At 53.8% G+C, this 269514-nt stretch overlaps 13 protein-coding genes and 1 long non-coding RNA gene across 63 annotated transcripts in view; 11 read left to right on the top strand and 3 right to left on the bottom strand.

The window, feature by feature from the left end:
• Window positions 1-30884: 30884 nt before the first annotated feature.
• On the bottom strand, window positions 30885-203866 carry LOC141936832 (uncharacterized). The gene is made up of 22 exons (XM_074854155.1): window positions 203803-203866; window positions 202247-202590; window positions 201247-201346; window positions 199984-200093; window positions 178740-178839; window positions 177477-177586; window positions 150737-150836; window positions 149474-149583; window positions 124270-124369; window positions 123007-123116; window positions 99750-99849; window positions 98487-98596; window positions 73264-73363; window positions 72001-72110; window positions 46062-46161; window positions 35252-35313; window positions 34152-34305; window positions 33677-33933; window positions 33365-33450; window positions 32870-32985; window positions 32281-32392; window positions 30885-31760 (listed from the first exon to the last, which is right to left on the bottom strand). The coding sequence occupies exons 1-22, from the start codon at window positions 203864-203866 to the stop codon at window positions 31139-31141; spliced, it is 3177 nt and encodes a 1058-aa protein (XP_074710256.1). The 3' UTR covers window positions 30885-31138.
• Window positions 40347-41778, top strand: LOC141936819 (uncharacterized). Its single transcript, XM_074854142.1, has 2 exons — window positions 40347-40610; window positions 40981-41778. Exons 1-2 carry the CDS (start codon window positions 40359-40361, stop codon window positions 41776-41778), a joined length of 1050 nt encoding a protein of 349 aa, XP_074710243.1. The 5' UTR covers window positions 40347-40358.
• On the top strand, window positions 50728-63568 carry LOC141936797 (maestro heat-like repeat-containing protein family member 7). Of its 9 annotated transcripts, XM_074854090.1 has the most exons (21): window positions 50728-50853; window positions 50986-51164; window positions 51972-52322; window positions 53066-53126; window positions 54994-55095; window positions 55556-55603; window positions 56169-56286; window positions 56755-56863; window positions 57384-58822; window positions 59266-59394; window positions 59515-59582; window positions 59716-59865; window positions 60021-60175; window positions 60468-60615; window positions 60921-61058; window positions 61246-61422; window positions 61767-61922; window positions 62435-62536; window positions 62914-63016; window positions 63177-63239; window positions 63357-63568. In XM_074854090.1, exons 10-21 carry the CDS (start codon window positions 59274-59276, stop codon window positions 63488-63490), a joined length of 1515 nt encoding a protein of 504 aa, XP_074710191.1. In that variant the 5' UTR covers window positions 50728-50853; window positions 50986-51164; window positions 51972-52322; window positions 53066-53126; window positions 54994-55095; window positions 55556-55603; window positions 56169-56286; window positions 56755-56863; window positions 57384-58822; window positions 59266-59273; the 3' UTR covers window positions 63491-63568. The 9 variants fall into 9 exon arrangements, with proteins under 9 accessions (XP_074710191.1, XP_074710189.1, XP_074710198.1 ...); XM_074854088.1 differs by having other exon boundaries at window positions 57384-59394; XM_074854097.1 differs by lacking the exon at window positions 59266-59394.
• LOC141936799 (maestro heat-like repeat-containing protein family member 7) lies at window positions 83270-90048 on the top strand. 4 transcript variants are annotated; one of them, XM_074854103.1, is made up of 13 exons: window positions 84056-85277; window positions 85721-85849; window positions 85970-86037; window positions 86171-86320; window positions 86476-86630; window positions 86923-87070; window positions 87382-87519; window positions 87706-87882; window positions 88260-88415; window positions 88928-89029; window positions 89407-89509; window positions 89670-89732; window positions 89850-90048. In XM_074854103.1, exons 2-13 carry the CDS (start codon window positions 85729-85731, stop codon window positions 89981-89983), a joined length of 1515 nt encoding a protein of 504 aa, XP_074710204.1. In that variant the 5' UTR covers window positions 84056-85277; window positions 85721-85728; the 3' UTR covers window positions 89984-90048. The 4 variants fall into 4 exon arrangements, with proteins under 4 accessions (XP_074710206.1, XP_074710204.1, XP_074710203.1 ...); XM_074854105.1 differs by lacking the exons at window positions 84056-85277; window positions 85721-85849 and adding an exon at window positions 83270-83347; XM_074854102.1 differs by having other exon boundaries at window positions 84056-85849.
• Window positions 102638-110099, top strand: LOC141936806 (uncharacterized). Of its 9 annotated transcripts, XR_012626813.1 has the most exons (9): window positions 102645-102855; window positions 102988-103166; window positions 103974-104324; window positions 105069-105129; window positions 106998-107099; window positions 107560-107607; window positions 108173-108290; window positions 108767-108875; window positions 109396-109421. XR_012626813.1 is itself a non-coding variant. In XM_074854132.1 (8 exons), the coding sequence occupies exons 7-8, from the start codon at window positions 108613-108615 to the stop codon at window positions 109586-109588; spliced, it is 456 nt and encodes a 151-aa protein (XP_074710233.1). In that variant the 5' UTR covers window positions 102643-102855; window positions 102988-103166; window positions 103974-104324; window positions 105069-105129; window positions 106998-107099; window positions 107560-107607; window positions 108173-108612; the 3' UTR covers window positions 109589-110099. The 9 variants fall into 9 exon arrangements, 1 of the variants encoding a protein (XP_074710233.1); XR_012626807.1 differs by having other exon boundaries at window positions 102642-102855; window positions 107563-107607; window positions 108173-108875; window positions 109396-109436; XR_012626806.1 differs by having other exon boundaries at window positions 102642-102855; window positions 103030-103166; window positions 108173-108875; window positions 109396-109436.
• LOC141936795 (maestro heat-like repeat-containing protein family member 7) lies at window positions 109593-115590 on the top strand. 3 transcript variants are annotated; one of them, XM_074854084.1, is made up of 13 exons: window positions 109593-110857; window positions 111301-111429; window positions 111550-111617; window positions 111751-111900; window positions 112056-112210; window positions 112503-112650; window positions 112956-113093; window positions 113281-113457; window positions 113802-113957; window positions 114470-114571; window positions 114949-115051; window positions 115212-115274; window positions 115392-115590. In XM_074854084.1, the coding sequence occupies exons 2-13, from the start codon at window positions 111309-111311 to the stop codon at window positions 115523-115525; spliced, it is 1515 nt and encodes a 504-aa protein (XP_074710185.1). In that variant the 5' UTR covers window positions 109593-110857; window positions 111301-111308; the 3' UTR covers window positions 115526-115590. The 3 variants fall into 3 exon arrangements, with proteins under 3 accessions (XP_074710185.1, XP_074710186.1, XP_074710184.1); XM_074854085.1 differs by lacking the exon at window positions 111301-111429 and having other exon boundaries at window positions 109594-110857; XM_074854083.1 differs by lacking the exon at window positions 109593-110857 and having other exon boundaries at window positions 111057-111429.
• LOC141936798 (maestro heat-like repeat-containing protein family member 7) lies at window positions 135789-141044 on the top strand. 3 transcript variants are annotated; one of them, XM_074854099.1, is made up of 13 exons: window positions 135789-136283; window positions 136727-136855; window positions 136976-137043; window positions 137177-137326; window positions 137482-137636; window positions 137929-138076; window positions 138378-138515; window positions 138702-138878; window positions 139256-139411; window positions 139924-140025; window positions 140403-140505; window positions 140666-140728; window positions 140846-141044. In XM_074854099.1, the coding sequence occupies exons 2-13, from the start codon at window positions 136735-136737 to the stop codon at window positions 140977-140979; spliced, it is 1515 nt and encodes a 504-aa protein (XP_074710200.1). In that variant the 5' UTR covers window positions 135789-136283; window positions 136727-136734; the 3' UTR covers window positions 140980-141044. The 3 variants fall into 3 exon arrangements, with proteins under 3 accessions (XP_074710200.1, XP_074710201.1, XP_074710199.1); XM_074854100.1 differs by lacking the exon at window positions 136727-136855; XM_074854098.1 differs by lacking the exon at window positions 135789-136283 and having other exon boundaries at window positions 136435-136855.
• LOC141936809 (uncharacterized) lies at window positions 151872-162869 on the top strand. 4 transcript variants are annotated; one of them, XR_012626814.1, is made up of 9 exons: window positions 151872-152137; window positions 152270-152448; window positions 152949-153299; window positions 158516-158576; window positions 160445-160546; window positions 161007-161054; window positions 161620-161737; window positions 162214-162322; window positions 162843-162869. It is a non-coding gene; the product is annotated as an uncharacterized LOC141936809 (long non-coding RNA). The 4 variants fall into 4 exon arrangements; XR_012626815.1 differs by having other exon boundaries at window positions 161010-161054; XR_012626817.1 differs by having other exon boundaries at window positions 152312-152448.
• On the top strand, window positions 163036-169037 carry LOC141936796 (maestro heat-like repeat-containing protein family member 7). Of its 2 annotated transcripts, XM_074854086.1 has the most exons (13): window positions 163036-164304; window positions 164748-164876; window positions 164997-165064; window positions 165198-165347; window positions 165503-165657; window positions 165950-166097; window positions 166403-166540; window positions 166728-166904; window positions 167249-167404; window positions 167917-168018; window positions 168396-168498; window positions 168659-168721; window positions 168839-169037. In XM_074854086.1, exons 2-13 carry the CDS (start codon window positions 164756-164758, stop codon window positions 168970-168972), a joined length of 1515 nt encoding a protein of 504 aa, XP_074710187.1. In that variant the 5' UTR covers window positions 163036-164304; window positions 164748-164755; the 3' UTR covers window positions 168973-169037. The 2 variants fall into 2 exon arrangements, with proteins under 2 accessions (XP_074710187.1, XP_074710188.1); XM_074854087.1 differs by lacking the exon at window positions 164748-164876.
• LOC141936794 (maestro heat-like repeat-containing protein family member 7) lies at window positions 179958-192843 on the top strand. 12 transcript variants are annotated; one of them, XM_074854069.1, is made up of 21 exons: window positions 179958-180145; window positions 180278-180456; window positions 181264-181614; window positions 182355-182415; window positions 184284-184385; window positions 184846-184893; window positions 185459-185576; window positions 186053-186161; window positions 186682-188143; window positions 188587-188715; window positions 188836-188903; window positions 189037-189186; window positions 189342-189496; window positions 189789-189936; window positions 190242-190379; window positions 190567-190743; window positions 191055-191210; window positions 191723-191824; window positions 192202-192304; window positions 192465-192527; window positions 192645-192843. In XM_074854069.1, the coding sequence occupies exons 10-21, from the start codon at window positions 188595-188597 to the stop codon at window positions 192776-192778; spliced, it is 1515 nt and encodes a 504-aa protein (XP_074710170.1). In that variant the 5' UTR covers window positions 179958-180145; window positions 180278-180456; window positions 181264-181614; window positions 182355-182415; window positions 184284-184385; window positions 184846-184893; window positions 185459-185576; window positions 186053-186161; window positions 186682-188143; window positions 188587-188594; the 3' UTR covers window positions 192779-192843. The 12 variants fall into 12 exon arrangements, with proteins under 12 accessions (XP_074710170.1, XP_074710175.1, XP_074710173.1 ...); XM_074854074.1 differs by having other exon boundaries at window positions 184849-184893; XM_074854072.1 differs by having other exon boundaries at window positions 180320-180456.
• LOC141936801 (uncharacterized) lies at window positions 194846-197041 on the top strand. 3 transcript variants are annotated; one of them, XM_074854110.1, is made up of 3 exons: window positions 194846-195468; window positions 195594-195795; window positions 196166-197041. In XM_074854110.1, the coding sequence occupies exons 2-3, from the start codon at window positions 195742-195744 to the stop codon at window positions 196961-196963; spliced, it is 852 nt and encodes a 283-aa protein (XP_074710211.1). In that variant the 5' UTR covers window positions 194846-195468; window positions 195594-195741; the 3' UTR covers window positions 196964-197041. The 3 variants fall into 3 exon arrangements, with proteins under 3 accessions (XP_074710211.1, XP_074710212.1, XP_074710210.1); XM_074854111.1 differs by having other exon boundaries at window positions 194846-195463; XM_074854109.1 differs by lacking the exon at window positions 194846-195468 and having other exon boundaries at window positions 195532-195795.
• Window positions 203867-215174: 11308 nt separating the features above from the next.
• LOC141936836 (uncharacterized) lies at window positions 215175-220562 on the bottom strand. 5 transcript variants are annotated; one of them, XM_074854161.1, is made up of 8 exons: window positions 220471-220562; window positions 219913-220095; window positions 218019-218050; window positions 217816-217893; window positions 217354-217650; window positions 216125-216424; window positions 215711-215812; window positions 215175-215430 (listed from the first exon to the last, which is right to left on the bottom strand). In XM_074854161.1, the coding sequence occupies exons 2-8, from the start codon at window positions 219963-219965 to the stop codon at window positions 215402-215404; spliced, it is 891 nt and encodes a 296-aa protein (XP_074710262.1). In that variant the 5' UTR covers window positions 219966-220095; window positions 220471-220562; the 3' UTR covers window positions 215175-215401. The 5 variants fall into 5 exon arrangements, with proteins under 5 accessions (XP_074710262.1, XP_074710265.1, XP_074710264.1 ...); XM_074854164.1 differs by having other exon boundaries at window positions 215175-215485; XM_074854163.1 differs by having other exon boundaries at window positions 215175-215500.
• A 13668-nt stretch (window positions 220563-234230) lies between these two features.
• Window positions 234231-240426, top strand: LOC141936837 (uncharacterized). Of its 3 annotated transcripts, XM_074854167.1 has the most exons (7): window positions 234231-234334; window positions 237434-237511; window positions 237678-237974; window positions 238593-238892; window positions 239143-239244; window positions 239353-239412; window positions 240202-240426. In XM_074854167.1, the coding sequence occupies exons 1-6, from the start codon at window positions 234307-234309 to the stop codon at window positions 239379-239381; spliced, it is 834 nt and encodes a 277-aa protein (XP_074710268.1). In that variant the 5' UTR covers window positions 234231-234306; the 3' UTR covers window positions 239382-239412; window positions 240202-240426. The 3 variants fall into 3 exon arrangements, with proteins under 3 accessions (XP_074710268.1, XP_074710269.1, XP_074710270.1); XM_074854168.1 differs by lacking the exon at window positions 240202-240426 and having other exon boundaries at window positions 239353-239609; XM_074854169.1 differs by lacking the exon at window positions 240202-240426 and having other exon boundaries at window positions 239283-239440.
• A 2178-nt stretch (window positions 240427-242604) lies between these two features.
• Window positions 242605-269514, bottom strand: part of LOC141936838 (maltase-glucoamylase-like) — a 56030-nt gene continuing 29120 nt past the window's right edge. For all 4 annotated transcript variants that reach the window (XM_074854170.1, XM_074854171.1, XM_074854172.1 and 1 more), the window contains 26 exons: window positions 268500-268549; window positions 267575-267745; window positions 266825-266974; window positions 265051-265263; window positions 264276-264430; window positions 263075-263243; window positions 261595-261691; window positions 261374-261486; window positions 261074-261199; window positions 259948-260076; window positions 259718-259825; window positions 259411-259473; window positions 258935-259069; window positions 257882-257966; window positions 256803-256941; window positions 253663-253796; window positions 253208-253242; window positions 253000-253116; window positions 252009-252157; window positions 250825-250909; window positions 250640-250696; window positions 249970-250094; window positions 249442-249530; window positions 248686-248735; window positions 245216-245386; window positions 242605-243294 (listed from right to left, as the gene is read on the bottom strand). In XM_074854170.1, the coding sequence (XP_074710271.1) occupies window positions 243232-243294; window positions 245216-245386; window positions 248686-248735; window positions 249442-249530; window positions 249970-250094; window positions 250640-250696; window positions 250825-250909; window positions 252009-252157; window positions 253000-253116; window positions 253208-253242; window positions 253663-253796; window positions 256803-256941; window positions 257882-257966; window positions 258935-259069; window positions 259411-259473; window positions 259718-259825; window positions 259948-260076; window positions 261074-261199; window positions 261374-261486; window positions 261595-261691; window positions 263075-263243; window positions 264276-264430; window positions 265051-265263; window positions 266825-266974; window positions 267575-267745; window positions 268500-268549 (2978 nt within the window). In that variant the 3' untranslated portion in view covers window positions 242605-243231. The remainder of the gene's footprint in view (window positions 243295-245215; window positions 245387-248685; window positions 248736-249441; window positions 249531-249969; window positions 250095-250639; window positions 250697-250824; window positions 250910-252008; window positions 252158-252999; window positions 253117-253207; window positions 253243-253662; window positions 253797-256802; window positions 256942-257881; window positions 257967-258934; window positions 259070-259410; window positions 259474-259717; window positions 259826-259947; window positions 260077-261073; window positions 261200-261373; window positions 261487-261594; window positions 261692-263074; window positions 263244-264275; window positions 264431-265050; window positions 265264-266824; window positions 266975-267574; window positions 267746-268499; window positions 268550-269514) is intronic.

A 269514-nucleotide genomic window follows, 5' to 3' on the forward strand; every position in this document is an offset into this window, starting at 1 on the left:
TGCTGGGGTCTGAGACCATGCGGCCGCTGCCCCTCCCCCACAAAGGGAGTGAAATACAAAGCTCCGGGGCTGAGATAAGGAGAGGTTTAATAAAACGGTGCAACAGCAACACAACAAACAGCAACAATAACAACGAACAGAGCAAGGTATGTACAGATACAGCAGTGAGAGGAACGGCTGCACAAACCCACGCGCTCACCAATTCTTCCCACGCTATGGCGCCAGGACGTGACCTCAGCATGGTATATGAATAACCCAGCTAGAGCTTCCCCCCCACTGCTGGGGAAACTTAACCCTATCCTAGCTGAACCAGGACAATCAGGCATTGCCCCCAGGGGAGACCCACGCTTTCAAAAAGAGAGCCCAGAAGCTGAAATTGACACCACCCCCCATGCTCAGGAGCATGGACTCAGAGGATGTACGGGGTTTATATCGCTGCCCCCTCTCCATTCCTGGGGTTGGACATACCCACCTCTGCTCCCTCAGGGACCAACAAGCCCCTCTTCCCTTGCCAACACTCTCTCTGCCCCATGAGCTCCCCTCTGTTTTCCTGCACAATATCCAGCTGTCACCAGTAAGCTCAGCTTGGAGCCATCCTTCCCAACTCACACTTGGCTCTCAGCTGGCTGCCTGCGTTTCTGACTCCAAGAGGACACATGTGGAGCAGCCCAGGGCATGGAGAGGGGATCACACTGGCACACAGCCCAACACAGAAGCAAGCCAGCCCCCTCAGCACTTCAGACAAGCCACCCTCCTCCATCCTAGCAGGGTCTGACCGAAGCAGGCTGCTGGCCCTGCTCTCTTCAGAGGCACAGGGAACTGTTGGTTCATGCAGGGAGCCGCTCTACAGGGCTGAAAATCCTTCCCCCATCCCCTGGGAAATGCTGCTGACACAGCTCTCATCCTCCTGCAGAAACACACGAGCGTACAGCCAAGGGCAGCAGCAGGCGTGTGGCATTATTAACCTCTCTCTTGCTGCAGTGCCGGAAGGACACAGGGCACCATCAGCCTGCATCCCCCGACAGCCCTGCTGCAGGCTCCGAGACAAAGCCACAGCACAGGCACTGTCTAGCTTCTGAAAATCCAAAAAGAGTAAATTGGGTTTTCAAATAAAGCAAAGTCCTTGGCCCCAACAAGTGTAATGCCTCCTAGATTTTCTTTTTCTGTAATACTATGAAACCATTTAATCCAGCCAGCTGTCTTTGTGGAAATGCTGAAGAAAATTTACAAGCCTCAAGGAGTTAATCACAGCTCAAGGGGAATCTCTGACATGGAGGTCAGCAAGGCAGTAACTGTGAGGCTGTGATTGCCAGGAGACAATGCCACAGGAAGATGGGTCCGTTCTGGATGGAGGTTCAGGCCTGACTCAGCAGGGTACTGCCCTTAGGCATCTCAGCCTAAACAAGAAAGTGGACAGTTGTCAAGGGCACTGATCACCTACACAGTTACAGGATGCTTCAGTACTTCTGGGGCTCACTCTACCTTAATCCCAACTCTCCTGGCCTTGTGTTTCCTCTGGCAGCTAAAAACCACCTAAGTCCCCACCATATTGAGGGCAGAAACACGCTGCAGTGCCAGCACACTGTAGGAGCAGGGCTTAGTGGCCTTTCACAGTCACAGAGGCAGAGCAGGGGTCAGTCTCTCCTCCTCCACACCCAGCTCTTCTTCTCAGCTGGAAGAGTCCTGCCCCGGCATTCTCCATCCCACCCAGTGCCACAGGGCACCACGGGCTGGGCAGCACCAGGCCCTCCTCTCCTCCACCCAAGGAGGGCACAGAGCCTCCTTCAGAGCCCAAGCACATGGCAGCTCTCTACCACTGGGCATCTCACGCATTTAAAACCATGGCAATACCTGAGCACCCACAGCCCAGCAAGATCCTCCCATGGTCAGCTCCAAGGACCACGCTAAATGCCACAAGGGCTCCTTCCCTCCAACTTCTCCAGGCCAAGAAAAAAACCCTCACGTGCTTTACCTGGTCCACCACAGCTTGGTTGGCATTTGCAGCTTCTGGCATCACTTGGCAGCTCCATTTGCAGTGGGACGGGTCTCCTTGGCTCCTGGCTTCACAGCAAATCGGTCATCCAAAACCCCAGCAGGTCCAGCACCTCTCCTGCAGGGCACTTTCAAACACCAACATCTGGGTCTGTGACCTGAAGCAAAGGAGAGGAAGATTAAAAAACCAAGAGCCGTTAAGTGGGACACAGGGAAGGGACAAACCCAGCCCGTGACATACATTTCAGCCTCAGCCCACAGGAGCCCCAGGCACAGTCACGGCAGCTACAAAGCACCACAGCGTGTTCAGAAGCAGTGCTGGGGAAGGAGCAGCTTGCTTGCTTTATGCCTTGTGAAGCACTGAAGGGACAAGCTGGTCTCCTCGCCACTGCCAGGACAGCGGGTGCAGCTCCCTGCAGCACACGGGCTGTGCCAAGAGGTGCTGGGGCAGCCTGAAGGCACCAGCTCTGCTGGGCGAGGAATTTACAACGTGATCAGGCATCAGGAAAAAAGGCAAAGTGGGATGTGACTCCCAGCACATCACATTTCGGCAGTGGGAGCAGAGGGGCAGATTTTCATTTTCCAAGCTGAACTGTTAAACGAGCTCTTCAGATTCTTCCTTTGAACCTCTTCCCACCCTTCACACATCCCAAGAACTATCATGAATCAAAGAGCCAGCAACGAAACCAGCCCCAAACATCTCCTGCAGATTCGCCTTGAGAGAAACCTTCCCACTCATGAAAAAACAGCTTTGTAATAAGCGTATGGCCCCAAAACACAAAGCAGGAGCGGAGCCACTCGTGAAATCAGACTGGTTGATCATAAACGCTGATCGGTCTGTGCAGGGAGCACCAAAGGCCTGAAAGAATGAATCTGCCAAGCCACTGGTATCATTTAAAACAGCTGGGATTTTAGAAGACAAGACAGTAACCACATTAAAAAAAACCAAAAATGAGGATAAAAAATTAAAAGATAGGCACCCCAGGGGGTCCAGAAACAGCCAGGTTTGCATCTCAGTGACCACCAGCACAAGCATCTCTGAGTTTCAAGGCTCAGCGTTGCAGGACAGACCCACCCAACCCGGAGCTGTCAGCCTCACGGCAGAGCTTTTGTTTCCCATTACCAGGTCTGTTACAGGAGCAGCTCAAGAGGGTGCAGGTTTGGTTTGAGCAGCCTCTCTCTGCCAACAATGAAAACAGGGACCTGAGTACCCCACTTGTGACTTCCTCTCACACTGAAAAGTCTTCCTAGTGCACCCTGGCACCTGATCTCATTAGAAGGGAAGAGGGGAGCAGGTGGAAACAAAAAGCAGCTGTCAGCTGCCAACCACTGACCCCATCCGACTCCATCCCTCGCCCCACTGTGGTAGAGGCACAACTGGCTGCTCCTGGAAGGACAACAACAAGGCCAGCAGGACATAAGGAGCATTTCAGGTGGGCAATAAACAGCAGAAGCAGATGAAATCTTGGTAAATAAGAGATCCTTTGTCAGGAAGTCTCAGGAAAGACAACACGTGAGGACTGTGCCACGTCTGGGACCATCCTGTCCCTGCAAACAGTGAGCAGCGGTGTGCTGGCCGGAACAGCCACGAAGTCTCAAGCCTCTCCAGCATGTATCTGCCTCCAGGCACCAGCAAACCCAGCAGCAAAGTCCTGCTCCATGAGCTGGGATCCCCGGCAGGGCCTGCAGGAATCACGCTCCTATCTCACAGCCTCTAGTTCAGGTATTCAAGCACTCCAGGAAGCCTCAGCAGACCCAGGTGATGTCCTGTAAGCAAGAGCATAAGAGAAGTTACATATATCCACCACCCTTCCTTCCAAGGTGTTTGCTTCATTCCTATCCCCAGAACATCCCCCGCAGGCTCCACCACAGAGACAGCACTGAAACTTTCCCTTACAAAACTGCACGGGGACTCCCAGGGCAACCAGGCCACAGAGGAGAAACCTTCCCCATTTCCCGAACCAACCCAAAAGCCGTTCCTCTCTCCTATAGACAGAAAAAAAAAATTCCCCCCCCATGCCAGAGGCAGCACCTAAGATGGACCAAGGGTCATTAGTAAAAATAGAGCGAGGGTCTTCTCCCCTCCTTAGGGGTCCACATACTCTTCCTCACACTGTCCGGTAGTGAACTTTAGGTTTCTCGTGTCCGTATCTGGTCATAGAGTGACCTCATCCCTCCTTCAGCTCCTGTTTGTTCCAAGCAGGTCAGTTTAGACCAGCTTCCAGTCGCTTATCTTGACACTGGCGTCTTCTTAGACACTTGTTTTCTAGGTTCGTGCTATTAGGGATGTACTCAGGGAGTTTTTCAGACTGTCCAAGGTCTGTTTTATCTTTACTAGGCAAGGAGTTAAAGTTTTCAAAACATCTTACAAGTGGGTAATGACTACAGAGGGTAGTTAGGAAAAAGTATAAAAGAAATTATATACATTACAGTAAAGTACAGGAAGAATAAAAGTTAGCAAAACACAAGTGATGGTTAACGTTAAAACTAAATGTCCTACTTCACAGGTCCCTGTACATTAGCAATTTCGAGTATATTTGTAGCAACTTCCCTTCAAAAGAGGTTTCCAAACCTGTTTGGAAACATTTTTTTTCCAGGCTGGTCTCACCAGCACTGAGAACACTTTACTAATGATATCTCATTAAAGATACATCTGGGATTAACCAAGCCAGCTACATCACACCTTCCCAAGGAATAGCTGGGCTGCAGGGGAGCTGATGAACCTCCTTATGGAGCAGATCTGGGTAAGTAGCCCAGCAAGGAGACTGCTCAGGAAGCCTTCTTGTGAGTAACACTTCTTCTCCATGAGCAAGAGCAGTGACAGCTTTGCAGGCTGACTCTGGGAGGCTCCAGCTGCTGGCAGAACACAGCTCCCTCCTCCGCTGGTTTGCAAGCCCTCCCTCCCCAGGCAGAGGCAGCAGAAGAGGTAGCCAACCTCCCTTCAGACAGGACATCTGAGTCTATAATGGCAGCTTCGATCTCTGGGCTTAGCTTCCTTCCTCTCCACAGCTCAGAGCTTTTCTGCCTCGTTGGACTCACTGGTCCCTCCCTGCCCTGAACTCGAGAGAGGGCCCTGGGGAGGTCGGACTGGCCCCTCCATGCTTTCAAGCTTGCTGGGCTGTATCTCTGTGCAACCCACAGTCCCTGCACATAAGGGCAGCCCTTTTTTTAGTCTCTCTGGCAAAGCGAGCTGAAAAGCAGCTGGGGAGAAGCATTCACTTGGGAGAGCGGGATTTCTCCTTCCCAGCGAGCAGCATTTGCAGGGCAGCAGACAAACTGGCTGACATTTGCTGAGAGCTCTGAAGGCACACAAACCTCTAGAAATGCCCATCATCAGTCCTGCTGTTCTTGGCCCACAAAGTTTGTCTGTCTCCCACAAAAGCTACGACACAAAAGCAAAACCCTTGCACAGATCCTGTCTCCCTGGGAACTAACCCTACACTCGTCCTCCTTCACTTAACCGTCCCCTTGAGCCCACAGAAAAATTTCAAGGCCTAGAAACACCTGGTATGAAATGGAAACAAAGGTCAGACATCAAGTGCAACCCCTCCTGGGGATGTACGCCCAACAAGAAACCCTCCCTCATTATGGTCGTAATCCAGGTAAGCCTGAAACAGCTGCTCTTGAGGAAAGAAGCAGTACAAGGAGCTCCTCCCCAGCACATCGCTCCCAGAGCCCTGCCTGGTCCCCGGGCAGGGCAGGGGCTGCTGCCAGCATGGGCTCCCCGCCTTCCCAAATTCCCCCCTCGACATTCCCACTTGCCCCACGTCTATATGTACGGGTTCATCTGGCAACTTCACAGCAACAGCAGCTGTCTCTCCAGTGAAATAACTACATCTAGAAAAGGCAGCTAGCATCTGCTCCCTGGCAGAGCTTGCAGGAGATAGCAATATTGCCACATTTTACGTGTTTTACAATGCTTTTTTCTTTTCCTTTCACTCCTCATAAAGCAGACTACATGGGTCATCAGCAGGATCAGGCACAGAAACATGGAAAAATTTAGGTGGAAGAGACTTTGGATGTCTCTGGTCCAACCCCTCTGCACAAAACAGACAATTTCGAAGTTAAAACAGATTGTGCAGGGATGCACCCAGCAGTGTGAAATATCTCCCAGGGTGGAGATTCCCCACCTCTCTGGATCACAGTAAGCCTTTATCTGCCTTTAGAGTTACCAGACATTTGTCCTCAGCTACAGCACAAGCTCCAAGAGATACTGTGTGTTGTGACCCTGCAGCCTTTGTTCTGGCCGTTAACCTCAGCACATGCCTTCAAAGTCCTGGGCTCCTGGAAAAGAAGAGAAAGTCTCCTGGTTTGGGTGGGTTTTGTTTGTAAGCGGCCATCTGCTTAAGTATTGTCTGAGACCAAAATGCCAGCTGCTTCACACCACAGACGAAAGGCAGCGTACAGCAGAAAGGCACTGAGGTCATCTGCCTTGTGCATACGAGTGCCAGAAGATGTGCAATGGACCAACAACCCCATGGGAATAAAAGCAACCCTTTTTAGCAGCCTTTATTTTTGGCCCTGCAAATGTAATAAGATACGTACACCTCTTCTTCCTGGTCTCTTGCAATCCACCAGCACCAAGAAGTCCCCGGTTACAACATGTCAAACAAGCTGACCCTTAAGGTGGAAGAACCACCAGGGCTCTCAAAACTGAGAACAACACGGAGCTGGTAAAAGAACAGTTAAGTGCCACTGTTTTAAGGAACTAGCAGCAGGAGACACAGTATGGGCTGGGTTACCCAACATCCTCCCACGACAAGCCTTTGCAACTTGCTCTGAAAAAGCTGGTTGCACCCAGCACATGGGTTCAACAAAGCTTCACCCCCGTCCAGACTGGCAGCTCTGTGCTCCTTGGGGTGGGGAGGCAGGTGATGGCAGTACGAGGGTCATCCCTGTGGCCACACTGCCCACAGCAGTGAGCATGGCTAGCACAGCCTAAAGCCCCACAGCTACACTAATTTTTGAAAGGGTACTTCATTCAGCCCTGCTGCTACTACAAGGTGAACAGGTACCACTTGCCTTTAAATACGGGTGATTGCAGCAAATGGGTGCAGACTCCTGTCTGCTCCAAGCAGATGAGGTACTCTGAAGTGCTAACGGCTGCCCCGGGGCCTTTTCAGTAAGAAGCCCTTGGAGACACAGGCTGCCAGACTTGTGCCAGCCAGAAGAGGAAAGCTCAGCATGTCAGTGATTCTGGCTGAGCTGGCTCTCGTCACAAAGTCGGGAGGAAGAGTCTGGTTTTTTTGGTATGTTGGGCTACATCTCTTTGTGCTTCTCTTTCCCGGAAAAACTAAAGGTGATGGTTGGAGCAGTAACACAGAAAGGGCACGTCCCAGTCTCAGTCAGGGTCACCTACGTTATAGGAATGGTAAGGTCTGGTCCCCCAACGCCACCCGGCGCTCCCTGCAGTGGTAGGAGGGGGTTAACTGGGAAGCACCGATGCCTGTTCCACTTGCTGGTCTGTCAGCTGAGTACAGACAGAGCAAGTCAGAGATGGACATCCAGACAGACAGTTGCTTGGACAAACCAAAGTGTTTCAGCCAGAAAATACTGAAGAGAGGCCAGAGTCCCAAACAACCTGATAGTAGAGCATGTGGTAAATGGGCTGACGGAAAGGAGGAAAAGGGTTCCTGAAGCCCCCAAGGCCCACGGGGCAGGAAAAGTCAGAAAGCAGGCAGCATTCCTGAGAGTCAGGCCAGCTGTAAGTGAGCCCAGCTCATGGGCTCAGAAAAGCAGAGCTGTAACTCGCACTGAGCGCCAAGATCTGCTCAGCTAAGATATGTCAAACACTCAGTAAAACAGCAGTTCTGGTTCGTTTTGTTGGGTTTTTTTTCCACTGGATGAATAGTCTTTTCTATCGGGATGCAACCAGGAACCCAGCTCCAATGTGGCTGGGACAGCCTTTCCTCTGGTCAGGAACCTGGAAACCTCAGCTCAGCCACTCACAAGTTTCTCGCTCGCAGGGAGACTGCTTATAACAGCGCAGCAGGTTAAACACAACAAGCAGTCACTGCAAAAATCAAGGCAAACCCAGAGCTGCTGCTTGCCAGCAGAGCATTTTAATGGAGGGAGCGAGCAAAGGACCCTCCTTTCACTGATCCCTTGAAAGTATGCAACTGCTTTCCATCACTCATCGCCACCCAGACTGAGAAGGCTGAAGAGGTTCAGTTCTTCCTGCAGTCAGGGCCAAATAACGGGCACTTGTCACCACACATCTGCACTTGGGACTTGTCCGCATCTGACTGACACAACCACTGCAATAACACAGCGCAACACCCAAACTCTGTCCTAACACTCGATAACCACGCCTAGAGGGCACAACCCATGAAACAGCAGGGCCAACCCTGAAACAGAGATCTGCCCAGGGCATGGGGAGAACGGGGAGGAAGATGCAGGGCTGGAAGCACTGGGTTCCTGAAGCTAACAGCAGCACGGATGCAATCTAGACAAAAAGCTCTGCCTGCTGCATTCCCATCGAGTAATCAGTGGGAGGTTTAGCTTTCTGTATTTGTAAGGTTGTCCTGTACCTTGCTAGAGGGGTATGTCTCGTGCAGATCTGCAGTAGGGGATGTCCCAGTTCACTCAGCCCCGGCAAATCAAAGCTGTCTCCTAATGACAGAAAGCAGAGCTGAGCCGAGAGATGGGACCACTGTGAAAGCCACTGCCTGACGTCCAGGACCGAAGAGCAGAGGTCTCCAGTCTCCATCAGAAGGGGCCACTCCCAAAGTGCCTCCTACCTTCTGGTCGGTAAAGCCGTAACTTACGGACCGGTGACAGCTTTGAGAAAGGGTCCGAAACCTCCACTACGAACAGCAGACGAGCCCCAGATGTCTTCAGCACAGGGTTGGCTGGATTATTCACAGCCAGGGAATCAGCTAAATGCAGTTTAGCTCATTTGCCTGCTTAATCCAGAGCACTTTTAAATCCACATAGATTGATCCAAGTTGCCAGAGGTATTTTAACCCTTGAGACCCCCAGATGCTAAACACTGGTTAAGAAAGCAATTTAAATACACAAATCGAATTTCCGTCAGTGTTGAAGTAACTGTGAATGAACTCCTCATCCATCCTGGCTACCAGCTCTTGCTAGAAGGAAGATTTATTCGGCTCCATCTTGCTTAAAATACTGAGCTGAATCAGCAGATCCTGTCCTGGAGGAACAGGTAACCCTGCCCTGAACCTCTGTGCATCACGCAGCCCCAATCTGCCGCTGCAGATTAAGGGCCAGAAGCAAAACAGAAACAGGACAAAGAATGAGCTGACATAAGCTGCTGGATTTGGAGGCCTGGTAGCCCCCTCCCAAAAGACACGTCCAAAGACACCTGGGCTAAAGGATTGTTCCTTCAAGTACAAGAGGTAATACAGTAAACCCTCTTGTTTTCTCCTGGATTTGGTCACCAGAGAGCTGCCCACCAGCCCCTGGCCAGAAGAGCACACATCCTAATTAAAGGCAACATGTAAAAGCCCAAAGCAACAAAAGTACAGATTCATTGGTGGCATTTGGCAAGTGACAAAGATACAGCAGCTTTTGGGAACAGTTCTTTGAAGGGGAAGCCAGAGTTGATAGGCAACCCCGCTGGAAGGCTCTGTGGCCAAGGGGTGTCAGGGGGGTTTGGGAAACACCCCCCCTCCCCAAATGGCCAAATCCCCAACCCCCAGCTACTCACTGAGGGCGAGGCAGGAGCAGACCCACTGCAGCACCGCCACGGTCTGGAGCCGGCGGCGAAGGGGGAGCCGGAGAGGGGTGAAGTGAAGGGGCAGGGCGGGGGGGGGGGCACTGGGACTGGGGGGGTCAGTGGGAGCAGGGAGGGGCGGGGAACTTGGAGCTGCTGGTTTTAATGGAGCTGGTCCCACCCCAACTCCTGCCCTCCCCTGGGCAGGGGGGGTCAAAGGGTCGGATAATGGTGGGGCTTGTGCGAGTGGGTGTGCAAAGGCTGGGGCTGGTGTAAAGGCTTGTGCGAGCTTTGGGGCTGGGGAACGGCTCCTGCAACGTTTGGGACTCGTACAAACGCCTGTGCAAAGGCCTGTGCAAAGTCTGGAGCTTGTGCAAAGGCCTGTGCGATGCTCAGGCTTGTACAAACGCACGTGCCACGTCCGGGGCTGGTGCAAATGCGGGTGCAACACCCGGGACTTGTGCAAAGCCCCATTTTCACAAGTGCAGAGTCCTGGCGCGTGTGTTCAAAACTGTGAGTTTTAAAACTGTTTGGCTAACGCTGTGCTCTCGGTCAGCACTTCCACTGATGAGAACTGTGATAGGAGAAACAGAAAAAAACCGCTGTGTTTGAAGAACAAAAATTGTGAACATGGCAGATCAGCCAACTGGTATATGTTTGTTGTTTATTCGTCACAAATATGGGAGGTACAGTCAGGTAAGCCAGAAAAGGCATCGGCTGGAGCGGAGGAGGAGACAGCTGGGTGTATATCAGTCAACAGCAGTACTTCTAACCAGTTACCCTTATCCTTTTGCTTTATCACTGTTTTCTCTTTGCAATAAACTGTCAGCTCGGCAGGTGCCTTTCCAGATCACGACCTTATTTTTTGTAGGAAGAAGGAGACAATATTGCCTGTGACGCTTTTTTCTTAAACACCCCTGCCCAACCTTTATATAACTAAAACTGTATGCAAATAAAAACCATTATCATCGTCAACCATCTAAATGAGCCTTTCATGAAAGATTTCTGTAAGATTTCTCCCTATCACATGTGAAGTGCGAATCAGACAGCTCGCGAACGCGGGGGTGTTGGGATGGAGCCGCGCCCGTTGTGCTCTGCCCAGGCAATCCCTGCTGGTTCCATTTTTTGGAGCGGGTGGGAGGAGTTCAAACAGACAGGACTGGTTTGCTGCCCTGTGTGGAGGAGCTGGCAGGCAGGCTGGGACCGCAGAGACGTTACAAAAGAAAGTATTCTGATACTGAAGAGCTCTGGTTTGTCACGTCAAGCATCAGGCACCCCAGCAGCGGGTGGCTGTGGAAGGCGTGTGGACAGAGATAATTCAGCGGGCACGGGGAATGCGGGACAGGAAAGCTCACAGACAGACGCCAGAGGATGACAGCTTGGGCATTTGTTGCCAGGCTGAGAGAAGGCCGAAACACATGACAGACAGAATTGAAGGCAGGTGTTTTTCCACTTCTTGGGTTTGCTTCTCGGTCAGAATGGAGCCGGGGAGACACGCAGCTTCAGCACTTGGTTTCTGCAACTGTCTGCAAAGTCTCCACAACACAGGATGGTGTGTACAGAGGACCCCCAAAACCCACATACGCTGCTGGTAGATTCACTTTCAGTCTTTTGCATTTCCTTTTACCTTCCCCACCACCACTTCTGAAGCAGCACAGGCACTGGGGAGCTGCTGCTTTATTTCCTTCACCACCACCACCCTCCAGCTGCAACATTTTCTTCCAGTTCCAGCAGAGATCACACCTGCGCTGGGCAGCACAGCCTGGCCAAGAGCACAGATACATCAAACCAGTGATACCAACCTGCCTGTGCAGCATCTGCCACCAGAAGCCACAAACAGGAACAGCAGCAACAACTGTAGTGTCACTGCAGTCAGACACTGGACCTGGATCAATCTGTCTGTGTTTGTAACACAGCAAACTGCACTACACCAGTAAAGAGAGCAATCTCATCTTCATAAAGATTAGAGGTCTCTTCCAAACAAGAAAAAGCATGTTTGGATTATCTTCTTCCTGAGAGTTTTCAGTAGAAAAACTAGCATTCACCGATTTAACTATTTCTACACATAGCAGAGCATGGCGGAAATATGAACTCTAATGCAATTATTTTCGGGAAGGAAGAAATATCCCTAAACACTTGCTATACATCTTTAATAGAAGAGATAGAAAGTACTGCAAAGCACAGGGCCAAGCTGAGTGCTCTAGTCAAGAAAAAATCTTCCCATCGTACAGTTGCTCCATAACTGTCCTCAGAGGGGTTTTGTCCCCAGGTTTTGGGCCCCTCACTACAAAAAGGACATTGAATTACTCAAGCATGTCCAGAGAAGGGCAACAAAGCTGGTGAAGGGTTTGGAGCACTTGTCGTATGAGGAGCAGCTGAGGGACTGGGGGGGTTTAGTCTGGAGAAGAGGAGGCTGAGGGGAGACCTCATCGCCCTCTCCAACTCCCTGACAGGAGGGTGCAGAGAGGGGGGATGAGTCTCTTGAGCCAAGGAACCAGCGCCAGGACAAGAGGGAATGGCCTCAAGCTGCGCCAGGGCAGGGTCAGACTGGCTCTTAGGAAGGACTTCTTTGCAGAAGGGGTTGTTGGGCGTTGGAATGGGCTGCCCAGGGCAGGGGGGGAGTCCCCATCCCTGGAGGGGTTGAAGAGTCAGGTTGACATAGCGCTGAGGGATCTGCTGGAGTTGGAAACTGTCAGTGCTAGGTTAAGGTTGGACTAGATGATCTTCAAGGTCCTTTCCAACCTAGATGATTCTGTGATTCTGTGATTCTGTCCCCTCCTCAGAAACACAAACTTCCAGTCACTTGCAAATACAAAGTACTGACCTGAGTGAACCACAGTCATTCCCAAATTATTTCCCCAGGGCAAATTCTATCTAGTAAGGAAGCTGCAGGTAATTTCCACAAGTTACCAAGGAAGTTCCACCCTCCCTTTTGGTCACCTCGTAAGGGAGGAGCGGCTTCTCTGGGCCAGAGGAGCAAGGCTCTGCTTTTATTTATTTTCTGACATGAACAAAACCTGCTTAAGGATGTAGAGCTCCAAAAAAATCATTTCTATAATGCTATCCAGGTTGTACTCCTCTCTGCCTCCAGTATCACCGACACAAGAACACCCCGCGTTCTCTTTCACACTGTTTTGCTGATTAAGGATACCAATTAAACTTGGACACCAGAGTGAAAAGAGTAGGCGTACTTTACTAGTGATAACCAAGTAATGTAACAGCGTAATACAGAGAACATGCAGTAAGAAGAAGCAGAATAGTGCACTTAAAGCAACAAACAGAGTAATGCATCAAATCATTACTACACGAGAGAGAGAGAATAGTAATTAAGAGAAATACATCACCACTTGCATATATAATCATCATCATCCGGATCCGCAGACGCTGGGCAGCCCCGGTTACAGCGAGGATTTGAGAGCCAGTCCCGGCAAGTGGGAAATCCTACGCGGTGCGTCCACCCGTAGGTGAGGCTTCCAAAGTCACTGCAAACGGGCCCAGCCTTATATACCAGAGATCGACAAGCCAGAATAGCTGGCACCTTTGTTCTGAGCGGAAAGTTTCTGGTTTCATTCTCCTGTTGGATTCCACCCAAAGCCTGGCCAGGGCTCGGGGGGGAGAACCAAGGGAGTTTCTAACAAGGCCAAATACTTGGGTTCTCAGCCTTGAACAAGGCTGTGAAAGGAAAGCCGGATACATTCTCTCCTCACTACTGATTATATTTTGTCTTTCACTAGCCAGTTTACATATTTTATTAATGACTACATGCTAAGTTAGCAGCTTCAGCTTGGGGCCTGTTGTTCAGGCTGCAGTATTTCAATGCTTTAGCATAAGTGGGTTGTTATAACTTAGTACAATACCTACTAGCACAATGGTTATCAGTTATAAAATATACAGGATTCATCTATAGGTCAAGTCTGGCTTGGGCCGGTTGTCCAAGCCTTAGCACTTCACACACGCACACTTGAGACGCTTGTTGCAGAGACAAACCCCTGCAGGTGAGTAAAGCCTCAGCTCCTCGTGGAGGCAGATCAGATGCAGCAGTCCTGCCATCCAGACCCCTCTCAGCACAGGCCTCCCAACAGCTCTTCAGACACCCCAGCAGAATTCCTACTTCTCATTTCCAACACAGCCATCACAAACCCCCACCTCTGGCTCCACTCACCCACACACCATAAATCCTCTCACGCAATTTGGGTCCAAAGAAGGGACTGCAGAAGCCTGGACGTTAAGTACTAAATTCACTGTTTGGTGCAAAATGCTACCGAGCTCATGGACAGACTCCATGTGCTGAGCTTCACCGTCACTGGAAGCTTAATAAGTGCCTATTTTTTAGGGTCTGAAGTGACAGTTGACCCTCAGTCCGTGAGCGGCTGAAGCTGAGACAGCGACACGCTGTGCATCCAGCCAGCCAGGGCTGGGTGTGATCCTGGGGCCTCGACAGGAAGCGTTTGAACCTCAACAAGCTGAGAATGGAACTGCTGCACAGGTCAGGAGCAACGTGCTATTGGCACTTTTTACAAGAGTGAAATACTCTCGTGTTGTTGTTTTGGATCACCAACGGGAAGAAAATATATACACCTGTCACAGTTACATTGGCAGGGACTTTGTTATTCCTTTCCTCTGGGTTTTTAAATTCTAGAAGTAAATTCAAAGTCTTAATTAGACTCTGATGCCATAAAAATTTTATGATGCCATAGACAAACTCTGCCCTAAGCTCTGGCAGGAGAAGCAGCCCAGGCAGTTTTTCCCTTGGGCTCTGTCTGCCATCAGCGATGGGATTCAACCATAAACTGGCTCCTTCCCCCACACCAATATCTCACCCCGTGCCAGAGTAGGGATGGGAAGCTGCTCCCAGTGCCCAGCCAAGGCCATCTGGCAGCAGAACAGTTTCCTTCAGGCCTTTCCCAGCAATCCCAGTCTCATTCCGGAATCCATCGGAAGCAGTTTGTAATTAAAGGCACCTGCTGGAGATACCTCCCGGGCTCAGGGATTTACAGGGAGAGAGGCAAAATGTAATTAAAACGGCCAGATGAGGCTGGGTGGCTCCTCCACCAGGACAGTGCTGAAGGACGTTGCCTTTCCAGCCCCAAACCGCTGCTCCCCCCCCCCGCCCATTTCAGCTTCCCCCGGGAATTCAGCACCAAGAGCCACCGGACAGCCCGAGGGGCCGCGGGGGGGTGAAGCCGCTTTTCTGGTTTTTTTTTCCCTTTTCCCCCCCAAACCTCCCGCCGTTTCAGGGTCCCGCTGTACTCACCCAGAGCGGCTGCTCCCTCGCAGGGGCCGGGCGAGGCTCCCTCCTCCCGGGGGTCCCCACGGGGGGGCCGGAGGCGGCGGGGGCTGGGTGGGAGGCAGGACGGAGCGGCGCTTCACTCCCTCGGAGGGCGCCGGGCGCGGGGGGGGGGGGCAGTTTCTCTGGCAGCAAAGCTCGTTAAACAAGAATGTTGGACAGGTCTCACCTCCCTCGTTGAGATCCCCTGTAAAATTGGGGTCTTAGCACGACAGAGGCTGTAAGAGGGAAGACGACGATACGGATTACGGCAGGGAAAATGCCCAGGCACAGTACGGCCTGGCTTGAAGGGAGGCACAAGCAAGCACTCGGGAGCAAACTCTTTTATTGCATGCACAAGGGAGTAAGGTCTGTGTTTGCTGCCTGCTGGAGCTGCCCACGGGCTCTACACCTCTCTTGCAACACAACTCCTCAGGGCATCATCCACAAGCCTCCCAACTAACGCCCTCGTTTTCACACGGGCTGCCGGGGCTGGCTGTGGAGAAGCTTTATGCAAAGCAGTGGGCGCCGTGCTCCTGTCTGCGCTGGGGGCTTCGGACCTGCTGGATGGACGGGCTGCCTGGAAAACTGCAGGCCCGTGGAGGGAAGGGCATCCGCAGCGGGATGGCTCTCCTTTCCATCCTGTGGTGTGGGCCGTTTTGTGACACCCCTTCCAGACTTCAGTTCGGGGGTCAGTGCAGGCCCACGTTGACATGTCCGCTCTAATACAGTGTCCACGATCTCTCTTGCCGTGGCCCTTATAGCCAAAGCTTTGCCTGAGGCTCTTGGATTTGGCTTAATTTCTCTCCCTGACTTCTTCTCCATTCCAAGAACGTCAGGGAGCACGGTTCTGGCATTCCCAGTCCGTTCTGCACGGCGCTGCGGAACTCTGGAGGTGGCATTTTTCATCCTTCCCTCTGCTTTCATCTTGTCTATACAGCTCTTCAGGACATCATCCACAAGCCTCTTAACGAATGCCCTCTTTTCTGACACGGGCTGCCGGGGCTGGCTGTGGAGAAGCTTTATGCGTGGCAGTGGGTGCCGTGCTCCTGTCTGCGCTGCGGGCTTCGGACCTGCTGGATGGACGGGCTGCCTGGAAAACTGCAGGCCCGTGGAGGGAAGGGCATCCGCAGCGGGATGGCTCTCCTTTCCATCCTGTGGTGTGGGCCGTTTTGTGACACCCCTTCCAGACTTCAGTTCGGGGGTCAGTGCAGGCCCACGTTGACATGTCCGCTCTAATACAGTGTCCACGATCTCTCTTGCCATGGCCCTTATAGCCAAAGCTTTGGCTGAGGCTCTTGGATTTGACTTAATTTCACTCTCTAACTTCTTCACTGCCATTTCAAGAACGTCAGGGACCACGGTTCTGGCATTCCCAGTCCGTTCTGCACAGCGCTGGTGAACACTGGAGATGGCATTTTGGATGCTCTCCCTGGCAATTGTGCAACTCAGTCGCGAGACTTCAGCAGCAGTTGTATTTGGCAGTGGTGGTGATACAGGCAACTTTGCTCCCTTGCTTGCTTCCAGGCTCTGCTGTTCAGATGCTCTGGGGAATTCTTGTCCTTGCAGCTCTTTGCCCACCAGTCCCATTTCCTGCTGGCAATCTGGAGAAGTCTCCGAAGGCTCTGCTCTTGTGGCACTGCCACACAAGCTTTCCCTGCTCCCCAGGGCAGCCTTCCTTAAAACAGAGGGATCCTGAGGAGCCTTCACCCTCTCAAACACTTCCTGTGCCACAGTCTCAGCCACCTCTTCTTCAAGCTGCTGGGCTTCTGCTGCAGCTTTTTGTTCAAGTGCAGCTTTTTGTTCAAGTGCAGCTTTGAACACACTGTCTGCAGCGACGTCTGGCTTCCTCTCGGAGTCGGCGTCGCTGCTGAGCCTCTGGGACAGCTTGGCACTTTCCCGTCCCAACTCAGGTTGGGAGCAGGTTTGGCCTTTGTCCAAAGCTCCTTTCACTCTTGTGCATTGCCTTCGTTTCCTGCCTTTGCGTGGAGGTGGGCAAGATGGTTTTTGAGGCTGCAGCAGCTGCTGTGCCAGGCGAGAAGTGTCCATCGCTGCCGCCGGTTCGGGGGCATCCTTAAATTTGGCCAGGTGCTGCCGAAGCCTCTCCTGAAAGGTGACACCAGGTTGTGGCTCGCTGTTGCCTGGACAAGCGCTCACACCCCGCCGTGCTGAGGCTTCACACAGGCCCAGGCCAGCGCTCTGCTTCAGCCATGTGATGAGGGCCGGAGAGAAGGGCTTCTTCCCTCAGCACTCCGCGTCCTTGCACATGACCTTCCTGCCCAGCCCATGCCCACCCCAGCACCCTGTGATAGCTCAGCTCTGAGCTGGGTGGTCCCTTCCCCGCCACAACGCCCGGCCCACCAGCCCAGCCCTCCCCTCTTCTGCACTGACCCCCTCCCTGAGACACAGCAAGTAAAGCCCCAGCCCTCGGCACCGTGCCGCTGGCAGGTGTCCGCGAACGCTCCGCTTTGCCTACCTCTTCTCGCCTGGCCACGTTCTCCGCCTGCAGCCTGAGTGTGAGCAGGTACTGTCTGTACTCGTTGAACTCCTTCAGAGTACAAACCACCTGTGAAGAGACGAGGGGAGGAACTGATCCAGGCCCTGTCAAGCGCCAGCTACGCAGACCCCAAAATGGCCCGAATGCAGCGGGCAGGGAGCTGTGCCCCTGCACACACTCCCTCAGCTCGGGGAAGCCCGCTTGGAGACAATCGTTTTTATAAGCCTCTCAGCGTCCAAACCTACCTGGCCATCGCTGGTGATGTAACCCGCCTCCTTCAGTCTCCTGAAGTTGTGTCTGCGTTTGTGGTATGCCTTCAGGTACGGGTCATGCAGGCTGTTGTACTCTGTCCGGAGTAGGCGACAGTAGGGATCTCCCAGGTCAAAATGTCCTGAGGGCAGGTGAAGCTGTAAGAGATATGTTCCAGAGCGTGAACAGGGGAGGAGAGAGCAGCAGGGACAGATGCACTTCCCAGCTCCTCCCACACACAGGCTGGCATTTCCAAACCTCCAAGGTATAGCCTAATTCCTGGATGACTTCCCACCCAGAGGAAAGTTCTCTCTACTTCAGAGACTCTCCCACAGAGAAGTCCAACTGTCAGACTGAAGGGCTGCAGCTCCCACTGTAGAGCAGGTGGCTGCAAGGACTTCTCTGAATGGCGGGGACCCTGTAAAAGAGAGCTTCTCTGCCCCTTTTCTACTTCCTTTACCTTCTCCCCCAGCTTTGCCCGGCTGAAAACAGGTCTGGAGCCAGGCAGCACAGGGATCTTGGCCCCGAGTGGAAGGTCCAGCAGCTCACGGTCCGTCAGGCTGATAGCTCCTTCTCCCAGGTGCTGTCTCCTGTGCCCGGCCTAAGAAAACAGAGACACTCAGGCGCTAGCTCCATTAGCCTCCTGCACAGCAGTTGCAAGAAAGGGCACATCCCGAGGCCCCCAGAGCAGTCCCCCACGTCCCAGGCTCCCTGGCTCAGCCCTCTCTATCGGCCCGCTGCTCACCTTTCTCCTCTTTCCTGGTGCGCTCTGCAGCGCGTCTGCCTTTTGCACGCCAGTGGTGAGATGGCGCTCCATGGCTCCTTCCAAGAGCTCTCCTGGAGCTGCGACCCTGCACTGATTCCTCTTGTACCAGAGGCAACCCAGCTGCGGCCGCATCTGCCGCTCTCCCAGCGGGCGGCTCTATATATAGAGCAATTACGCATCATCATGCTGTCACATTGCTGCATTGTGACATCACTGCGTTGCCGTGGCGCCATTCTGATGTATCGCTGCGTTGCCATGCCGCCGCCTGGCTGCTGTCCACCGGCCGTGTGGAGAAGAGGGCTACCGTGGGTGGCCTTCTGCCCGAGGTCCGGGCAACCTTTTTTTCAGGAAACCCACCATCTTCTCTACCCCACACTGCGCTGGCTGCGCCAGAAGCTGGACGCAATCCATGCAGAACAGTGGTGGCTGGCAATGACAGCGGAAAAGCTGGTCCTGAATGCCCTGTGCTGCTACAGGCTGGACGAGGAGGCCACTGTCCAGCTGCTGCAGCACAGCCTCCAGGAGCACACAGCACCGCTGGTCCACGGCCTCATCAATGTCACCATGTGCCGGTGCAGCAAGGAGACCAGGAGGCTGCTGCTCTCCTACGCTGCCAGGAGGGAACACAACAGCCCCACATCCAGCCCCAAGCCCCACCACCTCCCAGGCAGGGTCTCCTGACTCCAGCCCGCTCTCCTCCAGCAGCCCTGAAAGCTCCGACAGGGAGGAGGAAGCCAGCACCTCGGAGGCCGCCCTCCATGGGGGTCCCGGCCACCCCCCATCTGCTCCTGTCCTGGCAGAGCAGAGGCAGCCCCAGGAGGAGCCGGGGGAGGTGGTGGCAGCAAGCCCCTCTGCCCAGGGCTGTAGCCGCAGCCCCTCCGCTCCCAGCCAGGGCAGGGACTCTGGTCACCTGGGGGGTCCCGACACCCCCCAAAGAGGAGGACACCCGGCCCCCAGGACTCTCCCCAGTCCTGCAAGAGGACGCCCCACCGGCAGCACTAGCAGGGCTGCAGCAGGTCTTTATTGAAGAAAAAGACAATAAATTCCTGTTTCCCTGACCCTGTCTCTGGGTGCTGCTTTCTCCCTCTTCTCCTGGTGCCTTTCCCTGTCCCCCATGCCCCACTGTCGTGGCCCCCGCCTGCTGGGGGCATGGCCATGGGCCCCCGGAGCCCCAGGGCCATGTCTGTGGTGCCTCCTCCCGCAGAAAATCCTGCTGCAGCCGCCCACCCGCTGCGCAGCAGATGCCGAGGGCAGAGAGGGCAGGAGGGGAAGCTGGTTTTGCCACAGATCCGATGGGGACCCGACTGGGCAATGAAAGGGTTGGGGTGAGCTGTAACCGTGTCCCCTCCAGCACTTGTCTCTGCGCCCCACAGAGGGTGACACAGCACGAACCTCTCCAAGGTGGGGAGGTGTTTGTCCTGCTGGAGTTGTCTGTGCCGGGGTGTCTGTGTATGTGTGCACAGGGCTCAGTTTCGGGCATCTCTGGAGACAGTGAAGAAGCCTGGTGTGGAAGGGAGTGACCTGCCAAGGAAGGGGCTGAATAATCCCTCGAGCTCCCCTCTTTCTCATGCTGCTCATGTTCACAGAATCACAGAATCACAGAATTGTCTAGGTTGGAAAAGACCTTGAAGATCATCCAGTCCACCCATTGACCTAACACTGACAGTTCCCAACTACACCATATCCCTAAGCGCTAAGTCAACTTTACTCTTAAACACCTCCAGGGATGGGGACTCCACCACCTCCCTGGGCAGCCCATTCCAACGCCTAACAACCCCTTCTGGAAAGAAAAGCTTCCCAACATCCAGTCTAAACCTTCCCTGGCGCAACTTGAGGCCATTCCCTCTTGTCCTATCACTCGTTACTTGGTTAAAGAGACTCATCCCCAGCTCTCTGCAACCTCCTTTCAGGTAGCTGTAGAGGGCGATGAGGTCTCCCCTCAGCCTCCTCTTCTCCAGACTAAACAACCCCAGTTCCCTCAGCCGCTCCCCATCATACCAGTGCTCCAGACCCTGCACCAGCTCCGTTGCCCTTCTTTGGACACGCTCGAGTCATTCAATGTCCTTTTTGTAGTGAGGGGCCCAAAACTGAACACAGTAATCGAGGTGCGGCCTCACCAGTGCCGAGTACAGGGGCAGGATCACTTCCCTGTCCCTGCTGGCCACACTATTTCTGATGCAAGCCAGGATGCCATTGGCCTTCTTGGCCACCTGGGCACACTGCTGGCTCCTGTTCAGCCGGCTGTCAGTCAGCACCTCCAGGTCCCTCTCTGACTGGCAGCTCTCCAGCCACTCCTCCCCAAGCCTGTAGCACTGCTGGGGGTTGTTGTGGCCGAAGTGCAGTACTCGGCATTTGGCCTTATTAAAACTCTTCCAGTTGGCCTCAGCCCATCGCTCCAGCCTGTCCAAATCCCTCTGCAGAGCCTCCCTACCCTCGAGCAGATCAACACTTTCACCCAACTTGGTGTCGTCTGCAAACTTACTGACGGTGCACTCGATCCCCTCATCTAGATCATCAATAAAGATATTAAAGAGAAGTGGCCCCAAAACCGAGCCCTGGCGGACACCACTCGTGACCGGCCGCCAACCGGATTTAACCCCGTTCACCACAACTCTTTGGGCCCGGCCATCCAGCCAGTTTTTTACCCAGCGAAGCGTGTGCCCATCCAAGCCGCGAGTAGTCAGTTTCGCCAGGAGAATGCTGTGGGAAACGGTGTCAAAGGCCTTACTAAAGTCAAGGTAGACAACATCCACAGCCTTTCCCTCATCCAATAAGCGGGTCGCCCTGTCGTAGAAGGAGATCAGGTTTGTCAGGCAGGACCTGCCTTTCATAAACCCATGCTGACTAGGCCTGATCCCCTGGTTGTCCATTATATGACTTTTAATGGCACCCGAGATGACCTGCTCCATGACCTTCCCTGGCACCGAGGTCAGACTGACAGCTCTATAGTTTCCTGGATCCTCCTTTCTGCCTTTCTTGTAGATGGGTGTCACATTTGCCACCCTCCAGTCCAATGGGACCTCCCCAGTTAGCCATGACTTCAGGTAAATCATGGACAGCGGCTTGGCGAGCACATCTGCCAACTCCCTCAGCACCCTGGGGTGTAACCCATCCGGTCCCACAGACTTGTGTGCATCCAAGTGGTGTAGCGGGTCTCTGACCACCTCCTCTTCAACTGTGCTGGCCTCAGTCTGCTTCCCCTCCCCATCTCCCAGCTCACGAGGCTGGGTGGCCAGGGAACAGCCAGTTCCACTGCTAAAGACTGAGGCAAAGTAGGCGTTGAGCACCTCAGCCTTTTCCTCATCCTTAGTTACCATGTTTCCCTCTGCATCCAGTAGGGGAGGGAGATTTTCTCTAATCCTCCTTTTGCTGTTAATGAATTTATAGAAAGATTTTTTGTTATCCTTAACAGCTGCAGCCAAGTTGAGCTCTAGCTGCGCTTTGGCTCTCCTAATGTTCTCCCTGCATAACTTCACTATGACTTCATAGTCTTCATGAGAGGCCTGGCCCCTCTTCCAAAGGCAATAGATTCTCCTTTTGTTCTTGAGATCCAGCCAAAGGTCCCTGTTTAGCCAGGCCGGTCTCCTTCCCCTCCTGCTTGATTTTCGGCGTACGGGAACAGCCTGCTCCTGTGGCTTTATGACTTCGCTCTTGACGTATGTCCAGCCTTCCTGGACTCCCATTTCCTTCAAGGCAGCCTCCCAAGGGATTTTGTTAACCAGTCTCTTGAACAGGTCGAAGTTAGCCCTCCGGAAGTCTAAGGTGGCTGTTTCAACAGCTGCTCCGCTTGCTTTGGACATGTGAAGACTGCAGCTACTGCAGAAGACTCCTCCTTCGACAAAGCTGTGGCACTGTCTCCCAGAAAAACAAACAGACACTGCCCTGCCTCCTGCAGCTTAGGAGAAAGCTTAAACACCTGCCCGAGACATGAATATCTCAATAGCAAACCGGCAACTCCATAACAAAGGGGGCGTTTCTACCGTCCACCTACTTTGTAATCTTGCCCCAGTGTCATACCCAGCACCACCTTCTGATGTCAAAGGGGAGCCAGGCAGACAGGAAAGAAAGGTTTCCTGCTAGCAAACAGAAAGTGAGTAGCACTAGCATGATCACACCTTAATTTTATTCTAGAAAATTAATACTGTGATCATCTAATTCAGGGCTAGTGGAGGAGGGTGGACAGGATCGCAGCTCTATTATTTTATGCCCAGGAATGTCCTGTCGCTTTCCCAGAACCACTTTCACTTGGAAAGAATAGGAGAGGTCTTCCTGACCCCTGCACTTAAGGACTCCGCTCAGGGTGAGACACTGAGCACAATGAAACAGCCGAGTTAGGTCTGTTATTAGGGCATGAATGCCACCTAAATTTTCACTATAAAAAAGCACCATTAGCCAACAAAAGACCTGCCAGTCGTGCCGTGTGTTTCTGCACCTCTCCAGGACACTTCCGAGGCACCACTGCCTACCAGGTAGCGCCTGCCCTGCATTAACTTCTGAGAAGGAAGTAAAGACTTTCATTTCTACCAGTGGTGGAAAATGAGGTGAAGGCACGGATCTGGACTTGGAGAGCTTCCACGTCGGCTTCTCTTCAGACTTTCTGAGTCTGTGTGTGTCGACACTCCCCACAAAACAGAGTTGTTTGCAAGACGCAAATCTAGAATTTGTTAGAAGTGCAAGGGGTTAAATGTTCCTCCACAAAATGAGGTGTTGGCGGATTGGAATTTCAGTGGTTTTTAAGAGAAAAAAGATGCTACCCAGGTTGGTGGGATCGATGGTTTTTTTCCTGCCTACCAGCAGATGATCTTAGTTAACACCTGTGTAAATAAAAACCAAATCTGAATCACAGCAACAACTGTCTTTTCTTTGTAAACTCTTAAGCTGGGACTACTTAAAAAGTGAGGGATTTGTAATTCCTTGCTATATTTTTAAGCCTAGGTACCTGAAATACTACTTGAAATTGCTGAGTAGGGAAGGATGCTCTGGAGAAGACAGAATTGTCAATAAGTCATTCGTTTGCACTGTACACGTGAGTTGAATGATGAAAGCAGATGCAGACTCTAAGGTACGTTGCTAAAGGCTGAAATAAATCCACAGCATTGGTTTGAAGTCAGTGAAGTCAGTCCCTGTCCTGGTTTTTGTTCTGTATTGGCAATTTTGGCCGTCTATTTACTTGCTTGAACTGTGGAGTGAACGATAAATGTGAATTGATGTAAGAGCAAACACTTCATCTCCTACTCTACAAAGCATTGGTTAATGTTTGTAGGCATATTAAGTTATTTGAGAAGGAGCACATATTTTCCCACAAATGCAGGGGAAGAGTGGAGGGGCAGAGACTGTCAGAGCTCACAAAGACATCAGATTGTGAAGAGCCTTGTGAAGACATTAGATGGTGAAGGAGCTAGTTATTTACAAAGGGAAATTGGTTATTTTAATGAAAGTTTAACACTGTCGTATGTTGCGCATCTTAAATCCCAGGCTCCTGAGACAAGGCGATTACGTGTGAACCTCTACCACTTTCCTTGTTCATCAACGCTGTTGTTAAAAGCGTTAACCCTAGCAACTCAAAGGGAAAGTAGAGAGCTGTCAGATGTAGAGCTTCAAAACTTTCCAGTTGTGCAAGCTTCTTGATTTTAGAAAGTTTTGCTTCATCTTTGAAAGTGCCGACACTAGGCTTCTGTTGGAGCCCTGACTGACATGATAAATCATAAAGCCCATCAGCATTCTGGGAGTTTTTTCTCAAAGAAAAAAAATGAATGAAGCATGCAGACAGAGTGTAATTATCGCAGTGCCTTAGCCTGGCCCAGAGCAGAGAGCAGGCAACAGGAACTCCACTTTCACCAGAGGAGGAAAGCCTGAAGTCTCGCATCCTTTGTCTCACCCTCAGCCCTTTCCCACTCCACCACCCTATGGACACCCCCACGTTCCTTACCTTTCCCATCTCCTGTGCGTTGAGGCTTTTGGCAGTACTCTTCACCTTCCCATTTTTCCACCTTGTTCATACACAGATGTTAGGAAACGCTGAAATGATGGTAAAAGCAATTTGATGTGTGGGAAGGTAAAAGTAATCCAACCGATATGTTCAGTTCAATTCCCTGCTTTGCCATCAGCTTCGGGTGCCTGCATCTACAGACTCTGCGGTGCTAGCCCAGCGTGCCTGTGGCCTACCTGCCCTCAAGGGTAACCAGGTTCATGAGTTGCAAGGTGGAAGAGAAGCTCGAGATCCACTCAGGAAATAAAAGGAGGCTGAACCTGGGTTTCTTCACATCTTGGAGTACTCCTAACATCCAAGGTAGAGTATAAGGTTGGGAAGGTGGGTGTACAGGTACTACGTTGTGCTTTATTTTTAGAGACAGAGGGCCATACCAGCCCTCTCTCTAAAAGGATGCCCCAGGTAGGCTCTCCTCTCTTGGTTAGAGGTGGGAACATCCTGGCAACACCTAAATCCTCATGTGAATCTAGCCTTCACTCAGAGCCGGTGGCTAAGAGCTATTAGAGCTCGTAGCTCACGATAGCAGCGAACTGGAAGCTCCTCGGGTAGTGTAGCTGTAATAAGCAGTTACAGAACCTCCATCCCCAGCAGGTCCGAATCCTTTGGGGGGAGCTAAGAGCACTTCTGATAGAAAGGTCATAGTCCGTAGCAGTCCGTAGTAGTCTGTAACGCCTAGCAGGCCTGGGAGAGTTTAAAATCACATGGGTTACTTCATGTTTTGATCTCTAGCGGTTGCAAGCAGGACACATGATGCAGTTTGCAATAACTGTGCAAGGACCTGGCACAAGTTCCACTTTCTTCTGCAGAGAGCCCTTATTTAGTGAGCATATCTATTTTGTCACAATTCCCACCTGAGAAATACACGCAGCTTTGGAACGCTGTTGGCCTGCAGAGCTGCCCAAAACTGGACAGTCCCATTTCAGTTTCTGATCAATGCACAGACATGCAGATGGGTACGTAGTGCAGGCGGGATAGTTCCCCTGTTAGAAGGCAGCTTTAAATGAGAACAGTGTGCAAAATGAGGTTATGGGTGCTGCTCTGGAGGAAAGAAATCTGTGCTGCATGAAATACTGGAAGTTTGCAGAGACATTCCTTTCCCTCGTGCACAAAAACACTCCCAAGACCTCAAAACAGCACGTATAAATGGGCCTCGCTATCCTCTTACAGAGCAAGTCCAGACCTTGTTGGCCAGCTCAGCGTCTCAGGGGCTCTTCAACATTGTGCAGGTGACTACAAAATCCCAGGAGTCCTTAGTCTTGGAGAGGATCTTCAGCAGCCCATAGTGGGACTACGGCATTAGAGAACCTTCCTGGACCTGTTTGTGTCCGCTGTATGATATTCTCAGTTGATGTCTGGGGAGTTAAAAGCGCCCATGAGGACAAGGGCAGTTGATCTAGAGACAGGGCAATGTTGATCGCATTCTTCATTAAATGTCTTTCAATAGCACCCAGCATGATCTCCCCCTTTTCTCTCCCCTTTCTTGAAGTGTACCGCTGCCATGTAACCGATTCGTGTACTTCAGATAACAGCTAATATGGTTCAGTGCCCGTGTTAATTTTTTTCTAAAAATGTGGTTCTGCCCCTTCCTTCCCACCATCTCCAGTAGCTGTGGCCAAATTTCAGCTGAACTGTAACTGAACACAGTTACTTGAACTCAAGACCTACTGAAACTTGGTGTGTAGGGGCAGTGAAGAAATCCAGATTGGTGTGTGCTGGAAGAGAGTTGTTTTCCCCCGTATCAGTTACAGACTAGTTGTCACGTGTGTGTGGAGCTGGACAGTCCCCCTGTGGGATTTAAGAGCTGGTACTTAACCTCGCCCAGCGAAGAGCAGACGTGCTGGGGGTTGGCAGGTTTTCTTAGGGGAAGCATGGTACCAGTTTGTAATAACTGTTATGTTATGGTAATAACTGTTATGTGATGGTCTTCGCGATCACAGACCGGCTTCTTATTTGCTTGAAGATGGAGAGTATTTGCCAAAAGAAAAAAGTACATAGGAAAAATACCTTTTAACATCTGTGTGCCTATCTGTCACTTCATCTTTCAACTTACTTTCTCCTCACTGTTCTAGAAATGCTTATTATCAGCCGACATCTTGCAGGCCACGGTTCTAACTGGTCGGAGAGCCAGGATGTGGGCCCTCAAAACTGCAGACCGAGTCCTAAATTTTAGGCTATGGTTTCTGAAAATGAGGTTTTGGTCCCTGAAAATGAGGATTTGGAAGCTAAAAACGAGGCTTGGGACATGAAGATGTGCTTTTGGAAGCTATAAACAGGTTTTGGACTCTAAAACTGAGGCTTTTAACATTCCAAATCAGACTTTGGTCCTTAAAAATGAAGCTCTGGGCCTTTAAAATCCTGCCCAAAGAGGCAAACCACCTCAGGCAGGTACCTGGTGGGTGTCCCGGGTAGCTGCCAGCAGCAGAAGATTCCCTCAGGTCCCGTTGTGGCCTCAGGCTGAGCTGAGGGGGCAGAGCCCAGCCGGGCTTTGGTTCCTCAGCTCTCCCCGCTGCAGACGTCAGGATGGCACCGGGCGTTTCGCTGCTCCGTGTGGCAGGAGGCCCCGCGCTCCTTGGGGCGACGCTGGCTGGGAAGCGCCAGGCCTTCCTCCCCACGGCAGCCCCTGGGACGCGGAGGGGCACGGGCCGGGCCGGGGGCTGGAGGGGCTCGGGGCCGCCGGGCCTCAGCCAGGGGCGGGTCCCTCCCCTCAGAACTTTCCCGCCTCTCTGCCGAGAGCGGCGCTGGGATTGGGCAGGGCACGCCCAGCGCTGATTGGCGGCGCTTCCCGCCGCAGCAGCCGATTGGCTGTCGCTCTGCCGGCCGGGGCGGGCTCTGGGCTGAAATGGCGGGAGAGCCCCGGCAGTGGGGGGGCGGTTGTCATGGCGGCGGCCCAGGCCCGGCCCTGCCGCGGCCTGCGCTGTCAGGCGCTCGGGGGGCTCCGGGCCTGCCCTCACACGCAGCCCCGCCGGGTCACTCGGGGTAGCGTCAGGAAAATTCCCTTCCCAAAGCGTTCTATCGGCCAGTCTCTGGAGTAGGAGGGCGCGTTGGCTTTGTGGTTGGCTCTCTCTGTTCCCAGCCCGGGTGCGGTGTGATGAGGGGCGGGAAGTGCGGGCAGGGGTAGTGTTTGTGCTGAAGGAAAACAAAGGAAAGGAGAGCCCGGCCCCAGAAAGAAGGACTGTGCTTCGGCAATTGCTCAGGGCAATCCAGCCTGCTTAGAGGTAAAAACACTACCCGAGACTGGGATCAGGCTTCAGACCACAGAAATACGGCTTTGTACCCTCAGAACACGGAGTTAGGCTTCAAAAATGACACTTTAGACCCCCCAAATGAGGCTTTGGGCCCTGAAAATCAGGGTTTGGACCCTAGAAATGAGGCTTCAAATCCCCAAAAATAATGAACACTTGGGCCCTAAAAGTTAGGGTTTGGAACCTAGAAATGAGGCTTTTAATCCTTAGAAATAATGAACGCTTGGGCCCTAAAAATTAGGGTTTGGACCTTCAAAATGAGGCTGTAAATCCTCAGAAACAATGAACCCTTGCGCCCTAAAATTAGGGTTTGGACCCTAGAAATGAGGCTTTAAAACCTCAGAAACAATGAACCCTTGGGTCCTACAATGAGGCTTGCAGCCCTTCAAATGAAGCTTTAATCCTGAAAGAGTTTGACCCCAAAAGGAGTATTTGGACCATAAAAATGCATATTTGGAAACCCTATGTGGTGGTTTGACCTTGGCTAAATGCCAGGTACCCACCAAGTCGCTCTATCGCTTCCCCCCCTTCCCCTTGTTTTCTCAACAGGGCAAAGAGGGGAAAGAAAATAAGATAGGGAAAAAGAAACCAATCCTTGTGGGTAAAACAAAAGCAGTTTAATATAAGCAAAGCAAAACAAAAGTCCGCGCACAGAAGCAAAAAAAAGAAAACAGATTTATTCTCTACTTCCCATGAACAGGCGATGTCGGGCCTTCTCAGGAAGCAGGGCTCCACTACGCGTAGCGGTTGCCTCGGAGGACCAAGGGTGACCCCACCCCTTCCTCCTCTCTCCCAGCTTTATACTGAGCAGACGTCATACGGTCTGGAATATCCCTTTGGTCAGTTCGGGTCAGCTGTCCTGGTTGTGTCCCCTCACAAGATCTGGCCCACCCCGTCCCACTGCGGGGCGGGGGGGGAAATGTCGGAAAGAGCCTTGGTGCTGTGGAAGCACCACTCAGCAGTAGCCACAGCACCAGTGTGCTATCAACACCCTGCCAGCTCCCAACATAAAACCCAGCACCGTGAGGGCTGCTACAGGGGAAAACCAGTTCCGGCTCAGCCACACCCAGTACACCCGAAATGGGGCTTTGGCCCTTATAAATGAGCCTTTGTATTCTCCAGATAAACCTTTGGACCCTAAAGCTGAGGATTTGCTTTTTAGTGAGGGCTTAGACCCTACAAATGAGCATTTAGTCAAAATGAGGCTTGGAACGCTTAAAACGAGGGGAGGGACCCTAAAAATCAGGCTTTGGGCCCTAAAAATGAGACTTGTAAACAGAAATTGTGCCTTTCAACTCTAAGAATGAGGTTTGGACCCTATAAATGAGGCTTAGACTGCTAAAAAGGAGGCATTGGGCCCTAAAAATGAGACTTTGGACCCTCAAAATTTGGGAATAGAAACAGAAAACAAGGATTTGGATAATAGAACGAGATTTTATACTCTTAAAAGAAAGATCTGGATCTTCTAAATGAGTCTTTGGAGTCTCCAAGTAAAGCTTTGGACCCTAAAACGGAGCCTTTGTTCCCTAAAAAGAGGGTTTAGACCCTACAAATCAGTATTTGGCCCCTCATCATGAGGCTATTGGCCTTAAAAACGAGACTCTGGACCACCTAAATGAGGCTTTGGTAATACAAGAGTCTGGCTCTAAAAGTGAGTATTTGGACTCTGAAAATGAGCATTTGGATTGTATAAATGAGGCTTTATAGCCTCAGCATGAGGCCTTGGACTGCAAAGTTAGGTTTTCTGTTCTATAATAAGGAATTGGACTGTATAAATGCAGCTTTGGACCCTAGTAATGAGGGTTTGGGCCACAGAAGTAAACTAAAACTGAGGCTTTGGACCCTAAAAATGAGGCTTGTTACCCTAAAAGTAAGGTTAAGACCCTACAAATGAAGTTTTGGAGCCTACAATGGAAGGTTAAAACACTAAAATGAGGCTTTCAGCCTTGAAAAGGATGTTTGGACCCTAAAATTGAGGCCTTGAACAATAAAGATGAGGCTTGGAGACCCAAAATGAGGTTTTGTTCCTTGAAGTGAGAGTTTTGATGATTAAATCGAGGCTTTGTGCCCTAGAAATTATGTTTTGGACTCTAAAAATAAGACTTTGGAAACAAAAAATGGTGCTTTGGGCCGTAAACAGAGGCTTCAGACTCTCTAAATGCAGATTTTGACTGTAAAGAAGTGGCTCTGTCCCTACAAATGAGAGTTTACACCCTTAAATGAAGCTTTGGGCCTTTAATATAAGAGTCCAAAAATAAGACTTTGAGCTGTAGAAGAGGGATTTGGACCCCAGGAATGAGAATTTGGACCCTAAAGTTGAAGCTTTGAGCCCTCTAAAGGAAGGTTTGGAAACCAGACTGAGGCCCCGGACTCTGAAGTGAGCTTTAGTGTCTTCAAATGAGGTTTGGACACTAAAACTGAGGCTTTAGAAATGAAAACTGAGGCTTTGCCACTGAAGAATAAGCGTCAGACCCAATTTTAGGTTTTTGACCTAAAATGAAGGGTTGAACCCTAAAACTGAGGCGTTGGACTCTGTAAAGGAAAGTTTTGGCCCTCAAAATTCCGGTTTGGAAAATGAAAACGTGGCTTTGGGCCCTAAAAATTCCAGAGCAGATCCTAAGAATTAGGTCCCTGAAAAACAGACTCTAAGAAATGGACTCTCTGGTCTCTGAACAATGGACTCTAAGAACTGAGGCTTTGTGCCCTAAACGTGAGGGTTGAGCCTCAAAAAATGAGATGGACCCTGGGGGTGGCCCACGGGGTGGCCAGAGGGGGCACCTGGGATTTAAATGGGATAAACTGGGAGAGAAATAGGATGATAAAGAGCCTCAGCTCTACCCCAAGTGGAAGAAAAAAGCCCAGCCCAGCAGAGCTGAGCTCAGCCTTGCTCTCTCCTTGCCCAACACTGGGTGAAAGCTCAGGTGTCTCCCCTGCCCCTGCGCGTAGGTGCCATCCACCCCTCCCCGGCTGCACTCGCCTCCTCTCCTTTGCCCTCCAGGGACATTCCGACCTTCACGATGTCATTCCAAGTGCCTGGTTGCCCTCTATTGCCCCAAAAAGCCGGTTTCTTTCCCCAACAGCCATGGCAAAGGTCCCTGGGGAAGGTCCCTCCCATGGGACCACGCTGGGCTGATCTCAGCGCCACTGGCCAACTGCCAAACCCTTCTCCCCCTGCTGCGGTTGCAACCGATTAAAAAAGTCGACGCTCTTTTGCAACTTTCCCCCTTTATTTTTATTCCTCTTTTTCCTGATGGCTCCAGCCAGGGCCTCTCCGGCCCGGGGAGATCTGCTCCTCAGCGCGAGGCATCGCGGGGAGCCGGGTCCCCTCATCCCTCCATCGGTTGCCCCAAAGCCCGGGTGTTGATCAAGGGGCTCCTCGAGCAGGTTGGCCCCGGAGTTCCACATCCGGAATTGTTTTCCCAGGTTACTGCAACACGGGCCAGAAGTTCTGAGGAGGAAACTTCACAACACTCTCCATCTTATCCTCCGTAGCGGCCACTTGGGCCCGTCACAGGAGGCCTCCTCGAGCAGGCTGGCCTCAGAGCTCGTCGTCGACAAAACAGCTATGACGGGTGTTCCGAAGTACGAGGCCTCCTGAGGAGGGGAGGGCTTGGCTTTCCGGGTCTTTGCAGCTGCCAGCATTTTTTCCACCATTCCTTGTCCTCGTCTTCCTTCTTCTCGTCCTCCTTCTCCTCCCCATCCTCCTCTTTCTCCTCCCCATCCTCCTTCTCCTCGTCGTCCTCCTCCCCATCCTCCTCCTTCTCTTCCCCATCCTCCTCCTTCTCCTCCCCATGCTCCTTCTCCTCGTCGTCCTCCTCCCCATCCTCCTCCTTCTCCTCGTCCTTCTTGTCCCCATCCTCCTCCTTTTCCTTTTCCTCCTCCTCCTTTTCCTTTTCCTCCTCCTCCTTTTCCTTTTCCTCCTCTTCCTTCTGCTCCTCCTCCTCTGCAGCTCTGAGCCGTCGCTGCCTGCGCTTGGGCTCGGCTCTGCCTTGACGCTCGGTCTTTGAGTGCAGCTTTGCCCTTGGCTTGGCCGGTCCCAGGCTGCTTTTCTCCAGAGGAATCCCCCAGGATCACCGGCTGCTGCCTGGAAGGACACAACGGCAGAGAGGTCTCTACCTGAGCACACGCTGGGTTTGGGGCCGCATCCTGCCCCCCATGACCCTCTTTGTGCCTCTTTGTGAGGAACGAAACCCCCTGAGCCGGGCCCCACGGCTGACACACGGCTGTCCCCGTGTCCCCAGGCCACGCTGGGGCTCTCCTGAAGGGCTGGAGAAGATCCAGCCCTGTGAAACTGGGGGTCCCACTAGCCCCATCCCACCCCTCCGATGGGCGGTGATGGACGGCGAGTGCTTGGGGCTGGGGAATGGGCTCTGGCTGGGTCAGAAAAATCATACAATCACAGAATAGTTTGGGTTAAAAGGGACCTTTAAAGGTCCCTTTAGTCCAACCCCACCCCTGCCACGGCCAAGGACATCTTCAACCAGAGCAGGTCATTCCGAGGCCCATCCAACCTGACCACGAATGTTCCCAGGAATGGGGCATCCACCACCTCTCTGGGCAACACGACCCTGTGCAGATCCCCAGCCCTGAGCCTTCAGCCTCACCTGACCGAAGACTTTATCTTCTTCCTCTTCTTCTGCGCCGTCATCTCCTGGAACTGTGGTGGTTCCTGGTTAGGCGAGCTTGGAGCAGCGAACGCAGGACATCCCACTGGAACTGGGAGGAGAAACCTCGTCAGAAGAGCATCGCTGGGCCTCTGCCGGCCCCAGTGACACGCAGGGGTGCTCCGGCCCCTTCCCCAAAGGTCCAAGAGGGCCGTTCTGCTCCCCTCGCAGCCGCCATCGCAGCCTCTCTGCCCCCAGTTCCCCATTGCCGTGGTTTTGCGACGGCATCGTCAGCTCCCGGTGTGGGAAGGGGGAGCGGGGAGGTGACAGGGACTCTTTTGGGGGGTCGTTTCTTGGCGGGGAGGAGGCGGCCTTGGATCACCATCCTCCCACCACACCCTTGGGCGCATCCCACCCCGGGGCTCCGTGTTGGTGAAGCCAATGAGTCGTTAGGACAAACGGCTGTGCCGAGCTGGGGGGAAGCTTTGGCACAAGTCGGAGCCCTTTGACACTCAGCGCCGGTGATTTCCAAGTCAAATGACAGAATTTGGTTGCCCGCACTGTGGAAAGGAGCCGGGAGCTGCTTTACCTTGTCCAAGAGGTGGCAGAAACTCTCTTCTCGTCTCCTCATCCTCGCCAGGGACTTGTCTCGAGGTCTTGAGAAGAGCCCTGAGAGGTGGTTTGTGCACAACCTCCATTTCAAGCCTGGGAATGAGGAGAAGACACTGCCGTGACCCAGAGCACCACCAGCCCTTGCCGCTCGCCGTGCTCACCGGCAGATTTTGGTATTGCCATAAAGGCTGGTTTTTTTCCCCAACTCTACCATGTTTTTCCCCAAGTCCACCATGCCCCATCCCCAAGCACAGTCCTGGGAAAAGGAGTCACCCAGCAAAGAGTCCAGGCCACCATGGGAAGGAAGTGTTGCCTAAATTCCTTGGTCCTACCCATCAAATCTGCCTTACGGGAGCGACCACGGCCTGGGGACATCAAGAGTTGCTGCCGGGTGTCCCCATGGGAGGACACCCGTGGGGTCACAAGGAGCAAATGTCACCTTGAGAGCGGCTACAGCCGCCAACGTACTCACTCGGGAAAGATGACGACGTGGCCAGAGAAACTCAGGGAGGCCACAGGTACCATCCGGGACACCACCATGTCCAGCAGCCGGGGGACCTGCAATGGAGGAGCTCCAAGATGGTGGGATGTTCTCAACGTGGCTGTGAGCCATATTGGAGGAGCTCCAAGATGGTGGGATCTCCTCAGCATGGCTGTGAGTCTATATTGGAGGAGCTCGAGGCAGGGAGAGTTGGTAGGACCATCAACTCTCACCTGGCCGTGTCCTGCCGGGCCACCGCCATGGGACTGCCCACGCGCGCCACGGAGAAACAGAATCACTGACCTTGAAAATCACTTGTTCCAAGTTCTCCTTCCCAGACAACATCTCCAGGAAGTCATAGTAGAACTTCATTTGCACCGTTTTGCCTTCAATGAGGAGCACCCCGATGTCCTTCAGGACGAAGGCGACGTTCTCCCCCTTCCCCAGGCAGTAAGAGAGGAGGGACATGGTGCCCTGGATGCAGCCCGCCGCTTTCTGCCGGGACACCGAGGCGGCTGCGGCCACCTTGGAGTATTTGAGGGGCTCCAGCTCCTTGTTGCCTGAAAAAAACCACACGAGAGGGGTGGGGACGTTCACCCAGTGGCCCTTCCGCAGGCGCTTCCCAAGGCAAAACGATTGTTGCCTCCCCCAGAAAGAAAAAAACATCAAATTTTAGACTCTGCTCCACAGAGGGGGAGTCACTTCCGAGAAGCTTCTCAGCCCCAGGGAAGGGACGCGATGACCGTGAAGCCAACCGGGGTTTAATCTGCCATCTTACCGGGCAGGTAGGCCTTGTTGTCCGACAGGTTGCAGACCACAACAAGGTTTGTGGCCAGGCGAAAGACAGGCCTGTGGATAGTCACGGCCTCCTCTCCAACCTGGATCTGTCTGGAGACAACGTCGAAGCAGCCGAGGGTGGGAATTCGGACACCCTGGAACAGAAGAGAAGGAAGGACCCAAGGGTGAGGACGGCAGAGGGAAGAGCTGGAGGTGGCCCTGACCAGGGATGGTGCGTTGGGATGGATCCTGCCCGCTCCCGCTTGGGGAGGAGACGCTGAGTCCTCCCCCTCTGAAAAAGTCAGGGCAGGAGCAGCCTGGAGAAGAATTTGAAATCCAACCGCTGGTCTATTTGAAATAGATTTTAAGGCCTAGTGAAACGTGTTCGGGACTGAGCGATCTTGTCGTATTACCAAGGCAACCGGGGTGCTGCTCAACAGGCCTGAAAAGTGTTCTTAGCCCGCTTCTTGGATAGTCCCGACCCAAGGCTGCTCTAAAACCCAGTCAAGCTAATCCTATGGAGGCAGTTTTAACAAAGGATGATTAATTGACTAAACACAGGGGGGTTGCTAGATTAAGAGAATTTAGGATATCAAAACTGCTCACTCTACCTACCTGTTTCTCTCTCTCTACCTGTTTTGTAGAACATCTTGGAGTCTCAGAATTGTGTGAGATAATATCATAACTAATAACTAAGAAATGATGAGAATCAAGAAAAGGTTGAGTGGAAACTTCCAAAGACTTTGGACTCAGGTAATAGATTTAGAAACAGTGTATAAACACCGCAAGTCTTTGGGACACTGGCCACTCACTGAGGTGTTGGCCCAACTCTGAGTTGTCAATAAAGCTAAGCCTAGAGATTCTTTAACAAGCCCGAGGGCATCCGGGGGGTCTCCAGCGCCCAGGATCAGCCCTGAGGTCCACCACCACCTCCCAGAGGCGATACCACCCTGGCACAAGCCCTGTTTGTCCCCCAGCAGGGACTTTTGGGGTGAGTTTCCCACTTTCTGAGGAGGGAAGAGAAACGACAGGCCGTGCCCCGGGGCCGTGGGGACTCCCCAGCCCTCTGGGCGGACAAGGAGGATGCGGGTGTCACCCCACCTTGCACAGCAGCAGCTGTTCTTGAATGCAGCCGGACACCGCATTCCAGACGGCTCTTCGCTCTGGAGAAGAAAGGAAAACCAGGTCACGCTCCACGTCCACCAGCTCTCAACCCTCCCAACGTCTCCCCGAGCTCTTGCGCGTTGGGACAATGCGTCATCACTGTCCCCAGGAGGAGACACCCCTGAGGTGGCTCCAGTGCTGAGTCTCCCCCACACAACCCTCAACCCACTGGGCACCGCAATGGCCCGGCAGTGGCTGTGGGTGCCTGTACCTTCGGCGGTGATGCTAGGCATCATGAAGTTGTGCTCCATCCCATCCCAGAAGTCCATCCCGCGCAGCCTCATGCTGGCAGGACGCTCCTTAACGGCGGCAGCCGGGTGGGAGCTCATCCTTGCTCGTCCTGCGGACGCTTGCTGGATGGCAGGACCCACCGCTCTGCAGCTCTTATACCCTCGTGCGCATGACGTCACAGTGATGCAGCTGCTGATGGGAGCGATGCCCACTGTGACATGGCCACTGCTGATTGGCTGGTCACAGTGACGTGGCCACTGCTGACCCGCTGCCCTCTGCCACGGGGCTGCCACCGGCTCCTTCCTCCCTGCCCGGTGCCCAGCTGACGTACGCCTGTGCTGTCTCAGCCCCAGAATCCTGTGTTTTCTCCTCAAACCAGCAGGCAGCACAGGGAAAACGTGCTCTTGTCGATCAGCCCGGCACGAGACGCTTCTCCATCCCCCATCGTGCCAAATCCTGATTTTCATCCTAGTTGCCATGATCACCAGTGGCTCATCCACTCACTCCCGGCTGCTCCAGTGGGATGAGCCCTCAGGGGCTGAATCGGAGCGCTCCAAGCGAGGTGTCCCAGGGCCTTTCCAGTGCCCAGCAGCGCAGTGATGCTGTGCTTGACGCACCCCAGGACACGCTTGGCCCCTCGGGCTGCCAGGACATGCTGTTGACTCCTATTCAACTTGCCATCAACCCAGACCCCCAGATCTCTTTCTGCGGGGCCACTCTCCAGCCTCTCGCCCCCCAGTTTGTGCATAGAACCACGATTACCCCATCCCAGGTGGAGAATCCACCACTTGCTCTTGATACATCCCATACGTTTGGTGACTGCCCAGCTCTCCCGTCTACCCAGATCTCTCTAAGGAATCTCTACCCCCGAGGGCACCCACAGCTCCTCCTACTTCAGTACCGTTGGCAACTTAATGTACATTTGACTCCTGTGCCCGGATCATTTATAAAAACATTGAAGAGCGCTGGCCCTACAGCTGAGCCCCGGGGAACACCACTGATGACTGGCTGCCAGCCTGATGTAGCGCCATTTACGACAACGGTTTGAGCCATTTGTGGTCCCCAAAGCTGCATTTTGAGGGCTGAAACCCTCATTTTCAGGGTCCAAACCTGTCTTTTATTACCCACAGCCTTTTTCTAGGGCCCACAGTTTCACATCTAGGGTCTAAACCCTCATTTTTAGGGCAGAAAGCCTCTTTTAGAATCACAGAATCATTCAGGTGGGAAAAGACCCTTAAGATCATCCCGTACCCACAGAAATTAACACTGCCAAGGCCCCACTAACCCATGCCCCCGAGCACCACACCTACACGTCTTTTCAATACCTCCAGGGACGGTGACTCGACCACTGCCCTGGGCAGACTGTTCCAGTGCCTGACAACCTTTCTGGTGAGGAAATTTTTCCCAGTGTCCCATCTAAACTTTCCTTGGTGCAACGTGAGGCCATTTCCTCTGGTCCTATCACTTGTTACTTGGGAAAAGAGACCGACTCCCACCAGCAATAGTCCAGCCCTGCTCCAGCCCCACTGCTCCAGCTGCATCCTCCTTCCCTGCCCTGCAGCACGCACCCCCCAAGGGCAAAACCAGTCATCTTTATCTTGTCCCCTCTTCCCAACATTAACAATGACTAGATAAAACATATCAAAGGAGACGACATCAGGAAAGGCACGTGGACCATGATCTGTGCTGTCAGTTCTAACAGCTGGTATCCTTCAGATTCCAGGGAGCTGAAATTTCTCTTACAGCCAACTTGAAAATTAAAACTATTCTCACTAGCCAAGAATTCTTCTCTAAGGACAGAAAACTACTGGTTTGCAATCTGAAGGTTCTTACTCCGAATCGCACTCCTGCAAGTGAGGAATTGAATTAAGACCAGGCTTTTTTCCTGGCAGCTTCTCTGCTTGTCCAGAAAAAGAGGGTGGGAGGGTTGGAAGTTTATTTGAAAGCTGAGACGGATTTTACAGGATCCCAGTTATTTAGATTTTCCATTACACTGAGCCATCACAAATGCATGGCTAGGTAGGCTTTTTTTTAAAATACTTGTTCAAATTAATCAGATCTAGTAATAAATGAATGCAGGAAAGGCTTTTGCCTTTACAATCCTTTCATCCGTGTCTCCTGATTACACTTCCTCCTACTGCTGCCCAAATCCAGATGGTTTATGCTTTGGGCCATTTGTTTCACGTACAGAAACTTTATTTTCTCCCACACACCCTCACCCGGGGTGTCCTGCGAGACCACAAAGCCCGGAGAGGAGGAGGAGGAGGAGGGAAGCTTTAGCCCATCCTGCCCCTCCCGAGGGGTCTCAGGGCACAAAAAGGCACCCCCACGCCAAGCTGGCACGTCGCCATTTGTCCCAGCACCAAAATCCTCTCCTGTACTGGGGAGCTGGGCTGGTTTTGACTGGGCACTGGTCGGTTGGTGGTCAGCAGTTGGTTTCATTGCCATCACTTGTCCTCCATAGGTTTCATTTCCGTCTCTTTGCTAATTTTTCCTTTTCATGACAATTTATTATTATTGATGTTATTTTAGTTCAGTTATTGAACCGTTCTTATCTCAACCCACCACTTCTCTCACTTTTCCAATTCTCCTCCCCCATCCTGCTGGGGGGGAAGGTGCTTAGTTGCCAACTGGGGTTAAACCACGACACCAAGTGGCAATTTTGCCTCTCAAAAAAACCCCAAAATCCCTTCAGGTACCAGCAGTAGCGTTCCCTTACTGGGTGCAAGACAGCACTAGAGAATTAATAGAATCGGAGAATCAGAATAATTCTGGTTGGAAAAAAACTTTAAGGTCACCGAGTCCGGCCGTGAACCCAACACTGGTGAACCCACCACTAAACCGCGTCCTGAGCGCCACGTCTACGCGTCTGTTAAATACCCCCAGGGCTGGGGACGCCACCACCTCCCTGGGCAGCCTGTCCCGGTGCCAGTAAAACTAACATTGATTTTCAGTTCTCCAAGTAAAAAAAATGGATTTTTTCTTTTTTTTCCTGGAGGCTGGCAGAAGAACATCACCACCAGCACAGCCTTTCTTAGCATGACAGTGGGCTAATCAACCTGTGGCAGCCTGCATGGTAAAGAACATGCTTCCACCGAAACGAGTGGTTGGGTGGTTTGGTTTTAATAAAATAAAAGAGATACTAATAATAAATTCTATAGTTCTTTAATAAATTATTATTTGCAGTCAGAACTTTACAGCAGGAGAGAGAGAGACAAACCAGAAAAACACCCAGTGAAGGAAAACAAATGTCCTAAATGGATCTAAACATCCCCACGGCATTTTGGGAGCACTCCTCCCAAATCAGGGGGCTCTTATTTTTGTCCCCCCAGCATCACACAGGCATTTCTGCTTGCTGCCAGGTCACCTCCGCACCAGCACAGCACAGAGCGTGAGTCAAGGCTTCTTATTCTACAGGGAGACAGAAACTGGAAAAACTCCGGGGGAGGGGGGGAAAAAAAAGCACGGATTTGAGAGTGTGTGTTAAAAACAGGTCGAGGGAAAGGGCAGGAGAAGGGCTGGGGTGCTGGCCAACAGGCTGTCAGGGGTATGGGCTTGTAGCTGCAGCTGTGTTTAAAACAGTGGGTTGCTACCAGCCTGCAACAAGCAGCAGGTGCCTGTGCTGCAGGAACTCTCCATTCCTCTTGAAAACAGCGGGGACTGTTTGTAAGAATGAAGTTAAATATTTGCTCTAGGTAAGTGTGCTGACAAAAGGAGTGAAACTGAAGGGGAAAAACCCCCATTCAGTGGAAATGTTTCCTCCTATGGATTTGTCTCTCGGCCCCAGCACAGCACTGGCAGGAAACAGTTCATCACGCGTGTTCTGCTGCCATGACAGAGCCGCGGTCCAAGCTGGTTTCCCACGCTGGGGACATGATAGAGGTGCCCCCGCCGGGGAACACATGGAAATGAGACTCAGCTGCCATTGCTTGTGTCTGTCAGAAGCACCTGCAATATTTGAAGGCTTTAGGACCGACAGCCAGGACAATGGCAGGAAACACCCGATGAGGGCATCAGCATCTCCAGACTTCTATTTCTGGTGACAGTATAAACCTTCTGTTTAATTAAAGACATCTCAAGCTCCCAGGGTGAGGCTGTTTATAGAGAGTGGGGGAAGGAGAAGCTCCTCAAACTACGGCCTGTTGAAGTAGCCCATTTTTGATCTCTTCTGGTAGTGGGGTCTTACGAATTTATGGCAGAGTGTAATAAATCAGAGCAACGAGTGCCATCGGCTCGCACCTGCTGCTCAGAAACCATGCCTGCAATCACCAGCTCCAGGCTGAACCAGCTCAGCTTTTCATCAGCTTCTGCAACTCTGCAGTGTGAGGAGAAAAATCTTGTCCCGTTGCAAGCAGGACTGGAGGAAGGCAGCACACACCTGTCTAAAGTAGCACTTAAACCAGGGCATCAGTGCTGGGAAGCCTCATCTCACAGCAAACCCACCCAGACACCCAGTGCCCAAGGCAGGAGGCAGCGGGGTGCACCTTGGGGTAGCACCAAGGCTCCCCATCCCCAGCTCCTCGCCGGGGGTTTTCCTTCTCCGGCTGGGCTGCTCAGCTGGTGTTTTGCAAGTGGGAAACTGAGGTGGAATGTGATAAAAGACGGGAGGATCGGAGCAGAAAATAGAGCTGAAGGAAGCTCTAAAGCGTTGCCAACATAAGCCACCTCTGCCCGTGGGTGACAGCTCCAGCCAGCTGAGGTGCCACTTCCTTCCTGGACAGCGTGACCTGCAGGTCTGGTATGAATTTGGATGAGCTGTGGGGGGATGTGGGGTAGGGGAGAACTTTGTAGAGGCCGGTGATGGTTGGACTCGATGATCCCGAGGGGCTTTTCCAACCTGAATGATTCTGTGATTCTGTTTAGGGGCCCCAGGAGCTCTGTCCTGCCAGGGGGGTTGTGCTTTGCCCGCTGCAGGGGCTGCAGAGCCGGGGGCAGTGGCCGTGGCCCAAGGGGCGGGTGTCCCCGTGGGGCTCTGGTGCCTGTGACATCACAGAGGAGAAGTCACCCAGGGATGTCACCAGGGTGCCAGCCGGCAGCACCCGCTGCAGTACGGCTCGGGCCAGCGGTGAGTGAGGCTGGTGGGGGGAAGGCTGGGCCGGACGAGGGCCGGGGCAGAAGCTCTGGCCCCTCAGGGGGGTTTCTACAGCCGGGGCGAGGGCGCAGCCGCTGCGGGGAGCGCCTGGGGCAGGGCAGGTGCCGCCCTCGGGGCTGGGCGCAGGGGTGCCGGGGCTGCCAGCCACGGCCAGTGCCCGGGGGCTGTGGGGAGATGTCCCCGTCCCTGCAGCGCTCACCACCCTCCCCCTTACTGCCTCCCAGCTCCCTCGGGCCCTCTCCCACCCGGCCCCAGCCCCGGCATATTCTCCCCTGCTGCCCCAGCCGCCACCTCCCTCCCACCCAGCCCCACTGAGCCCCTTCTCTCCCTCCTCCTCCTCCAGACCATGGCTGTGTTCATCACCCGCGTCCTGACCCTGCTGAGCATCGTGCAGTACGTGCTGAGAGCCGGGGACCGGCAAGACGCGGCCACGCAAGAGCTCCTGCGGCAGCGCGAGGAGCAGGAGCAGCAGGAGATGACCCGGCTGATGGAGGAGGTGGAGCAGAGCAGCCAGGAGCAGCGCGGCCTCGCTCCGGAAGGCCTGCTCCTCGGGGCCTGCCAGCACTGGTGGTTCTGGGCCTCCGCCGACGCCCTGCTCGTGCTCTTGGGGCTCTACTGGCTGCCCAGGCAGAGCGGCGCTGACGGCGACAGCAGCAGCCAGCGGGGAAGCGCCAGCGGTGCCGAGGAGCAGAGAGGGGAGGACGAGGACTGCGAGGGCAAAGCAGAGCCCAGTGACACCCTGGCTGGACACAAGCCTCTGCAGAAGGCGGGGAGCTCCGCGGCGCCTGCCAAGCAAGCCCGCCCCAACAACTCCCTCCTGACGGGGCCGCATCCAGCCTTGGGACAGGGCAGCGCCTACGAGTGCCCCCAGAACAACATCCCCCAGCGCCTGCTGCTCGCGCCCCCGAGACCACCCCTGGGCCACGTCGTCCGCCAGCGCTGGGCACCGCGGGGGCTCTGCCGGCAACGCGCTGCTGCACCCCCGGCAGCTCCTGACGGGGAACGTGCTGCGCCGCCTCCTCTGCCCCGGGAGCACCCCAACACCAGCCGGGTCCCCGCTTCCCGCGCAGCCTCTGACCCGCTCCGCTGGCACGCTGCTCCAGCTCGGAGGCGCAGGAGGGCGTCAATAAATACCCAATAGAAATAATATTTATTTTATTATAAAAAGAGATAGACAAATACCCTGAAGAAATCCCCAATAAATTAGTTTGGTTTAAGCAATCCCGTGTCCGTGAGTGCCTGGGCAGCACTGTGCTGGGGAATGTCACCCCTTGGCTCCATCTCCGCTCTGTAACAAACAGATGAAGTTTGTTGATGAATTTACGTTTGCAGTGGTTACACTCAGACCTTTAGTGCCTCCTTCTCTTCTCTCTCTTCTCCTGGTGTTCCCCACATGCCCTCCTCCCCGCCTCCTTTCCCACAGCCCCGACCACCTCTGTCCTTGCTCCCAAGGCCGCCGCTGAAATCAGCTGCTCCATCCCCGGGTCGGGCTTTTCCTGGCTGAGATCAACCCACCACACGCGGGTCCCTTCTTTTCCTCGGGGAAAGAGCACAGAAGGCACAAACAAAACTCATTAGATTAGGAACGAGCAGAGTACCGGCAGGCAAGGATCTCTGGAGGTCAGGGATGTGTGAAAATGTCTCTTTCTCCCCAAAATGAGCATTAAGGCGCTGTGTGGTGACTCGTGTCCCTACAGCGACCGATGAGAAGATTTCGCCATCTCCTGGGCGCCCGCTTAAGCTCCATCTTAAGTAAGCCCAGGTTGCTGCAGGCGTGGCGCTGTCCCCAGCAGCTGGGAGGAGGAGGAGGGGGTGGCCGAGGGGGGTCAGGGGGGTTTGGGAAACACCCCCCCTCCCCAAATGGCCAAATCCCCAACCCCCAGCTACTCACTGAGGGCGAGGCAGGAGCAGACCCACTGCAGCACCGCCACGGTCTGGAGCCGGCGGCGAAGGGGGAGCCGGAGAGGGGTGAAGTGAAGGGGCAGGGCGGGGGGGGGCACTGGCACTGGGGGAGTCAGTGAGAGCAGGGAGGGGCACGGGGAGCTGGAGGAAGAGGGGCAGGGAATGGGAGCTGCTGGTTTTAATGGAGCTGGTCCCACCCCAAGCCCTGCCCTCCCCTGGGAGGGGAGCACACTGGGAGACACTGGGAGATATTGGGGGGGGTAAATGGGGAAACTGGGGGACATCCACGGACACTCTGGGGACCCCAAGCCTCCGTCTCTGTCACCATAGAGGGATCACGGGACACTGGGAGGGGCCACAGGGACAGTGGGGGACCCCCAGGCTACCCCCTGTCCCCAGCATCAGGGTCCCAGTAGGGTCACTGGGCAGACCGGGGGCACTGTGCCACCACCCGGGGGTCCTCTTGGCTTTCCCAGCAGAGGAGGGGGGGTGGTTGTGGACTGTCCCAGGCTCTGATTTGGGAGGGACACTGGGGGAGGTGGTGGCTGACGGGGACAGTTTGGGTCCTGGGGTGGGGGCACCCATGGGGGTGTCACTGCTGGGGGCAGGGACACCACGATGTCCTTCTGGACGCTGCTGGTGACAGTGACACTGGGACCGCAGGTGCCATCAACACCAGTCTGGCCACGGGCTGGACACTGGCGACAGTGGTGGTGCCAGGGGAGGTGGCTGTGGGCACCAGGCTGGGGCTGAAGGTCATCACCTGGGGGGCAGGGGGACAGCGTGGGGCATAATCCTCTGTCCTGACTGTGATTCCCTTGGCAAAAAGAAGTGGCACTTGCAAAGGTAACAGGGAGTTCAAAAACATTTTTCCTAATTTGTTTAACTTTATGGATAAAGAACACCTGAGCAGCGCTGCCATTCCCTTGCACACAAAAGCCTTCTGAAGTCATGAAAAATAAATTAATTCCAGGCTTTGAGCAGAAAACTCATCGCGCCACTGGACAGCTGAGTTGTTGTTTGACCCCATCTAAAAGCCTTTCGAGAAAGAAAGGCTCAAAAGATTTGCAAGGGAGGCTTTTTAATAGGATTTTGACAGAGATCTTCGAAGTGGTCTTGTGAGAAACAACCTGTGGTAGGTGTTTGGGGAGCCCCAGCTGTGTAGAACAGCAGCTGACTCCCGTGCGGGGGGTGGCAGCGCACAGGCCCTGGAAAGCAGCACGTGCTCCCCCAGGAGCCGCCTACAGCAGCCCCGCCCTGTTCTGCCCTCTAATCAAACTGCAGCCCAGTGACCAGTTACACTCAGAGGAGAAAAAACACTTTTCCAGTTGAAGGTTTCATGAAGTGAACTTCAGGTAGTTAAGGATTCCTTACCATGCTCCTGGGCTGGCAGCAAACCCCCGTCTCCCCGCCCCAAGGCACAGTAAAGCCGCGGTTTCTCTCTCTCCCACATTCCGGCGTAACCTGCCAGCGCCCCCCACCAACACCACACGTCAGGGAACTGGCAAACAGAGAAGCAGAACATGACTGGAGGTTGCTTTAAACACGACGTTGCAAACTGTACGGGCCATTCTGCAGACTACCAGGTGTGCTGTCGTAACACTGGTGCAGAGAAACAACACTTAAAATTTGAGTTTCTTCAGGAAGAAAGAAAAGAGAGTTCCTGGATGCAGCCTTCTCTTAGGGGACCTCTCCCCTTCTGCAAGGAACAAAAATGCAAGAAACAGCCTTGACCTTCAATGGGAGAGGCTAAAAAACCACAAACCCTTTTCAGGAGTGAGGACAAAGAGCTTCAGATCAACTAGTTTCAGTTTTAGGGGGGAAGAAAGAATCTCTTGCTCGATGATCCATTTGTCAGTGGAGTCTGTTCCAGGTTACACCATCTCCTGCTGCCATGTCAAACACGATTATGCCCGGGACTAACATGCACTAAAGCAGTAATGTTTCTACAAATACGAAAGAAGAGAGAATTCCCAACGGCAAAAACAATTCAGACCCTGATTTAACAGGGTTCAAGTGACCGGCAAGGCCTACTTCAGTACAGAGACTGTCCTAAAGTGAGGCCTCAAACCAAGAGCACTTCAAGACTGGGGGACAAGTGTTAGTGACACAACAAAGAACCAAAACAAGGGCCAAAACACTCTGAGCACTTTACACAGTATTTCCTAAGAGTCATGACGTTATTTTCCCCAAACTCTTCAGCTTCACACAAAATAATCTCCACTGAGCTTTGAACAAACAAAAGCAGCCACCTAATACCTTCTCTGCTCCCCCACCGCGTCCTCCAGAAGGTGCCTGATGGTCACAAAGCCACCGACCCAGCAAGTCCACATTTATTTCATGCAGCCGGTCTGGTACAGCCAGGAATCCTGTGCAACCAGAGAGACACAATTACAGACAGCAGCTGGTACTGAGGATCAGCCACAGAACAAATGGATTCACGGGCAGAGACTGGGTAACTCTGATCATTAACGTTCCTGGCAGCTGCGGGGACATCTACCACCCGGCTTATTTCCACTGTCTCCTGCAACTCACAGGCACTGAGAAATCCCTCTATTTGGCCCGGGAAATACCATTTGTGGCACGTCTGGCCATGTTTCTGGGGGTCACTAGGAAAGTACAAATTCCAGGAAACAACAGTGTCAGCTGAAGCCTGCTCATTATCACCTTCTCCTGAAAAAAACAACCCCCAGACGTCCAACAAACAACAAAACCAGAAGCACACACACCACCAGCGATGTGCCTGTCCCACAACACTGCAAGATACAGGTAGGACTGCCAGAAACTTTTGAACTGCTGTGCAAAGCAGTGGCCGCTCACAGCATTTTAAGGAGTGTGTGAATGTGCAAGACGAATCTAAACCCGCCAGGAGATGGCGACTGCAAACCCTAAACGGAACCGGCAGCCCCAGCAGAAAATAGATCGTCGTTGCTTTTCCGCCTTAAAAAGCCGACCTGAACCCGTGACTGTTAACTGTGACCCGAGGCAGACGTGACCACGACCCCTCAAGCCTTCTGGAGGTGCAGGTGGGACTGAACAGGGTGGGGGCACTCGGAACAGGCTCACCCAGGCAGGCTGGGCACGGTCACCCCCACGTCTCTCCACCAGCACTTGCTAACGCTGGTCCCCTGGGGTATCCAGAGCTGCAGGCAGGGAACGGGAAAGCAGCTCCTCTAACACCAGCGTTCAGCCCAGAACTCTGCCTCCCCAGCGCCCAAACGGGACAAAACTCAAACTGGGCCCCTTCTCCTCACGCCGGGTCAGAGTTTGGGACCCCAACGGGATGCCACAGCGTGGGAAAGCTCCAAGGACACAGCCTAAGGGAACCGGAGCTCCCCGGCTCTCAGAGTAGTTCTAGAGCTAAAGCGGGGGCAGACATCAACTCCACATCAGGTAAGACAGGCCAGCGCTCAGCCCTGAGCCGGGAAGGCAGCCTCCTCCCGGCCTGCCCAAGGGGTTCCAACCCAGCACACTTTCTTCCCAAAGCGGGACGCTGCCTTATTGCGGTGTGACGCCACTCACCCGCTCCTGGAGACGGCACCAGAGGGACACGGCACAAGCCATCAAGCCGCTGTCTGCGAGCACCAGAGCCCTCTGGGGACTGTTCTTCACCACGGGGCCCCTGAGAGAGAAAACAGGAGACAGAAGAGATGGTGAGACATTTCAGCTACGGCGGAGCTACCTCAGGGCAACAAGACTGAGACTGAGCCCTTTTGCTCAGGGGAAAGTGCACACCAGAGAAATACCCGCTGAACAGAAATCTCCAGCTAAACTGAGGAAAATAAGCAGATTTGAGGAGCACAACATAGCAACAGACTACCACAAGACTTCTTTTGTACGGTACTAGAGTGTAAACACACTCCACATGCATCAAAACTGGTCCGTAACTGTACATTCCATACAATTGCTCCCTCATTATTTAAACATAATTTAATACACAGCAATCTGTATTTCTGTGCAAATCAGCATCTAGAGAATCCAAACCTTGCCTCTTCCTCTGGCCAGACGCATCTTTCACCTCAACGTGCACCGAGAAGCATTCGGAAAACCCCAAAGCGCTTGTCTACAAAACCCCAGTAACACCCGTAGCTAAGGAATATTTGGAGAAGCCGCTGCAGAATTCACGGTGAGCGCAGACAACATCGCCAGTGGAGGAGCTTCAGCAGCACAGTGTTCCCAGACCTGGCAGCTTCTTTAGCAGATGAACCTCAACAGCTCTGCCCGCTGCGGTTTTTTGCCCCGGAAGGTACCGAGTTCGTTTCTGCCCCTCAGACACTTCTCGCCGCGTTTCCTCCCCCCGGCCCTGCCGAGGCCGCACGCACCGAGCTCAGTGCCCGAGCAGAGGCACCGATTCCCCTCCGAGCACCCGCCGCTTCTTCCCCCGGCACCTGAACCACCACTCAAATCACCCCCAGTCTCAAACAGAACAAGCCTGACAGTTCATGGAACTTCCTGCCACCCCTGGAAGCTGCCCTGGCGAGGGAATTCTCACACGCACAGATATTCCTCCAGCCTGAGCTCTGCAGCTCGCACTGCTGACCTCTGCTCTCTCCACGCAGGACTTCTCACCCGCCTCTTTTCAGCACAGCAACCACCACCGTAAGCCGAGGGCCTCCAGTTCCTTGCGGACACCCACACATCAGCAGTTACTGACACTTTTCACCTCCTGCAACTGGAATCCAGTTGCTGGCGGCTCCGGCGGGCAACCTGCGCCCCTAAACCCGATGCTGCCGCTCGCGGTGGCTCCCGGGCCGAGCCAGCGCAGGGCAGGGCTGTGCCCAGGCTCAGCACCGCGTCCTACCAAGGCAGCCCCGCGGAAATACAGCTGCAGCCTCCCGGCAGGGAAAGGAGCAACATGGGGTTCGCTCCCCAGCTCTCCAGGGTAAGTCCGGACCTAAACCGCCCCTCTCCAGCTCTACGCTCAGGTGACACGTGCCAACACCCACCCCGGACCTGGGGAACCTCTCCCAAGCGCTGGGCACTTTTTCTCCCAAGAAATGCCCAGACTGAAGGAAAGCGAGCACGCACGCACGCCCGCGCTCCTCTCTGCTGCCTCAGCCGCCGCACTCCTCCGGTCGGGCTCCACTCGCTTCCCGGCGCTCACACAACTCCACCGTGCAGCCAGCACAAGGGTTTCAATCCCCCAACAAGACGGGCGCCGCAAACTAGGACCCGTTTTAGGGCTCGGCATCGGGACAGCAGCGTTACAGCAGCGCCCGCCTGCAGCCGCCGTCCTGGCCGAGCACTCCACGGGAACGACACCGCCAGGGACACGCAGCAGCTCCGAGTCCAAACTCAGCTCCACGGACGCTGCGGGCACAGAGCGACCGAGGGCTTGTGCTGCAGCTTCACAGCGCTGCCTTCGCTCCCGCACAAGTTCTTCACGGCCAGAGCAACATTAGCAGCCACAGCGCTCGACAAGCACAAAACCTTCTCTTTCTCCCTCCGGCCCCCCCACGAGATGCCTGTCCCAGCCTGCACGGCCGAAGGCCACAGCTCACTGCCCTTCGGTCGCCAGCACAAACCAGCCCTTCGGCGCTGCTGTGACCAGCCCAGCCCAGCGCTGGCGGGCCCAGGGGCCCAAAGGTTTCCTTTCTACGGGCACAAGTATCGCTTTCCAGGCAACAAGAGCCCTGAAGTTTAGAATCTGCCCGAAAGCGACGAGACACAACTCCGTCCTTCACCAAACCTCCTGTTCCCTGAACAGGAAACCAACACACGGTCAAAGGGCCCGGCCAAGGAACTCTGCCTGCACAGACTCACCCGCATAAACCCGGACAGTGCAGTCTCACGGTCCAAAAATTACCCCGTTTCTCTCCAGGGAGACACCCGCCTTCTTTCTGCCGATTCCCTCTCTAGAGAGAGGCAGCGTTCCCAGACCTGGCAGCTTCTTTAGCAGATGAACCTCAACAGCTCTGCCCGCTGCGGTTTTTTGCCCCGGAAGGTACCGAGTTCGTTTCTGCCCCTCAGACACTTCTCGCCGCGTTTCCTCCCCCCGGCCCTGCCGAGGCCGCACGCACCGAGCTCAGTGCCCGAGCAGAGGCACCGATTCCCCTCCGAGCACCCGCCGCTTCTTCCCCCGGCACCTGAACCACCACTCAAATCACCCCCAGTCTCAAACAGAACAAGCCTGACAGTTCATGGAACTTCCTGCCACCCCTGGAAGCTGCCCTGGCGAGGGAATTCTCACACGCACAGATATTCCTCCAGCCTGAGCTCTGCAGCTCGCACTGCTGACCTCTGCTCTCTCCACGCAGGACTTCTCACCCGCCTCTTTTCAGCACAGCAACCACCACCGTAAGCCGAGGGCCTCCAGTTCCTTGCGGACACCCACACATCAGCAGTTACTGACACTTTTCACCTCCTGCAACTGGAATCCAGTTGCTGGCGGCTCCGGCGGGCAACCTGCGCCCCTAAACCCGATGCTGCCGCTCGCGGTGGCTCCCGGGCCGAGCCAGCGCAGGGCAGGGCTGTGCCCAGGCTCAGCACCGCGTCCTACCAAGGCAGCCCCGCGGAAATACAGCTGCAGCCTCCCGGCAGGGAAAGGAGCAACATGGGGTTCGCTCCCCAGCTCTCCAGGGTAAGTCCGGACCTAAACCGCCCCTCTCCAGCTCTACGCTCAGGTGACACGTGCCAACACCCACCCCGGACCTGGGGAACCTCTCCCAAGCGCTGGGCACTTTTTCTCCCAAGAAATGCCCAGACTGAAGGAAAGCGAGCACGCACGCACGCCCGCGCTCCTCTCTGCTGCCTCAGCCGCCGCACTCCTCCGGTCGGGCTCCACTCGCTTCCCGGCGCTCACACAACTCCACCGTGCAGCCAGCACAAGGGTTTCAATCCCCCAACAAGACGGGCGCCGCAAACTAGGACCCGTTTTAGGGCTCGGCATCGGGACAGCAGCGTTACAGCAGCGCCCGCCTGCAGCCGCCGTCCTGGCCGAGCACTCCACGGGAACGACACCGCCAGGGACACGCAGCAGCTCCGAGTCCAAACTCAGCTCCACGGACGCTGCGGGCACAGAGCGACCGAGGGCTTGTGCTGCAGCTTCACAGCGCTGCCTTCGCTCCCGCACAAGTTCTTCACGGCCAGAGCAACATTAGCAGCCACAGCGCTCGACAAGCACAAAACCTTCTCTTTCTCCCTCCGGCCCCCCCACGAGATGCCTGTCCCAGCCTGCACGGCCGAAGGCCACAGCTCACTGCCCTTCGGTCGCCAGCACAAACCAGCCCTTCGGCGCTGCTGTGACCAGCCCAGCCCAGCGCTGGCGGGCCCAGGGGCCCAAAGGTTTCCTTTCTACGGGCACAAGTATCGCTTTCCAGGCAACAAGAGCCCTGAAGTTTAGAATCTGCCCGAAAGCGACGAGACACAACTCCGTCCTTCACCAAACCTCCTGTTCCCTGAACAGGAAACCAACACACGGTCAAAGGGCCCGGCCAAGGAACTCTGCCTGCACAGACTCACCCGCATAAACCCGGACAGTGCAGTCTCACGGTCCAAAAATTACCCCGTTTCTCTCCAGGGAGACACCCGCCTTCTTTCTGCCGATTCCCTCTCTAGAGAGAGGCAGCGTTCCCAGACCTGGCAGCTTCTTTAGCAGAAGAACCTCAACAGCTCTGCCCGCTGCGGTTTTTTGCCCCGGAAGGTACCGAGTTCGTTTCTGCCCCTCAGACACTTCTCGCCGCGTTTCCTCCCCCCGGCCCTGCCGAGGCCGCACGCACCGAGCTCAGTGCCCGAGCAGAGGCACCGATTCCCCTCCGAGCACCCGCCGGTTCTTCCCCCGGCACTCGATCGCCCGCTCAGCCCCGCTGCCGGCTCCCCCGCCCCGCTGGGACGAGCGGCCGGGCCCGGAGACCCCCCGACACCCCCCCCCGGGCCCAGGCGCCGGTCAGCCCCGGCCGGGCCCTTCCCGCGCCGCGCGGTACCTGCACGCGCCGCCGCCGGCGGAAAGAGCGTCCCGGGGCGGGGCGGGGCCGGGGCAGCTCCGGCAAGGCCCCCGCTAGAGGTGCCCGGCCCAGCGCCTGACCCGCGCGTGCCGGCGGGCACAGGGACGCCCCGGGCACGGCAGGACCCCGCCCGGAAGCCGCGGCTCTGAGCAGAGCCCGGCGCCGGAGCCAGCCGCGGGGCAGGGCCGTGCAGCCGCGCTTCCTCTCACAAATAAACCCTTTTTCTGCCCAATTCAGCCCGTGAGGCTGCGTGCGGGGTGACTTCCCGGTGTTGGGCCCGGCAGCTGCGATCCGCGCCGCGCGGAAACACCCTTCGGAGAGTCCAAGGGAAAGTGTGTGTAACGCTGCTGGCACAGAGCACAGGCAATAAGGTCTCTTTGCTTCTTTATTTTGGGCGGTGGGGGTGGGATGGGGGGAGGGCTCTGGGGGAGGGGTTTGAGGCGTTGCGGGGTGCGTTGGGTTTTTTGCGGGGTTTTCAAGGGGGGTTGGGTGTTTTTTTCCAGCCAATACTTGTCCGGCGTGGCACAGCACCGATCTTCCCGCAGGGCAGTCAGTGGCAGTTCACCGCCATGAAGCTCTTCCTTAAGCAACTCAGACTTTGCACCTGGCGACAGGATTTGTACCGCCCGGCGCTGCGTTCAGAGCGGGGCTGCCAGGGCCGTGGTGGAGCGAGGGCGTTTGGGTGAGCGGCTGCGAAGGAATTTTGCAGCAGGGAGCGGGGCCAGGGAAGGGATCTGACCCCTGGGCTCGGCACTGGGGAGGCCGCCCTTCGATGAGTGGGTTCGGTTTTGGGCCCCTCATTCCAAAAAGGCCATTGAATGACTCGAGCGTGTCCAGAGAAGGGCAACGGAGCTGGTGCAGGGTCTGGAGCACAGGTCTGATGGGGAGCGGCTGAGGGAACTGGGGAGGTTTAGTGTGGAGAAGAGGAGGCTGAGGGGAGACCTCATGGCCCTCTGCAACTCCCTGACAGGAGGGTGCAGAGAGGGGGGATGAGTCTCTTGAGCCAAGGAACCAGCGCCAGGACAAGAGGGAATGGCCTCAAGCTGCGCCAGGGCAGGGTCAGACTGGCTCTTAGGAAGGATTTCTTTGCAGAAGGGGCTGTTGGGCGTTGGAATGGGCTGCCCAGGGCAGGGGGGGAGTCCCCATCCCTGGAGGGGTTGAAGAGTCGGGTTGACCCAGCGCTGAGGGATCTGGTGGAGTTGGGAACGGTCAGGGTGAGGTTCATGGCTGGACTGGAGGATCTTCAAGGGCTTTTCCAACGCAGATAGTTCTGTGATTCTGTGAATTCCCTGAGGGGTTCAGGTGGGAAGGGGTCTCTGGAGGTCATCGAGTCCACCCCCCCTGCGCCAGCAGAGCCAGTTGTGCAGGACCATGTCCGGTTGGATTTTGAGTAACTCCAAGGCTGGAGACTCCACAGCCTCTCTGTGCAGCCAGTGCCAGTGTTTGACCCACCCTCGCAGTAACAAAAAGTGTGTTTTCGTGTGTGCAGGTGGGGTTTTATGTGTTTCATTTGTGCCCGTTGCCTCTTGCCCTGTTGGTGGGTGCTGCTGAGGAGTGCGTGGCTCCGTCTGCCTCCTTCCATCCCATCGGGTGTTGGTGCACATTGCCAAGATCCCCCTGAGCCTTCCACAGGCTGCACAGCCCCGGCTCGCTCAGCCTCGTGCTCCATCCCCTTCGTGGCCCATCCCCGGACTCTCTCCAGTCTGTCCCCGCCTCTCTTGTCCTGGGGATCCCAGCGCTGGACACAGCACTCGGGGGCGGCCTCAGCAGCGCCGAGCGATTCCCCAGGAAGGCCGGGGAAGGTGCATTCTGCCAGCACTGACAGAAGGGCCTATCCAAGGTAAAAAGCAATAAAATTCCTCCTTCTCGAGAAATGCAGTTAAGTATATATACTGATGGAAAGGAGTAACAGGGTAAATATACCAGACGTGAAATAACTGTGATGCTGTAAGTCATTCTCAAGGAGAAGGTGCCCGCTTTCCCTTGAATCGTCCTGACTGAACATTTACTCGCTTAAGAAGTGTAGCAGTGAGAGAGGCCCCGCTCTCTGAAGCTGATCATCTGTTCCTACTGGATAGTATCTAACTCCTGAAAAGCGACACAGCGCAGCCTTGGTGCTGCAGAGCTGGGAGGGCTGTTCGGGGGCTGCGGGCTGTGGCACACTGCAGGCACTGGGCAGTTTGCCTGAAATACAATTGAAATGATGTGACGAGCAAAGGGAATAAAAGCAACCCCACCTCTCTGCTTATAAAGAGATTTTTCATAGGATGCAGCAATGACGGCCAGAAATAACACTTTGATCATCTAATTTTACAGTGAAAAACCGTGGTGCTGTCAGGTTCTCATTTCTTGCCCTTTCCAGCATTGTTGAAACTGAAAATAAGGCCATTTCCTCCAGGTTCTTTGCTGTGGGATCAGTCAGAATGAAAACACATTTAAAACTGAGTGATCATACTTGTTTTTTCCCACGCTGATGAAAACACGTGTCTGTGTTTCTCGAGAGCTGTACTTCCCATTCATCCCTAAAGAAGTCATCTTGCTTAAAGCCCAAGAAAACAAGGGTTTTCTTCATGTGTGTTACAGGTTCCTTTGAGGCCCAGAGATAAACGCACCGAATGACAATTCCTGTCTTTGCTGCATTCAGGTGAGTGAGATGGGTTTGTCCCTCAAGAGAAGCCCTGTGAAAACCAGAACTAGTTTTTGTTCATACTGACTCCTGAGTGTGTGTAAAATATGGATAATGTGGGCACCGTTTGAGAAGAATAACCCCCGTCTGTGGTGTACTTTGTGAGACTGTATGTTCTGGAAAGGTCCAGAAGGGAAGATGTAGTCGCTTTCAATTGTTTAACAGAAGCACGTTTCTAGAGGCCACAAAACCCCAGTGTTCGCATATTTCCCTTAGCAAGTGGTGACCTAGAGACAGTGTGCTGCAACGTGGGATTCCTGAGGGAGCGGCATCGATTTCCCTGAGATTCCCTAATTTGCTATCCACCCAAACTCCGGTGATAACACAGTGGAGGCAAATCCGTATCATTCTGAACAACGCGGAAACACCTCAAGTCCCATTCCGTGTTACGTGCTAGATGCCATCGCAGGCAATAAAAACTAATAATTTTGTTCCCGTTTTGGTCGTATAAATTTTACAGAGAAGTTTTTTACCTCTTCTCCCACCAAAAGCCAAAGATTTAAGAGCAAGCGAGTGGGGCAAGACAACAGCCAATGAGTTTGGAATTCAGAAATGTTTAGAAATCAGCGAGTTTGTTAGTCAGAAGGAGTGAATGCCGCAACTGAGAGACGGGAGACAGGCTTGATGGAAGCAAAGTTCTCACTTTATTACATGTAACACTCATTTTTATAGAAAATCAGAAGATGCGTGTGTTAAATTGACTGGTTGCTATGCTTCAGAATTCTTATCAGCACGCGCTAATCGGTAGCTACTGAAACTTTAGCAATTGGACTAATAGCAACTAAGCCACTCCTGTAAAAAACTCTAAATTCCTAGCTGTCTGCACCGTCTTCGGCCCTTTATCAAGCATGACTCACAGGTTAGCAATTCTTCACCATATCAGCACTTTTCTCAGTGCTTTTCTCTTCCCTTTATCAGGCCTCCCAAGGTTTGTAGCCTACAAGTTCCAGTACGTCCCCCTCTAACAACGGAGCAGTACAGGCCGTTCTGTCTGAGTCCTTCAGGTCGTACCCAAAAAGTGAAGGGAGGGGATGGACGGGGAGTACAGAAGTAGTGCTTAACTGTGCACCCAATAAAAAGATTTTATTTTCCCTTTTTTGAAGGAAAAGGGGTTTTTCCCACACCTTTCTAATTGCCTTGAGAAATGCACTACAGTGCTCTTCCCTGAGAGCACAGAGCACTGCAGCAGCACCAGCCGTGCTGGATACATTGCTCTGAGCCTTCTATTTGGCAACACGATCACGAGCTGCGATCACCCTTTGAACCTGAGCAGTTCCCTCCTAAATCTGCAAAGAAAATTGCAATGATGTGAGCTGGGCATTTAAAAACTATGCTGACAGATCTTTCCACACTCGTCAGCCTTCTAGCACTAATGCAGTGGGGGTTGGGATGTGCAGAAAGACAGAGAAAACTGAACAAATTCCAGCGTGACGGGAGTGACTGCAGTGGGCTGAACGCAGGGAACCACATGCAGGGTGCTGAGGGACAGCCTGGTTCTCTCGGATGCTCTCGTCAAAAGGCAGCACGGTTCTCATGAACTGAACAGGCATTCTGGGTGAAGGAGGATGGGGAAATGCCTGATCCGGGGAAGGAAACACATAATTGGGTTTTACAAAGTAGGTTTCGAAACCGCGGGTGGAGGGGAGGAGGTGACCTGTGCTAAAAGTGTTGCCTTTTCTTTGAGTAGCCTTTCCAGGCCGTCGCAAATGTTCCCTTTCATCCATTTATTCCCACTGCTCCTTGTTAACTAGTACTTTCTTCAGTACAGTATTTCTTTTTTAGTTTATTTTGGTTTTTAACCACGTATTCTTGCATCTTTCTCTAGAAACATTCTGCACCTTCCCTCTGTTCTCTCTGGCTTGCTGGCAGCCCCGTGGGAGATACACACCAGAGCACGTGTGTAGGTCGAATGCCACCTGCTCCCCAGGTACAGTGCAACGGGATTCGGGGGCAGCACACTTTTGGGGTTTCAGTGTTTCACCTCCTCCCAGTTCTGCCAAAACTTGCTTTGGCAGATTGCTCCGCTGCAGGCAAATTCCCTTTCTCTGTAGTCACAACATAGGGATAATCTTCCCAAGAACCTTCCAAAACTTCTACAAAATGCAGACGCTGTAACCTCTGGTCCCAGTAGTGTTTTGGTTCAGAGGAAATGGTTCATTCTCAGAGTGAATTCTCTGCCTGCTGCTGCTTCCCCCATATTTAAATTATTTGCTGATGAAGACAGCCATGAAACTCGAGTGTAAAGACATCAGACCCCACAACCTCCTTGAGTAACCACGAGAAAGGGTTTGGTCTATCAGCCAGTGGGGGCAGTTTCAAGCCTCACTGACAGTTACAGAAGGGAAGTTTTCCAAATGTGAGAAACTAACTCGGAGTTTCTGTCATAGCAGCCTGGATTTGGAGCTGGACAGAAACCCAGCGCAGAGCGTGGGCAGGTGAGAATGTTACCAGTGAACACAGCAGCAGAACTGTGTCATGCTGAGAAATATCGAATCATGGAAGAAAAGAAGAGGCAGAAAACAAAGTTTCTGTACGTGAAACAAATGGCCCAAAGCATAAACCATCTGGATTTGGGCAGCAGTAGAGGGAAGCGTAATCAGGAGACAGGGATGAAAGGATTGTAAAGGCAAAAGCCTTTCCTGCATTCATTTATTACTAGATCTGATTAATTTGAGCAACTTTTTTTAAAAAAAAGCCTACCTAGCCATGCATTTGTGATGGCTCAGTGTAATGGAAAATCTAAATAACTGGGATCCTGTAATGGGTAGGACCAAGGAATTTAGGCAACACTTCCTTCCCATGGTGGCCTGGACTCTTTGCTGGGTGACTCCTTTTCCCAGGACTGTGCTTGGGGATGGGGCATGGTGGACTTGGGGAAAAACATGGTAGAGTTGGGGAAAAAAACCAGTCTTTACGGCAATGCCAAAATCTGCCGGTGAGCACGGCGAGCGGCAAGGGCTGGTGGTGCTCTGGGTCACGGCGGTGTCTTCTCGTTCCCAGGCTTGAAATGGAGTTTGTGCACAAACCACCTCTCAGGGCTCTTCTCAGGACCTCGAGACAAGTCCTCGAGACAAGGATGAGGAGACGAGAAGAGAGTTTCTGCCACCTCTTGGACAAGGTAAAGCAGCTCCCGGCTCCTTTCCACAGTGCGGGCAACCAAATTCTGTCATTTGACTTGGAAATCACCAGCGCTGAGTGTCAAAGACTTGTGCCAAAGCTTCCCCCCAGCTCGGCACAGCCGTTTGTCCTAACGACTCATTGGCTTCACCAACACGGAGCCCCGGGGTGGGATGCGCCCAAGGGTGCGGTGGGAGGATGGTGATCCAAGACTGCCTCCTCCCCGCCAAGAAACGACCCCCCAAAGAGTCCCTGTCACCTCCCCACTCCCCCTTCCCACACCGGGAGCTGACGATGCCGTCGCAAAACCACGGCAATGGGGAACTGGGGGCAGAGAGGCTGCGATGGCGGCTGCGAGTGGAGCAGAACGGCCCTCTTGGACCTTGGGGAAGGGGCCGGAGCACCCCTGCGTGTCACCGGGGCCGGCAGCGGCCCAGCGATGCTCTTCTGACGAGGTTTCTCCTCCCAGTTCCAGAGGGATGTCCTGCGTTCGCTGCTCCAAGCTCGCCTAACCAGGAACCACCACAGTTCCGGGAGATCACAGGGCAGAAGAGGAAGAAGATAAAGTCTTCGGTCAGGTGAGGCTGAAGGCTCAGGGCTGGGGGTCTGCACAGGGTCGTGTTGCCCAGAGAGGTGGTGGATGCCCCATTCCTGGGAACATTCGTGGTCAGGTTGGACGGGGCTCGGAGCAACCTGCTCTGGTTGAAGATGTCCTTGGCCGTGGCAGGGGTGGGGTTGGACTAAAGGGACCTTTAAAGGTCCCTTTTAACCCAAACTATTCTGTGGTTCTGTGACTTTTCTGACCCAGCCAGAGCCCATTCCCCAGCCCCAAGCACTCGCCGTCCATCACCACCCATCGGAGGGGTGGGATGGGGCTAGTGGGACCCCCAGTTTCACAGGGCTGGATCTTCTCCAGCCCTTCAGGAGAGCCCCAGCGTGGCCTGGGGACACGGGGACAGCCGTGTGTCAGCCGTGGGGCCCGGCTCAGGGGGTTTCGTTCCTCACAAAGAGGCACAAAGAGGGTCATGGGGGGCAGGATGCGGCCCCAAACCCAGCATGTGCTCAGGTAGAGACCTCTCTGCCGTTGTGTCCTTCCAGGCAGCAGCCGGTGATCCTGGGGGATTCCTCTGGAGAAAAGCAGCCTGGGACCGGCCAAGCCAAGGGCAAAGCTGCGCTCAAAGACCGAGCGTCAAGGCAGAGCCGAGCCCAAGCGCAGGCATTGACGGCTCAGAGCTGCAGAGGAGGAGGAAAAGGAAATGGAAAAGGAGGAGGATGGGGACGAGGAGGATGAGGAGAAGGAGAATGGGGGGAAAAAGGAGGAGGATGGGGAGGACAAGTAAGACGAGGACAAGGAATGGTGGAAAAAATGCTGGCAGCTGCAAAGACCCGGAAAGCCAAGCCCTCCCCTCCTCAGGAGGCCTCGTACTTCGGAACACCCGTCATAGCTGTTTTGTCGACGACGAGCTCTGAGGCCAGCCTGCTCGAGGAGGCCTCCTGCGACGGGCCCGAGTGGCCGCTACGGAGGATAAGATGGAGAGTGTTGTGAAGTTTCCTCCTCAGAACTTCTGGCCGGTGTTGCAGTAACGTGGGAAAACGATTCCGGACGTGGAACTCCGAGGCCAACCTGCTCGAGGAGCCCCTCGATGAACACCCGGGCTTTGGGGCAACCGATGGAGGGATGAGGGGACCCGGCTCCCCGCGATGCCTCGTGCTGAGGAGCAGATCTCCCCGGGCCGGAGAGGCCCTGGCTGGAGCCATCAGGAAAAAGAGGAATAAAAATAAAGGGGGAAAGTTGCAAAAGAGCGTCGACTTTTTTAATCGGTTGCAACCGCAGCAGGGGGAGAAGGGTTTGGCAGTTGGCCAGTGGCGCTGAGATCAGCCCAGCGTGGTCCCATGGGAGGGACCTTCCCCAGGGACCTTTGCCATGGCTGTGGGTTGGACTCGATGATCCCGAGGGTCTTTTCCACCTGAATGATTCTGTGATTCTGTGTGAAATGAGGAGAAGAAATTTTAAGGAGCCAAGCGATCGACATTGTGCCCAGCAATTGCTAAGCCAATCTAATGAATGCTCCTAACAAACGGTTCTGACCCACTGACCCGATCTGCCGTTATCTCAACCCTTCGAGCCCCACGCTGGGCACCAAAAAGGACTCTCGTGGTTTGAACTCGGTCGGAGCCAAACACCACGCAGCCGGTCGCTCTCCCTCCCCCCGTCGGGGGAATGGGGCAAGAGAGTGGAGGGACACACGGAAAACTCGTAGGTTGAGGTAGTAAAGCAAAAAAATAACAACAATGGAAAGTACAAATGGGTGATGCACAAGGCGACTGCTCACCACCCACCGACCAACAGCCCGCTCCCGGCCAGCGATCCCGACAGAAGGAAGATGCCGCCATCACAAAACACAGCACTGCGGCTGTGCTCCCTCCCAGCTCGAGAAAATGAACTATCCCAGCTGAAACCAGGACACTGCTGTAGCAGATTAAAGCTACTCTGGGAGTGTGGGAGAGAACGGGAGACAGGCGAGCAAACGCTCCAGGTGAGCGCAAAGTAGAGACGGGGCAGTCTGGAGTGTTTCTGTCGGGATCGAAGCAGAAGGTCCGGGGGCCGTGCCGGGGTGTGTGAACCCTCTGGGACGAGCCGGGGGGTACGGGAAGGTCCTGAGGGGACATGATGGGGGGCTGGGGACACCCCAAGAGGAGCCGTGGCCCAGTGGCGAGCTGGGTCCCTACCCCCTGCAGCGGAACCCCTGCCCCACCCAGCCTGGGTGACAGGTCACAGTGTGACCCCCCTTTGTGACACCCCTTTGTGACATCACTCCGTGTCACCCCACGGCACCGTATTTAAGCAGCGCAGCCCCGCAGCGTCTGACAAGACGGGGAAGGGACAGGGCAGGAGCGCAGCGAGGAGACTCCTGAGCACAGCCCACGTCTTTTCCCGTCACTCCCTAAAGCTGAACCCCCCCCACTGTCCCTCACCCAGTTTTGAGGATGGCAGAGAGACCCCCCAGCAGTCCCAGGGTGGTTTGGGAGGAGGAGGTGGGGGCTCCCCAGGAGAGCAGCTCTCCGCTGGAGCCCTGCGAGGTGACCACGGTCCTGCCGCTGCGGATCGGTGAGTGAGGGGGCCGACGCCAGGACCCCGTTTCCCCCGTTTCAAGCTCTTTTCACCCTTTGGGAGGCTGGTTGGCCAAGATGGCCGTTGTCTTACCGACTCTTCCGTGTTTCTGTGTAGACGAGACGCTGCCAGAGGAGATGCCAGAGAAACCGGGATGGGATTATGAGAGCAGCGACATGACTACGGTAACGAGCTCCCCCCTCCCCGGGACCCTTGTCCGTGGCATCGGCTTGTGCGAGCAAGGGGACCCAGAGGTGGCCGAGCTGCTCAGCCAAGCTCAGCGTGACACATCTTCCCCCCCCGTCCCTCCACCTGTAGGTGTTTGGCGAATACCTCCAGCCTTCTCAGAAGACAGATGTTCTCCTCGTGGCCATCGAGGCCTTGACGGCAGACGATGTCCACGACAGGCAGATGGGCAGCGACGTCGTGGACACGGCCATGACAGACCCGGCGTCCTGGCTGACGGATGTAAGTGCCCCGTGGCTGGACTGTCCTTCCGTGTCAAACCGTGTCAAGTCTTGTTCTTCCTGCCCTAACCCGGCTCTCTCGGGCACCCGAAGCCATGTCAAGGCAGCAGGGAGGGATGGGAAGGGCAGCACCATCCTCACCCGTGTCCCCTCCAGGTGCCAGAAGTCCTGAGATGCATCCACACAAACGTGGAGCAGATCCGCACGGAGCCGGCCCGGCACAGCCTGGACTCGCTGCTGCTGCTGCTGACCAAGTGGAGCCCCAGGGAGGTGGTCAGGAGCCTGTTGGTCATCTCTCCAACGTGTGACAGGTACCGGCCCCGACAGCCTTGAAGGCTCGTTCCCCACGGGGAGAGTGGCCCAGAGACTCTCTGGCTGCCAGACCCACGGAAAACTGTGGGATATCCCCGAGGAGCAGGGCTCTCCATCCCACCACGCTTCCCACTCCAGCCAGAGCCGGCCAAAGCGGAGCCCCTGCCCCATGGGGAACAGAACCTCACCCCCTCTGCCTCCCCGGGCACCCCGAAATGAGGGGGGTGGGCAGGGCCGGGGTCTGGAGGAGCCGAGGCAGCTCTGCTGACCGAGTTGGCTCTGGCTCCGCAGCGCTGCCGTGGCCATGTGGGAGGTGATGATCTCCGTGCCCTGGGCTTTGTGGAGAGTCGTGTCGGAGCTGCTCCGCGTGCTGCGGGACTGGCGGCTGCGCAGGGTGTTCAGCTGTGCCGCGGACGACGCCTGCATCTACCCCTTGGTTGTGAGTGACCACGCTCAGCTCCAGCGCTCTGCCTTCCTCCTCCTCCTCCTCCTCCTCCCAGACCCCTGTGCCACACACTCGGGCCCACCTGATGCTGATTTGGCCCCACCAAGCCTGTCCCAGCGCAGGCAGCGCTCTGCCTTCCACCCTGCCTGCATCCCCCTGCCCGGCTCTGGCCCCGGGACAGAGATGTGGGGACTCGGAGGTGGCTTCAAGGGGAGAGGAGACCCTTGCCACGGGCCGTACCGGTGCAGGGGAGGGAGCCCCGCAGCTCTGCTGGTCTCTCACCACTGTCTCCATTTTAGCTGCTGGCCAACGCTGTCATTGACAACAAGCAGTTTGCTGCCCTCTACAAAACCCAGAGGTACCTGAGGCGTCCCAGCCCGGTGATGCTCTCTCTCGTGCTCGCGGGCCTCACGACACTCTCAAAAACACCCGAAACGGTGAGTGGGGGGTCGGCAAGGGGAGCCAAGTTGGTAGCCGGGGCCTGGGGGATGCGGTGGCTTGGCCCCGGCCGGGAGGGTGCGGGGTGACGGCTCCAAGCACCTTCCCTGCTCTGGAGGGGCTGGGGGGTGCCTGGGGCGGGTCTTTCACCACTTCACAAGAAGGTGACCGGTGTGTTCCGTACAGGCCAGGAAAATGCTGGTGCTGCTGCCCGACATCATGGAGAACCTGCTGGCAGCCAACAGCGATATCAGGATGAAGGCCCTGATGCTCTTCATCAACGTGATTCCTCACATGAAGAGGGAAGAGGCCAAGCTCATCGCTCTGAGGCTGGCGGAGAAGCTCCTGCTCCTCTTCGATGATGTAAGGCGGGAGGCGGAGCTGAGGCGATGGGTGAAGGACGTTCAGCCCGGCCCTGCGGGCAGCATTTGGGCAGGGATGTCCCCCTGGCTCCTCTTGCGTGGCCTTTTGGGGCTCTTCCCACTCTCCTTCCGTGGCCTTTCCAGGCTATTCCCCTCCCCGCTCCTCTTCCGAGGCCTTTCAGGGCTCCGGGGCCGTTGAGCCGCAGCTGCAGGTCTGGCCGACGGCTCCTGCGTTCAGGATCCGACCCTGGGGCAGCTCCTCTCCCCCCAGCCACGCTAACGCCCCTGCTCCCCGTGGGCGAGGAGCGGCTGATGCTGAGCTCCTTCTGTCCTCCTCCCTGCCAGGAGTCCAGCCGGGTGCGGGAGCTCTCCATCCGCCTCTTCGAAGACGTGATGAAGACCGCGGTGGGGAGAAACACCAAAAAAATGGTGAAGAAAGTGCAGGGTGCGCTGCTGCCGCTGTTCTTCCACACCAACGAGAAGATCGAGAGCGTGGCCAAGGTCAGAGATCAGTGACTGGTGTCACGGGGAAGGGCGTGCTGACACCACGGGGGTGGCCTGGCCGTGAGGGACAATGGGATTGTGTGTCACCGCAGGGTCCCGCTGCGCCGGTCCCACCTCCACCAGCCTCCTTCCCCCCTGCTGCTGAGCTGGAGGGGGAGGTGGGGGGCCCCCAGCCCAGAGGAAGGGTCCCTGCAGCCCCAGCACCAGCAGGGCCGGAGAACTGGGCACAGACATTTCCCTGCTCAGCAGCGGCCCGTGGCCACCGAGCACACGAGTCCCCACGGGCTCTGTGTGCTTTGAGCCCCCATCCCTGTCCCCCAGGGCTGTGCCCAAAGACCCCCCGGGTGTCAGGGCCAGCTCCCAGAGCGCGGGATGGCCCCAGGAATGAAGGGGGATCCAATCCCGGGATCACCCCATCTGCGCAGCTCAAAGCCAGGCCCAGAGGAGGAGGATGCCAGGTCTCCTTCCCTGGGCTCTGGTGCCATCTCCAAGCTTCTGCTTCTCCGCAGGCTTCCTGGGACACCCTCCGCGCCTGTGCAGAGTTCCTGGGCTGGAGGAGGCTCAGCTTCCTGGCCGAGACAGGGCAGACACCCCTGATCGGAGAGTACTTGGTGAGGACAACCCCCAAAGCCCCGGGCCGGGCTGGACGGGGGCTGCAGCCGTGCCGTGGACGGGGCTGTGCCGCTCTGCATCGCCGCCCTGCTCCAGCCCCGCTGCTCCAGCTCCATCCTCCTTCCCTGCCCTCCAGCACGCACCCCCCAAGGGCTCTTCTCCACGAGACCCCGGCCCATCTGGGCCCTGGCAGCGGGATGGAGGGGTCTCAGCACCCCCAGCCCCCTCTGCCTGCGATTCTCTCTGACCCTCAGCCCCACGGGGCTCCTGGCTGGGAGACGGGAGTCACTGGGAGGGAGCGGGGTGCTGGCAGGAGGGACTGGTCCGGACGGCTGCGGAGGGACCGTACCAGCCCCGTGCCCTTGTGCTCCCTCAGATAACGCACAAGAGGAACAGTGCAGACGAGTATCTGCTCCAGAGCCTGCTCTACGTGGAGAACCCTCAGGCCAGCATGCGAGAGGCGGCCGTCAGGTTCATCGGTGAGTTCCCGGGGACCCGTTTCTGGTCGCCCGGCCCCAGTCCCCACTGGTGGGGCTCGCTGGGAGTCTTGCTGGTTCCCAGCACCCTCGGGTGCTGTCCTTGCTGGGGGACAGCCCTGCCGATGGGGAGCAGAGCTCTGACAGGAGCTCTGTGCCCCAGGGCTTGCTGCGCGGCGCTGGAGGATCCTCAGGCTGGAGAAGCTGTGGGAGATCTGCCAGAGTGGTGAGTAGGGGCAGTGCTGTGCTGGCGGGGGCTGGTGGGGCAGGGGACAGAGCCTGGGCTCCTGGGGTCTCTGCAGGCAGGGGGGGTTCACCTCTGCTCTGTTTCCTTCTCTCGCAGCCCTCCAGTCCTTGGAGAACGACGCTGAGCACTCCATCAGGTGCCTGGCAGCTCAGACCGTCCTCATCCTGACAGCTCTAAAGCAGAAGCCAAGGTCAGGATGGAGCCTGCGGTCGCTGTGGTGCTGCGCCTGATGAGCCTCGGAGAGGTGCAGTTCTCGGGGAAAGGCCGTACTTCAATAAAATTTTTTTTAAATCAAGCTGGAGCAACAAGCCCAGTCCCACGGTGTCCTTCCCACGGGGAGCCCCCGAGCAGTGTCCCTGTGCCGCTGCCCCCAGGGCCGCACACCCGCACCCGGGGTGTCCTGCGAGACCACAAAGCCCGGAGAGGAGGAGGAGGAGGAGGGAAGCTTTAGCCCATCCTGCCCCTCCCGAGGGGTCTCAGGGCACAAAAAGGCACCCCCACGCCAAGCTGGCACGTCGCCATTTGTCCCAGCACCAAAATCCTCTCCTGTACTGGGGAGCTGGGCTGGTTTTGACTGGGCACTGGTCGGTTGGTGGTCAGCAGTTGGTTTCATTGCCATCACTTGTCCTCCTTAGGTTTCATTTCCGTCTCTTTGCTAATTTTTCCTTTTCATGACAATTTATTATTATTGATGTTATTTTAGTTCAGTTATTGAACTGTTCTTATCTCAACCCACCACTTCTCTCACTTTTCCCTTTCCAATTCTCCTCCCCCATCCTGCTGGGGGGGAAGGTGCTTAGTTGCCGACTGGGGTTAAACCACGACACCAAGTGGCAATTTTGCCTCTCAAAAAAACCCCAAAATCCCTTCAGGTACCAGCAGTAGCGTTCCCTTACTGGGTGCAAGACAGCACTAGAGAATTAATAGAATCGGAGAATCAGAATAATTCTGGTTGGAAAAAACCTTTAAGGTCACCGAGTCCGGCCGTGAACCCAACACTGGTGAACCCACCACTAAACCACGTCCCGAGCGCCACGTCTACGCGTCTGTTAAATACCCCCAGGGCTGGGGACGCCACCACCTCCCTGGGCAGCCTGTCCCGGTGCGTGACAACCTTCGCGGTGAAGAAATTCTTCCCGCTTTTCGCTCTGGTGTTCGGAGAACGCAATAGCGGGGGGGTGAAGGAAGTATCTGACCAGGGCCAGAGAGAGGGGGAGAGAGAGGGGGAAGAGACAGAGGAGAAGTGAGGGATGAAGAAAGGGAAGGCTGGAAGAGGGCAAGAGAGGACAGAGGGGACAGAGCGGGGAGAGGAGCCCGTGTGCCGGGCTGGGGGGGCGTGAGGAGCACCCAGCTCGCTCCCCACGGACAAGAGCTGCTCTCTCTCCCGGGGTGGGGGTGGCCTTTGGTGGCCCCTGCCCCAGCACGGGTCCGCAGCGCGATCTGCAAACAGCAGCTGTAATTCCCCCCAGAATCCGCTCGCCCTAACACGTATCGGCATGCCCGTGATGGGGAATTCAAGGGAAAACACCCCAAGGAAAATGAGAAGAAACATTTGTCAAAGGGTGGCTGGAGGTGGAAGAACGGGCGGCGGTTAAGGAAAGGGGATGTGAAGAACAGCGCCTGGTGACAACCAGGAGGGGCGGGACCTGTGAAAGACTCATTTCGTTAATTATTTATTCCCTGCATGCTGGTTTATCGCTGCCTAAACAATGTTAAAACAATGTTAAAACAGCAGAAGCACGGCCACTGACAGACCCGCCTCCGTCCCTCTCCTGATCAGGGGGATCTGATTTCCCCACGGGCCGGGCAGTCAGGAGTCTCTGGGTGCGCTGCAGGGCTGGAACAATCCGGCACAGGTCGGAGCAGCAGAAGTGGGGGTGCGTGTGCTGCACGCACACGTGGGACAGCGCCAGAAAGAACTTCTCCCCAAAGGCTCCTGGCTGCTGCTGCGGCTGCTGCTGCTGGTGGTGCTGGGCCATGGGGGGAGCCGGGAGCCCGAGCCCGGGGCTCAGCCGGGGCCGTGGAGCTCCCTGTGCAAGCCAGGGCCGCCCTCGTGCTGCCCCGCTGCTGTCGGGGGAGGTTTGAGGTTTTGGGGTGATCGCTGCTCACACCACACAAATAACAGCCCTGTTTGACCTCCCCAGGAGGAGGACAGGTCTTAGGGTCAGTAACAGCCCGGGGATCCTGTGCTGACCATGCAAGTCTGATTCGTTTTTAATAACAAGTGGTCACGTGCAGGACTTTTTGCCATCCTTAATGCTCCTGCTTACAAATCTCTTTGTCAGAATTGACGTGAGACCCGAACTTCCTTTAATTTGATCAAACAAGCAATAAAACCCATCTGGCTCAGCTGGCACGAGCACTCTCCGGCCAAAGCCGCTGTACTGCTTTACACCTGCAGAGATTTTGGCCCAAGCTTTGCTATAGCTGAGCTCCAGCCAGTAAAACTAACCTTGATTTTCAGTTCTCCAAGTAAAAAAAATGGATTTTTTCTTTTTTTTCCTGGAGGCTGGCAGAAGAACATCACCACCAGCACAGCCTTTCTTAGCATGACAGTGGGCTAATCAACCTGTGGCAGCCTGCATGGTAAAGAACATGCTTCCACCGAAACGAGTGGTTGGGTGGTTTGGTTTTAATAAAATAAAAGAGATACTAATAATAAATTCTATAGTTCTTTAATAAATTATTATTTGCAGTCAGAACTTTACAGCAGGAGAGAGAGAGACAAACCAGAAAAACACCCAGTGAAGGAAAACAAATGTCCTAAATGGATCTAAACATCCCCACGGCATTTTGGGAGCACTCCTCCCAAATCAGGGGGCTCTTATTTTTGTCCCCCCAGCATCACACAGGCATTTCTGCTTGCTGCCAGGTCACCTCCGCACCAGCACAGCACAGAGCGTGAGTCAAGGCTTCTTATTCTACAGGGAGACAGAAACTGGAAAAACTCCGGGGGAGGGGGGGAAAAAAAAGCACGGATTTGAGAGTGTGTGTTAAAAACAGGTCGAGGGAAAGGGCAGGAGAAGGGCTGGGGTGCTGGCCAACAGGCTGTCAGGGGTATGGGCTTGTAGCTGCAGCTGTGTTTAAAACAGTGGGTTGCTACCAGCCTGCAACAAGCAGCAGGTGCCTGTGCTGCAGGAACTCTCCATTCCTCTTGAAAACAGCGGGGACTGTTTGTAAGAATGAAGTTAAATATTTGCTCTAGGTAAGTGTGCTGACAAAAGGAGTGAAACTGAAGGGGAAAAAACCCCCATTCAGTGGAAATGTTTCCTCCTATGGATTTGTCTCTCGGCCCCAGCACAGCACTGGCAGGAAACAGTTCATCACGCGTGTTCTGCTGCCATGACAGAGCCGCGGTCCAAGCTGGTTTCCCACGCTGGGGACATGATAGAGGTGCCCCCGCCGGGGAACACATGGAAATGAGACTCAGCTGCCATTGCTTGTGTCTGTCAGAAGCACCTGCAATATTTGAAGGCTTTAGGACCGACAGCCAGGACAATGGCAGGAAACACCCGATGAGGGCATCAGCATCTCCAGACTTCTATTTCTGGTGACAGTATAAACCTTCTGTTTAATTAAAGACATCTCAAGCTCCCAGGGTGAGGCTCTTTATAGAGGGGGGGGGAAGGAGAAGCTCCTCAAACTACGGCCTGTTGAAGTAGCCCATTTTTGATCTCTTCTGGTAGTGGGGTCTTACGAATTTATGGCAGAGTGTAATAAATCAGAGTAACGAGTGCCATCGGCTCGCACCTGCTGCTCAGAAACCATGCCTGCAATCACCAGCTCCAGGCTGAACCAGCTCAGCTTTTCATCAGCTTCTGCAACTCTGCAGTGTGAGGAGAAAAATCTTGTCCCGTTGCAAGCAGGACTGGAGGAAGGCAGCACACACCTGTCTAAAGTAGCACTTAAACCAGGGCATCAGTGCTGGGAAGCCTCATCTCACAGCAAACCCACCCAGACACCCAGTGCCCAAGGCAGGAGGCAGCGGGGTGCACCTTGGGGTAGCACCAAGGCTCCCCATCCCCAGCTCCTCGCCGGGGGTTCTCCTTCTCCGGCTGGGCTGCTCAGCTGGTGTTTTGCAAGTGGGAAACTGAGGTGGAATGTGATAAAAGACGGGAGGATCGGAGCAGAAAATAGAGCTGAAGGAAGCTCTAAAGCGTTGCCAACATAAGCCACCTCTGCCCGTGGGTGACAGCTCCAGCCAGCTGAGGTGCCACTTCCTTCCTGGACAGCGTGACCTGCAGGTCTGGTATGAATTTGGATGAGCTGTGGGGGGATGTGGGGTAGGGGAGAACTTTGTAGAGGCCGGTGATGGTTGGACTCGATGATCCCGAGGGGCTTTTCCAACCTGAATGATTCTGTGATTCTGTTTAGGGGCCCCAGGAGCTCTGTCCTGCCAGGGGGCTGCAGAGCCGGGGGCAGTGGCCGTGGCCCAAGGGGCGGGTGTCCCCGTGGGGCTCTGGTGCCTGTGACATCACAGAGGAGAAGTCACCCAGGGATGTCACCAGGGTGCCAGCCGGCAGCACCCGCTGCAGTACGGCTCGGGCCAGCGGTGAGTGAGGCTGGTGGGGGGAAGGCTGGGCCGGACGAGGGCCGGGGCAGAAGCTCTGGCCCCTCAGGGGGGTTTCTACAGCCGGGGCGAGGGCGCAGCCGCTGCGGGGAGCGCCTGGGGCAGGGCAGGTGCCGCCCTCGGGGCTGGGCGCAGGGGTGCCGGGGCTGCCAGCCACGGCCAGTGCCCGGGGGCTGTGGGGAGATGTCCCCGTCCCTGCAGCGCTCACCACCCTCCCCCTTACTGCCTCCCAGCTCCCTCGGGCCCTCTCCCACCCGGCCCCAGCCCCGGCATATTCTCCCCTGCTGCCCCAGCCGCCACCTCCCTCCCACCCAGCCCCACTGAGCCCCTTCTCTCCCTCCTCCTCCTCCAGACCATGGCTGTGTTCATCACCCGCGTCCTGACCCTGCTGAGCATCGTGCAGTACGTGCTGAGAGCCGGGGACCGGCAAGACGCGGCCACGCAAGAGCTCCTGCGGCAGCGCGAGGAGCAGGAGCAGCAGGAGATGACCCGGCTGATGGAGGAGGTGGAGCAGAGCAGCCAGGAGCAGCGCGGCCTCGCTCCGGAAGGCCTGCTCCTCGGGGCCTGCCAGCACTGGTGGTTCTGGGCCTCCGCCGACGCCCTGCTCGTGCTCTTGGGGCTCTACTGGCTGCCCAGGCAGAGCGGCGCTGACGGCGACAGCAGCAGCCAGCGGGGAAGCGCCAGCGGTGCCGAGGAGCAGAGAGGGGAGGACGAGGACTGCGAGGGCAAAGCAGAGCCCAGTGACACCCTGGCTGGACACAAGCCTCTGCAGAAGGCGGGGAGCTCCGCGGCGCCTGCCAAGCAAGCCCGCCCCAACAACTCCCTCCTGACGGGGCCGCATCCAGCCTTGGGACAGGGCAGCGCCTACGAGTGCCCCCAGAACAACATCCCCCAGCGCCTGCTGCTCGCGCCCCCGAGACCACCCCTGGGCCACGTCGTCCGCCAGCGCTGGGCACCGCGGGGGCTCTGCCGGCAACGCGCTGCTGCACCCCCGGCAGCTCCTGACGGGGAACGTGCTGCGCCGCCTCCTCTGCCCCGGGAGCACCCCAACACCAGCCGGGTCCCCGCTTCCCGCGCAGCCTCTGACCCGCTCCGCTGGCACGCTGCTCCAGCTCGGAGGCGCAGGAGGGCGTCAATAAATACCCAATAGAAATAATATTTATTTTATTATAAAAAGAGATAGACAAATACCCTGAAGAAATCCCCAATAAATTAGTTTGGTTTAAGCAATCCCGTGTCCGTGAGTGCCTGGGCAGCACTGTGCTGGGGAATGTCACCCCTTGGCTCCATCTCCGCTCTGTAACAAACAGATGAAGTTTGTTGATGAATTTACGTTTGCAGTGGTTACACTCAGACCTTTAGTGCCTCCTTCTCTTCTCTCTCTTCTCCTGGTGTTCCCCACATGCCCTCCTCCCCGCCTCCTTTCCCACAGCCCCGACCACCTCTGTCCTTGCTCCCAAGGCCGCCGCTGAAATCAGCTGCTCCATCCCCGGGTCGGGCTTTTCCTGGCTGAGATCAACCCACCACACGCGGGTCCCTTCTTTTCCCCGGGGAAAGAGCACAGAAGGCACAAACAAAACTCATTAGATTAGGAACGAGCAGAGTACCGGCAGGCAAGGATCTCTGGAGGTCAGGGATGTGTGAAAATGTCTCTTTCTCCCCAAAATGAGCATTAAGGCGCTGTGTGGTGACTCGTGTCCCTACAGCGACCGATGAGAAGATTTCGCCATCTCCTGGGCGCCCGCTTAAGCTCCATCTTAAGTAAGCCCAGGTTGCTGCAGGCGTGGCGCTGTCCCCAGCAGCTGGGAGGAGGAGGAGGGGGTGGCCGAGGGGGGTCAGGGGGGTTTGGGAAACACCCCCCCTCCCCAAATGGCCAAATCCCCAACCCCCAGCTACTCACTGAGGGCGAGGCAGGAGCAGACCCACTGCAGCACCGCCACGGTCTGGAGCCGGCGGCGAAGGGGGAGCCGGAGAGGGGTGAAGTGAAGGGGCACGGCGGGGCGGGGCACTGGGACTGGGGGAGTCGGTGGGAGCAGGGAGGGGCACGGGGAGCTGGAGGAAGAGGGGCAGGGAATGGGAGCTGCTGGTTTTAATGGAGCTGGTCCCACCCCAAGCCCTGCCCTCCCCTGGGAGGGGAGCACACTGGGAGACACTGGGAGATATTGGGGGGGGTAAATGGGGAAACTGGGGGACATCCACGGACACTCTGGGGACCCCAAGCCTCCGTCTCTGTCACCATAGAGGGATCACGGGACACTGGGAGGGGCCACAGGGACAGTGGGGGACCCCCAGGCTACCCCCTGTCCCCAGCATCAGGGTCCCAGTAGGGTCACTGGGCAGACCGGGGGCACTGTGCCACCACCCGGGGGTCCTCTTGGCTTTCCCAGCAGAGGAGGGGGGGTGGTTGTGGACTGTCCCAGGCTCTGATTTGGGAGGGACACTGGGGGAGGTGGTGGCTGACGGGGACAGTTTGGGTCCTGGGGTGGGGGCACCCATGGGGGTGTCACTGCTGGGGGCAGGGACACCACGATGTCCTTCTGGACGCTGCTGGTGACAGTGACACTGGGACCGCAGGTGCCATCAACACCAGTCTGGCCACGGGCTGGACACTGGCGACAGTGGTGGTGCCAGGGGAGGTGGCTGTGGGCACCAGGCTGGGGCTGAAGGTCATCACCTGGGGGGCAGGGGGACAGCGTGGGGCATAATCCTCTGTCCTGACTGTGATTCCCTTGGCAAAAAGAAGTGGCACTTGCAAAGGTAACAGGGAGTTCAAAAACATTTTTCCTAATTTGTTTAACTTTATGGATAAAGAACACCTGAGCAGCGCTGCCATTCCCTTGCACACAAAAGCCTTTTGAAGTCATGAAAAATAAATTAATTCCAGGCTTTGAGCAGAAAACTCATCGCGCCACTGGACAGCTGAGTTGTTGTTTGACCCCATCTAAAAGCCTTTCGAGAAAGAAAGGCTCAAAAGATTTGCAAGGGAGGCTTTTTAATAGGATTTTGACAGAGATCTTCGAAGTGGTCTTGTGAGAAACAACCTGTGGTAGGTGTTTGGGGAGCCCCAGCTGTGTAGAACAGCAGCTGACTCCCGTGCGGGGGGTGGCAGCGCACAGGCCCTGGAAAGCAGCACGTGCTCCCCCAGGAGCCGCCTACAGCAGCCCCGCCCTGTTCTGCCCTCTAATCAAACTGCAGCCCAGTGACCAGTTACACTCAGAGGAGAAAAAACACTTTTCCAGTTGAAGGTTTCATGAAGTGAACTTCAGGTAGTTAAGGATTCCTTACCATGCTCCTGGGCTGGCAGCAAACCCCCGTCTCCCCGCCCCAAGGCACAGTAAAGCCGCGGTTTCTCTCTCTCCCACATTCCGGCGTAACCTGCCAGCGCCCCCCACCAACACCACACGTCAGGGAACTGGCAAACAGAGAAGCAGAACATGACTGGAGGTTGCTTTAAACACGACGTTGCAAACTGTACGGGCCATTCTGCAGACTACCAGGTGTGCTGTCGTAACACTGGTGCAGAGAAACAACACTTAAAATTTGAGTTTCTTCAGGAAGAAAGAAAAGAGAGTTCCTGGATGCAGCCTTCTCTTAGGGGACCTCTCCCCTTCTGCAAGGAACAAAAATGCAAGAAACAGCCTTGACCTTCAATGGGAGAGGCTAAAAAACCACAAACCCTTTTCAGGAGTGAGGACAAAGAGCTTCAGATCAACTAGTTTCAGTTTTAGGGGGGAAGAAAGAATCTCTTGCTCGATGATCCATTTGTCAGTGGAGTCTGTTCCAGGTTACACCATCTCCTGCTGCCACGTCAAACACGATTATGCCCGGGACTAACATGCACTAAAGCAGTAATGTTTCTACAAATACGAAAGAAGAGAGAATTCCCAACGGCAAAAACAATTCAGACCCTGATTTAACAGGGTTCAAGTGACCGGCAAGGCCTACTTCAGTACAGAGACTGTCCTAAAGTGAGGCCTCAAACCAAGAGCACTTCAAGACTGGGGGACAAGTGTTAGTGACACAACAAAGAACCAAAACAAGGGCCAAAACACTCTGAGCACTTTACACAGTATTTCCTAAGAGTCATGACGTTATTTTCCCCAAACTCTTCAGCTTCACACAAAACAATATCCACTGAGCTTTGAACAAACAAAAGCAGCCACCTAATACCTTCTCTGCTCCCCCACCGCGTCCTCCAGAAGGTGCCTGATGGTCACAAAGCCACCGACCCAGCAAGTCCACATTTATTTCATGCAGCCGGTCTGGTACAGCCAGGAATCCTGTGCAACCAGAGAGACACAATTACAGACAGCAGCTGGTACTGAGGATCAGCCACAGAACAAATGGATTCACGGGCAGAGACTGGGTAACTCTGATCATTAACGTTCCTGGCAGCTGCGGGGACATCTACCACCCGGCTTATTTCCACTGTCTCCTGCAACTCACACGCACTGAGAAATCCCTCTATTTGCCCCGGGAAATACCATTTGTGGCACGTCTGGCCACGTTTCTGGGGGTCACTAGGAAAGTACAAATTCCAGGAAACAACAGTGTCAGCTGAAGCCTGCTCATTATCACCTTCTCCTGAAAAAAACAACCCCCAGACGTCCAACAAACAACAAAACCAGAAGCACACACACCACCAGCGATGTGCCTGTCCCACAACACTGCAAGATACAGGTAGGACTGCCAGAAACTTTTGAACTGCTGTGCAAAGCAGTGGCCGCTCACAGCATTTTAAGGAGTGTGTGAATGTGCAAGACGAATCTAAACCCGCCAGGAGATGGCGACTGCAAACCCTAAACGGAACCGGCAGCCCCAGCAGAAAATAGATCGTCGTTGCTTTTCCGCCTTAAAAAGCCGACCTGAACCCGTGACTGTTAACTGTGACCCGAGGCAGACGTGACCACGACCCCTCAAGCCTTCTGGAGGTGCAGGTGGGACTGAACAGGGTGGGGGCACTCGGAACAGGCTCACCCAGGCAGGCTGGGCACGGTCACCCCCACGTCTCTCCACCAGCACTTGCTAACGCTGGTCCCCTGGGGTATCCAGAGCTGCAGGCAGGGAACGGGAAAGCAGCTCCTCTAACACCAGCGTTCAGCCCAGAACTCTGCCTCCCCAGCGCCCAAACGGGACAAAACTCAAACTGGGCCCCTTCTCCTCACGCCGGGTCAGAGTTTGGGACCCCAACGGGATGCCACAGCGTGGGAAAGCTCCAAGGACACAGCCTAAGGGAACCGGAGCTCCCCGGCTCTCAGAGTAGTTCTAGAGCTAAAGCGGGGGCAGACATCAACTCCACATCAGGTAAGACAGGCCAGCGCTCAGCCCTGAGCCGGGAAGGCAGCCTCCTCCCGGCCTGCCCAAGGGGTTCCAACCCAGCACACTTTCTTCCCAAAGCGGGACGCTGCCTTACTGCGGTGTGACGCCACTCACCCGCTCCTGGAGACGGCACCAGAGGGACACGGCACAAGCCATCAAGCCGCTGTCTGCGAGCACCAGAGCCCTCTGGGGACTGTTCTTCACCACGGGGCCCCTGAGAGAGAAAACAGGAGACAGAAGAGATGGTGAGACATTTCAGCTACGGCGGAGCTACCTCAGGGCAACAAGACTGAGACTGAGCCCTTTTGCTCGGGGGAAAGTGCACACCAGAGAAATACCCGCTGAACAGAAATCTCCAGCTAAACTGAGGAAAATAAGCAGATTTGAGGAGCACAACATAGCAACAGACTACCACAAGACTTCTTTTGTACGGTACTAGAGTGTAAACACACTCCACATGCATCAAAACTGGTCCGTAACTGTACATTCCATACAATTGCTCCCTCATTATTTAAACATAATTTAATACACAGCAATCTGTATTTCTGTGCAAATCAGCATCTAGAGAATCCAAACCTTGCCTCTTCCTCTGGCCAGACGCATCTTTCACCTCAACGTGCACCGAGAAGCATTCGGAAAACCCCAAAGCGCTTGTCTACAAAACCCCAGTAACACCCGTAGCTAAGGAATATTTGGAGAAGCCGCTGCAGAATTCACGGTGAGCGCAGACAACATCGCCAGTGGAGGAGCTTCAGCAGCACAGTGTTCCCAGACCTGGCAGCTTCTTTAGCAGATGAACCTCAACAGCTCTGCCCGCTGCGGTTTTTTGCCCCGGAAGGTACCGAGTTCGTTTCTGCCCCTCAGACACTTCTCGCCGCGTTTCCTCCCCCCGGCCCTGCCGAGGCCGCACGCACCGAGCTCAGTGCCCGAGCAGAGGCACCGATTCCCCTCCGAGCACCCGCCGCTTCTTCCCCCGGCACCCGATCGCCCGCTCAGCCCCGCTGCCGGCTCCCCCGCCCCGCTGGGACGAGCGGCCGGGCCCGGAGACCCCCCGACACCCCCCCCCCGCGCCCAGGCGCCGGTCAGCCCCGGCCGGGCCCTTCCCGCGCCGCGCGGTACCTGCACGCGCCGCCGCCGCCGCCGCCGGCGGAAAGAGCGTCCCGGGGCGGGGCGGGGCGGGGCCGGGGCAGCTCCGGCAAGGCCCCCGCTAGAGGTGCCCGGCCCAGCGCCTGACCCGCGCGTGCCGGCGGGCACAGGGACGCCCCGGGCACGGCAGGACCCCGCCCGGAAGCCGCGGCTCTGAGCAGAGCCCGGCGCCGGAGCCAGCCGCGGGGCAGGGCTGTGCAGCCGCGCTTCCTCTCACAAATAAACCCTTTTTCTGCCCAGTTCAGCCCGTGAGGCTGCGTGCGGGGTGACTTCCCGGTGTTGGGCCCGGCAGCTGCGATCCGCGCCGCGCGGAAACACCCTTCGGAGAGTCCAAGGGAAAGTGTGTGTAACGCTGCTGGCACAGAGCACAGGCAATAAGGTCTCTTTGCTTCTTTATTTTGGGCGGTGGGGGTGGGATGGGGGGAGGGCTCTGGGGGAGGGGTTTGAGGCGTTGCGGGGTGCGTTGGGTTTTTTGCGGGGTTTTCAAGGGGGGTTGGGTGTTTTTTTCCAGCCAATACTTGTCCGGCGTGGCACAGCACCGATCTTCCCGCAGGGCAGTCAGTGGCAGTTCACCGCCATGAAGCTCTTCCTTAAGCAACTCAGACTTTGCACCTGGCGACAGGATTTGTACCGCCCGGCGCTGCGTTCAGAGCGGGGCTGCCAGGGCCGTGGTGGAGCGAGGGCGTTTGGGTGAGCGGCTGCGAAGGAATTTTGCAGCAGGGAGCGGGGCCAGGGAAGGGATCTGACCCCTGGGCTCGGCACTGGGGAGGCCGCCCTTCGATGAGTGGGTTCGGTTTTGGGCCCCTCATTCCAAAAAGGCCATTGAATGACTCGAGCGTGTCCAGAGAAGGGCAACGGAGCTGGTGCAGGGTCTGGAGCACAGGTCTGATGGGGAGCGGCTGAGGGAACTGGGGGGGTTTAGTCTGGAGAAGAGGAGGCTGAGGGGAGACCTCCTGGCCCTCTGCAACTCCCTGAAAGGAGGGTGCAGAGAGGGGGGATGAGTCTCTTGAGCCAAGGAACCAGCGCCAGGACAAGAGGGAATGGCCTCAAGCTGTGCCAGGGCAGGGTCAGACTGGCTCTTAGGAAGGATTTCTTTGCAGAAGGGGCTGTTGGGCGTTGGAATGGGCTGCCCAGGGCAGGGGGGGAGTCCCCATCCCTGGAGGGGTTGAAGAGTCGGGTTGACCCAGCGCTGAGGGATCTGGTGGAGTTGGGAACGGTCAGGGTGAGGTTCATGGCTGGACTGGAGGATCTTCAAGGGCTTTTCCAACGCAGATAGTTCTGTGATTCTGTGAATTCCCTGAGGGGTTCAGGTGGGAAGGGATCTCTGGAGGTCATCGAGTCCACCCCCCCTGCGCCAGCAGAGCCAGTTGTGCAGGACCATGTCCGGTTGGATTTTGAGTAACTCCAAGGCTGGAGACTCCACAGCCTCTCTGTGCAGCCAGTGCCAGTGTTTGACCCACCCTCGCAGTAACAAAAAGTGTGTTTTCGTGTGTGCAGGTGGGGTTTTATGTGTTTCATTTGTGCCCGTTGCCTCTTGCCCTGTTGGTGGGTGCTGCTGAGGAGTGCGTGGCTCCGTCTGCCTCCTTCCATCCCATCGGGTGTTGGTGCACATTGCCAAGATCCCCCTGAGCCTTCCACAGGCTGCACAGCCCCGGCTCGCTCAGCCTCGTGCTCCATCCCCTTCGTGGCCCATCCCCGGACTCTCTCCAGTCTGTCCCCGCCTCTCTTGTCCTGGGGATCCCAGCGCTGGACACAGCACTCGGGGGCGGCCTCAGCAGCGCCGAGCGATTCCCCAGGAAGGCCGGGGAAGGTGCATTCTGCCAGCACTGACAGAAGGGCCTATCCAAGGTAAAAAGCAATAAAATTCCTCCTTCTCGAGAAATGCAGTTAAGTATATATACCGATGGAAAGGAGTAACAGGGGTAAATATACCAGACGTGAAATAACTGTGATGCTGTAAGTCATTCTCAAGGAGAAGGTGCCCGCTTTCACTTGAATCGTCCTGACTGAACATTTACTCGCTTAAGAAGCGTAGCAGTGAGAGAGGCCCCGCTCTCTGAAGCTGATAATCTGTTCCTACTGGATAGTATCTAACTCCTGAAAAGCGACACAGCGCAGCCTTGGTGCTGCAGAGCTGGGAGGGCTGTTCGGGGGCTGCGGGCTGTGGCACACTGCAGGCACTGGGCAGTTTGCCTGAAATACAATTGAAATGATGTGACGAGCAAAGGGAATAAAAGCAACCCCACCTCTCTGCTTATAAAGAGATTTTTCATAGGATGCAGCAATGACGGCCAGAAATAACACTTTGATCATCTAATTTTACAGTGAAAAACCGTGGTGCTGTCAGGTTCTCATTTCTTGCCCTTTCCAGCATTGTTGAAACTGAAAATAAGGCCATTTCCTCCAGGTTCTTTGCTGTGGGATCAGTCAGAATGAAAACACATTTAAAACTGAGTGATCATACTTGTTTTTTCCCACGCTGATGAAAACACGTGTCTGTGTTTCTCGAGAGCTGTACTTCCCATTCATCCCTAAAGAAGTCATCTTGCTTAAAGCCCAAGAAAACAAGGGTTTTCTTCATGTGTGTTACAGGTTCCTTTGAGGCCCAGAGATAAACGCACCGAATGACAATTCCTGTCTTTGCTGCATTCAGGTGAGTGAGATGGGTTTGTCCCTCAAGAGAAGCCCTGTGAAAACCAGAACTAGTTTTTGTTCATACTGACTCCTGAGTGTGTGTAAAATATGGATAATGTGGGCACCGTTTGAGAAGAATAACCCCCGTCTGTGGTGTACTTTGTGAGACTGTATGTTCTGGAAAGGTCCAGAAGGGAAGATGTAGTCGCTTTCAATTGTTTAACAGAAGCAAGTTTCTAGAGGCCACAAAACCCCAGTGTTCGCATATTTCCCTTAGCAAGTGGTGACCTAGAGACAGTGTGCTGCAACGTGGGATTCCTGAGGGAGCGGCATCGATTTCCCTGAGATTCCCTAATTTGCTATCCACCCAAACTCCGGTGATAACACAGTGGAGGCAAATCCGTATCATTCTGAACAACGCGGAAACACCTCAAGTCCCATTCCGTGTTACGTGCTAGATGCCATCGCAGGCAATAAAAACTAATAATTTTGTTCCCGTTTTGGTCGTATAAATTTTACAGAGAAGTTTTTTACCTCTTCTCCCACCAAAAGCCAAAGATTTAAGAGCAAGCGAGTGGGGCAAGACAACAGCCAATGAGTTTGGAATTCAGAAATGTTTAGAAATCAGCGAGTTTGTTAGTCAGAAGGAGTGAATGCCGCAACTGAGAGACGGGAGACAGGCTTGATGGAAGCAAAGTTCTCACTTTATTACATGTAACACTCATTTTTATAGAAAATCAGAAGATGCGTGTGTTAAATTGACTGGTTGCTATGCTTCAGAATTCTTATCAGCACGCGCTAATCGGTAGCTACTGAAACTTTAGCAATTGGACTAATAGCAACTAAGCCACTCCTGTAAAAAACTCTAAATTCCTAGCTGTCTGCACCGTCTTCGGCCCTTTATCAAGCATGACTCACAGGTTAGCAATTCTTCACCATATCAGCACTTTTCTCAGTGCTTTTCTCTTCCCTTTATCAGGCCTCCCAAGGTTTGTAGCCTACAAGTTCCAGTACGTCCCCCTCTAACAACGGAGCAGTACAGGCCGTTCTGTCTGAGTCCTTCAGGTCGTACCCAAAAAGTGAAGGGAGGGGATGGACGGGGAGTACAGAAGTAGTGCTTAACTGTGCACCCAATAAAAAGATTTTATTTTCCCTTTTTTGAAGGAAAAGGGGTTTTTCCCACACCTTTCTAATTGCCTTGAGAAATGCACTACAGTGCTCTTCCCTGAGAGCACAGAGCACTGCAGCAGCACCAGCCGTGCTGGATACATTGCTCTGAGCCTTCTATTTGGCAACACGATCACGAGCTGCGATCACCCTTTGAACCTGAGCAGTTCCCTCCTAAATCTGCAAAGAAAATTGCAATGATGTGAGCTGGGCATTTAAAAACTATGCTGACAGATCTTTCCACACTCGTCAGCCTTCTAGCACTAATGCAGTGGGGGTTGGGATGTGCAGAAAGACAGAGAAAACTGAACAAATTCCAGCGTGACGGGAGTGACTGCAGTGGGCTGAACGCAGGGAACCACATGCAGGGTGCTGAGGGACAGCCTGGTTCTCTCGGATGCTCTCGTCAAAAGGCAGCACGGTTCTCATGAACTGAACAGGCATTCTGGGTGAAGGAGGATGGGGAAATGCCTGATCCGGGGAAGGAAACACATAATTAGGTTTTACAAAGTAGGTTTCGAAACCGCGGGTGGAGGGGAGGAGGTGACCTGTGCTAAAAGTGTTGCCTTTTCTTTGAGTAGCCTTTCCAGGCCGTCGCAAATGTTCCCTTTCATCCATTTATTCCCACTGCTCCTTGTTAACTAGTACTTTCTTCAGTACAGTATTTCTTTTTTAGTTTATTTTGGTTTTTAACCACGTATTCTTGCATCTTTCTCTAGAAACATTCTGCACCTTCCCTCTGTTCTCTCTGGCTTGCTGGCAGCCCCGTGGGAGATACACACCAGAGCACGTGTGTAGGTCGAATGCCACCTGCTCCCCAGGTACAGTGCAACGGGATTCGGGGGCAGCACACTTTTGGGGTTTCAGTGTTTCACCTCCTCCCAGTTCTGCCAAAACTTGCTTTGGCAGATTGCTCCGCTGCAGGCAAATTCCCTTTCTCTGTAGTCACAACATAGGGATAATCTTCCCAAGAACCTTCCAAAACTTGTACAAAATGCAGACGCTGTAACCTCTGGTCCCAGTAGTGTTTTGGTTCAGAGGAAATGGTTCATTCTCAGAGTGAATTCTCTGCCTGCTGCTGCTTCCCCCATATTTAAATTATTTGCTGATGAAGACAGCCATGAAACTCGAGTGTAAAGACATCAGACCCCACAACCTCCTTGAGTAACCACGAGAAAGGGTTTGGTCTATCAGCCAGTGGGGGCAGTTTCAAGCCTCACTGACAGTTACAGAAGGGAAGTTTTCCAAATGTGAGAAACTAACTCGGAGTTTCTGTCATAGCAGCCTGGATTTGGAGCTGGACAGAAACCCAGCGCAGAGCGTGGGCAGGTGAGAATGTTACCAGTGAACACAGCAGCAGAACTGTGTCATGCTGAGAAATATCGAATCATGGAAGAAAAGAAGAGGCAGAAAACAAAGTTTCTGTACGTGAAACAAATGGCCCAAAGCATAAACCATCTGGATTTGGGCAGCAGTAGAGGGAAGCGTAATCAGGAGACAGGGATGAAAGGATTGTAAAGGCAAAAGCCTTTCCTGCGTTCGTTTTTGCCCTTGGGGGGTGCGTGCTGGAGGGCAGGGAAGGAGGATGCAGCTGGAGCAGCGGGGCTGGAGCAGGGCAGCGATGCAGAGCAGCACAGCCCCCCCCCACGGCACGGCTGCAGCCCCCGTCCAGCCCGGCCCGGGGCTTTGGGGGTTGTCCTCACCAAGCCCTCTCCCATGAGGGGTGTCTCCCCAGCCCCCCAGGGGGTCTTTGGGCACAGCCCTGGGGGACAGGGATGGGGGCTCAAAGCACACAAAGCCCATGGGAACTCGTGTGCTCGGTGGCCACGGGCCGCTGCTGAGCAGGGAAATGTCTGTGCCCAGTTCTCCGGCCCTGCTGGTGCTGGGGCTGCAGGGACCCTTCCTCTGGGCTGGGGGGGCCCCCACCTCCCCGTCCAGCTCAGCAGCAGGGGGGAAGGAGGCCGGTGGACGTGGGACCAGTGCAGCGGGACCCTGCGGTGACACACAATCCCATTGTCCCTCACGGCCAGGCCACCCCCGTGGTGTCAGCACGCCCTTCCCCGTGACACCAGTCACTGATCTCTGACCTTGGCCACGCTCTCGATCTTCTCGTTGGTGTGGAAGAACAGCGGCAGCAGCGCACCCTGCACTTTCTTCACCATTTTTTTGGTGTTTCTCCCCACCGCGGGCTTCAATGCGCCAGAGCTCAGGGGGACATTGGAGGGTTGAGAGCTGGTGGACGTGGAGCGTGACCTGGTTTTCCTTTGTTTTCCAGAGCGAAGAGCCGTCTGGGACGCGGTGGCCGGCTGCATTTAAGAACAGCTGGTGCTGCGCAAGGTGAGGTGACACCCGCATCCTCCTTGTCCGCCCAGAGAGCTGGGGAGTCCCCACGGCCCCGGGGCACGGCCTGTCGTTTCTCTTCCCTCCTCAGAAAGTGGGAAACTCACCCCAAAAGTCCCTGCTGGGGGACAAACAGGGCTTGTGCCAGGGTGGTATCGCCTCTGGGAGGTGGTGGTGGACCTCAGGGCTGATCCTGGGCACTGGAGACCCCCCGGATGCCCTCGGGCTTGTTAAAGAATCTCTAGGCTTAGCTTTATTGACAACTCAGAGTTGGGCCAACACCTCAGTGAGTAGCCAATGTCCCAAAGACTTGCACCGTTTATATACTGTATCTGAATCTATTACCTGAGTCCAAAGTCTTTGGAAGTTTCCACTCAACCTTTTAGTTCTTGATTCTCATCTTTTCTTAGTTATTAGTTATTTATGATATTATTATCTCACACAATTCTGAGAAAGACTCCAAGATGTTCTACGAAAAGCTTAGGTAGAGTGAGCAGTTTCGATATCCTAAATTCTCTTAATCTAGCAACCCCCCTGTGTTTAGTCAATTAATCATCCTTTGTTAAAACTGCCTCCATAGGATTAGCTTGACTGGGTTTTAGAGCAGCCTTGGGTCGGGACTATCCAAGAAGCGGGCTAAGAACACTTTTCAGGCCTGTTGAGCAGCACCCCGGTTGCCTTGGTAATACGACAAGATCGCTCAGTCCCGAACACGTTTCACTAGGCCTTAAAATCTATTTCAAATAGACCAGCGGTTGGATTTCAAATTCTTCTCCAGGCTGCTCCTGCCCTGACTTTTTCAGAGGGGGAGGACTCAGCGTCTCCTCCCCAAGCGGGAGCGGGCAGGATCCATCCCAACGCACCATCCCTGGTCAGGGCCACCTCCAGCTCTTCCCTCTGCCGTCCTCACCCTTGGGTCCTTCCTTCTCTTCTGTTCCAGGGTGTCCGAATTCCCGCCCTCGGCTGCTTCGACGTTGTCTCCAGACAGATCCAGGTTGGAGAGGAGGCCGTGACTATCCACAGGCCCGTCTTTCGCCCGGCCAGAAACCTCGTCGTGGTCCGCAACCTGTCGGACAACAAGGCCTACCTGCCCGGTAAGATGGCGGATTAAACCCCCGTTGGCTTCACGGTCATCGCGTCCCTTCCCTGGGGTTGAGAAGCTTCTCGGAAGTGACTCCCCCTCTGTGGAGCAGAGCCCAAAATTTGGGTTTTTTTTCTTCCTGGGGGAGGCAACGATCGTTTTGCCTTGGGAAGCGCCTGCGGAAGGGCCACTGGGTGAATGTCTCCACCCCTCTCGTGTGTTTTTTTTCAGGCAACAAGGAGCTGGAGCCCCTCAAATACTCCAAGGTGGCCGCAGCCGCCTCGGTGTCCCGGCAGAAGGCGGCGGGCTGCATCCAGGGCACCGTGTCCCTCCTCTCTTACTGCCTGGGGAAGGGGGAGAACGTCGCCTTCGTCCTGAGGGACATCGGGGTGCTCCTCATTGAAGGCACAACGGTGCAAATGAAGTTCTACTACGATTTCCTGGAGATGTTGTCTGGGAAGGAGAACTTGGAACAAGTGATTTTCAAGGTCAGTGATTCTGTTTCTCCGTGGCGCACGTGGGCAGTCCCATGGCGGTGGCCCGGCAGGACACGGCCAGGTGAGAGTTGATGGTCCTACCAACTCTCCCTGCCTCGAGCTCCTCCAATACGGCCTCACAGCCATGTTGAGGACATCCCACCATCTTGGAGCTCCTCCATTGCAGGTCCCCCGGCTGCTGGACATGGTGGTGTCCCGGATGGTACCTGTGGCCTCCCTGAGTTTCTCTGGCCATGTCGTCATCTTTCCCGAGTGAGTACGTTGGCGGCTGTAGCCGCTCTCAAGGTGACATTTGCTCCTTGTGACCCCACGGGTGTCCTCCCATGGGGACACCCGGCAGCCACTCTCGATGTCCCCAGGCTGTGGTCACTCCCATAAGGCAGATTTGATGGGTAGGACCAAGGAATTTAGGCAACACTTCCTTCCCATGGTGGCCTGGACTCTTTGCTGGGTGACTCCTTTTCCCAGGACTGTGCTTGGGGATGGGGCATGGTGGACTTGGGGAGAAACATGGTAGAGTTGGGGAAAAAAAACAGCCTTTACGGCAATGCCAAAATCTGCCGGTGAGCACGGCGAGCGGCAAGGGCTGGTGGTGCTCTGGGTCACGGCGGTGTCTTCTCCTCGTTCCCAGGCTTGAAATGGAGTTTGTGCACAAACCACCTCTCAGGGCTCTTCTCAGGACCTCGAGACAAGTCCCTGGCGAGGATGAGGAGACGAGAAGAGAGTTTCTGCCACCTCTTGGACAAGGTAAAGCAGCTCCCGGCTCCTTTCCACAGTGCGGGCAACCAAATTCTGTCATTTGACTTGGAAATCACCGGCGCTGCGTGTCAAAGGGCTCCGACTTGTGCCAAAGCTTCCCCCCAGCTCGGCACAGCCGTTTGTCCTAACGACTCATTGGCTTCACCAACACGGAGCCCCGGGGTGGGATGCGCTCAAGGGTGCGGTGGGAGGATGGTGATCCAAGGCTGCCTCCTCCCTGCCAAGAAACGACCCCCCAAAAGAGTCCCTGTCACCTCCCCGCTCCCCCTTCCCACACCGGGAGCTGACGATGCCGTCGCAAAACCACGGCAATGGGGAACTGGGGGCAGAGAGGCTGCGATGGCGGCTGCGAGGGGAGCAGAACGGCCCTCTTGGACCTTTGGGGAAGGGGCCGGAGCACCCCTGCGTATCACCGGGGCCGGCAGCGGCCCAGCAATGCTCTTCTGGCGAGGTTTCTCCTCCCAGTTCCAGTGGGATGTCCTGGGTTCGCTGCTCCAAGCTCGCCTAACCAGGAACCACCACAGTTCCGGGAGATCACAGGGCAGAAGAGGAAGAAGATAAAGTCTTCGGTCAGGTGAGGCTGAAGGCTCAGGGCTGGGGGTCTGCACAGGGTCGTGTTGCCCAGAGAGGTGGTGGATGCCCCGTTCCTGGGAACATTCGTGGTCAGGTTAGACGGGGCTCGGAGCGACCTGCTCTGGTTGAAGATGTCCTTGGCCGTGGCAGGGGTGGGGTTGGTCTAAAGGGACCTTTAAAGGTCCTTTTTAACCCAAACTATTCTGTGATTGTATGATTTTTCTGACCCAGCCAGAGCCCATTCCCCAGCCCCAAGCACTCGCCGTCCATCACCGCCCATCGGAGGGGTGGGATGGGGCTAGTGGGACCCCCAGTTTCACAGGGCTGGATCTTCTCCAGCCCTTCAGGAGAGCCCCAGCGTGGCCTGGGGACACGGGGACAGCCGTGTGTCAGCCGTGGGGCCCGGCTCAGGGGGTTTCGTTCCTCACAAAGAGGCACAAAGAGGGTCATGGGGGGCAGGATGCGGCCCCAAACCCAGCGTGTCCTCAGGTAGAGACCTCTCTGCCGTTGTGTCCTTCCAGGCAGCAGCCGGTGGTCCTGGGGGATTCCTCTGGAGAAAAGCAGCCTGGGACCGGCCAAGCCAAGGGCAAAGCTGCGCTCAAAGACCGAGCGTCAAAGCAGAGCCGAGCCCAAGTGCAGGCAGCGACGGCTCAGAGCTGCAGAGGAGGAGGAGGAGGAAAAGGAAAAGGAGGAGATGGGGAGGACAAGTAAGACAAGGACAAGGAATGGTGGAAAAAATGCTGGCAGCTGCAAAGACCCAGAAAGCCAAGCCCTCCCCTCCTCAGGAGGCCTCGTACTTCGGAACACCCGTCATAGCTGTTTTGTCGACGACGAGCTCTGAGGCCAGCCTGCTCGAGGAGGCCTCCTGTGACGGGCCCAAGTGGCCGCTACGGAGGATAAGATGGAGAGTGTTGTGAAGTTTCCTCCTCAGAACTTCTGGCCGGTGTTGCAGTAACGTGGGAAAACGATTCCGGACGTGGAACTCCGAGGCCAACCTGCTCGAGGAGCCCCTCGATGAACACCCGGGCTTTGGGGCAACCGATGGAGGGATGAGGGGACCCGGCTCCCCGCGATGCCTCGTGCTGAGGAGCAGATCTCCCCGGGCCGGAGAGGCCCTGGCTGGAGCCATCAGGAAAAAGAGGAATAAAAATAAAGGGGGAAAGTTGCAAAAGAGCGTCGACTTTTTTAATCGGTTGCAACCGCAGCAGGGGGAGAAGGGTTTGGCAGTTGGCCAGTGGCGCTGAGATCAGCCCAGCGTGGTCCCATGGGAGGGACCTTCCCCAGGGACCTTTGCCATGGCTGTGGGTTGGACTCGATGATCCCGAGGGTCTTTTCCACCTGAATGATTCTGTGATTCTGTGTGAAATGAGGAGAAGAAATTTTAAGGAGCCAAGCGATCGACATTGTGCCCAGCAATTGCTAAGCCAATCTAATGAATGCTCCTAACAAATGGTTCTGACCCACTGACCCGATCTGCCGTTATCTCAACCCTTCGAGCCCCACGCTGGGCACCAAAAAGGACTCTCGTGGTTTGAACTCGGTCGGAGCCAAACACCACGCAGCCGGTCGCTCTCCCTCCCCCCGTCGGGGGAATGGGGCAAGAGAGTGGAGGGACACATGGAAAACTCGTAGGTTGAGATAAAAAAAACAGTTTAGTGATTGTAGTAAAGCAAAAAAATAACAACAATGGAAAGTACAAATGGGTGATGCACAAGGCGACTGCTCACCACCCACCGACCAACAGCCCGCTCCCGGCCAGCGATCCCGACAGAAGGAAGATGCCGCCGTCACAAAACACAGCACTGCGGCTGTGCTCCCTCCCAGCTCGAGAAAATGAACTATCCCAGCTGAAACCAGGACACTGCTGTAGCAGATTAAAGCTACTCTGGGAGTGTGGGAGAGAACGGGAGACAGGCGAGCAAACGCTCCAGGTGAGCGCAAAGTAGAGACGGGGCAGTCTGGAGTGTTTCTGTCGGGATCGAAGCAGAAGGTCCGGGGGCCGTGCCGGGGTGTGTGAACCCTCTGGGACGAGCCGGGGGGTACGGGAAGGTCCTGAGGGGACATGATGGGGGGCTGGGGACACCCCGAGAGGAGCCGTGGCCCAGTGGCGAGCTGGGTCCCTACCCCCTGCAGCGGAACCCCTGCCCCACCCAGCCTGGGTGACAGGTCACAGTGTGACCCCCCTTTGTGACACCCCTTTGTGACATCACTCCGTGTCACCCCATGGCACCGTATTTAAGCAGCGCAGCCCCGCAGCGTCTGACAAGACGGGGAAGGGACAGGGCAGGAGCGCAGCGAGGAGACTCCTGAGCACAGCCCACGTCTTTTCCCGTCACTCCCTAAAGCTGAACCCCCCCCACTGTCCCTCACCCAGTTTTGAGGATGGCAGAGAGACCCCCCAGCAGTCCCAGGGTGGTTTGGGAGGAGGAGGTGGGGGCTCCCCAGGAGAGCAGCTCTCCGCTGGAGCCCTGCGAGGTGACCACGGTCCTGCCGCTGCGGATCGGTGAGTGAGGGGGCCGACGCCAGGACCCCGTTTCCCCCGTTTCAAGCTCTTTTCACCCTTTGGGAGGCTGGTTGGCCAAGATGGCCGTTGTCTTACCGACTCTTCCGTGTTTCTGTGTAGACGAGACGCTGCCAGAGGAGATGCCAGAGAAACCGGGATGGGATTATGAGAGCAGCGACATGACTACGGTAACGAGCTCCCCCCTCCCCGGGACCCTTGTCCGTGGCATCGGCTTGTGCGAGCAAGGGGACCCAGAGGTGGCCGAGCTGCTCAGCCAAGCTCAGCGTGACACATCTTCCCCCCCCGTCCCTCCACCTGTAGGTGTTTGGCGAATACCTCCAGCCTTCTCAGAAGACAGATGTTCTCCTCGTGGCCATCGAGGCCTTGACGGCAGACGATGTCCACGACAGGCAGATGGGCAGCGACATCGTGGACACGGCCATGACAGACCCGGCGTCCTGGCTGACGGATGTAAGTGCCCCGTGGCTGGACTGTCCTTCCGTGTCAAACCGTGTCAAGTCTTGTTCTTCCTGCCCTAACCCAGCTCTCTTGGGCACCCGAAGCCATGTCAAGGCGGCAGGGAGGGATGGGAAGGGCAGCACCATCCTCACCCGTGTCCCCTCCAGGTGCCGGAAGTCCTGATATGCATCCACACAAACGTGGAGCAGATCCGCACGGAGCCGGCCCGGCGCAGCCTGGACTCGCTGCTGCTGCTGCTGACCAAGTGGAGCCCCAGGGAGGTGGTCAGGAGCCTGTTGGTCATCTCTCCAACGTGTGACAGGTACCGGCCCCGACAGCCTTGAAGGCTCGTTCCCCACGGGGAGAGTGGCCCAGAGAGACTCTGGCTGCCAGACCCACGGAAAACTGTGGGATATCCCCGAGGAGCAGGGCTCTCCATCCCACCACGCTTCCCACTCCGGCCAGAGCCGGCCAAAGCGGAGCCCCTGCCCCATGGGGAACAGAACCTCACCCCCTCTGCCTCCCCGGGCACCCCGAAATGAGGGGGGTGGGCAGGGCCGGGGTCTGGAGGAGCCGAGGCAGCTCTGCTGACCGAGTTGGCTCTGGCTCCGCAGCGCTGCCGTGGCCATGTGGGAGGTGATGATCTCCGTGCCCTGGGCTTTGTGGAGAGTCGTGTCGGAGCTGCTCGGTGTGCTGCGGGACTGGCGGATGCGCAGGGTGTTCAGCTGTGCCGCGGACGACGCCTGCATCTACCCCTTGGTTGTGAGTGACCACGCTCAGCTCCAGTGCTCTGCCTTCCTCCTCCTCCTCCTCCTCCTCCTCCTCCCAGACCCCTGTGCCACACACTCGGGTCCACCCGATGCTGGTTTGGCCCCACCAAGCCTGTCCCAGCGCAGGCAGCGCTCTGCCTTCGGCCCTGCCTGCATCCCCCTGCCCGGCTCTGGCCCCGGGACAGAGATGTGGGGACTCGGAGGTGGCTTCAAGGGGAGAGGAGACCCTTGCCACGGGCCGTACCGGTGCAGGGGAGGGAGCCCCGCAGCTCTGCTGGTCTCTCACCACTGTCTCCATTTTAGCTGCTGGCCAACGCTGTCATTGACAACAAGCAGTTTGCTGCCCTCTACAAAACCCAGAGGTACCTGAGGCGTCCCAGCCCGGTGATGCTCTCTCTCGTGCTCACGGGCCTCACGACACTCTCAAAAACACCCGAAACGGTGAGTGGGGGGTCGGCAAGGGGAGCCAAGTTGGTAGCCGGGGCCTGGGGGATGCGGTGGCTTGGCCCCGGCCGGGAGGGTGCGGGGTGATGGCTCCAAGCACCTTCCCTGCTCTGGAGGGGCTGGGTGTGCCTGGGGCGGGTCTTTCACCACTTCACAAGAAGGTGACCGGTGTGTTCCGTACAGGCCAGGAAGATGCTGGTGCTGCTGCCCGACATCATGGAGAACCTGCTGGCAGCTAACAGCGATATCAGGATGAAGGCCCTGATGCTCTTCATCAATGTGATTCCTCACATGAAGAGGAAAGAGGCCAACCTCATCGCTCTGAGGCTGGCGGAGAAGCTCCCGCTCCTCTTCGATGATGTAAGGCGGGAGGCGGAGCTGAGGCGATGGGTGAAGGACGTTCAGCCCGGCCCTGCGGGCAGCATTTGGGCAGGGATGTCCCCCTGGCTCCTCTTGCGTGGCCTTTTGGGGCTCTTCCCACTCTCCTTCCGTGGCCTTTCCAGGCTCTTCCCACTCTCCTTCCGTGGCCTTTCCAGGCTATTCCCCTCCCCGCTCCTCTTCCGAGGCCTTTCAGGGCTCCGGGGCCGTTGAGCCACAGCTGCAGGTCTGGCTGACGGCTCCTGCATTCAGGATCCGACCCTGGGGCAGCTCCTCTCCCCCCAGCCACGCTAACGCCCCTGCTCCCCGTGGGCGAGGAGCGGCTGATGCTGAGCTCCTTCTGTCCTCCTCCCTGCCAGGAGTCCAGCCGGGTGCGGGAGCTCTCCATCCGCCTCTTCGAAGACGTGATGAAGACCGCGGTGGGGAGAAACACCAAAAAAATGGTGAAGAAAGTGCAGGGTGCGCTGCTGCCGCTGTTCTTCCACACCAACGAGAAGATCGAGAGCGTGGCCAAGGTCAGAGATCAGTGACTGGTGTCACGGGGAAGGGCGTGCTGACACCACGGGGGTGGCCTGGCCGTGAGGGACAATGGGATTGTGTGTCACCGCAGGGTCCCGCTGCGCCGGTCCCACCTCCACCAGCCTCCTTCCCCCCTGCTGCTGAGCTGGAGGGGGAGGTGGGGGGCCCCCAGCCCAGAGGAAGGGTCCCTGCAGCCCCAGCACCAGCAGGGCCGGAGAACTGGGCACAGACATTTCCCTGCTCAGCAGCGGCCCGTGGCCACCGAGCACACGAGTCCCCACGGGCTCTGTGTGCTTTGAGCCCCCATCCCTGTCCCCCAGGGCTGTGCCCAAAGACCCCCCGGGTGTCAGGGCCAGCTCCCAGAGCGCGGGATGGCCCCAGGAATGAAGGGGGATCCAATCCCGGGATCACCCCATCTGCGCAGCTCAAAGCCAGGCCCAGAGGAGGAGGATGCCAGGTCTCCTTCCCTGGGCTCTGGTGCCATCTCCAAGCTTCTGCTTCTCCACAGGCTTCCTGGGACACCCTCCGCGCCTGTGCAGAGTTCCTGGGCTGGAGGAGGCTCAGCTTCCTGGCCGAGACAGGGCAGACACCCCTGATCGGAGAGTACTTGGTGAGGACAACCCCCAAAGCCCCGGGCCGGGCTGGACGGGGGCTGCAGCCGTGCCGTGGACGGGGCTGTGCCGCTCTGCATCGCCGCCCTGCTCCAGCCCCGCTGCTCCAGCTGCATCCTCCTTCCCTGCCCTCCAGCACGCACCCCCCAAGGGCTCTTCTCCACGAGACCCCGGCCCATCTGGGCCCTGGCAGCGGGACGGAGGGGTCTCAGCACCCCCAGCCCCCTCTGCCTGCGATTCTCTCTGACCCTCAGCCCCACGGGGCTCCTGGCTGGGAGACGGGAGTCACTGGGAGGGAGCGGGGTGCTGGCAGGAGGGACTGGTCCGGACGGCTGCGGAGGGACCTTACCAGCCCCGTGCCCTTGTGCTCCCTCAGATAACGCACAAGAGGAACAGTGCAGACGAGTATCTGCTCCAGAGCCTGCTCTACGTGGAGAACCCTCAGGCCAGCGTGCGAGAGGCGGCCGTCAGGTTCATCGGTGAGTTCCCGGGGACCCGTTTCTGGTCGCCCGGCCCCAGTCCCCACTGGTGGGGCTCGCTGGGAGTCTTGCTGGTTCCCAGCACCCTCGGGTGCTGTCCTTGCTGGGGGACAGCCCTGCCGAGGGGGAGCAGAGCTCTGACAGGAGCTCTGTGCCCCAGGGCTTGCTGCGCGGCGCCGGAGGATCCTCAGGCTGGAGAAGCTGTGGGAGATCTGCCAGAGTGGTGAGTAGGGGCAGTGCTGTGCTGGCGGGGGCTGGTGGGGCAGGGGACAGAGCCTGGGCTCCTGGGGTCTCTGCGGGCAGGGGGGGTTCACCTCTGCTCTGTTTCCTTCTCTCGCAGCCCTCCAGTCCTTGGAGAACGACGCTGAGCACTCCATCAGGTGCCTGGCAGCTCAGACCGTCCTCATCCTGACAGCTCTAAAGCAGAAGCCAAGGTCAGGATGGAGCCTGCGGTCGCTGTGGTGCTGCGCCTGATGAGCCTCGGAGAGGTGCAGTTCTTGGGGAAAGGCCGTACTTCAATAAAATTTTTTTTAAATCAAGCTGGAGCAACAAGCCCAGTCCCACGGTGTCCTTCCCACGGGGAGCCCCCGAGCAGTGTCCCTGTGCCGCTGCCCCCAGGGCCGCACACCCGCACCCGGGGTGTCCCGCGAGACCACAAAGCCCGGAGAGGAGGAGGAGGAGGAGGGAAGCTTTAGCCCATCCTGCCCCTCCCGAGGGGTCTCAGGGCACAAAAAGGCACCCGCACGCCAAGCTGGCACGTCGCCATTTGTCCCAGCACCAAAATCCTCTCCTGTACTGGGGAGCTGGGCTGGTTTTGACTGGGCACTGGTCGGTTGGTGGTCAGCAGTTGGTTTCATTGCCATCACTTGTCCTCCTTAGGTTTCATTTCCGTCTCTTTGCTAATTTTTCCTTTTCATGACAATTTATTATTATTGATGTTATTTTAGTTCAGTTATTGAACTGTTCTTATCTCAACCCACCACTTCTCTCACTTTTCCCTTTCCAATTCTCCTCCCCCATCCTGCTGGGGGGGAAGGTGCTTAGTTGCCGACTGGGGTTAAACCACGACACCAAGTGGCAATTTTGCCTCTCAAAAAAACCCCAAAATCCCTTCAGGTACCAGCAGTAGCGTTCCCTTACTGGGTGCAAGACAGCACTAGAGAATTAATAGAATCGGAGAATCAGAATAATTCTGGTTGGAAAAAACCTTTAAGGTCACCGAGTCCGGCCGTGAACCCAACACTGGTGAACCCACCACTAAACCGCGTCCCGAGCGCCACGTCTACGCGTCTGTTAAATACCCCCAGGGCTGGGGACGCCACCACCTCCCTGGGCAGCCTGTCCCGGTGCGTGACAACCTTCGCGGTGAAGAAATTCTTCCCGCTTTTCGCTCTGGTGTTCGGAGAACGCAATAGCGGGGGGGTGAAGGAAGTATCTGACCAGGGCCAGAGAGAGGGGGAGAGAGAGGGGGAAGAGACAGAGGAGAAGTGAGGGATGAAGAAAGGGAAGGCTGGAAGAGGGCAAGAGAGGACAGAGGGGACAGAGCGGGGAGAGGAGCCCGTGTGCCGGGCTGGGGGGGCGTGAGGAGCACCCAGCTCGCTCCCCACGGACAAGAGCTGCTCCCTCTCCCGGGGTGGGGGTGGCCTTTGGTGGGTCCGCAGCGCGATCTGCAAACAGCAGCTGTAATTCCCACCACAATCCGCTCGCCCTAACACGTATCGGCACGCCCGTGACGGGGAATTCAAGGGAAAACACCCCGAGGAACATGAGAAGAAACATTTGTCAAAGGGTGGCTGGAGGTGGAAGAACGGGCGGCGGTTAAGGAAAGGGGATGTGAAGAACAGCGCCTGGTGACAACCAGGAGGGGCGGGACCTGTCAAAGACTCGTTTCGTTAATTCTTTATTCCCTGCATGCTGGTTTATCGCTGCCTAAACAATGTTAAAACAGCAGAAGCACGGCCACTGACAGACCCGCCTCCGTCCCTCCCCTGACCAGGGGGATCTGATTTCCCCACGGGCCGGGCAGTCAGGAGTCTCTGGGTGCGCCGCAGGGCTGGAACAATCCGGCACAGGTCGGAGCAGCAGAAGTGGGGGTGCGTGTGCTGCACGCACACGTGGGACAGCGCCAGAAAGAACTTCTCCCCAAAGGCTCCTGGCTGCTGCTGCGGCTGCTGCTGCTGGTGGTGCTGGGCCATGGGGGGAGCCGGGAGCCCGAGCCCGGGGCTCAGCCGGGGCCGTGGAGCTCCCTGTGCAAGCCAGGGCCGCCCTCGTGCTGCCCCGCTGCTGTCGGGGGAGGTTTGAGGTTTTGGGGTGATCGCTGCTCACACCACACAAATAACAGCCCTGTTTGACCTCCCCAGGAGGAGGACAGGTCTTAGGGTCAGTAACAGCCCGGGGATCCTGTGCTGACCATGCAAGTCTGATTCGTTTTTAATAACAAGTGGTCACGTGCAGGACTTTTTGCCATCCTTAATGCTCCTGCTTACAAATCTCTTTGTCAGAATTGACGTGAGACCCGAACTTCCTTTAATTTGATCAAACAAGCAATAAAACCCATCTGGCTCAGCTGGCACGAGCACTCTCCGGCCAAAGCCGCTGTACTGCTTTACACCTGCAGAGATTTTGGCCCAAGCTTTGCTATAGCTGAGCTCCAGCCAGTAAAACTAACCTTGATTTTCAGTTCTCCAAGTAAAAAAAATGGATTTTTTCTTTTTTTTCCTGGAGGCTGGCAGAAGAACATCACCACCAGCACAGCCTTTCTTAGCATGACAGTGGGCTAATCAACCTGTGGCAGCCTGCATGGTAAAGAACATGCTTCCACCGAAACGAGTGGTTGGGTGGTTTGGTTTTAATAAAATAAAAGAGATACTAATAATAAATTCTATAGTTCTTTAATAAATTATTATTTGCAGTCAGAACTTTACAGCAGGAGAGAGAGAGACAAACCAGAAAAACACCCAGTGAAGGAAAACAAATGTCCTAAATGGATCTAAACATCCCCACGGCATTTTGGGAGCACTCCTCCCAAATCAGGGGGCTCTTATTTTTGTCCCCCCAGCATCACACAGGCATTTCTGCTTGCTGCCAGGTCACCTCCGCACCAGCACAGCACAGAGCGTGAGTCAAGGCTTCTTATTCTACAGGGAGACAGAAACTGGAAAAACTCCGGGGGAGGGGGGGCAAAAAAAAGCACGGATTTGAGAGTGTGTGTTAAAAATAGCTCGAGGGAAAGGGCAGGAGAAGGGCTGGGGTGCTGGCCAACAGGCTGTCAGGGGTATGGGCTTGTAGCTGCAGCTGTGTTTAAAACAGTGGGTTGCTACCAGCCTGCAACAAGCAGCAGGTGCCTGTGCTGCAGGAACTCTCCATTCCTCTTGAAAACAGCGGGGACTGTTTGTAAGAATGAAGTTAAATATTTGCTCTAGGTAAGTGTGCTGACAAAAGGAGTGAAACTGAAGGGGAAAAACCCCCATTCAGTGGAAATGTTTCCTCCTATGGATTTGTCTCTCGGCCCCAGCACAGCACTGGCAGGAAACAGTTCATCACGCGTGTTCTGCTGCCATGACAGAGCCGCGGTCCAAGCTGGTTTCCCACGCTGGGGACATGATAGAGGTGCCCCCGCCGGGGAACACATGGAAATGAGACTCAGCTGCCATTGCTTGTGTCTGTCAGAAGCACCTGCAATATTTGAAGGCTTTAGGACCGACAGCCAGGACAATGGCAGGAAACACCCGATGAGGGCATCAGCATCTCCAGACTTCTATTTCTGGTGACAGTATAAACCTTCTGTTTAATTAAAGACATCTCAAGCTCCCAGGGTGAGGCTGTTTATAGAGAGTGGGGGAAGGAGAAGCTCCTCAAACTACGGCCTGTTGAAGTAGCCCATTTTTGATCTCTTCTGGTAGTGGGGTCTTACGAATTTATGGCAGAGTGTAATAAATCAGAGTAACGAGTGCCATCGGCTCGCACCTGCTGCTCAGAAACCATGCCTGCAATCACCAGCTCCAGGCTGAACCAGCTCAGCTTTTCATCAGCTTCTGCAACTCTGCAGTGTGAGGAGAAAAATCTTGTCCCGTTGCAAGCAGGACTGGAGGAAGGCAGCACACACCTGTCTAAAGTAGCACTTAAACCAGGGCATCAGTGCTGGGAAGCCTCATCTCACAGCAAACCCACCCAGACACCCAGTGCCCAAGGCAGGAGGCAGCGGGGTGCACCTTGGGGTAGCACCAAGGCTCCCCATCCCCAGCTCCTCGCCGGGGGTTCTCCTTCTCCGGCTGGGCTGCTCAGCTGGTGTTTTGCAAGTGGGAAACTGAGGTGGAATGTGATAAAAGACGGGAGGATCGGAGCAGAAAATAGAGCTGAAGGAAGCTCTAAAGCATTGCCAACATAAGCCACCTCTGCCCGTGGGTGACAGCTCCAGCCAGCTGAGGTGCCACTTCCTTCCTGGACAGTGTGACCTGCAGGTCTGGTATGAATTTGGATGAGCTGTGGGGGGATGTGGGGTAGGGGAGAACTTTGTAGAGTCCGGTGATGGTTGGACTCGATGATCCCGAGGGGCTTTTCCAACCTGAATGATTCTGTGATTCTGTTTAGGGGCCCCAGGAGCTCTGTCCTGCCAGGGGGGTTGTGCTTTGCCCGCTGCAGGGGCTGCAGAGCCGGGGGCAGTGGCCGTGGCCCAAGGGGCGGGTGTCCCCGTGGGGCTCTGGTGCCTGTGACATCACAGAGGAGAAGTCACCCAGGGATGTCACCAGGGTGCCAGCCGGCAGCACCCGCTGCAGTACGGCTCGGGCCAGCGGTGAGTGAGGCTGGTGGGGGGAAGGCTGGGCCGGACGAGGGCCGGGGCAGAAGCTCTGGCCCCTCAGGGGGGTTTCTACAGCTGGGGCGAGGGCGCAGCCGCTGCGGGGAGCGCCTGGGGCAGGGCAGGTGCCGCCCTCGGGGCTGGGCGCAGGGGTGCCGGGGCTGCCAGCCACGGCCAGTGCCCGGGGGCTGTGGGGAGATGTCCCCGTCCCTGCAGCGCTCACCACCCTCCCCCTTACTGCCTCCCAGCTCCCTCAGGCCCTCTCCCACCCGGCCCCAGCCCCGGCATATTCTCCCCTGCTGCCCCAGCCGCCACCTCCCTCCCACCCAGCCCCACTGAGCCCCTTCTCTCCCTCCTCCTCCTCCAGACCATGGCTGTGTTCATCACCCGCGTCCTGACCCTGCTGAGCATCGTGCAGTACGTGCTGAGAGCCGGGGACCGGCAAGACGCGGCCACGCAAGAGCTCCTGCGGCAGCGCGAGGAGCAGGAGCAGCAGGAGATGACCCGGCTGATGGAGGAGGTGGAGCAGAGCAGCCAGGAGCAGCGGCCTCGCTCCGGAAGGCCTGCTCCTCGGGGCCTGCCAGCACTGGTGGTTCTGGGCCTCCGCCGACGCCCTGCTCGTGCTCTTGGGGCTCTACTGGCTGCCCAGGCAGAGCGGCGCTGACGGCGACAGCAGCAGCCAGCGGGGAAGCGCCAGCGGTGCCGAGGAGCAGAGAGGGGAGGACGAGGACTGCGAGGGCAAAGCAGAGCCCAGTGACACCCTGGCTGGACACAAGCCTCTGCAGAAGGCGGGGAGCTCCGCGGCGCCTGCCAAGCAAGCCCGCCCCAACAACTCCCTCCTGACGGGGCCGCATCCAGCCTTGGGACAGGGCAGCGCCTACGAGTGCCCCCAGAACAACATCCCCCAGCGCCTGCTGCTCGCGCCCCCGAGACCACCCCTGGGCCACGTCGTCCGCCAGCGCTGGGCACCGCGGGGGCTCTGCCGGCAACGCGCTGCTGCACCCCCGGCAGCTCCTGACGGGGAACGTGCTGCGCCGCCTCCTCTGCCCCGGGAGCACCCCAACACCAGCCGGGTCCCCGCTTCCCGCGCAGCCTCTGACCCGCTCCGCTGGCACGCTGCTCCAGCTCGGAGGCGCAGGAGGGCGTCAATAAATACCCAATAGAAATAATATTTATTTTATTATAAAAAGAGATAGACAAATACCCTGAAGAAATCCCCAATAAATTAGTTTGGTTTAAGCAATCCCGTGTCCGTGAGTGCCTGGGCAGCACTGTGCTGGGGAATGTCACCCCTTGGCTCCATCTCCGCTCTGTAACAAACAGATGAAGTTTGTTGATGAATTTACGTTTGCAGTGGTTACACTCAGACCTTCAGTGCCTCCTTCTCTTCTCTCTCTTCTCCTGGTGTTCCCCACATGCCCTCCTCCCCGCCTCCTTTCCCACAGCCCCGACCACCTCTGTCCTTGCTCCCAAGGCCGCCGCTGAAATCAGCTGCTCCATCCCCGGGTCGGGCTTTTCCTGGCTGAGATCAACCCACCACACGCGGGTCCCTTCTTTTCCTCGGGGAAAGAGCACAGAAGGCACAAACAAAACTCATTAGATTAGGAACGAGCAGAGTACCGGTAGGCAAGGATCTCTGGAGGTCAGGGATGTGTGAAAATGTCTCCTTCTCCCCAAAATGAGCATTAAGGCGCTGTGTGGTGACTCGTGTCCCTACAGCGACCGATGAGAAGATTTCGCCATCTCCTGGGCGCCCGCTTAAGCTCCATCTTAAGTAAGCCCAGGTTGCTGCAGGCGTGGCGCTGTCCCCAGCAGCTGGGAGGAGGAGGAGGGGGTGGCCGAGGGGGGTCAGGGGGGTTTGGGAAACACCCCCCTCCCCAAATGGCCAAATCCCCAACCCCCAGCTACTCACTGAGGGCGAGGCAGGAGCAGACCCACTGCAGCACCGCCACGGTCTGGAGCCGGCGGCGAAGGGGGAGCCGGAGAGGGGTGAAGTGAAGGGGCAGGGCGGGGGGGGGCACTGGCACTGGGGGAGTCAGTGAGAGCAGGGAGGGGCACGGGGAGCTGGAGGAAGAGGGGCAGGGAATGGGAGCTGCTGGTTTTAATGGAGCTGGTCCCACCCCAAGCCCTGCCCTCCCCTGGGAGGGGAGCACACTGGGAGACACTGGGAGATATTGGGGGGGGTAAATGGGGAAACTGGGGGACATCCACGGACACTCTGGGGACCCCAAGCCTCCGTCTCTGTCACCATAGAGGGATCATGGGACACTGGGAGGGGCCACAGGGACAGTGGGGGACCCCCAGGCTACCCCCTGTCCCCAGCATCAGGGTCCCAGTAGGGTCACTGGGCAGACCGGGGGCACTGTGCCACCACCCGGGGGTCCTCTTGGCTTTCCCAGCAGAGGAGGGGGGGTGGTTGTGGACTGTCCCAGGCTCTGATTTGGGAGGGACACTGGGGGAGGTGGTGGCTGACGGGGACAGTTTGGGTCCTGGGGTGGGGGCACCCATGGGGGTGTCACTGCTGGGGGCAGGGACACCACGATGTCCTTCTGGACGCTGCTGGTGACAGTGACACTGGGACCGCAGGTGCCATCAACACCAGTCTGGCCACGGGCTGGACACTGGCGACAGTGGTGGTGCCAGGGGAGGTGGCTGTGGGCACCAGGCTGGGGCTGAAGGTCATCACCTGGGGGGCAGGGGGACAGCGTGGGGCATAATCCTCTGTCCTGACTGTGATTCCCTTGGCAAAAAGAAGTGGCACTTGCAAAGGTAACAGGGAGTTCAAAAACATTTTTCCTAATTTGTTTAACTTTATGGATAAAGAACACCTGAGCAGCGCTGCCATTCCCTTGCACACAAAAGCCTTCTGAAGTCATGAAAAATAAATTAATTCCAGGCTTTGAGCAGAAAACTCATCGCGCCACTGGACAGCTGAGTTGTTGTTTGACCCCATCTAAAAGCCTTTCGAGAAAGAAAGGCTCAAAAGATTTGCAAGGGAGGCTTTTTAATAGGATTTTGACAGAGATCTTCGAAGTGGTCTTGTGAGAAACAACCTGTGGTAGGTGTTTGGGGAGCCCCAGCTGTGTAGAACAGCAGCTGACTCCCGTGCGGGGGGTGGCAGCGCACAGGCCCTGGAAAGCAGCACGTGCTCCCCCAGGAGCCGCCTACAGCAGCCCCGCCCTGTTCTGCCCTCTAATCAAACTGCAGCCCAGTGACCAGTTACACTCAGAGGAGAAAAAACACTTTTCCAGTTGAAGGTTTCATGAAGTGAACTTCAGGTAGTTAAGGATTCCTTACCATGCTCCTGGGCTGGCAGCAAACCCCCGTCTCCCCGCCCCAAGGCACAGTAAAGCCGCGGTTTCTCTCTCTCCCACATTCCGGCGTAACCTGCCAGCGCCCCCCACCAACACCACACGTCAGGGAACTGGCAAACAGAGAAGCAGAACATGACTGGAGGTTGCTTTAAACACGACGTTGCAAACTGTACGGGCCATTCTGCAGACTACCAGGTGTGCTGTCGTAACACTGGTGCAGAGAAACAACACTTAAAATTTGAGTTTCTTCAGGAAGAAAGAAAAGAGAGTTCCTGGATGCAGCCTTCTCTTAGGGGACCTCTCCCCTTCTGCAAGGAACAAAAATGCAAGAAACAGCCTTGACCTTCAATGGGAGAGGCTAAAAAACCACAAACCCTTTTCAGGAGTGAGGACAAAGAGCTTCAGATCAACTAGTTTCAGTTTTAGGGGGGAAGAAAGAATCTCTTGCTCGATGATCCATTTGTCAGTGGAGTCTGTTCCAGGTTACACCATCTCCTGCTGCCATGTCAAACACGATTATGCCCGGGACTAACATGCACTAAAGCAGTAATGTTTCTACAAATACGAAAGAAGAGAGAATTCCCAACGGCAAAAACAATTCAGACCCTGATTTAACAGGGTTCAAGTGACCGGCAAGGCCTACTTCAGTACAGAGACTGTCCTAAAGTGAGGCCTCAAACCAAGAGCACTTCAAGACTGGGGGACAAGTGTTAGTGACACAACAAAGAACCAAAACAAGGGCCAAAACACTCTGAGCACTTTACACAGTATTTCCTAAGAGTCATGACGTTATTTTCCCCAAACTCTTCAGCTTCACACAAAATAATCTCCACTGAGCTTTGAACAAACAAAAGCAGCCACCTAATACCTTCTCTGCTCCCCCACCGCGTCCTCCAGAAGGTGCCTGATGGTCACAAAGCCACCGACCCAGCAAGTCCACATTTATTTCATGCAGCCGGTCTGGTACAGCCAGGAATCCTGTGCAACCAGAGAGACACAATTACAGACAGCAGCTGGTACTGAGGATCAGCCACAGAACAAATGGATTCACGGGCAGAGACTGGGTAACTCTGATCATTAACGTTCCTGGCAGCTGCGGGGACATCTACCACCCGGCTTATTTCCACTGTCTCCTGCAACTCACAGGCACTGAGAAATCCCTCTATTTGGCCCGGGAAATACCATTTGTGGCACGTCTGGCCACGTTTCTGGGGGTCACTAGGAAAGTACAAATTCCAGGAAACAACAGTGTCAGCTGAAGCCTGCTCATTATCACCTTCTCCTGAAAAAAACAACCCCCAGACGTCCAACAAACAACAAAACCAGAAGCACACACACCACCAGCGATGTGCCTGTCCCACAACACTGCAAGATACAGGTAGGACTGCCAGAAACTTTTGAACTGCTGTGCAAAGCAGTGGCCGCTCACAGCATTTTAAGGAGTGTGTGAATGTGCAAGACGAATCTAAACCCGCCAGGAGATGGCGACTGCAAACCCTAAACGGAACCGGCAGCCCCAGCAGAAAATAGATCGTCGTTGCTTTTCCGCCTTAAAAAGCCGACCTGAACCCGTGACTGTTAACTGTGACCCGAGGCAGACGTGACCACGACCCCTCAAGCCTTCTGGAGGTGCAGGTGGGACTGAACAGGGTGGGGGCACTCGGAACAGGCTCACCCAGGCAGGCTGGGCACGGTCACCCCCACGTCTCTCCACCAGCACTTGCTAACGCTGGTCCCCTGGGGTATCCAGAGCTGCAGGCAGGGAACGGGAAAGCAGCTCCTCTAACACCAGCGTTCAGCCCAGAACTCTGCCTCCCCAGCGCCCAAACGGGACAAAACTCAAACTGGGCCCCTTCTCCTCACGCCGGGTCAGAGTTTGGGACCCCAACGGGATGCCACAGCGTGGGAAAGCTCCAAGGACACAGCCTAAGGGAACCGGAGCTCCCCGGCTCTCAGAGTAGTTCTAGAGCTAAAGCGGGGGCAGACATCAACTCCACATCAGGTAAGACAGGCCAGCGCTCAGCCCTGACCCGGGAAGGCAGCCTCCTCCCGGCCTGCCCAAGGGGTTCCAACCCAGCACACTTTCTTCCCAAAGCGGGACGCTGCCTTACTGCGGTGTGACGCCACTCACCCGCTCCTGGAGACGGCACCAGAGGGACACGGCACAAGCCATCAAGCCGCTGTCTGCGAGCACCAGAGCCCTCTGGGGACTGTTCTTCACCACGGGGCCCCTGAGAGAGAAAACAGGAGACAGAAGAGATGGTGAGACATTTCAGCTACGGCGGAGCTACCTCAGGGCAACAAGACTGAGACTGAGCCCTTTTGCTCGGGGGAAAGTGCACACCAGAGAAATACCCGCTGAACAGAAATCTCCAGCTAAACAGAGGAAAAAAAGCAGATTTGAGGAGCACAACATAGCAACAGACTACCACAAGACTTCTTTTGTACGGTACTAGAGTGTAAACACACTCCACATGCATCAAAACTGGTCCGTAACTGTACATTCCATACAATTGCTCCCTCATTATTTAAACATAATTTAATACACAGCAATCTGTAGTTCTGTGCAAATCAGCATCTAGAGAATCCAAACCTTGCCTCTTCCTCTGGCCAGACGCATCTTTCACCTCAACGTGCACCGAGAAGCATTCGGAAAACCCCAAAGCGCTTGTCTACAAAACCCCAGTAACACCCGTAGCTAAGGAATATTTGGAGAAGCCGCTGCAGAATTCACGGTGAGCGCAGACAACATCGCCAGTGGAGGAGCTTCAGCAGCACAGTGTTCCCAGACCTGGCAGCTTCTTTAGCAGATGAACCTCAACAGCTCTGCCCGCTGCGGTTTTTTGCCCCGGAAGGTACCGAGTTCGTTTCTGCCCCTCAGACACTTCTCGCCGCGTTTCCTCCCCCCGGCCCTGCCGAGGCCGCACGCACCGAGCTCAGTGCCCGAGCAGAGGCACCGATTCCCCTCCGAGCACCCGCCGCTTCTTCCCCCGGCACCTGAACCACCACTCAAATCACCCCCAGTCTCAAACAGAACAAGCCTGACAGTTCATGGAACTTCCTGCCACCCCTGGAAGCTGCCCTGGCGAGGGAATTCTCACACGCACAGATATTCCTCCAGCCTGAGCTCTGCAGCTCGCACTGCTGACCTCTGCTCTCTCCACGCAGGACTTCTCACCCGCCTCTTTTCAGCACAGCAACCACCACCGTAAGCCGAGGGCCTCCAGTTCCTTGCGGACACCCACACATCAGCAGTTACTGACACTTTTCACCTCCTGCAACTGGAATCCAGTTGCTGGCGGCTCCGGCGGGCAACCTGCGCCCCTAAACCCGATGCTGCCGCTCGCGGTGGCTCCCGGGCCGAGCCAGCGCAGGGCAGGGCTGTGCCCAGGCTCAGCACCGCGTCCTACCAAGGCAGCCCCGCGGAAATACAGCTGCAGCCTCCCGGCAGGGAAAGGAGCAACATGGGGTTCGCTCCCCAGCTCTCCAGGGTAAGTCCGGACCTAAACCGCCCCTCTCCAGCTCTACGCTCAGGTGACACGTGCCAACACCCACCCCGGACCTGGGGAACCTCTCCCAAGCGCTGGGCACTTTTTCTCCCAAGAAATGCCCAGACTGAAGGAAAGCGAGCACGCACGCACGCCCGCGCTCCTCTCTGCTGCCTCAGCCGCCGCACTCCTCCGGTCGGGCTCCACTCGCTTCCCGGCGCTCACACAACTCCACCGTGCAGCCAGCACAAGGGTTTCAATCCCCCAACAAGACGGGCGCCGCAAACTAGGACCCGTTTTAGGGCTCGGCATCGGGACAGCAGCGTTACAGCAGCGCCCGCCTGCAGCCGCCGTCCTGGCCGAGCGCTCCACGGGAACGACACCGCCAGGGACACGCAGCAGCTCCGAGTCCAAACTCAGCTCCACGGACGCTGCGGGCACAGAGCGACCGAGGGCTTGTGCTGCAGCTTCACAGCGCTGCCTTCGCTCCCGCACAAGTTCTTCACGGCCAGAGCAACATTAGCAGCCACAGCGCTCGACAAGCACAAAACCTTCTCTTTCTCCCTCCGGCCCCCCCACGAGATGCCTGTCCCAGCCTGCACGGCCGAAGGCCACAGCTCACTGCCCTTCGGTCGCCAGCACAAACCAGCCCTTCGGCGCTGCTGTGACCAGCCCAGCCCAGCGCTGGCGGGCCCAGGGGCCCAAAGGTTTCCTTTCTACGGGCACAAGTATCGCTTTCCAGGCAACAAGAGCCCTGAAGTTTAGAATCTGCCCGAAAGCGACGAGACACAACTCCGTCCTTCACCAAACCTCCTGTTCCCTGAACAGGAAACCAACACACGGTCAAAGGGCCCGGCCAAGGAACTCTGCCTGCACAGACTCACCCGCATAAACCCGGACAGTGCAGTCTCACGGTCCAAAAATTACCCCGTTTCTCTCCAGGGAGACACCCGCCTTCTTTCTGCCGATTCCCTCTCTAGAGAGAGGCAGCGTTCCCAGACCTGGCAGCTTCTTTAGCAGATGAACCTCAACAGCTCTGCCCGCTGCGGTTTTTTGCCCCGGAAGGTACCGAGTTCGTTTCTGCCCCTCAGACACTTCTCGCCGCGTTTCCTCCCCCCGGCCCTGCCGAGGCCGCACGCACCGAGCTCAGTGCCCGAGCAGAGGCACCGATTCCCCTCCGAGCACCCGCCGCTTCTTCCCCCGGCACTCGATCGCCCGCTCAGCCCCGCTGCCGGCTCCCCCGCCCCGCTGGGACGAGCGGCCGGGCCCGGAGACCCCCCGACACCCCCCCCCGGGCCCAGGCGCCGGTCAGCCCCGGCCGGGCCCTTCCCGCGCCGCGCGGTACCTGCACGCGCCGCCGCCGCCGCCGCCGCCGGCGGAAAGAGCGTCCCGGGGCGGGGCGGGGCCGGGGCAGCTCCGGCAAGGCCCCCGCTAGAGGTGCCCGGCCCAGCGCCTGACCCGCGCGTGCCGGCGGGCACAGGGACGCCCCGGGCACGGCAGGACCCCGCCCGGAAGCCGCGGCTCTGAGCAGAGCCCGGTGCCGGAGCCAGCCGCGGGGCAGGGCTGTGCAGCCGCGCTTCCTCTCACAAATAAACCCTTTTTCTGCCCAGTTCAGCCCGTGAGGCTGCGTGCGGGGTGACTTCCCGGTGTCGGGCCCTGCAGCTGCGATCCGCGCCGCGCGGAAACACCCTTCGGAGAGTCCAAGGGAAAGTGTGTGTAACGCTGCTGGCACAGAGCACAGGCAATAAGGTCTCTTTGCTTCTTTATTTTGGGCGGTGGGGGTGGGATGGGGGGAGGGCTCTGGGGGAGGGGTTTGAGGCGTTGCGGGGTGCGTTGGGTTTTTTGCGGGGTTTTCAAGGGGGGTTGGGTGTTTTTTTCCAGCCAATACTTGTCCGGCGTGGCACAGCACCGATCTTCCCGCAGGGCAGTCAGTGGCAGTTCACCGCCATGAAGCTCTTCCTTAAGCAACTCAGACTTTGCACCTGGCGACAGGATTTGTACCGCCCGGCGCTGCGTTCAGAGCGGGGCTGCCAGGGCCGTGGTGGAGCGAGGGCGTTTGGGTGAGCGGCTGCGAAGGAATTTTGCAGCAGGGAGCGGGGCCAGGGAAGGGATCTGACCCCTGGGCTCGGCACTGGTGAGGCCGCCCTTCGATGAGTGGGTTCGGTTTTGGGCCCCTCATTCCAAAAAGGCCATTGAATGACTCGAGCGTGTCCAGAGAAGGGCAACGGAGCTGGTGCAGGGTCTGGAGCACAGGTCTGATGGGGAGCGGCTGAGGGAACTGGGGGGGTTTAGTCTGGAGAAGAGGAGGCTGAGGGGAGACCTCCTGGCCCTCTGCAACTCCCTGAAAGGAGGGTGCAGAGAGGGGGGATGAGTCTCTTGAGCCAAGGAACCAGCGCCAGGACAAGAGGGAATGGCCTCAAGCTGTGCCAGGGCAGGGTCAGACTGGCTCTTAGGAAGGATTTCTTTGCAGAAGGGGCTGTTGGGCGTTGGAATGGGCTGCCCAGGGCAGGGGGGGAGTCCCCATCCCTGGAGGGGTTGAAGAGTCGGGTTGACCCAGCGCTGAGGGATCTGGTGGAGTTGGGAACGGTCAGGGTGAGGTTCATGGCTGGACTGGAGGATCTTCAAGGGCTTTTCCAACGCAGATAGTTCTGTGATTCTGTGAATTCCCTGAGGGGTTCAGGTGGGAAGGGGTCTCTGGAGGTCATCGAGTCCACCCCCCCTGCGCCAGCAGAGCCAGTTGTGCAGGACCATGTCCGGTTGGATTTTGAGTAACTCCAAGGCTGGAGACTCCACAGCCTCTCTGTGCAGCCTGTGCCAGTGTTTGACCCACCCTCGCAGTAACAAAAAGTGTGTTTTCGTGTGTGCAGGTGGGGTTTTATGTGTTTCATTTGTGCCCGTTGCCTCTTGCCCTGTTGGTGGGCGCTGCTGAGGAGTGCGTGGCTCCGTCTGCCTCCTTCCATCCCATCGGGTGTTGGTGCACATTGCCAAGATCCCCCTGAGCCTTCCACAGGCTGCACAGCCCCGGCTCGCTCAGCCTCGTGCTCCATCCCCTTCGTGGCCCATCCCCGGACTCTCTCCAGTCTGTCCCCGCCTCTCTTGTCCTGGGGATCCCAGCGCTGGACACAGCACTCGGGGGCGGCCTCAGCAGCGCCGAGCGATTCCCCAGGAAGGCCGGGGAAGGTGCATTCTGCCAGCACTGACAGAAGGGCCTATCCAAGGTAAAAAGCAATAAAATTCCTCCTTCTCGAGAAATGTAGTTAAGTATATATACCGATGGAAAGGAGTAACAGGGGTAAATATACCAGACGTGAAATAACTGTGATGCTGTAAGTCATTCTCAAGGAGAAGGTGCCCGCTTTCACTTGAATCGTCCTGACTGAACATTTACTCGCTTAAGAAGCGTAGCAGTGAGAGAGGCCCCGCTCTCTGAAGCTGATCATCTGTTCCTACTGGATAGTATCTAACTCCTGAAAAGCGACACAGCGCAGCCTTGGTGCTGCAGAGCTGGGAGGGCTGTTCGGGGGCTGCGGGCTGTGGCACACTGCAGGCACTGGGCAGTTTGCCTGAAATACAATTGAAATGATGTGACGAGCAAAGGGAATAAAAGCAACCCCACCTCTCTGCTTATAAAGAGATTTTTCATAGGATGCAGCAATGACGGCCAGAAATAACACTTTGATCATCTAATTTTACAGTGAAAAACCGTGGTGCTGTCAGGTTCTCATTTCTTGCCCTTTCCAGCATTGTTGAAACTGAAAATAAGGCCATTTCCTCCAGGTTCTTTGCTGTGGGATCAGTCAGAATGAAAACACATTTAAAACTGAGTGATCATACTTGTTTTTTCCCACGCTGATGAAAACACGTGTCTGTGTTTCTCGAGAGCTGTACTTCCCATTCATCCCTAAAGAAGTCATCTTGCTTAAAGCCCAAGAAAACAAGGGTTTTCTTCATGTGTGTTACAGGTTCCTTTGAGGCCCAGAGATAAACGCACCGAATGACAATTCCTGTCTTTGCTGCATTCAGGTGAGTGAGATGGGTTTGTCCCTCAAGAGAAGCCCTGTGAAAACCAGAACTAGTTTTTGTTCATACTGACTCCTGAGTGTGTGTAAAATATGGATAATGTGGGCACCGTTTGAGAAGAATAACCCCCGTCTGTGGTGTACTTTGTGAGACTGTATGTTCTGGAAAGGTCCAGAAGGGAAGATGTAGTCGCTTTCAATTGTTTAACAGAAGCAAGTTTCTAGAGGCCACAAAACCCCAGTGTTCGCATATTTCCCTTAGCAAGTGGTGACCTAGAGACAGTGTGCTGCAACGTGGGATTCCTGAGGGAGCGGCATCGATTTCCCTGAGATTCCCTAATTTGCTATCCACCCAAACTCCGGTGATAACACAGTGGAGGCAAATCCGTATCATTCTGAACAACGCGGAAACACCTCAAGTCCCATTCCGTGTTACGTGCTAGATGCCATCGCAGGCAATAAAAACTAATAATTTTGTTCCCGTTTTGGTCGTATAAATTTTACAGAGAAGTTTTTTACCTCTTCTCCCACCAAAAGCCAAAGATTTAAGAGCAAGCGAGTGGGGCAAGACAACAGCCAATGAGTTTGGAATTCAGAAATGTTTAGAAATCAGCGAGTTTGTTAGTCAGAAGGAGTGAATGCCGCAACTGAGAGACGGGAGACAGGCTTGATGGAAGCAAAGTTCTCACTTTATTACATGTAACACTCATTTTTATAGAAAATCAGAAGATGCGTGTGTTAAATTGACTGGTTGCTATGCTTCAGAATTCTTATCAGCACGCGCTAATCGGTAGCTACTGAAACTTTAGCAATTGGACTAATAGCAACTAAGCCACTCCTGTAAAAAACTCTAAATTCCTAGCTGTCTGCACCGTCTTCGGCCCTTTATCAAGCATGACTCACAGGTTAGCAATTCTTCACCATATCAGCACTTTTCTCAGTGCTTTTCTCTTCCCTTTATCAGGCCTCCCAAGGTTTGTAGCCTACAAGTTCCAGTATGTCCCCCTCTAACAACGGAGCAGTACAGGCCGTTCTGTCTGAGTCCTTCAGGTCGTACCCAAAAAGTGAAGGGAGGGGATGGACGGGGAGTACAGAAGTAGTGCTTAACTGTGCACCCAATAAAAAGATTTTATTTTCCCTTTTTTGAAGGAAAAGGGGTTTTTCCCACACCTTTCTAATTGCCTTGAGAAATGCACTACAGTGCTCTTCCCTGAGAGCACAGAGCACTGCAGCAGCACCAGCCGTGCTGGATACATTGCTCTGAGCCTTCTATTTGGCAACACGATCACGAGCTGCGATCACCCTTTGAACCTGAGCAGTTCCCTCCTAAATCTGCAAAGAAAATTGCAATGATGTGAGCTGGGCATTTAAAAACTATGCTGACAGACCTTTCCACACTCGTCAGCCTTCCTAGCACTAATGCAGTGGGGGTTGGGATGTGCAGAAAGACAGAGAAAACTGAACAAATTCCAGCGTGACGGGAGTGACTGCAGTGGGCTGAACGCAGGGAACCACATGCAGGGTGCTGAGGGACAGCCTGGTTCTCTCGGATGCTCTCGTCAAAAGGCAGCACGGTTCTCATGAACTGAACAGGCATTCTGGGTGAAGGAGGATGGGGAAATGCCTGATCCGGGGAAGGAAACACATAATTAGGTTTTACAAAGTAGGTTTCGAAACCGCGGGTGGAGGGGAGGAGGTGACCTGTGCTAAAAGTGTTGCCTTTTCTTTGAGTAGCCTTTCCAGGCCGTCGCAAATGTTCCCTTTCATCCATTTATTCCCACTGCTCCTTGTTAACTAGTACTTTCTTCAGTACAGTATTTCTTTTTTAGTTTATTTTGGTTTTTAACCACGTATTCTTGCATCTTTCTCTAGAAACATTCTGCACCTTCCCTCTGTTCTCTCTGGCTTGCTGGCAGCCCCGTGGGAGATACACACCAGAGCACGTGTGTAGGTCGAATGCCACCTGCTCCCCAGGTACAGTGCAACGGGATTCGGGGGCAGCACACTTTTGGGGTTTCAGTGTTTCACCTCCTCCCAGTTCTGCCAAAACTTGCTTTGGCAGATTGCTCCGCTGCAGGCAAATTCCCTTTCTCTGTAGTCACAACATAGGGATAATCTTCCCAAGAACCTTCCAAAACTTCTACAAAATGCAGACGCTGTAACCTCTGGTCCCAGTAGTGTTTTGGTTCAGAGGAAATGGTTCATTCTCAGAGTGAATTCTCTGCCTGCTGCTGCTTCCCCCATATTTAAATTATTTGCTGATGAAGACAGCCATGAAACTCGAGTGTAAAGACATCAGACCCCACAACCTCCTTGAGTAACCACGAGAAAGGGTTTGGTCTATCAGCCAGTGGGGGCAGTTTCAAGCCTCACTGACAGTTACAGAAGGGAAGTTTTCCAAATGTGAGAAACTAACTCGGAGTTTCTGTCATAGCAGCCTGGATTTGGAGCTGGACAGAAACCCAGCGCAGAGCGTGGGCAGGTGAGAATGTTACCAGTGAACACAGCAGCAGAACTGTGTCATGCTGAGAAATATCAAATCATGGAAGAAAAGAAGAGGCAGAAAACAAAGTTTCTGTACGTGAAACAAATGGCCCAAAGCATAAACCATCTGGATTTGGGCAGCAGTAGAGGGAAGCGTAATCAGGAGACAGGGATGAAAGGATTGTAAAGGCAAAAGCCTTTCCTGCGTTCGTTTATTACTAGATCTGATTAATTTGAGCAACTTTTTTTAAAAAAAAGCCTACCTAGCCATGCATTTGTGATGGCTCAGTGTAATGGAAAATCTAAATAACTGGGATCCTGTAATGGGTAGGACCAAGGAATTTAGGCAACACTTCCTTCCCATGGTGGCCTGGACTCTTTGCTGGGTGACTCCTTTTCCCAGGACTGTGCTTGGGGATGGGGCATGGTGGACTTGGGGAAAAACATGGTAGAGTTGGGGAAAAAAAACAGTCTTTATGGCAATACCAAAATCTGCCGGTGAGCACGGCGAGCGGCAAGGGCTGGTGGTGCTCTGGGTCACGGCGGTGTCTTCTCGTTCCCAGGGTTGAAATGGAGTTTGTGCACAAACCACCTCTCAGGGCTCTTCTCAGGACCTCGAGACAAGTCCTCGAGACAAGGATGAGGAGACGAGAAGAGAGTTTCTGCCACCTCTTGGACAAGGTAAAGCAGCTCCCGGCTCCTTTCCACAGTGCGGGCAACCAAATTCTGTCATTTGACTTGGAAATCACCAGCGCTGAGTGTCAAAGGGCTCCGACTTGTGCCAAAGCTTCCCCCCAGCTCGGCACAGCCGTTTGTCCTAACGACTCATTGGCTTCACCAACACGGAGCCCCGGGGTGGGATGCGCCCAAGGGTGCGGTGGGAGGATGGTGATCCAAGACTGCCTCCTCCCCGCCAAGAAACGACCCCCCAAAGAGTCCCTGTCACCTCCCCACTCCCCCTTCCCACACCGGGAGCTGACGACGCCATCGCAAAACCACGGCAATGGGGAACTGGGGGCAGAGAGGCTGCGATGGCGGCTGCGAGTGGAGCAGAACGGCCCTCTTGGACCTTTGGGGAAGGGGCCGGAGCACCCCTGCGTGTCACCGGGGCCGGCAGCGGCCCAGCGATGCTCTTCTGGCGAGGTTTCTCCTCCCAGTTCCAGTGGGATGTCCTGCGTTCGCTGCTCCAAGCTCGCCTAACCAGGAACCACCACAGTTCCGGGAGATCACAGGGCAGAAGAGGAAGAAGATAAAGTCTTCGGTCAGGTGAGGCTGAAGGCTCAGGGCTGGGGGTCTGCACAGGGTCGTGTTGCCCAGAGAGGTGGTGGATGCCCCATTCCTGGGAACATTCGTGGTCAGGTTGGACGGGGCTCGGAGCAACCTGCTCTGGTTGAAGATGTCCTTGGCCATGGCAGGGGTGGGGTTGGTCTAAAGGGACCTTTAAAGGTCCTTTTTAACCCAAACTATTCTGTGATTGTATGATTTTTCTGACCCAGCCAGAGCCCATTCCCCAGCCCCAAGCACTCGCCGTCCATCACCGCCCATCGGAGGGGTGGGATGGGGCTAGTGGGACCCCCAGTTTCACAGGGCTGGATCTTCTCCAGCCCTTCAGGAGAGCCCCAGCGTGGCCTGGGGACACGGGGACAGCCGTGTGTCAGCCGTGGGGCCCGGCTCAGGGGGTTTCGTTCCTCACAAAGAGGCACAAAGAGGGTCATGGGGGGCAGGGTGCGGCCCCAAACCCAGCATGTGCTCAGGTAGAGACCTCTCTGCCGTTGTGTCCTTCCAGGCAGCAGCCGGTGATCCTGGGGGATTCCTCTGGAGAAAAGCAGCCTGGGACCGGCCAAGCCAAGGGCAAAGCTGCGCTCAAAGACCGAGCGTCAAGGCAGAGCCGAGCCCAAGCGCAGGCATTGACGGCTCAGAGCTGCAGAGGAGGAGGAGGAGGAAATGGAAAAGGAGGAGGATGGGGACGAGGAGGATGAGGAGAAGGAGAATGTGGGGAAAAATGAGGAGGATGGGGAGGACAAGTAAGACGAGGACAAGGAATGGTGGAAAAAATGCTGGCAGCTGCAAAGACCCGGAAAGCCAAGCCCTCCCCTCCTCAGGAGGCCTCGTACTTCGGAACACCCGTCATAGCTGTTTTGTCGACGACGAGCTCTGAGGCCAGCCTGCTCGAGGAGGCCTCCTGCGACGGGCCCAAGTGGCCGCTACGGAGGATAAGATGGAGAGTGTTGTGAAGTTTCCTCCTCAGAAATTCTGGCCGGTGTTGCAGTAACCTGGGAAAATGATTCCGGACGTGGAACTCCGAGGCCAACCTGCTCGAGGAGCCCCTCGATGAACACCCGGGCTTTGGGGCAACCGATGGAGGGATGAGGGGACCCGGCTCCCCGCGATGCCTCGTGCTGAGGAGCAGATCTCCCCGGGCCGGAGAGGCCCTGGCTGGAGCCATCAGGAAAAAGAGGAATAAAAATAAAGGGGGAAAGTTGCAAAAGAGCGTCGACTTTTTTAATCGGTTGCAACCGCAGCAGGGGGAGAAGGGTTTGGCAGTTGGCCAGTGGCGCTGAGATCAGCCCAGCGTGGTCCCATGGGAGGGACCTTCCCCAGGGACCTTTGCCATGGCTGTGGGTTGGACTCGATGATCCCGAGGGTCTTTTCCACCTGAATGATTCTGTGATTCTGTGTGAAATGAGGAGAAGAAATTTTAAGGAGCCAAGCGATCGACATTGTGCCCAGCAATTGCTAAGCCAATCTAATGAATGCTCCTAACAAATGGTTCTGACCCACTGACCCGATCTGCCGTTATCTCAACCCTTCGAGCCCCACGCTGGGCACCAAAAAGGACTCTCGTGGTTTGAACTCGGTCGGAGCCAAACACCACGCAGCCGGTCGCTCTCCCTCCCCCCGTCGGGGGAATGGGGCAAGAGAGTGGAGGGACACACGGAAAACTCGTAGGTTGAGATAAAAAAAACAGTTTAGTGATTGTAGTAAAGCAAAAAAATAACAACAATGGAAAGTACATATGGGTGATGCACAAGGCGACTGCTCACCACCCACCGACCAACAGCCCGCTCCCGGCCAGCGATCCCGACAGAAGGAAGATGCCGCCGTCACAAAACACAGCACTGCGGCTGTGCTCCCTCCCAGCTCGAGAAAATGAACTATCCCAGCTGAAACCAGGACACTGCTGTAGCAGATTAAAGCTACTCTGGGAGTGTGGGAGAGAACGGGAGACAGGCGAGCAAACGCTCCAGGTGAGCGCAAAGTAGAGACGGGGCAGTCTGGAGTGTTTCTGTCGGGATCGAAGCAGAAGGTCCGGGGGCCGTGCCGGGGTGTGTGAACCCTCTGGGACGAGCCGGGGGGTACGGGAAGGTCCTGAGGGGACGTGATGGGGGGCTGGGGACACCCCGAGAGGAGCCGTGGCCCAGTGGCGAGCTGGGTCCCTACCCCCTGCAGCGGAACCCCTGCCCCACCCAGCCTGGGTGACAGGTCACAGTGTGACCCCCCTTTGTGACACCCCTTTGTGACATCACTCCGTGTCACCCCATGGCACCGTATTTAAGCAGCGCAGCCCCGCAGCGTCTGACAAGACGGGGAAGGGACAGGGCAGGAGCGCAGCGAGGAGACTCCTGAGCACAGCCCACGTCTTTTCCCGTCACTCCCTAAAGCTGAACCCCCCCCACTGTCCCTCACCCAGTTTTGAGGATGGCAGAGAGACCCCCCAGCAGTCCCAGGGTGGTTTGGGAGGAGGAGGTGGGGGCTCCCCAGGAGAGCAGCTCTCCGCTGGAGCCCTGCGAGGTGACCACGGTCCTGCCGCTGCGGATCGGTGAGTGAGGGGGCCGACGCCAGGACCCCGTTTCCCCCGTTTCAAGCTCTTTTCACCCTTTGGGAGGCTGGTTGGCCAAGATGGCCGTTGTCTTACTGACTCTTCCGTGTTTCTGTGTAGACGAGACGCTGCCAGAGGAGATGCCGGAGAAACCGGGATGGGATTATGAGAGCAGCGACATGACTACGGTAACGAGCTCCCCCCTCCCCGGGACCCTTGTCCGTGGCATCGGCTTGTGCGAGCAAGGGGACCCAGAGGTGGCCGAGCTGCTCAGCCAAGCTCAGCGTGACACATCTTCCCCCCCCGTCCCTCCACCTGTAGGTGTTTGGCGAATACCTCCAGCCTTCTCAGAAGACAGATGTTCTCCTCGTGGCCATCGAGGCCTTGACGGCAGACGATGTCCACGACAGGCAGATGGGCAGCGACATCGTGGACACGGCCATGACAGACCCGGCATCCTGGCTGACGGATGTAAGTGCCCCGTGGCTGGACTGTCCTTCCGTGTCAAACCGTGTCAAGTCTTGTTCTTCCTGCCCTAACCCGGCTCTCTCGGGCACCCGAAGCCATGTCAAGGCGGCAGGGAGGGATGGGAAGGGCAGCACCATCCTCACCCGTGTCCCCTCCAGGTGCCAGAAGTCCTGAGATGCATCCACACAAACGTGGAGCAGATCCGCACGGAGCCGGCCCGGCGCAGCCTGGACTCGCTGCTGCTGCTGCTGACCAAGTGGAGCCCCAGGGAGGTGGTCAGGAGCCTGTTGGTCATCTCTCCAACGTGTGACAGGTACCGGCCCCGACAGCCTTGAAGGCTCATTCCCCACGGGGAGAGTGGCCCAGAGACTCTCTGGCTGCCAGACCCACGGAAAACTGTGGGATATCCCCGAGGAGCAGGGCTCTCCATCCCACCACGCTTCCCACTCTGGCCAGAGCCGGCCAAAGCGGAGCCCCTGCCCCATGGGGAACAGAACCTCACCCCCTCTGCCTCCCCGGGCACCCCGAAATGAGGGGGGTGGGCAGGGCCGGGGTCTGGAGGAGCCGAGGCAGCTCTGCTGACCGAGTTGGCTCTGGCTCCGCAGTGCTGCCGTGGCCATGTGGGAGGTGATGATCTCCGTGCCCTGGGCTTTGTGGAGAGTCGTGTCGGAGCTGCTCCGCGTGCTGCGGGACTGGCGGCTGCGCAGGGTGTTCAGCTGTGCCGCGGACGACGCCTGCATCTACCCCTTGGTTGTGAGTGACCACGCTCAGCTCCAGCGCTCTGCCTTCCTCCTCCTCCTCCTCCTCCTCCCAGACCCCTGTGCCACACACTCGGGCCCACCTGATGCTGATTTGGCCCCACCAAGCCTGTCCCAGCGCAGGCAGCGCTCTGCCTTCCACCCTGCCTGCATCCCCCTGCCCGGCTCTGGCCCCGGGACAGAGATGTGGGGACTCGGAGGTGGCTTCAAGGGGAGAGGAGACCCTTGCCACGGGCCGTACCGGTGCAGGGGAGGGAGCCCCGCAGCTCTGCTGGTCTCTCACCACTGTCTCCATTTTAGCTGCTGGTCAGCGCTGTCATTGACGACAAGCAGTTTGCTGCCCTCTACAAAACCCAGAGGTACCTGAGGCGTCCCAGCCCGGTGATGCTCTCTCTCGTGCTCGCGGGCCTCACGACACTCTCAAAAACACCCGAAACGGTGAGTGGGGGGTCGGCAAGGGGAGCCAAGTTGGTAGCCGGGGCCTGGGGGATGCGGTGGCTTGGCCCCGGCCGGGAGGGTGCGGGGTGACGGCTCCAAGCACCCTCCCTGCTCTGGAGGGGCTGGGGGGTGCCTGGGGCGGGTCTTTCACCACTTCACAAGAAGGTGACCGGTGTGTTCCGTACAGGCCAGGAAAATGCTGGTGCTGCTGCCCGACATCATGGAGAACCTGCTGGCAGCCAACAGCGATATCAGGATGAAGGCCCTGATGCTCTTCATCAACGTGATTCCTCACATGAAGAGGGAAGAGGCCAAGCTCATTGCTCTGAGGCTGGCGGAGAAGCTCCTGCTCCTCTTCGATGATGTAAGGCGGGAGGCGGAGCTGAGGCGATGGGTGAAGGACGTTCAGCCCGGCCCTGCGGGCAGCATTTGGGCAGGGATGTCCCCCTGGCTCCTCTTGCGTGGCCTTTCCAGGCTCTTCCCACTCTCCTTCCGTGGCCTTTCCAGGCTATTCCCCTCCCCGCTCCTCTTCCGAGGCCTTTCAGGGCTCCGGGGCCGTTGAGCCACAGCTGCAGGTCTGGCCGACGGCTCCTGCGTTCAGGATCCGACCCTGGGGCAGCTCCTCTCCCCCCAGCCACGCTAACGGCCCTGCTCCCCGTGGGCGAGGAGCGGCTGATGCTGAGCTCCCTCTGTCCTCCTCCCTGCCAGGAGTCCAGCCGGGTGCGGGAGCTCTCCATCCGCCTCTTCGAAGACGTGATGAAGACCGCGCTGGGGAGAAACACCAAAAAAATGGTGAAGAAAGTGCAGGGTGCGCTGCTGCCGCTGTTCTTCCACACCAACGAGAAGATCGAGAGCGTGGCCAAGGTCAGAGATCAGTGACTGGTGTCACGGGGAAGGGCGTGCTGACACCACGGGGGTGGCCTGGCCGTGAGGGACAATGGGATTGTGTGTCACCGCAGGGTCCCGCTGCGCCGGTCCCACCTCCACCAGCCTCCTTCCCCCCTGCTGCTGAGCTGGAGGGGGAGGTGGGGGGCCCCCAGCCCAGAGGAAGGGTCCCTGCAGCCCCAGCACCAGCAGGGCCAGAGAACTGGGCACAGACATTTCCCTGCTCAGCAGCGGCCCGTGGCCACCGAGCACACGAGTCCCCACGGGCTCTGTGTGCTTTGAGCCCCCATCCCTGTCCCCCAGGGCTGTGTCCAAAGACCCCCCGGGTGTCAGGGCCAGCTCCCAGAGCGCGGGATGGCCCCAGGAATGAAGGGGGATCCAATCCCGGGGTCACCCCATCCGCGCAGCTCAAAGCCAGGCCCAGAGGAGGAGGATGCCAGGTCTCCTTCCCTGGGCTCTGGTGCCATCTCCAAGCTTCTGCTTCTCCACAGGCTTCCTGGGACACCCTCCGCGCCTGTGCAGAGTTCCTGGGCTGGAGGAGGCTCAGCTTCCTGGCTGAGACAGGGCAGACACCCCTGATCGGAGAGTACTTGGTGAGGACAACCCCCAAAGCCCCGGGCCGGGCTGGACGGGGGCTGCAGCCGTGCCGTGGACGGGGCTGTGCCGCTCTGCATTGCCGCCCTGCTCCAGCCCCGCTGCTCCAGCTGCATCCTCCTTCCCTGCCCTCCAGCACGCACCCCCCAAGGGCTCTTCTCCACGAGACCCCGGCCCATCTGGGCCCTGGCAGCGGGACGGAGGGGTCTCAGCACCCCCAGCCCCCTCTGCCTGCGATTCTCTCTGACCCTCAGCCCCACGGGGCTCCTGGCTGGGAGACGGGAGTCACTGGGAGGGAGCGGGGTGCTGGCAGGAGGGACTGGTCCGGATGGCTGCGGAGGGACCGTACCAGCCCCGTGCCCTTGTGCTCCCTCAGATAACGCACAAGAGGAACAGCGCAGACGAGTATCTGCTCCAGAGCCTGCTCTACGTGGAGAACCCTCAGGCCAGCGTGCGAGAGGCGGCCGTCAGGTTCATCGGTGAGTTCCCGGGGACCCGTTTCTGGCCGCCCAGCCCCAGTCCCCACTGGTGGGGCTCGCTGGGAGTCTTGCTGGTTCCCAGCACCCTCGGGTGCTGTCCTTGCTGGGGGACAGCCCTGCCGAGGGGGAGCAGAGCTCTGACAGGAGCTCTGTGCCCCAGGGCTTGCTGCGCGGCGCTGGAGGATCCTCAGGCTGGAGAAGCTGTGGGAGATCTGCCAGAGTGGTGAGTAGGGGCAGTGCTGTGCTGGCGGGGGCTGGTGGGGCAGGGGACAGAGCCTGGGCTCCTGGGGTCTCTGCGGGCAGGGGGGGTTCACCTCTGCTCTGTTTCCTTCTCTCGCAGCCCTCCAGTCCTTGGAGAACGACGCTGAGCACTCCATCAGGTGCCTGGCAGCTCAGACCGTCCTCATCCTGACAGCTCTAAAGCAGAAGCCAAGGTCAGGATGGAGCCTGCGGTCGCTGTGGTGCTGCGCCTGATGAGCCTCGGAGAGGTGCAGTTCTCAGGGAAAGGCCGTACTTCAATAAAATTTTTTTTAAATCAAGCTGGAGCAACAAGCCCAGTCCCACGGTGTCCTTCCCACGGGGAGCCCCCGAGCAGTGTCCCTGTGCCGCTGCCCCCAGGGCCGCACACCCGCACCCGGGGTGTCCTGCGAGACCACAAAGCCCGGAGAGGAGGAGAAGGAGGAGGAGGAGGAGGGAAGCTTTAGCCCATCCTGCCCCTCCCAAGGGGTCTCAGGGCACAAAAAGGCACCCGCACGCCAAGCTGGCACGTCGCCATTTGTCCCAGCACCAAAATCCTCTCCTGTACTGGGGAGCTGGGCTGGTTTTGACTGGGCACTGGTCGGTTGGTGGTCAGCAGTTGGTTTCATTGCCATCACTTGTCCTCCATAGGTTTCATTTCCGTCTCTTTGCTAATTTTTCCTTTTCATGACAATTTATTATTATTGATGTTATTTTAGTTCAGTTATTGAACTGTTCTTATCTCAACCCACCACTTCTCTCACTTTTCCAATTCTCCTCCCCCCATCCTGCTGGGGGGGAAGGTGCTTAGTTGCCGACTGGGGTTAAACCACGACACCAAGTGGCAATTTTGCCTCTCAAAAAAACCCCAAAATCCCTTCAGGTACCAGCAGTAGCGTTCCCTTACTGGGTGCAAGACAGCACTAGAGAATTAATAGAATCGGAGAATCAGAATAATTCTGGTTGGAAAAAACCTTTAAGGTCACCGAGTCCGGCCGTGAACCCAACACTGGTGAACCCACCACTAAACCGCGTCCCGAGCGCCACGTCTACGCGTCTGTTAAATACCGCCAGGGCTGGGGACGCCACCACCTCCCTGGGCAGCCTGTCCCGGTGCGTGACAACCTTCGCGGTGAAGAAATTCTTCCTGCTTTTCGCTCTGGTGTTCGGAGAACACAATAGCGGTGGGGGTGAAGGAAGTATCTGACCAGGGCCAGAGAGAGGGGGAGAGAGGGGGAAGAGACAGAGGAGAAGTGAGGGATGAAGAAAGGGAAGGCTGGAAGAGGGCAAGAGAGGACAGAGGGGACAGAGCGGGGAGAGGAGCCCGTGTGCCGGGCTGGGGGGGCGTGAGGAGCGCCCAGCTCGCTCCCCACGGACAAGAGCTGCTCCCTCCCAAGTTTTGCTATAGCTGAGCTCCAGCCAGTAAAACTAACCTTGATTTTCAGTTCTCCAAGTAAAAAAAATGGATTTTTTCTTTTTTTTCCTGGAGGCTGGCAGAAGAACATCACCACCAGCACAGCCTTTCTTAGCATGACAGTGGGCTAATCAACCTGTGGCAGCCTGCATGGTAAAGAACATGCTTCCACCGAAACGAGTGGTTGGGTGGTTTGGTTTTAATAAAATAAAAGAGATACTAATAATAAATTCTATAGTTCTTTAATAAATTATTATTTGCAGTCAGAACTTTACAGCAGGAGAGAGAGAGACAAACCAGAAAAACACCCAGTGAAGGAAAACAAATGTCCTAAATGGATCTAAACATCCCCACGGCATTTTGGGAGCACTCCTCCCAAATCAGGGGGCTCTTATTTTTGTCCCCCCAGCATCACACAGGCATTTCTGCTTGCTGCCAGGTCACCTCCGCACCAGCACAGCACAGAGCGTGAGTCAAGGCTTCTTATTCTACAGGGAGACAGAAACTGGAAAAACTCCGGGGGAGGGGGGGAAAAAAAAGCACGGATTTGAGAGTGTGTGTTAAAAACAGGTCGAGGGAAAGGGCAGGAGAAGGGCTGGGGTGCTGGCCAACAGGCTGTCAGGGGTATGGGCTTGTAGCTGCAGCTGTGTTTAAAACAGTGGGTTGCTACCAGCCTGCAACAAGCAGCAGGTGCCTGTGCTGCAGGAACTCTCCATTCCTCTTGAAAACAGCGGGGACTGTTTGTAAGAATGAAGTTAAATATTTGCTCTAGGTAAGTGTGCTGACAAAAGGAGTGAAACTGAAGGGGAAAAACCCCCATTCAGTGGAAATGTTTCCTCCTATGGATTTGTCTCTCGGCCCCAGCACAGCACTGGCAGGAAACAGTTCATCACGCGTGTTCTGCTGCCATGACAGAGCCGCGGTCCAAGCTGGTTTCCCACGCTGGGGACATGATAGAGGTGCCCCCGCCGGGGAACACATGGAAATGAGACTCAGCTGCCATTGCTTGTGTCTGTCAGAAGCACCTGCAATATTTGAAGGCTTTAGGACCGACAGCCAGGACAATGGCAGGAAACACCCGATGAGGGCATCAGCATCTCCAGACTTCTATTTCTGGTGACAGTATAAACCTTCTGTTTAATTAAAGACATCTCAAGCTCCCAGGGTGAGGCTCTTTATAGAGGGGGGGGGGAAGGAGAAGCTCCTCAAACTACGGCCTGTTGAAGTAGCCCATTTTTGATCTCTTCTGGTAGTGGGGTCTTACGAATTTATGGCAGAGTGTAATAAATCAGAGCAACGAGTGCCATCGGCTCGCACCTGCTGCTCAGAAACCATGCCTGCAATCACCAGCTCCAGGCTGAACCAGCTCAGCTTTTCATCAGCTTCTGCAACTCTGCAGTGTGAGGAGAAAAATCTTGTCCCGTTGCAAGCAGGACTGGAGGAAGGCAGCACACACCTGTCTAAAGTAGCACTTAAACCAGGGCATCAGTGCTGGGAAGCCTCATCTCACAGCAAACCCACCCAGACACCCAGTGCCCAAGGCAGGAGGCAGCGGGGTGCACCTTGGGGTAGCACCAAGGCTCCCCATCCCCAGCTCCTCGCCGGGGGTTCTCCTTCTCCGGCTGGGCTGCTCAGCTGGTGTTTTGCAAGTGGGAAACTGAGGTGGAATGTGATAAAAGACGGGAGGATCGGAGCAGAAAATAGAGCTGAAGGAAGCTCTAAAGCGTTGCCAACATAAGCCACCTCTGCCCGTGGGTGACAGCTCCAGCCAGCTGAGGTGCCACTTCCTTCCTGGACAGCGTGACCTGCAGGTCTGGTATGAATTTGGATGAGCTGTGGGGGGATGTGGGGTAGGGGAGAACTTTGTAGAGGCCGGTGATGGTTGGACTCGATGATCCCGAGGGGCTTTTCCAACCTGAATGATTCTGTGATTCTGTTTAGGGGCCCCAGGAGCTCTGTCCTGCCAGGGGGCTGCAGAGCCGGGGGCAGTGGCCGTGGCCCAAGGGGCGGGTGTCCCCGTGGGGCTCTGGTGCCTGTGACATCACAGAGGAGAAGTCACCCAGGGATGTCACCAGGGTGCCAGCCGGCAGCACCCGCTGCAGTACGGCTCGGGCCAGCGGTGAGTGAGGCTGGTGGGGGGAAGGCTGGGCCGGACGAGGGCCGGGGCAGAAGCTCTGGCCCCTCAGGGGGGTTTCTACAGCCGGGGCGAGGGCGCAGCCGCTGCGGGGAGCGCCTGGGGCAGGGCAGGTGCCGCCCTCGGGGCTGGGCGCAGGGGTGCCGGGGCTGCCAGCCACGGCCAGTGCCCGGGGGCTGTGGGGAGATGTCCCCGTCCCTGCAGCGCTCACCACCCTCCCCCTTACTGCCTCCCAGCTCCCTCGGGCCCTCTCCCACCCGGCCCCAGCCCCGGCATATTCTCCCCTGCTGCCCCAGCCGCCACCTCCCTCCCACCCAGCCCCACTGAGCCCCTTCTCTCCCTCCTCCTCCTCCAGACCATGGCTGTGTTCATCACCCGCGTCCTGACCCTGCTGAGCATCGTGCAGTATGTGCTGAGAGCCGGGGACCGGCAAGACGCGGCCACGCAAGAGCTCCTGCGGCAGCGCGAGGAGCAGGAGCAGCAGGAGATGACCCGGCTGATGGAGGAGGTGGAGCAGAGCAGCCAGGAGCAGCGCGGCCTCGCTCCGGAAGGCCTGCTCCTCGGGGCCTGCCAGCACTGGTGGTTCTGGGCCTCCGCCGACGCCCTGCTCGTGCTCTTGGGGCTCTACTGGCTGCCCAGGCAGAGCGGCGCTGACGGCGACAGCAGCAGCCAGCGGGGAAGCGCCAGCGGTGCCGAGGAGCAGAGAGGGGAGGACGAGGACTGCGAGGGCAAAGCAGAGCCCAGTGACACCCTGGCTGGACACAAGCCTCTGCAGAAGGCGGGGAGCTCCGCGGCGCCTGCCAAGCAAGCCCGCCCCAACAACTCCCTCCTGACGGGGCCGCATCCAGCCTTGGGACAGGGCAGCGCCTACGAGTGCCCCCAGAACAACATCCCCCAGCGCCTGCTGCTCGCGCCCCCGAGACCACCCCTGGGCCACGTCGTCCGCCAGCGCTGGGCACCGCGGGGGCTCTGCGGGCAACGCGCTGCTGCACCCCCGGCAGCTCCTGACGGGGAACGTGCTGCGCCGCCTCCTCTGCCCCGGGAGCACCCCAACACCAGCCGGGTCCCCGCTTCCCGCGCAGCCTCTGACCCGCTCCGCTGGCACGCTGCTCCAGCTCGGAGGCGCAGGAGGGCGTCAATAAATACCCAATAGAAATAATATTTATTTTATTATAAAAAGAGATAGACAAATACCCTGAAGAAATCCCCAATAAATTAGTTTGGTTTAAGCAATCCCGTGTCCGTGAGTGCCTGGGCAGCACTGTGCTGGGGAATGTCACCCCTTGGCTCCATCTCCGCTCTGTAACAAACAGATGAAGTTTGTTGATGAATTTACGTTTGCAGTGGTTACACTCAGACCTTTAGTGCCTCCTTCTCTTCTCTCTCTTCTCCTGGTGTTCCCCACATGCCCTCCTCCCCGCCTCCTTTCCCACAGCCCCGACCACCTCTGTCCTTGCTCCCAAGGCCGCCGCTGAAATCAGCTGTTCCATCCCCGGGTCGGGCTTTTCCTGGCTGAGATCAACCCACCACACGCGGGTCCCTTCTTTTCCCCGGGGAAAGAGCACAGAAGGCACAAACAAAACTCATTAGATTAGGAACGAGCAGAGTACCAGCAGGCAAGGATCTCTGGAGGTCAGGGATGTGTGAAAATGTCTCTTTCTCCCCAAAATGAGCATTAAGGCGCTGTGTGGTGACTCGTGTCCCTACAGCGACCGATGAGAAGATTTCGCCATCTCCTGGGCGCCCGCTTAAGCTCCATCTTAAGTAAGCCCAGGTTGCTGCAGGCGTGGCGCTGTCCCCAGCAGCTGGGAGGAGGAGGAGGGGGTGGCCGAGGGGGGTCAGGGGGGTTTGGGAAACACCCCCCCCTCCCCAAATGGCCAAATCCCCAACCCCCAGCTACTCACTGAGGGCGAGGCAGGAGCAGACCCACTGCAGCACCGCCACGGTCTGGAGCCGGCGGCGAAGGGGGAGCCGGAGAGGGGTGAAGTGAAGGGGCACGGCGGGGCGGGGCACTGGGACTGGGGGAGTCAGTGGGAGCAGGGAGGGGCACGGGGAGCTGGAGGAAGAGGGGCAGGGAATGGGAGCTGCTGGTTTTAATGGAGCTGGTCCCACCCCAAGCCCTGCCCTCCCCTGGGAGGGGAGCACACTGGGAGACACTGGGAGATATTGGGGGGGGTAAATGGGGAAACTGGGGGACATCCACGGACACTCTGGGGACCCCAAGCCTCCGTCTCTGTCACCATAGAGGGATCACGGGACACTGGGAGGGGCCACAGGGACAGTGGGGGACCCCCAGGCTACCCCCTGTCCCCAGCATCAGGGTCCCAGTAGGGTCACTGGGCAGACCGGGGGCACTGTGCCACCACCCGGGGGTCCTCTTGGCTTTCCCAGCAGAGGAGGGGGGGTGGTTGTGGACTGTCCCAGGCTCTGATTTGGGAGGGACACTGGGGGAGGTGGTGGCTGACGGGGACAGTTTGGGTCCTGGGGTGGGGGCACCCATGGGGGTGTCACTGCTGGGGGCAGGGACACCACGATGTCCTTCTGGACGCTGCTGGTGACAGTGACACTGGGACCGCAGGTGCCATCAACACCAGTCTGGCCACGGGCTGGACACTGGCGACAGTGGTGGTGCCAGGGGAGGTGGCTGTGGGCACCAGGCTGGGGCTGAAGGTCATCACCTGGGGGGCAGGGGGACAGCGTGGGGCATAATCCTCTGTCCTGACTGTGATTCCCTTGGCAAAAAGAAGTGGCACTTGCAAAGGTAACAGGGAGTTCAAAAACATTTTTCCTAATTTGTTTAACTTTATGGATAAAGAACACCTGAGCAGCGCTGCCATTCCCTTGCACACAAAAGCCTTCTGAAGTCATGAAAAATAAATTAATTCCAGGCTTTGAGCAGAAAACTCATCGCGCCACTGGACAGCTGAGTTGTTGTTTGACCCCATCTAAAAGCCTTTCGAGAAAGAAAGGCTCAAAAGATTTGCAAGGGAGGCTTTTTAATAGGATTTTGACAGAGATCTTCGAAGTGGTCTTGTGAGAAACAACCTGTGGTAGGTGTTTGGGGAGCCCCAGCTGTGTAGAACAGCAGCTGACTCCCGTGCGGGGGGTGGCAGCGCACAGGCCCTGGAAAGCAGCACGTGCTCCCCCAGGAGCCGCCTACAGCAGCCCCGCCCTGTTCTGCCCTCTAATCAAACTGCAGCCCAGTGACCAGTTACACTCAGAGGAGAAAAAACACTTTTCCAGTTGAAGGTTTCATGAAGTGAACTTCAGGTAGTTAAGGATTCCTTACCATGCTCCTGGGCTGGCAGCAAACCCCCGTCTCCCCGCCCCAAGGCACAGTAAAGCCGCGGTTTCTCTCCCACATTCCGGCGTAACCTGCCAGCGCCCCCCACCAACACCACACGTCAGGGAACTGGCAAACAGAGAAGCAGAACATGACTGGAGGTTGCTTTAAACACGACGTTGCAAACTGTACGGGCCATTCTGCAGACTACCAGGTGTGCTGTCGTAACACTGGTGCAGAGAAACAACACTTAAAATTTGAGTTTCTTCAGGAAGAAAGAAAAGAGAGTTCCTGGATGCAGCCTTCTCTTAGGGGACCTCTCCCCTTCTGCAAGGAACAAAAATGCAAGAAACAGCCTTGACCTTCAATGGGAGAGGCTAAAAAACCACAAACCCTTTTCAGGAGTGAGGACAAAGAGCTTCAGATCAACTAGTTTCAGTTTTAGGGGGGAAGAAAGAATCTCTTGCTCGATGATCCATTTGTCAGTGGAGTCTGTTCCAGGTTACACCATCTCCTGCTGCCATGTCAAACACGATTATGCCCGGGACTAACATGCACTAAAGCAGTAATGTTTCTACAAATACGAAAGAAGAGAGAATTCCCAACGGCAAAAACAATTCAGACCCTGATTTAACAGGGTTCAAGTGACCGGCAAGGCCTACTTCAGTACAGAGACTGTCCTAAAGTGAGGCCTCAAACCAAGAGCACTTCAAGACTGGGGGACAAGTGTTAGTGACACAACAAAGAACCAAAACAAGGGCCAAAACACTCTGAGCACTTTACACAGTATTTCCTAAGAGTCATGACGTTATTTTCCCCAAACTCTTCAGCTTCACACAAAACAATATCCACTGAGCTTTGAACAAACAAAAGCAGCCACCTAATACCTTCTCTGCTCCCCCACCGCGTCCTCCAGAAGGTGCCTGATGGTCACAAAGCCACCGACCCAGCAAGTCCACATTTATTTCATGCAGCCGGTCTGGTACAGCCAGGAATCCTGTGCAACCAGAGAGACACAATTACAGACAGCAGCTGGTACTGAGGATCAGCCACAGAACAAATGGATTCACGGGCAGAGACTGGGTAACTCTGATCATTAACGTTCCTGGCAGCTGCGGGGACATCTACCACCCGGCTTATTTCCAATGTCTCCTGCAACTCACAGGCACTGAGAAATCCCTCTATTTGGCCCGGGAAATACCATTTGTGGCACGTCTGGCCACGTTTCTGGGGGTCACTAGGAAAGTACAAATTCCAGGAAACAACAGTGTCAGCTGAAGCCTGCTCATTATCACCTTCTCCTGAAAAAAACAACCCCCAGACGTCCAACAAACAACAAAACCAGAAGCACACACACCACCAGCGATGTGCCTGTCCCACAACACTGCAAGATACAGGTAGGACTGCCAGAAACTTTTGAACTGCTGTGCAAAGCAGTGGCCGCTCACAGCATTTTAAGGAGTGTGTGAATGTGCAAGACGAATCTAAACCCGCCAGGAGATGGCGACTGCAAACCCTAAACGGAACCGGCAGCCCCAGCAGAAAATAGATCGTCGTTGCTTTTCCGCCTTAAAAAGCCGACCTGAACCCGTGACTGTTAACTGTGACCCGAGGCAGACGTGACCACGACCCCTCAAGCCTTCTGGAGGTGCAGGTGGGACTGAACAGGGTGGGGGCACTCGGAACAGGCTCACCCAGGCAGGCTGGGCACGGTCACCCCCACGTCTCTCCACCAGCACTTGCTAACGCTGGTCCCCTGGGGTATCCAGAGCTGCAGGCAGGGAACGGGAAAGCAGCTCCTCTAACACCAGCGTTCAGCCCAGAACTCTGCCTCCCCAGCGCCCAAACGGGACAAAACTCAAACTGGGCCCCTTCTCCTCACGCCGGGTCAGAGTTTGGGACGCCAACGGGATGCCACAGCGTGGGAAAGCTCCAAGGACACAGCCTAAGGGAACCGGAGCTCCCCGGCTCTCAGAGTAGTTCTAGAGCTAAAGCGGGGGCAGACATCAACTCCACATCAGGTAAGACAGGCCAGCGCTCAGCCCTGACCCGGGAAGGCAGCCTCCTCCCGGCCTGCCCAAGGGGTTCCAACCCAGCACACTTTCTTCCCAAAGCGGGACGCTGCCTTACTGCGGTGTGACGCCACTCACCCGCTCCTGGAGACGGCACCAGAGGGACACGGCACAAGCCATCAAGCCGCTGTCTGCGAGCACCAGAGCCCTCTGGGGACTGTTCTTCACCACGGGGCCCCTGAGAGAGAAAACAGGAGACAGAAGAGATGGTGAGACATTTCAGCTACGGCGGAGCTACCTCAGGGCAACAAGACTGAGACTGAGCCCTTTTGCTCGGGGGAAAGTGCACACCAGAGAAATACCCGCTGAACAGAAATCTCCAGCTAAACAGAGGAAAAAAAGCAGATTTGAGGAGCACAACATAGCAACAGACTACCACAAGACTTCTTTTGTACGGTACTAGAGTGTAAACACACTCCACATGCATCAAAACTGGTCCGTAACTGTACATTCCATACAATTGCTCCCTCATTATTTAAACATAATTTAATACACAGCAATCTGTAGTTCTGTGCAAATCAGCATCTAGAGAATCCAAACCTTGCCTCTTCCTCTGGCCAGACGCATCTTTCACCTCAACGTGCACCGAGAAGCATTCGGAAAACCCCAAAGCGCTTGTCTACAAAACCCCAGTAACACCCGTAGCTAAGGAATATTTGGAGAAGCCGCTGCAGAATTCACGGTGAGCGCAGACAACATCGCCAGTGGAGGAGCTTCAGCAGCACAGTGTTCCCAGACCTGGCAGCTTCTTTAGCAGATGAACCTCAACAGCTCTGCCCGCTGCGGTTTTTTGCCCCGGAAGGTACCGAGTTCGTTTCTGCCCCTCAGACACTTCTCGCCGCGTTTCCTCCCCCCGGCCCTGCCGAGGCCGCACGCACCGAGCTCAGTGCCCGAGCAGAGGCACCGATTCCCCTCCGAGCACCCGCCGCTTCTTCCCCCGGCACCCGATCGCCCGCTCAGCCCCGCTGCCGGCTCCCCCGCCCCGCTGGGACGAGCGGCCGGGCCCGGAGACCCCCCGACACCCCCCCCCCGCGCCCAGGCGCCGGTCAGCCCCGGCCGGGCCCTTCCCGCGCCGCGCGGTACCTGCACGCGCCGCCGCCGCCGCCGCCGGCGGAAAGAGCGTCCCGGGGCGGGGCGGGGCGGGGCCGGGGCAGCTCCGGCAAGGCCCCCGCTAGAGGTGCCCGGCCCAGCGCCTGACCCGCGCGTGCCGGCGGGCACAGGGACGCCCCGGGCACGGCAGGACCCCGCCCGGAAGCCGCGGCTCTGAGCAGAGCCCGGCGCCGGAGCCAGCCGCGGGGCAGGGCCGTGCAGCCGCGCTTCCTCTCACAAATAAACCCTTTTTCTGCCCAGTTCAGCCCGTGAGGCTGCGTGCGGGGTGACTTCCCGGTGTCGGGCCCTGCAGCTGCGATCCGCGCCGCGCGGAAACACCCTTCGGAGAGTCCAAGGGAAAGTGTGTGTAACGCTGCTGGCACAGAGCACAGGCAATAAGGTCTCTTTGCTTCTTTATTTTGGGCGGTGGGGGTGGGATGGGGGGAGGGCTCTGGGGGAGGGGTTTGAGGCGTTGCGGGGTGCGTTGGGTTTTTTGCGGGGTTTTCAAGGGGGGTTGGGTGTTTTTTTCCAGCCAATACTTGTCCGGCGTGGCACAGCACCGATCTTCCCGCAGGGCAGTCAGTGGCAGTTCACCGCCATGAAGCTCTTCCTTAAGCAACTCAGACTTTGCACCTGGCGACAGGATTTGTACCGCCCGGCGCTGCGTTCAGAGCGGGGCTGCCAGGGCCGTGGTGGAGCGAGGGCGTTTGGGTGAGCGGCTGCGAAGGAATTTTGCAGCAGGGAGCGGGGCCAGGGAAGGGATCTGACCCCTGGGCTCGGCACTGGTGAGGCCGCCCTTCGATGAGTGGGTTCGGTTTTGGGCCCCTCATTCCAAAAAGGCCATTGAATGACTCGAGCGTGTCCAGAGAAGGGCAACGGAGCTGGTGCAGGGTCTGGAGCACAGGTCTGATGGGGAGCGGCTGAGGGAACTGGGGGGGTTTAGTCTGGAGAAGAGGAGGCTGAGGGGAGACCTCCTGGCCCTCTGCAACTCCCTGAAAGGAGGGTGCAGAGAGGGGGGATGAGTCTCTTGAGCCAAGGAACCAGCGCCAGGACAAGAGGGAATGGCCTCAAGCTGTGCCAGGGCAGGGTCAGACTGGCTCTTAGGAAGGATTTCTTTGCAGAAGGGGCTGTTGGGCGTTGGAATGGGCTGCCCAGGGCAGGGGGGGAGTCCCCATCCCTGGAGGGGTTGAAGAGTCGGGTTGACCCAGCGCTGAGGGATCTGGTGGAGTTGGGAACGGTCAGGGTGAGGTTCATGGCTGGACTGGAGGATCTTCAAGGGCTTTTCCAACGCAGATAGTTCTGTGATTCTGTGAATTCCCTGAGGGGTTCAGGTGGGAAGGGGTCTCTGGAGGTCATCGAGTCCACCCCCCCTGCGCCAGCAGAGCCAGTTGTGCAGGACCATGTCCGGTTGGATTTTGAGTAACTCCAAGGCTGGAGACTCCACAGCCTCTCTGTGCAGCCAGTGCCAGTGTTTGACCCACCCTCGCAGTAACAAAAAGTGTGTTTTCGTGTGTGCAGGTGGGGTTTTATGTGTTTCATTTGTGCCCGTTGCCTCTTGCCCTGTTGGTGGGTGCTGCTGAGGAGTGCGTGGCTCCGTCTGCCTCCTTCCATCCCATCGGGTGTTGGTGCACATTGCCAAGATCCCCCTGAGCCTTCCACAGGCTGCACAGCCCCGGCTCGCTCAGCCTCGTGCTCCATCCCCTTCGTGGCCCATCCCCGGACTCTCTCCAGTCTGTCCCCGCCTCTCTTGTCCTGGGGATCCCAGCGCTGGACACAGCACTCGGGGGCGGCCTCAGCAGCGCCGAGCGATTCCCCAGGAAGGCCGGGGAAGGTGCATTCTGCCAGCACTGACAGAAGGGCCTATCCAAGGTAAAAAGCAATAAAATTCCTCCTTCTCGAGAAATGCAGTTAAGTATATATACTGATGGAAAGGAGTAACAGGGTAAATATACCAGACGTGAAATAACTGTGATGCTGTAAGTCATTCTCAAGGAGAAGGTGCCCGCTTTCACTTGAATCGTCCTGACTGAACATTTACTCGCTTAAGAAGCGTAGCAGTGAGAGAGGCCCCGCTCTCTGAAGCTGATCATCTGTTCCTACTGGATAGTATCTAACTCCTGAAAAGCGACACAGCGCAGCCTTGGTGCTGCAGAGCTGGGAGGGCTGTTCGGGGGCTGCGGGCTGTGGCACACTGCAGGCACTGGGCAGTTTGCCTGAAATACAATTGAAATGATGTGACGAGCAAAGGGAATAAAAGCAACCCCACCTCTCTGCTTATAAAGAGATTTTTCATAGGATGCAGCAATGACGGCCAGAAATAACACTTTGATCATCTAATTTTACAGTGAAAAACCGTGGTGCTGTCAGGTTCTCATTTCTTGCCCTTTCCAGCATTGTTGAAACTGAAAATAAGGCCATTTCCTCCAGGTTCTTTGCTGTGGGATCAGTCAGAATGAAAACACATTTAAAACTGAGTGATCATACTTGTTTTTTCCCACGCTGATGAAAACACGTGTCTGTGTTTCTCGAGAGCTGTACTTCCCATTCATCCCTAAAGAAGTCATCTTGCTTAAAGCCCAAGAAAACAAGGGTTTTCTTCATGTGTGTTACAGGTTCCTTTGAGGCCCAGAGATAAACGCACCGAATGACAATTCCTGTCTTTGCTGCATTCAGGTGAGTGAGATGGGTTTGTCCCTCAAGAGAAGCCCTGTGAAAACCAGAACTAGTTTTTGTTCATACTGACTCCTGAGTGTGTGTAAAATATGGATAATGTGGGCACCGTTTGAGAAGAATAACCCCCGTCTGTGGTGTACTTTGTGAGACTGTATGTTCTGGAAAGGTCCAGAAGGGAAGATGTAGTCGCTTTCAATTGTTTAACAGAAGCAAGTTTCTAGAGGCCACAAAACCCCAGTGTTCGCATATTTCCCTTAGCAAGTGGTGACCTAGAGACAGTGTGCTGCAACGTGGGATTCCTGAGGGAGCGGCATCGATTTCCCTGAGATTCCCTAATTTGCTATCCACCCAAACTCCGGTGATAACGCAGTGGAGGCAAATCCGTATCATTCTGAACAACGCGGAAACACCTCAAGTCCCATTCCGTGTTACGTGCTAGATGCCATCGCAGGCAATAAAAACTAATAATTTTGTTCCCGTTTTGGTCGTATAAATTTTACAGAGAAGTTTTTTACCTCTTCTCCCACCAAAAGCCAAAGATTTAAGAGCAAGCGAGTGGGGCAAGACAACAGCCAATGAGTTTGGAATTCAGAAATGTTTAGAAATCAGCGAGTTTGTTAGTCAGAAGGAGTGAATGCCGCAACTGAGAGACGGGAGACAGGCTTGATGGAAGCAAAGTTCTCACTTTATTACATGTAACACTCATTTTTATAGAAAATCAGAAGATGCGTGTGTTAAATTGACTGGTTGCTATGCTTCAGAATTCTTATCAGCACGCGCTAATCGGTAGCTACTGAAACTTTAGCAATTGGACTAATAGCAACTAAGCCACTCCTGTAAAAAACTCTAAATTCCTAGCTGTCTGCACCGTCTTCGGCCCTTTATCAAGCATGACTCACAGGTTAGCAATTCTTCACCATATCAGCACTTTTCTCAGTGCTTTTCTCTTCCCTTTATCAGGCCTCCCAAGGTTTGTAGCCTACAAGTTCCAGTACGTCCCCCTCTAACAACGGAGCAGTACAGGCCGTTCTGTCTGAGTCCTTCAGGTCGTACCCAAAAAGTGAAGGGAGGGGATGGACGGGGAGTACAGAAGTAGTGCTTAACTGTGCACCCAATAAAAAGATTTTATTTTCCCTTTTTTGAAGGAAAAGGGGTTTTTCCCACACCTTTCTAATTGCCTTGAGAAATGCACTACAGTGCTCTTCCCTGAGAGCACAGAGCACTGCAGCAGCACCAGCCGTGCTGGATACATTGCTCTGAGCCTTCTATTTGGCAACACGATCACGAGCTGCGATCACCCTTTGAACCTGAGCAGTTCCCTCCTAAATCTGCAAAGAAAATTGCAATGATGTGAGCTGGGCATTTAAAAACTATGCTGACAGACCTTTCCACACTCGTCAGCCTTCCTAGCACTAATGCAGTGGGGGTTGGGATGTGCAGAAAGACAGAGAAAACTGAACAAATTCCAGCGTGACGGGAGTGACTGCAGTGGGCTGAACGCAGGGAACCACATGCAGGGTGCTGAGGGACAGCCTGGTTCTCTCGGATGCTCTCGTCAAAAGGCAGCACGGTTCTCATGAACTGAACAGGCATTCTGGGTGAAGGAGGATGGGGAAATGCCTGATCTGGGGAAGGAAACACATAATTGGGTTTTACAAAGTAGGTTTCGAAACCGCGGGTGGAGGGGAGGAGGTGACCTGTGCTAAAAGTGTTGCCTTTTCTTTGAGTAGCCTTTCCAGGCCGTCGCAAATGTTCCCTTTCATCCATTTATTCCCACTGCTCCTTGTTAACTAGTACTTTCTTCAGTACAGTATTTCTTTTTTAGTTTATTTTGGTTTTTAACCACGTATTCTTGCATCTTTCTCTAGAAACATTCTGCACCTTCCCTCTGTTCTCTCTGGCTTGCTGGCAGCCCCGTGGGAGATACACACCAGAGCACGTGTGTAGGTCGAATGCCACCTGCTCCCCAGGTACAGTGCAACGGGATTCGGGGGCAGCACACTTTTGGGGTTTCAGTGTTTCACCTCCTCCCAGTTCTGCCAAAACTTGCTTTGGCAGATTGCTCCGCTGCAGGCAAATTCCCTTTCTCTGTAGTCACAACATAGGGATAATCTTCCCAAGAACCTTCCAAAACTTCTACAAAATGCAGACGCTGTAACCTCTGGTCCCAGTAGTGTTTTGGTTCAGAGGAAATGGTTCATTCTCAGAGTGAATTCTCTGCCTGCTGCTGCTTCCCCCATATTTAAATTATTTGCTGATGAAGACAGCCATGAAACTCGAGTGTAAAGACATCAGACCCCACAACCTCCTTGAGTAACCACGAGAAAGGGTTTGGTCTATCAGCCAGTGGGGGCAGTTTCAAGCCTCACTGACAGTTACAGAAGGGAAGTTTTCCAAATGTGAGAAACTAACTCGGAGTTTCTGTCATAGCAGCCTGGATTTGGAGCTGGACAGAAACCCAGCGCAGAGCGTGGGCAGGTGAGAATGTTACCAGTGAACACAGCAGCAGAACTGTGTCATGCTGAGAAATATCGAATCATGGAAGAAAAGAAGAGGCAGAAAACAAAGTTTCTGTACGTGAAACAAATGGCCCAAAGCATAAACCATCTGGATTTGGGCAGCAGTAGAGGGAAGCGTAATCAGGAGACAGGGATGAAAGGATTGTAAAGGCAAAAGCCTTTCCTGCGTTCGTTTTTGCCCTTGGGGGGTGCGTGCTGGAGGGCAGGGAAGGAGGATGCAGCTGGAGCAGCGGGGCTGGAGCAGGGCAGCGATGCAGAGCAGCACAGCCCCCCCCCACGGCACGGCTGCAGCCCCCGTCCAGCCCGGCCCGGGGCTTTGGGGGTTGTCCTCACCAAGCCCTCTCCCATGAGGGGTGTCTCCCCAGCCCCCCAGGGGGTCTTTGGGCACAGCCCTGGGGGACAGGGATGGGGGCTCAAAGCACACAAAGCCCATGGGAACTCGTGTGCTCGGTGGCCACGGGCCGCTGCTGAGCAGGGAAATGTCTGTGCCCAGTTCTCCGGCCCTGCTGGTGCTGGGGCTGCAGGGACCCTTCCTCTGGGCTGGGGGGGCCCCCACCTCCCCGTCCAGCTCAGCAGCAGGGGGGAAGGAGGCCGGTGGACGTGGGACCAGTGCAGCGGGACCCTGCGGTGACACACAATCCCATTGTCCCTCACGGCCAGGCCACCCCCGTGGTGTCAGCACGCCCTTCCCCGTGACACCAGTCACTGATCTCTGACCTTGGCCACGCTCTCGATCTTCTCGTTGGTGTGGAAGAACAGCGGCAGCAGCGCACCCTGCACTTTCTTCACCATTTTTTTGGTGTTTCTCCCCACCGCGGGCTTCAATGCGCCAGAGCTCAGGGGGACATCGGAGGGTTGAGAGCTGGTGGACGTGGAGCGTGACCTGGTTTTCCTTTGTTCTCCAGAGCGAAGAGCCGTCTGGGACGCGGTGGCCGGCTGCATTTAAGAACAGCTGGTGCTGCGCAAGGTGAGGTGACACCCGCATCCTCCTTGTCCGCCCAGAGAGCTGGGGAGTCCCCACGGCCCCGGGGCACGGCCTGTCGTTTCTCTTCCCTCCTCAGAAAGTGGGAAACTCACCCCAAAAGTCCCTGCTGGGGGACAAACAGGGCTTGTGCCAGGGTGGTATCGCCTCTGGGAGGTGGTGGTGGACCTCAGGGCTGATCCTGGGCACTGGAGACCCCCCGGATGCCCTCGGGCTTGTTAAAGAATCTCTAGGCTTAGCTTTATTGACAACTCAGAGTTGGGCCAACACCTCAGTGAGTAGCCAATGTCCCAAAGACTTGCACCGTTTATATACTGTATCTGAATCTATTACCTGAGTCCAAAGTCTTTGGAAGTTTCCACTCAACCTTTTAGTTCTTGATTCTCATCTTTTCTTAGTTATTAGTTATTTATGATATTATTATCTCACACAATTCTGAGAAAGACTCCAAGATGTTCTACGAAAAGCTTAGGTAGAGTGAGCAGTTTCGATATCCTAAATTCTCTTAATCTAGCAACCCCCCTGTGTTTAGTCAATTAATCATCCTTTGTTAAAACTGCCTCCATAGGATTAGCTTGACTGGGTTTTAGAGCAGCCTTGGGTCGGGACTATCCAAGAAGCGGGCTAAGAACACTTTTCAGGCCTGTTGAGCAGCACCCCGGTTGCCTTGGTAATACGACAAGATCGCTCAGTCCCGAACACGTTTCACTAGGCCTTAAAATCTATTTCAAATAGACCAGCGGTTGGATTTCAAATTCTTCTCCAGGCTGCTCCTGCCCTGACTTTTTCAGAGGGGGAGGACTCAGCGTCTCCTCCCCAAGCGGGAGCGGGCAGGATCCATCCCAACGCACCATCCCTGGTCAGGGCCACCTCCAGCTCTTCCCTCTGCCGTCCTCACCCTTGGGTCCTTCCTTCTCTTCTGTTCCAGGGTGTCCGAATTCCCGCCCTCGGCTGCTTCGACGTTGTCTCCAGACAGATCCAGGTTGGAGAGGAGGCCGTGACTATCCACAGGCCCGTCTTTCGCCCGGCCAAAAACCTCATCGTGGTCCGCAACCTGTCGGACAACAAGGCCTACCTGCCCGGTAAGATGGCGGATTAAACCCCCGTTGGCTTCACGGTCATCGCGTCCCTTCCCTGGGGTTGAGAAGCTTCTCGGAAGTGACTCCCCCTCTGTGGAGCAGAGCCCAAAATTTGGGGTTTTTTTCTTTCTGGGGGAGGCAACGATCGTTTTGCCTTGGGAAGCGCCTGCGGAAGGGCCACTGGGTGAATGTCTCCACCCCTCTCGTGTGTTTTTTTTCAGGCAACAAGGAGCTGGAGCCCCTCAAATACTCCAAGGTGGCCGCAGCCGCCTCGGTGTCCCGGCAGAAGGCGGCGGGCTGCATCCAGGGCACCGTGTCCCTCCTCTCTTACTGCCTGGGGAAGGGGGAGAACGTCGCCTTCGTCCTGAGGGACATCGGGGTGCTCCTCATTGAAGGCACAACGGTGCAAATGAAGTTCTACTACGATTTCCTGGAGATGTTGTCTGGGAAGGAGAACTTGGAACAAGTGATTTTCAAGGTCAGTGATTCTGTTTCTCCGTGGCGCACGTGGGCAGTCCCATGGCGGTGGCCCGGCAGGACACGGCCAGGTGAGAGTTGATGGTCCTACCAACTCTCCCTGCCTCGAGCTCCTCCAATACGGCCTCACAGCCATGTTGAGGACATCCCACCATCTTGGAGCTCCTCCATTGCAGGTCCCCCGGCTGCTGGACATGGTGGTGTCCCGGATGGTACCTGTGGCCTCCCTGAGTTTCTCTGGCCACGTCGTCATCTTTCCCGAGTGAGTACGTTGGCGGCTGTAGCCGCTCTCAAGGTGACATTTGCTCCTTGTGACCCCACGGGTGTCCTCCCATGGGGACACCCGGCAGCCACTCTCGATGTCCCCAGGCTGTGGTCGCTCCCATAAGGCAGATTTGATGGGTAGGACCAAGGAATTTAGGCAACACTTCCTTCCCATGGTGGCCTGGACTCTTTGCTGGGTGACTCCTTTTCCCAGGACTGTGCTTGGGGATGGGGCATGGTGGACTTGGGGAGAAACATGGTAGAGTTGGGGAAAAAAAACAGCCTTTACGGCAATGCCAAAATCTGCCGGTGAGCACGGCGAGCGGCAAGGGCTGGTGGTGCTCTGGGTCACGGCGGTGTCTTCTCCTCGTTCCCAGGCTTGAAATGGAGTTTGTGCACAAACCACCTCTCAGGGCTCTTCTCAGGACCTCGAGACAAGTCCCTGGCGAGGATGAGGAGACGAGAAGAGAGTTTCTGCCACCTCTTGGACAAGGTAAAGCAGCTCCCGGCTCCTTTCCACAGTGCGGGCAACCAAATTCTGTCATTTGACTTGGAAATCACCGGCGCTGCGTGTCAAAGGGCTCCGACTTGTGCCAAAGCTTCCCCCCAGCTCGGCACAGCCGTTTGTCCTAACGACTCATTGGCTTCACCAACACGGAGCCCCGGGGTGGGATGCGCTCAAGGGTGCGGTGGGAGGATGGTGATCCAAGGCTGCCTCCTCCCTGCCAAGAAACGACCCCCCAAAAGAGTCCCTGTCACCTCCCCGCTCCCCCTTCCCACACCGGGAGCTGACGATGCCGTCGCAAAACCACGGCAATGGGGAACTGGGGGCAGAGAGGCTGTGATGGCGGCTGCGAGGGGAGCAGAACGGCCCTCTTGGACCTTTGGGGAAGGGGCCGGAGCACCCCTGCGTATCACCGGGGCCGGCAGCGGCCCAGCGATGCTCTTCTGGCGAGGTTTCTCCTCCCAGTTCCAGTGGGATGTCCTGGGTTCGCTGCTCCAAGCTCGCCTAACCAGGAACCACCACAGTTCCGGGAAATCACAGGGCAGAAGAGGAAGAAGATAAAGTCTTCGGTCAGGTGAGGCTGAAGGCTCAGGGCTGGGGGTCTGCACAGGGTCGTGTTGCCCAGAGAGGTGGTGGATGCCCCATTCCTGGGAACATTCGTGGTCAGGTTAGACGGGGCTCGGAGCGACCTGCTCTGGTTGAAGATGTCCTTGGCCATGGCAGGGGTGGGGTTGGTCTAAAGGGACCTTTAAAGGTCCTTTTTAACCCAAACTATTCTGTGATTGTATGATTTTTCTGACCCAGCCAGAGCCCATTCCCCAGCCCCAAGCACTCGCCGTCCATCACCGCCCATCGGAGGGGTGGGATGGGGCTAGTGGGACCCCCAGTTTCACAGGGCTGGATCTTCTCCAGCCCTTCAGGAGAGCCCCAGCGTGGCCTGGGGACACGGGGACAGCCGTGTGTCAGCCGTGGGGCCCGGCTCAGGGGGTTTCGTTCCTCACAAAGAGGCACAAAGAGGGTCATGGGGGGCAGGATGCGGCCCCAAACCCAGCGTGTCCTCAGGTAGAGACCTCTCTGCCGTTGTGTCCTTCCAGGCAGCAGCCGGTGGTCCTGGGGGATTCCTCTGGAGAAAAGCAGCCTGGGACCGGCCAAGCCAAGGGCAAAGCTGCGCTCAAAGACCGAGCGTCAAAGCAGAGCCGAGCCCAAGTGCAGGCAGCGACGGCTCAGAGCTGCAGAGGAGGAGGAGGAGGAAAAGGAAAAGGAGGAGATGGGGAGGACAAGTAAGACAAGGACAAGGAATGGTGGAAAAAATGCTGGCAGCTGCAAAGACCCGGAAAGCCAAGCCCTCCCCTCCTCAGGAGGCCTCGTACTTCGGAACACCCGTCATAGCTGTTTTGTCGACGACGAGCTCTGAGGCCAGCCTGCTCGAGGAGGCCTCCTGCGACGGGCCCGAGTGGCCGCTACGGAGGATAAGATGGAGAGTGTTGTGAAGTTTCCTCCTCAGAACTTCTGGCCGGTGTTGCAGTAACGTGGGAAAACGATTCCGGACGTGGAACTCCGAGGCCAACCTGCTCGAGGAGCCCCTCGATGAACACCCGGGCTTTGGGGCAACCGATGGAGGGATGAGGGGACCCGGCTCCCCGCGATGCCTCGCGCTGAGGAGCAGATCTCCCCGGGCCGGAGAGGCCCTGGCTGGAGCCATCAGGAAAAAGAGGAATAAAAATAAAGGGGGAAAGTTGCAAAAGAGCGTCGACTTTTTTAATCGGTTGCAACCGCAGCAGGGGGAGAAGGGTTTGGCAGTTGGCCAGTGGCGCTGAGATCAGCCCAGCGTGGTCCCATGGGAGGGACCTTCCCCAGGGACCTTTGCCATGGCTGTGGGTTGGACTCGATGATCCCGAGGGTCTTTTCCACCTGAATGATTCTGTGATTCTGTGTGAAATGAGGAGAAGAAATTTTAAGGAGCCAAGCGATCGACATTGTGCCCAGCAATTGCTAAGCCAATCTAATGAATGCTCCTAACAAACGGTTCTGACCCACTGACCCGATCTGCCGTTATCTCAACCCTTCGAGCCCCACGCTGGGCACCAAAAAGGACTCTCGTGGTTTGAACTCGGTCGGAGCCAAACACCACGCAGCCGGTCGCTCTCCCTCCCCCCGTCGGGGGAATGGGGCAAGAGAGTGGAGGGACACACGGAAAACTCGTAGGTTGAGATAAAAAAAACAGTTTAGTGATTGTAGTAAAGCAAAAAAATAACAACAATGGAAAGTACAAATGGGTGATGCACAAGGCGACTGCTCACCACCCACCGACCAACAGCCCGCTCCCGGCCAGCGATCCCGACAGAAGGAAGATGCCGCCGTCACAAAACACAGCACTGCGGCTGTGCTCCCTCCCAGCTCGAGAAAATGAACTATCCCAGCTGAAACCAGGACACTGCTGTAGCAGATTAAAGCTACTCTGGGAGTGTGGGAGAGAACGGGAGACAGGCGAGCAAACGCTCCAGGTGAGCGCAAAGTAGAGACGGGGCAGTCTGGAGTGTTTCTGTCGGGATCGAAGCAGAAGGTCCGGGGGCCGTGCCGGGGTGTGTGAACCCTCTGGGACGAGCCGGGGGGTACGGGAAGGTCCTGAGGGGACATGATGGGGGGCTGGGGACACCCCGAGAGGAGCCGTGGCCCAGTGGCGAGCTGGGTCCCTACCCCCTGCAGCGGAACCCCTGCCCCACCCAGCCTGGGTGACAGGTCACAGTGTGACCCCCCTTTGTGACACCCCTTTGTGACATCACTCCGTGTCACCCCACGGCACCGTATTTAAGCAGCGCAGCCCCGCAGCGTCTGACAAGACGGGGAAGGGACAGGGCAGGAGCGCAGCGAGGAGACTCCTGAGCACAGCCCACGTCTTTTCCCGTCACTCCCTAAAGCTGAACCCCCCCCACTGTCCCTCACCCAGTTTTGAGGATGGCAGAGAGACCCCCCAGCAGTCCCAGGGTGGTTTGGGAGGAGGAGGTGGGGGCTCCCCAGGAGAGCAGCTCTCCGCTGGAGCCCTGCGAGGTGACCACGGTCCTGCCGCTGCGGATCGGTGAGTGAGGGGGCCGACGCCAGGACCCCGTTTCCCCCGTTTCAAGCTCTTTTCACCCTTTGGGAGGCTGGTTGGCCAAGATGGCCGTTGTCTTACTGACTCTTCCGTGTTTCTGTGTAGACGAGACACTGCCAGAGGAGATGCCGGAGAAACCGGGATGGGATTATGAGAGCAGCGACATGACTACGGTAACGAGCTCCCCCCTCCCCGGGACCCTTGTCCGTGGCATCGGCTTGTGCGAGCAAGGGGACCCAGAGGTGGCCGAGCTGCTCAGCCAAGCTCAGCGTGACACATCTTCCCCCCCCGTCCCTCCACCTGTAGGTGTTTGGCGAATACCTCCAGCCTTCTCAGAAGACAGATGTTCTCCTCGTGGCCATCGAGGCCTTGACGGCAGACGATGTCCACGACAGGCAGATGGGCAGCGACATCGTGGACACGGCCATGACAGACCCGGCGTCCTGGCTGACGGATGTAAGTGCCCCGTGGCTGGACTGTCCTTCCGTGTCAAACCGTGTCAAGTCTTGTTCTTCCTGCCCTAACCCGGCTCTCTCGGGCACCCGAAGCCATGTCAAGGCGGCAGGGAGGGATGGGAAGGGCAGCACCATCCTCACCCGTGTCCCCTCCAGGTGCCAGAAGTCCTGATATGCATCCACACAAACGTGGAGCAGATCTGCACGGAGCCGGCCCGGCGCAGCCTGGACTCGCTGCTGCTGCTGCTGACCAAGTGGCGTCCCAGGGAGGTGGTCAGGAGCCTGTTGGTCATCTCTCCAACGTGTGACAGGTACCGGCCCCGACAGCCTTGAAGGCTCGTTCCCCACGGGGAGAGTGGCCCAGAGACTCTCTGGCTGCCAGACCCACGGAAAACTGTGGGATATCCCCGAGGAGCAGGGCTCTCCATCCCACCACGCTTCCCACTCCGGCCAGAGCCGGCCAAAGCGGAGCCCCTGCCCCATGGGGAACAGAACCTCACCCCCTCTGCCTCCCCGGGCACCCCGAAATGAGGGGGGTGGGCAGGGCCGGGGTCTGGAGGAGCCGAGGCAGCTCTGCTGACCGAGTTGGCTCTGGCTCCGCAGTGCTGCCGTGGCCATGTGGGAGGTGATGATCTCCGTGCCCTGGGCTTTGTGGAGAGTCGTGTCGGAGCTGCTCGGTGTGCTGCGGGACTGGCGGATGCGCAGGGTGTTCAGCTGTGCCGCGGACGACGCCTGCATCTACCCCTTGGTTGTGAGCACGCTCAGCTCCAGTGCTCTGCCTTCCTCCTCCTCCTCCTCCTCCTCCCAGACCCCTGTGCCACACACTCGGGCCCACCCGGTGCTGATTTGGCCCCACCAAGCCTGTCCCAGCGCAGGCAGCGCTCTGCCTTCGGCCCTGCCTGCATCCCCCTGCCCGGCTCTGGCCCCGGGACAGAGATGTGGGGACTCGGAGGTGGCTTCAAGGGGAGAGGAGACCCTTGCCACGGGCCGTACCGGTGCAGGGGAGGGAGCCCCGCAGCTCTGCTGGTCTCTCACCACTGTCTCCATTTTAGCTGCTGGCCAACGCTGTCATTGACAACAAGCAGTTTGCTGCCCTCTACAAAACCCAGAGGTACCTGAGGCGTCCCAGCCCGGTGATGCTCTCTCTCGTGCTCACGGGCCTCACGACACTCTCAAAAACACCCGAAACGGTGAGTGGGGGGTCGGCAAGGGGAGCCAAGTTGGTAGCCGGGGCCTGGGGGATGCGGTGGCTTGGCCCCGGCCGGGAGGGTGCGGGGTGACGGCTCCAAGCACCTTCCCTGCTCTGGAGGGGCTGGGTGTGCCTGGGGCGGGTCTTTCACCACTTCACAAGAAGGTGACCGGTGTGTTCCGTACAGGCCAGGAAGATGCTGGTGCTGCTGCCCGACATCATGGAGAACCTGCTGGCAGCCAACAGCGATATCAGGATGAAGGCCCTGATGCTCTTCATCAACGTGATTCCTCACATGAAGAGGGAAGAGGCCAAGCTCATTGCTCTGAGGCTGGCGGAGAAGCTCCTGCTCCTCTTCGATGATGTAAGGCGGGAGGCGGAGCTGAGGCGATGGGTGAAGGACGTTCAGCCCGGCCCTGCGGGCAGCATTTGGGCAGGGATGTCCCCCTGGCTCCTCTTGCGTGGCCTTTTGGGGCTCTTCCCACTCTCCTTCCGTGGCCTTTCCAGGCTCTTCCCACTCTCCTTCCGTGGCCTTTCCAGGCTATTCCCCTCCCCGCTCCTCTTCCGAGGCCTTTCAGGGCTCCGGGGCCGTTGAGCCACAGCTGCAGGTCTGGCTGACGGCTCCTGCGTTCAGGATCCGACCCTGGGGCAGCTCCTCTCCCCCCAGCCACGCTAACGCCCCTGCTCCCCGTGGGCGAGGAGCGGCTGATGCTGAGCTCCTTCTGTCCTCCTCCCTGCCAGGAGTCCAGCCGGGTGCGGGAGCTCTCCATCCGCCTCTTCGAAGACGTGATGAAGACCGCGGTGGGGAGAAACACCAAAAAAATGGTGAAGAAAGTGCAGGGTGCGCTGCTGCCGCTGTTCTTCCACACCAACGAGAAGATCGAGAGCGTGGCCAAGGTCAGAGATCAGTGACTGGTGTCACGGGGAAGGGCGTGCTGACACCACGGGGGTGGCCTGGCCGTGAGGGACAATGGGATTGTGTGTCACCGCAGGGTCCCGCTGCGCCGGTCCCACCTCCACCAGCCTCCTTCCCCCCTGCTGCTGAGCTGGAGGGGGAGGTGGGGGGCCCCCAGCCCAGAGGAAGGGTCCCTGCAGCCCCAGCACCAGCAGGGCCGGAGAACTGGGCACAGACATTTCCCTGCTCAGCAGCGGCCCGTGGCCACCGAGCACACGAGTCCCCACGGGCTCTGTGTGCTTTGAGCCCCCATCCCTGTCCCCCAGGGCTGTGCCCAAAGACCCCCCGGGTGTCAGGGCCAGCTCCCAGAGCGCGGGATGGCCCCAGGAATGAAGGGGGATCCAATCCCGGGATCACCCCATCTGCGCAGCTCAAAGCCAGGCCCAGAGGAGGAGGATGCCAGGTCTCCTTCCCTGGGCTCTGGTGCCATCTCCAAGCTTCTGCTTCTCCACAGGCTTCCTGGGACACCCTCCGCGCCTGTGCAGAGTTCCTGGGCTGGAGGAGGCTCAGCTTCCTGGCCGAGACAGGGCAGACACCCCTGATTGGAGAGTACTTGGTGAGGACAACCCCCAAAGCCCCGGGCCGGGCTGGACGGGGGCTGCAGCCGTGCCGTGGACGGGGCTGTGCCGCTCTGCATCGCCGCCCTGCTCCAGCCCCGCTGCTCCAGCTGCATCCTCCTTCCCTGCCCTCCAGCACGCACCCCCCAAGGGCTCTTCTCCACGAGACCCCGGCCCATCTGGGCCCTGGCAGCGGGACGGAGGGGTCTCAGCACCCCCAGCCCCCTCTGCCTGCGATTCTCTCTGACCCTCAGCCCCACGGGGCTCCTGGCTGGGAGACGGGAGTCACTGGGAGGGAGCGGGGTGCTGGCAGGAGGGACTGGTCCGGACGGCTGCGGAGGGACCGTACCAGCCCCGTGCCCTTGTGCTCCCTCAGATAACGCACAAGAGGAACAGTGCAGACGAGTATCTGCTCCAGAGCCTGCTCTACGTGGAGAACCCTCAGGCCAGCGTGCGAGAGGCGGCCGTCAGGTTCATCGGTGAGTTCCCGGGGACCCGTTTCTGGTCGCCCGGCCCCAGTCCCCACTGGTGGGGCTCGCTGGGAGTCTTGCTGGTTCCCAGCACCCTCGGGTGCTGTCCTTGCTGGGGGACAGCCCTGCCGAGGGGGAGCAGAGCTCTGACAGGAGCTCTGTGCCCCAGGGCTTGCTGCGCGGCGCTGGAGGATCCTCAGGCTGGAGAAGCTGTGGGAGATCTGCCAGAGTGGTGAGTAGGGGCAGTGCTGTGCTGGCGGGGGCTGGTGGGGCAGGGGACAGAGCCTGGGCTCCTGGGGTCTCTGCGGGCAGGGGGGGTTCACCTCTGCTCTGTTTCCTTCTCTCGCAGCCCTCCAGTCCTTGGAGAACGACGCTGAGCACTCCATCAGGTGCCTGGCAGCTCAGACCGTCCTCATCCTGACAGCTCTAAAGCAGAAGCCAAGGTCAGGATGGAGCCTGCGGTCGCTGTGGTGCTGCGCCTGATGAGCCTCGGAGAGGTGCAGTTCTCGGGGAAAGGCCGTACTTCAATAAAATTTTTTTTAAATCAAGCTGGAGCAACAAGCCCAGTCCCACGGTGTCCTTCCCACGGGGAGCCCCCGAGCAGTGTCCCTGTGCCGCTGCCCCCAGGGCCGCACACCCGCACCCGGGGTGTCCTGCGAGACCACAAAGCCCGGAGAGGAGGAGGAGGAGGAGGGAAGCTTTAGCCCATCCTGCCCCTCCCGAGGGGTCTCAGGGCACAAAAAGGCACCCGCACGCCAAGCTGGCACGTCGCCATTTGTCCCAGCACCAAAATCCTCTCCTGTACTGGGGAGCTGGGCTGGTTTTGACTGGGCACTGGTCGGTTGGTGGTCAGCAGTTGGTTTCATTGCCATCACTTGTCCTCCATAGGTTTCATTTCCGTCTCTTTGCTAATTTTTCCTTTTCATGACAATTTATTATTATTGATGTTATTTTAGTTCAGTTATTGAACTGTTCTTATCTCAACCCACCACTTCTCTCACTTTTCCCTTTCCAATTCTCCTCCCCCATCCTGCTGGGGGGGAAGGTGCTTAGTTGCCGACTGGGGTTAAACCACGACACCAAGTGGCAATTTTGCCTCTCAAAAAAACCCCAAAATCCCTTCAGGTACCAGCAGTAGCGTTCCCTTACTGGGTGCAAGACAGCACTAGAGAATTAATAGAATCGGAGAATCAGAATAATTCTGGTTGGAAAAAACCTTTAAGGTCACCGAGTCCGGCCGTGAACCCAACACTGGTGAACCCACCACTAAACCGCGTCCCGAGCGCCACGTCTACGCGTCTGTTAAATACCGCCAGGGCTGGGGACGCCACCACCTCCCTGGGCAGCCTGTCCCGGTGCGTGACAACCTTCGCGGTGAAGAAATTCTTCCCGCTTTTCGCTCTGGTGTTCGGAGAACGCAATAGCGGGGGGGTGAAGGAAGTATCTGACCAGGGCCAGAGAGAGGGGGAGAGAGGGGGAAGAGACAGAGGAGAAGTGAGGGATGAAGAAAGGGAAGGCTGGAAGAGGGCAAGAGAGGACAGAGGGGACAGAGCGGGGAGAGGAGCCCGTGTGCCGGGCTGGGGGGGCGTGAGGAGCACCCAGCTCGCTCCCCACGGACAAGAGCTGCTCTCTCTCCCGGGGTGGGGGTGGCCTTTGGTGGCCCCTGCCCCAGCACGGGTCCGCAGCGCGATCTGCAAACAGCAGCTGTAATTCCCCCCAGAATCCGCTCGCCCTAACACGTATCGGCATGCCCGTGATGGGGAATTCAAGGGAAAACACCCCAAGGAAAATGAGAAGAAACATTTGTCAAAGGGTGGCTGGAGGTGGAAGAACGGGCGGCGGTTAAGGAAAGGGGATGTGAAGAACAGCGCCTGGTGACAACCAGGAGGGGCGGGACCTGTGAAAGACTCATTTCGTTAATTATTTATTCCCTGCATGCTGGTTTATCGCTGCCTAAACAATGTTAAAACAATGTTAAAACAGCAGAAGCACGGCCACTGACAGACCCGCCTCCGTCCCTCTCCTGATCAGGGGGATCTGATTTCCCCACGGGCCGGGCAGTCAGGAGTCTCTGGGTGCGCTGCAGGGCTGGAACAATCCGGCACAGGTCGGAGCAGCAGAAGTGGGGGTGCGTGTGCTGCACGCACACGTGGGACAGCGCCAGAAAGAACTTCTCCCCAAAGGCTCCTGGCTGCTGCTGCGGCTGCTGCTGCTGGTGGTGCTGGGCCATGGGGGGAGCCGGGAGCCCGAGCCCGGGGCTCAGCCGGGGCCGTGGAGCTCCCTGTGCAAGCCAGGGCCGCCCTCGTGCTGCCCCGCTGCTGTCGGGGGAGGTTTGAGGTTTTGGGGTGATCGCTGCTCACACCACACAAATAACAGCCCTGTTTGACCTCCCCAGGAGGAGGACAGGTCTTAGGGTCAGTAACAGCCCGGGGATCCTGTGCTGACCATGCAAGTCTGATTCGTTTTTAATAACAAGTGGTCACGTGCAGGACTTTTTGCCATCCTTAATGCTCCTGCTTACAAATCTCTTTGTCAGAATTGACGTGAGACCCGAACTTCCTTTAATTTGATCAAACAAGCAATAAAACCCATCTGGCTCAGCTGGCACGAGCACTCTCCGGCCAAAGCCGCTGTACTGCTTTACACCTGCAGAGATTTTGGCCCAAGCTTTGCTATAGCTGAGCTCCAGCCAGTAAAACTAACCTTGATTTTCAGTTCTCCAAGTAAAAAAAATGGATTTTTTCTTTTTTTTCCTGGAGGCTGGCAGAAGAACATCACCACCAGCACAGCCTTTCTTAGCATGACAGTGGGCTAATCAACCTGTGGCAGCCTGCATGGTAAAGAACATGCTTCCACCGAAACGAGTGGTTGGGTGGTTTGGTTTTAATAAAATAAAAGAGATACTAATAATAAATTCTATAGTTCTTTAATAAATTATTATTTGCAGTCAGAACTTTACAGCAGGAGAGAGAGAGACAAACCAGAAAAACACCCAGTGAAGGAAAACAAATGTCCTAAATGGATCTAAACATCCCCACGGCATTTTGGGAGCACTCCTCCCAAATCAGGGGGCTCTTATTTTTGTCCCCCCAGCATCACACAGGCATTTCTGCTTGCTGCCAGGTCACCTCCGCACCAGCACAGCACAGAGCGTGAGTCAAGGCTTCTTATTCTACAGGGAGACAGAAACTGGAAAAACTCCGGGGGAGGGGGGGAAAAAAAAGCACGGATTTGAGAGTGTGTGTTAAAAACAGGTCGAGGGAAAGGGCAGGAGAAGGGCTGGGGTGCTGGCCAACAGGCTGTCAGGGGTATGGGCTTGTAGCTGCAGCTGTGTTTAAAACAGTGGGTTGCTACCAGCCTGCAACAAGCAGCAGGTGCCTGTGCTGCAGGAACTCTCCATTCCTCTTGAAAACAGCGGGGACTGTTTGTAAGAATGAAGTTAAATATTTGCTCTAGGTAAGTGTGCTGACAAAAGGAGTGAAACTGAAGGGGAAAAACCCCCATTCAGTGGAAATGTTTCCTCCTATGGATTTGTCTCTCGGCCCCAGCACAGCACTGGCAGGAAACAGTTCATCACGCGTGTTCTGCTGCCATGACAGAGCCGCGGTCCAAGCTGGTTTCCCACGCTGGGGACATGATAGAGGTGCCCCCGCCGGGGAACACATGGAAATGAGACTCAGCTGCCATTGCTTGTGTCTGTCAGAAGCACCTGCAATATTTGAAGGCTTTAGGACCGACAGCCAGGACAATGGCAGGAAACACCCGATGAGGGCATCAGCATCTCCAGACTTCTATTTCTGGTGACAGTATAAACCTTCTGTTTAATTAAAGACATCTCAAGCTCCAGGGTGAGGCTCTTTATAGAGGGGGGGGGAAGGAGAAGCTCCTCAAACTACGGCCTGTTGAAGTAGCCCATTTTTGATCTCTTCTGGTAGTGGGGTCTTACGAATTTATGGCAGAGTGTAATAAATCAGAGCAACGAGTGCCATCGGCTCGCACCTGCTGCTCAGAAACCATGCCTGCAATCACCAGCTCCAGGCTGAACCAGCTCAGCTTTTCATCAGCTTCTGCAACTCTGCAGTGTGAGGAGAAAAATCTTGTCCCGTTGCAAGCAGGACTGGAGGAAGGCAGCACACACCTGTCTAAAGTAGCACTTAAACCAGGGCATCAGTGCTGGGAAGCCTCATCTCACAGCAAACCCACCCAGACACCCAGTGCCCAAGGCAGGAGGCAGCGGGGTGCACCTTGGGGTAGCACCAAGGCTCCCCATCCCCAGCTCCTCGCCGGGGGTTCTCCTTCTCCGGCTGGGCTGCTCAGCTGGTGTTTTGCAAGTGGGAAACTGAGGTGGAATGTGATAAAAGACGGGAGGATCGGAGCAGAAAATAGAGCTGAAGGAAGCTCTAAAGCGTTGCCAACATAAGCCACCTCTGCCCGTGGGTGACAGCTCCAGCCAGCTGAGGTGCCACTTCCTTCCTGGACAGTGTGACCTGCAGGTCTGGTATGAATTTGGATGAGCTGTGGGGGGATGTGGGGTAGGGGAGAACTTTGTAGAGGCCGGTGATGGTTGGACTCGATGATCCCGAGGGGCTTTTCCAACCTGAATGATTCTGTGATTCTGTTTAGGGGCCCCAGGAGCTCTGTCCTGCCAGGGGGCTGCAGAGCCGGGGGCAGTGGCCGTGGCCCAAGGGGCGGGTGTCCCCGTGGGGCTCTGGTGCCTGTGACATCACAGAGGAGAAGTCACCCAGGGATGTCACCAGGGTGCCAGCCGGCAGCACCCGCTGCAGTACGGCTCGGGCCAGCGGTGAGTGAGGCTGGTGGGGGGAAGGCTGGGCCGGACGAGGGCCGGGGCAGAAGCTCTGGCCCCTCAGGGGGGTTTCTACAGCCGGGGCGAGGGCGCAGCCGCTGCGGGGAGCGCCTGGGGCAGGGCAGGTGCCGCCCTCGGGGCTGGGCGCAGGGGTGCCGGGGCTGCCAGCCACGGCCAGTGCCCGGGGGCTGTGGGGAGATGTCCCCGTCCCTGCAGCGCTCACCACCCTCCCCCTTACTGCCTCCCAGCTCCCTCGGGCCCTCTCCCACCCGGCCCCAGCCCCGGCATATTCTCCCCTGCTGCCCCAGCCGCCACCTCCCTCCCACCCAGCCCCACTGAGCCCCTTCTCTCCCTCCTCCTCCTCCAGACCATGGCTGTGTTCATCACCCGCGTCCTGACCCTGCTGAGCATCGTGCAGTACGTGCTGAGAGCCGGGGACCGGCAAGACGCGGCCACGCAAGAGCTCCTGCGGCAGCGCGAGGAGCAGGAGCAGCAGGAGATGACCCGGCTGATGGAGGAGGTGGAGCAGAGCAGCCAGGAGCAGCGCGGCCTCGCTCCGGAAGGCCTGCTCCTCGGGGCCTGCCAGCACTGGTGGTTCTGGGCCTCCGCCGACGCCCTGCTCGTGCTCTTGGGGCTCTACTGGCTGCCCAGGCAGAGCGGCGCTGACGGCGACAGCAGCAGCCAGCGGGGAAGCGCCAGCGGTGCCGAGGAGCAGAGAGGGGAGGACGAGGACTGCGAGGGCAAAGCAGAGCCCAGTGACACCCTGGCTGGACACAAGCCTCTGCAGAAGGCGGGGAGCTCCGCGGCGCCTGCCAAGCAAGCCCGCCCCAACAACTCCCTCCTGACGGGGCCGCATCCAGCCTTGGGACAGGGCAGCGCCTACGAGTGCCCCCAGAACAACATCCCCCAGCGCCTGCTGCTCGCGCCCCCGAGACCACCCCTGGGCCACGTCGTCCGCCAGCGCTGGGCACCGCGGGGGCTCTGCCGGCAACGCGCTGCTGCACCCCCGGCAGCTCCTGACGGGGAACGTGCTGCGCCGCCTCCTCTGCCCCGGGAGCACCCCAACACCAGCCGGGTCCCCGCTTCCCGCGCAGCCTCTGACCCGCTCCGCTGGCACGCTGCTCCAGCTCGGAGGCGCAGGAGGGCGTCAATAAATACCCAATAGAAATAATATTTATTTTATTATAAAAAGAGATAGACAAATACCCTGAAGAAATCCCCAATAAATTAGTTTGGTTTAAGCAATCCCGTGTCCGTGAGTGCCTGGGCAGCACTGTGCTGGGGAATGTCACCCCTTGGCTCCATCTCCGCTCTGTAACAAACAGATGAAGTTTGTTGATGAATTTACGTTTGCAGTGGTTACACTCAGACCTTTAGTGCCTCCTTCTCTTCTCTCTCTTCTCCTGGTGTTCCCCACATGCCCTCCTCCCCGCCTCCTTTCCCACAGCCCCGACCACCTCTGTCCTTGCTCCCAAGGCCGCCGCTGAAATCAGCTGCTCCATCCCCGGGTCGGGCTTTTCCTGGCTGAGATCAACCCACCACACGCGGGTCCCTTCTTTTCCCCGGGGAAAGAGCACAGAAGGCACAAACAAAACTCATTAGATTAGGAACGAGCAGAGTACCGGCAGGCAAGGATCTCTGGAGGTCAGGGATGTGTGAAAATGTCTCTTTCTCCCCAAAATGAGCATTAAGGCGCTGTGTGGTGACTCGTGTCCCTACAGCGACCGATGAGAAGATTTCGCCATCTCCTGGGCGCCCGCTTAAGCCCCATCTTAAGTAAGCCCAGGTTGCTGCAGGCGCGGCGCTGTCCCCAGCAGCTGGGAGGAGGAGGAGGGGGTGGCCGAGGGGGGTCAGGGGGTTTGGGAAACACCCCCCTCCCCAAATGGCCAAATCCCCAACCCCCAGCTACTCACTGAGGGCGAGGCAGGAGCAGACCCACTGCAGCACCGCCACGGTCTGGAGCCGGCGGCGAAGGGGGAGCCGGAGAGGGGTGAAGTGAAGGGGCACGGCGGGGCGGGGCACTGGGGGAGTCAGTGGGTGCAGGGAGGGGCACTGGGAGCTGGAGGAAGAGGGGCGGGGAATGGGAACTGCTGGTTTTAATGGAGCTGGTCCCACCCCAAGCCCTGCCCTCCCCTGGGAGGGGAGCACACTGGGAGACACTGGGAGATATTGGGGGGGGTAAATGGGGAAACTGGGGGACATCCACGGACACTCTGGGGACCCCAAGCCTCCGTCTCTGTCACCATAGAGGGATCACGGGACACTGGGAGGGGCCACAGGGACAGTGGGGGACCCCCAGGCTACCCCCTGTCCCCAGCATCAGGGTCCCAGTAGGGTCACTGGGCAGACTGGGGGCACTGTGCCACCACCCGGGGGTCCTCTTGGCTTTCCCAGCAGAGGAGGGGGGGTGGTTGTGGACTGTCCCAGGCTCTGATTTGGGAGGGACACTGGGGGAGGTGGTGGCTGACGGGGACAGTTTGGGTCCTGGGGTGGGGGCACCCATGGGGGTGTCACTGCTGGGGGCAGGGACACCACGATGTCCTTCTGGACGCTGCTGGTGACAGTGACACTGGGACCGCAGGTGCCATCAACACCAGTCTGGCCACGGGCTGGACACTGGCGACAGTGGTGGTGCCAGGGGAGGTGGCTGTGGGCACCAGGCTGGGGCTGAAGGTCATCACCTGGGGGGCAGGGGGACAGCGTGGGGCATAATCCTCTGTCCTGGCTGTGATTCCCTTGGCAAAAAGAAGTGGCACTTGCAAAGGTAACAGGGAGTTCACAAACATTTTTCCTAATTTGTTTAACTTTATGGATAAAGAACACCTGAGCAGCGCTGCCATTCCCTTGCACACAAAAGCCTTCTGAAGTCATGAAAAATAAATTAATTCCAGGCTTTGAGCAGAAAACTCATCGCACCACTGGACAGCTGAGTTGTTGTTTGACCCCATCTAAAAGCCTTTCGAGAAAGAAAGGCTCAAAAGATTTGCAAGGGAGGCTTTTTAATAGGATTTTGACAGAGATCTTCGAAGTGGTCTTGTGAGAAACAACCTGTGGTAGGTGTTTGGGGAGCCCCAGCTGTGTAGAACAGCAGCTGACTCCCGTGCGGGGGGTGGCAGCGCACAGGCCCTGGAAAGCAGCACGTGCTCCCCCAGGAGCCGCCTACAGCAGCCCCGCCCTGTTCTGCCCTCTAATCAAACTGCAGCCCAGTGACCAGTTACACTCAGAGGAGAAAAAACACTTTTCCAGTTGAAGGTTTCATGAAGTGAACTTCAGGTAGTTAAGGATTCCTTACCATGCTCCTGGGCTGGCAGCAAACCCCCGTCTCCCCGCCCCAAGGCACAGTAAAGCCGCGGTTTCTCTCCCACATTCCGGCGTAACCTGCCAGCGCCCCCCACCAACACCACACGTCAGGGAACTGGCAAACAGAGAAGCAGAACATGACTGGAGGTTGCTTTAAACACGACGTTGCAAACTGTACGGGCCATTCTGCAGACTACCAGGTGTGCTGTCGTAACACTGGTGCAGAGAAACAACACTTAAAATTTGAGTTTCTTCAGGAAGAAAGAAAAGAGAGTTCCTGGATGCAGCCTTCTCTTAGGGGACCTCTCCCCTTCTGCAAGGAACAAAAATGCAAGAAACAGCCTTGACCTTCAATGGGAGAGGCTAAAAAACCACAAACCCTTTTCAGGAGTGAGGACAAAGAGCTTCAGATCAACTAGTTTCAGTTTTAGGGGGGAAGAAAGAATCTCTTGCTCGATGATCCATTTGTCAGTGGAGTCTGTTCCAGGTTACACCATCTCCTGCTGCCATGTCAAACACGATTATGCCCGGGACTAACATGCACTAAAGCAGTAATGTTTCTACAAATACGAAAGAAGAGAGAATTCCCAACGGCAAAAACAATTCAGACCCTGATTTAACAGGGTTCAAGTGACCGGCAAGGCCTACTTCAGTACAGAGACTGTCCTAAAGTGAGGCCTCAAACCAAGAGCACTTCAAGACTGGGGGACAAGTGTTAGTGACACAACAAAGAACCAAAACAAGGGCCAAAACACTCTGAGCACTTTACACAGTATTTCCTAAGAGTCATGACGTTATTTTCCCCAAACTCTTCAGCTTCACACAAAATAATCTCCACTGAGCTTTGAACAAACAAAAGCAGCCACCTAATACCTTCTCTGCTCCCCCACCGCGTCCTCCAGAAGGTGCCTGATGGTCACAAAGCCACCGACCCAGCAAGTCCACATTTATTTCATGCAGCCGGTCTGGTACAGCCAGGAATCCTGTGCAACCAGAGAGACACAATTACAGACAGCAGCTGGTACTGAGGATCAGCCACAGAACAAATGGATTCACGGGCAGAGACTGGGTAACTCTGATCATTAACGTTCCTGGCAGCTGCGGGGACATCTACCACCCGGCTTATTTCCAATGTCTCCTGCAACTCACAGGCACTGAGAAATCCCTCTATTTGCCCCGGGAAATACCATTTGTGGCACGTCTGGCCACGTTTCTGGGGGTCACTAGGAAAGTACAAATTCCAGGAAACAACAGTGTCAGCTGAAGCCTGCTCATTATCACCTTCTCCTGAAAAAAACAACCCCCAGACGTCCAACAAACAACAAAACCAGAAGCACACACACCACCAGCGATGTGCCTGTCCCACAACACTGCAAGATACAGGTAGGACTGCCAGAAACTTTTGAACTGCTGTGCAAAGCAGTGGCCGCTCACAGCATTTTAAGGAGTGTGTGAATGTGCAAGACGAATCTAAACCCGCCAGGAGATGGCGACTGCAAACCCTAAACGGAACCGGCAGCCCCAGCAGAAAATAGATCGTCGTTGCTTTTCCGCCTTAAAAAGCCGACCTGAACCCGTGACTGTTAACTGTGACCCGAGGCAGACGTGACCACGACCCCTCAAGCCTTCTGGAGGTGCAGGTGGGACTGAACAGGGTGGGGGCACTCGGAACAGGCTCACCCAGGCAGGCTGGGCACGGTCACCCCCACGTCTCTCCACCAGCACTTGCTAACGCTGGTCCCCTGGGGTATCCAGAGCTGCAGGCAGGGAACGGGAAAGCAGCTCCTCTAACACCAGCGTTCAGCCCAGAACTCTGCCTCCCCAGCGCCCAAACGGGACAAAACTCAAACTGGGCCCCTTCTCCTCACGCCGGGTCAGAGTTTGGGACGCCAACGGGATGCCACAGCGTGGGAAAGCTCCAAGGACACAGCCTAAGGGAACCGGAGCTCCCCGGCTCTCAGAGTAGTTCTAGAGCTAAAGCGGGGGCAGACATCAACTCCACATCAGGTAAGACAGGCCAGCGCTCAGCCCTGACCCGGGAAGGCAGCCTCCTCCCGGCCTGCCCAAGGGGTTCCAACCCAGCACACTTTCTTCCCAAAGCGGGACGCTGCCTTACTGCGGTGTGACGCCACTCACCCGCTCCTGGAGACGGCACCAGAGGGACACGGCACAAGCCATCAAGCCGCTGTCTGCGAGCACCAGAGCCCTCTGGGGACTGTTCTTCACCACGGGGCCCCTGAGAGAGAAAACAGGAGACAGAAGAGATGGTGAGACATTTCAGCTACGGCGGAGCTACCTCAGGGCAACAAGACTGAGACTGAGCCCTTTTGCTCGGGGGAAAGTGCACACCAGAGAAATACCCGCTGAACAGAAATCTCCAGCTAAACAGAGGAAAAAAAGCAGATTTGAGGAGCACAACATAGCAACAGACTACCACAAGACTTCTTTTGTACGGTACTAGAGTGTAAACACACTCCACATGCATCAAAACTGGTCCGTAACTGTACATTCCATACAATTGCTCCCTCATTATTTAAACATAATTTAATACACAGCAATCTGTAGTTCTGTGCAAATCAGCATCTAGAGAATCCAAACCTTGCCTCTTCCTCTGGCCAGACGCATCTTTCACCTCAACGTGCACCGAGAAGCATTCGGAAAACCCCAAAGCGCTTGTCTACAAAACCCCAGTAACACCCGTAGCTAAGGAATATTTGGAGAAGCCGCTGCAGAATTCACGGTGAGCGCAGACAACATCGCCAGTGGAGGAGCTTCAGCAGCACAGTGTTCCCAGACCTGGCAGCTTCTTTAGCAGATGAACCTCAACAGCTCTGCCCGCTGCGGTTTTTTGCCCCGGAAGGTACCGAGTTCGTTTCTGCCCCTCAGACACTTCTCGCCGCGTTTCCTCCCCCCGGCCCTGCCGAGGCCGCACGCACCGAGCTCAGTGCCCGAGCAGAGGCACCGATTCCCCTCCGAGCACCCGCCGCTTCTTCCCCCGGCACCCGATCGCCCGCTCAGCCCCGCTGCCGGCTCCCCCGCCCCGCTGGGACGAGCGGCCGGGCCCGGAGACGCCCCGCCCGTCCCCAGGCCCAGGCGCCGGCGGCCCCGGCCGGGCCCTTCCCGCGCCGCGCGGTACCTGCACGCGCCGCCGCCGCCGCCGCCGCCGGAAAGAGCGTCCCGGGGCGGGGCGGGGCCGGGGCAGCTCCGGCAAGGCCCCCGCTAGAGGTGCCCGGCCCAGCGCCTGACCCGCGCGTGCCGGCGGGCACAGGGACGCCCCGGGCACGGCAGGACCCCGCCCGGAAGCCGCGGCTCTGAGCAGAGCCCGGCGCCGGAGCCAGCCGCGGGGCAGGGCCGTGCAGCCGCGCTTCCTCTCACAAATAAACCCTTTTTCTGCCCAGTTCAGCCCGTGAGGCTGCGTGCGGGGTGACTTCCCGGTGTCGGGCCCTGCAGCTGCGATCCGCGCCGCGCGGAAACACCCTTCGGAGAGTCCAAGGGAAAGTGTGTGTAACGCTGCTGGCACAGAGCACAGGCAATAAGGTCTCTTTGCTTCTTTATTTTGGGCGGTGGGGGTGGGATGGGGGGAGGGCTCTGGGGGAGGGGTTTGAGGCGTTGCGGGGTGCGTTGGGTTTTTTGCGGGGTTTTCAAGGGGGGTTGGGTGTTTTTTTCCAGCCAATACTTGTCCGGCGTGGCACAGCACCGATCTTCCCGCAGGGCAGTCAGTGGCAGTTCACCGCCATGAAGCTCTTCCTTAAGCAACTCAGACTTTGCACCTGGCGACAGGATTTGTACCGCCCGGCGCTGCGTTCAGAGCGGGGCTGCCAGGGCCGTGGTGGAGCGAGGGCGTTTGGGTGAGCGGCTGCGAAGGAATTTTGCAGCAGGGAGCGGGGCCAGGGAAGGGAAATGAATTTTGCAGCAGGGTCAGACTGGCTCTTAGGAAGGATTTCTTTGCAGAAGGGGCTGTTGGGCGTTGGAATGGGCTGCCCAGGGCAGGGGGGGAGTCCCCATCCCTGGAGGGGTTGAAGAGTCGGGTTGACCCAGCGCTGAGGGATCTGGTGGAGTTGGGAACGGTCAGGGTGAGGTTCATGGCTGGACTGGAGGATCTTCAAGGGCTTTTCCAACGCAGATAATTCTGTGATTCTGTGAATTCCCTGAGGGGTTCAGGTGGGAAGGGGTCTCTGGAGGTCATCGAGTCCACCCCCCCTGCGCCAGCAGAGCCAGTTGTGCAGGACCATGTCCGGTTGGATTTTGAGTAACTCCAAGGCTGGAGACTCCACAGCCTCTCTGTGCAGCCAGTGCCAGTGTTTGACCCACCCTCGCAGTAACAAAAAGTGTGTTTTCTTGTGTGCAGGTGGGGTTTTATGTGTTTCATTTGTGCCCGTTGCCTCTTGCCCTGTTGGTGGGCGCTGCTGAGGAGTGCGTGGCTCCGTCTGCCTCCTTCCATCCCATCGCGTGTTGGTGCACATTGCCAAGATCCCCCTGAGCCTTCCACAGGCTGCACAGCCCCGGCTCGCTCAGCCTCGTGCTCCATCCCCTTCGTGGCCCATCCCCGGACTCTCTCCAGTCTGTCCCCGCCTCTCTTGTCCTGGGGATCCCAGCGCTGGACACAGCACTCGGGGGCGGCCTCAGCAGCGCCGAGCGATTCCCCAGGAAGGCCGGGGAAGGTGCATTCTGCCAGCACTGACAGAAGGGCCTATCCAAGGTAAAAAGCAATAAAATTCCTCCTTCTCGAGAAATGCAGTTAAGTATATATACCGATGGAAAGGAGTAACAGGGTAAATATACCAGACGTGAAATAACTGTGATGCTGTAAGTCATTCTCAAGGAGAAGGTGCCCGCTTTCACTTGAATCGTCCTGACTGAACATTTACTCGCTGTGGTGGTTTGACCTTGGCTAAATGCCAGGTACCCACCAAGTCGCTCTATCACTTCCCCCCCTTTCCCCTTTTTTTCTCAATAGGGCAAAGAAGGGAAAGAAAATAAGATAGGAAAACAAAACAACCCTTGTGGGTAATAAGGATGTGATACACCCACTCAATGCCATGTTTCTTTGCCCAGGAGTTTATGAGATTATTTCGAAAATGGGTTCCATTATCTGATTCGATTCTTTCAGGAGTACCATGTCGCCATAAAATTTGCCTTTCAAGACCTAAGATGGTATTTCGAGCAGTGGCATGATTTACAGGGTACGTCTCAAGCCAACCAGTAGTTGCTTTCACCATAGTGAGTATGTAGCGCTTGCCTTGGCGTGTTCGTGGCAATGGTCCAATATAGTCAATTTGCCAGGCCTCACCATATCGAAAACTCAGCCATCGCCCTCTGTTCCAGGGAGACTTTACTCGTGTGGCTCGCTTGATTGCAGCACATGTTTCGCATTCATGAGTGACCTGTGAGATGGCCTCCATGGTCAGGTCCACCCCTCGATCACGAGCCCATCTGTACGTTGCATCTCTCCCGAGATGCCCGGATGTTTCATGGGCCCATCGAGCTACAAATAGCTCACCCTTGCGCTCCCAGTCCAGGTCCAGCTGAGCTACTTCAATTTTAGCAGCCTTGTCTACTTGCTCATTGTTTTGATGTTCTTCGGTGGCACGGCTTTTGGGCACGTGGGCATCTACATGACGTACCTTTAGAGCCACGTTTTCCACTCGGGCAGCGATGTCCTGCCACAGTGCAGCAGCCCAGATGGGTTTACCTCTGCGCTGCCAATTGGTCTTCTTCCACTCCTGTAGCCACCCCCACAGGGCATTAGCCACCATCCAGGAGTCAGTGTAGAGATACAGTACTGGCCACTTTTCTCGTTCAGCAATCTTTAGGGCTAGTTGGATCGCTTTTACTTCTGCAAACTGACTTGACTCGCCCTCTCCTTCAGTGGCCTCAACGACTTGTCTTGTGGGGCTCCACACAGCAGCTTTCCACTTTCGATGGTTTCCTACCACACGACAGGATCCATCAGTAAACAGAGCATACCGCCTTTCATCTTCTGGTAATTCGTTATATGGTGGTGCTTCTTGGGCACGAGCCACCTCCTCAGGCAGTGCTCCAAAATCTCTACCTTCTGGCCAGTCCATGATCTCTTCCAGGATTCCTGGACGGTTGGGTTTTCCCAGTCGAGCTCGTTGCGTGATTAACGCTACCCATTTACTCCAGGTAGCACTGGTTGCATGGTGTGTAGAAGGGATGTTTCCTTTGAACATCCAATGTAGTACAGGCAATCGCGGTGCCAAGAGGAGCTGTGCTTCTGTACCAACAACTTCGGAAGCGGCTCGAATCCCCTCATATGCTGCCAGAATCTCCTTTTCAGTTGGAGTGTAGTGGGCTTCTGATCCTCGATATCCCCGGCTCCAAAATCCTAATGGTCGACCCCGAGTTTCACCTGCTACCTTCTGCCAGAGGCTCCATGTGAGGCCATGCTCCCCAGTTGATGTGTAAAGTACATTTTGCACATCTGGTCCTGTCCGAACAGGCCCAAGAGCTACCGCCCGAGCTATCTCCTGTTTGATGTGCTCAAAGGCTTGTTGTTGCTCAAGACCCCACTCAAAATTGTTCTTCTTTCGAGTTACTTGATAGAGAGGGCTCACCAGCTGACTGTAACCTGGAATGTGCATCCTCCAAAATCCCACAAGTCCTAAGAAAGCTTGTGTTTCCTTCTTGTTGGTCGGTGGAGACATAGCTGCTATCTTGTTGACAACCTCCATAGGCACATGGCGGCGTCCATCTTGCCATTTTATTCCCAAGAACTGAATCTCCTGTGCTGGTCCCTTGACCTTGCTTTTCTTTATGGCAAACCCAGCTCTCAGAAGAATCTCAATTACTTTTTGTCCTTTCTTGAACACTTCTTCTGCCTTGTTGCCCCACACAATGATGTCATCGATGTACTGTAGATGTTCAGGGGCATCACCCTTTTCCAGTGCAGTTTGAATTAGTCCATGACAAATAGTGGGGCTGTGCTTCCACCCCTGGGGTAGTCGATTCCAGGTATATTGGACACCCCTCCACATGAAAGCAAACTGTGGCCTGCACTCTTCTGCCAAAGGAATTGAAAAGAATGCATTGGCGATGTCGATTGTGGCGTACCACTTGGCTGCCTTTGACTCTAGTTCATACTGGAGCTCTAACATATCTGGTACAGCAGCACTCAGTGGTGGCGTCACTTCGTTCAGGCCACGATAGTCTACTGTCAACCTCCACCCTCCGTCAGACTTTCGCACTGGCCATATTGGGCTATTAAAAGGCGAATGTGTCTTACTGATGACACCTTGGGTCTCCAGTTGACGGATCAGTTCTTGGATGGGAGCCAGAGAGTCTCGGTTCGTGCGATACTGCCGTCGGTGCACGGTCCTCATGGCAATTGGCACCTGTTGTTCTTTAACTCGCAACAGTCCTACAACAAAAGGATCTCCTGAGAGGCCAGGCAGATTAGACAACTGTTTGACCTTCTCTGTGTTCACACTGGCCACACCAAAAGCCCATCGGTATCCTTTTGGGTCTTTGAAATACCCCCTCTTGAGGTAGTCAATGCCCAAGATACAAGGGGCTTCTGGGCCAGTTACAATGGGATGTTTTTCCCACTTATCCCCGGTCAAGCTAACCTCGGCCTCCAGTACTGACAGTTCTTGACATCCGCCTGTCACTCCTGAGATCCAGATAGGTTCTGCCCCTCTATAACTTGATGGCATTAATGTACACTGTGCCCCGGTATCGATTAAAGCCTGGTACTTCTGTGGATTTGATGTGCCAGGCCATCGAATCCACACTGTCCAATACACCCGATCATCCCTTTCCTCCTCCTGGCTGGAGGCAGGGGCCCTCTATTCCTGTTCTTGGTCAGAGTATTCACTGTCTGACCCTTGCTGTGCCAGGCCGGAAACTCCTTCATCAGGGCCAAGGGAGGTGATCTCAGTCTTCCTGTATCTGGGAGATCGCTGATTACTTTCTTGCGGTTTCACGCCAGCTACATTAACAACCTTCTTGGATGTTGTCTTCTTGGCAGGGGTCTTTCCTCGCAATTCACGTACACGAGCTTCCAATTTGAAGGTGGGTTGACCATCCCACTTCCTCATGTCCTCCCCCTGGTCACGCAGGAAGAACCAAAGTTCTCCACGTGTCATGTGCCTAGGTTTCCCTTTCCCTCTGACTGGGGTGGAAGAGAACCGATTTCTTGGGGTGCTCCTGACATCTAAGGCACTCGCCCGTAGAGATGAGGAGGTTCCAAGACTCTCTTCAAAGTTCTGAAGCCAGGAAGAGACTGCCTCCACAGTTGGCGTACATCTTAGTCCTTCTCCCACATCCATTTCTGGATAGTACATCGCAGCCAAGCCCGCAGAATACGAGGATGGTGCACCTTTAATCACCTTCCTCCACATGGCCCGTGTGCACAGGACATCCTCTGGATTTTTAGGGGCTTCATCATTATCTGGACCACTATAGATGACTTCCAGCACTGCTAGTTCTCTCAGGTACTGGACACCTTCATCCGCAGTAGCCCACTTCCCTGGGGAGTTGTCCGTAAGATCTTCCTTGAAAGGATATCTTGCTTTAACACTTGAAAGGAGCCGTCTCCACAGACTGCAAATTCCTGTTTCTTTTCCAATTCCCCTTTCAATTCCTCGATCTCTAGCAAGGGAACCCAGCTGTTGGGCTTCCTTACCTTCCAGCTGCTGAGCATCAGCCCCATTATCCCAGCATCGAAGCAGCCAGGCAGCAATCCGCTCACCCGGCTGGCGGCTATAGTCTTTCCGCAGATCTCGCAGTTCTGATGATGTCAGGGACCGGGTAGTTTCTGCCTCCTGTTTAAGTTCTGTTATTCCCTCTTCTGACCCCTTTGCTGAAGGACCTGCTTCTTCCTCTTCTTTCTCCTCCCTTATTAATCGAGGGTATGGACCTGTTGTTCTCCTTGTCCACTGTTTCTTTTTTACTACTGGGGCAATCTCTGCTGTTATTGTTTTTGTTTGAGTTCCCGTTTCCACCACAGTCCTTTGAGAGCACTGAACTGCAGCTCGATAAGCATAGGCCAGGCCCCAGTACAGCGCTAGGAGTTGCTGATTTTCATCGGGATAGACAAGGCACCCTTCTATCAGGTGTTGTGTCAGTTTTGCGGGGTTGCTTGCCTGTTCAGGGGTAAGATCCCAGGCTACAGGAGGTGATAACCGTCCTAGGAATCTGCCCAAATCCTTCCACTCCCAATTTCTTCCAGCATGTTCCCGAGCTTAGCAAAATAAAGATAAGCAGAGCAATAAACAAACCCGTGACCAGCACAAGAGCTTGTCGCTTACTAACTGCTATAGCTATAGCACAATTAATATAAAACTGCCGTTGTCCCGCCCCACGTTGGGGCGATACACTCGCTTAAGAAGCGTAGCAGTGAGAGAGGCCCCGCTCTCTGAAGCTGATCATCTGTTCCTACTGGATAGTATCTAACTCCTGAAAAGCGACACAGCGCAGCCTTGGTGCTGCAGAGCTGGGAGGGCTGTTCGGGGGCTGCGGGCTGTGGCACACTGCAGGCACTGGGCAGTTTGCCTGAAATACAATTGAAATGATGTGACGAGCAAAGGGAATAAAAGCAACCCCACCTCTCTGCTTATAAAGAGATTTTTCATAGGATGCAGCAATGACGGCCAGAAATAACACTTTGATCATCTAATTTTACAGTGAAAAACCGTGGTGCTGTCAGGTTCTCATTTCTTGCCCTTTCCAGCATTGTTGAAACTGAAAATAAGGCCATTTCCTCCAGGTTCTTTGCTGTGGGATCAGTCAGAATGAAAACACATTTAAAACTGAGTGATCATACTTGTTTTTTCCCACGCTGATGAAAACACGTGTCTGTGTTTCTCGAGAGCTGTACTTCCCATTCATCCCTAAAGAAGTCATCTTGCTTAAAGCCCAAGAAAACAAGGGTTTTCTTCATGTGTGTTACAGGTTCCTTTGAGGCCCAGAGATAAACGCACCGAATGACAATTCCTGTCTTTGCTGCATTCAGGTGAGTGAGATGGGTTTGTCCCTCAAGAGAAGCCCTGTGAAAACCAGAACTAGTTTTTGTTCATACTGACTCCTGAGTGTGTGTAAAATATGGATAATGTGGGCACCGTTTGAGAAGAATAACCCCCGTCTGTGGTGTACTTTGTGAGACTGTATGTTCTGGAAAGGTCCAGAAGGGAAGATGTAGTCGCTTTCAATTGTTTAACAGAAGCACGTTTCTAGAGGCCACAAAACCCCAGTGTTCGCATATTTCCCTTAGCAAGTGGTGACCTAGAGACAGTGTGCTGCAACGTGGGATTCCTGAGGGAGCGGCATCGATTTCCCTGAGATTCCCTAATTTGCTATCCACCCAAACTCCGGTGATAACGCAGTGGAGGCAAATCCGTATCATTCTGAACAACGCGGAAACACCTCAAGTCCCATTCCGTGTTACGTGCTAGATGCCATCGCAGGCAATAAAAACTAATAATTTTGTTCCCGTTTTGGTCGTATAAATTTTACAGAGAAGTTTTTTACCTCTTCTCCCACCAAAAGCCAAAGATTTAAGAGCAAGCGATTGGGGCAAGACAACAGCCAGTGAGTTTGGAATTCAGAAATGTTTAGAAATCAGCGAGTTTGTTAGTCAGAAGGAGTGAATGCCGCAACTGAGAGACGGGAGACAGGCTTGATGGAAGCAAAGTTCTCACTTTATTACATGTAACACTCATTTTTATAGAAAATCAGAAGATGCGTGTGTTAAATTGACTGGTTGCTATGCTTCAGAATTCTTATCAGCACGCGCTAATCGGTAGCTACTGAAACTTTAGCAATTGGACTAATAGCAACTAAGCCACTCCTGTAAAAAACTCTAAATTCCTAGCTGTCTGCACCGTCTTCGGCCCTTTATCAAGCATGACTCACAGGTTAGCAATTCTTCACCATATCAGCACTTTTCTCAGTGCTTTTCTCTTCCCTTTATCAGGCCTCCCAAGGTTTGTAGCCTACAAGTTCCAGTACGTCCCCCTCTAACAACGGAGCAGTACAGGCCGTTCTGTCTGAGTCCTTCAGGTCGTACCCAAAAAGTGAAGGGAGGGGATGGACGGGGAGTACAGAAGTAGTGCTTAACTGTGCACCCAATAAAAAGATTTTATTTTCCCTTTTTTGAAGGAAAAGGGGTTTTTCCCACGCCTTTCTAATTGCCTTGAGAAATGCACTACAGTGCTCTTCCCTGAGAGCACAGAGCACTGCAGCAGCACCAGCCGTGCTGGATACATTGCTCTGAGCCTTCTATTTGGCAACACGATCACGAGCTGCGATCACCCTTTGAACCTGAGCAGTTCCCTCCTAAATCTGCAAAGAAAATTGCAATGATGTGAGCTGGGCATTTAAAAACTATGCTGACAGATCTTTCCACACTCGTCAGCCTTCCTAGCACTAATGCAGTGGGGGTTGGGATGTGCAGAAAGACAGAGAAAACTGAACAAATTCCAGCGTGACGGGAGTGACTGCAGTGGGCTGAACGCAGGGAACCACATGCAGGGTGCTGAGGGACAGCCTGGTTCTCTCGGATGCTCTCGTCAAAAGGCAGCACGGTTCTCATGAACTGAACAGGCATTCTGGGTGAAGGAGGATGGGGAAATGCCTGATCCGGGGAAGGAAACACATAATTAGGTTTTACAAAGTAGGTTTCGAAACCGCGGGTGGAGGGGAGGAGGTGACCTGTGCTAAAAGTGTTGCCTTTTCTTTGAGTAGCCTTTCCAGGCCGTCGCAAATGTTCCCTTTCATCCATTTATTCCCACTGCTCCTTGTTAACTAGTACTTTCTTCAGTACAGTATTTCTTTTTTAGTTTATTTTGGTTTTTAACCACGTATTCTTGCATCTTTCTCTAGAAACATTCTGCACCTTCCCTCTGTTCTCTCTGGCTTGCTGGCAGCCCCGTGGGAGATACACACCAGAGCACGTGTGTAGGTCGAATGCCACCTGCTCCCCAGGTACAGTGCAACGGGATTCGGGGGCAGCACACTTTTGGGGTTTCAGTGTTTCACCTCCTCCCAGTTCTGCCAAAACTTGCTTTGGCAGATTGCTCCGCTGCAGGCAAATTCCCTTTCTCTGTAGTCACAACATAGGGATAATCTTCCCAAGAACCTTCCAAAACTTCTACAAAATGCAGACGCTGTAACCTCTGGTCCCAGTAGTGTTTTGGTTCAGAGGAAATGGTTCATTCTCAGAGTGAATTCTCTGCCTGCTGCTGCTTCCCCCATATTTAAATTATTTGCTGATGAAGACAGCCATGAAACTCGAGTGTAAAGACATCAGACCCCACAACCTCCTTGAGTAACCACGAGAAAGGGTTTGGTCTATCAGCCAGTGGGGGCAGTTTCAAGCCTCACTGACAGTTACAGAAGGGAAGTTTTCCAAATGTGAGAAACTAACTCGGAGTTTCTGTCATAGCAGCCTGGATTTGGAGCTGGACAGAAACCCAGCGCAGAGCGTGGGCAGGTGAGAATGTTACCAGTGAACACAGCAGCAGAACTGTGTCATGCTGAGAAATATCAAATCATGGAAGAAAAGAAGAGGCAGAAAACAAAGTTTCTGTACGTGAAACAAATGGCCCAAAGCATAAACCATCTGGATTTGGGCAGCAGTAGAGGGAAGCGTAATCAGGAGACAGGGATGAAAGGATTGTAAAGGCAAAAGCCTTTCCTGCATTCATTTATTACTAGATCTGATTAATTTGAGCAACTTTTTTTAAAAAAAAGCCTACCTAGCCATGCATTTGTGATGGCTCAGTGTAATGGAAAATCTAAATAACTGGGATCCTGTAATGGGTAGGACCAAGGAATTTAGGCAACACTTCCTTCCCATGGTGGCCTGGACTCTTTGCTGGGTGACTCCTTTTCCCAGGACTGTGCTTGGGGATGGGGCATGGTGGACTTGGGGAGAAACATGGTAGAGTTGGGGAAAAAAACCAGTCTTTACGGCAATACCAAAATCTGCCGGTGAGCACGGCGAGCGGCAAGGGCTGGTGGTGCTCTGGGTCACGGCGGTGTCTTCTCGTTCCCAGGCTTGAAATGGAGTTTGTGCACAAACCACCTCTCAGGGCTCTTCTCAGGACCTCGAGACAAGTCCTCGAGACAAGGATGAGGAGACGAGAAGAGAGTTTCTGCCACCTCTTGGACAAGGTAAAGCAGCTCCCGGCTCCTTTCCACAGTGCGGGCAACCAAATTCTGTCATTTGACTTGGAAATCACCAGCGCTGAGTGTCAAAGGGCTCCGACTTGTGCCAAAGCTTCCCCCCAGCTCGGCACAGCCGTTTGTCCTAACGACTCATTGGCTTCACCAACACGGAGCCCCGGGGTGGGATGCGCCCAAGGGTGCGGTGGGAGGATGGTGATCCAAGACTGCCTCCTCCCCGCCAAGAAACGACCCCCCAAAGAGTCCCTGTCACCTCCCCACTCCCCCTTCCCACACCGGGAGCTGACGATGCCGTCGCAAAACCACGGCAATGGGGAACTGGGGGCAGAGAGGCTGCGATGGCGGCTGCGAGGGGAGCAGAACGGCCCTCTTGGACCTTTGGGGAAGGGGCCGGAGCACCCCTGCGTGTCACCGGGGCTGGCAGCGGCCCAGCGATGCTCTTCTGGCGAGGTTTCTCCTCCCAGTTCCAGTGGGATGTCCTGCGTTCGCTGCTCCAAGCTCGCCTAACCAGGAACCACCACAGTTCCGGGAGATCACAGGGCAGAAGAGGAAGAAGATAAAGTCTTCGGTCAGGTGAGGCTGAAGGCTCAGGGCTGGGGGTCTGCACAGGGTCGTGTTGCCCAGAGAGGTGGTGGATGCCCCATTCCTGGGAACATTCGTGGTCAGGTTGGACGGGGCTCGGAGCAACCTGCTCTGGTTGAAGATGTCCTTGGCCATGGCAGGGGTGGGGTTGGTCTAAAGGGACCTTTAAAGGTCCTTTTTAACCCAAACTATTCTGTGATTGTATGATTTTTCTGACCCAGCCAGAGCCCATTCCCCAGCCCCAAGCACTCGCCGTCCATCACCGCCCATCGGAGGGGTGGGATGGGGCTAGTGGGACCCCCAGTTTCACAGGGCTGGATCTTCTCCAGCCCTTCAGGAGAGCCCCAGCGTGGCCTGGGGACACGGGGACAGCCGTGTGTCAGCCGTGGGGCCCGGCTCAGGGGGTTTCGTTCCTCACAAAGAGGCACAAAGAGGGTCATGGGGGGCAGGATGCGGCCCCAAACCCAGCATGTGCTCAGGTAGAGACCTCTCTGCCGTTGTGTCCTTCCAGGCAGCAGCCGGTGATCCTGGGGGATTCCTCTGGAGAAAAGCAGCCTGGGACCGGCCAAGCCAAGGGCAAAGCTGCGCTCAAAGACCGAGCGTCAAGGCAGAGCCGAGCCCAAGCGCAGGCATTGACGGCTCAGAGCTGCAGAGGAGGAGGAGGAGGAAATGGAAAAGGAGGAGGATGGGGACGAGGAGGATGAGGAGAAGGAGAATGTGGGGAAAAATGAGGAGGATGGGGAGGACAAGTAAGACGAGGACAAGGAATGGTGGAAAAAATGCTGGCAGCTGCAAAGACCCAGAAAGCCAAGCCCTCCCCTCCTCAGGAGGCCTCGTACTTCGGAACACCCGTCATAGCTGTTTTGTCGACGACGAGCTCTGAGGCCAGCCTGCTCGAGGAGGCCTCCTGCGACGGGCCCAAGTGGCCGCTACGGAGGATAAGATGGAGAGTGTTGTGAAGTTTCCTCCTCAGAAATTCTGGCCGGTGTTGCAGTAACCTGGGAAAATGATTCCGGACGTGGAACTCCGAGGCCAACCTGCTCGAGGAGCCCCTCGATGAACACCCGGGCTTTGGGGCAACCGATGGAGGGATGAGGGGACCCGGCTCCCCGCGATGCCTCGCGCTGAGGAGCAGATCTCCCCGGGCCGGAGAGGCCCTGGCTGGAGCCATCAGGAAAAAGAGGAATAAAAATAAAGGGGGAAAGTTGCAAAAGAGCGTCGACTTTTTTAATCGGTTGCAACCGCAGCAGGGGGAGAAGGGTTTGGCAGTTGGCCAGTGGCGCTGAGATCAGCCCAGCGTGGTCCCATGGGAGGGACCTTCCCCAGGGACCTTTGCCATGGCTGTGGGTTGGACTCGATGATCCCGAGGGTCTTTTCCACCTGAATGATTCTGTGATTCTGTGTGAAATGAGGAGAAGAAATTTTAAGGAGCCAAGCGATCGACATTGTGCCCAGCAATTGCTAAGCCAATCTAATGAATGCTCCTAACAAACGGTTCTGACCCACTGACCCGATCTGCCGTTATCTCAACCCTTCGAGCCCCACGCTGGGCACCAAAAAGGACTCTCGTGGTTTGAACTCGGTCGGAGCCAAACACCACGCAGCCGGTCGCTCCCCCTCCCCCCGTCGGGGGAATGGGGCAAGAGAGTGGAGGGACACACGGAAAACTCGTAGGTTGAGATAAAAAAAACAGTTTAGTGATTGTAGTAAAGCAAAAAAATAACAACAATGGAAAGTACAAATGGGTGATGCACAAGGCGACTGCTCACCACCCACCGACCAACAGCCCGCTCCCGGCCAGCGATCCCGACAGAAGGAAGATGCCGCCGTCACAAAACACAGCACTGCGGCTGTGCTCCCTCCCAGCTCGAGAAAATGAACTATCCCAGCTGAAACCAGGACACTGCTGTAGCAGATTAAAGCTACTCTGGGAGTGTGGGAGAGAACGGGAGACAGGCGAGCAAACGCTCCAGGTGAGCGCAAAGTAGAGACGGGGCAGTCTGGAGTGTTTCTGTCGGGATCGAAGCAGAAGGTCCGGGGGCCGTGCCGGGGTGTGTGAACCCTCTGGGACGAGCCGGGGGGTACGGGAAGGTCCTGAGGGGACATGATGGGGGGCTGGGGACACCCCGAGAGGAGCCGTGGCCCAGTGGCGAGCTGGGTCCCTACCCCCTGCAGCGGAACCCCTGCCCCACCCAGCCTGGGTGACAGGTCACAGTGTGACCCCCCTTTGTGACACCCCTTTGTGACATCACTCCGTGTCACCCCATGGCACCGTATTTAAGCAGCGCAGCCCCGCAGCGTCTGACAAGACGGGGAAGGGACAGGGCAGGAGCGCAGCGAGGAGACTCCTGAGCACAGCCCACGTCTTTTCCCGTCACTCCCTAAAGCTGAACCCCCCCCACTGTCCCTCACCCAGTTTTGAGGATGGCAGAGAGACCCCCCAGCAGTCCCAGGGTGGTTTGGGAGGAGGAGGTGGGGGCTCCCCAGGAGAGCAGCTCTCCGCTGGAGCCCTGCGAGGTGACCACGGTCCTGCCGCTGCGGATCGGTGAGTGAGGGGGCCGACGCCAGGACCCCGTTTCCCCCGTTTCAAGCTCTTTTCACCCTTTGGGAGGCTGGTTGGCCAAGATGGCCGTTGTCTTACCGACTCTTCCGTGTTTCTGTGTAGACGAGACGCTGCCAGAGGAGATGCCGGAGAAACCGGGATGGGATTATGAGAGCAGCGACATGACTACGGTAACGAGCTCCCCCCTCCCCGGGACCCTTGTCCGTGGCATCGGCTTGTGCGAGCAAGGGGACCCAGAGGTGGCCGAGCTGCTCAGCCAAGCTCAGCGTGACACATCTTCCCCCCCCGTCCCTCCACCTGTAGGTGTTTGGCGAATACCTCCAGCCTTCTCAGAAGACAGATGTTCTCCTCGTGGCCATCGAGGCCTTGACGGCAGACGATGTCCACGACAGGCAGATGGGCAGCGACATCGTGGACACGGCCATGACAGACCCGGCATCCTGGCTGACGGATGTAAGTGCCCCGTGGCTGGACTGTCCTTCCGTGTCAAACCGTGTCAAGTCTTGTTCTTCCTGCCCTAACCCGGCTCTCTCGGGCACCCGAAGCCATGTCAAGGCGGCAGGGAGGGATGGGAAGGGCAGCACCATCCTCACCCGTGTCCCCTCCAGGTGCCAGAAGTCCTGAGATGCATCCACACAAACGTGGAGCAGATCCGCACGGAGCCGGCCCGGCGCAGCCTGGACTCGCTGCTGCTGCTGCTGACCAAGTGGAGCCCCAGGGAGGTGGTCAGGAGCCTGTTGGTCATCTCTCCAACGTGTGACAGGTACCGGCCCCGACAGCCTTGAAGGCTCATTCCCCACGGGGAGAGTGGCCCAGAGACTCTCTGGCTGCCAGACCCACGGAAAACTGTGGGATATCCCCGAGGAGCAGGGCTCTCCATCCCACCACGCTTCCCACTCTGGCCAGAGCCGGCCAAAGCGGAGCCCCTGCCCCATGGGGAACAGAACCTCACCCCCTCTGCCTCCCCGGGCACCCCGAAATGAGGGGGGTGGGCAGGGCCGGGGTCTGGAGGAGCCGAGGCAGCTCTGCTGACCGAGTTGGCTCTGGCTCCGCAGTGCTGCCGTGGCCATGTGGGAGGTGATGATCTCCGTGCCCTGGGCTTTGTGGAGAGTCGTGTCGGAGCTGCTCCGCGTGCTGCGGGACTGGCGGCTGCGCAGGGTGTTCAGCTGTGCCGCGGACGACGCCTGCATCTACCCCTTGGTTGTGAGTGACCACGCTCAGCTCCAGCGCTCTGCGTTCCTCCTCCTCCTCCTCCTCCTCCCAGACCCCTGTGCCACACACTCGGGCCCACCTGATGCTGATTTGGCCCCACCAAGCCTGTCCCAGCGCAGGCAGCGCTCTGCCTTCCACCCTGCCTGCATCCCCCTGCCCGGCTCTGGCCCCGGGACAGAGATGTGGGGACTCGGAGGTGGCTTCAAGGGGAGAGGAGACCCTTGCCACGGGCCGTACCGGTGCAGGGGAGGGAGCCCCGCAGCTCTGCTGGTCTCTCACCACTGTCTCCATTTTAGCTGCTGGTCAGCGCTGTCATTGACGACAAGCAGTTTGCTGCCCTCTACAAAACCCAGAGGTACCTGAGGCGTCCCAGCCCGGTGATGCTCTCTCTCGTGCTCGCGGGCCTCACGACACTCTCAAAAACACCCGAAACGGTGAGTGGGGGGTCGGCAAGGGGAGCCAAGTTGGTAGCCGGGGCCTGGGGGATGCGGTGGCTTGGCCCCGGCCGGGAGGGTGCGGGGTGACGGCTCCAAGCACCCTCCCTGCTCTGGAGGGGCTGGGGGGTGCCTGGGGCGGGTCTTTCACCACTTCACAAGAAGGTGACCGGTGTGTTCCGTACAGGCCAGGAAAATGCTGGTGCTGCTGCCCGACATCATGGAGAACCTGCTGGCAGCCAACAGCGATATCAGGATGAAGGCCCTGATGCTCTTCATCAACGTGATTCCTCACATGAAGAGGGAAGAGGCCAAGCTCATTGCTCTGAGGCTGGCGGAGAAGCTCCTGCTCCTCTTCGATGATGTAAGGCGGGAGGCGGAGCTGAGGCGATGGGTGAAGGACGTTCAGCCCGGCCCTGCGGGCAGCATTTGGGCAGGGATGTCCCCCTGGCTCCTCTTGCGTGGCCTTTCCAGGCTCTTCCCACTCTCCTTCCGTGGCCTTTCCAGGCTATTCCCCTCCCCGCTCCTCTTCCGAGGCCTTTCAGGGCTCCGGGGCCGTTGAGCCACAGCTGCAGGTCTGGCCGACGGCTCCTGCGTTCAGGATCCGACCCTGGGGCAGCTCCTCTCCCCCCAGCCACGCTAACGGCCCTGCTCCCCGTGGGCGAGGAGCGGCTGATGCTGAGCTCCCTCTGTCCTCCTCCCTGCCAGGAGTCCAGCCGGGTGCGGGAGCTCTCCATCCGCCTCTTCGAAGACGTGATGAAGACCGCGCTGGGGAGAAACACCAAAAAAATGGTGAAGAAAGTGCAGGGTGCGCTGCTGCCGCTGTTCTTCCACACCAACGAGAAGATCGAGAGCGTGGCCAAGGTCAGAGATCAGTGACTGGTGTCACGGGGAAGGGCGTGCTGACACCACGGGGGTGGCCTGGCCGTGAGGGACAATGGGATTGTGTGTCACCGCAGGGTCCCGCTGCGCCGGTCCCACCTCCACCAGCCTCCTTCCCCCCTGCTGCTGAGCTGGAGGGGGAGGTGGGGGGCCCCCAGCCCAGAGGAAGGGTCCCTGCAGCCCCAGCACCAGCAGGGCCAGAGAACTGGGCACAGACATTTCCCTGCTCAGCAGCGGCCCGTGGCCACCGAGCACACGAGTCCCCACGGGCTCTGTGTGCTTTGAGCCCCCATCCCTGTCCCCCAGGGCTGTGTCCAAAGACCCCCCGGGTGTCAGGGCCAGCTCCCAGAGCGCGGGATGGCCCCAGGAATGAAGGGGGATCCAATCCCGGGGTCACCCCATCCGCGCAGCTCAAAGCCAGGCCCAGAGGAGGAGGATGCCAGGTCTCCTTCCCTGGGCTCTGGTGCCATCTCCAAGCTTCTGCTTCTCCACAGGCTTCCTGGGACACCCTCCGCGCCTGTGCAGAGTTCCTGGGCTGGAGGAGGCTCAGCTTCCTGGCTGAGACAGGGCAGACACCCCTGATCGGAGAGTACTTGGTGAGGACAACCCCCAAAGCCCCGGGCCGGGCTGGACGGGGGCTGCAGCCGTGCCGTGGACGGGGCTGTGCCGCTCTGCATCGCCGCCCTGCTCCAGCCCCGCTGCTCCAGCTGCATCCTCCTTCCCTGCCCTCCAGCACGCACCCCCCAAGGGCTCTTCTCCACGAGACCCCGGCCCATCTGGGCCCTGGCAGCGGGACGGAGGGGTCTCAGCACCCCCAGCCCCCTCTGCCTGCGATTCTCTCTGACCCTCAGCCCCACGGGGCTCCTGGCTGGGAGACGGGAGTCACTGGGAGGGAGCGGGGTGCTGGCAGGAGGGACTGGTCCGGATGGCTGCGGAGGGACCGTACCAGCCCCGTGCCCTTGTGCTCCCTCAGATAACGCACAAGAGGAACAGCGCAGACGAGTATCTGCTCCAGAGCCTGCTCTACGTGGAGAACCCTCAGGCCAGCGTGCGAGAGGCGGCCGTCAGGTTCATCGGTGAGTTCCCGGGGACCCGTTTCTGGTCGCGCGGCCCCAGTCCCCACTGGTGGGGCTCGCTGGGAGTCTTGCTGGTTCCCAGCACCCTCGGGTGCTGTCCTTGCTGGGGGACAGCCCTGCCGAGGGGGAGCAGAGCTCTGACAGGAGCTCTGTGCCCCAGGGCTTGCTGCGCGGCGCTGGAGGATCCTCAGGCTGGAGAAGCTGTGGGAGATCTGCCAGAGTGGTGAGTAGGGGCAGTGCTGTGCTGGCGGGGGCTGGTGGGGCAGGGGACAGAGCCTGGGCTCCTGGGGTCTCTGCGGGCAGGGGGGGTTCACCTCTGCTCTGTTTCCTTCTCTCGCAGCCCTCCAGTCCTTGGAGAACGACGCTGAGCACTCCATCAGGTGCCTGGCAGCTCAGACCGTCCTCATCCTGACAGCTCTAAAGCAGAAGCCAAGGTCAGGATGGAGCCTGCGGTCGCTGTGGTGCTGCGCCTGATGAGCCTCGGAGAGGTGCAGTTCTCAGGGAAAGGCCGTACTTCAATAAAATTTTTTTTAAATCAAGCTGGAGCAACAAGCCCAGTCCCACGGTGTCCTTCCCACGGGGAGCCCCCGAGCAGTGTCCCTGTGCCGCTGCCCCCAGGGCCGCACACCCGCACCCGGGGTGTCCTGCGAGACCACAAAGCCCGGAGAGGAGGAGAAGGAGGAGGAGGAGGAGGGAAGCTTTAGCCCATCCTGCCCCTCCCAAGGGGTCTCAGGGCACAAAAAGGCACCTGCACGCCAAGCTGGCACGTCGCCATTTGTCCCAGCACCAAAATCCTCTCCTGTACTGGGGAGCTGGGCTGGTTTTGACTGGGCACTGGTCGGTTGGTGGTCAGCAGTTGGTTTCATTGCCATCACTTGTCCTCCTTAGGTTTCATTTCCGTCTCTTTGCTAATTTTTCCTTTTCATGACAATTTATTATTATTGATGTTATTTTAGTTCAGTTATTGAACTGTTCTTATCTCAACCCACCACTTCTCTCACTTTTCCCTTTCCAATTCTCCTCCCCCATCCTGCTGGGGGGGAAGGTGCTTAGTTGCCGACTGGGGTTAAACCACGACACCAAGTGGCAATTTTGCCTCTCAAAATAACCCCAAAATCCCTTCAGGTACCAGCAGTAGCGTTCCCTTACTGGGTGCAAGACAGCACTAGAGAATTAATAGAATCGGAGAATCAGAATAATTCTGGTTGGAAAAAACCTTTAAGGTCACCGAGTCCGGCCGTGAACCCAACACTGGTGAACCCACCACTAAACCGCGTCCCGAGCGCCACGTCTACGTGTCTGTTAAATACCCCCAGGGCTGGGGACGCCACCACCTCCCTGGGCAGCCTGTCCCGGTGCGTGACAACCTTCGCGGTGAAGAAATTCTTCCCGCTTTTCGCTCTGGTGTTCGGAGAACGCAATAGCGGGGGGGTGAAGGAAGTATCTGACCAGGGCCAGAGAGAGGGGGAGAGAGGGGGAAGAGACAGAGGAGAAGTGAGGGATGAAGAAAGGGAAGGCTGGAAGAGGGCAAGAGAGGACAGAGGGGACAGAGCGGGGAGAGGAGCCCGTGTGCCGGGCTGGGGGGGCGTGAGGAGCACCCAGCTCGCTCCCCACGGACAAGAGCTGCTCTCTCTCCCGGGGTGGGGGTGGCCTTTGGTGGCCCCTGCCCCAGCACGGGTCCGCAGCGCGATCTGCAAACAGCAGCTGTAATTCCCCCCAGAATCCGCTCGCCCTAACACGTATCGGCATGCCCGTGATGGGGAATTCAAGGGAAAACACCCCAAGGAAAATGAGAAGAAACATTTGTCAAAGGGTGGCTGGAGGTGGAAGAACGGGCGGCGGTTAAGGAAAGGGGATGTGAAGAACAGCGCCTGGTGACAACCAGGAGGGGCGGGACCTGTGAAAGACTCATTTCGTTAATTATTTATTCCCTGCATGCTGGTTTATCGCTGCCTAAACAATGTTAAAACAATGTTAAAACAGCAGAAGCACGGCCACTGACAGACCCGCCTCCGTCCCTCTCCTGATCAGGGGGATCTGATTTCCCCACGGGCCGGGCAGTCAGGAGTCTCTGGGTGCGCTGCAGGGCTGGAACAATCCGGCACAGGTCGGAGCAGCAGAAGTGGGGGTGCGTGTGCTGCACGCACACGTGGGACAGCGCCAGAAAGAACTTCTCCCCAAAGGCTCCTGGCTGCTGCTGCGGCTGCTGCTGCTGGTGGTGCTGGGCCATGGGGGGAGCCGGGAGCCCGAGCCCGGGGCTCAGCCGGGGCCGTGGAGCTCCCTGTGCAAGCCAGGGCCGCCCTCGTGCTGCCCCGCTGCTGTCGGGGGAGGTTTGAGGTTTTGGGGTGATCGCTGCTCACACCACACAAATAACAGCCCTGTTTGACCTCCCCAGGAGGAGGACAGGTCTTAGGGTCAGTAACAGCCCGGGGATCCTGTGCTGACCATGCAAGTCTGATTCGTTTTTAATAACAAGTGGTCACGTGCAGGACTTTTTGCCATCCTTAATGCTCCTGCTTACAAATCTCTTTGTCAGAATTGACGTGAGACCCGAACTTCCTTTAATTTGATCAAACAAGCAATAAAACCCATCTGGCTCAGCTGGCACGAGCACTCTCCGGCCAAAGCCGCTGTACTGCTTTACACCTGCAGAGATTTTGGCCCAAGCTTTGCTATAGCTGAGCTCCAGCCAGTAAAACTAACCTTGATTTTCAGTTCTCCAAGTAAAAAAAATGGATTTTTTCTTTTTTTTCCTGGAGGCTGGCAGAAGAACATCACCACCAGCACAGCCTTTCTTAGCATGACAGTGGGCTAATCAACCTGTGGCAGCCTGCATGGTAAAGAACATGCTTCCACCGAAACGAGTGGTTGGGTGGTTTGGTTTTAATAAAATAAAAGAGATACTAATAATAAATTCTATAGTTCTTTAATAAATTATTATTTGCAGTCAGAACTTTACAGCAGGAGAGAGAGAGACAAACCAGAAAAACACCCAGTGAAGGAAAACAAATGTCCTAAATGGATCTAAACATCCCCACGGCATTTTGGGAGCACTCCTCCCAAATCAGGGGGCTCTTATTTTTGTCCCCCCAGCATCACACAGGCATTTCTGCTTGCTGCCAGGTCACCTCCGCACCAACACAGCACAGAACGTGAGTCAAGGCTTCTTATTCTACAGGGAGACAGAAACTGGAAAAACTCCGGGGGAGGGGGGGCAAAAAAAAGCACGGATTTGAGAGTGTGTGTTAAAAATAGCTCGAGGGAAAGGGCAGGAGAAGGGCTGGGGTGCTGGCCAACAGGCTGTCAGGGGTATGGGCTTGTAGCTGCAGCTGTGTTTAAAACAGTGGGTTGCTACCAGCCTGCAACAAGCAGCAGGTGCCTGTGCTGCAGGAACTCTCCATTCCTCTTGAAAACAGCGGGGACTGTTTGTAAGAATGAAGTTAAATATTTGCTCTAGGTAAGTGTGCTGACAAAAGGAGTGAAACTGAAGGGGAAAAACCCCCATTCAGTGGAAATGTTTCCTCCTATGGATTTGTCTCTCGGCCCCAGCACAGCACTGGCAGGAAACAGTTCATCACGCGTGTTCTGCTGCCATGACAGAGCCGCGGTCCAAGCTGGTTTCCCACGCTGGGGACATGATAGAGGTGCCCCCGCCGGGGAACACATGGAAATGAGACTCAGCTGCCATTGCTTGTGTCTGTCAGAAGCACCTGCAATATTTGAAGGCTTTAGGACCGACAGCCAGGACAATGGCAGGAAACACCCGATGAGGGCATCAGCATCTCCAGACTTCTATTTCTGGTGACAGTATAAACCTTCTGTTTAATTAAAGACATCTCAAGCTCCAGGGTGAGGCTCTTTATAGAGGGGGGGGGAAGGAGAAGCTCCTCAAACTACGGCCTGTTGAAGTAGCCCATTTTTGATCTCTTCTGGTAGTGGGGTCTTACGAATTTATGGCAGAGTGTAATAAATCAGAGCAACGAGTGCCATCGGCTCGCACCTGCTGCTCAGAAACCATGCCTGCAATCACCAGCTCCAGGCTGAACCAGCTCAGCTTTTCATCAGCTTCTGCAACTCTGCAGTGTGAGGAGAAAAATCTTGTCCCGTTGCAAGCAGGACTGGAGGAAGGCAGCACACACCTGTCTAAAGTAGCACTTAAACCAGGGCATCAGTGCTGGGAAGCCTCATCTCACAGCAAACCCACCCAGACACCCAGTGCCCAAGGCAGGAGGCAGCGGGGTGCACCTTGGGGTAGCACCAAGGCTCCCCATCCCCAGCTCCTCGCCGGGGGTTCTCCTTCTCCGGCTGGGCTGCTCAGCTGGTGTTTTGCAAGTGGGAAACTGAGGTGGAATGTGATAAAAGACGGGAGGATCGGAGCAGAAAATAGAGCTGAAGGAAGCTCTAAAGCGTTGCCAACATAAGCCACCTCTGCCCGTGGGTGACAGCTCCAGCCAGCTGAGGTGCCACTTCCTTCCTGGACAGCGTGACCTGCAGGTCTGGTATGAATTTGGATGAGCTGTGGGGGGATGTGGGGTAGGGGAGAACTTTGTAGAGGCCGGTGATGGTTGGACTCGATGATCCCGAGGGGCTTTTCCAACCTGAATGATTCTGTGATTCTGTTTAGGGGCCCCAGGAGCTCTGTCCTGCCAGGGGGCTGCAGAGCCGGGGGCAGTGGCCGTGGCCCAAGGGGCGGGTGTCCCCGTGGGGCTCTGGTGCCTGTGACATCACAGAGGAGAAGTCACCCAGGGATGTCACCAGGGTGCCAGCCGGCAGCACCCGCTGCAGTACGGCTCGGGCCAGCGGTGAGTGAGGCTGGTGGGGGGAAGGCTGGGCCGGACGAGGGCCGGGGCAGAAGCTCTGGCCCCTCAGGGGGGTTTCTACAGCCGGGGCGAGGGCGCAGCCGCTGCGGGGAGCGCCTGGGGCAGGGCAGGTGCCGCCCTCGGGGCTGGGCGCAGGGGTGCCGGGGCTGCCAGCCACGGCCAGTGCCCGGGGGCTGTGGGGAGATGTCCCCGTCCCTGCAGCGCTCACCACCCTCCCCCTTACTGCCTCCCAGCTCCCTCGGGCCCTCTCCCACCCGGCCCCAGCCCCGGCATATTCTCCCCTGCTGCCCCAGCCGCCACCTCCCTCCCACCCAGCCCCACTGAGCCCCTTCTCTCCCTCCTCCTCCTCCAGACCATGGCTGTGTTCATCACCCGCGTCCTGACCCTGCTGAGCATCGTGCAGTACGTGCTGAGAGCCGGGGACCGGCAAGACGCGGCCACGCAAGAGCTCCTGCGGCAGCGCGAGGAGCAGGAGCAGCAGGAGATGACCCGGCTGATGGAGGAGGTGGAGCAGAGCAGCCAGGAGCAGCGCGGCCTCGCTCCGGAAGGCCTGCTCCTCGGGGCCTGCCAGCACTGGTGGTTCTGGGCCTCCGCCGACGCCCTGCTCGTGCTCTTGGGGCTCTACTGGCTGCCCAGGCAGAGCGGCGCTGACGGCGACAGCAGCAGCCAGCGGGGAAGCGCCAGCGGTGCCGAGGAGCAGAGAGGGGAGGACGAGGACTGCGAGGGCAAAGCAGAGCCCAGTGACACCCTGGCTGGACACAAGCCTCTGCAGAAGGCGGGGAGCTCCGCGGCGCCTGCCAAGCAAGCCCGCCCCAACAACTCCCTCCTGACGGGGCCGCATCCAGCCTTGGGACAGGGCAGCGCCTACGAGTGCCCCCAGAACAACATCCCCCAGCGCCTGCTGCTCGCGCCCCCGAGACCACCCCTGGGCCACGTCGTCCGCCAGCGCTGGGCACCGCGGGGGCTCTGCCGGCAACGCGCTGCTGCACCCCCGGCAGCTCCTGACGGGGAACGTGCTGCGCCGCCTCCTCTGCCCCGGGAGCACCCCAACACCAGCCGGGTCCCCGCTTCCCGCGCAGCCTCTGACCCGCTCCGCTGGCACGCTGCTCCAGCTCGGAGGCGCAGGAGGGCGTCAATAAATACCCAATAGAAATAATATTTATTTTATTATAAAAAGAGATAGACAAATACCCTGAAGAAATCCCCAATAAATTAGTTTGGTTTAAGCAATCCCGTGTCCGTGAGTGCCTGGGCAGCACTGTGCTGGGGAATGTCACCCCTTGGCTCCATCTCCGCTCTGTAACAAACAGATGAAGTTTGTTGATGAATTTACGTTTGCAGTGGTTACACTCAGACCTTTAGTGCCTCCTTCTCTTCTCTCTCTTCTCCTGGTGTTCCCCACATGCCCTCCTCCCCGCCTCCTTTCCCACAGCCCCGACCACCTCTGTCCTTGCTCCCAAGGCCGCCGCTGAAATCAGCTGCTCCATCCCCGGGTCGGGCTTTTCCTGGCTGAGATCAACCCACCACACGCGGGTCCCTTCTTTTCCTCGGGGAAAGAGCACAGAAGGCACAAACAAAACTCATTAGATTAGGAACGAGCAGAGTACCGGCAGGCAAGGATCTCTGGAGGTCAGGGATGTGTGAAAATGTCTCTTTCTCCCCAAAATGAGCATTAAGGCGCTGTGTGGTGACTCGTGTCCCTACAGCGACCGATGAGAAGATTTCGCCATCTCCTGGGCGCCCGCTTAAGCCCCATCTTAAGTAAGCCCAGGTTGCTGCAGGCGCGGCGCTGTCCCCAGCAGCTGGGAGGAGGAGGAGGGGGTGGCCGAGGGGGGTCAGGGGGTTTGGGAAACACCCCCCTCCCCAAATGGCCAAATCCCCAACCCCCAGCTACTCACTGAGGGCGAGGCAGGAGCAGACCCACTGCAGCACCGCCACGGTCTGGAGCCGGCGGCGAAGGGGGAGCCGGAGAGGGGTGAAGTGAAGGGGCACGGCGGGGCGGGGCACTGGGGGAGTCAGTGGGTGCAGGGAGGGGCACTGGGAGCTGGAGGAAGAGGGGCGGGGAATGGGAACTGCTGGTTTTAATGGAGCTGGTCCCACCCCAAGCCCTGCCCTCCCCTGGGAGGGGAGCACACTGGGAGACACTGGGAGATATTGGGGGGGGTAAATGGGGAAACTGGGGGACATCCACGGACACTCTGGGGACCCCAAGCCTCCGTCTCTGTCACCATAGAGGGATCACGGGACACTGGGAGGGGCCACAGGGACAGTGGGGGACCCCCAGGCTACCCCCTGTCCCCAGCATCAGGGTCCCAGTAGGGTCACTGGGCAGACTGGGGGCACTGTGCCACCACCCGGGGGTCCTCTTGGCTTTCCCAGCAGAGGAGGGGGGGTGGTTGTGGACTGTCCCAGGCTCTGATTTGGGAGGGACACTGGGGGAGGTGGTGGCTGACGGGGACAGTTTGGGTCCTGGGGTGGGGGCACCCATGGGGGTGTCACTGCTGGGGGCAGGGACACCACGATGTCCTTCTGGACGCTGCTGGTGACAGTGACACTGGGACCGCAGGTGCCATCAACACCAGTCTGGCCACGGGCTGGACACTGGCGACAGTGGTGGTGCCAGGGGAGGTGGCTGTGGGCACCAGGCTGGGGCTGAAGGTCATCACCTGGGGGGCAGGGGGACAGCGTGGGGCATAATCCTCTGTCCTGGCTGTGATTCCCTTGGCAAAAAGAAGTGGCACTTGCAAAGGTAACAGGGAGTTCACAAACATTTTTCCTAATTTGTTTAACTTTATGGATAAAGAACACCTGAGCAGCGCTGCCATTCCCTTGCACACAAAAGCCTTTTGAAGTCATGAAAAATAAATTAATTCCAGGCTTTGAGCAGAAAACTCATCGCGCCACTGGACAGCTGAGTTGTTGTTTGACCCCATCTAAAAGCCTTTCGAGAAAGAAAGGCTCAAAAGATTTGCAAGGGAGGCTTTTTAATAGGATTTTGACAGAGATCTTCGAAGTGGTCTTGTGAGAAACAACCTGTGGTAGGTGTTTGGGGAGCCCCAGCTGTGTAGAACAGCAGCTGACTCCCGTGCGGGGGGTGGCAGCGCACAGGCCCTGGAAAGCAGCACGTGCTCCCCCAGGAGCCGCCTACAGCAGCCCCGCCCTGTTCTGCCCTCTAATCAAACTGCAGCCCAGTGACCAGTTACACTCAGAGGAGAAAAAACACTTTTCCAGTTGAAGGTTTCATGAAGTGAACTTCAGGTAGTTAAGGATTCCTTACCATGCTCCTGGGCTGGCAGCAAACCCCCGTCTCCCCGCCCCAAGGCACAGTAAAGCCGCGGTTTCTCTCCCACATTCCGGCGTAACCTGCCAGCGCCCCCCACCAACACCACACGTCAGGGAACTGGCAAACAGAGAAGCAGAACATGACTGGAGGTTGCTTTAAACACGACGTTGCAAACTGTACGGGCCATTCTGCAGACTACCAGGTGTGCTGTCGTAACACTGGTGCAGAGAAACAACACTTAAAATTTGAGTTTCTTCAGGAAGAAAGAAAAGAGAGTTCCTGGATGCAGCCTTCTCTTAGGGGACCTCTCCCCTTCTGCAAGGAACAAAAATGCAAGAAACAGCCTTGACCTTCAATGGGAGAGGCTAAAAAACCACAAACCCTTTTCAGGAGTGAGGACAAAGAGCTTCAGATCAACTAGTTTCAGTTTTAGGGGGGAAGAAAGAATCTCTTGCTCGATGATCCATTTGTCAGTGGAGTCTGTTCCAGGTTACACCATCTCCTGCTGCCATGTCAAACACGATTATGCCCGGGACTAACATGCACTAAAGCAGTAATGTTTCTACAAATACGAAAGAAGAGAGAATTCCCAACGGCAAAAACAATTCAGACCCTGATTTAACAGGGTTCAAGTGACCGGCAAGGCCTACTTCAGTACAGAGACTGTCCTAAAGTGAGGCCTCAAACCAAGAGCACTTCAAGACTGGGGGACAAGTGTTAGTGACACAACAAAGAACCAAAACAAGGGCCAAAACACTCTGAGCACTTTACACAGTATTTCCTAAGAGTCATGACGTTATTTTCCCCAAACTCTTCAGCTTCACACAAAATAATCTCCACTGAGCTTTGAACAAACAAAAGCAGCCACCTAATACCTTCTCTGCTCCCCCACCGCGTCCTCCAGAAGGTGCCTGATGGTCACAAAGCCACCGACCCAGCAAGTCCACATTTATTTCATGCAGCCGGTCTGGTACAGCCAGGAATCCTGTGCAACCAGAGAGACACAATTACAGACAGCAGCTGGTACTGAGGATCAGCCACAGAACAAATGGATTCACGGGCAGAGACTGGGTAACTCTGATCATTAACGTTCCTGGCAGCTGCGGGGACATCTACCACCCGGCTTATTTCCAATGTCTCCTGCAACTCACAGGCACTGAGAAATCCCTCTATTTGCCCCGGGAAATACCATTTGTGGCACGTCTGGCCACGTTTCTGGGGGTCACTAGGAAAGTACAAATTCCAGGAAACAACAGTGTCAGCTGAAGCCTGCTCATTATCACCTTCTCCTGAAAAAAACAACCCCCAGACGTCCAACAAACAACAAAACCAGAAGCACACACACCACCAGCGATGTGCCTGTCCCACAACACTGCAAGATACAGGTAGGACTGCCAGAAACTTTTGAACTGCTGTGCAAAGCAGTGGCCGCTCACAGCATTTTAAGGAGTGTGTGAATGTGCAAGACGAATCTAAACCCGCCAGGAGATGGCGACTGCAAACCCTAAACGGAACCGGCAGCCCCAGCAGAAAATAGATCGTCGTTGCTTTTCCGCCTTAAAAAGCCGACCTGAACCCGTGACTGTTAACTGTGACCCGAGGCAGACGTGACCACGACCCCTCAAGCCTTCTGGAGGTGCAGGTGGGACTGAACAGGGTGGGGGCACTCGGAACAGGCTCACCCAGGCAGGCTGGGCACGGTCACCCCCACGTCTCTCCACCAGCACTTGCTAACGCTGGTCCCCTGGGGTATCCAGAGCTGCAGGCAGGGAACGGGAAAGCAGCTCCTCTAACACCAGCGTTCAGCCCAGAACTCTGCCTCCCCAGCGCCCAAACGGGACAAAACTCAAACTGGGCCCCTTCTCCTCACGCCGGGTCAGAGTTTGGGACCCCAACGGGATGCCACAGCGTGGGAAAGCTCCAAGGACACAGCCTAAGGGAACCGGAGCTCCCCGGCTCTCAGAGTAGTTCTAGAGCTAAAGCGGGGGCAGACATCAACTCCACATCAGGTAAGACAGGCCAGCGCTCAGCCCTGACCCGGGAAGGCAGCCTCCTCCCGGCCTGCCCAAGGGGTTCCAACCCAGCACACTTTCTTCCCAAAGCGGGACGCTGCCTTACTGCGGTGTGACGCCACTCACCCGCTCCTGGAGACGGCACCAGAGGGACACGGCACAAGCCATCAAGCCGCTGTCTGCGAGCACCAGAGCCCTCTGGGGACTGTTCTTCACCACGGGGCCCCTGAGAGAGAAAACAGGAGACAGAAGAGATGGTGAGACATTTCAGCTACGGCGGAGCTACCTCAGGGCAACAAGACTGAGACTGAGCCCTTTTGCTCGGGGGAAAGTGCACACCAGAGAAATACCCGCTGAACAGAAATCTCCAGCTAAACAGAGGAAAAAAAGCAGATTTGAGGAGCACAACATAGCAACAGACTACCACAAGACTTCTTTTGTACGGTACTAGAGTGTAAACACACTCCACATGCATCAAAACTGGTCCGTAACTGTACATTCCATACAATTGCTCCCTCATTATTTAAACATAATTTAATACACAGCAATCTGTAGTTCTGTGCAAATCAGCATCTAGAGAATCCAAACCTTGCCTCTTCCTCTGGCCAGACGCATCTTTCACCTCAACGTGCACCGAGAAGCATTCGGAAAACCCCAAAGCGCTTGTCTACAAAACCCCAGTAACACCCGTAGCTAAGGAATATTTGGAGAAGCCGCTGCAGAATTCACGGTGAGCGCAGACAACATCGCCAGTGGAGGAGCTTCAGCAGCACAGTGTTCCCAGACCTGGCAGCTTCTTTAGCAGATGAACCTCAACAGCTCTGCCCGCTGCGGTTTTTTGCCCCGGAAGGTACCGAGTTCGTTTCTGCCCCTCAGACACTTCTCGCCGCGTTTCCTCCCCCCGGCCCTGCCGAGGCCGCACGCACCGAGCTCAGTGCCCGAGCAGAGGCACCGATTCCCCTCCGAGCACCCGCCGCTTCTTCCCCCGGCACCCGATCGCCCGCTCAGCCCCGCTGCCGGCTCCCCCGCCCCGCTGGGACGAGCGGCCGGGCCCGGAGACCCCCCGACACCCCCCCCCGGGCCCAGGCGCGGGCGACCCGGCCGGGCCCTTCCCGCGCCGCGCGGTACCTGCACGCGCCGCCGCCGCCGCCGCCGCCGCCGGAAAGAGCGTCCCGGGGCGGGGCGGGGCCGGGGCAGCTCCGGCAAGGCCCCCGCTAGAGGTGCCCGGCCCAGCGCCTGACCCGCGCGTGCCGGCGGGCACAGGGACGCCCCGGGCACGGCAGGACCCCGCCCGGAAGCCGCGGCTCTGAGCAGAGCCCGGCGCCGGAGCCAGCCGCTGGGCAGGGCCGTGCAGCCGCGCTTCCTCTCACAAATAAACCCTTTTTCTGCCCAATTCAGCCCGTGAGGCTGCGTGCGGGGTGACTTCCCGGTGTTGGGCCCGGCAGCTGCGATCCGCGCCGCGCGGAAACACCCTTCGGAGAGTCCAAGGGAAAGTGTGTGTAACGCTGCTGGCACAGAGCACAGGCAATAAGGTCTCTTTGCTTCTTTATTTTGGGCGGTGGGGGTGGGATGGGGGGAGGGCTCTGGGGGAGGGGTTTGAGGCGTTGCGGGGTGCGTTGGGTTTTTTGCGGGGTTTTCAAGGGGGGTTGGGTGTTTTTTTCCAGCCAATACTTGTCCGGCGTGGCACAGCACTGATCTTCCCGCAGGGCAGTCAGTGGCAGTTCACCGCCATGAAGCTCTTCCTTAAGCAACTCAGACTTTGCACCTGGCGACAGGATTTGTACCGCCCGGCGCTGCGTTCAGAGCGGGGCTGCCAGGGCCGTGGTGGAGCGAGGGCGTTTGGGTGAGCGGCTGCGAAGGAATTTTGCAGCAGGGAGCGGGGCCAGGGAAGGGATCTGACCCCTGGGCTCGGCACTGGTGAGGCCGCCCTTCGATGAGTGGGTTCGGTTTTGGGCCCCTCATTCCAAAAAGGCCATTGAATGACTCGAGCGTGTCCAGAGAAGGGCAACGGAGCTGGTGCAGGGTCTGGAGCACAGGTCTGATGGGGAGCGGCTGAGGGAACTGGGGAGGTTTAGTGTGGAGAAGAGGAGGCTGAGGGGAGACCTCATGGCCCTCTGCAACTCCCTGACAGGAGGGTGCAGAGAGGGGGGATGAGTCTCTTGAGCCAAGGAACCAGCGCCAGGACAAGAGGGAATGGCCTCAAGCTGCGCCAGGGCAGGGTCAGACTGGCTCTTAGGAAGGATTTCTTTGCAGAAGGGGCTGTTGGGCGTTGGAATGGGCTGCCCAGGGCAGGGGGGGAGTCCCCATCCCTGGAGGGGTTGAAGAGTCGGGTTGACCCAGCGCTGAGGGATCTGGTGGAGTTGGGAACGGTCAGGGTGAGGTTCATGGCTGGACTGGAGGATCTTCAAGGGCTTTTCCAACGCAGATAGTTCTGTGATTCTGTGAATTCCCTGAGGGGTTCAGGTGGGAAGGGGTCTCTGGAGGTCATCGAGTCCACCCGCCCTGCGCCAGCAGAGCCAGTTGTGCAGGACCATGTCCGGTTGGATTTTGAGTAACTCCAAGGCTGGAGACTCCACAGCCTCTCTGTGCAGCCAGTGCCAGTGTTTGACCCACCCTCGCAGTAACAAAAAGTGTGTTTTCTTGTGTGCAGGTGGGGTTTTATGTGTTTCATTTGTGCCCGTTGCCTCTTGCCCTGTTGGTGGGCGCTGCTGAGGAGTGCGTGGCTCCGTCTGCCTCCTTCCATCCCATCGCGTGTTGGTGCACATTGCCAAGATCCCCCTGAGCCTTCCACAGGCTGCACAGCCCCGGCTCGCTCAGCCTCGTGCTCCATCCCCTTCGTGGCCCATCCCCGGACTCTCTCCAGTCTGTCCCCGCCTCTCTTGTCCTGGGGATCCCAGCGCTGGACACAGCACTCGGGGGCGGCCTCAGCAGCGCCGAGCGATTCCCCAGGAAGGCCGGGGAAGGTGCATTCTGCCAGCACTGACAGAAGGGCCTATCCAAGGTAAAAAGCAATAAAATTCCTCCTTCTCGAGAAATGCAGTTAAGTATATATACTGATGGAAAGGAGTAACAGGGTAAATATACCAGACGTGAAATAACTGTGATGCTGTAAGTCATTCTCAAGGAGAAGGTGCCCGCTTTCCCTTGAATCGTCCTGACTGAACATTTACTCGCTTAAGAAGCGTAGCAGTGAGAGAGGCCCCGCTCTCTGAAGCTGATAATCTGTTCCTACTGGATAGTATCTAACTCCTGAAAAGCGACACAGCGCAGCCTTGGTGCTGCAGAGCTGGGAGGGCTGTTCGGGGGCTGCGGGCTGTGGCACGCTGCAGGCACTGGGCAGTTTGCCTGAAATACAATTGAAATGTGACGAGCAAAGGGAATAAAAGCAACCCCACCTCTCTGCTTATAAAGAGATTTTTCATAGGATGCAGCAATGACGGCCAGAAATAACACTTTGATCATCTAATTTTACAGTGAAAAACCGTGGTGCTGTCAGGTTCTCATTTCTTGCCCTTTCCAGCATTGTTGAAACTGAAAATAAGGCCATTTCCTCCAGGTTCTTTGCTGTGGGATCAGTCAGAATGAAAACACATTTAAAACTGAGTGATCATACTTGTTTTTTCCCACGCTGATGAAAACACGTGTCTGTGTTTCTCGAGAGCTGTACTTCCCATTCATCCCTAAAGAAGTCATCTTGCTTAAAGCCCAAGAAAACAAGGGTTTTCTTCATGTGTGTTACAGGTTCCTTTGAGGCCCAGAGATAAACGCACCGAATGACAATTCCTGTCTTTGCTGCATTCAGGTGAGTGAGATGGGTTTGTCCCTCAAGAGAAGCCCTGTGAAAACCAGAACTAGTTTTTGTTCATACTGACTCCTGAGTGTGTGTAAAATATGGATAATGTGGGCACCGTTTGAGAAGAATAACCCCCGTCTGTGGTGTACTTTGTGAGACTGTATGTTCTGGAAAGGTCCAGAAGGGAAGATGTAGTCGCTTTCAATTGTTTAACAGAAGCAAGTTTCTAGAGGCCACAAAACCCCAGTGTTCGCATATTTCCCTTAGCAAGTGGTGACCTAGAGACAGTGTGCTGCAACGTGGGATTCCTGAGGGAGCGGCATCGATTTCCCTGAGATTCCCTAATTTGCTATCCACCCAAACTCCGGTGATAACACAGTGGAGGCAAATCCGTATCATTCTGAACAACGCGGAAACACCTCAAGTCCCATTCCGTGTTACGTGCTAGATGCCATCGCAGGCAATAAAAACTAATAATTTTGTTCCCGTTTTGGTCGTATAAATTTTACAGAGAAGTTTTTTACCTCTTCTCCCACCAAAAGCCAAAGATTTAAGAGCAAGCGAGTGGGGCAAGACAACAGCCAATGAGTTTGGAATTCAGAAATGTTTAGAAATCAGCGAGTTTGTTAGTCAGAAGGAGTGAATGCCGCAACTGAGAGACGGGAGACAGGCTTGATGGAAGCAAAGTTCTCACTTTATTACATGTAACACTCATTTTTATAGAAAATCAGAAGATGCGTGTGTTAAATTGACTGGTTGCTATGCTTCAGAATTCTTATCAGCACGCGCTAATCGGTAGCTACTGAAACTTTAGCAATTGGACTAATAGCAACTAAGCCACTCCTGTAAAAAACTCTAAATTCCTAGCTGTCTGCACCGTCTTCGGCCCTTTATCAAGCATGACTCACAGGTTAGCAATTCTTCACCATATCAGCACTTTTCTCAGTGCTTTTCTCTTCCCTTTATCAGGCCTCCCAAGGTTTGTAGCCTACAAGTTCCAGTACGTCCCCCTCTAACAACGGAGCAGTACAGGCCGTTCTGTCTGAGTCCTTCAGGTCGTACCCAAAAAGTGAAGGGAGGGGATGGACGGGGAGTACAGAAGTAGTGCTTAACTGTGCACCCAATAAAAAGATTTTATTTTCCCTTTTTTGAAGGAAAAGGGGTTTTTCCCACGCCTTTCTAATTGCCTTGAGAAATGCACTACAGTGCTCTTCCCTGAGAGCACAGAGCACTGCAGCAGCACCAGCCGTGCTGGATACATTGCTCTGAGCCTTCTATTTGGCAACACGATCACGAGCTGCGATCACCCTTTGAACCTGAGCAGTTCCCTCCTAAATCTGCAAAGAAAATTGCAATGATGTGAGCTGGGCATTTAAAAACTATGCTGACAGATCTTTCCACACTCGTCAGCCTTCCTAGCACTAATGCAGTGGGGGTTGGGATGTGCAGAAAGACAGAGAAAACTGAACAAATTCCAGCGTGACGGGAGTGACTGCAGTGGGCTGAACGCAGGGAACCACATGCAGGGTGCTGAGGGACAGCCTGGTTCTCTCGGATGCTCTCGTCAAAAGGCAGCACGGTTCTCATGAACTGAACAGGCATTCTGGGTGAAGGAGGATGGGGAAATGCCTGATCCGGGGAAGGAAACACATAATTGGGTTTTACAAAGTAGGTTTCGAAACCGCGGGTGGAGGGGAGGAGGTGACCTGTGCTAAAAGTGTTGCCTTTTCTTTGAGTAGCCTTTCCAGGCCGTCGCAAATGTTCCCTTTCATCCATTTATTCCCACTGCTCCTTGTTAACTAGTACTTTCTTCAGTACAGTATTTCTTTTTTAGTTTATTTTGGTTTTTAACCACGTATTCTTGCATCTTTCTCTAGAAACATTCTGCACCTTCCCTCTGTTCTCTCTGGCTTGCTGGCAGCCCCGTGGGAGATACACACCAGAGCACGTGTGTAGGTCGAATGCCACCTGCTCCCCAGGTACAGTGCAACGGGATTCGGGGGCAGCACACTTTTGGGGTTTCAGTGTTTCACCTCCTCCCAGTTCTGCCAAAACTTGCTTTGGCAGATTGCTCCGCTGCAGGCAAATTCCCTTTCTCTGTAGTCACAACATAGGGATAATCTTCCCAAGAACCTTCCAAAACTTCTACAAAATGCAGACGCTGTAACCTCTGGTCCCAGTAGTGTTTTGGTTCAGAGGAAATGGTTCATTCTCAGAGTGAATTCTCTGCCTGCTGCTGCTTCCCCCATATTTAAATTATTTGCTGATGAAGACAGCCATGAAACTCGAGTGTAAAGACATCAGACCCCACAACCTCCTTGAGTAACCACGAGAAAGGGTTTGGTCTATCAGCCAGTGGGGGCAGTTTCAAGCCTCACTGACAGTTACAGAAGGGAAGTTTTCCAAATGTGAGAAACTAACTCGGAGTTTCTGTCATAGCAGCCTGGATTTGGAGCTGGACAGAAACCCAGCGCAGAGCGTGGGCAGGTGAGAATGTTACCAGTGAACACAGCAGCAGAACTGTGTCATGCTGAGAAATATCAAATCATGGAAGAAAAGAAGAGGCAGAAAACAAAGTTTCTGTACGTGAAACAAATGGCCCAAAGCATAAACCATCTGGATTTGGGCAGCAGTAGAGGGAAGCGTAATCAGGAGACAGGGATGAAAGGATTGTAAAGGCAAAAGCCTTTCCTGCATTCATTTATTACTAGATCTGATTAATTTGAGCAACTTTTTTTAAAAAAAAGCCTACCTAGCCATGCATTTGTGATGGCTCAGTGTAATGGAAAATCTAAATAACTGGGATCCTGTAATGGGTAGGACCAAGGAATTTAGGCAACACTTCCTTCCCATGGTGGCCTGGACTCTTTGCTGGGTGACTCCTTTTCCCAGGACTGTGCTTGGGGATGGGGCATGGTGGACTTGGGGAGAAACATGGTAGAGTTGGGGAAAAAAACCAGTCTTTACGGCAATGCCAAAATCTGCCGGTGAGCACGGCGAGCGGCAAGGGCTGGTGGTGCTCTGGGTCACGGCGGTGTCTTCTCGTTCCCAGGCTTGAAATGGAGTTTGTGCACAAACCACCTCTCAGGGCTCTTCTCAGGACCTCGAGACAAGTCCTCGAGACAAGGATGAGGAGACGAGAAGAGAGTTTCTGCCACCTCTTGGACAAGGTAAAGCAGCTCCCGGCTCCTTTCCACAGTGCGGGCAACCAAATTCTGTCATTTGACTTGGAAATCACCAGCGCTGAGTGTCAAAGGGCTCCGACTTGTGCCAAAGCTTCCCCCCAGCTCGGCACAGCCGTTTGTCCTAACGACTCATTGGCTTCACCAACACGGAGCCCCGGGGTGGGATGCGCCCAAGGGTGCGGTGGGAGGATGGTGATCCAAGACTGCCTCCTCCCCGCCAAGAAACGACCCCCCAAAGAGTCCCTGTCACCTCCCCACTCCCCCTTCCCACACCGGGAGCTGACGATGCCGTCGCAAAACCACGGCAATGGGGAACTGGGGGCAGAGAGGCTGCGATGGCGGCTGCGAGGGGAGCAGAACGGCCCTCTTGGACCTTTGGGGAAGGGGCCGGAGCACCCCTGCGTGTCACCGGGGCTGGCAGCGGCCCAGCGATGCTCTTCTGGCGAGGTTTCTCCTCCCAGTTCCAGTGGGATGTCCTGCGTTCGCTGCTCCAAGCTCGCCTAACCAGGAACCACCACAGTTCCGGGAGATCACAGGGCAGAAGAGGAAGAAGATAAAGTCTTCGGTCAGGTGAGGCTGAAGGCTCAGGGCTGGGGGTCTGCACAGGGTCGTGTTGCCCAGAGAGGTGGTGGATGCCCCATTCCTGGGAACATTCGTGGTCAGGTTGGACGGGGCTCGGAGCAACCTGCTCTGGTTGAAGATGTCCTTGGCCATGGCAGGGGTGGGGTTGGTCTAAAGGGACCTTTAAAGGTCCTTTTTAACCCAAACTATTCTGTGATTGTATGATTTTTCTGACCCAGCCAGAGCCCATTCCCCAGCCCCAAGCACTCGCCGTCCATCACCGCCCATCGGAGGGGTGGGATGGGGCTAGTGGGACCCCCAGTTTCACAGGGCTGGATCTTCTCCAGCCCTTCAGGAGAGCCCCAGCGTGGCCTGGGGACACGGGGACAGCCGTGTGTCAGCCGTGGGGCCCGGCTCAGGGGGTTTCGTTCCTCACAAAGAGGCACAAAGAGGGTCATGGGGGGCAGGATGCGGCCCCAAACCCAGCATGTGCTCAGGTAGAGACCTCTCTGCCGTTGTGTCCTTCCAGGCAGCAGCCGGTGATCCTGGGGGATTCCTCTGGAGAAAAGCAGCCTGGGACCGGCCAAGCCAAGGGCAAAGCTGCGCTCAAAGACCGAGCGTCAAGGCAGAGCCGAGCCCAAGCGCAGGCATTGACGGCTCAGAGCTGCAGAGGAGGAGGAGGAGGAAATGGAAAAGGAGGAGGATGGGGACGAGGAGGATGAGGAGAAGGAGAATGTGGGGAAAAATGAGGAGGATGGGGAGGACAAGTAAGACGAGGACAAGGAATGGTGGAAAAAATGCTGGCAGCTGCAAAGACCCAGAAAGCCAAGCCCTCCCCTCCTCAGGAGGCCTCGTACTTCGGAACACCCGTCATAGCTGTTTTGTCGACGACGAGCTCTGAGGCCAGCCTGCTCGAGGAGGCCTCCTGCGACGGGCCCAAGTGGCCGCTACGGAGGATAAGATGGAGAGTGTTGTGAAGTTTCCTCCTCAGAAATTCTGGCCGGTGTTGCAGTAACCTGGGAAAATGATTCCGGACGTGGAACTCCGAGGCCAACCTGCTCGAGGAGCCCCTCGATGAACACCCGGGCTTTGGGGCAACCGATGGAGGGATGAGGGGACCCGGCTCCCCGCGATGCCTCGCGCTGAGGAGCAGATCTCCCCGGGCCGGAGAGGCCCTGGCTGGAGCCATCAGGAAAAAGAGGAATAAAAATAAAGGGGGAAAGTTGCAAAAGAGCGTCGACTTTTTTAATCGGTTGCAACCGCAGCAGGGGGAGAAGGGTTTGGCAGTTGGCCAGTGGCGCTGAGATCAGCCCAGCGTGGTCCCATGGGAGGGACCTTCCCCAGGGACCTTTGCCATGGCTGTGGGTTGGACTCGATGATCCCGAGGGTCTTTTCCACCTGAATGATTCTGTGATTCTGTGTGAAATGAGGAGAAGAAATTTTAAGGAGCCAAGCGATCGACATTGTGCCCAGCAATTGCTAAGCCAATCTAATGAATGCTCCTAACAAATGGTTCTGACCCACTGACCCGATCTGCCGTTATCTCAACCCTTCGAGCCCCACGCTGGGCACCAAAAAGGACTCTCGTGGTTTGAACTCGGTCGGAGCCAAACACCACGCAGCCGGTCGCTCCCCCTCCCCCCGTCGGGGGAATGGGGCAAGAGAGTGGAGGGACACACGGAAAACTCGTAGGTTGAGATAAAAAAAACAGTTTAGTGATTGTAGTAAAGCAAAAAAATAACAACAATGGAAAGTACAAATGGGTGATGCACAAGGCGACTGCTCACCACCCACCGACCAACAGCCCGCTCCCGGCCAGCGATCCCGACAGAAGGAAGATGCCGCCGTCACAAAACACAGCACTGCGGCTGTGCTCCCTCCCAGCTCGAGAAAATGAACTATCCCAGCTGAAACCAGGACACTGCTGTAGCAGATTAAAGCTACTCTGGGAGTGTGGGAGAGAACGGGAGACAGGCGAGCAAACGCTCCAGGTGAGCGCAAAGTAGAGACGGGGCAGTCTGGAGTGTTTCTGTCGGGATCGAAGCAGAAGGTCCGGGGGCCGTGCCGGGGTGTGTGAACCCTCTGGGACGAGCCGGGGGGTACGGGAAGGTCCTGAGGGGACATGATGGGGGGCTGGGGACACCCCGAGAGGAGCCGTGGCCCAGTGGCGAGCTGGGTCCCTACCCCCTGCAGCGGAACCCCTGCCCCACCCAGCCTGGGTGACAGGTCACAGTGTGACCCCCCTTTGTGACACCCCTTTGTGACATCACTCCGTGTCACCCCATGGCACCGTATTTAAGCAGCGCAGCCCCGCAGCGTCTGACAAGACGGGGAAGGGACAGGGCAGGAGCGCAGCGAGGAGACTCCTGAGCACAGCCCACGTCTTTTCCCGTCACTCCCTAAAGCTGAACCCCCCCCACTGTCCCTCACCCAGTTTTGAGGATGGCAGAGAGACCCCCCAGCAGTCCCAGGGTGGTTTGGGAGGAGGAGGTGGGGGCTCCCCAGGAGAGCAGCTCTCCGCTGGAGCCCTGCGAGGTGACCACGGTCCTGCCGCTGCGGATCGGTGAGTGAGGGGGCCGACGCCAGGACCCCGTTTCCCCCGTTTCAAGCTCTTTTCACCCTTTGGGAGGCTGGTTGGCCAAGATGGCCGTTGTCTTACCGACTCTTCCGTGTTTCTGTGTAGACGAGACGCTGCCAGAGGAGATGCCGGAGAAACCGGGATGGGATTATGAGAGCAGCGACATGACTACGGTAACGAGCTCCCCCCTCCCCGGGACCCTTGTCCGTGGCATCGGCTTGTGCGAGCAAGGGGACCCAGAGGTGGCCGAGCTGCTCAGCCAAGCTCAGCGTGACACATCTTCCCCCCCCGTCCCTCCACCTGTAGGTGTTTGGCGAATACCTCCAGCCTTCTCAGAAGACAGATGTTCTCCTCGTGGCCATCGAGGCCTTGACGGCAGACGATGTCCACGACAGGCAGATGGGCAGCGACATCGTGGACACGGCCATGACAGACCCGGCATCCTGGCTGACGGATGTAAGTGCCCCGTGGCTGGACTGTCCTTCCGTGTCAAACCGTGTCAAGTCTTGTTCTTCCTGCCCTAACCCGGCTCTCTCGGGCACCCGAAGCCATGTCAAGGCGGCAGGGAGGGATGGGAAGGGCAGCACCATCCTCACCCGTGTCCCCTCCAGGTGCCAGAAGTCCTGAGATGCATCCACACAAACGTGGAGCAGATCCGCACGGAGCCGGCCCGGCGCAGCCTGGACTCGCTGCTGCTGCTGCTGACCAAGTGGAGCCCCAGGGAGGTGGTCAGGAGCCTGTTGGTCATCTCTCCAACGTGTGACAGGTACCGGCCCCGACAGCCTTGAAGGCTCATTCCCCACGGGGAGAGTGGCCCAGAGACTCTCTGGCTGCCAGACCCACGGAAAACTGTGGGATATCCCCGAGGAGCAGGGCTCTCCATCCCACCACGCTTCCCACTCTGGCCAGAGCCGGCCAAAGCGGAGCCCCTGCCCCATGGGGAACAGAACCTCACCCCCTCTGCCTCCCCGGGCACCCCGAAATGAGGGGGGTGGGCAGGGCCGGGGTCTGGAGGAGCCGAGGCAGCTCTGCTGACCGAGTTGGCTCTGGCTCCGCAGTGCTGCCGTGGCCATGTGGGAGGTGATGATCTCCGTGCCCTGGGCTTTGTGGAGAGTCGTGTCGGAGCTGCTCCGCGTGCTGCGGGACTGGCGGCTGCGCAGGGTGTTCAGCTGTGCCGCGGACGACGCCTGCATCTACCCCTTGGTTGTGAGTGACCACGCTCAGCTCCAGCGCTCTGCCTTCCTCCTCCTCCTCCTCCTCCTCCCAGACCCCTGTGCCACACACTCGGGCCCACCTGATGCTGATTTGGCCCCACCAAGCCTGTCCCAGCGCAGGCAGCGCTCTGCCTTCCACCCTGCCTGCATCCCCCTTCCCGGCTCTGGCCCCGGGACAGAGATGTGGGGACTCGGAGGTGGCTTCAAGGGGAGAGGAGACCCTTGCCACGGGCCGTACCGGTGCAGGGGAGGGAGCCCCGCAGCTCTGCTGGTCTCTCACCACTGTCTCCATTTTAGCTGCTGGTCAGCGCTGTCATTGACGACAAGCAGTTTGCTGCCCTCTACAAAACCCAGAGGTACCTGAGGCGTCCCAGCCCGGTGATGCTCTCTCTCGTGCTCGCGGGCCTCACGACACTCTCAAAAACACCCGAAACGGTGAGTGGGGGGTCGGCAAGGGGAGCCAAGTTGGTAGCCGGGGCCTGGGGGATGCGGTGGCTTGGCCCCGGCCGGGAGGGTGCGGGGTGACGGCTCCAAGCACCCTCCCTGCTCTGGAGGGGCTGGGGGGTGCCTGGGGCGGGTCTTTCACCACTTCACAAGAAGGTGACCGGTGTGTTCCGTACAGGCCAGGAAAATGCTGGTGCTGCTGCCCGACATCATGGAGAACCTGCTGGCAGCCAACAGCGATATCAGGATGAAGGCCCTGATGCTCTTCATCAACGTGATTCCTCACATGAAGAGGGAAGAGGCCAAGCTCATTGCTCTGAGGCTGGCGGAGAAGCTCCTGCTCCTCTTCGATGATGTAAGGCGGGAGGCGGAGCTGAGGCGATGGGTGAAGGACGTTCAGCCCGGCCCTGCGGGCAGCATTTGGGCAGGGATGTCCCCCTGGCTCCTCTTGCGTGGCCTTTCCAGGCTATTCCCCTCCCCGCTCCTCTTCCGAGGCCTTTCAGGGCTCCGGGGCCGTTGAGCCACAGCTGCAGGTCTGGCCGACGGCTCCTGCGTTCAGGATCCGACCCTGGGGCAGCTCCTCTCCCCCCAGCCACGCTAACGGCCCTGCTCCCCGTGGGCGAGGAGCGGCTGATGCTGAGCTCCCTCTGTCCTCCTCCCTGCCAGGAGTCCAGCCGGGTGCGGGAGCTCTCCATCCGCCTCTTCGAAGACGTGATGAAGACCGCGCTGGGGAGAAACACCAAAAAAATGGTGAAGAAAGTGCAGGGTGCGCTGCTGCCGCTGTTCTTCCACACCAACGAGAAGATCGAGAGCGTGGCCAAGGTCAGAGATCAGTGACTGGTGTCACGGGGAAGGGCGTGCTGACACCACGGGGGTGGCCTGGCCGTGAGGGACAATGGGATTGTGTGTCACCGCAGGGTCCCGCTGCGCCGGTCCCACCTCCACCAGCCTCCTTCCCCCCTGCTGCTGAGCTGGAGGGGGAGGTGGGGGGCCCCCAGCCCAGAGGAAGGGTCCCTGCAGCCCCAGCACCAGCAGGGCCGGAGAACTGGGCACAGACATTTCCCTGCTCAGCAGCGGCCCGTGGCCACCGAGCACACGAGTCCCCACGGGCTCTGTGTGCTTTGAGCCCCCATCCCTGTCCCCCAGGGCTGTGTCCAAAGACCCCCCGGGTGTCAGGGCCAGCTCCCAGAGCGCGGGATGGCCCCAGGAATGAAGGGGGATCCAATCCCGGGGTCACCCCATCCGCGCAGCTCAAAGCCAGGCCCAGAGGAGGAGGATGCCAGGTCTCCTTCCCTGGGCTCTGGTGCCATCTCCAAGCTTCTGCTTCTCCACAGGCTTCCTGGGACACCCTCCGCGCCTGTGCAGAGTTCCTGGGCTGGAGGAGGCTCAGCTTCCTGGCTGAGACAGGGCAGACACCCCTGATCGGAGAGTACTTGGTGAGGACAACCCCCAAAGCCCCGGGCCGGGCTGGACGGGGGCTGCAGCCGTGCCGTGCGGGGGGCTGTGCCGCTCTGCATCGCCGCCCTGCTCCAGCCCCGCTGCTCCAGCTGCATCCTCCTTCCCTGCCCTCCAGCACGCACCCCCCAAGGGCTCTTCTCCACGAGACCCCGGCCCATCTGGGCCCTGGCAGCGGGACGGAGGGGTCTCAGCACCCCCAGCCCCCTCTGCCTGCGATTCTCTCTGACCCTCAGCCCCACGGGGCTCCTGGCTGGGAGACGGGAGTCACTGGGAGGGAGCGGGGTGCTGGCAGGAGGGACTGGTCCGGATGGCTGCGGAGGGACCGTACCAGCCCCGTGCCCTTGTGCTCCCTCAGATAACGCACAAGAGGAACAGCGCAGACGAGTATCTGCTCCAGAGCCTGCTCTACGTGGAGAACCCTCAGGCCAGCGTGCGAGAGGCGGCCGTCAGGTTCATCGGTGAGTTCCCGGGGACCCGTTTCTGGTCGCCCGGCCCCAGTCCCCACTGGTGGGGCTCGCTGGGAGTCTTGCTGGTTCCCAGCACCCTCGGGTGCTGTCCTTGCTGGGGGACAGCCCTGCCGAGGGGGAGCAGAGCTCTGACAGGAGCTCTGTGCCCCAGGGCTTGCTGCGCGGCGCTGGAGGATCCTCAGGCTGGAGAAGCTGTGGGAGATCTGCCAGAGTGGTGAGTAGGGGCAGTGCTGTGCTGGCGGGGGCTGGTGGGGCAGGGGACAGAGCCTGGGCTCCTGGGGTCTCTGCGGGCAGGGGGGGTTCACCTCTGCTCTGTTTCCTTCTCTCGCAGCCCTCCAGTCCTTGGAGAACGACGCTGAGCACTCCATCAGGTGCCTGGCAGCTCAGACCGTCCTCATCCTGACAGCTCTAAAGCAGAAGCCAAGGTCAGGATGGAGCCTGCGGTCGCTGTGGTGCTGCGCCTGATGAGCCTCGGAGAGGTGCAGTTCTCGGGGAAAGGCCGTACTTCAATAAAATTTTTTTTAAATCAAGCTGGAGCAACAAGCCCAGTCCCACGGTGTCCTTCCCACGGGGAGCCCCCGAGCAGTGTCCCTGTGCCGCTGCCCCCAGGGCCGCACACCCGCACCCGGGGTGTCCTGCGAGACCACAAAGCCCGGAGAGGAGGAGAAGGAGGAGGAGGAGGAGGGAAGCTTTAGCCCATCCTGCCCCTCCCAAGGGGTCTCAGGGCACAAAAAGGCACCCGCACGCCAAGCTGGCACGTCGCCATTTGTCCCAGCACCAAAATCCTCTCCTGTACTGGGGAGCTGGGCTGGTTTTGACTGGGCACTGGTCGGTTGGTGGTCAGCAGTTGGTTTCATTGCCATCACTTGTCCTCCATAGGTTTCATTTCCGTCTCTTTGCTAATTTTTCCTTTTCATGACAATTTATTATTATTGATGTTATTTTAGTTCAGTTATTGAACTGTTCTTATCTCAACCCACCACTTCTCTCACTTTTCCAATTCTCCTCCCCCCATCCTGCTGGGGGGGAAGGTGCTTAGTTGCCGACTGGGGTTAAACCACGACACCAAGTGGCAATTTTGCCTCTCAAAAAAACCCCAAAATCCCTTCAGGTACCAGCAGTAGCGTTCCCTTACTGGGTGCAAGACAGCACTAGAGAATTAATAGAATCGGAGAATCAGAATAATTCTGGTTGGAAAAAACCTTTAAGGTCACCGAGTCCGGCCGTGAACCCAACACTGGTGAACCCACCACTAAACCGCGTCCCGAGCGCCACGTCTACGCGTCTGTTAAATACCCCCAGGGCTGGGGACGCCACCACCTCCCTGGGCAGCCTGTCCCGGTGCCAGTTAAACTAACCTTGATTTTCAGTTCTCCAAGTAAAAAAAATGGATTTTTTCTTTTTTTTCCTGGAGGCTGGCAGAAGAACATCACCACCAGCACAGCCTTTCTTAGCATGACAGTGGGCTAATCAACCTGTGGCAGCCTGCATGGTAAAGAACATGCTTCCACCGAAACGAGTGGTTGGGTGGTTTGGTTTTAATAAAATAAAAGAGATACTAATAATAAATTCTATAGTTCTTTAATAAATTATTATTTGCAGTCAGAACTTTACAGCAGGAGAGAGAGAGACAAACCAGAAAAACACCCAGTGAAGGAAAACAAATGTCCTAAATGGATCTAAACATCCCCACGGCATTTTGGGAGCACTCCTCCCAAATCAGGGGGCTCTTATTTTTGTCCCCCCAGCATCACACAGGCATTTCTGCTTGCTGCCAGGTCACCTCCGCACCAGCACAGCACAGAGCGTGAGTCAAGGTTTCTTATTCTACAGGGAGACAGAAACTGGAAAAACTCCGGGGGAGCGGGGGCAAAAAAAAGCACGGATTTGAGAGTGTGTGTTAAAAACAGCTCGAGGGAAAGGGCAGGAGAAGGGCTGGGGTGCTGGCCAACAGGCTGTCAGGGGTATGGGCTTGTAGCTGCAGCTGTGTTTAAAACAGTGGGTTGCTACCAGCCTGCAACAAGCAGCAGGTGCCTGTGCTGCAGGAACTCTCCATTCCTCTTGAAAACAGCGGGGACTGTTTGTAAGAATGAAGTTAAATATTTGCTCTAGGTAAGTGTGCTGACAAAAGGAGTGAAACTGAAGGGGAAAAACCCCCATTCAGTGGAAATGTTTCCTCCTATGGATTTGTCTCTCGGCCCCAGCACAGCACTGGCAGGAAACAGTTCATCACGCGTGTTCTGCTGCCATGACAGAGCCGCGGTCCAAGCTGGTTTCCCACGCTGGGGACATGATAGAGGTGCCCCCGCCAGGGAACACATGGAAATGAGACTCAGCTGCCATTGCTTGTGTCTGTCAGAAGCACCTGCAATATTTGAAGGCTTTAGGACCGACAGCCAGGACAATGGCAGGAAACACCCGATGAGGGCATCAGCATCTCCAGACTTCTATTTCTGGTGACAGTATAAACCTTCTGTTTAATTAAAGACATCTCAAGCTCCCAGGGTGAGGCTGTTTATAGAGAGGGGGGGAAGGAGAAGCTCCTCAAACTACGGCCTGTTGAAGTAGCCCATTTTTGATCTCTTCTGGTAGTGGGGTCTTACGAATTTATGGCAGAGTGTAATAAATCAGAGTAACGAGTGCCATCGGCTCGCACCTGCTGCTCAGAAACCATGCCTGCAATCACCAGCTCCAGGCTGAACCAGCTCAGCTTTTCATCAGCTTCTGCAACTCTGCAGTGTGAGGAGAAAAATCTTGTCCCGTTGCAAGCAGGACTGGAGGAAGGCAGCACACACCTGTCTAAAGTAGCACTTAAACCAGGGCATCAGTGCTGGGAAGCCTCATCTCACAGCAAACCCACCCAGACACCCAGTGCCCAAGGCAGGAGGCAGCGGGGTGCACCTTGGGGTAGCACCAAGGCTCCCCATCCCCAGCTCCTCGCCGGGGGTTCTCCTTCTCCGGCTGGGCTGCTCAGCTGGTGTTTTGCAAGTGGGAAACTGAGGTGGAATGTGATAAAAGACGGGAGGATCGGAGCAGAAAATAGAGCTGAAGGAAGCTCTAAAGCGTTGCCAACATAAGCCACCTCTGCCCGTGGGTGACAGCTCCAGCCAGCTGAGGTGCCACTTCCTTCCTGGACAGCGTGACCTGCAGGTCTGGTATGAATTTGGATGAGCTGTGGGGGGATGTGGGGTAGGGGAGAACTTTGTAGAGGCCGGTGATGGTTGGACTCGATGATCCCGAGGGGCTTTTCCAACCTGAATGATTCTGTGATTCTGTTTAGGGGCCCCAGGAGCTCTGTCCTGCCAGGGGGGTTGTGCTTTGCCCGCTGCAGGGGCTGCAGAGCCGGGGGCAGTGGCCGTGGCCCAAGGGGCGGGTGTCCCCGTGGGGCTCTGGTGCCTGTGACATCACAGAGGAGAAGTCACCCAGGGATGTCACCAGGGTGCCAGCCGGCAGCACCCGCTGCAGTACGGCTCGGGCCAGCGGTGAGTGAGGCTGGTGGGGGGAAGGCTGGGCCGGACGAGGGCCGGGGCAGAAGCTCTGGCCCCTCAGGGGGGTTTCTACAGCCGGGGCGAGGGCGCAGCCGCTGCGGGGAGCGCCTGGGGCAGGGCAGGTGCCGCCCTCGGGGCTGGGCGCAGGGGTGCCGGGGCTGCCAGCCACGGCCAGTGCCCGGGGGCTGTGGGGAGATGTCCCCGTCCCTGCAGCGCTCACCACCCTCCCCCTTACTGCCTCCCAGCTCCCTCGGGCCCTCTCCCACCCGGCCCCAGCCCCGGCATATTCTCCCCTGCTGCCCCAGCCGCCACCTCCCTCCCACCCAGCCCCACTGAGCCCCTTCTCTCCCTCCTCCTCCTCCAGACCATGGCTGTGTTCATCACCCGCGTCCTGACCCTGCTGAGCATCGTGCAGTACGTGCTGAGAGCCGGGGACCGGCAAGACGCGGCCACGCAAGAGCTCCTGCGGCAGCGCGAGGAGCAGGAGCAGCAGGAGATGACCCGGCTGATGGAGGAGGTGGAGCAGAGCAGCCAGGAGCAGCGCGGCCTCGCTCCGGAAGGCCTGCTCCTCGGGGCCTGCCAGCACTGGTGGTTCTGGGCCTCCGCCGACGCCCTGCTCGTGCTCTTGGGGCTCTACTGGCTGCCCAGGCAGAGCGGCGCTGACGGCGACAGCAGCAGCCAGCGGGGAAGCGCCAGCGGTGCCGAGGAGCAGAGAGGGGAGGACGAGGACTGCGAGGGCAAAGCAGAGCCCAGTGACACCCTGGCTGGACACAAGCCTCTGCAGAAGGCGGGGAGCTCCGCGGCGCCTGCCAAGCAAGCCCGCCCCAACAACTCCCTCCTGACGGGGCCGCATCCAGCCTTGGGACAGGGCAGCGCCTACGAGTGCCCCCAGAACAACATCCCCCAGCGCCTGCTGCTCGCGCCCCCGAGACCACCCCTGGGCCACGTCGTCCGCCAGCGCTGGGCACCGCGGGGGCTCTGCGGGCAACGCGCTGCTGCACCCCCGGCAGCTCCTGACGGGGAACGTGCTGCGCCGCCTCCTCTGCCCCGGGAGCACCCCAACACCAGCCGGGTCCCCGCTTCCCGCGCAGCCTCTGACCCGCTCCGCTGGCACGCTGCTCCAGCTCGGAGGCGCAGGAGGGCGTCAATAAATACCCAATAGAAATAATATTTATTTTATTATAAAAAGAGATAGACAAATACCCTGAAGAAATCCCCAATAAATTAGTTTGGTTTAAGCAATCCCGTGTCCGTGAGTGCCTGGGCAGCACTGTGCTGGGGAATGTCACCCCTTGGCTCCATCTCCGCTCTGTAACAAACAGATGAAGTTTGTTGATGAATTTACGTTTGCAGTGGTTACACTCAGACCTTTAGTGCCTCCTTCTCTTCTCTCTCTTCTCCTGGTGTTCCCCACATGCCCTCCTCCCCGCCTCCTTTCCCACAGCCCCGACCACCTCTGTCCTTGCTCCCAAGGCCGCCGCTGAAATCAGCTGTTCCATCCCCGGGTCGGGCTTTTCCTGGCTGAGATCAACCCACCACACGCGGGTCCCTTCTTTTCCCCGGGGAAAGAGCACAGAAGGCACAAACAAAACTCATTAGATTAGGAACGAGCAGAGTACCAGCAGGCAAGGATCTCTGGAGGTCAGGGATGTGTGAAAATGTCTCTTTCTCCCCAAAATGAGCATTAAGGCGCTGTGTGGTGACTCGTGTCCCTACAGCGACCGATGAGAAGATTTCGCCATCTCCTGGGCGCCCGCTTAAGCTCCATCTTAAGTAAGCCCAGGTTGCTGCAGGCGTGGCGCTGTCCCCAGCAGCTGGGAGGAGGAGGAGGGGGTGGCCGAGGGGGGTCAGGGGGGTTTGGGAAACACCCCCCCTCCCCAAATGGCCAAATCCCCAACCCCCAGCTACTCACTGAGGGCGAGGCAGGAGCAGACCCACTGCAGCACCGCCACGGTCTGGAGCCGGCGGCGAAGGGGGAGCCGGAGAGGGGTGAAGTGAAGGGGCACGGCGGGGCGGGGCACTGGGACTGGGGGAGTCGGTGGGAGCAGGGAGGGGCACGGGGAGCTGGAGGAAGAGGGGCAGGGAATGGGAGCTGCTGGTTTTAATGGAGCTGGTCCCACCCCAAGCCCTGCCCTCCCCTGGGAGGGGAGCACACTGGGAGACACTGGGAGATATTGGGGGGGGTAAATGGGGAAACTGGGGGACATCCACGGACACTCTGGGGACCCCAAGCCTCCGTCTCTGTCACCATAGAGGGATCACGGGACACTGGGAGGGGCCACAGGGACAGTGGGGGACCCCCAGGCTACCCCCTGTCCCCAGCATCAGGGTCCCAGTAGGGTCACTGGGCAGACTGGGGGCACTGTGCCACCACCCGGGGGTCCTCTTGGCTTTCCCAGCAGAGGAGGGGGGGTGGTTGTGGACTGTCCCAGGCTCTGATTTGGGAGGGACACTGGGGGAGGTGGTGGCTGACGGGGACAGTTTGGGTCCTGGGGTGGGGGCACCCATGGGGGTGTCACTGCTGGGGGCAGGGACACCACGATGTCCTTCTGGACGCTGCTGGTGACAGTGACACTGGGACCGCAGGTGCCATCAACACCAGTCTGGCCACGGGCTGGACACTGGCGACAGTGGTGGTGCCAGGGGAGGTGGCTGTGGGCACCAGGCTGGGGCTGAAGGTCATCACCTGGGGGGCAGGGGGACAGCGTGGGGCATAATCCTCTGTCCTGGCTGTGATTCCCTTGGCAAAAAGAAGTGGCACTTGCAAAGGTAACAGGGAGTTCACAAACATTTTTCCTAATTTGTTTAACTTTATGGATAAAGAACACCTGAGCAGCGCTGCCATTCCCTTGCACACAAAAGCCTTTTGAAGTCATGAAAAATAAATTAATTCCAGGCTTTGAGCAGAAAACTCATCGCGCCACTGGACAGCTGAGTTGTTGTTTGACCCCATCTAAAAGCCTTTCGAGAAAGAAAGGCTCAAAAGATTTGCAAGGGAGGCTTTTTAATAGGATTTTGACAGAGATCTTCGAAGTGGTCTTGTGAGAAACAACCTGTGGTAGGTGTTTGGGGAGCCCCAGCTGTGTAGAACAGCAGCTGACTCCCGTGCGGGGGGTGGCAGCGCACAGGCCCTGGAAAGCAGCACGTGCTCCCCCAGGAGCCGCCTACAGCAGCCCCGCCCTGTTCTGCCCTCTAATCAAACTGCAGCCCAGTGACCAGTTACACTCAGAGGAGAAAAAACACTTTTCCAGTTGAAGGTTTCATGAAGTGAACTTCAGGTAGTTAAGGATTCCTTACCATGCTCCTGGGCTGGCAGCAAACCCCCGTCTCCCCGCCCCAAGGCACAGTAAAGCCGCGGTTTCTCTCTCTCCCACATTCCGGCGTAACCTGCCAGCGCCCCCCACCAACACCACACGTCAGGGAACTGGCAAACAGAGAAGCAGAACATGACTGGAGGTTGCTTTAAACACGACGTTGCAAACTGTACGGGCCATTCTGCAGACTACCAGGTGTGCTGTCGTAACACTGGTGCAGAGAAACAACACTTAAAATTTGAGTTTCTTCAGGAAGAAAGAAAAGAGAGTTCCTGGATGCAGCCTTCTCTTAGGGGACCTCTCCCCTTCTGCAAGGAACAAAAATGCAAGAAACAGCCTTGACCTTCAATGGGAGAGGCTAAAAAACCACAAACCCTTTTCAGGAGTGAGGACAAAGAGCTTCAGATCAACTAGTTTCAGTTTTAGGGGGGAAGAAAGAATCTCTTGCTCGATGATCCATTTGTCAGTGGAGTCTGTTCCAGGTTACACCATCTCCTGCTGCCATGTCAAACACGATTATGCCCGGGACTAACATGCACTAAAGCAGTAATGTTTCTACAAATACGAAAGAAGAGAGAATTCCCAACGGCAAAAACAATTCAGACCCTGATTTAACAGGGTTCAAGTGACCGGCAAGGCCTACTTCAGTACAGAGACTGTCCTAAAGTGAGGCCTCAAACCAAGAGCACTTCAAGACTGGGGGACAAGTGTTAGTGACACAACAAAGAACCAAAACAAGGGCCAAAACACTCTGAGCACTTTACACAGTATTTCCTAAGAGTCATGACGTTATTTTCCCCAAACTCTTCAGCTTCACACAAAATAATCTCCACTGAGCTTTGAACAAACAAAAGCAGCCACCTAATACCTTCTCTGCTCCCCCACCGCGTCCTCCAGAAGGTGCCTGATGGTCACAAAGCCACCGACCCAGCAAGTCCACATTTATTTCATGCAGCCGGTCTGGTACAGCCAGGAATCCTGTGCAACCAGAGAGACACAATTACAGACAGCAGCTGGTACTGAGGATCAGCCACAGAACAAATGGATTCACGGGCAGAGACTGGGTAACTCTGATCATTAACGTTCCTGGCAGCTGCGGGGACATCTACCACCCGGCTTATTTCCAATGTCTCCTGCAACTCACAGGCACTGAGAAATCCCTCTATTTGCCCCGGGAAATACCATTTGTGGCACGTCTGGCCACGTTTCTGGGGGTCACTAGGAAAGTACAAATTCCAGGAAACAACAGTGTCAGCTGAAGCCTGCTCATTATCACCTTCTCCTGAAAAAAACAACCCCCAGACGTCCAACAAACAACAAAACCAGAAGCACACACACCACCAGCGATGTGCCTGTCCCACAACACTGCAAGATACAGGTAGGACTGCCAGAAACTTTTGAACTGCTGTGCAAAGCAGTGGCCGCTCACAGCATTTTAAGGAGTGTGTGAATGTGCAAGACGAATCTAAACCCGCCAGGAGATGGCGACTGCAAACCCTAAACGGAACCGGCAGCCCCAGCAGAAAATAGATCGTCGTTGCTTTTCCGCCTTAAAAAGCCGACCTGAACCCGTGACTGTTAACTGTGACCCGAGGCAGACGTGACCACGACCCCTCAAGCCTTCTGGAGGTGCAGGTGGGACTGAACAGGGTGGGGGCACTCGGAACAGGCTCACCCAGGCAGGCTGGGCACGGTCACCCCCACGTCTCTCCACCAGCACTTGCTAACGCTGGTCCCCTGGGGTATCCAGAGCTGCAGGCAGGGAACGGGAAAGCAGCTCCTCTAACACCAGCGTTCAGCCCAGAACTCTGCCTCCCCAGCGCCCAAACGGGACAAAACTCAAACTGGGCCCCTTCTCCTCACGCCGGGTCAGAGTTTGGGACCCCAACGGGATGCCACAGCGTGGGAAAGCTCCAAGGACACAGCCTAAGGGAACCGGAGCTCCCCGGCTCTCAGAGTAGTTCTAGAGCTAAAGCGGGGGCAGACATCAACTCCACATCAGGTAAGACAGGCCAGCGCTCAGCCCTGACCCGGGAAGGCAGCCTCCTCCCGGCCTGCCCAAGGGGTTCCAACCCAGCACACTTTCTTCCCAAAGCGGGACGCTGCCTTACTGCGGTGTGACGCCACTCACCCGCTCCTGGAGACGGCACCAGAGGGACACGGCACAAGCCATCAAGCCGCTGTCTGCGAGCACCAGAGCCCTCTGGGGACTGTTCTTCACCACGGGGCCCCTGAGAGAGAAAACAGGAGACAGAAGAGATGGTGAGACATTTCAGCTACGGCGGAGCTACCTCAGGGCAACAAGACTGAGACTGAGCCCTTTTGCTCGGGGGAAAGTGCACACCAGAGAAATACCCGCTGAACAGAAATCTCCAGCTAAACAGAGGAAAAAAAGCAGATTTGAGGAGCACAACATAGCAACAGACTACCACAAGACTTCTTTTGTACGGTACTAGAGTGTAAACACACTCCACATGCATCAAAACTGGTCCGTAACTGTACATTCCATACAATTGCTCCCTCATTATTTAAACATAATTTAATACACAGCAATCTGTATTTCTGTGCAAATCAGCATCTAGAGAATCCAAACCTTGCCTCTTCCTCTGGCCAGACGCATCTTTCACCTCAACGTGCACCGAGAAGCATTCGGAAAACCCCAAAGCGCTTGTCTACAAAACCCCAGTAACACCCGTAGCTAAGGAATATTTGGAGAAGCCGCTGCAGAATTCACGGTGAGCGCAGACAACATCGCCAGTGGAGGAGCTTCAGCAGCACAGTGTTCCCAGACCTGGCAGCTTCTTTAGCAGATGAACCTCAACAGCTCTGCCCGCTGCGGTTTTTTGCCCCGGAAGGTACCGAGTTCGTTTCTGCCCCTCAGACACTTCTCGCCGCGTTTCCTCCCCCCGGCCCTGCCGAGGCCGCACGCACCGAGCTCAGTGCCCGAGCAGAGGCACCGATTCCCCTCCGAGCACCCGCCGCTTCTTCCCCCGGCACCCGATCGCCCGCTCAGCCCCGCTGCCGGCTCCCCCGCCCCGCTGGGACGAGCGGCCGGGCCCGGAGACTCCCCGCCCGTCCCCAGGCCCAGGCGCCGGCGGCCCCGGCCGGGCCCTTCCCGCGCCGCGCGGTACCTGCACGCGCCGCCGCCGCCGCCGCCGCCGCCGGAAAGAGCGTCCCGGGGCGGGGCGGGGCCGGGGCAGCTCCGGCAAGGCCCCCGCTAGAGGTGCCCGGCCCAGCGCCTGACCCGCGCGTGCCGGCGGGCACAGGGACGCCCCGGGCACGGCAGGACCCCGCCCGGAAGCCGCGGCTCTGAGCAGAGCCCGGCGCCGGAGCCAGCCGCGGGGCAGGGCCGTGCAGCCGCGCTTCCTCTCACAAATAAACCCTTTTTCTGCCCAGTTCAGCCCGTGAGGCTGCGTGCGGGGTGACTTCCCGGTGTCGGGCCCTGCAGCTGCGATCCGCGCCGCGCGGAAACACCCTTCGGAGAGTCCAAGGGAAAGTGTGTGTAACGCTGCTGGCACAGAGCACAGGCAATAAGGTCTCTTTGCTTCTTTATTTTGGGCGGTGGGGGTGGGATGGGGGGAGGGCTCTGGGGGAGGGGTTTGAGGCGTTGCGGGGTGCGTTGGGTTTTTTGCGGGGTTTTCAAGGGGGGTTGGGTGTTTTTTTCCAGCCAATACTTGTCCGGCGTGGCACAGCACCGATCTTCCCGCAGGGCAGTCAGTGGCAGTTCACCGCCATGAAGCTCTTCCTTAAGCAACTCAGACTTTGCACCTGGCGACAGGATTTGTACCGCCCGGCGCTGCGTTCAGAGCGGGGCTGCCAGGGCCGTGGTGGAGCGAGGGCGTTTGGGTGAGCGGCTGCGAAGGAATTTTGCAGCAGGGAGCGGGGCCAGGGAAGGGATCTGACCCCTGGGCTCGGCACTGGGGAGGCCGCCCTTCGATGAGTGGGTTCGGTTTTGGGCCCCTCATTCCAAAAAGGCCATTGAATGACTCGAGCGTGTCCAGAGAAGGGCAACGGAGCTGGTGCAGGGTCTGGAGCACAGGTCTGATGGGGAGCGGCTGAGGGAACTGGGGGGGTTTAGTCTGGAGAAGAGGAGGCTGAGGGGAGACCTCATGGCCCTCTGCAACTCCCTGAAAGGAGGGTGCAGAGAGGGGGGATGAGTCTCTTGAGCCAAGGAACCAGCGCCAGGACAAGAGGGAATGGCCTCAAGCTGCGCCAGGGCAGGGTCAGACTGGCTCTTAGGAAGGATTTCTTTGCAGAAGGGGCTGTTGGGCGTTGGAATGGGCTGCCCAGGGCAGGGGGGGAGTCCCCATCCCTGGAGGGGTTGAAGAGTCGGGTTGACCCAGCACTGAGGGATCTGGTGGAGTTGGGAACGGTCAGGGTGAGGTTCATGGCTGGACTGGAGGATCTTCAAGGGCTTTTCCAACCAAGATGATTCTGTGATTCTGTGAATTCCCTGAGGAGTTGAGGTGGGAAGGGGTCTCTGGAGGTCATCGAGTCCACCCGCCCTGCGCCAGCAGAGCCAGTTGTGCAGGACCATGTCCGGTTGGATTTTGAGTAACTCCAAGGCTGGAGACTCCACAGCCTCTCTGTGCAGCCTGTGCCAGTGTTTGACCCACCCTCGCAGTAACAAAAAGTGTGTTTTCGTGTGTGCAGGTGGGGTTTTATGTGTTTCATTTGTGCCCGTTGCCTCTTGCCCTGTTGGTGGGTGCTGCTGAGGAGTGCGTGGCTCCGTCTGCCTCCTTCCATCCCATCGCGTGTTGGTGCACATTGCCAAGATCCCCCTGAGCCTTCCACAGGCTGCACAGCCCCGGCTCGCTCAGCCTCGTGCTCCATCCCCTTCGTGGCCCATCCCCGGACTCTCTCCAGTCTGTCCCCGCCTCTCTTGTCCTGGGGATCCCAGCGCTGGACACAGCACTCGGGGGCGGCCTCAGCAGCGCCGAGCGATTCCCCAGGAAGGCCGGGGAAGGTGCATTCTGCCAGCACTGACAGAAGGGCCTATCCAAGGTAAAAAGCAATAAAATTCCTCCTTCTCGAGAAATGCAGTTAAGTATATATACTGATGGAAAGGAGTAACAGGGTAAATATACCAGACGTGAAATAACTGTGATGCTGTAAGTCATTCTCAAGGAGAAGGTGCCCGCTTTCACTTGAATCGTCCTGACTGAACATTTACTCGCTTAAGAAGCGTAGCAGTGAGAGAGGCCCCACTCTCTGAAGCTGATCATCTGTTCCTACTGGATAGTATCTAACTCCTGAAAAGCGACACAGCGCAGCCTTGGTGCTGCAGAGCTGGGAGGGCTGTTCGGGGGCTGCGGGCTGTGGCACGCTGCAGGCACTGGGCAGTTTGCCTGAAATACAATTGAAATGATGTGACGAGCAAAGGGAATAAAAGCAACCCCACCTCTCTGCTTATAAAGAGATTTTTCATAGGATGCAGCAATGACGGCCAGAAATAACACTTTGATCATCTAATTTTACAGTGAAAAACCGTGGTGCTGTCAGGTTCTCATTTCTTGCCCTTTCCAGCATTGTTGAAACTGAAAATAAGGCCATTTCCTCCAGGTTCTTTGCTGTGGGATCAGTCAGAATGAAAACACATTTAAAACTGAGTGATCATACTTGTTTTTTCCCACGCTGATGAAAACACGTGTCTGTGTTTCTCGAGAGCTGTACTTCCCATTCATCCCTAAAGAAGTCATCTTGCTTAAAGCCCAAGAAAACAAGGGTTTTCTTCATGTGTGTTACAGGTTCCTTTGAGGCCCAGAGATAAACGCACCGAATGACAATTCCTGTCTTTGCTGCATTCAGGTGAGTGAGATGGGTTTGTCCCTCAAGAGAAGCCCTGTGAAAACCAGAACTAGTTTTTGTTCATACTGACTCCTGAGTGTGTGTAAAATATGGATAATGTGGGCACCGTTTGAGAAGAATAACCCCCGTCTGTGGTGTACTTTGTGAGACTGTATGTTCTGGAAAGGTCCAGAAGGGAAGATGTAGTCGCTTTCAATTGTTTAACAGAAGCAAGTTTCTAGAGGCCACAAAACCCCAGTGTTCGCATATTTCCCTTAGCAAGTGGTGACCTAGAGACAGTGTGCTGCAACGTGGGATTCCTGAGGGAGCGGCATCGATTTCCCTGAGATTCCCTAATTTGCTATCCACCCAAACTCCGGTGATAACACAGTGGAGGCAAATCCGTATCATTCTGAACAACGCGGAAACACCTCAAGTCCCATTCCGTGTTACGTGCTAGATGCCATCGCAGGCAATAAAAACTAATAATTTTGTTCCCGTTTTGGTCGTATAAATTTTACAGAGAAGTTTTTTACCTCTTCTCCCACCAAAAGCCAAAGATTTAAGAGCAAGCGAGTGGGGCAAGACAACAGCCAATGAGTTTGGAATTCAGAAATGTTTAGAAATCAGCGAGTTTGTTAGTCAGAAGGAGTGAATGCCGCAACTGAGAGACGGGAGACAGGCTTGATGGAAGCAAAGTTCTCACTTTATTACATGTAACACTCATTTTTATAGAAAATCAGAAGATGCGTGTGTTAAATTGACTGGTTGCTATGCTTCAGAATTCTTATCAGCACGCGCTAATCGGTAGCTACTGAAACTTTAGCAATTGGACTAATAGCAACTAAGCCACTCCTGTAAAAAACTCTAAATTCCTAGCTGTCTGCACCGTCTTCGGCCCTTTATCAAGCATGACTCACAGGTTAGCAATTCTTCACCATATCAGCACTTTTCTCAGTGCTTTTCTCTTCCCTTTATCAGGCCTCCCAAGGTTTGTAGCCTACAAGTTCCAGTACGTCCCCCTCTAACAACGGAGCAGTACAGGCCGTTCTGTCTGAGTCCTTCAGGTCGTACCCAAAAAGTGAAGGGAGGGGATGGACGGGGAGTACAGAAGTAGTGCTTAACTGTGCACCCAATAAAAAGATTTTATTTTCCCTTTTTTGAAGGAAAAGGGGTTTTTCCCACGCCTTTCTAATTGCCTTGAGAAATGCACTACAGTGCTCTTCCCTGAGAGCACAGAGCACTGCAGCAGCACCAGCCGTGCTGGATACATTGCTCTGAGCCTTCTATTTGGCAACACGATCACGAGCTGCGATCACCCTTTGAACCTGAGCAGTTCCCTCCTAAATCTGCAAAGAAAATTGCAATGATGTGAGCTGGGCATTTAAAAACTATGCTGACAGATCTTTCCACACTCGTCAGCCTTCTAGCACTAATGCAGTGGGGGTTGGGATGTGCAGAAAGACAGAGAAAACTGAACAAATTCCAGCGTGACGGGAGTGACTGCAGTGGGCTGAACGCAGGGAACCACATGCAGGGTGCTGAGGGACAGCCTGGTTCTCTCGGATGCTCTCGTCAAAAGGCAGCACGGTTCTCATGAACTGAACAGGCATTCTGGGTGAAGGAGGATGGGGAAATGCCTGATCCGGGGAAGGAAACACATAATTGGGTTTTACAAAGTAGGTTTCGAAACCGCGGGTGGAGGGGAGGAGGTGACCTGTGCTAAAAGTGTTGCCTTTTCTTTGAGTAGCCTTTCCAGGCCGTCGCAAATGTTCCCTTTCATCCATTTATTCCCACTGCTCCTTGTTAACTAGTACTTTCTTCAGTACAGTATTTCTTTTTTAGTTTATTTTGGTTTTTAACCACGTATTCTTGCATCTTTCTCTAGAAACATTCTGCACCTTCCCTCTGTTCTCTCTGGCTTGCTGGCAGCCCCGTGGGAGATACACACCAGAGCACGTGTGTAGGTCGAATGCCACCTGCTCCCCAGGTACAGTGCAACGGGATTCGGGGGCAGCACACTTTTGGGGTTTCAGTGTTTCACCTCCTCCCAGTTCTGCCAAAACTTGCTTTGGCAGATTGCTCCGCTGCAGGCAAATTCCCTTTCTCTGTAGTCACAACATAGGGATAATCTTCCCAAGAACCTTCCAAAACTTCTACAAAATGCAGACGCTGTAACCTCTGGTCCCAGTAGTGTTTTGGTTCAGAGGAAATGGTTCATTCTCAGAGTGAATTCTCTGCCTGCTGCTGCTTCCCCCATATTTAAATTATTTGCTGATGAAGACAGCCATGAAACTCGAGTGTAAAGACATCAGACCCCACAACCTCCTTGAGTAACCACGAGAAAGGGTTTGGTCTATCAGCCAGTGGGGGCAGTTTCAAGCCTCACTGACAGTTACAGAAGGGAAGTTTTCCAAATGTGAGAAACTAACTCGGAGTTTCTGTCATAGCAGCCTGGATTTGGAGCTGGACAGAAACCCAGCGCAGAGCGTGGGCAGGTGAGAATGTTACCAGTGAACACAGCAGCAGAACTGTGTCATGCTGAGAAATATCGAATCATGGAAGAAAAGAAGAGGCAGAAAACAAAGTTTCTGTACGTGAAACAAATGGCCCAAAGCATAAACCATCTGGATTTGGGCAGCAGTAGAGGGAAGCGTAATCAGGAGACAGGGATGAAAGGATTGTAAAGGCAAAAGCCTTTCCTGCATTCATTTATTACTAGATCTGATTAATTTGAGCAACTTTTTTTAAAAAAAAGCCTACCTAGCCATGCATTTGTGATGGCTCAGTGTAATGGAAAATCTAAATAACTGGGATCCTGTAATGGGTAGGACCAAGGAATTTAGGCAACACTTCCTTCCCATGGTGGCCTGGACTCTTTGCTGGGTGACTCCTTTTCCCAGGACTGTGCTTGGGGATGGGGCATGGTGGACTTGGGGAGAAACATGGTAGAGTTGGGGAAAAAAACCAGTCTTTACGGCAATGCCAAAATCTGCCGGTGAGCACGGCGAGCGGCAAGGGCTGGTGGTGCTCTGGGTCACGGCGGTGTCTTCTCGTTCCCAGGCTTGAAATGGAGTTTGTGCACAAACCACCTCTCAGGGCTCTTCTCAGGACCTCGAGACAAGTCCTCGAGACAAGGATGAGGAGACGAGAAGAGAGTTTCTGCCACCTCTTGGACAAGGTAAAGCAGCTCCCGGCTCCTTTCCACAGTGCGGGCAACCAAATTCTGTCATTTGACTTGGAAATCACCAGCGCTGAGTGTCAAAGGGCTCCGACTTGTGCCAAAGCTTCCCCCCAGCTCGGCACAGCCGTTTGTCCTAACGACTCATTGGCTTCACCAACACGGAGCCCCGGGGTGGGATGCGCCCAAGGGTGTGGTGGGAGGATGGTGATCCAAGACTGCCTCCTCCCCGCCAAGAAACGACCCCCCAAAAGAGTCCCTGTCACCTCCCCACTCCCCCTTCCCACACCGGGAGCTGACGACGCCATCGCAAAACCACGGCAATGGGGAACTGGGGGCAGAGAGGCTGCGATGGCGGCTGCGAGGGGAGCAGAACGGCCCTCTTGGACCTTTGGGGAAGGGGCCGGAGCACCCCTGCGTGTCACCGGGGCCGGCAGCGGCCCAGCGATGCTCTTCTGGCGAGGTTTCTCCTCCCAGTTCCAGAGGGATGTCCTGCGTTCGCTGCTCCAAGCTCGCCTAACCAGGAACCACCACAGTTCCGGGAGATCACAGGGCAGAAGAGGAAGAAGATAAAGTCTTCGGTCAGGTGAGGCTGAAGGCTCAGGGCTGGGGGTCTGCACAGGGTCGTGTTGCCCAGAGAGGTGGTGGATGCCCCATTCCTGGGAACATTCGTGGTCAGGTTGGACGGGGCTCGGAGCAACCTGCTCTGGTTGAAGATGACCTTGGCCGTGGCAGGGGTGGGGTTGGACTAAAGGGACCTTTAAAGGTCCCTTTTAACCCAAACTATTCTGTGGTTCTGTGACTTTTCTGACCCAGCCAGAGCCCATTCCCCAGCCCCAAGCACTCGCCGTCCATCACCGCCCATCGGAGGGGTGGGATGGGGCTAGTGGGACCCCCAGTTTCACAGGGCTGGATCTTCTCCAGCCCTTCAGGAGAGCCCCAGCGTGGCCTGGGGACACGGGGACAGCCGTGTGTCAGCCGTGGGGCCCGGCTCAGGGGGTTTCGTTCCTCACAAAGAGGCACAAAGAGGGTCATGGGGGGCAGGATGCGGCCCCAAACCCAGCGTGTCCTCAGGTAGAGACCTCTCTGCCGTTGTGTCCTTCCAGGCAGCAGCCGGTGATCCTGGGGGATTCCTCTGGAGAAAAGCAGCCTGGGACCGGCCAAGCCAAGGGCAAAGCTGCGCTCAAAGACCGAGCGTCAAGGCAGAGCCGAGCCCAAGCGCAGGCATTGACGGCTCAGAGCTGCAGAGGAGGAGGAGGAGGAAATGGAAAAGGAGGAGGATGGGGACGAGGAGGATGAGGAGAAGGAGAATGTGGGGAAAAATGAGGAGGATGGGGAGGACAAGTAAGACGAGGACAAGGAATGGTGGAAAAAATGCTGGCAGCTGCAAAGACCCGGAAAGCCAAGCCCTCCCCTCCTCAGGAGGCCTCGTACTTCGGAACACCCGTCATAGCTGTTTTGTCGACGACGAGCTCTGAGGCCAGCCTGCTCGAGGAGGCCTCCTGCGACGGGCCCAAGTGGCCGCTACGGAGGATAAGATGGAGAGTGTTGTGAAGTTTCCTCCTCAGAACTTCTGGCCGGTGTTGCAGTAACCTGGGAAAATGATTCCGGACGTGGAACTCCGAGGCCAACCTGCTCGAGGAGCCCCTCGATGAACACCCGGGCTTTGGGGCAACCGATGGAGGGATGAGGGGACCCGGCTCCCCGCGATGCCTCGCGCTGAGGAGCAGATCTCCCCGGGCCGGAGAGGCCCTGGCTGGAGCCATCAGGAAAAAGAGGAATAAAAATAAAGGGGGAAAGTTGCAAAAGAGCGTCGACTTTTTTAATCGGTTGCAACCGCAGCAGGGGGAGAAGGGTTTGGCAGTTGGCCAGTGGCGCTGAGATCAGCCCAGCGTGGTCCCATGGGAGGGACCTTCCCCAGGGACCTTTGCCATGGCTGTTGGAGAAAGAAACCGGCTTTTTGGGGCAATAGAGGGCAACCAGGCACTTGGAATGACATCGTGAAGGTCGGAATGTCCCTGGAGGGCAAAGGAGAGGAGGCGAGTGCAGCCGGGGAGGGGTGGATGGCACCTACGCACAGGGGCAGGGGAGACACCTGAGCTTTCACCCAGGGCTGGGCAAGGAGAGAGCAAGGCTGAGCCCAGCTCATTTTTGGGCCCAAACCCCTCATTTTTAACTTCCAAGACCTCATTTTCAGGCACCAAAGCCTCATTTTTAGGACTCAGTCCACAATTTGGAAGACCCAAAGCCTCATTTTTGGGGTTCAGATGCTCATTTTGTGGGCCCAAAGCCTCATTTGAGGGTCCAAACTCCTCATTGAGGGTACAAAGCCTCCATGGGTTTATGTCCAAAGCCTCATTTTGAGCCTCCAAAGACCCATCTTTAGGGTGCAAAGCCTTAGGTTTTGGTACCAAAGCATCACCTGAGGACACAAAACCTAATTTCAGAGTTCAAAACCTCACTTTCATTTCCAAAGCCCCCCTTTTTAGGGCCCACAGCCCCATTTTTCAGTTCCAAACCCTCCTTTTGAAGGTCCAAACTTTCATTTATAGGGTCCAAATCCCTTTTTTACAGCTCAAAGCCTCCATAGTGGTGCCCAAAGCCATATATTCAGGACCAAAGTTTCATATCTGGGGTCTGTAGGAGAACCAGTGATTTCCCCTCCTTTTCAGGGTCCAGAGTGTCCTTTGTAGTAGCATCAAGGCCATCATTTTAGTGCTCAAAACCTCATTTTTGGGGCCCAAACCTGTCTTTTATCACCGATAGCTTTTTTTAGGGCCGAAAGCCTTATTTTTCTTGTTGAGAAACCTCTCAAGAGGTCTCCAGCCCAGCTCTGGGCTAAGAGCAGGTCCCATTGGGCCACTCGGGATTGTCCCCAGTGGAAGCTCGAATGCCCCAACGTTGGAAGGCCAAAGCACCACCTGGGTGGGCGCTTCCTTTCACACCCACCCACAAAGTCAGTTTGCCACCAAGTCGGGAACTTGGTGTAATTCCTGGGCAGCAAACAGGGAGCGTAGCAGCACGCCCGGCAGTCACCGGCACCTCTTCTCCGGGAGGTGAAATGTCCTAGTGCTGAGGAGTAAACCTGAAACGGGCTCTGCTTAGGCGCAGGGAAATCCTGTCAGCCTCCTCCGGGACGTTGGTGGTGGGATCTGCTGGATGTGGACTCTGGGGGTCTCTTGGGTTCAGGACCTGCCCATGGGCTTGTGGCCACTTGGTCCCTATCCCAGGGACTTCCCTCTCTCAGGACGGACATTTCTCTGCCCTCCACATCTCCGGCTTTTCCTCCTTTCCCCTTGTGCAGAGGACGGGGAGTGCTGGGCTTGGGACACTGCCCAACAGAGACCAGGCTCAAACAAGAGCTCCTGGGCACATGCAGCGTGCAAACCTACATCCCCCAAACCATATTTCCTTCTTCTTGCTGCTCTTTTGGTTTAACCCGATGTACGATGATGAGCTCGTGAGTTCGTATTTCTCTTTCAGACCCAGCATTTCCTGCTAGTTTTCACACAGAAAGGGCTCGTGCATTCGCAGCCTTGAGTAAGTGGGGAAATTCTCACTGGCTGTTGCACAAATAACCAGAAAATTTTGTAAAAAAAAAAAAAAAAAACCCAAACCAGAAGAAATCTCCTAAGTTCTCTGTAGCAGAGAAAAGAAAAAGATGTTTCTTTTTGCATGGATGTGGCAGGTTGCAGAGGCACCGTGGAGCAAACAAGGAGTTAGATGGAAAATTGCTCGGCCTGAGGTAGAGACCAAGAACACCTGGAGCCCCAGGACCACTGGAAGGTGTTGGGCACGTTTCCAACACAGGGAAGAGTCTGGTTTCTCCAGGGACAATTGCCCAGGCAGGATCTAATGATTTGTTTTAGAAGTAGCAGAGGCCACGCTGACCCAGTCCACCCCGGCTTAAATCCCCAAGTGCTGTCTCAGGCCCTTCAACCCTTTCCTGTTTCCTCTCCGTGCTGCGGTTTTGCCAACTTCTCTGTTGAGGGTTTCCTCTTGCGTTGTGCTAAAAGGAAGTCATGCCCCATGGTGTGAGTAATTGCCGGAGACACCCGGGGACAACCTGTGGAGTAGACGGGCGCGGGTCCTTACGAAGACCCCAGGAGAGAAGACACAAGTCCTGGCAGCACAGGGGATGTATGACCTGGGGAAAGTGGGGTCCTTGTGAGGTGGGAAGGGGAGCTGGGGTGCAAGGGAAGGGCACACGGGCAACTGGGAGGGTTTGGAGGGCACTGGGAGGGAGTGGAAGGAAGTAGGGGATGTGGGAAGGGGCAACCCCCTAACAGTGCCCTGACACGCCATGGGGTTAAGGGGAAGGCTGCTCCCTCTTAATTAATTGTAGATCGCACCGTGGCTGGGGGCCAGGAGGGATCTGGGGGTACTTGGGGGTGTGGGGTGGAACGGGGGGACAGGGAACAGTGAGGTAGGTTGGGGCACCGGGGTCCCCTGGAGGGCAGGGCTGCCTGTGGGGTTGGACAGGGGGAGATGGCGGCATGTCAGGGTCCCCTGAGGGGGTGGGGGGGTGGAGCAGAGGGAGCCGGGACATGGGGGTCTCTCCTGGGGAGTGATTTGGTGTGTGGGACGCAGCGGGGGCACCTGGATACCGCAAGACCCGCAGGGAGCTGGGGTTGCCCCTACAACGGGGTTGCCCTTAGAGGTCCCTTCCCACATCACCGCGGCCGTCCAGACTCCGTGGTTGATCTCACAATCCTACTGGCAGCCCGGAAACCTGCTCCCAGAAGCTCTTGTGGTGTCAAGTGACCACCTGACGGCACCATATGGGGTCCCGCTGTGTGGCACAATGCGCGCTGCAGCCCCGTAGCCCAGCGCCCTGCTCCTACTCCATCCTGCGCTGCCACCCGTGCCTGCACCACCTCAACCCCACAGCCCCACTCCCACCCCCTGGCCAAACACCCATCCCCTCGTGCCACACCCACTCCATACCCTAAACCCACCCCAAAGTCCAACACTGGCCATGCAGGCCCACTGCCACTGGCCCAAGACCACCAACCCAGCGGGCTATAGCCCCCTCCCACCCCATAGCCCCCATCACCCCATATCTGCAGCATCTCCTCATAAACAAAACTCTACACCCAAGGGCTGTTTTCACCATCTAGCTTCCCATTTCTTGGCCCGCTCTTTCTCCATAGCGTAAAATCGTACCTGTAGGGCCACTCGAGCCCCGTAGCCTCACTCCTACTCCAGAGCATAATGCTGACGCCAAAACAGGAATCTTACCCCAGAGACCCACTCGCACCGCGTAGCCCATTTCTACACCGTGGACAAGCAATCCCCCTCTAGCCTCCCTCCCAACACCCACCTCAAAGCCCCATTCTCACCCCATAGCCCAAAAAATACCCCGTAGAAGACTCCCTGCGTTACTCCTATCCTATAATCCATCGTCCACTCCATCCCCGCTCCCACACTACAGCCTGACAGCTGCCCTACACCCCACATCCCATATCCTGCCCTGACCTGGTAATCCAGCCCAAAGCCTGTTTCCTTTCTCCCACCTTGTTTCCCTTCTTTCATCCCACAGGTCAGGGAATATCCCACAGAGCAACACAAACTTCCTCAATCATCCTTTCATCCGTCCATCCACCCCTACAAACACCATATCGCATCCTCCTAGTCCCTGTAGCCCATCCCCACAGCTTCCAGCAATCCCAAAGCCTCCCCTGATCTCACCCCCACCGTCGCTGTATGCCCGCAGTACCCCGTTTACTTCTCTTGCCTCAGTATTTTGTCCCTGCAACTCCAGCACCCCCACAGCTTCTTATTTTTCCAAGGTCATAGAATCATTGAGCCGTAGTATCACAGGATGGTTTGGGTTGGAAGGGACCTTAAAGCCCATCCAGTCCCACCCCCTGCCCCAGGCAGGGACACCTTCCACTAGCCCAGGTTGCCCAAAGCCCTGTCCAACCTGGCCTTGAACCCTTCCAGGGAGGGGGCAGCCACAGCTCCTCTGGGCAACCTGTACCAGGGCCTCACCCCCCTCATCATAAAAAATGTCTTCCTCATGCCCAACCTAAAACTCCCCTCATGTTCTAGCCCCACAGCTCCTGTATATCACACATACAGCCCTCAAAAATACCATACCCTTTCTTCACATCCCCCTTAACCCCCCCAGTGCCCCATCAGCCATCCCCACCAACACCGTATCCCTAAGAAGCCCCGTGTGCTCTTCCCACAGTCCTTGCTGCACCCACACTGGGAAGCCACCGTATGAGGAAAGGCGGGGAGGGCTGGGTTTGTTCAGCCTTGAGAAGAGGAGGCTCAGGGGAGAGCTTATCACCATGTTCCATTATTTTAAAGGTGGCTACAAAGAAAATGGAGCCTCCCTTTGAACAAGGAGCCCCATGGAAAAGATGAGGGGTGAGGGGTACAAGTTAATCCTGGGGAGATTCTGGTTGGACACAAGAGGAAAATTTTTCACAATGAGGACAATCAGTCACTGGAATAATCTCCCCTGGGAACTGGTGGATTCCCCAACATTGGGCACTTCTAACATTCAGCTGGGTGGGGTCCTGGGCCTAGACTGTGCTTTTGCCAAGAAAGGTTGGACCAGATGATCCTTGAGGTCCCTTCCAACCTGCAATTCTATGATTCTATGTTTCACTGTCCCCCACACTCCTGCAGCACCTGGCAAATCCCTACTTTCCCCCATTTTCTCAGTGCCTCCACCTCGGGCCCCTTCACTGCTGTCCCAAAGATCCCAGACACTCCACAATCACCTGCCCCTTCTGTGGTGGCTCTCCAGGCCCCCACTGCACCTGCTGGATGCCACTGCCCTAAAGCCAAGGACAGGGACAACCTCAGGTGAGGAGACAGAGGGACAGCAGCGACTGTTGGGTTGATGACTCACCAAAGGACCTGTTCTGTTTGGGGACTCTCTTTCTACCTTCTCCTCATCCTTCCTCTGCCTCCACTGCTTCTCCAGCCTCTTCCAGATGCAAATAAGAACCAGGTGTAATGGGAACATGGTGGGATTATGGGTGAGGTGGAGCAGCGACATGCACACACAAACACAAACACACACTTGGAGAAGGAGCATGGAAACGTGCGTCTTTCCATGAATCCCACAAGGCCAAAACACAACACCCAGCTTTATTCAGACGGGCCCGAGGCGGGCTGGAAGGCACAGGGGTCTGCACAGAGGAAAGGAGCAGCCCGAGCAATGCCGGCTGGACACGCCCCACTTCTGCCTCGTGGGGACTCAGAGGCAGGTAATGAGGGATCATCAGGGCCCAAGGGAACAGGTCGCCTGAGCTAATAGAGCCAAACCTTCAGGGGCTGCTTCTTCTCAGTCCTCTCGTTAGTCCATCTGGAGTTGTTCTTTCAGATCTGCACATGAGGGAAGCAGCAGCATCAGAAATGGCTCTTCTTCAGCCTTGGACCTCTAAGGGAGAGAAATCTGGGGATCAAAGGAGGGAGGGGAGTAAGGAGCAACCCTGTTCCAATTCTCTGTCCAGAACAACCTCCCAAACCAGCTTTGAACACGCTGTTTCATTTTCCTTTGGAAGGGAAGGTGGAATAACAGTCAAACTGGGTCATTTTCTGGCAAAGAAGGTGAAGTCCCAGGATTCTAAAAATCAATGTGGCCTAATAACAGTGAAATATTTACCTCTTCTCTTCATCAGGCAATGGGAGAAGAAAAAGATGAGTCCATTGATGGTAAAGAATGAAGCCCCAACAACAATCTCTCGAATCCAGCTGATTTTATGACCTGGGAAGGAATCAACGATGACTTTAACATGATGCAGCCTTTCCCCCCATGAAAAAACCCAGACAAGGTGATGAGGCAGTCTTTTCGATGAGACCTTTTTCTCCACTATCTCCCCTTATTTTTGTCCATAAAAGCATGGGCAGGTATGGCAGCGGATAGAGATTGAGGCAGAGAGATGGATGGTCACAGCACTGGAAGGGATGGAGGTGAGACTCATGGGTAAGTTCATAGACAAGCACACGGGGAATTAATTAACTACTCATGGGTCAGTAGTTACTTGATGCTCTAGTGAGGGAGGGTTTGAAAACTCACTTTTCACATTGATATTGACACCAGGGCTCCTTTCTGAGCAAACGTCACGTCCAGACTTCATTACGGAATAGGCACAACTGTAAGACCCAGAGAGCTCCTCTGCCGTGATGCTGAGGTTGTAGCTGTGCATTTTCACGTTCGATACTAGGATGGAGACCGCAAATCCAATGTCCCCATAGTACTGGACTTCTTTAACATCACCTGATGATGCGGGGATGGAGCAGAGCAGCTTGACGTAGTCCCCAGGTCTATAGACCTGCTGCTGAGGATCCAGGGATAAAGTTGGGGCCGTGGGAGCGGCTGAGGAAAAACAAGCAACGTGTAACCCAAGGAATCCGCTCTCTATTGACATCAGGAGCTGTGCACAAACCCCGTGGTTTTTCCCAATGTCACGACTCAGCCTCGACAAAGGGACTAGAAAAGGAGTTAATTATTCTTCTGACTATTATGGGGGCAAATACAGAGCCTGGAACTACAGAACAGCTTCTAGGGGTCTCTCGTGGCTCTCTTTTTGATACCCTTCTTGAACCATGGGCAGAGGAAAAAAGACCCACAAGTATCAAAGGTAAGAACACAAAGCAGCTTAAACAGTTTCTTTGTATTCACTGAAGGACAGGAAAATAAGTCTTTTTCCCTGCCCAAACTAGCAAGGCAGGTAACGACCCCCAAAACCTGGGGAAAGGCCTGAGGAGGCTCACTGCCGTAAGCCCTCTTGGAGGCGACGCAGCTGTTAGGCCAACTTATTCTTGCTTTCTCAGAGAAATTCAGGAGCCCAAAAGGAGCTTGTCAGAAGCCAGAGCTACTTCATCTGCACTTTGGCAACCAAATGACAGGGCCATTGGGCAAGATGATGCTCTGAAGGGAGGCTCTGGGGATGAGTCTCTTTAACCAAGTAATAAGCGATAGGACGAGAGGGAATGGCCTCAAATTGCACCAGGGAAGGTTTAGACTAGATATTAGGAAGCATTTTTTTACAGAACAGGTAGTCAAGCATTGGAATGGGCTGCCCAGGGAGGTGGTGGAGTCCCCATCCCTGGAGGTGTGTAAGAGTTGGGTTGACATAGCGCATAGGGACATGGTGTAGTTGGGAACTGTCAATGTTGGGTTAATGGGTGGACTGGATGATCTTCAAGGTCTTTTCCAACCTAGACGATTCTGTGATTCTGTGATTCTGAGGTGTGTGGTGCCTGGGCTGATGGTACCCGAGCCGCAGGGCAAGACCAACCTACCCTGAACCTTAACTGAAAGAGGACGGCTCCTATGGGATGGAATTTCTTGTCCCGAGTCCTCCACAAAGTACATGCACGTGTACTCCCCGGCAGATGCTGTTGTGGCTGTGAGCTGGAACGCGGCAGTTTTGAGGGAGTAAGGTGCTCTTGAGTAGATTTGCTCCCCACTTTGATTGAAGAACCGAAACCCGCCGATGGTTCTCTCTGTCGCCGCCAAGCAGTTCAAAGTGACGTGTTCCCCTTCATAATAGAAAGGATAACTGGGGTCTGTGGAGAGCGTGGGGGCTGGCAGAGAGTCTGGGGAAGAAAAAAAGGGTTTGGAGGATTTGGAGGGAGTGTTCAGGGAGGAAAAGGGAAGCGAGGCGCCTCTTTTCCCTCCATTTCACAAAACACAACCTCGCCTGGTGGTCAGAGGCCCAGTTGAGCTGAGGAGCATCTTCCGAGAGGTCCAACTGCACTTACCCGCAGAGGACGCAGCCAACGAGAGCAGCTGGAGGAAAGCGGTGAGAGAGCGGCATCGAGATGGAGAGAGAGACGAGGCTGCAAAAAGGGGAGAAAAGAAGTCACGGACGCACCAATTGCCTCACCACGTCCTGCCCCTTTTGGCCACCGGTCAAGAGGGCAGCCCCTCCCCAACCCCCTGGAGTCACGCAGCTCCTGCTTACTTTCTGCGCCACCGTGGCGTGGAAAGCCCGGCCTGGTCACAGAGAAAACCCGTGAGAACCATTTCACATGCCAATGAGACCGTCCCTGGGAGAAAAATCTACAAAACTCATCACGTCCCTGAAGTTATCTTTTAGCTACATGCAACACGCGTTGGATGAGATTATTTCTTCTGTTAGAAGCGATTTGGAGATTGCCAACAACTGAGATCAGCACTAGGAAATGGTATCATGAAACTTAAAGAAATGGGGCTGCTGGAGTTGTTACAGGGTTAGGAAGGACGGGAGATCTCACGGGTCCCAGCAGGGGAGAAGGGAGGCGTTGAGCCAGGGTGCAGCACAGGATGAGCTCCGGGTCTACCTGCATCAAGGACCGGTCTGTGGAAAGGAATCTTTGGGGTTTGTGGCCAGCTACAAGGTGGGGGCTGTTGCTTGGATCAGAGATGAGGAGGGCCTGGGGAGCTGTGGTGGGCTGGCCCGGGCTGGCAGAGCAGTCCCACACCACCATGTGCTTTCCCTGCCCCCGCAGGACGGGAAGAAAGAACAGGAAGAACAAAAATAAGAGAACTCACGGGTTGAGTTAAATAAAGCTACATAATGAAACGAGAAAGAGAGGAAAAAACCTGAACAAGCGATGCAAAGGCCATCACTCCCCACCTCCCACAACTCAGGGATGCCCAGCCAGACCCCGAGCAGTGGCTTCCTGGCCCAGACCCCCTTTCCCTCAGCTGTTATTGATGAGCACGATGTGGAGGGCTTGGAACATCCCTTTGGTCATTCGGGGTCAGCTCTTCTGGTTGTGTCCCCTCCCAGCTTCTTGCGCACCCCCAGCCTTCTCCTTGCAGGGCAGAATGGGAAACGGAGAAGGCCTTGACCCCGCGCTGACACTGTCATCAACAGCCGAAGCTCTGGTGCGTCACCCTCACACTTGTAGCCACAAATCCAAAACGGCAGAAAAGAAAACTAACCCCAGCCAGGCAGACGCAAGAGAGGAGCCAGGATCCTGGCGCGGGAGCCACGACCCATCGCATCAACCCTGCACAGGGCAGCAGTGTAGGAGTGGCCCAAGTCATCCCATTGCAAATTCCTTTTTTCAGGCACTTTCCTGTCTCTCCATGGAGAGAGGGGAGCACATCCCAAAACAGTTGGCCTCTTCCTTTCCACTTCCTGGTAAAAGCAGCTCAGACTCAGGCAACTTGAGAGTAACCCAAGCACCCCCATTTTGGTCTCGACTTCTGGTGATGACGCCCTAGCCATTCATCTTGACTACGTTTGGGTGTTTCAGCCCAGAAATTAAGTGCTGCTCAGGTGTGGCCAATGTGGCAATCTAGGATAAGGTCTCGGCTAACTCTACGTTCTCACGGAGCCTTAGGACTGTCTGGAAATAATCTTGGGAGTCCAGGGAGTGGGGAGGCTGGGAACAGGCAGCAGTGGGGAGCAGGGCCCTGGGCCCGGTAATGTGAGCCCAGGCCTGGACTATCAAGTTGAAGAATATAGTTGGGTGACATGGGTTTTGCTGTCGCAAGTGTGAGTCAGCAAATTGTATCAGCTCTTTTGTGCTGGAAAGTGTTTACCCCACGCAGAGCATTTGAACGGGGCGTCTCCTCTGTAAGGGGGTGAGATGCACACGGGAAGAAGACACGTGCAAGTTCATGACCCTTCTTTTCACTGATGATGCTGAAAAATCAGTGCGGAACAGAGGTGGGATGGAGGCAGGCCTGAGCGTTTAAAGTCCTGGAGCACAATTCTGACCTGAGATAGATCTTTCTTAGACAGATCATAACTTTGTTTCACCCCCAGCCAGGGATGAACCAATCCTACTGTGGGTCTCAAGCCAGAAACCAGAAAGAAGAAGAAAGCAGAACAGCTGATCAGATCTGATTTTGTAAGAACCTACCCCAGAGAAAATGGAAGAAAATGGTGGAACTGATATTTAGCAGTCACAACCATTTGCCACAAAGAAGATCATGTGCTGGGAACCCCTCCAGCACCACCACAGCAATGAGTTTTCAGCCAATGGTTCTTCATCTGCTGAGAACGTTGTTGTCCAGCTGAGAGGACAGACGTAACTGCATCAGCCCTTCAGAGAAATATATTATTGAGGGTCTAACAGAAGGAAAGGGAAGGGGGAAAACGAGAGGAGAGGGAGAAGGAGACGAGACAAGGTGAGACGAGACGAGACAAGATGAGATGAGAGGAAGAGGGACAGGATTATAGAGAGGATGATGAAATACAGACAGAAGATTGGATTGAAAGCCAAAAAGGAGAGAGGGAGAAAGAAGGGATGATGACATCCAAAGAGACGACTCAAGAGGAATATAAGGCAGAAGGGTAGAGATAAAAGAAAGGAAATGACTGGAGAAGGGAGAGGGAAAGAAATGAGAAAAAAGGAAAAAGTAGACATCAACGTATGCATGGGGGTGGGAGAAGGCAAAGCGGGGGATGAGAGACTCACTGAGGAACATGACGAGGTGTTGGACCATCACGGCACCGCAATCCCAGGGGTGCTGAGGGCTCTGCGCCGGCCTCTCCAGGAGAGGAGTTTGCTGCCCAGTGGCTCTGTCCTGCCCTCTCCATCTGTCTGACTTGAGGGGGGTGGTCAGAGGGGCAGGAAGTGCTGCGTAATGTAGGAGAAGCCACTGACCACAGCTGTGAGCTCGGGGGAAGCTACGCCCTGGATGTTGTGTGTCTTGGGGTTGTCATTGTGTTCTCAGAGATCTTTTCCTCCCCACATGCTCTAAATATCACCTTTGGGCTGTCTCTTTGCTCCATGAAGTGTGAGTCCCTTCCAGTGAATATGGCCTAGCAAAGAGAGGACTGAAAGAGCTTCTTGGTAAACCATGTGGCTTGCAACCATGTGCTGTTGGTGGCCAAAAAGCCTTCTAGGAGGCCCTCCAGATGTTCTAGACCTTGGCAGTCAATGTGCTGTTGGCTCCCATCTCACATTCAGAGGATTGGGGGTAGGGATGAGGAGGTATCAACGATCTGAGGTGCCACCATCTCTTGTGCATGGCATGGCATGGTTCTGGAGGAGGGTGGTCAGAATTGCTCAAAAAGGGAGAGGGAGAGGAGAGGAGAGGGGAGGGGAGGGGAGGGGAGGGGAGGGGAGGGGAGGGGAGGGGAGGGGAGGGGAGGGGAGGGGAGGGGAGGGGAGGGGAGGAGGGGAGAGGAGAGGAGAGGAGAGGAGAGGAGAGGAGAGGAGAGGAGAGGAGAGGAGAGGAGAGGAGAGGAGAGGAGAGGAGAGGAGAGGAGAGGAGAGGAGAGGAGAGGAGAGGAGAGGAGAGGAGAGGAGAGGAGAGGAGAGGAGAGGAGAGGAGAGGAGAGGAGAGGAGAGGAGAGGAGAGGAGAGGAGAGGAGAGGAGAGGAGAGGAGAGGAGAGGAGAGGAGAGGAGAGGAGAGGAGAGGAGAGGAGAGGAGAGGTGAAGTGGGAGGGGAGGAGAGGAGAAGTGGGAGGGGAGGGGAGCCCTTTGCAGTCAGCGAAGTGAAAGAGATATGTCCTCATCTTGCAACTTGCACTAATCTGAGTCAGTGCTGGTGACCGTCCCACTTTAGGAGAACAAAAATTCCTTCCCGTTTTGTTCATCTTGGTCCCTCCACGTACTGCTAAAGGTTCTTTGGGTGTTTAGATGTCAAAAATATGCATGTGAGTTCAGTAACCCCTTCCTCTTCCTGCCATCTGTTGACTGCTGGGTTTTCTGGCATGGCTTGAAGAAATGTATTAAAGTTTTACTTCCAGAATCCTGAACCTGAGGAACTTCATTAATACACTGAAACTTCCCCTTCGCAGTCAAAGCTTCACAGAGTTCTTCCCTGGCTTTATTGTTCTTTATTCAATAATGATTCATCTTTTCTCATGCTATTCTAGAAATTCATTGTCTGCCTTTTAGGTACTCATCCAAATCTACTCTGTGGACATAAATCAGAGTAGCTGGAGGACTATTATCCATGTGTAAAATTAGGAGCTGAGACAGATATGATGAATCACCTTTAGGAAGTGTTGATTTCTTTCCATATTCAAGGAGAAGAACCTGCATGCAGAGTGTCCAGTACCTCTGAATTGGCTCTAAAGACAAGAGAGAGGTCGTAGCCTTCTCTAGTTTTCCCTTGGAAACAAAGATTGCTGCATCTACGTGTCCTCAGCTCCCACTGTTATCAGTAGGAGCCTCATCTGTGGGTTTCAGGGAACAGTTCATCCGACCCTCTAGAAATTCTGTGGGTTTGCTGCCTAAACACTGGTATTTGATGGCCTTTTTGATGCTTGGGGTATGACCTATCTAGCCTCTAGCTACCATACTACAAGGTTGAGGGCCTTCAAAGTTTATGCATCCCATCTGCTCACCCACTGGAAAGGTCTCTGCCACCCCCTACTCCTCGGATGTTACTCGATGCCTCTATTTATGGGCCTGAATTGCTCCTGGGATGTTGCTCATCTCGTCTGAAGACTTGCGGCCAGAGGAACTGTGTTGCAGATGTACCTCTGACCCTGAAAGGGAAGATCGTGGCTACCAGGCAGGGCAGCCACATCCTCATTGAGCTCCTCGGCAGGAAGGAACTCGGGACTGCAATTCCTACTGCTTCTTGCAGGATCAGTTAGTCCCAGGGTGCTCCTTCCGATTCAAATCACTTACATGTCAATGTAATACAAATAAGGTCTTAAGCCATCACGTGTAGGACTTTTCCCAGCGTAAGCAACAGCTCCCTAGAAAGAGTTAAATGCATAGAAGTATCTGTAGACAAACAGAAGAGTTAGCTAACTCCATAAAAATCCCCCTTGAAGTTAATTCTTGCTTAAAAACATCATTTCATGCTTAAAAAGGGTTAAGAATATGATCAAAATCAGTCTTTTTAATCATGTCCACTCATTGGAGTGATTTTGGGTACAAGGGAAACTCACTTATTTGTCATTAGCTCTCAGTTTTCACTGAAAAAAATCTTTTAGGAGCCCAGAGATTTGTTGAGCAGGGTTACACCTAGGTGCGTATGAAGTTTTTAGGTTGGAACATGAGTTTTTAGCAAAGGTATGTTATTGAATGCTGCGTCACCAGCAGCACAAGAACTCTGTATAGCCCCCGAGCTGATCTGTTAATAAATTGGACAACTGCAGCACTATTTATTCCTCTTATTGGAGCTCCACTCTCTCGTGTGTTTTCTTTGCTCTTTTCTCTTGCAGACAGCTGTGAAGTAGACGGATTTCTGCTGAAAGCTCCAGGCTGCCCCCCTGAAGGGTGCAAAGCCACAGACTTCTTCACCGTGTGAACACAGAAGGGTTAGAGAGAGCGGCCAGATGCAAACTCTGCAAGCACAGGAGGAAATATTGCCTCTGATGTTTGGATCATCGCATCCCAAGATAGACACGGAATGCATCAGGTCAACAAAGCTCTACAATCAGGTCAGAGGAGTTGGGGTGTTTCATTCAGCTGGAACACCTGATATGAGGAGAGTGAAATCCCTGAGGATTATCTGATATGAGGAGAATGGAATCCCTAGATTGCTTCAAAGATTAATGTTGATCTGGCCCTGGAACAGATCAACATGGGGATGCTGCGGAGGAAATGAGCTCACAGCACACCTCCCTGGGCACATGTCCTTGTCCTGCCATCCCACCACTGCTGTGCGCTTGACGATAGGGTGAGCCAAGAGTGGGTTTTGAGATGATGAAGAAACAATATTAACAGAGATGAAGGCTGGAAAAGGCCATGAATGGGGGTGGGAAATAAAGGTTTTGATTCAGTTCCTCAAAGTGTCTGGTAGCTTTCTAGAGGACCTTCAGCTTTTATGAGCTTGTGGATGCTCTGTAGGTCCTGGGCTGTATCTACTAGTCCCAGATTCATGTCTCAAAGGCCTTAATCAGTTTAAACTGGTACCAGCTGCCCACCTTTAGGCAAATTAATCCCATCTTCAGCTGGCAGGTGATGTCCATCCTTTCTTTCCTTCAACTTCTCCTACCAGCTGGTGACAAGCAAAGGTTCCCCATCTCGGCTGGTGACTGGTCAACATTTTCTGTCTGAACAAGCTGACCATGCCCTCTTGTGGCAAAGTGAACCAACGGTGTCCGGGGTTGCGTGAGGAAAAACATTGCCACCAGCAGGTCGAGGTGATCCTTCTCCTCCACTCTGTACCTGGTGAGGCCACAGTGGAGTGCTGTGTCCAGCTCTGGACTCCCCAGTACAAGAAAGACAGGCGTTAACTGGAGTCCAGCAAAGGGCCACGACGGTGATTGAGAGACTGGAGCATCTTTCATCCAAGGAAAGGCTGAGGGTGCTGGGACTCTTCACGTGGGGAACAGAAGACTCAGGAGGGATCTTACCAATATGCATAAGTGATGAATATTTATATGCAGTGATGCCCAGTGACAGGACAGAAGACTGTTGTGGTTTGAACTCAGCCAGTAGCCAATCGCCACGTGGCCAGTTGGTTGCTTTCCCCCCTGCCCCCCCTCCCCAGTGAAATAGGGGAGGGACAAAAGAAGAAATTTGTAGATTAAAAAAAAAATTTATTATTTAAATTTATTATATAATAATAATATATAATAAATTATATAAAAATAATTTATTATTTAAAAAATAATAGTAACAAAAATAGTAACGATAGTAAGTCCAAAATGGGTAAAATGCAGCAGTGGCCAGTAAAATGCGGCCAGTACGGAGCCCGTCCCCAGCACCGATCCGACCACACCAGAAAAAAAAAACCCACCACGCCAACCCTGAGACCAAAAACAGGTGAGAGAGAGCCCAGGTCCGCCTGGATACTGAGCGTGACGTCACATGATACAGAATGGTCCAATGGTCGATCAGGACCGGCCCTCCAGCTGTGCTCCATCTCAGTCCAAGGAAAGTTAACTCTGTCCTGGCCGAAACCAGGACGAAGATACAAACTGAAACACATGAAATTCCATCTGAATACAACAAAACACCTTTTTTACTGTCAGGGTGATCAGACAGGGGAACGGGTTGCCCAGAGAGGTTGTGGAGTCTCTGTCCTTGGAGATACTCAAAACCTGACTGGATGTGGTCCTGGGCAACCAGTTCAGCCGACCCTGCTTGAGCAGGGGACACTGGGCTAGATGACCTCCAGAAGTTCCTGCCAACATCAACTACTCTGTGACTCTGTGTTACCCAGCATCCATCCCTAAATGAGCAGGTCAGTCGCATACTTATGGTTTGGGGTTGGCACAAGAGAGGCTTGATGGTTCCGGTGGGTCTGGAAAGGTGAAAATAGAAAAGTGAGAAGAGGAATCAGTGATTTTAGCGAAGTGTATCTGTCGGTCTCGGACCAGCCGGGACCAGGGCGATGCGCTGAATAATAACAAACTTACGCCAGTGTGCTGAAGGGGGAGCACTGCCAAGAGCAAACGCTGCCACACTGTCTGCCCGCTCCCAATTTATTACCACTTGTTTACAAGGTTCATTTCTACTTCGACATGCTACTGACCTTCAGGTTTTGTCTGTTTACTGCTCCCACGCTCACCACGGCTCTGCAGGTGCTGTCCTGGCCTGCTGTTCTGCTGATCAGGGGTATCAATTAAACTCAGACACCAGAGTGAAAAGAGCAGGCGTATTTTACTAGAAATAACTAAATAATATAACAGAATAATACAGAAAACATACAGTAAGAAAAGACAGAATAGTGCACTTAAACAAATAGGGCAATACAGGGTAATGCATCACATCACTGCTACCTGAGAGAGAGAACAGTGATTAAGGAAGATCCATCACCACTTGCATATTTTACCATCATCCAGACCCGCAGTCTCTGGGCAGCCCCGGTTACAGCGAGGATTTGTTGAGCCTGTCCCAGCAAGTGGGAAATCCTACGCGGGGCGTCCACCCGTAGGTGAGGCTTCCAAAGTCGCTGTGAGCGGGCCCAGACTTATATACCTAAAAATCAGTAAGCCAGAAGAGCTGGCACCTTTGCTTTAAGCGGAAATGTCTGGTTTTCATCTCACATTAGGTTCTCCCCAGAGCCTGGCCAGGGCTTAAGGGAGAAGCTAAGGGAGTTTCCCTGCTTATCTAGTTAATTTATGAGCAAGGTCACAAGGCCAGACAACTGTTTCTGTGGCCCTGTTGTCTTGCTCACACATAAAGAAAGATAAGGATACATTCAAGATAGACATGTTTTATGATGTTTAAGCTACGTCTTCTATGCATATTTCACTAATGACTACATAAGGAGTTAGCAGTTTCAGTTCAGGGCCTGTTGCTCAGGCTTCAATACTCCCACCTTTTACATCAGAATAGGTGGTTTGCTATAACTTAGTATAATACCTATTGGCACAATGGTTATCAGTTATAAAATGTACAGGATTCATCTATAGGTCAACTCTGGCTTGGGCCCATTGTCCAAGCCTGAGCACTTCACCTGCTGCTTCTCACGCTCGCAACACGGTGTTCCGTAATGCTGCCTCCGTTATCCACAATCATTCTTCTAACCTCAAGGTCAGTTTACATTTTGCTAACTACCAATTCTTAATTCCCACATCTCCCCCTTCTTTGTTTTGTAGCTTCGTTTCCATGGCAATCATCGCAATCAGTCACAGTTTGGCCTTTCACACTGTGGACAGGAGGCGCCACACGCGTCGCAGGATGGAAAATCCTGGAAAACAAATCAAACATCCCAAGCCTGCTAAAACCCACATCCGTAGGTTCAGACCTGCAACCCAATGCCTAGGGTTGAGCCAGGATAAACTTTCACCTAACTCTCTCATGATGTCATCATGCGTTGATTTCTGAATCTCAATTAATTCATGCTGTAATGAATTATGTAGTTTGGTGACTTGCTGTTGCAGGTTGTTAGAAAGGGCTCCTTGCAGATGCATCTTAACCAGTTCCCACCTTGTATCCTTCGGTAGTGTTATTCATAACCTGTGCCACCGTATGAGCTGTTTGAACGGAATGAACAAGGCCGTAGAGGCCTCCGTGGCTGTGGCCACAATCATAATAGCCGAGATAATAAAGGCTATTAACAATCCAATGAATCGCTTCTGTCATTTTGCCGTAACTTGTTGTCTCAACAGCTTGTTTACTTGAGACAATTCAGAGTCACCCTCCTAAAGGCAGGTAAGATTGACTGGTAGCCATAATTCTGTTCTGCTGATCGAGGATGCCGATTAAACTCAGACATCAGAGTGAAAAGAGTAGGCTGATTTTACTGTTAATAATTAAAGGATATAACTAAGTACTACAGAAAATAAGCAGTAAGAAAACCACAGAATAGTCCACTTATTACTACAGACAGTTAAGCAAGGCAATGCACCTCATCACTGCTACGCAACGGGGAGAACAGTGATTAAGATCCATCACCCCTTGCATACGTTACCAAGACCCAGCCCCGCAGGCGCTGGGCAGCCCCGGGTGCAGCGAGGATTTGTTGAGCCTGTCCCAGCGAGTGGGAAATCCTACGCGGGGCGTCCACCCGTAGCTGAGGCACCCAGAGTCGCTGTGAGCGGGTCCGGCCTTAGGGACCAAAAACCAGCCACCCAGAATAGCTGGCACCTTTGTTTTGAATGGAAACATCTGGTTTCATCCTCCTGTTGGATTCCACCCAAAGCCTGGCCAGGGCTCGGGGGAGAACCAAGGGAGTTTCTAACAAGGCAAACACTTGGGTTCTCAGCCTCGAACAAGGTTGAACGAGGGAAGTTGGGTACATTCTCATGGCATTTCATCCTCACTGCTGATTATACTCTGTCTAAGCTTCGTCTTTCACTAGTGAGCATACATACTTCGTTAATGATCAGATACTAATAATTAACACTAATGGTAATACAGATTTTACTAATTAACAAATACTAATTATGGATAACGTTTGGTTGTGAGGTTCATCTAGAGGTCAGCTTGTTTCAGGGCCTACTATTCAGGCACCAGCACTACAAATTCAGATCTACATCTCAAAGGAAAAACTACTGTAAGCTTACGGCTGGATACATTGGCCGTAGGAAGACAACTGAAATACTGAGGATCTGTAGTGATGACCTGAAATCGGCCGCTATTATTGCTTATCCGTGCCTCTTTTCCAGCCGACAAAATATACGGATGAGTTGCACAGACGGTCTAAGACACAGGTGCTGTTGTGGCTGCACACCTGCCCCCCCCCCCATCCTGTGGGCATACAAACAGGGGGGCATCCGCATACAATGCGATATTGGCAACATTCAGATGATATGACTGATTCTCTGTGTCTCGAGGAGGAAGCCAAGCTCCTCCAGTCCACCGTGTGTCGTTATCGGCTACTGGTACATCAGGATCCCACCGCTGCCACCGTGTCTTCTGCTTTCCATTGTAGTTGTTCTAGACCTCCCCAAGTGAGAGCTGCAGTCACCAAGTTCCTAGGGGAACGTAGCCTGTGTGTCGATTCCTGCGTCGTCAGTTGAGGGGTCTGGGGCATTGGTTGGAGGGTTGCTCCTTCCAGCCCACGATGTGGCTTGACTTTCCATGCCGGTATCCACCAAGGACCTGTGGGCAATAAAACACAAGCGTACCCCCGCCCTCACACCAGCAGATCTACTGGCCCTCTCCAGGTCGGGTCTCCTTCGGGATCCTTATACAAGACCCATGGTTTAACTCTAGAGTCCGTTGTGGTGCTAAAATGACGTTCTGCTGCTGTCAGGGAAAAATTATTTCTGTTTAAAAAATTAAGAGTATATAAAGCCATTTCCAGTTGATTATATGGTGCGGAGAGTATCCACAGCTCCAGGACTCTCATCATTTCACGAGTCATTGGGCTTACAAGAATTTGAAATAGAGATGCAACTATGTTGTTCGCCAGCAAAAACAGTAGGCAGGTGTCTATCGTGGATCTTGTCATGCGGACTCATTCTTATTTTAATAGCATTGCCCAGAAACTAATGAAGGTAAAGAGGCAATCCCAAGCACAAATCCAGGCTGGATGAGGAGCGAATTGAGAGCAGCCCTGCAGAGAAGGACTTGGGGGTGTTAGTGGATGGAAAACTGACTGTGAGCCAGCAATGTGTGCTCACAGCCCAGAAAGCCACCCGTGTGCTGGGCTGCACCCAGAGCAGTGTGGGCAGCAGGGCGAGGGGGGGATTCTCCCCCTCTGCTCCTCTCTCATGAGACCCCCCCTGCAGTGCTGGGTCCAGCTCTGGGGGCACCAACAGCAGAAGGACAAGGACCTGCTCGAGAGGGGCCAGAGGAGGCCACGAAGATGCGCGGGGGGCTGGAGCACCCCCCTGTGAGGACAGGCTGAGAGAGTTGGGGGGTTCAGCTGGAGAAGAGAAGGCTCCGGGGAAACCTTAGAGCGGCCTCCCAGGACTGAAAGGGGCTACAGGAAAGGGGGGAGGGACCCTTGATCGGGGATGTAGGGATAGGATGAGGGGTAACAGTTTTAACCTGACAGAGGGCAGATGTAGGTCAGATCTAAGGCAGAAATTCTTCCCTGGGAGGGGGGTGAGGCCCTGGCACAGGTTGCCCAGAGAAGCTGTGGCTTCCCCCTCCCTGGAAGGGTTCAAGGCCAGGTTGGATGGGGCTTTGGGCAACCTGGTTGTTGTGCTTTGAGCCCAGAGGGCAACTGAGCACCATGCAGCTGTTCACTCACCCCTTCTCCCCAGCACTGGGAAGGAGAAAAATTAACTGAAAGGCTCAGGAATTGAGATAAGGACAGGGAGGGGTCCCTCACCCATTATGGTCAGCAAAAGACGGACTCGTTAGGGGAAGAAAACATCACTTTAATTCAAACACTCACAACAACAACACTTAATAGACAGAATGGGACAGTGAGAAGCGTCACCATATCTTAAAACACCTTCCCCCACCCCTCTCTTCTTTCCAGGCTGTTTTGTTCCCAATTTCTTTACCTCCTTCACCAGCGGCCCAGGGGCAGGGGATGGGGGGTGCAGTCAGTCCACGGCTTCTTCCTCCAAGGTGTGAGTGCTTACTCCTTTGCACTCTTCCCCTGCTCCTTGTGGCGTCCCTGTCACGGCAGACAGTCCTCCAGGAACTCTGTCTGCTGTGAGTCCTTCCCACGGGCTGCAGCTGGTCCCGGGGATATGTCACCCCCACGTGTTGCAGCCCTCCCAGCACCGAACTACAACAGCGGGGGCTTTTTCTCCCCTCAGTGTCCAGCCTCCTTTACGTGCAGCCGTCTGCTCCGGTGTGGGGTCCTCCCCAGGCCACAGGTTGGCCTCTGCTCCCCTGGTGACCTCCACGGGTGGCAGGGGGTGGCCCTGCCCTCTCACTATGGGATACAGGGGGGTCTGCTCCAGCACCTCCTCCCTTCCTCCTCCTTCCTTCCACTGACCTTGGTGTTCGCAGAGGTGTCCTTCTCCTGACTCCTCCTCAAAGTCCACCCCCCGCCTCAGGTTTCCCTTTTTTAAATATGTTATCACAGAGGCACAGCCACCATCTCTGATTGGCTCAGCCTTGGCCAGAGGCGGGTCTGACTTGGAACTGGGGGAGCTTTTGAGAAGCTTCTCACAGGGGGCCACCACTGTAGCCCCCCCCCCACCATCAAAAACCCCACCACACAAACCCAGCACACTGGTCTAGTGGAAGCTGTCCCTGCCCATGGCAGAGGGGTTGGAACTAGGTGGTCTTTAAGGCCTGTTCCAACCCTAACCACTCTATGATTTTTTTGATGATTAACTTCAAAAAAAAAAAAGAAACATCTGAAAACATCCACTGTTCTATCTTTACCAGTCGTTCTACCCATTGAACAGGAAAAAGAAACAGCAAGATAATTGTCACAAAGGCAGAGATAAGGTTTCTGCACTGGATGTGATCTCTCAGTCAGTTCCATTCAGTATGACCTTGCAGACCCAATCTGAGGGCAGTGGTGGAGTCCCCACCCCTGGAGGGGTTGAAGAGTCGGGTTGACCCAGCGCTGAGGGATCTGGTGGGGTTGGGAACGGTCAGGGTGAGGTTCATGGTTGGAGTAGATCATCTTCAAGGTCTTTTCCAACCAAGATGATTCTGTGATTCTGTGCTCAGCCACTCTCATCTGCCAGCAATGCTGGAAATTGTTGTAAAGCTCTGTTTATGATGATTGTTAAAAATCTTGATGCCCTCCCCAGCACAGGAGCTGAGCACCTTAGGGTTCTCATGGGAGAGAGGCAGGAGCATGTGGTGGATCTAGACCAAGAGGAAAGAGGTGGGACAGAGGGAACTATCCCACCAGGGGAGGTGGAGAGCAGCACAGTCACCCATGACATGATTCAGAGCCCTCCTGTTGAGCTGGAGGAGGGAGGGAAATCAGCACCCTTGCAAAAGAGGGGGTTAATCATAAAGAAATGAGACCAGACCTGTCACTACTGACTGTGAGAGTCAGTGGGTTTGAGATTCCCCTAGCTGGAGATGGTCCCAACAGGTTCACCAACCCATTCTTCTGCCCTAGAGACAGCTCGTTCCATGAGACATTTCAGGTTGGGGCTGGTATGATTTGTCTCATGGTCAGTCATTCCTGCAGGGCCTTAAAAATGAAGGTACATGTCTTATGTTTTCTTATGTGTGTGTTGTTGGTTCATATGGGAGAAATCGGAGTGGTCTTCAGTCAGAAATAACTTCTATAAATAATAACATCAAGTTCTTATTTTACTCATTTTACATTTGCTTATTTTAAAATGTTTTATGTTTTGAACATTTTAATCATTTTACTCTTGTCCTTCATCATTTTACTCATTTTAGTCTTGGCTAGGAGCCAAACTCCCACCCAGCCCTTTGCTCACGGCCCCTCAGTGGGACGGGGGAGCAAAACAGGAAGAACACAAATGAGGAAGCTGCTGGGTTGAGATAAATACAGGGTGATTAATGATCAATTATCGTCATGGGAAAACCAGTCTCCACTTGGGGAGAACTGAATTTATTACCAATGAAATGCATGCGTAATTATTGATTTGGGCGGATGAACATTAAGACAACACCTTTTCTCCCTCTGTTTCCCGTGGTCAACCTCACTCCTTTACTCCAGACTCTCCTACCCATCCCACAGTGGTGCAGGGGGATGGGGGACGGGGGTTATGGTCAGTGCAGAGCAGTTTCTATCTGACACTCATTTCTTCTCACATTTTTCCCTCTGCTCTGCCGTGGGCTCTCCATGGACTGGAGTTCTTTCAGGAATATCCATCTGCTCCACCATGGGTCCTTCATGGGCTGCAGGGGGTATCTCCTCCTCAATGGAGCACCTCTACTGCTTCTTCCTCTGACCTTGTTCCCTCTCTTGTTTCTCACTCTTCTTGCCATTTTCTGCCCTTTTTGAACTGTTTTTGCTCAGGCAAAGCCGCACACCCACCCCCCTCACACACACACCCCCACACACAGACACACAGGTACAGGACAGACATTGAGCAGCTGGAGCCAGCTCAGAGGTGGCCATGGCTGACAGGGGAGGACACGGGAGCACTCACCACCAGGGGAGAGCCCGAGGGCAGGAGAAGGCTCCAGAGCTCAAAGTAGCCCCCAGGACCTTCATCCACCTCTTTGTCCTGGTACATGGTAGGAGGGTGAGACACCCCATGGGCCACAGTGGAGAGAAGAGACCTGGCAATGTCCCTCCAAGCCATGACCCTGCTGCTGGCCTATGAGGGGCCATGGAAGAAGTGACTACGGAACACGACTGTCAGTTGTGTGCTGTGGTTGTTCTGCCTGTCACATTGCTACGTTCACATATCAAAAGAATGAAAGAAAAAATAATAAACTGCTCACAGCTGGGTCAGAAAGTCACTCTCAGAAAGGGTGTTGAAGACCAAGACAAGTTCAGCCAAGAAATGTGGAGCACGTTCCCAAGCGGCAGTTTTCTCAGAGGTCTCCTACTGTGTCTGCTGGTGTTGGCAAGGTGCCTGCCCTTTGGTTTCTGTAGGGCTCAGCACCCCTTAATCACGGTTCTTTTTAGCAGAAAGAGGCACAACTAATGCTGATGAAGAAGCTGATGGTTTGCAGTTGCGAGTCTTCCCTGACATCTCTTATCTCCATCCGTCCCACTGGTGCCCACAGGCGCAGCTGCGGCTGCTGTTCTCATCGTGCTGCTGCTGCGGGCAGCCTGTATCTGTCGGCAGAGAAGTAAACGATGAGGGCAAAGAGGATCAGATCAGAGGATACAAAATGGGGGGGGAAATGCAGCTCGACACCAGTGAGCAGAACACATCCAGGGAGGAGCTTCTGCTCCCAGGACGCCCTTCCACTGAGGATTCATTCAATGCCCAGACCACACCTGACTGCCCAAAATGTTGAGCAATACAGGGCATCCTCCCCCAAACCCGTGCCATTCGTGTGGGACAGTGACAGCTCAGAGTGACGATACCTCCTCATCCCTACGCCTGATCCTCTGAATGCAAGGTGGGAGCTGACACCACATTGACTGCCAAAGTCTAGGACATCTGGAGGGCCTCCTACGAGCCTTTTCAACTGCCAACAGCACACTTGTGGAAAGCCAGGTGGTTTCCCAAGAAACTGCACAACAAAGATGACACAAGTGCTTATCCTATGGCCCTGATTAGTTAAAGTGGTGTTTGATCTCACCGTTACGGGGACTGCGTCTTTGCTCAAAAGGTGCCTCGTTTGCAGCCTCTTCTCTGTCTCAGTGGAGCAGGAAAGAAGGAAGAAGGAAAGGATTGTTCTCCTTTGCTTTGAACATCCAAAGCAGCATTTTAACTGGATGTTGATGTATCTTAAGATGAGTTCTTGAGCCCTGTGTGGCTTCCAAATGATCCAGAAGTGCCCCTGTACTGCTGACACCATCCCAGTTCTGGTGCAATGCAAGACGAGTTGTGAAACCATGTTGGTGCTACCTGTTGGTAGATGTCCCTTCCCAGGCGTTTTGCTGCAGGTCACTAGACTACAGACATCTCTACTCTTGGCACACTTGGGTTGGTCACAGGCATGATGGGAGCTAGGGAGAAACAGAAGAGTGGTCTGGGAAATGGGAACAAGAATAAAGGACCTTGCTACTGCCGATGATCGTTGTCAATTGTCATGAAGGAGGACGCCTACGGCAAGAGATTGTATTTAATGGCCACCTTCTGTGCCCCAGCTCATGGGAGGGATGAGGTGGACATTGTTCATGGAGCAAAGAGACAGCCCAAAGGTGATATTTAGAGCATGTGGGGAGGAAAAGATCTCTGAGAACACAATGACAACCCCAAGACACACAACATCCAGGGCGTAGCTTCCCCCGAGCTCACAGCTGTGGTCAGTGGCTTCTCCTTCATTACGCAGCACTTCCTGCCCCTCTGACCACCCCCCTCAAGTCAGACAGATGGAGAGGGCAGGACAGAGCCACTGGGCAGCAAACTCCTCTCCTGGAGAGGCCGGCGCAGAGCCCTCAGCACCCCCGGGATTGCGGTGCTGTGATGGTCCAACACCTCGTCATGTTCCTCAGTGAGTCCCTCATTCCCCGCTTTGCCTTCTCCCACCCCCATGCATACGTCGATGCCTACTTTTTCCTTTTTTCTCATTTCTTTCCCTCTCCCTTCTCCATTCATTTCCTTTCTTTTATCTCTACCCTTCTGCCTTATATTCCTCTCGAGTCGTCTCTTTTGCTGTCATCATCGCTTCTTTCTCCCTCTCTCCTTTTTGGCTTTCAATCCAATCTTCTGTCTGTATTTCATCATCCTCTCTATAATCCTGTCCCTCTTCCTCTCCTCTCCTCTCCCTTCCCCTCCCACTTCTCCTCTCCTCTCCTCTCCTCTCCTCTCCTCTCCTCTCCTCTCCTCTCCTCTCCTCTCCTCTCCTCTCCTCTCCTCTCCTCTCCTCTCCTCTCCTCTCCTCTCCTCTCCTCTCCTCTCCTCTCCTCTCCTCTCCTCTCCTCTCCTCTCCTCTCCTCTCCTCTCCTCTCCTCTCCTCTCCTCTCCTCTCCTCTCCTCTCCTCTCCTCTCCCTTTTTCCCCTTCCCTTTCTATCTGTTAGACCCTCAATAATCAAACACCAGAACAGGCTTCCTAGAGAGTTGGTCGATGCCCCAAGCCTGACAGTGTTTAAGGTACATTTAGACAAAGGCCTTAATGATAGGCTTTCACTTCTGGTCAGCCCTGAAGTGGTCAGTAGATTGTCATTGTAGGTCCCTTCCAACTGAACTATTCTATTCTATTCTATTCTATTCTATTCTATTCTATTCTATTCTATTCTATTCTATTCTATTCTATTCTATTCTATTCTATTCTATTCTATTCTATTCTATTCTATTCCGTTCCATTCCATTCCACTCCATTCCATTCCATTCTATTAATATATTTCTCTGAAGGGCTGATGCAGTTACGTCTGTCCTCTCAGCTGGACAACAACGTTCTCAGCAGATGAAGAACCATTGGCTGAAAACTCATTGCTGTGGTGGTGCTGGAGGGGTTCCCAGCACATGATCTTCTTTGTGGCAAATGGTTGTAGCTGCTAAATATCAGTTCCACCATTTTCTTCCATTTTCTCTGGGGTAGGTTCTTACAAAATCAGATCTGATCAGCTGTTCTGCTTTCTTCCTCTGTCTGGTTTCTGGCTTGAGACCCACAGTAGGATTGGTTCACCCCTGGCTGGGGGATGTAACAAAGTTATGCTCTAAGAAAGATCTATCTCAGGTCAGAATTGTGCTCCAGGACTTTAAACGCTCAGGCCTGCCTCCATCCCACCTCTGTTCCGCACTAATTTTTCAGCATCGTCAGTGAAAAGAAGGGTCATGAACTTGCACGTGTCTTCTTGCATCAGGATAACTTGGGCCACTCCTACACCGCTGTCCTGTGCAGGGTTGATGCGATAGGTGACTGCTCCTGTGCCAGGATCCTCCCTTGCGTCTGCCTGGCTGGGGTTAGTTTTCTTTTCTGCCGTTTTGGATTTGTGGCTACAAGCGTGAGGATGTGTACTGGGTGTGGCTGAGCCGGAACTGGTTTTCCCCTGTAGCAGCCCTCACGGTGCTGGGTTTTATGTTGGGAGCTGGCAGGGTGTTGATAGCACACTGGTGCTGTGGCTACTGCTGAGTGGTGCTTCCACAGCACCAAGGCTCTTTCCGACATTTCCCCCCCCCGCAGTGGGACGGGGTGGGCCAGATCTTGTGAGGGGACACAACCAGGACAGCTGACCCGAACTGACCAAAGGGATATTCCAGACCATATGACGTCTGCTCAGTATAAAGCTGGGAGAGAGGAGGAAGGGGTGGGGTCACCCTTGGTCCTCCGAGGCAACCCCTACGCGTAGTGGAGCCCTGCTTCCTGAGAAGGCCCGACATCGTCTGTTCATGGGAAGTAGAGAATAAATCTGTTTTCTTTTTTTTGCTTCCACGCGCAGACCTTTGCTTCGCTTTGCTTATATTAAAACTGCTTTTGTTTTACCCACAAGGATTGGTTTCTTTTTCCCTATCTTATTTTCTTTCCCCTCTTTGCCCTGTTGAGAAAAAAGGGGAAGGCGGGGGGAAGTGATAGAGCGACTTGGTGGGTACCTGGCATTTAGCCAAGGTCAAACCACCAGAGCTTCGGCTGTTGATGACAGTGTCAGCGCGGGGTCAAGGCCTTCTCCGTTTCCCATTCTGCCCTGCAAGGAGAAGGCTGGGGGTGCGCAAGAAGCTGGGAGGGGACACAACCAGAAGAGCTGACCCCGAATGACCAAAGGGATGTTCCAAGCCCTCCACATCATGCTCATCAATAACAGCTGAGGGAAAGGGGGTCTGGGCCAGGAAGCCACTGCTCGGGGTCTGGCTGGGCATCCCTGAGTTGTGGGAGGTGGGGAGTGATGGCCTTTGCATCGCTTGTTCAGGTTTTTTCCTCTCTTTCTCGTTTCATTATGTAGCTTTATTTAACTCAACCCGTGAGTTCTCTTAGTTTTGTTCTTCCTGTTCTTTCTTCCCGTCCTGCGGGGGCAGGGAAAGCACATGGTGGTGTGGGACTGCTCTGCCAGCCCGGGCCAGCCCACCACAGCTCCCCAGGCCCTCCTCATCTCTGATCCAAGCAACAGCCCCCACCTTGTAGCTGGCCACAAACCCCAAAGATTCCTTTCCACAGACCGGTCCTTGATGCAGGTAGACCCGGAGCTCATCCTGTGCTGCACCCTGGCTCAACGCCTCCCTTCTCCCCTGCTGGGACCCGTGAGATCTCCCGTCCTTCCTAACCCTGTAACAACTCCAGCAGCCCCATTTCTTTAAGTTTCATGATACCATTTCCTAGTGCTGATCTCAGTTGTTGGCAATCTCCAAATCGCTTCTAACAGAAGAAATAATCTCATCCAACGCCTGTTGCATGTAGCTAAAAGATAACTTCAGGGACGTGATGAGTTTTGTAGATTTTTCTCCCAGGGACGGTCTCATTGGCATGTGAAATGGTTCTCACGGGTTTTCTCTGTGACCAGGCCGGGCTTTCCACGCCACGGTGGCGCAGAAAGTAAGCAGGAGCTGCGTGACTCCAGGGGGTTGGGGAGGGGCTGCCCTCTTGACCGGTGGCCAAAAGGGGCAGGACGTGGTGAGGCAATTGGTGCGTCCGTGACTTCTTTTCTCCCCTTTTTGCAGCCTCGTCTCTCTCTCCATCTCGATGCCGCTCTCTCACCGCTTTCCTCCAGCTGCTCTCGTTGGCTGCGTCCTCTGCGGGTAAGTGCAGTTGGACCTCTCGGAAGATGCTCCTCAGCTCAACTGGGCCTCTGACCACCAGGCGAGGTTGTGTTTTGTGAAATGGAGGGAAAAGAGGCGCCTCGCTTCCCTTTTCCTCCCTGAACACTCCCTCCAAATCCTCCAAACCCTTTTTTTTCTTCCCCAGACTCTCTGCCAGCCCCCAAGCTCTCCACAGCCCCCAGTTATCCTTTCTATTATGAAGGGGAACACGTCACTTTGAACTGCTTGGCGGCGACAGAGAGGACCATCGGCGGGTTTCGGTTCTTCAATCAAAGCGGGGAGCAAATCTACTCAAGAGCACCTTACTCCCTCAAAACTGCCGCGTTCCAGCTCACAGCCACAACAGCATCTGCCGGGGAGTACACGTGCATGTACTTTGTGGAGGACTCGGGACAAGAAATTCCATCCCATAGGAGCCGTCCTCTTTCAGTTAAGGTTCAGGGTAGGTTGGTCTTGCCCTGCGGCTCGGGTACCATCAGCCCAGGCACCGCACACCTCCCTTCAGAGCATCATCTTGCCCAATGGCCCTGTCATTTGGTTGCCAAAGTGCAGATGAAGTAGCTCTGGCTTCTGACAAGCTCCTTTTGGGCTCCTGAATTTCTCTGAGAAAGCAAGAATAAGTTGGCCTAACAGCTGCGTCGCCTCCAAGAGGGCTTACGGCAGTGAGCCTCCTCAGGCCTTTCCCCAGGTTTTGGGGGTCGTTACCTGCCTTCCTAGTTTGGGCAGGGAAAAAGACTTATTTTCCTGTCCTTCAGTGAATACAAAGAAACTGTTTAAGCTGCTTTGTGTTCTTACCTTTGATACTTGTGGGTCTTTTTTCCTCTGCCCATGGTTCAAGAAGGGTATCAAAAAGAGAGCCACGAGAGACCCCTAGAAGCTGTTCTGTAGTTCCAGGCTCTGTATTTGCCCCCATAATAGTCAGAAGAATAATTAACTCCTTTTCTAGTCCCTTTGTCGAGGCTGAGTCGTGACATTGGGAAAAACCACGGGGTTTGTGCACAGCTCCTGATGTCAATAGAGAGCGGATTCCTTGGGTTACACGTTGCTTGTTTTTCCTCAGCCGCTCCCACGGCCCCAACTTTATCCCTGGATCCTCAGCAGCAGGTCTATAGACCCGGGGACTACGTCAAGCTGCTCTGCTCCATCCCCGCATCGTCAGGTGATGTTAAAGAAGTCCAGTACTATGCAGACGTTGGATTTGCAGTCTCCATCCCAGTATGGAACCTGAAAATCTACAGCTACAACCTCAGCATCACGGCAGAGGAGCTCTCTGGGTCTTACAGTTGTGCCTATTCCGTAATGAAGTCTAAACGTCCTGTTCGCTCAGAAAGGAGCCCTGGTGTCAATATCAATGTGAAAAGTGAGTTTTCAAACCCTCCCTCTCTAGAGCATCAAGTAGCACCAGTATATTGTCACAGTCTTGACATCCATTGACTCCCATGCCCACTCCCAATATTGCCATAGAGGGGATTTGCAGAGTTGAAGGGAAGTTCACCCTTTTTCCTCTAAGATGACATTGGTTATTGATGGGCTTGCTCATGGTAGGAAGCATCATCTCCATTAGGGGGAAAGATTGTGTCATGTTAAAGTCATCGTTGATTCCTTCCCAGGTCATAAAATCAGCTGGATTCGAGAGATTGTTGTTGGGGCTTCGTTCTTTACCATCAATGGACTCATCTTTTTCTTCTCCCATTGCCTGATGAAGAGAAGAGGTAAGTGTTTCACTTTCATTAGGCCTTTTGATCCCCAGATTTCTCTCCCTTAGAGGTCCAAGGCTGAAGAAGAGCCATTTCTGATGCTGCTGCTTCCCTCATGTGCAGATCTGAAAGAACAACTCCAGATGGACTAACGAGAGGACTGAGAAGAAGCAGCCCCTGAAGGTTTTGGCTCTATTAGCTCAGGCGACCTGTTCCCTTGGGCCCTGATGATCCCTCATTACCTGCCTCTGAGTCCCCATGAGGCAGAAGTGGGGCGTGTCCAGCCGGCATTGCTCGGGCTGCTCCTTTCCTCTGTGCAGACCCCTGTGCCTTCCAGCCCCCCTCGGGCCCGTCTGAATAAAGCTGGATGTTGTGTTTTGGCCTTGTGGGATTCATGGAAAGATGCACAATGCATGGAAATATGTCCTATGCAGCACCTAGACCTGCTTCTGTGGGTCCCAAGGAGGCCATGAAGATGATCAAGGGCTGGAGCACCTCCCCATGACATGCTGAGAGAGTTGGGGGTGTTCAGCCCAGAGAAGAGAAGGTTCCAGGGAGACCTTAGAGCGGCCTCCCAGGATTTAAATGGGGCTACAGGAAATGTGGGGAGGGACAAGAGTCAGGGGGGTAGGGATAGGATGAGGGATAACGGTTTTAAACTGAAGGAGGGAAGATTTAGATTAGATATATGAAGAAATTCTTCCCTGTGAGGGGGGTGAGGCCCTGGCACAGGTTGCCCAGAGAAGCTGTGGCTGCCCCCTCCCTGGAAGGGTTCAAGGCCAGGTTGGACGGGGCTTTGGGCAACCTGGGCTAGTGGAAGGTGTCCCTGCCCGGGGCAGGGGGGTGGGACTGGATGGGCTTTAAGGTCCCTTCCAAGCCAAACCAGTCTGTGATTCTTTGATTCCCATGTGTCTTGTCCCTGGATCCTGGGGAGAAGAGCTCAGCACCTCCTTCTCCACATCCCCTCCTCAGGAAGCTGCAGAGAGCCATGAGGTCACCCCTCAGCCTCCTTCTCTCCAAACTAGACCAACCCAGCATCCTCAGCCGCTCCTCACAGGACATTCCTTCCAGCCCTTCGCCAGCTTGGTTGCCCTCCTCTGGATGCATTCAAGGACCTTCACATCCTTCTTAAATGGTGGGGCCCAGGGCTGCCCTCTTGGCTGCCAGGGCACACTGTTGACTCCTCTTGAACCTGCTGTCAACCAGCACCCCCTTATCCCTTGCTGCAGGACTGCTCTCCAGCTGCTCCTCTCCCAGTTTATACTTGTGCACAGGCTTACACATCCCAGGTGCAGAATCCAGCATTTGTTCTTAAATTTCATGCCAATAATGATTGCCCAATGATCTGATCTATCTAGATCCCTCTGCAAGGCCTCTTGTTCCTCAAGAGTCAACAGCACCTCCCAGTTTGGTGTCATCAGCCAACATGGTGCATTCAACTCCTGCATCCAGATTATTGATAAAAATATCAACAGAACTGGCCCCAGGATTGAGCCTTGTTGACTGGTCACCAGCCGGATGCTGTCCCGTTCACCACAACCCCTTGAGCTCTGCCTTTCAGCCACTTCTTCACCCAGAGCACTGTGGGCCTGCTCATCCCACAGTTGGTCCAGAAGGATGTCGTGAGGGACAGTATCAAAAGTCTTCCTAAATCCAGAAAAACTACATCCACCACCTTCCTTTCACCCATTAGGTGACCTTGTTGTAGAAGGAGATCAAATCAGTTCAACAGGACTTTCCCTTTGTGAAACTATGTTGGCTGTGCCTGATGGTTGCCTTGTTCTTTAAACGCCTTTCCACAGCACCCAGTATGATCTATAAGGGGGACCCAGGTGGCCGGGAGACCTGGACATCTAAGATACCAAGTCCTCTGGGGACCCCATCCTCTGAGAGACCCGGGTGCCAGGAGTGGGGACACACATCTAGAAGGGACCAAAAAGTCTGAGGGGACCCAGGTGGCCGGGGAACCCAGGCACCCAAGGGGCTCAGCTCTGCTGTTGTCAAGGACCTTAACAGCCCTGAGGAGCCTCACAAGGACCCTCCACCCTCCCCTTCTGCCCATGAGGCCATTTCAGCCTAAATCCAGATTTTTAGCCCTGCAGGTTCAGCACAGACATGGCTGTACATGGCCGTGGACCTCCCTGAGCAGGACCTTGACCTGAGGATGGACTTCTCAGCTGGATCTTGGACATGCTTCTTCCAACCTGGCTTCTCCAGGGACCACTGGGTTGATCCTGGTTACCATCATTGAACCTCATCCCAACCCATGTTCTTGCCTTGACCTTGGAACTGCCTCATCACCATGGTCTTTCCTGATGATCTGGGCTTTGGACTGTTCTTGCCTTGCTGGCCACGTGACCAAGCTCAACACCCAGTCCCTTGGGGAGCAGTTGGCCATTTGCTACCCCCCAACGACTACAGTGATGGCGAGAAACATTAAAGACTCTCCCTTGAAGATTGGAGTTACAGAGGTTGCACAAGGTCACCCTCTCCACTGAGTCTCACCTCAGTGAGGACATCCTGACTTTCAACCCACACTCATCACAGCTTGGCCAAATATCAGAACTTGGAACAAGACATCAGGCAACAGAAGCTCTGTAGCTTGAAGGAAATAATCTTTTGATAGTGAAAAAAGATGCATTTTTCACCATCAAATTGAAATCTTCTGGTTACTTTTGGCTGATTCTTTGACTGAAATGAGTGGACAAGGGAAGAAGTGCTGGCACAGAGTAAAGAAACACCAAGAGCAGAACAGCTCTTGTGTCGACCAAAGGCACGCGCCTTCAATTTGGTTGAATTAAATTTTTGGTTGAAAAATTAAAAAGCCTTTGCATAATTATACCATGAATAAACAGAATATATTTTTGTTGCTTGTTGAATTCTACAGAAAATTAAACTTGTTGGCCTTGAGCGGTGCTACCTGCAGTGTGACGCGCTGCAAGGCGCATGCAAGCATCTAGGATGTGGCAGCACAAAAATTACAAGTTACTTGGGCAAAAAATATTTTTTGATATGGTGAGCTTAATCTGAAATGATCCTTTTTTTCCCCTGGGTTTCCAATTTCCCTGAAGTATTGGGAAGTCTCAAGAGATTTAGTCCTGTAATTAGAGTGATGATGGATATTCAGCTGATTAATGACAGAATTTGAATGTGTAGAGGAACCACTGAAGCTGGGTTTAAGCGCAGGGCTCTAGAGATTACTGCTACCTCTGACAGACACTTAATCCCAAGAAATTTAATTGGAAATGTTCATTATCAATCTGTTTAGGCCACACACTGCACTTCTGAGGTACAAAAAGTCTTTAACACGAACCACTACCCCAGAAAACTTACAACATTTCCTTCTGCGAAACAAAAACGCAATAAAAACCTCAATAAAAACTCAAGACCGATTATTTTTTTTTAGTTAGCATCGAAACATCAAGTTTGATTTTACACAACTTCAGATCAGACCGTTGGAGAACTCGAGTGCCTGTTTAAGGTCACAGAAAAAACTTCCAAGGATTTTTGCAAGTGCCGTCGTGTTTTATAGGTCGACAGCAATCGAAGCATATTTTCATTTTAAATCATTATTGCCCTTAAATACTTCTCTGTCCCTGTGACTCATAAATGAAGATGTAAACTAAATGTGGGCAGATTTATTGCTCCATATACCTGCGGTTCATGCCAATATTTTTATAAAATGCCGTGAGCATCAGCCAGAACTTCAACTTAGGGAAACCATTTCACTTCACATTCGTATTTTCATCTTGAAAGACCAAGTCATATCCAAGTGCCATAATGTTTAAAAACCAACAAATTCCACTTTAGGACAGCAGCGCGTAGTCAGGCAGGATCAACGCCAAAGCACGACTCCTCTACACGGAATGACGTCATCCAAACTGACCGTGCACGTTTATAGCGCAAAGTATTTTCAGAGGCCAAAGAGGCAGAAGGAGCAGGAAGAACCATTGGTGAGGGTGAGACAGTTCAGCGCCACAGCCGGGGCCGTCTGCGGGCGGTTTAGTGCCACTGCAGGGTGTAATCTCTGCCGAAATCAAGTTCAAGGCCGGTGATTTCCAGGACCTTTGAAAAACAAACAGAAAGAAGCAACGAGTGACTCTGCTCTGCAGGGCTCTTGGCTTTGTGCAGCTCATAGCAGGCAGCACAGTCTGAGTGCGGACACTTTACCTTCGCAGTTCATCTTTTTGGTTATTTATATCATATCATATCCTATCATATCCTATCATATCACATCATATCATATCATATCATATCATATCATATCATATCATATCATATCATCCTATCCTATCCTATCCTGTCATATTATATTATATTATATTATATCATATTATATCATATTATATTATATCATATCATATCATATCATCCTATCCTATCCTATCCTATCCTATCCTATCCTATCCTATCCTGTCATATCATATTATATTATATCATATTATATCATATTATATCATATTATATCATATTATATCATATCATATCATATCATATCATATCATATCATATCATAGTCACGGATGAAAGTATTGACATGGTAATATTTAGTAAGAAATCTAGGTTTATTAATAACTAACAGCAATTTATTATTATAAAATAATTCAGAAATACTAAAAGAAAGAAAAGCGACTTATTCAGATTCTAAAATGACAAGATTCACACTAACTTACTTAACGGTACCTATATATACATATATACACATGCATGCACATAACAAAATGGACAAACATACAGAAACAAAGGTGTTTGGACTCAGTAGAATGAACACAGAACAGACATACACACACAGAAACAAGGGTACGTACCCCCCCCCCCCCCCCCCACACACACACACACACACCAGTAAAGAGAAGCGAGCTCAAAGAAAATTTCCCTCTCGAGTTTAGAGCAAATCCTCCCAATGCCTTGGCATTCCTCAACGGGCGATAATTGAGACTCGAGCGGGGGACTTCGCCCTGGCCTTCCGTCTGGAGCAGACGACACCTTAAGGGTTTGGTACCTGAGAGGCGTCCCAGCTCAGGGGAGATGCTGGTCACAGGCCCACTGCGATCCAGGAGAGCTCAAAGGGTCTCCCTGGTGGTCGCCATTTATAGGGTCCAAGATAATTGACTTTTGTCAAATACCTTCTGGTGCCTTCCAGCAGTTACAAAAGAATTTGATGAATGTGCGACTCTGTTATTGTTCCCATTTGACCACATCCCAGGCACAGGTGTGCCAGGCCCTGAGGAGTTGATGGGCCGTTAGAGCTGTTTCCCATCAATTGGGAGGGGCAGGAGCCAGGCTCGTTAACATTGTCAGTCCTTATCTCCACAGACTGGTGTATAGCTCGGGGATGTGGGTGGAATCGCACCTAGCACCAAGCAGCCCAACAAAGGGGAGGGGGGGGGGGTAAGAATTGCACCACCACAATCATATCATATCATATCATATCATATCATATCATATCATATCATATCATATCATATCATATCATATCATATCTATATTATATTATATTAATATCATATCATGTCATATCATGTTCTATATCATATTACATTACTTTGCATTCTATTAAGCTAGGCTACTGTACATTTTACATAATATTTCTATTATCTATTCCTTTTATAGCATAATTTTACATTTCACTACAGTAATAGATTCTCTTTTGGCTTTCCACTGAAGGACAGAACGAAATGAGACTCAGCAGTCACTGAGTTCTGTGGAGAGCTGGTGAATTAAATGAAACATCAGCTGATTCTGGCTTGGGGGTCTCACTGAGCAGCGGGACCGTGAGTTGGGGCAAGATTTCATTAATTCGGTAGGAAATAAAAAATTGCTGCAAAAGCACCCCAAGTTCTTACGTCTTAGATGTCGACGGTGTTTATTGCAGTAAACAAGCATATTTTGGAGATTCTGTTACAGCCAGGAGGTGAATCTCCAGGTGTTTAAGAGCACGTAACCGATGACAGAGATCGGATTGTCCCATAAATCATCGATTTACCTGTTTTTGGCTGTTGTAGGACACAGCATGAGGCGATTGGATGACTTCACCGTTCTGCGATACTGTCGCCCCCTGAACATTTGAGGTGACCCCCAAAATTTTAATTTGAGTAAACTTCAGATTGTTCGGATCGACATAGCCATGGTGCAAAACCTTTATCTCTAAAATGTTCTGAAGGAAGAGGAAAAGGAAAATCAGTGATTTGTCCTTGGGTGGTTACTTGTCAGAACACACTTTTTTCAGCCCGCTTGAGGTTTACAATTTTTTCCTCTTCTTTAACTAAAAAAAAAACAGAACCAAACCTATAATGTTATTTATTTTCCAAATGTTGGGGGCTTTGATTTTCCCAGTTCCTCCACCTTAGCAGATCTCTTGCAGACTTCTCTTACCAACGAGGTGCTGAACATTAAACAAATTTTTCCTGATGTGAATTTTGCAGCATAAGAAAAGACTAAAACAACATGTTTTCATAATTCAGACCTTTGTTTCTCATTTTCCTGTAATTCTCTGAGGTTTCCCAAACTACTGAATTCAGTGGAAATATTTCTGTGCCTCCACTTTTTACTGCTCAAGCCCTGCAGGTGTTTTACTAATTTTCTTAACTTACTTTTTTTTAATTGCTTCTTACAAGAGTAAAAACGCTTAGGATGGCTTGTGGAACTCTTCGTTCCAGACCTAACAAAGCAGGAGCGCGAACTGGGGAGGAAGGAGCATTTCTTGGACCAGCTGACTTGATTTTAGGTAGATAATGGGTTCACAATCTAATTTGTACCCAATTCTACCAGGTCTCTAGACAGAGAATATTGTTTAAGTTGCCCAGAGATGGCGCGTGTTGAATCAGGTCCTGGCTCCTCTTCCATGCAAATCTGCCATAACCTAATTATATAAATATAATAATATAATTATATAGCTACATTATTTTATTATGTTCTTCGTTATCGGTCAATTTAAGACTGCTTTAATTAAGCTTTTCCTTACCAGCTTTCTGTAAGAGCAGGAAAATGTGCATTTACTATGAATATTTACTACAAATAGCAAAAAACCACCTTTTCTCCCTTAGTTAATGTCCGATTACTTGACAAATTCAAAACGAATGAGAAACAAGAACAGTGAGGATAAAATAATAAACACACTTTGGCCACCTGGAAAACAAATGAAACAACACACTTTTTTCTTCCCATACACAAAGCATTTCTTTAAAATTGATAGTCCATATAATTACATCTAATTTAATTCCAGATACTCAACTGCTTCAAAACAAAAATTTAAAGCTGACATACTGGAAATGCCAATAATTATGATAAGCACTGCTGACAGCTGACCTCCCTACACAGTAACTGCTCCATGGTCGACCTTCTGTGTTGAAGAAAAATGATAAAAATTAAGAATAATGATTAAAAGTAGTCACAGACTGAGTCAGTGACGCCACACCAGTCTGTTCAAAGGACTTTTAAACAATTAACTAACAACAATTAAACAGGTTTTGCCCAACTAGCTTTTCTCTGCTTTTCCATCAGGCTCCTAATGTGGGTATTTGAGAGAAAATTCTGTCCTCTGTTGCAGTGCTGCACAAGAAAATCCATTGGGGCCTGGGAAAAAAATATTTCTGTACTATTAATAAATAGAATTTAAAATATTTTTACAGTAGCGTCTATTTAATCTTTATCTGCCTTTTAAAATTTACGGGTTTGTGTACGCTTTATAATGCACATAGTAGTGCATTAATACATGTAAATAACTTATAAATAAATATGTGTAAGTTGGGGGAGGCGCTCAAAAAGCTTTTCACTGCTTGGGATGCAAGCTCAAAAAAATTTGGAGACCGCGGCTCTACTGGATGATTCTCTAAACCATGTCCTGGCTCTAACCGTGACCATATCCCAGATTGGGTATATTTATTTTGTATATAGTCATTTCTTGCTGGTCTGTCCAACTAAATTTGTGTCGTATATAGAAATATAGGTGTGAGAGATGAAAAACCAGGCCTGCGAGAAACACGGGCGGAGAAAAACAGCCTGAGAAAGAGCTGTGCTTAACTTCGAGCCTATAAAATATACACCATCTGATTAGTTTAAATGTTTAAAAATAGTTTAAATGTTTAAAAATACTTTAAATTTACATAAACGCTAGTCAACGATCTGCAAAAGTGATGCGGAATACGCCCCTGACAAAATATTGACCTCACTGGCTTTCTGCATTGATACGGGCTTTCATTTTATACAAATCCTGTTTGAAATAAACTGGCATTTTCAGAATTATAAGAAATTATAACATCATGAAGAGACAAGAAATAGAGCAGAAAGCTAAAACGGGCATCCTCTGGATCCAGCTTAAATTTGTTCTTAATTATATTAATTGTGTTATATTGGAGCCTGGACACAAAACACTCCTAAATTCCTTCGTATATAGAAGAAGAATTTGTGAATGGATATTTCTGGGATTTTTACTGTGAAGTTAAATCTCCTCACTTACTGAAAACTGATGTGCAGACAAAAAAATCTGAACCAACATCTGTCTTGGAAGGCTCAGGCTGGGCCGGCTACTTAATATAAATCTACATGTGTGGAAAAACCCCACTGAAGTAAATTAGGTTGCCCCAATTTATTGCAAAATTTGTTTATCCACCTAGGATATGAGATCGCATCTATTGGGTTTTTTGAAAAAAAAAAAAATCAAGAATTAAAAACCCGCAAGGGTTTTCCCAATCCTGGGTAAGAGCTAGTCCATCACAGAGGATTATTGGCATGTTGGGATATTGAAACATTTTTTAAAATGTCAGATTAAAATATCTTGTATCAGAAATAAAAATATCAGAAATTAAAATATCTTTGTATCAGAAATAGCATGGCCAGCAGGGACAGGGAAGTGATCTTACCCCTGTACTCGGCACTGGTGAGGCCGCACCTCGATTACTGTGTTCAGTTTTGGGCCCCTCACTACAAAAAGGACATTGAATGACTCGAGAGTGTCCAGAGAAGGGCAACGGAGCTGGTGAAGGGTCTGGAGCACTGGTATGATGGGGAGCGGCTGAGGGACCTGGGGGGGTTTAGTCTGGAGAAGAGGAGGCTGAGGGGAGACCTCCTGGCCCTCTACAACTTCCTGCAAGGAGGTTGCAGAGAGCTGGGGATAAGTAACAAGCGATAGGACAAGAGGGAATGGCCTCAAGTTGCGCCAGGGAAGGTTTAGACTAGATATTAGGAAGTATTTCTTTACAGAACGGGTTGTTGGGCGTTGGAATGGATTGCCCAGGGAGGTGGTGGAGTCCATCCCTGGAGGTGTTTAAGAGTCGGGTCGACATAGCGCTGAGGGATATGGTGTAGATGGGAACTGTCAGTGCTAGGTTAACGGTTGGACTAGATGATCTTCAAGGTCTTTTCCAACCTAGATGATTCTGTGATTCTGTGATCTTAGTTAAACATGCAACAATTATCCCTCTGGGTACTCGACAGCAGGGGGGTAACACGACATACCCGATGAGCAGTGAATGACGTCAGCAGATACGCACCATCTTCGTACGCATCTGGTAGAAAGAAGGAATAAAGTAACATGTATTTGCTATTCACCTTTATTTTTTTAAATTAAATAGAAGAATTGCGCTGCATATACACAAGCATGCACATTGGGCAGACTTCCTGCAACATTTTGGCGTGATAACGGAAAAAATCACAATTTTGTGCATTAATTGTGATAATCTCATGGGAGAGCTTATAGACATTACAAGGATATTCCCGTGCAGATGGAAAGGGTAAGAGACTTCTAGATGTGTCTTACCTGAAGATAATTTGAATTTATTAATATCAAGGAAATTAGTTAAAGCTTCCCACATATCTGTGGTTATATTCCCATAGGTTTGAGAACAAATCTTTATTATATACATTGTCCCAGGCCCGGGGCACAATTTAATTTATGCAAACTATATATTCTATAATAACAACATTATGTTATTATTGTACCATCATTTGACTCATTTCACGTTCGATCATTTTTATTGTTTTACTTTTTACTGTAATTATAGTCTAATTAATTAAGTTTAATCATCTTACTGTAAATTTTTTTCTGGTTTGTGCTCATGCTTCCTATGCTGTGTTGACCAATTACACAATAAACCCAAAATAAAAATTAACTGTTCATGCTAACAATCGACTGAGCTAAAGAAAGGCAATATTTATGCATTGTAGACGCTGAATGACCTAATTTATCACGTAATCAAGAAACTTGGTACTTACCAATGCGCACCCCGTCATCCCAATAAAGCTGCCCTTCTGCAAGCTGACTGTCATTCAAAGCAACGGTAAGTGCCAACGGATTTTTTCGGCTATAAAAAGAAGACCGTTTTTCTTGGGCAATCATATTTTATGTTTCTCAAGTGCCATAACTTATTTTCTAGACACTAGACACAACTCAATTTATCTCTGTTACCAGTCTTCCCTAATCCATAGTGTTACATTTTTAAAAGAAAAAAGAAGAAAGAAAAACAAAAAGAGAAAAAAAACTGCCTCAAAGTTCAGGTGTTACCATACATATTGATTTTCCCAGGACTGCCAATGTTTATACAAAACGGGAGATACTTCCAAGCATGGTGTACGTAAAACCAGAAAATTTTGCTTTTTGCAAGTTGAAAATAAGAAATCCAGAAAAATGCTCCTGCTAGGTATTAATACAGAATTTGTTAGGCCACTAATTGAGTATCTACCCTGAAAAGCAAAAAACTAAAATTAAATTAATTTTTAATTGTTCGGTTCTTCTAATCGTACCTGTAAAATGTCGTATTAGCAGGGCTTTGCTGAGCGAGGATGTAACCCCCTCGGACATGGAGGTTGATGTGTCCCAAAGGAGCCGATAAATTTCTGAATTGTCCCCTAAAGCCAATATACTCGTCCTATTTATGAGAAAACAAAACAAAACAAAACGCTAAAGACAGTCTCTTTGTTGAATTACCCATTTTAAACTTTTCTTTAGAATGAAAGTTTATAAATACACAGATAAATACTAAGAAAATTGCACAGCAAATCCTTTTTTAATGCAGAACCACGTATTTTCAAGATAAAATCTGAAATTCTGCCTATATAAAACACACCGTTTGATAAATGGAGTGACTTTTAAAGCCTGAGGCCGTAAAAATTGTTTAAAACTTTTGTCTTCACCATTCTTAGAAAAGCCATTATATGTATTGTTGAAGGATTAAAAAAAATTATAGGTATTATTCCACCTTTTAACTGGTCCCGTTGACCAAGATTACATTGAAACAAACTGATTAATTTAACAAAAAGATTATCCAACGTGATTTTTTACATCACTACAACCTCCTACTGGACACATGTTGGTAAAACAGAGGTGGTGGGTTCACACCACCCCGGCACACTGCGCTCTTGGTTAAACATATTAGAAAAAAATAAATATAACACAATTTTTAAAATTACTTACTGTGTGGTAATCATACCAGCGGGCATTGGGTAGGTACGCGTTCACCGCTACAGCACCCTGGAATTAAACATTTTTGGTTTAGGTCTATTAAAGCCAAAAAGTAAAGTTTAGCTCAAGTTACTTCTAATATTTTCATCAGTTTCTAATATTTTCGAATTCTTTTCCCAACTTCTCTGATATTTCACCTGTTCCAGTACAGGGCTGATGAGCAGCGCCGCCCCCCACAGAAATTGTTTATATATTTCCCACGTCGTTTGGTCTTCCACAAACCTGCAAAGTAACAGAAGAGTGGTCACACCTTCGGTGTCAACCTTTCCCAAAATGCTTCCTTGTTGAAGCCTTTTTTCTCAGTAAAAATCCCATTTCCTCAACTGTAAGCATGCTGCCACTAAGGGTAGGTGATATTTATTACCTATTTATTCATAATAGATAATTATTAAAAGTGAATCCCATTTAATTTACAAATGTACCGGTGCAAGAATGTATTAAGTCCCTAATGTGAAAATCGTTAGGGAAATACTGCCTGTTACTTAATTTTGATTTCTGCCGTTTCTTCATGTTTGTTGGCCTGTATGTACATATATACAAAAATTTTTATTTAGTATATTTAGATCACAAAACTTAAAAAAATCACTTTTGCCTGATATTAGCAACCGCAAAATCCAGCAGTGGCCCAATTACTTCCTGATCTCTGCTATTTAGGTTTTTGACAGGTGCTTTGACAGAATCAAGTCTGAGATTAGTCAGAATTAGGCCAGGATTACCTGCTGGCAACTCAGTGGTTTTTAGGAAGGCAAGCATTTTTAAATATTAGACTTAATTTTTAATGTTAAGGCATTAACCAGTCTTTGGCACATATTGGCCCTTCTGATCAGGCACAAAGTCTTATACCTCTAAAAACATGTACTTTTTTTAAAAAACAGCATTTTTTAAAAAAATTGCTATATCAGTTTAACCCAAATTAGTTACCTTACCCTGCAAACATCTCGACTTGTGTCAAAACCCTATTTTCTCCCTCTTTTTCTGTTTCTTGGCCTAAAATTTTTGCCCAGCTCCTTTTGCAACACCTTCTCTCTGATACTACATATATCCAGCACCTGGCAGAACTTATCTGCTGAATACTGTTAGGGATGATGAGAATGAGCTTTAAAATTTATATATTTATTTATAGAGAAGGAAAAAATCTTGGCATTGTGGGAAGTGGACACGTTGAGCTGTCACAGGGAGCTGATGTTGAATGCGCATTTCCTTGATCCCTTGCCACTTTTAAAGGAAAAAAATCGCTGTAACAGGGAAAATGAGGATTACGGAAATCCTACAGACTTCAGAGAAGATTCAGGATTAACGGAGAAGGAAGGACCAGACTTACTCGTGGAGCAGAGGGCGGACCACGGTGCTGCCGTGAGCGTTGGCTTCGTACATTAACGTGTACAAATAGGGCAAGAGGGTGTATCTTATATTTAGCACTTTCCTGGACATTTCTTCAAATGTTGAATTCCAGGCAACAGGATCTTGCCTCTAAACAAGAGAAAAGAGTCTCTCACTACTCAAACAGGATTATTTTGTTGGGAGGAGACGGGAGGAAAAGAGCCCTCATGTTTAGCGTCTTCTTTTCATCTTACATGTCACTCATAAATTAATATAATTTAGCTGCAGTAATGGTCAAACATGCCTCAAAATCAACATAACGAAGCATAGCTGAGGACATCCGGGTGGAGCCTTGCAAATTCTTTGTTCTCCTCCAGTTGAAAGTACCTTTATTTATTTCTCCGTTCTTTAATGACGCACAAATAGCTCCGCTCTGCAAGGCCTAAAGCTCTAATGAGGATAAAAACGCAGTTTTGCTTATTGCCATTTTTCCAGTTATCTTGGTTTTTTATAATATAGTCCTTAGACAGCACAGTCCCACATTTAGACAGTTGTTTTCATATATTCTTAAAATAAAGACAATATTTTATGGCAGGAAGTGGGGAAAGTACAGGAATTTTAGATACTCAGGAATTTCATCCCACTGTTCCCTTTTCTAATTTGCTGGAAAAGGAAGAATAATTAGGCATAACAGCACTGAGGTCAGTTTTGCCCCTTTAAATGTGTACAGCCATAAAAGTAACTATTTTAGTCCTGTAAGTGTGGTATGTTGAAATAAAAATGGCCTACATGAAAAAAAAACCCAACTATTTTAGTCTTGAGAGGTGGTATGTTTAAGTAGAACTGGAACACGTGAAAAATAAAGATTTTCTTCTTGTAGATGTGGGGTATTTAGCTCAAAATGGCATATATGGGAAATTTAAAAAATGTGGAAAATGGGGAAAATATGGGAAATAAAAAACTCAGTCGAAGCAAACACGGAAGGCACGCACCCTGACTCCTTTCCCGTTGTGATTCCTTGAGTACGGGTAAAAGGCGCCCAGCTCCATCCATCGAGCACACAGCTCGTACTCTGAGTCTCCAAAGAACCCGCAGATATCTGCTCCTGTCTGAAAATTTAAGAAAAAAATCCGATGGCAACACTATATATTTTTGTTAATAAAGACAACTGAAATATAAGGCAATAAATCAGGATCTTACGTAAGATATTCCAAAGAGACTAAACTCCATCATACCTGCAAGGAAAAACAATAATTCAATAATAATGGCACTTTTTTATTTGGTGTGGGGAGGGTTGCATAGATCATAGAACTTGGAATGAGAGAAAAGTATTTTGAGAATTCCCTCATGAAAGCTTGTTCTCAAGAAGCAAAGCAGCAGATTTTGGACAAAAGGGAGAGGATGACGGGAAGGTGACAGGGGATGAATTTGAGGACAACGTGGTGCTCAAACCCATGCAATCAAACCCAATTCCTACAGAAACCATGAAGACTTTCCCAACAGGTGATAATAAGAAAAAAAAGGTCAAGAAGAAATTGGCCATAAATTCTGATTGGTCAACCCAGTAGCCTGTTTTGGCTCAAAAAAATGTGATTATTAGGAAGGAAACCAAGAAGAAACACGGAATAAATTGGTTATAGGTTGTGTCGACGTACCGATGATGGACTTCTCGAGCTGATTCCAGGCTGCGGTGTTGTCCCCCAGCCAATGCCCCGACCACTTTCCGCTGCTGGGGTATGTTGAGCGGGTGACGATGATTCCTCTCTCCTTTGTGATATTCCGCAAGGCGCTGGGAGGAGAAACCAACGAGAGGAGAACTAAGATAACCATAAAAGGTCTTACGCACAACTCCAAAAATAAAACTGCTGGCTCATCTTTCTGTAGGAAAGCGCTGCTGTGCTGTCCTTGTGAGATGAGCCGCCATAAACCCAACCAAGATGTGGTTTTTGCTGGAATTCACTATGCTCCACACATCTGCAGAAACTACGAATTAAGCGTCAACCAACTCTTCATTAGAAAACGAATTGGCAAAGCAAGGAGGTGCTAAATCAAGGATTTCCAGTTGAGGTTTATGACTTTATGGGAAAACAGAAGTGTAGCCCAAATTAAGCATTTTTTTGAAGGTTACATGATCTGGTCCTGGGCACGTTAGTCTGTTGTTACAATAATTATTACAATTTGCAGCAACAGTTAAAAATGATCGGAACAGAATTCAGACCAAGGCAGTAATAAGGGTCAGACCAGAAGTACTGGGAACGTTAGACCTGTCAGCATAGCGTTAGTTGCCCAAAGGGTATTGGAACAAAAAAAGAACCCTTTGATCTGTAATCGCTGCAAAGGAAGTAAGATTATTTGAAATAGCCGGCACGGATTTGTCTACAAATGATCATATTAAAGTTGATGTTTTTGTCTCGGAGTGGGAATGGGCCGCACAGCAACGAAGACCCAACTGATGGGACATGTCTTGGAATGAGCAGACCTTTGCGTTTGATTTTATTTGGCTTTTCCATAAGCAAGAGAGTTGCATGGTTTAGGCCAGGGCTTAATAACTGTTCAAGGATAGTGTTGAACAGGATTTAATTTCCTTTATTTTCTTTTCTTCCCCATTCCTGCAATTATAAGTAACGTATTTAATTTCCTTAAAGAAGCATTGTACCACTACAGCAAAACACCTGTAAAGGTAACCAAGTAAAAAAAACAAAAAAAAAAAGTTTAAAATCGAAAAGTAAAGTCAAAAACCAAAGTTTAAAAAAAGTAAATTCACTGAGTTAGGCAGAATTTATGCTTCTTAATTTCTGTGATGATAATTCTGGCACTTTTTGCTAAAACACATGTTGCTGATCCATGGTGCATGACTACCGTGTGGGCATTAGCTGTCTGATTTCTTAGGGAATTCCTCTGCAATCTGTAAAGATTCACAAAAAAAATACTAGTTAAAGCCCTTCACTGATGAAATCACTTTGCGGTCTTGGTACCTCCACCGTAATGGCCTAAAAAGCTGCTTCAAATAAAGTATTATCTATTTTTCTACAGGATTTGCAGCTTTTGTGACACTAAAATTTCTACCAAAAAATGCTATTCACTTAAATTCCCTTAGTAATGAAACTAGACTAAGGTACTCTAATTCTTTTTTCCAAGACACACAGTAAGTTTTCTGGTCTCTTCTATTTCTTTGCAATATATTATATTTTTATATTATATATATTTCTATATGTTATATGTATATACATATATTTTTATGTAGGTATGTGTATATATAAACATATCGAATACATCATATAATACAATATATGACAATACGCTATAATGTATTATAATGATGTTATAATAAATAATTTTGTAATTATAATGTGATGAATAATATCATATAATATATTATAGTGCCTCTTATAAAAGAAGAAAATACTTCTCAACAGACTTAGTATTCTTAATATTCACAACCAATGATAATATTCCCCTTTGTGTTCAATTGCTGTCTACTTCAATAACCAAATTCCTTTAGATCTGGCTAAAAGTATTATTATTATTATTATTATTATTATTATTATTATTATTATTATTATGTCCTTCCTGTCTTGTCAGCTGCTAAAAGTAACATCCTCTCAGTCAAAAATTCAGGTAGATTTTTTCTTTATTTATGCTAATATAAATGTTGGGCGGGGATTAAGGTTGTGCAGATCTATAAAGAAACACTGCTCCTTGCTTGTTCATTAAACTGGGTATAAAATGTCGGTATATTATCATTAAATCAGGAGTTATTGAAAACAGACTACAGTATGTGCCGTGGCTTGAACTCAGCCGGTAGCCAATCACCGCGTGGCCGGTCGTTTACTTCCCCCCCCCCCCCCCCCCCCCCAGTGAAATAGGGGAGGTACAAAAAAAAAGAAATTTGTAGGTTGAATAAAAAAAAATAAATAGTAGTGGTAACAAAACAACAGTAACAATAGTAAGTCCAAACGGGTAACACGCAGCAGTTGCTCATCATCATCATCACCAGCTGCTGCCCCCAGCAGCCGTCCCGACCGCAGCAGAAATCCCGCCACCGACCGGGAAACCAAAACGGAAAACGAGAGAGCACGTGTCTGCCCGTACCCTGAGCACGACGGCACATGGCGTGGAATGCGCCAGCGATCGGCCGGGCCCCGCCCTCCAGCTGTGCTCCCGCTCCGCCCGAGGAGAGTTAACTCTATCCTGGCCAAAACCAGGACAAAACGATTCAATATGAAATATATCATAAAATTTGTCTTGAAACTGAGAAAACAATTTTTTAGAAGGAAAACCTAGGCACGCGGTTTACATTTCAGAAGCCAATTTTCCCTTTTCAGCACCATTTTATTTATTTTAATGATATTCACTTAAGAATGGCTGTGTTGTAGCCTATATTTAAACATCTGTATCTGTTTTTCCCTCCCTTGATGTAAGGCCAAAGGAAGATCAACAATATAAATAAACCGTATTCTCACAGAAATAGGCGGAAACAAAAATTTCTGTGGACTTGAATTTCTCTAAGCACTTCAATCTATCATTGACATTTTGATTGATTAATCAAAGTGTTCAGAACTGTTCTCAGTTCTCTCTTTTAAGGGACAGAAGAGGGTTTTTGGGGGTGAGGGGTTTTGGGGTGAAATTATTAACATTCATCCGAATTGAAGAACTGAAGATATTCAGATGGAAATTGTAAGGAAAAAAATATTTATGGTAAATAAATGGGTGAAACTTTTCATCATGAGAATATAGACACCAAATATTAAATTACTATATATTTTGGAAAGAACAAAAAAAAAAAGCAACTTACTCAAGGGTAGGTTTTGTTTGTGACCATCCGTAAAGGTTGTGGACATCGTAGTGACGGACCTGGGAACCATCTGGGAGATATTGCTGACCTTCCATGCAAAGTGTTTTGAAAAGCAATCCCTCTGATCTGGATCCTAAATCTATCGGAAAGGGAATGAAGACACTTGTATTTCAACAATTTTCATCCAGTGAGAAATTTAATGAGGGGTTTTTTAATTGGCATCATCTTGATCGGTGGCCGCTTCCTTTCAAGTATTTACACGGTCATTTATCTTTCTGAAATTAGATTTTAGAAATTTAGGAAATGTTGAAATTCACTATCAGAAATTTAGGAAATTCTGAAATTTCTGATGCTCCTGAGTAAGTATCTAGTTCTGCAAGAGAAATAGTAACTCCATTCTAGACGCTCTTACTGAGGCGGGTCAAAGCATAAACAGAATATATCCTAACTCAGAAAATATTGAAAAACTTTGTAAATACTGCCAGATCAGCCGTACACCCAGAAAACATGGGGGGAAATGTCTACTTCTGAATACTCATTTCCTGAGAAATGATATTTAAACATGTCAGGAAGCAACAGAAATATTCTAATCAAACATCAGCCAATTAATACTACTCTGCACCAGTACTGACGTAAAGCCCTGACAAGAAAACAAGTATTTCAAGACCATTCCTCAAATTAGGTCTTATAGTTTTGTGTATAAGCAATGAGGAGCCAGAGGAGGCACAAGGATATTTTTGAAAGTTTTAGTCATTGAATGCATTTTTCATCTGGGAAAACTCTGCAAAACCCTGAAAGCCAGACCCTTCACCACAGCCAGCGCAAAATCCCCAGATAAAAAATAGCTACTGAAATCTAGCAAAAAAAATTCTTAATTTTCAAAAGTGCCACGTGATCACTGATCTCACCCACAAAGACTGGCGTGAAGAGCGCCGATCACCTCCAGAAATGGACTTTCTGTTGTGGGTTCAGTTACGGATTTGGCCGTTGATTTGGCATTTAACCCACATCTACCGTGTCGTACCCAGAGCAGAGGGATCCAAAACGTTTAAACCGTTTACAGCGGCGATCACACTTACGGGGTACATACGGTGGAAAGTTGAGCTCTTGATTTCTACAGCCGCCGACGGCACCGTTAACGAAGCTCGAAGGTTCGTTCATGTCCTGCAAACAGAAAGGAAAATGCCAGATGAACAAATTTCTCTTATCAGTTTACTTTGTGCCCATAATATTTAATTCCCTTTGTCAGCGGGCTGACCAAGTCAATTAAACGAACAGGAAAATTCAAATTTTCAGGACCACCCATTGCATTTCTTCTTTAATCAGGATAAAACAACGGTTCAACAGATAAATTTTTTTGATGAGAAATTCCCTTCGTAGACAGATTCTGAATATCTCATCCCTCAGAGAGTTAAGCATCGAAGTAGAGGCTTCAGCTTGAAGAACTTCTTATTTATCAACCGTATTTCTGGAGAAGGGCAGGTTTTCCTCTGCGAGAAGTGAAATCAATACAGAAAATATAGCTCCAGATACGTAAATTACTAAAATCTCTGAGCCTGGTGATGATGACTCTTGTCCTCGGTGCCTGTGGTCCTCTGGCTGCAGCAGTGCACCAGAGCTGCGGTACGGGAAAATACCAAATGTTTTACTGGGTTTCCAAATGTTCTGTGGTATTCTATAGGAATATATTATTGAATGGCTTCTACAGCTGTTGCAAGTCCACCTCGGCTAAGAAGCAAGCGAAACCTGTCATTTAACTCATTTTGCCTCGCAGAAGTAGTAGTGGTAAAAAAAAATAACTTCTCATTGCCAAAAATAAAAAAATACTTTAGGAACTTATAGAAGAAAAACAACACTGCAGAAGAGCCACAAGCAGGTCAAAAGTAAATAATTAAGATTTGGGAAAGTAAAATTTTTCAACAGGCAAAAAAGTAAAGCAAATAATGGTGGTGTTAAGGAGAAGGAGGATTTTTAAACTATAAATGACCATTTATTATATTTAACATTAAGCATCTGTATCCGTCCTTCCTTGCAGGCCTCAGAATGTTGCTGGGGTTTGAGGTGTTGAGAAGCAATCTTAGGATAAAAAGATGCAGAATAAATCTCAGAAATAGAATCATTTTTACACTTACAATCCATATGCCGTCAAACTTCAAACTTCTCGAGGCGTTGTGTGGATTGGTGTGGACTTCAGTGATTTCTCTTGTCCACCATTCAGTCGTGGAATTGCGGAAGAAATCTGGGAAAGCTGCATACGCTCGGTAGAGCTGTAGAAGTAGTAGGGAAAAAAAATAAAGTATAGACACAGGACTGAAAGCGACCCGCTACTAAAATGTTGGAATTTAGTTTAATTTTTTAAAAAATAAAAATCTAATTTTTTCTTTAAAAATTCATGGGTTTGCTACAGTTTTTAGACGTTTTGGCAGGAAGGTTGGACAGTTTCTGCAATTCGCTCTGATGTTATTTAGGTTTTTTTGATGTTTTGACAGAAAAACTGGTCACTGACTTCTTAGATTAGATTTTATCAGCCAGCTCGCTGTTATAAACCTTAACGAGTTTGCTGCTCCCTCTCTGCTTGCGTCAGCCACCAAAAGACACCAACAGTTACCTCCACTTGAGTCTCCCAATCCAGTGAGTTGTTAACTTCTACGTTGGGAAGATCTGGCCAGACCTAGCGAGAGGAAGGAGATGTTAAAATAATCAAATTAAACTGGATAAAATAATGAGCATCAGCAGCAATAAAGCTTTGCTGCTGCATGGTCCAAAGCCACCACAAAGTGAGGTCACCTCCGGTTGTAGCACTCAATGCGTCAACTAAATCTGGGGATGCACGTGGTGTTAGAAGTCTTCTCCCCAACGTCTAACGCGTCATGATGCTTATTTGGGTAAAATCATCAGCTTTTTAAGAACAGCACCTTTCCATAGATGATGTCATTGGTGTCGGGCCACTTTATGAAGACGTCCTTCTCCAAACCTCTCGTGAAGGCGGGGTAATCGGTCTCATTACCAGAAATGGCCGGGTCCTAAAATCAAAGGGAATAGAAATTTACGTCTATGCTCAGAAGAGAAGGGCAGAAATGCTGTTAAATCGATTCTGTGTTTTGCAACAACACACTATAACTTAAAACCAGACTTCAACACTCACCAGGATTAGGATAAACCTCATTCCTTCTTCTTGTATTTTTTTAACTAGAGCTGGTAATCCGGTGAAGCGCGGGCTGAGGGTGAAGTCCAGTTGCCGTTCCATATAATCAATATCAGCGTACTGGACATCCTGCAGTTCACACACAAAAAAATAAAATAAAATAAAATAAAATATAAAATAAAATAAAATAAAATAAAATAAAATAAAATAAAATAAAATAAAATAAAATAAAATAAAATAAAGTAATATAATATAATATAATATAATAAAATAAAATACTATAATATGATAAAATAAAATAATAATATAATATAATATAATATAATATAATAATAAAAAATAAAAAATAAAAAATAAAATAAAATAAAATAATATAATATAATATATCATAAAATAAAATAAAATAATATAATATAATATATCATAAAATAAAATAAAATAAAATAAAATAAAATAAAATAAAATAAAATAAAATAAAATAAAATAAAATAAAATAAAATAAAATAAAATGACTTTTTTTGTCATTTCCTGACTGGCATCACCCATCAGCGAGTTCATCAGCCATCTGCAATATTAGGCAAACTACTGACTTTTTTTTTTTTTAAATGTAGAATTGGAATCCGCTGCAGCTTAAAGCTCAGCTTATCAGATGAACACACTTCCACAGCCTATCCAGTCTGAAATTCAGCTTCACCGCTGCATTTATTGTACAGGTGGGAATTCATCCACGAGAGCAAAAAATCACCCTGAGTTTGTGTATATAGACACGCGTGACCACGCTCTGCCCAGAAACAAGGGGATCGGTTGCTCCATACTGAAATAATTTGATATTAATTACCTGCAAAATGAAAGCCACACTTAATTTACATAAGATTTCATTACGTCTAGAGCTTTTGCAACTCTTCCAAAAACAGCCCATTCCAAAAAGCAGCTTTCTCAGCACAGGACGATGTATAATGCAAACGAAGTTGCTTTATTTTACTTCCCTCATGTTTCCCTGTAAAACGCGTGGAAAAGTCGAACCGTGGCATTAGTCACGGCATTTCTTTTCCTGTTTTATACTAGGCAATACCGCGAAGCCAGAAATTCCAAGCGCCATCTCAGGCTTTAACGGCTCTCAACGTACGTGGGGTATCCCAGCTGCTTTCATGTCTTCCACCAAGTTGGCGATTTCGGTGTCGTTTTCATACCCGTAGCGGCACAACTGGAATCCCAGTGCCCAGTAGGGTGGCATGACCGGTCGCCCAACCAGCTGAAAATGGAAAAGAAAGAATATTTATTGCAAGTAGGTGAAAATAGAACAAACCAAAACCAAACGCAAACAAAAAACCCCCCCACCAAAAATACAGAACAACCCCCCCAAAGAAAACTCTAAAAAACAAACCAAACCAAACCAAAACCCTGAATTTTAACGGGAGAATTGTACCGCGGTGTATTCCTGAACAACAAGCTCTGGCGTTGGGCCCAAAACCATGTAAAAGTCCAGAATTCCCCCAGTTGTGCGATACGTCAGAGCAGGTGTGGGCTGGAAGGTCACATCTGGAAAATGGAGGAGGCGCAAGAAGACAACAAATGCCTGGGTGAGGCGAAAACTGAACATTGAACTAAAATACGCTGAGAAAATAAAGCAATTTTTTTTTTTTTTACCCATTGCATTGCTGTTAAGCAAGAGAACTCCATGGGCGTTGCCATCTTCTTCAAGACCCATGTAGAACGGCTGGAAACCATACGAATTCAGCTTGTACTGCAAAAAAAATGAAGCATTTTCTATTGGAAAGGCATCGTAAGCATTCCGTTATTTGCATCTACCGATAAATTATCCATTACAAGTAACAAGGGTAATAAACGATCAGACACACAATGGTCAAGCGTGCAACAAAGAATCTTGATGTTGAACATACAACAGGAAATGTTGGCCAGGAGCAACCATTTTCAGCTTCAAATTTGGAGGTCGATCTGTTTCCTAGTGCTCAAGGCAGGGACAGAAGAAAGTTAGTTTTTTAACTTTAAAAATTGTTGATATAAAATCGCTTCTCTAGGAGAAAACTTCCTCTTCTTTTCAAACACTTCCAGGGAGCCTTTATGACCAAGACAAGCTGGTGGCTGTTCTTCATTGACTCAAAACATTTCAAAATTTCAAACTATAGGTGTAACAAGGTACTGCTATTCCATGATTGATCCCTTGCAAATTGCCAATATTTGTGTTATGCAAAAACCAACACATGGATATGCTGAACCTTTTTTTTTTTTCATTTGACTCTGTAAATCCTAATTCAATCCCAAAGTTGTAGGACTTTGCCTACATCTGTCCAAGGAGGACAGATCATAGAATCATAGAATGGTTTGGGCTGGAAGGGGCTTTAAAGGTCATCGAGTCCAACCCCCCTGCCCTGAGCAGAGACATCTTTGGCCAGATCAGGTTGCTCAAAGCCCCGCCCAACCTGACCGTGAATGTTTCCAGGGATGGGGCGTCTACCACCTCTCTGGGCAACACGCTCCAGTGTTTCACAACACTCATTGTAAAGAAGTTCTTCTTTATATCCAGTCTAAATCTACCCTCTTTTAGCTTAAAACCATTCCCCTTGTCTTATTGCAACAGGCCCCACTAAAAATATCTATCCCCATCTTTCTTATAAGTCCCCTTGAAGTGTTGAAAGGCCACGATAAACCATCTCTTCTCCAGGCTGGAGAACCCCAGCGCTCTTGGCCTTTCCTCATAGCACAGATATTCCATCCTTCAGATCATTTTTGTGGCCTCTTTTGGCCCCGCCCGAGCAGGTCCATGTCCTTCTGCTGTTGGTGCCCCAGAGCTGGACCCAGCACTGCAGGGGGGTCTCACCAGAGCGGAGCAGAGGGGGAGAATCCCCCCCCCTCGCCCTGCTGCCCACACTTCTCCTGATGCAGCCCAGCACACGGGTGGCTTTCTGGGCTACCAGCGCACGTTGCTGGCTCACGGTCCGTTTTCCATCCACTAACACCCCCAAGTCCTTCTCCTTGGGGCTGCTCTCAATCCGTTCATCCCCCAGCCTGTAGCCCCAGAGCCAGTCAACACTGGCTGATAGAAAGCAAAAAAGTAGAAATTCCCAAAAACAAAGCAAAATGGGGATTTAATTTTTTTCCCACTTACTCCAGGAGGCTGGTCCCTGGCGAACATCCCCCAGGTGTGCCAGTTCATGTCGCGTCGAAACATCGTGTGTTCACTTTCGCCAAATCCATACAAATATTGGGATGCCAAGCGGGTAGAAATCTGAATGAACATGTCGCTGAAGGTGAAAGTCGGTAGCTGAGAATCCCAGCTGAAAAGGAAGAAAATAGAACAAGGTGGCAGCAATTTCAGCGCCGGGCGTAGCTGGTGGTCACCCTTCCAAGGCCAACTCTTTTTCTGTAAAAATCTCATTATTCACAAAATTTGGAATAAAACTGTTACGGTTATCAGGAAAACATAAACAACGTTAGGACTGATTTTTTTGAGTTTAATTTTTTTTAGGAGTGTAATTTTTTTTTAGAGTTTAATTGGGGGGGGAGGTGTGCAATTGTGTTGAAACATAAGGTGTAAATCAACTTTTTTCTGTTAAAAACTGAGTCACAATCTGATAGTGTTCTTCCAATGACTGCCGTGGATGTGGAAGGCTGAATAAGGAATAATTTACTCTGGTTGGCAAAAAAGGAACTCAACCTGCAGTTAAATTTTGATGACTTTAAATAATGTCAGAAAGAATATTTTAAATCAAAGAACATAAGACAAAAAAAACCAAGTAGACACAAAAACAACACTGTAGTCACCTAAAGGAAATATTAGAAAGTGTAGAAAATTCTTGTGTTTCCCAGATACTTGGGAGCTGCACAAAAAATGGTGTTTGGAAACATCTACACTTTGTACTTGGAGATGATGCAGAGGATTTTTAGTCAGTACCAAAGTATGAGGTGGCTGGGAAACACCTCAGTCAATTTGGGGAAAAAATAGCATCTCCTTCGGGTCACCTTCTCCACCTTCCTCGGGGTTAACATCCTCAGGCACAGGTCAAGCGACCGCCGCTGGAGCAGAGTTTAGTATTTGACAGATGTGGCCATTTTATGGGAGGGACACAAAAACTTGTCTCATGGCATTTAGAACAGACTGGACAGTGAAATGTTTTGGCAGGAAAAAAGGCAAAAAAGATAGAGAAGAAAGGAAAGAGGAGGGGAAGAAATAATTAAAAGAAAAATTAAAAGAAAAATAAATCAAATTAAATTTATAAATGAAAGAAGAATTGAATTAACAAAATGAAATGAAAAATGTCATTTGGCAAAATGAAATTTTAAAATGAAATTGCACAAGCATGGCTTACATCACTGTCCCTGTGCTTCTGCGTCGCACCTGGATGCCAAAGGGTTTGTTCTGAACCGTTACATCGTAAAGTCGATTCCCAGCTGCGCCCTCCGGGGTCTTGGGGAGATTTAGCGGTACTGGCACCTCATATCGTTTATTTGCATAATCATAAATCTAGGTATGGAAAATTAATTCATTTCAACGTACATGGAATATGCATAAATTAGCAAATGACATTTTCAAGATTTCAGGATTAAAATAGTGAAATCACTTTCTTGTATTCCTGTTGACTATGAATCTACAGAGTGGAGGACTCAGAGTCAGACGCAGAGAATTGTTCAACTGTTTCTTACCAACAGCACTAAGAAATCTGAATTACTAAAATGGTTGAGTCAGTTTGCTGAAATAAGCATTTTCTCTCCGATATACGTTCTTTCTCAAATTCCTTCAAAATATTTGGGTCAGGAAATAACGAACTGTAAGGTTTTATTTTGGGCCAGGAATGACTTGTTTAATTATTTAAATATATTGATTCAAGTTTATTTTTTATGTACCATAAATGAATTTCACCTTTTTGGTTGAATTTCCAACCAGCTTTAAGAGATTTTTGTCCAGGTTTTCTGTATCATAGCGGTTGATTCAAGACTAAGAGCAACAAAACTATTTGGTCAAGAGAATCTTATTTGGAAGACAAAGCGTTATCCGTATTACGCAAAATTGACTAGAAGCATTATTCCCCGAAACAACACTATTTTGATCAGTACAACAACACAAACTGAGAAATTCCGCGTTACCTTAAATTGCAACATATGGTTGTTGTGGTATTTCACCTCCAGGCGAAGGGTACTGATGGGTGACGTTGACTTCTCGTAGGCTTTGAGATGGCTCTTGCTGAAGGTGAGGTTGGCCGTCACGCCTGATGACGTGTATTTTACGTCAGTGATGGAATAAGGGTTGTCGGAGCCATTGTAATAGCAGTACGGAACGTCGACATTGGAGGTATCTTCCTGTGCATGGAAACAGGGGGACAGAATTAATTGGTTGCTGACATTTTTTTGATTTAGCAGCAAGAATTCCAAAACTCTTATTTTTACCAGATAACTAGTTAATGCGGAATTTTGTTTAAAACTTCACGCTGTTATTGAACAAGAAAGAAGCAGCGTTGAACCCATCGATCTCTATATTTTTTTAGATATAATTAATTAGTTCAAGGCTATTCAGACCTGTCTGCATCATTAAAAATGATGATTTAATATTCCCTCTGTCTATAACCTTCACCTCAATCCCACAAAAAGAGGCCTTTAAGTCTCGCTGGTCTCTGGCCATTTTGGAAACCTTTGAGAGGATGTGCCCAGACTTCATTGGCAATGTCAGACGAGAGCTCGCCATCAGCTTTTACATTTCTTTACTCATATAAATTATCTTTAAAATACTCTTTGGGAATTGTGGTTTATCTGTCGAATATCTCCTGATAGCAAGGTCAGAGTAACTTTCCTTTTCTTCTGTAATTGAATATAAACAGTCAAATTACTCTGAAGCTAGATGTGCTCGTGTTGCATTAACATTATCTTCCCACCTCTGAATAATTATGATTTTTTCCTGCCTATTTATAAAAATTAAATTACACCTACTCATCTTTATTCCTAACGGATAGATAGTTTTTCATCTTTTGCCCCCAAATTCAAAACCACTTTTGACTTAAGAAAGGGTTTTACATCGATCCAGTTCATAATTTGTCCAGAATGTGCTGAAAAAACATTTCCAAATATCTTAAATTATAAAAATATTTCTAATAACATGACTAACTTGGGGAAATTTATCAACCGTTTCAGCCTGTTGCTGCTTCAGGAGTGAGCACCAGGATTTCATCCCGAGACAACATTTCCGAGTTTTAAAACTAAGATTTTTGGGAATGATAAACTGACGTCATTTGAAGAAGAACTCAAAAGAGCATTTCTCTCCGGGGACAATGCTGGCAGATATTTACAGCCATGTGACATCCAGAAATAAAAGTTATCCTGTAAAAAGCTTCAATATCAAGAATTATGATTTGGGTGTATCTGACAGACAGGGACACCACCAGTTAAGTTCACAGAAGGGTGAACCCTGAGGTTCAAGGATTTCTTCTTATTCTTGATTCTGGAGGAATCAGGTTTATTTACATTTATTCTTTAATTATTATTATTATTTACTTAAATTTATTTATTTTTCAACGAGTATAAGCATTAAATAAAGCAAAAAGCATGCCCCCCCCCCCCCAAGAAAGCCTTGCAGTTCCAGCAGAGAGTTGCATGAAGATGGTGATCTCAAGTCTATTCTACTTCTCATAACCCTGATATTATTCGTTACCGTGTTTCAAAAAATGTCCTCTATTTTTCACATACTTCAGAAGACTTGAGGTTGTTGAAAATTATTCTAGTTTCAATAAACCACCTATTTTTTAAGTCCTTCTCTCTCAGACAGAAGGTCAAATGAGACTCTTCCTTTTGTTGTAAAAACAAATACAAATATAAAGTTACAGTTCTTAACGGGCTTCTTCCCAAATTAGTTTCACAAATTTTTGCTTACGGTCCAGACGCAGCCAAGCTGTTCACATTTTTCCTTGGAAGCGTTCAGGCCGGGATGACAATCATATTTTTCGTTGACGCTGGTTCCTAGAGTCCATCTTACTGAGTACGATTTTCCCAACTGGAGCTGGAGTCCTTGGATGAGAGCAACCTGTAAACATTAAACAGCAAAGCGCTATTAAATTCTACCTCCCATCAATGTTTTTTTCAGAGCCATAAAACCAAGAAAATTCCCTACGCAGCATCTCGTGCCAAACTTAACATGTCTCCTGAGAGACCCTTATTTTTACAAATTCACGCGTCTGAAATTCCTGCGCAGAAGATCCGAAGAAGATCTGATCCCACCAGTCCCGTGGAAGCAGCCAGGGGTGAAGGTAAGTGCACAGCTCTTTACTTTTTTAAATTAAAATGTAAGTAGTTAAAAAATTTAAATATTATTTACCCTCCTACAATATCAACTAAAATCCTAAAGCTGCTCTTCCCCTTATAAATTGAATGTACCTGCACAAATAAATGCAGAAATAAATTTTGTGTCACATACAATGAGGGCAAAATGGAGACCCACCAACCAACATTATTAGTGTGATTAACATTATTACTAAGGTAAATAACATAATCGTGCTTTTTAGTAAAATAAATGGCATATATTCTGGCATTTACGGCAGTGCTGAGCACTCTCCTTTTCAATATATAAAACACAGGTTGTACAACTCCAGAAATTTTTCATTCCGGTTTTCCTAATATTATTTACCTTATCCACAGGATTATAGGTGATATTATGAGCAGAATTTTGCACATCGCTGTTCTGCAGCACAGTGACCGACACCAGCTCCTGGAGTAATCCCAGTACTTTGATTTCTTCAAACATCAGGTTGTTGGGATCAGTGTAGTTGTTGTTTGTGACATTCATCTGTAGGACGTTCTGAGGAATAATGAAATAATTGCATCGAATTGCCAAAACTTCTCCTGATTTAAATTGAAAAGCAATATTTTTTTTTCTGTTAAATATATAAAACATGGTTATGTATGCTATCTATGTTTCTGTATTATATGCATTATATACGTGTGCATAGAACCCATTCACTTTTCTTGACATAGAAAAGCCAGACTCTGTTCAATTATATTTAATATTAGATGGATCCAACCTCTCGAACGGTGCCACGGTTGTCACACACACCAAATTTTCTCACTACCGTAAAAAATTATTATGTGGATGCTCTGGGTTCCAACATTTTCTGGCCTCGCTCTTCATCTCACTCATTGTAGACATTCAGCTACATTTTTTTCCAGTATACAAAGATTCTTGTCAATTTTTCAAATTTTTGAGACTCACAAACAATCCATCCATTTCCTTTCTTATCCTCACTGCCACTGATGTCTTACAGTTTTTCTGCTCTATAAACTGCTGTAAACTCCATAAACATTTTTCTTGTTGTTCTATAAAGTGGTAGGAAATTGGGAATCTTCAGATATTAAAATAATTAGGGGGAAAAAAAAACAAATATCAGATTTCCATCTTGGTCAAGCTACACACTTTGAAACAGCACTTTGTCAAATACGTCATTTCTTAGAAAATATTTTAGGACAATGGGGAGGGGAAAAAAGAATATCCATAAAAAGTATTAATGATTAAAATTGGAAATGAAAATCAGATCCTTTAAAAAATATATACTTACATTGGAAACTTTAAAGTCGTAGGAAATGTAAGATTTGCTGTTAACGGTACCTAGAATGTGGAGAAAAAATTACAGCTGCAGTGCAGAATGAGACGGTGTTAAAAAAGGAAAGCTAGAAGGCCAAAAAAATGCCAATTATTATTATCATCACAGTTACCTTCAAAAGCTTCTCCACTGAGCAATGCGGGACAATCTATGAAATCCTAATTATTTTTTGAAGAGGGAAAAATGAGTGTCGATATTTTACATTCCGCCAGTGTTGTTGAATTGATGCAGGACATTGCTATTTCTACATTTTCCTGATTTTTTTCTGGTAGTCTTTTTCCAGTTCAGAAGTTATCTATCAAGTCATGACGTTATATGCTGCTGGGAGTGCCAGAAAGCACCTAACCTGCTCATTTTTGCCCCATTCGTTGTGCACATTACTTTTTTTTGTGTTGTTACCGTCCTTAGAAGAGTATTTCTCCACACTTTTGACAGCCTTTCCTAGCTGTCTGTCATAATCCACTATTTGTTTCCAATTATTTTTCTCTTAGATGAAGGACTATAATCTCCAATTAAATCAATATAAATTCATGTCAAATATGTGCCATTTCAGCATATACTTTTGATGTGTTTTAGTAATTTGACTTGATCTGCTCTCTAAGGTTAAGGAACTTCTAGTTTCTAACCTACGTTTTATTTCAGTATAGTTAATGAAGCTCAAATATTTTTCCCTTTTTTCGGAAAACCCCATTAAGTTTCCCATTCCCAGCAGCCTGTGGAAATAACAGGATATGGATTAGAGACGACCAATTCCACCCGAAATGCAGTAGCAGGAATGTGCCATAAAAGAAAGCCCTGTGCTCTTAATATTACAGTTGGTTGCAAATAAAGCAATAAAATCTGCCAAATGAGAGCAACGATCATCATCACCATGTAATAATATAGCAATCATATAGTAATAATAAAAAATAATCTCTCTTTAATACAAACTTGAGTGTTTTATAAAATGTCTTCCAAAAATTATTCCAGA

The sequence above is a fragment of the Strix uralensis genome, chromosome 34 (genome assembly GCF_047716275.1).
Source record: "Strix uralensis isolate ZFMK-TIS-50842 chromosome 34, bStrUra1, whole genome shotgun sequence".
NCBI classification, from domain to species: Eukaryota; Metazoa; Chordata; class Aves; order Strigiformes; family Strigidae; genus Strix; species Strix uralensis.

Coding starts and splice junctions, on each gene's coding strand:
- LOC141936819 (XM_074854142.1), top strand. CDS start 40,359: ATGATCCCGAGGGGCTTTTCCAACCTGAATGATTCTGTGATTCTGTTT. Junction 40,611..40,980: donor CAGTACGGCTCGGGCCAGCG/GTGAGTGAGGCT, acceptor CTCCTCCTCCAG/ACCATGGCTGTGTTCATCAC.
- LOC141936797 (XM_074854088.1), top strand. CDS start 59,274: ATGGCAGAGAGACCCCCCAGCAGTCCCAGGGTGGTTTGGGAGGAGGAG. Junction 60,616..60,920: donor CCTGCATCTACCCCTTGGTT/GTGAGTGACCAC, acceptor TCTCCATTTTAG/CTGCTGGCCAACGCTGTCAT. Junction 63,017..63,176: donor GGCGGCCGTCAGGTTCATCG/GTGAGTTCCCGG, acceptor TCTGTGCCCCAG/GGCTTGCTGCGCGGCGCTGG.
- LOC141936799 (XM_074854102.1), top strand. CDS start 85,729: ATGGCAGAGAGACCCCCCAGCAGTCCCAGGGTGGTTTGGGAGGAGGAG. Junction 85,850..85,969: donor GGTCCTGCCGCTGCGGATCG/GTGAGTGAGGGG, acceptor GTTTCTGTGTAG/ACGAGACGCTGCCAGAGGAG. Junction 87,071..87,381: donor CCTGCATCTACCCCTTGGTT/GTGAGTGACCAC, acceptor TCTCCATTTTAG/CTGCTGGCCAACGCTGTCAT.
- LOC141936806 (XM_074854132.1), top strand. CDS start 108,613: ATGGGGAACTGGGGGCAGAGAGGCTGCGATGGCGGCTGCGAGTGGAGC. Junction 108,876..109,395: donor AAGATAAAGTCTTCGGTCAG/GTGAGGCTGAAG, acceptor GTGTCCTTCCAG/GCAGCAGCCGGTGATCCTGG.
- LOC141936795 (XM_074854084.1), top strand. CDS start 111,309: ATGGCAGAGAGACCCCCCAGCAGTCCCAGGGTGGTTTGGGAGGAGGAG. Junction 112,211..112,502: donor ATCTCTCCAACGTGTGACAG/GTACCGGCCCCG, acceptor CTGGCTCCGCAG/TGCTGCCGTGGCCATGTGGG. Junction 113,094..113,280: donor TCTCAAAAACACCCGAAACG/GTGAGTGGGGGG, acceptor TGTTCCGTACAG/GCCAGGAAAATGCTGGTGCT.
- LOC141936798 (XM_074854099.1), top strand. CDS start 136,735: ATGGCAGAGAGACCCCCCAGCAGTCCCAGGGTGGTTTGGGAGGAGGAG. Junction 138,077..138,377: donor CCTGCATCTACCCCTTGGTT/GTGAGCACGCTC, acceptor TCTCCATTTTAG/CTGCTGGCCAACGCTGTCAT. Junction 140,506..140,665: donor GGCGGCCGTCAGGTTCATCG/GTGAGTTCCCGG, acceptor TCTGTGCCCCAG/GGCTTGCTGCGCGGCGCTGG.
- LOC141936796 (XM_074854086.1), top strand. CDS start 164,756: ATGGCAGAGAGACCCCCCAGCAGTCCCAGGGTGGTTTGGGAGGAGGAG. Junction 165,658..165,949: donor ATCTCTCCAACGTGTGACAG/GTACCGGCCCCG, acceptor CTGGCTCCGCAG/TGCTGCCGTGGCCATGTGGG. Junction 168,019..168,395: donor CCCTGATCGGAGAGTACTTG/GTGAGGACAACC, acceptor GTGCTCCCTCAG/ATAACGCACAAGAGGAACAG.
- LOC141936794 (XM_074854070.1), top strand. CDS start 188,595: ATGGCAGAGAGACCCCCCAGCAGTCCCAGGGTGGTTTGGGAGGAGGAG. Junction 188,716..188,835: donor GGTCCTGCCGCTGCGGATCG/GTGAGTGAGGGG, acceptor GTTTCTGTGTAG/ACGAGACGCTGCCAGAGGAG. Junction 188,904..189,036: donor AGAGCAGCGACATGACTACG/GTAACGAGCTCC, acceptor CTCCACCTGTAG/GTGTTTGGCGAATACCTCCA.
- LOC141936801 (XM_074854109.1), top strand. CDS start 195,544: ATGATCCCGAGGGGCTTTTCCAACCTGAATGATTCTGTGATTCTGTTT. Junction 195,796..196,165: donor CAGTACGGCTCGGGCCAGCG/GTGAGTGAGGCT, acceptor CTCCTCCTCCAG/ACCATGGCTGTGTTCATCAC.
- LOC141936832 (XM_074854155.1), bottom strand. CDS start 203,866: ATGGGATGGAAGGAGGCAGACGGAGCCACGCACTCCTCAGCAGCACCC. Junction 150,837..177,476: donor GCGGTGGGGGAGCAGAGAAG/GTATTAGGTGGC, acceptor TTTCTCTCTCAG/GGGCCCCGTGGTGAAGAACA. Junction 31,761..32,280: donor AAGATAAAGTCTTCGGTCAG/GTGAGGCTGAAG, acceptor GTGTCCTTCCAG/GCAGCAGCCGGTGATCCTGG.
- LOC141936836 (XM_074854161.1), bottom strand. CDS start 219,965: ATGGTTGTGACTGCTAAATATCAGTTCCACCATTTTCTTCCATTTTCT. Junction 217,894..218,018: donor ACGCCACGGTGGCGCAGAAA/GTAAGCAGGAGC, acceptor CCCTTTTTGCAG/CCTCGTCTCTCTCTCCATCT. Junction 216,425..217,353: donor TCTTTCAGTTAAGGTTCAGG/GTAGGTTGGTCT, acceptor GTTTTTCCTCAG/CCGCTCCCACGGCCCCAACT.
- LOC141936837 (XM_074854167.1), top strand. CDS start 234,307: ATGGTCCAACACCTCGTCATGTTCCTCA. Junction 234,335..237,433: donor ACACCTCGTCATGTTCCTCA/GTGAGTCCCTCA, acceptor CCCTTTTTGCAG/CCTCGTCTCTCTCTCCATCT. Junction 238,893..239,142: donor TGTCAATATCAATGTGAAAA/GTGAGTTTTCAA, acceptor ATTCCTTCCCAG/GTCATAAAATCAGCTGGATT.